This window comes from Helicoverpa zea, chromosome 17 (genome assembly GCF_022581195.2).
Source record: "Helicoverpa zea isolate HzStark_Cry1AcR chromosome 17, ilHelZeax1.1, whole genome shotgun sequence".
NCBI classification, from domain to species: Eukaryota; Metazoa; Arthropoda; class Insecta; order Lepidoptera; family Noctuidae; genus Helicoverpa; species Helicoverpa zea.
In genome coordinates, this window is record NC_061468.1 from 6,588,297 (window position 1) to 6,836,857 (window position 248,561).

Consider the following 248,561-nt stretch of genomic DNA (forward strand, 5'->3'; position numbering starts at 1 on the left):
GTCGTTCTTAGGGAATTGTGTACGTTTTTATAACAAGCTACCTAAATGTATCCTTGATCTCACGGATAAAAAGTTTAAGAATGTAGTTAAAAACATTTTGATTAAAAAGGCGTATTATAAAATTCAGGATTACATTAATGACAGTGATGCCTGGCGCTAAATTAATATTGTTTTTTCTTTTTCTCTGCACATGTGGCTTCCCCGGCGACCACGGGCACGGGAGTGCCTCCGCCCAGACCAGCCAAGCCCAAGCCAGCAAGACCCCAAATTGCATTGTATAATAACTTGGTTACCCAATATATTTTTTCTTTGAATTGTATAAATTATTTTTCCAGTAAAGATTGCACTAAAATTATTTTGTATAATTTATTAATACATTTTTAGCTCAATTTGGATTGTATAACATTCTCAGGGCTAGTTAGAAAACTGTATGTCTGTAATTATTTTTATTTTCTTTTAAAAAGAGTGTCCATGGAGTTTCTTGCCGGTTCTTCTCCATGAGACCAACTCTTTGGAACCGTGCACCTAACTTTGACGTTTCGAAAGAGCTTTCATAGGCCTATTTGAAATAAAAAATTTTGAGTTTGAGTTTGAGTTTGAGGAAGATAATTTATATAAGAATAGGTTTAAAATACTAAGTTACTCATTCATGCTAATAACCTAGGCTAACAGAATACCAATTTCATATCATCGATGTTGTTTAATTCATAAATGTATCAGTTCGCATCATTTTCCTTATTAGCTAATTGTGAATTACTGAAGACTATTAATTTTGATGGGTTATGGGCAGAAAACAAACGATATTTTAGGATGACCAGGGATTTAATACAATTAAAGTAAATACAGTATTGTCATGATGCCGGCAGAACACAGAAGGGCAGAAACAATTCCATAGAGTGACGTTTTTACAGAAATGTCAAACTCGAATGACATAATAGTTTGCGTTTACAAATAAACTTCAACAAATTTTACTTTTATTAACTTCAAACATAGCTATTATGTTAATAAAACTATTTTCGTAATTATGACCCAATATTTATGAATAAAATAATACAATAACAATAATTTAACATTTCAATAACTGTTATTGAATTCATACATCTATACTAAATAATGAAGAGGAAATCTTTTGTTTTTGTTTGAGGCTCCAAAATTAATGAACCGATATGAAAACGTCTTTAACAATTAAAAGTTGCACTCCCAAGTAACATAGGATATAATTTTATCAGGACTCGGGCACACATTCCCCCGGAACGCGATTATTGCAACGACTAAAAAACCACTAGCAAATTATAAATAATGTTAAAAATAGTATATATTTGTAACGCAGTTTTGGAACACGCTGTACACAAAATATACGTTAAGGGGAAACACTCGCGGGGTCTTCCGTTTCTACTACAGTGAGCTACCCTTGAAACTACATGCATTGTTTACTATATGTTTCTATTTATTTACCATCATGGTTAGCCATAAAAATCTTCAATCAACAAACAAATAAACATAAAATGTGATGGAAAGGTCATGGTTCTGTCATTGTATAAATCACACATTTAAATATGTTATTCAAAATCAATTTTGTGTAAAAAACTATTTGTGGAAAGGATAACATAAAAAAAATGTTTTTTTTTTTCATTTTATTATTAGCCAATGATAACGATAATTTCTTCCCCTATCTTCGTGTAAAAAACCACCGTTGTTTTAAAAACCATTTACGACAGAACCTTGGCTGGCGTCAAAGAAGACAAAGAGATATTAACCTCAAAATTGCAAAAAATACACTTTTGCCACCGCAATCTTTACTTCTTTCTATCACCCTCCGTTTCAATATTCAGCATAGTTAGTTTGTATGTATATCTGAAAAATTCTTAGAAAAAGCTGCATAATATTTATGTAAATATTACACAGTAAAGCTAAGAAGTTCGATGTATGTTAATAACCTCACAGTAAATAGAAAACATAAATAAAAGCTCGACAAGATAAGTAATTCTCTGTAAATGTTACTATGTTAATATCATGTTACTTAGAACTTAGTGCATAAACAAACATAGATTATTTAAAAGATCATGTGTACTATTAGGAGTCGAACCTACTCCTCTATATCGCTGTCTGTACATAATGTTTTGCCCGAGGAATAATAAACCCCAAATAAATTTTCTGAAAAAAACATCGAATACTTATATTACGACTTACGACTTATTTAGTGAAGCTTATTTTCTATCAGCGTGTTGTATCATGAGCTGTGTTTGGTTTAGGCACACATAAATGGCTGGTGAATTTATAGATTTGTTAATACAACATTGCGTTTTGTTTATTTTTTTTATATTCTATCTTTGTCCACATATATACCGCACACGACAAAAATACTCATGTAACCGCAACTCGGGCTCCCAAGATACAGGCCTAGCCTAGTTTGGGGACCGCCGATCCAAGAAAGCAATGTCTGCTACTACAATATAATTACACCTAACAAATGTACCTTACTTAATTTTAAGACAAACAAACTGTATGTAACTGTGGATAAATAAAAATTTTTATTATTATTATTTATAAATGTATGTCTCTTCCAGACCTCGGGACTATAGAGTCCCGGATTTTTGGGAGGCGAACGTGGGGCCGAAGCCAACACGCTGAAGCCCTTTTGAGACAACTTTAATGAAATGGTGACACAAAACCGACGATTATCCCTGTATACACTATAGAAATGTACCCAAGGACAATCCCCGGTTCTGTTATATACTATTGCTAACTGTGGATGAAAACTACTTGGGCTATTGTGATGGGATGCTAATGGACTGGGAATGGGGATAACTATGGGAACTATGGCACCTGCCGTTAACAATGTTTGCACACGTAAAAATGGCAGGTGGAGACTCGCCAACTCACTTACTGGGCCCCCGGGAATCAGTCACTGAATAGCAACAAGAGGGCAACAGGTACATGAGCGGCTGAAGGGTGAGGATACCTCGGCGGACTTTAAATGCAGATCACGCGCTCCCTGTGGGTCCAGCATCACTGGCCCACTCGCCACTTACCACGAGGCACCTACCCTCCGAGCGGGCTGCTAACCCTGCTCTAGCGACTCCACTCTGACCGGCCGATGAAGGCAAGCCAAGAGGCGGGAGACCTATCCCCCGTCATGCTTCACTCCGGCAGGCCGGAGATGGGGGACAGTATACTCTCCCTGGAGCACTCGGATATATAACCCCGCGGGGTCGCTACTCCCCATCATCCGCCTCAGATGCCCTGCGGGGTATTATTATCTTAAAATTCTTTCTACAAATATTAATATTCTGCGATACTCATCTATGTTGATAATATCAGAAAATCTTTATAACATAAACAAAACGTGAATCACAGCCTCAAAGGTTCACACATTAATTCGCCCTAAGTTCATTTTAAAATAAAACATATCATTAACTTCACTAAAGAATGCAATACGCTATTGTTTACAATGCTGAACTTCTTACATCTTGTTTAATGCATTACGTAAATATCTTAGCAGGAAAAAACCAAACGTAAAATCTGACGAAGGTAATATTTTATAGAATATAAATAATACTGAGATGAATAAACGAGTGCAAGGCCACTAGGCTATTATATGAGGTTTGCGTATAACATCAGTTTGTGGTTAATCTTATTAATATTGCATGAGTTCAGCTAAAGTAGACTATACAGCTCTCGTACAGGCCACAATTGACGATGCAGTGCAAATGTATGATCAAAAATATAATGTGCTAGGTATATAGTGCTTGACTTCGGATAGGCAAAGTAATATTATTATTGCCTGTTGGACGCATTATATAATATACTATATCCCATTGCACTGTAACAATACAAACACCCTTCATAAAATGGTCTATTGACGTTGTCACCCAACGACTTCAGTCCCACTGGAGAACTGTGACACATTTTGATTTCATTCATGGGTTTATTGCCTGCCCATATTTATTTCAAAAGATTTTTTTTTTTTACATAACTTCTTGAGATGGACTTTAATTTTAAACTTTGACACCAGTTATTTTGGACTTTGAAATTATTATTTTATCACAATCTATGCACATAAATAACACTGTTCGGACTTTGGATCTTACATTTCTATAAATCTTCATACTAACAAATCTAGTGCTAATAATATTCCCCTTAACAAAGTTCCACTTGAACTAATATCATAATCCTCGGGTCAGACGACAGCTGAATGTGGCAGACGCATCGAGCATGGCGCGACCTTCACGCATACATTGAGTGACTTCATTTGCCACGTCGTCAGCTCTGGTTACTTCAACCCATTTGCTTTTACAAGACACTAGAAGTTTATGATGCTGAGATCATTTTACTCTTGGTCTCTGTATGCTATCAGGTAATTTGTGCCTGCTAAGATTCCAAAAGCTAAAAGTCATGAACTCCGGCAAAGACATAGTAAACACATAGACAAGTAAAGAAATAGGAAACAAACGAATTGAAGTGTATAGGGAGCTGAGTTAACTACGGGCCTTGCATAGATTGACGGGAGGTTCCTTCTCGTGTGTGTGTGTAAGTTTTCTATTATTAAACAGTCATATATCTAATGGTTGAAAATGTCGTAACCTATCTTGAACTCAGGATCAAAGTTTTACACAAAGCCTTAAATGAAATTGCGTAAATATCTATTCATAAATCCTTGATAGTCAAGCTGGAGTTAGATCTATTGTTCGAAATAGCAATGTGCAAGACTGAAGTTAAAGGCCAAACAAGCAAAGTCTAAAAGTAAACATTATTGCCGGTAGAATGAGTTCTAACCTAGTGGAGTATATGTATGGTATGTTAATACATCCCAACAAAATCCTCACTAGTATAGACTAGCACTTTCCCCGCGGTTTCGCCCTCGTCCCGTAGACACTTAAGCACGTACCGGGAAAAAATATAGCCTACGATACTAGGGGTTAGCTTAGCTTCCCAACAGTGAAAGAAATTAGTACAGGTACAGAAGATAGGGGTCAGGTAACCAAAGAAATTATAGATGTACTGTGTGAAAAACAATACAGGAAAGAATATTACTAAGGAGATGACATCAGATAAACTAGGTATGGAAAGAGAAGACAAGCTACGCTGACCCCAAATAAATTGAGATAGAAACAGAAGACAGAGGGTAAGAAATATTCTAGTTGAGGAAAAAACCATAGATAAGAGCTTATATAAAAATAAATTATGTAGCACACAGGACTTTACGTGTGACGTACATATATTGCCAGAAACCCGAACTTTTCCATTCCGAGGTGAACTGCATGTAAAAAATGATTGCAAAGGAAAATTTTCAACTACAGCATTTGCATAATAGCAGCGACCTAACCTACTTTATTTTATTTTTGTCGTTCCACATTCCGCTTAAATCTTAAGGAAAATACAAGTAGGTACCTAAAAAGTTTACTTTTTATAATATGTAGGAATTTCAATTTATATAACCAATTGTAACTTTAACCAATCAAAAATAGAATAAAAAATTACATTAAATTATAATCTACAACCAAAAACAGGAAATAAGTAGTTAATAATTTTTTTCACATTACATGATTTTTGCTGGTAAAACTTTTTTTCGTAACCATGAAGTTGATTTTGCTAAATATGTACATGCGTAGTAAATTAAAATGACTAAATAATGGAAAAATATAATATAGTTAAGTATATCAATTCGTGTGGACACCATTTTATGAACACTGACTAATATAACTACAAGTTAAAGGCAGCAAAACTTTGTGAACACGGACAAGAGATATAAAAACTCTCTTTGACCTGAAAACTCTTAAAAAGTCCTACTTTCGTAAATAAATGCATCTTTTGTAGAAGATGGACAACATACACTTTTATTAATATGACACGAGTATATTGTGACGTAAGTACATAATTATTTACAGACGAGGCTGACATTTGTTAGGGTTTACCGAGACATAATCACACAAATTAGTCACTTAGCTGGGCTGTCACGGAGGCTTTGACCTGCGTTAGCGCTGAAAATAAGGCTAATGCCTACATACGTATATCCTATTAACGCAAACCTTTGAGGCATGGCATACGTAAAGGTCGTAGAAATCAAGCTTTACCTACTTAATTGAAAGTTGGCTGTTGTTATGGATTGAATTAAAGAATTATGTTAATTATTTTGACCAATTGAGGTTTGGAAAAAAATACACATTTATGCGCGTATCCCTGCCCTGGTATATCCCAAGTATGGCGATATTTTGCATTCAAAAGGTTAACAAAAAAGAAGGTTGCTATTTTTATTAAATAATTTACCGAGTTCTATAAATAGACACAAAAAAAGCCAGTATGTTACTAATTTTAGACTCAGTTCAGTCGGCATTTCGTAAGCTATAATTGTAGACCTTGCGGTTTTATCTTTACGAACAATGTTATGATCATTTTAAATAGCATAATGTACGAATAACATTATATCAATCTAACCTTTGAATGAAAAAATATTTTTGTCTAGGTTTTTGTAGGCACTAAAATCCTTATAATATGTTTTGCGGGTTTTGACAAAAATAATCTAGCGCCCGTGGAAGGACATACATACGCAACTTTTTATTATCTCGCAAAGAAGATCTCTCTCTTGCAAAGAAGATATGTAAGTGTTATTTTCAACCTATTTGCAAAATAAATGTCATTTATCCGGGTGCGGGGAGTAGTTCCTTTGGTATCCTCGGGGTTCAGTTACTATTTAAAATGATGTAATGAGGCAACTATGTAAACTTCTACCTAACCTTTCATGAGAGGTCGTAGAGGGCTGAGGAGGTCAGATAGGCAGTTGCTTCTTGTAAAACATTAGTACCTACTCAGTTGCATCCGATTAGACTGGAAGCCGATCCCAACATAGTAGGGACAAGGCTAAGTAGATTACGTTTGGTCACAGAGTAAACAAATGTTTGTTTTCTTTACATAACGGCTAGGAAAATCCAGCCATGAACACGCTAATTTGATCTTGTTTGTTTACGTATCATTGATGAATGCTTGGACTGTTTCCACGTCAGTTTAATAGCAAATGTGTAAGAGATTGTCTAGGTCACTTCCGATGCCCTATTAATTATGTTTAATTGTTATTTAGCTTTAGAATCTTTATATAAACACCACCACCACCACCATTTATTCCATCTGTCTGTCTATGTTTAGATATTTTGTTAGAATTACTAGCTGTACGCTACAACTTCTCGCATCCGCATATAAAGTAACATGTATTTCTAAATATTTTTGTGTTGCTATTGTATGATTTGAGCTTCTTTTTAGTGGAAAACCATCAAATGACTCTCGCTGTGGGTGCAGCGACAGTGTTTTACTGACTCACACTCACCGTGTTCCTTCTTAAGGCCTTTTTTGTACCAGGGCCGGAGTAACTCTTTTGAACAATCCTGCAGGATTTGTGCTTCTTTTCAGACTAGGTAATTAGGTTAATGGTAATGTTTTACTGAAATGATAACATATCAAAGACATAAATACCCAATAAATACCCAAATCCCCAATATCCAATATCTTCTACATAATAAGAATTATGTAAGTCACATATTACTACCATTATTCTAAGAACTTAATTGTTGAAGCTAGCCGTAATAGAGATATTAACATTCATATAAGATTCCTTGGAGTAATCAAGTTAATCATTTCTGCTATATTTAAGTTAACGCCATCTGATGGGATTCCATTATGAAAATTACTTAGTCGATACCTGTTAGTGTCGGCCAATCGATTTCAATAGCTATCGAGTATTTTTCCGTGGTCAACAGAGGTCGTTAATGCTGATAGCTTTTAGGTATAAGTAAAGGCTAAGCCTAGTTGTCCACAGACGCGTAGCGAGAGAAACCCAGACATATAAGATTGATTTTCTGAGCAGCATCGCTACGTTTTTGTGTATAGGCAGCCTTAATGCCTCGGTTATGAATCAGATTTTTCAGAGGCTCTTATGAGAACTATTTTCTGCAACTGGATAAAAAGTAATCTCTGTCCTTTTAGGCCGTCTCAAAGTTTTATTCTTTATTCAGTAGTTTTGTGGTGAAAGCTGGACAGACAGACAGAATTAAAGGGCTTAAACTGCTCGATTGTCATATGATTTGCATATGTTTTCGAAGAATTTATCCCACCAAAAACATTAAATGTAAAAAAAAGCCAAACCTCTACGCAATTCTTCCACCGTAAAAAGTTTTGAGATCGCATAGAAGCCAAGTCCTGTTCAACTTTATTTGTAATAATAAATGAATGTTTTGTGACTATATCAATAGTTTTGTTCACATTACAATTATATTGACTTGGTCATGAGCACAAATTAAAAGTCGCTCCTTGTGTGTCCCAATAACATATAAATTTGTTTCCTATTTTTTATTAAGTTTTAAGGTTTTTATAATTTTCCCTTTATATGTAGCTAATAACATATCTTGGTGCCAAATTTGAAGGTTCTAAGTTTGCTAGAAGTAGCTTAGATTTTTGATGATCGGTCAGTGAGTCAGTGAGTGACAAAATGGTGTAACTTTGATCGCTCATAACTCGTAAAATATTTATTCAAATGTCTTGTAATTTTGAGACTGAGCTTGTTCTAATACTTACTCTTCGTCATCGAAAACCTAAACTCCTAGCTTTGTCCACATGGAAGATATAGGGGGTTGAAATAGCCACGAAACGCTTCGAGAAAAGATGGTACGGCCGTGCCCGCATTGCTCGAGTCTTGGCGAGGGCACTGCCGTGCCCTCAGATCTACATCTTTCAAAAATGGGCATCGACAGTAGAGAATTTGTATAGGTACGATTTCAGTACTAGATAAAATCATATCTATTATAGAACGTAAATAAATCAATCTGAAAGTCGCCATTAATGTAGACGTATTGACAAACCAAGATGTTCTGTTACGTAAATGCGTGCTCATTAAGCAATTAAAACGCAGACCTGAGCGGAATAATTTCATTGTTTGTTTATCGCTTGCAAAAGGTAAACAAATGAACTGATTACGGTATTTCTTTGGTTCGAGGAAGTCTTTGACATGTCTTTGTAGGCTATTGTAAAGTACTGGCTATTGGCAAAGTAGGCATTATGGGGTATTTCCCAGTGGAGTTTTTCAGTACTAGCGCGGAGACTGCCTAGCAACGAATTTATTTGTAGACCAAGACAAAATGCTGTTGAAATTAACAAGTATTGTATCAAGTAATTTATTGTTTGGATTACGTGATAAGGTCCTTTCATCTTTAACTGGAAGTAGGAATTAATTTGTTGAAAACTATCATTAATCTATACATATAATAAATCTGTAGAAAAGTAATTTTTGTACATTGAAGAAATTGACAAAAAAAATAGCCAGCATGTTAAAGGATAACTAACAGAACCCATTTCCATCATTTTTGTCTGTTTGTCTGTTTATCTGTTTGTCTGTTTGTTTGTTCGCGATTCACATAAAATCTACTAATTAAATGCAGACAATGCTTATATACAAAAATTCTACGTAACTTGGGGTATTACTTAGTTTTTGTTTCATCGAAATCGATTCTCTCTATCAAAAGATATGATTAATTTTGTGAATTCAAGATGTAAAATATTACGATACGCAATCTATTTGTCAAAACTGTACATTTGAATGTTGTACTTCTATTAGTTGATCGGCCTTTTATTAATCTTTACACAGAAAATCACACCTTTTGTAAGTAACTTCGGAAGAAAAAAAAATATGAAAATTTTGTTTAGCCAAGGTTAAAGTAGCTCCATCTGTGGTAAATAAAATACAACAAATTTGTCAAAGGAGCGAGGTGGTAAATGACAATATTACCATACATTCTTTATAGAGGATTATTATTTCAACAGATGGAGTTGTGTATTTTCCGTAATTCACCATATTTTAAAACGAAGTGTAATTTTTCGATAGACATTTCAATAGTGTTTGTCAGTTTGCCGTACCACATCAAAATCCAACTATATTATTACCTTGATGAAAGGAAAATTAATAGTTCTCGGCCAAATTTAAAACGGTGCCATCTAAATTATTTTTTGAACATAATGTCAAAAATGATGACTTTAGTGGAACAATTAATTATCATTTAAAGTTACAGATGGAGTTCATATCAGGATTTTTTCATAAACATAGTTTAGCTTATCTTCCACTAATGTGGTGGCCTTAAAACAAATTACTTTGAGTGAGTAGTATTAAGTAGACCTTTTTTTTTCCGACGTCAAAAATCATCAAATGACCCCTCCGGCTGTGGGTTAGCAGCGGTGAGGGAGTGTCAGACTCTTACTGACTAAAAACCGTCGTGTTCCGTCATAGGCCTTTTGTGTACCAGGGCCGCGGTATCTCTTTCGAACAACCCGCAGCCCCGGCAGGCCTTGGCCCTGCTGGGCCCCGCTGGGGTTGTATTAAGTAGACCTTAATTATTTTTTCTGATGCAAAATATGTAAACTTAATCCTAGAAGAAATGAGGATCTATCTCTCGCAAGCGCTGCTAAGCGTGAGGTAGGTAATGTAGGATTCTGTAGCTTTAAAAACAAGCCCAGATACAAAGTGCAGATAAGAAATGGGAGCTCTCTCTATTTAATACCATACACACGTAAAATGCTTTATGCGTCTGAAAACGTACAAATTACGCGCCGCATACCAGAGACATGCTTTCTTTCAACTTCTGATCGCAAATACACTGTTCACGATTACGAACAGTCTCAGTAATACCCTTGCCAAGTCTAAAAACCCTAGAAAACACCTTTTATATAAAACTACGTTTGATGTAATTTAATCACAAAGACAGAATTGTTCTCTGTTGCAAATCCTATCCACCTATATCCTATCCTAATCTAGAATGCATTGCAGGTGTGCATTGCACAAAAACCAATGGTATCCTATTCGAGAAGTCAAAAGAGTTGACCTGCCAACGTCATCTTCTGCGCTAAGCAAGTGTTCTTAATAGTACCATCAGAATTACATTCATCGTTGAATGAGGTGAATAAATTTTCAGAAACCACAATAACAGTAGGAGCCAAAGCGTATTATCGCTTCATAGAGCTCTGATTGGCCCCAGGTGACCAAGTCAGGTCTGATTTGTTCGTTCATCAGATCTTTGAAAGTGTTTCGATGGATACTTACTGTCGTCCTGTTTACGTGTGACACAAAATATGGTATATAAACGTCCTCCGCAAGAGCGAAATTTTCCCGGTGTGCGGTAGTGACGCACAGTATACAACACTTATGTTTCTTTTGATTTGCTGGCTCCACCAAGAAATGACAAATTGCGAGCGTACATTCTGGCAAAACTGCAGGTTTCAAGTACGAACACATGAAGTGGACTCTCACAGATACGTACATTTTGCCTATTCGTGAACTAATGCAAACATTTCGGTGGAGTCCCGGCTTAGGCCTCCCCCACATTAGGCGTGCGCGATCCTCGGGCGTGTGAGTAGCGCGGGCGCCGCGCGTGCGTCGCGAGTGCGTTGCGTGAGCGTCGCGTTTTGCTGCCCTGCGGCATTTGCAGCGCGCTCGCGGCGCGCACGCGCCACTCTCCTTGACGTTTAACTGCTAAGGCGTTTAGCGGGCGGCGGGGATAGCGGGCGAAGGGGTAAGAACGCAACTCGAGCGCCGCGTGCTCGCCGCGAGCGCGTCGCTTGCACTCTTCACACATGGCGCAGGGCAGCAAAACGCGACGTTCACGCAGCGCGCTCGCGACGCCCGCGCTACTCACACGCCCGAGGATCGCGCACGCCTATATAATGTGGGGTCAGCCTTACCATAGTGAGTAAGTGAAACTATCCTACCCTATGCGCCTGCTGATGATGATGACTCATGTCGTCATTCATCCAGCTATTCCCAAACTATGTTGGTGTTGGCTTCCAGTCACCGAATCTGTTTGAGTACCAATATTTTGCTTGGAGCGACTACCTATCTTCAATCCAGTCAACTACACAAGACGATATCCATGGTAAGACTGACAGACTTCTGGCTTCTGATTAGTCGCAGCAGCTGCAGAAAATGTACAAATGACAGCTTTGTCAGACTCAAAGCATGTAGACATAGATTATAGCTGTTTCCTCTGAAAATTACTTACGCACCATACGTAATAATTTTCCAAATTGGCTAAACAACGTCACAAACTTTACTTCTTTTGTTTAGATAAATGGTCACATCCACAACACAACCTTGATCAATGAATCTATGCGACTGCTAAGTGCTAATCCTAATTAGCTACAGTTACTGTCACGTGAAAGAATGCACCTACGGGATAAGTAGTATTTTGACGATTCTATATTGCCCACGCAGACGAAGTTGCGGGCAACAGCTAGTCTATCTATAAATCGATGAATATGAAAACGGCCAGATAGCCTATTGTCTATACAAATCCTTTTGCTAGTTATTTCAGTATGCGGATATCCAGTTCATTATATTATTCAGTTTTAATTCAATTAATTTGTAATAATAATTAACAAATACTGAAAACATGATCATTTGTCATCATCATTGAGACTACATTTGCCCAACACTGAGCAGTTTGTCCTGCAAACAATAGCAACCACACGGCTGAACACGCGATAGTTAAGGACACTTCATATTTACCCGTAGCGTCTTATTGCACGTAGGAGTGCAAAAACTGAAAGAGGTTTGAACATTAGGTTATAATTATAACCTCAATTTTGATTCAGAATTCTTCGATAAATTAACATAAAAAAATCATATGTGAAACATACGAAAATTATGATGAAAGCGTAAACAATGGATGAAATGATCGATAGAATTTTAAAAATAAACAGTTTGAAGAAAAATGAACTGTTTTCTTAACAAACATTTCAAACATTTTAAGTTAAAAGATTCTTAGTAAATATTTTTGCATTCAAAATACTTCAGAACAAAGTGGAGAGTTCCAATTTCTCTGGAGAAAATCCTGTAGAGCTACAGGCCGAAAGGCCATTTTGAATGCACTGTCATCAAATACCTTAGAAATGCATGTAGGTATACCTACCATATCATGCCTTAGAAAAATAATACTCAGAGTGACTTTTAATCTAATATTTAGGTACCTGTCCGGCTTACTAGTGTAAATTGCCTCTAACTCAGGCTGCGCCGGCGCATCGATCATGAACGCTTGTGCAACCGTCATCTGCCATTGTTAAACGCCTCTAGGATCATTTAGCATTCAATTCCTGGTTTGCACAAGCTTTGCTTATGTCAATATGATATGTTTTGCTTATGTGATAGAATTTGCGATGGTTGTGTAATAATTGTAGTTTCTCCATTATGACAATACCTACCTATTGTAATAAATATACCTACAAAAAATACAAATGCTCCGGTTAGGTTCCTCATTCGGTTCAATCAAAGTTTGTGCAGGATTGATAAATGATAATGTTGGCGTTTAATAGTAGGTATAGGCGGGTCATCTCAGAATAAGTGCACGAAGATCACCATTTTATGGATCCTTGAGAATGGTAGCTGACTCACAGGAGGACCCAGAATCCTAGCCAGTTTGCTACAATAAGCGTTAATATGGCCAAATACAGGCTGAATAAAAAAAATATATCATCAGGAAGAAGAAGGTTCATTAAAATTAGAAATAATTTGTTGAACAGTGAAATAACATTTGTAAGCTATTGAATTCATGGTTGATTAAACAATTAGTTGAACACGAAACAAGATTTAAATACCAATTACTTTTGAGGGAAGATAGACACGCCAACAAGTTTATTTCGCTAACTAAGAATAATGAGCACGCTGTTGAAATCATGAATTGATAATAAATAACCAATGGTGCGTGAATAAACTTGTCAATTTTACAATAATAATTCCATGTTTACTATATAATGCAGTTGCGTAAGATCAATTGCGACATTCATATATTTAACTGAATTACTGAACTGATGCGTGAGGGAGTGTCAGACTCTCACTGACTAAAACCCACCATGTTCGTTCTTAAGCTCTTTATGTACTAGGGCCCCGATAACTCTTTCGACCCATCTCGCAGCCACGGAAACTATTACACCGACGGTGACCCGACACGCCCGACTTGGCCGATTTTTATTCAGATGTAACTTTGCATAACACTTTGTTCCTGATGACTGAGCAATTTATGCCCCATTGAAAACTATTTATCTAGTTTGACGCCATATTATGTTGCGAATGAATCGCAAAGCAAAACTTATCACGTAATAGGGTTTATAGAAAATCCAATTTATTATGAAAAAATACAAATAAATAAACGAATATTCAACATGGACTTCGCAATTAGAAGGAATTGCAAACATTGTTTAAAGACTTAATTGTTAACACTATTTGCTAATACATACTTGTTCTCAGTATACACTGAGTACTGGGAAAAATATTTTTGTCCAGTTCATGGTCGTATGTGCGAATCTGTAGGTATAACCTGAATACTTAGAGTACCCGCACACTGAAGACTAAACAGTTGGCCCGATAGTTGGCAATTTCTTTTTTAAATTGTGAATTCAATCACAGTTTTTAGTCGATCTGATACTGGCCAATTTGCCCGGGTAACTGGGTTGGTTGAGGAGATCAGATAAGCATTCGCTCTTTATAAAAACTGGTACTCAGCTGCGCCCAGTCAGACTGGAAACCGACCCCAACATAGTTGGGAAAAGGCTTGGGAGATGATAATACTGGGCAAATACCTGATCGATGTTATGGGCAATTCATTTCCATACAGATTTATGAGCCCGAACAAACTGTCGGCCGACTAAATGTTTGCAGTGTGTTCTTGTGTTTAGCAAAGATGTAATTCTTCCTTGAAACGGCAATAAGATTTCCATTATTGATGACACTAGTTATGTGATGCAACAAGGACAGTTCTAGTTAAACTTGTTAGTATCTATGATTTCCATCTCATTTCTTTTGTTTGTAGTGTAAATGTCAATCAACCGGTAATTACTTTCTAAGTTCCGTGCATTGGATCCGTGTGAAAAAAAAAATACAAACATCCGGATTGCGAACTTTTTTTTTGGGAAGTCGGTTAAAATGACTTCCGAGTCAATTTTTAATACATTTTTGGTTGAATGTTTGAGACTAGCTGTAAGTATGCTGGCATTTTGTTTTAGGGTATACGAGTATTTTACGTTACTCACTGTAGCGCCTACAGACTCATGCCGAGAACCGAGATGCGTGAATGTGAGAGGCGTCTCTTCACCTTTTAATCGCGCATTATTCTGTCCTACCTTACAATTTCGGTTCTCGGCCAATTTTTTTTTTAGTGGGATATCATCAAATGACCCTAATGTCCGTATCCCGATGTGGGTGCAAAGTGAGGAAGTGTCATACTCTTAATGACTAAAAGCCAAAGCCACCATATTCCTTCTTGAGCCTTCTTGGCACTTTTAAACAAGAATAAAGGTGCCATTAGAATATTTTTCATATTTTTATTGGCAACATTCATTATCTAAGAATAAATTCAACTTAATTAAATTCAATTTATAAGTTCAATTTACATATTAAAGATGTTCCATCAGATGAAGTTGTAAGTTGCCGCCCTTGTATCAATTAATATCCAGTTTTGTTCTAACTTATCTCCATCACGTTATCTTAACTAAGGTTCAAGAGCTATGGTCTGCTACGCTGACGACACGCTGGTTCTGGCACAAGGGAGGTCGCACCAGGAGGCGGCCGACATAATGACGCGCGGGGTTGCGACAGTCATCGAGAGGATCCAGCTGCTGGGCCTGGAGGTGGCCTTGCACAAATCCGAGGCCATGTGCTTTCATGGGCTTCGGAACGCGCCACCTTCAGGCTCCCAGGTCACGGTGGGGGGGGTTACCATCGGCGTCGAGAGGGCGATGAAGTACCTAGGACTCGTCCTCGACGGCCGGTGGAACTTCGTCGAACATTTCCGACGTTTGGGCCCCAAACTGGAGAAGACAGGTGCTGCCTTCAAGCGGCTCCTGCCCAACCTGGGAGGCCCAAACGCCCCCTGCCGTAAACTCTACGCGGGAGTCTTGCGGTCCATGGCCCTTTACGGGGCCCCGGTATGGGCACGTTCGGTACGGCCGCGGGCTGTACACTACCTGAACGTGCCCCAAAGGGTGATAGCCATTAGGCTAATCCGGGGGTACCGCACGATTTCCCGCGAAGCAGCTGGCCTACTTGCTGGACTGCCACCGTGGGATCTGGAGGCGAGGGTCTTCTTGCGCCTGTACGACTGGCGCGAGGAGGCTCAGCGCCGGGGAGAAACCCCGTTGCCGCGGCAAGTTGTCGCGCAGCGGGCGGAGCTCCGGCGCGATCTCATGGTGGCCTGGAGGGAGCGACTGTCGCAACCCAGTGCAGGGCACGCCACCATCGTGGCGGTAAGTCCCCTCTTTGAGGAGTGGCTCGGGAGGAGTCACGGCGCCCTCACGTACCGCATGACGCAGGTCCTCACCGGACACGGTTGTTTCGGGAGGTACCTGCACCGCATCGGTCGTGAGGAGGCGCCCGGGTGTCACCATTGTGCGGACAGCCCCGAGGACACGGTGGACCACACAGTCCAGGTGTGCCCCGCATGGGAAGGGCACCGCCGGGTCCTCGTCGAGGCTTTGGGCGGCGGCGACCTCTCGCGTCCGGCCCTGGTTCAGGCCATGGTCCGGGGCGAGAGGGAATGGGATGCCGTCGCCTCCTTCTGCGAAGCGGTCATGCTCGAGAAGGAGGAGGCGGAACGCCAGAGAGTTCGCACCTCTCATCCCGGCCGCCGCGCTGGACCAGGTAGACACCATGGGCGCCGGGTGTCGCGAGATGACTCCCGGCCACCGTAGGCGTGGGTCTGTGGGCGGTGAGTTCGGGTGGCTCATCGTCCCTCTGTCTTTCTAGACGACAGACCCGTGTCGACGGCGCGCGTTGTTCCACGCGCTCCTCAAAGAGATGTCAGCAACCCCAGCGGGGCCCAGCAGGGCCAAGGCCTGCCGGGGCTGCGGGTTGTTCGAAAGAGATACCGCGGCCCTGGTACATAAAAGGCCTATGACGGAACACGACGATTTTAGTCAGTAAGAGTCTGACACTCCCTCACCGCTGCTAACCCACAGCGGGAGGGGTCATTTGATGATTTTACGTCGCTAAAAAAAAAAAAAAAAAAAGGTTCAAGAGCTAAATGAAAATTTAAAAGCAGAACAACTTGTGTAAATAATGTACTACAATTGTTCTTAGCTAACTAATTGAACTTGAAGCCTAAACGCAACTTCTTGTTCATATTTTATTTGCAATATATTTTCCTCTTTCATTCAACATAGTATAACATTCATGACTTCCTTCTTATTCATGTCAGCTCTCAGACAGTCCACCCTTCGTCCACTCTTCTTATATAGGTCTTGCTCTTCCTCTCCAGACATCTAAAGTCATATTTAGAACACTCTTTGTGGCATGTGTTTCAACCCTCGTTACTTAAACCTAAACAGACCATTGAGTTTTAAATATTCTTAAAAAGTATTACTGACTTGTTAAACAAGACACCAAATGTATTTGTGTAGATTTCGATACTGTTCTGTCATTGTTTTGTTGTAACGCATGTAGCTCGAGTAGGTATTGACGTTTTAATTGATTCGATCATACATAATAGGAGCATTTAATAGATCAATTAATTTTATTTACTAATAAAATATCCCTTTAAGACGTCAATAAACAATTAAATACTTACTTCACTAGCAAAGTCCGGTGAGGAAATCCTAATGTTTACTATAGATATGGGTGCTAACAGAACTGATAAACTACATATAGCTACACATATTTATAAATACATATTATGATAGTAACACCCAGACCACGGCCAACAAGTATGCTCATCACACAAATGTCCACCGAACCGGGAATCGAACCCAGGACCTCAGGTTCGGCAGTCCGGCATGGTGACCATTGCGCCATCGAGGTCGTCAAACCATGAATGTTATGTTTATATTTTATTACTCGCCGTTTTCCCGCGGTTTTACCCGCGTCCCGCAGTAACTACTGCCCGCACCGGGATAAAATATAGCCTATGTTACTCGTGGATAATGTAGCTTTCGAATGGTGAAAGAATTTTTAAAAAGTAGATTTTTTAAAGTGTAGTTTTTGAGCCTATTCATTACAACCAAACAAACAAACAAACAAACAAAGTTTTCCTCTTTATAATATTAGTATAGATAAATTCTGGTAAAATGCAACCCACTGGGCGTGTGGTTGATTCCTTTCTAACAGCTTCTTCGAGACTACAGGCGTGATGATATGAATCAATTATGTAAATAACAATACCTACATATCTGGGATGCTAAAGGCCATCACTTTTGAACTGTAATTCCAGGTACGTTATAATTATGATATTCTTTAAAAATATATATGCAAGCAACCTATATTTTTCTTACTTTTGTCAAAATAACTTCTACAATAAATGAGATACCAGTAGAAAATATTAAATTTTACCAAAATGTTAATGCGAAACTAACCCTGTATGTCTGGCTTTCACTGAACGAACTTAAAGGTTTGATACTCAGATAGTCTAGGGCTTGAGGAAGGACATACATAACAAATATAAAGAGTTAAAACATAGAACATAATTAGGGTTATTTTACCAAAAATATTTTCAAATAGATTGAAATATTCACTATCGTACTTTTAGTGTTTCCTCTAAGGAAAACTACAGTAGGAAGCAAAGTCGCACTATTAATATGCAGTTCAGGTAGTAAAAATCTACGAAAACATCTAACAAGAGCAATTTTGTGGTTTTTCGGTCCCGGGTGACGCATAACATCATATTAGGTTTTCCGGCATTAGTGCATTATTAGTATGGCGAAAAACAAAATGGGTTCACAAATTAACAATGGAGAAATCAGTGAAGATGCATAAAAAATATGCTGAAAGAACCCCCTTTTATTTGAAAGTCGGTTAGAATTGGAGGAAGTATAGATCAGATACTTGTGATGCCTATGATTGATTGAAGATGCCAATCATTTAATGTGTGTTAAACTTCACAATATCTACCGTAGAAAGTTGACTTCCAGAATATTATCGTGATGATTTTTCTCATAAGTAAATATGGGTCCAAAGTTAAAGACACACGGTGTCAATATCAACGTCATTGCGAATCACCTCTATAGGTATAGCACCCTGCATTAATGTACTGAACTCTGAAAGGTGCAAACAATTAACACGTCAATACAGATGATAATATATATCCTGTTAACATTATTCCCACATTATCTAGAAAACATATTCTTTTTATCATGACAACTAAAGAAAAAAAATACCAGTAACCAACAGAGAGAACAAACAGACAATCAATAAGTCTTCGCAATAATTAACCGATGAGTTTATTCATCTAATTACAAGTACTTCGCAACCACCATTGTTTATGATATCCCTGTGGCCATTATATGCATAAATGTCGTCACAATGCTTGATTAATTCAAGAGGTGGATGCAGTATAAATTGTGTTATGGGCATGATGCAGGCGTCACAGCCCAGCGAAGGGTCGAACGGTGCTCACGGGAAAAACGGTGAGTAATTTAACCCCTTAAAGGCAATAATTAATCAAATTTTCCCTTAGTTGATTTGTTACTTTCTTCGGAACTTCTTGGTCAGGTTGATTGTGTAATTTTGATAAATGATAATTGTTAACAGTTGCTATGAAGATTGGATTATGTAATAGGGTTACTTACTGTCGTTGCGATTTTTTGACAGTTTCTTAGTTCATAGGATACTGGCTGTTCCCCGCAGTTCCACCTGCTTCCATAGGAAACTAACTGTCTTTAATTTCTGGGACTCTCGGCTATAAGCGTAGGTACCAAATTTTATTTCAATCGGATCAGCAATTTTGGGGTGAGTGTTTGACAAATGGATAGACAGACAGTTACGCATTTAGGTAGGAAACAGGCTATTGATCTGGATAAAAGTTAGAATGCTGAAAAACAATATTTTATTGGCTTCTGTCTTGTTCATGACTAACATTTACATTCTAAACTTCTTCTCAACACAGTTACTTTTACCCACGCCTTGGCTCATGTTGTATTCAAATCAAATGCAACCAATCCGGAATCCCCTCTCAGGACCATAGTAACTTTCTACTCGGAAAGATTTCAATGTTCTGGAATCGTTTCCCAATAGTTTCCAATACAAACTTTTTATCATAGGCATATAGGCAAGAGTAACGTGTTACAGGTACCTATTAGGTAAAACGTTAAATTATTAATTGAAGGAAAAATCAACCAATAATCAATCCGAAGTTATTGGCATGCATTAGAAGATCTTAAAGTAATGGATCTTAAAGATTGCTGTCATTAGGTACTTACTGTACTATTATTGTAGTTCTTGATGTCACATAAGTCTTTGATCCATGATTATAGGTATCTTGCTTAGGAAGTATTACCATACAATTATCTACCTCTTGTTCCTTCTGAGTATTTCAATTTCAGACACAGTCATGTTTATTTACTACATGAAACTTTCTTGTGTTCTGTTTTGGAAATTAAAGTTTCGTAAAAAGAAAATGTTTCATGATATAACATAGGTACCTTCATATTTGCAGAGTTTAGTCTTTTCTTTTAAAACAGCATAATAATATACTAACCCACTTTACAACCTTTGCCACTGTTTGTACTCTAATTACTGTAATCTAGCTAAGGAAATAGATCAATAGATATCTGCATACCGCCGTTTAAAATAACTACCTAATTAATACTTCCCTGGTAGTCATTAGCATCTTTAGTCTTTGCTAATCACCTTACCTTGTCAAAGGACACTCTGTTTCTTCTTATACCTCTACATTGAACACAGGTTACCAATCTCACTTATTAGTTTTATTGTGCATTCGTTTTCACCCACAAACAATTTCAAGGTACAAATGTATCTAAGTATTGATGGATCCACACGATACAGACTTTCAGTTTGTAACATGTGTACGAACTTAGTCTGAGTAAAAATATGATGACTGCATGTTTGTCCAGTCTTATCATTGGTTCCGACTTTTGTATGCACCGATTAGTTGCGCGGACAAAATTCTATGAAAGTCGGTTTCATATAGACCCGCCATACAGGTGCCAGACAACAACAGTGTAGTCAAAATTCCTTCAACGAAATCTGAATAAAAAATCCACACATACAAACGAAGGATCACAACAATCGTTCCATTATCACCATCACAATGAGACAATAGGCAATCATAGTAATTAATAACAACACCGCATGCCCGTGAACCTTTGCGAACAATTACTTACAGCTCTCAACAATTGTCAGACAATTTCATAATAACCTAGCGGAAAAATCATCGATTCTAGAAATACTGGAAGCTGCTCGCATGACTTCATGTAATGATTGGAATCGATACTAAGTTAATTATGTCAGGAGTATTTTATTGCAGTCAGGTTATGACCTAACTGGCGTACATTCGGTTTGATAAGCAGTGAGAACAGTTTTGTGATTTGTTGGTTATTTCTGCTGCGTCCATGGTTCACGAAGTTACTTCACAGGTACCTAATTTCATGAATCACGTGTTTGTTTCGAATAACACGTTTTTGTGAGCACGTGATAGATAGCGTTAGGCGTTTCTTTTTTGTTCTCCATGAGTTTTTCCCTTTTAGTTTAGAATTTGAAACTGTTTAAAAAAACAGCAAGTCGTGTTTCTTTTTTGGTTTTATTTACCAAAAATCTAATATTGTCTCTCTGTGTCTTTCCAGGAACAAAATGAAACTCATAGTCGCAGTTGCTTTATTATACCTGGTGGCAGAGTCCTGGGCCGCCTCCACCTACACTGACAAGTGGGACAACATCAATGTGGATGAAATCTTGGAGTCTCAACGCCTTCTCAAAGCATACGTCGATTGCCTTCTCGACAGAGGACGCTGCACTCCCGACGGTAAGGCTCTCAAAGAGACTCTCCCAGACGCCTTGGAAAATGAGTGCAGCAAATGTACGGACAAGCAAAAGTCTGGTTCAGACAAAGTGATCAGGCACTTGGTGAACAAGCGCCCGGAAATGTGGAAGGAACTGTCTGCCAAGTATGACCCTAACAACATCTACCAAGACAGGTACAAGGACAAAATCGAAGCCGTGAAGGGCCAGTAAAGCATTGAGGAGTCAAGCCGAGGATGTGCTTAGCAAATGAAGACACGGGTGGTGGAAATGGAAATTTATGATCAGACGCAGTTACCAAAGCTTTAATTGGAGTTTATTTACATAAATAACATGTTATTTTTATTAAGTATTTGTGTTTATTTTCCGATGACTTCGAGGTATCCGAATATTTATGACACACATGCTTTATTCAGTCATTCACAGAACTTAATTGACTGTTATCTTATATACTATTATACATACATATATACTTGCATACTTATAGAAACTTCATACCGAATAAAATTTATTGAAATATACAAAAATATAATTTACATTTACACTTACTGAGCGCCTATACAATACACAACAGCACTACGCTCAATCTTGTTCTGCTAAGAATTTATCAAAGGATTCCTTATATTTCTGGTCTTTGTCGTATTTTTCTGTGAGCTGATCCCAGGCGTCAGGGTGTCGGCTGATGACAGCCTTGATCACTGTCTTTATTAACTGCTTCTGTTTTGGACTACATCTGCCACATGTAGTCTCTAGGGCTTCTGGTATCACTTCTAGAAAACAAAATAAAAATATATGGTCAGGCAATATGTATGTAAATATATATTTACTTATTGTCGAAAGATAAATTGTGTCTACAGTGTCAAAGAAAAATCTGTATTTATTTGTGTTTTGATGAGAACAATATGATGACTCATCATTGATGAGTACTATAACATCATTTCAATACTGATCTATGTCAACATATCCATGAAACCAAGCCAGTTTTCAATTCATACATAATCAACGTGGTACCTATTAATGAGGTAAATAAGTAGATAGTTATGTCATTAACTGCTTATCTCATGTGTTTATTAATGAAGGTCAGTTTTGACTAATAATCTGCATTGGGTAGTACTTATGATATTAGTTTTAGATGACCATATTGTCTGAAAAGCCTTTTGCAAACTATGATGAGGTTGACTTTCAGTCTTACCAGATGAAACAGAGGATTCGTGATTTATATCTAGCAATTGACTAGTAACAGCCGCACATAGCCATACTGTTACAGCCTTTTTATCGTCCCACTGCTGGGCACAGGCCTCCTCTCACACGGAGAAGGATTGAGCATTAAACACCACGCTTGCTCAATGCGGGTTGGTGATTTCAGACTATATAGTCCAGGTTTCCTCAAGATGTTTTCCTTCACCTTTTTATCAGTCATTGGTGTCCAAGATATACTAAGAAAGTACATACAAACTTAGAAAAGTTGCATTGGTACTTGCCTGACCTGGAATCGAACCCACACCCACATACTCGAGAGGTTGGTTCTTTACCCACTAGGCCACCACGACTTTTTACACATGGCCATAAGCCCCTATTAATTAGACTATAAATAAAAATGACAGCAAAACAGAACTCAAAACTTACTCTTAAAGTCCTTAGCATCGGGAGTACAAGGCCCCTGATCGAGGAAACACTTGGTGTAACTGAGGAGTATTCTATCATTCTCCAGCAGGGGTTGGACGTCGAAACTGTCGTATTTGGAGTTGTAGAAGTCAGCTGATACTACAGCTACTAGTGTGATGATGAGGAAGCAGTCAGCCTTCATGATGAACTGAAATAGAAGTGAAATAAAAATGAAGTGAATATTTAAATCAAAGGATAGAACGTCTGATATGATGTTTATCCACATTGCCGCAGAAAGAATACTATAAAACTGTGCGGGACCCATGACATTATGATGATTCTAAAATATGCAATAGCTTATCAAAATAACATATTAGCTACTTTTAAGCCAGGGTGAGGAAAGTATTCCTTGGGAAACTGGTGGAATATTTACTATAACGCACTGTCTTGGATGGGTCACTTCTGGACTAACATTCAATTGATCTCATATTTTGTTGATCGTCACATTAGGTTGTATGTCTGTAAACATCATCATCTGCCTAGCCTTTCCCCAACTATGTAGGGGTCGGCCTCCAGTCTAACCGGCTGCAGCTGAGCACCAATGTTTTATATAGAGTAACTGCCTATCTGAGCTCCTCAACCCAGTTACCTGGGCAACCCAATACCTTGTACATATGTCTGTATGTAAACAATATTAACGTATTATCAAGTAAGTACGAAGTCTAGCCAGTATTTCCATTGATAATTACACATAGTTTATAAACATTTCCGTGGAAACTGCAGTTTCCGTAGCTACGGGTACCGCCCAACTAATGAATTATTGACAAGTCTACTAACTACTTATAAACACAGCACCGCCATTTATTAGTACTTTACTGATTCTAGAATATATCTATGAATTCATTGTGTCTCTCGCTAATAAGCAAGATAATTGTTTGCTTTTGTGTATCTAAAACAATAACTTTTCATTATGTAAGTAGTTTGAGTCTTCTTTGTAACATAGACCTTCTGCCCCGCGTTGCAATGCCTCACCTTTTTTGGGCCACTAATGTTTTTAGGTTAACATAGAGTTTCATGCAATGAGGGTCTTCCCAATTTTTTCTGCCACAGGGTGGCGCCACGTATGCGTCTGGTCCAAACAGCTGTCAAATAGTATGGAATTGTAGGGTCCGAACTTATTGTTTATTGAAATTCTGTTATATTGGAAGTGTTATTGATTTTATTATGGACTACGGTCAGAATAAGGTTTCCGAACTAAAAATTGAGCTAAGAGAGAGGGTGCAAAAGTCACTGGTACTAAGGAAAAGCTTGTTGAAAAATTTGTTAACACAATATGATTTAGTTTTTTTTATTTACTCAACCGCAATAGTAAAACAATAATGCAGTGCTTTAATTATAAAATAAAAAAAAAAACACTAAAATCGTTCACTATTCATAGTAAAGATAAGCACTTTGACAGTTACCTGGACCTGACGACTCGGTGCTGCCACCTCGTGGACGCCATTTTAGAAAACCCTCATTGGATGAACTGTTTATAAGGTCATCATATCATGACAAAAACGCTTAAAATCTCTTATGTATACGCGGAGATTTGACACTATATACTTGTGAGAAGCATAGCCTACGAGTTTTAGGTTGGCAATGGAAGTCAAAACCAGTAGGCGCATATAAATAGATAGCTATTTTGTATTTTAGCGTAGCAGAAACTTGAAGTTCAAGTCTTTCCCATAAATTAACTCGAAACGCTAGATCACAGAAAGTGGTTTATCCATAACATTTTAATATTGATTATTAGGTAACTGGCAATACTGCACTCTCTAATTCACTTTCAAAATGATTGCGGAAAATTACGGGATATCCTGCTTAGATCATAGTTACGTTTAGTAGGAAACACCATATTTAGAAGGTAGTAAACATTTCTATTGATAGAATCGATCGGCGATGACCAGGTTTCATGCAAAAATAGACACATCCACTAATTACAATAAACACCAATTTAATAAATAGCAAAATGGTGTTTATTTATAAAATAAATTAATATGTATCCATTTTATACATTAACGATATTGTTTTTATTACTAATAACAGTTAACTCGTCATCGCACGATTTAGATAGTTCAAAGATATTTAAGATAAACACCAAATAATTACCTGCCAACTATGTCTAACCAGGTTAATATGGAACACAACTGCAGAGGAAATAACATCTCCAGTAGTATTTAAAGCCTTGTTTGTCATTGTCCATAAGTGCGCATAAAGCAAACACAGGTCATTATTACAATCTATCAGACGTGAGTACGTTAGAAATAGGTGCATTATCGGAGGCAGCGTCAGAGATACGCACTGTGATTCATACTGCCGGTCGACCCTTGATTTCAATGATGATAGGCTCACGCACCTGATTCCTGGCAACATTTCCTGCACACATACTCCTTCTAAGTATACCTAATGCCCAAACCAGTCACGTAGTTGTTTATCTTTGTATTTCCTTAATCCAAACTCTGAGATCCAAACTATTTATTATTATCATAGACACGATGTCTATTTGTGATTAAAAAGTTATGGTTAAACAACAAAAAAATCAACATGTCAGTTTGTAGTATATTTATAGGAGATTTTATGAATATTTTTTGTGATCACGTCATGTTTTAAGGAACATTAATAATGTCTTCACAATGTCACAGGCGTACTACGGGAGGGAAAGGGAACATTGGCAAGTTCATAGAAAGAGACCCGTATATTTATGCAGCGGGTGTGCCTTCTGCTCAGGCGAATGAGAATGCGAGCGATGCGTTGCAACATTACCTGCTTAAAGATGAAGCAGACGCTTTGTTGTCTGATACTATCCTCCCGACACCCAAGCCACGCCCGCTTCCACCACTGCGTCATCCAATACCTCAAGATATGCGAAACTCGGGCCCTTTTGGCATAGTTGCTAGCCTCCTCAGTCCACCAGTTCCAACTAAATTCCAAAGTTTAGTTGCCGACTTTAAGGAGTCCTCATACTCATCTTATTGGGAAAAGCCCATTGGAGGTGTACGGGACCCTACGCCAATGTTACCAGAAGGCTTTGATGCTTTAGGGACTACCTTTGGAAAACTCATAGTGCAGGATGGAGGGATCTATGACGTAATAATGCCTAAAAACCCTATACCTGACAAAACACCCGCATCAAAGGGCCCAGGTGTTCAGGTACGACGCAATTATTGTTCACCACCTTTCAACATAGATCATGTGTACGGTTACCGTACAGGGGTAGATAAACGAGGCACGATGGCTCGCTGTTGTATAACTGATGATAGGATTGTAGAAGGAACAGCGGGTAGGGTAATGATCAATTCAATACAGTCAAATTTCTTGGATGCTCACCAACCAAAAATTGGGCAGGTATTAGCACCGAATGATAACGCATCCCATGTTCCTAAAGATTACACATTCGGCATACTTAGGCCTCCTGATAATTTGCCGGAATGTCTCACATTTTGCGAAATCAACAAGGGCGTTAATGTTTTCAGAACATGCTTGAAGCATCTTAACACCGTACGAAAAGGTTTATCTAAACGCGTTTTGCCAAGTTTCTTCTCTTCATTTTATTCGGAACTTAAATATTTCGATAAAGAAAAGAGCGGTTGGCTTGAAAAGAATACAGTATATGACTTATGTGGAATCAAGCTAATACGATTTGATACAGAAATGATGGAATATTTATTAACTATGTGGCAGGCTTTCGATGGGTCTCATATTAAATACAAAACCTTCGTATTTATTTTAAATTACAGAGAGCCTTCTCCCGAAATCCCTAAAATTCCAGATTTACCAGAAGACTGCATTGACTTTCGTACTACTTACAAAGAAATGGTGAAACCAGGACAGGAAGCGGATACTCGCCTCAGAGCTGGTTTACCCTCCGGAAGATATTTCGATGAAGATTACCCAAAAACACCTGATATGTACTGTAAAGCAGATAGAATGTGTCTCCCTCATGAATCGGATGCTAGCGCTTGTCTCAGGCCCAGTGTCTTGACGCAACTCTTTGTCTCTCATCGCGACATGTATCAGAAAAGAGAGCCAGATGTTGTGCGAAGGGTTTTTGAAGCAGCCCAAGGGGAAAAATTTACCGATGAAAGGTTTAACGCTTTGTGGGAAGAAGCCAAACAGTGTCACTCGGAAGGTTGGGTTTGTTACGAGACATTCCGTTCCGTTTTGGATAAAAATCTTGATCCGCCCGAAAAAGAAGAGAAAACCAAAATTAAACTAATATAAAGATATATAATCGTTTATTTTGTTATAACTTTAATTTAGATTTCTTCTATTTAGTAAATATTTGTAATTTTCATTGGGAATTAATAAACGTATACTTGTACGTGAGTTTTTATTCTTGAAGGAAGTCTTTCCACGCCTGTTGGTATTTGCCCTGGGGATCATACATGGCCACCAATTGCTTCCAGATGTCAGGGTGGTTCTTCTTTACTTCCTGAGCCAAAGCTTTGCCCATTTGCTTCTGTTTGTCCGTACACTTCGCACACCGGGTTTCTAAGGCTTCTGGCAGTTTCTCTGGAATAAAAATATAATACTGCACTGAAGAAAATATTTTGGGTGATTTGTGGCATGAGTGGATTATTTTTTGATATTATTAGTAGAAATGGTATAGGGAAACGGCCACAGCGTGCACAATAACACCTAAACTATTATTGTATCAAAATATTGCGGTGCAAACGTGTATCAACACCGCAGTTACTCTTTGAAAATCAACGTTTTCAAGTGTTTTTCAGCAGTTAGCAAAAATATGGCCGTATCATTCTATGTTCAACGTAAAACATTCTGTTTATTGACTGTATGTACGCGATATCACCTAGTAGCATCGATATATGTGTAGTAAGTCCTAGTAACAAGTAGATTTCTGTGGAAGTTAAAATAAATACTTATTTTTATACAACTCTCAATATATTCTACTTTGCATAGTTATAAATAAATACTGGCATTCGAGACTTAAAAAAATACTTGGCATTTGTCAGCTGACAATTATGAAAATGAAATCAAGAAAGCTCAATGTGCAAACTGTTGTTTCTTAAGTTTTTTAAGTTCATATTATTAAATCATTTTTAAGGATTATTTCAATATACAAAAATACTCGAAAATGCCAGGAGGTAAAGGAAATAAAGGGATGTTCATTGAGAGGGTCCCGCAATATCCTGCTGCGGGAATGCCTACCGCTCAACCGACAGAAACCGTGGGAAAAAATATGAGTTATTACCAATTACAGGATGAAGTTGATGCTCTTATCCACGATGCGATAATACCTCCTATAAAGTACATTGAAAAACCCTCCAATCAAAAGGACAAGCGAAATGCTGGAATTTTCACTGATGGTGGCTATCTTATAAATCCTCCAATGAAAACAAAATTTCAAAGTCTCGTTGATGAATTAAAGAGTACGCAGTACAGTTCCTATTGGTATAAACCTGTAGGTGCAGTCCGTGATTCATTGCCTATGTTTCCGGAAGGGTTTAACGTATTTCAAACAATGGGAAAACCTACTAAAACGAACGAAAATGCATACGATCTTATAATGCCGAAGGCTCCGACCCCCGATGTGGCACCATCAAGACGGATTGCTTACCAAATTGATCGAAAATATTGTAGACCAGCTTTTAACCCTGACCATACTTTCGGTATTCAATATAGAATTGAAAAAAATGGTAGGCAAGTTAAGTGTTGCTTGACTGACGATAGAGTTGTAGATGGTAACGACATGTACGCACCAATTAGTTCCTTAGAGGCAGATTTCAAATATAGCAATGCTGCGCATCTTGCTTTGCCAAAAACTCCAAATGATAATATAAGTTGCGTACCACCGGGTCATGCGTTTGGAATACTACAACCTCCTGACAATCTTCCACAATGTCTTACTACATGCGAATTAAATAAAGAACGACACTTATTTTTACAATGTCTAGGTCATCTAAATACTTTGCGTAAAACTTTATCAAAACGACTCGATGCTACATTTTTTCATAGGTTTTACTTGGGTTTGAAACATTTTGATGAAGTTAAATCAGGTTGGCTTCCTAAAGACATTGTGTATAATTTTTGTGGAAGGAAATTAATAAGATTTAACACATCTCTAATGGAACGACTTTTAGCAACATTTAATGCCTTTGACGGTAAACAAATAGAATATGCAACATTTGTAAGAGTTATTAATTATAGGGAACCATCACCGCCTTTGCCAAAAATACAAGATGTTTCGGATGAATGTATTGATTGCACTACCACCTATCAAGAGATGGTGAAACCTGGCCAAGAGGCAGATAAGAGGTTGAGAGCAGGTCTGCCTGCTGCGAGATACATAGATAGGGACTTCCCCGCGATACCTGATGGTTATTGTAAAGCATCCACCACATATTTTCCTCATGAATCTGATGCTAAAATATGTTTGAGCCCGAGCACATTAGCGCTTCTTGGATTAAGTCATCGAGATATGTATGCTAAGCGTTCTCCAGAAACAGTCAGAAACGTGTTCGAAGCGGCCGGAGAAACATTTACAGACGAATACTTTAGTAAACTATGGGAGGAAGCCGAAAAGTGTCACTCTAAAGGCTGGGTTTCATTTGAGACATTTAAAAAAGTTTTACTCCAACAAGAGCAAATTAACCCAACAAATGACAAAATGCATTAAGAGCTTTATTGAATAACATTATTTTTAATTTGCGTTATAAGTTGTACTAGTAATTTACGTGATTTGTCTAAGATAATGTACTTAGTTTTAGAATAAATGTTATTAATATTTTCCTTAGAACTTGTTTTCTTACCTTTGACTTGTTTCACTTCGGGAGTGCAGGGTCCTTTGTTGAGCAAGCAGTTGGCGTACGCGTGCAGGAGTCGGTCATTGCCGATGACTTCGGAGATGTCGAAGTTGTCGTTGGCAGACTCGTACTGGTCTTGAGCCAGCACTCCGAGAGCGAAGCAGAGGGTGAGGAGGACTACCTTCATGATTACTGGCCTTACTAGACAGGTGAACCTCGTACACAGTCTAACAGCTGAGTGCTTTACTACTCGCTGTGCCTTATATTTATACTAACTAATAGATGTTTTATTTCTAAGAACAAACCACAGTATGACAAATATGTCGCCACTAATTATGCATGGGCATATTACTACGATAATTATTAGTTCAATGAAGATTGTTTTGCCGCATATTTAATGACCAAAGGAGTCAAGCATTTGATAAGGACCTTTTACGACATAAATAAGCATGATTTAATTAGATCACAACCCTTATGGTAGACTTGCATATAAAGGTGTTGATTCCTGGCATGCAAATAATGTCGGGACATAATGTCGGGACACCTTTTTCACACACGGTCGGTTAGCCCCATGGTAAGTTATTTATTAACTTGTGTTATGGGTGCTAACACAACTGATAAACTACATATAGCTACATATATACATATTTATAAATACATATCATAACACCCAGACCACGGCCAACAAGCATGCTCATCACACAAATGTCGACCGAACCGGGAATCGAACCCGGGACCTCAGGTTCGGCGGTCCGGCATGATGACCATTGCGCCATCGAGGTCGTCGAATGAAACATCAAATCAAATGAAACGAAAAAAAAATGTATACTTAATATATTTTATATTACCTTATCCTTACACTTAAAACTATCTATAATTGACACCAATTCAATAAATTATAAATGCATTTTAACAGATTTCAAAGATTTTCTTAAAACAAATTCCATGAATATCTTACGGAGTCTTCACGCAAACAGCACTAACGTACTACTTATTTTGGATGTTAACAAAACAATAATTAATTAATATCATACTGTAAAAGCAACGGTATCATCAAACTGGTCGGTCAGACCTGATACGGTAATTAGTCATTGTTCGAAAACGCTTCACAAAACAACTGGTCAGTTTGAGCAAATTACTGTTATGAATTTGGGTGATCTCTTTAATGGCTTAGTTGCCGGTGACTAAGAAAGCGTAAAGGGCATCTCTGTTGGACCGATCAGGGTTGTACTTGTCAAGCAGTTCAAGGAAGCGAGGCTCGCTCTTGGACCTGATGCCGAGAAGTAGCTTACGCACGATTGTCTTCTGTTTGGGGTTGCAGCGACCGCAGGCGGTTGCTAATGTTTCTGGAAGAACGCCTGGAAGCAAACGTGGAATGAATTTAGTTGATGGTACTGGTATGGTATGCTCTAGTTTTGATGTCCTATTGGTCAGTGGTAGCTAGATATAGTGGTAGGTTAACTTTAAAGTAAGATCAGAACTCTGATTGTCTATTATATTTTCTTCATAGTATTTATTGGATGTTATACCTATTATGCAATTTGAAGTTGTCGGAGTTTTCCATGTTTTTGTGGTTGTTTAATAAAAACTAAGTATCTTTAGTGATGTTTATAAAAATACGAGATTAGAATACAAATTAACTGGCGTCTTCTATAAGAATTATAATAAAGAGTTGTTTAATTCAATTATTTTCCAGTAAATGAGATGTAAACACATACTTTTGAGGTAGCTAATGGGGCAAGAGTTTAATGTTTTATTTAACAATAATATCAGTTGTGTCCGTGCAAAGCATTTAATTAAGGTATAAAGTTTTCCTACTTGTTGAAGTCAGTATCAAAGATCTATTGTCAGGAAAACTTCTTTTATGTAGATAGGTACTCTATCCAGCCTGGGTCAGCGGCCAGCGTCACTCTACACCTAACCATGATCAGCTTTGCCTTTTCTTTGACAGCAATTGGTTTAAGATATGGGTACATAAATCTCAACAATAAGAATGAAACAAATAACCGATGATAGTGCCTTTTTCGGTGGCGTTCGTATTAACAATTCTTATATATAATAATGAATTGCTGTTCGTTAGTCTGGCTAAAACTCGAGAATGGCTGGACCGATTTAGCTTATTTTGGTTTTAAAATGTCCAGGTCCAGGGAAACATTTAAACGATAGAAAGTTCGCGGGATCAGCTAGTTTATTATAATAACTCACGTTTAAAGTTCTTCCCATCCCTCGTGCAGGGTCCTTTGTCCATGACGCACTTGTAGTACGCCAAGAGGATCCTGTCGTTCTGTATGATGGCGTCTGCGTTGAAGTTCTCGTAGCGATTGGGGGCCTGCGAGTGGCATGTCACCACCACCGTCAGCACGCACAAGCAGATCAGCCAGCTCCTCATTTTTATGCTTGCCTGGTACTTTAAGAAATAGAAATTGGTTAACTTTTGGTGAGAAAATGCATTAGTAGGAAAAATGTTGGGACGGGTGTGTGAAACTTTCGAAGATTTGGGGTCGGAAACAATGTAAATAAAACTTTTTCGAAAAAAAAAATAGCAAGGCTAATAGTCCTTCAATCTTCTCCAAACACCATGCTGACATGATCAGCCAAACGTGAGCTAATCGCGCATAAACATACATACATAGAGGAAAATGTCCTTTATTTGAAGTAAGTCGGTTGAGAATACGAATATTCTATAAATTTGATTCCACATCTTATCAAAATAAATAGCTCTCAAAAGCTAAAAGTCTAAAGGTCTTTACAATACAGTGAAATACTAAAGTTAGTAGTTACAAAGGAGGAAGGTTTTACTTCCTGTCTTGGAAACAGCGTAGTTTTTTCTAAAAGGATTAGTCTTGTTGTTCTCATTATCTCAATGAATAATCATCGGAATTTGCATACATTATCTGAGCAAGTATGGCGTATGAGTTCAATAGATCAGCTGTTTACTGTGTTTATGCTACAGATGCCTATACTGTGAATCCCTTTATTATAAAGTAACTAACATTTGGTATAGGTGAAGAAAACTTCACGCTACGCGGTAAAAATAAAGATGAGCAGGTTGAGACTAGAATTGGGATCAAAGAAAGTTAAAGGAAACAAAACTAACATACAATGTCAAGGTCGAACGGCGCGGTCGCTTCAATTTATTCCACTTTCTCGTATACCGGTAAAAATAGGATTCTAAAGAATGACTTACTACGCAGAACCGAGAATACTGTGAATTAAGAGGTAAATATAAATAGAATTGAAGATACATAGGGTATAATTCACGTTGACAACAAAATATCACATTGTTTTAAATAACATATAATCAGGGTTTGTTTACAATCGTATCGGAAACTTTAATCGATACTTATCGATCGATAAATAATGTTCTTGTTGCCCCGATCGTAACTTAGATACAATGCCATGTCGGGTAGACTAACAATATAATTATTTCAATATTTAATTACATATTTAAAACCAAAATATTAAATACTTTTATATTGAATGAGAAAAGTAAATTAAATCAATAAACAAATCCCGGAATCGATACAAAAGTAAACACACAATTCGAACACGTTTCTACGAAACCAAAACTACAAACCGCTCACTTTCTACACTTTCTAAGAAGCTTTTAATAGAAAAATACTCACAGAAAGAAAGTTGTGAAGTGCTGCTCCTACGGCGTCCACTGTCGCAATGGCTGGTGGCCGTGGGCCCATGGCCGGGTCCCATGGCGGGGTGCGAACTTCTCAAACCTGTCGGCCTGGGGTCGATGTAACGGGCTGCATACAAAAAACCCGGCGAAGAAAGTACTGCGCACTAATAATCATATTCATTGCATGGATTTGATCTCGTTGTGTGGTACAAGATTTGCATTTGTTTCTTTTTGCACTTTTTAGTCCTTGTTTTAATGCATTTCCTCTAATAAACGTGCTACTTTTTTTGTATCTGATAGAACCGTTTAATTTTAAACTATGCACTAAACATCTTGGTCAGTTCTTAGGTACATTTTTTGCATTTTAATTTCAATCATATTCATAACCAGGAAATACTTGGATCCAGATTCTTCTACAGGTTTTTATAAAATAAGTTGGTATATTTTGCTGCTGTAAAGCAAAAAATATGCGCATGCTCAAGTACTTAACAATTACGTCAACTTTGTACCACGTGCAATTAAAATCTTAACTGTAGAATTAACTAGAAATAAGTCGATGCCTATACCTAAAGTTTTTCACATAACATACTTACCTACTAAACTATTCTGGGTAAACCAGCTATTTATTGTCAAAATAAACCAGAAATAATCTAAAGTGCATTCTTACAAAGCTACATATGTACCTATGTAGAACAATTTAAATCGACTAAAAAGCTTGACAGCCTTATTTAGCCCCAACAATAAAGTTCCCATTTTAGGTGCATATAAAAGGGTCTACAAGAAAACCCATTTAAGCTTGTGGCACATTATAGCAGCACCGCAACAGCACGGCTGCAGCACGGCGTCGCCTCGAATTAAGACTACGGCTAGCTGCCAGCGCGCCAACCACGCGCTGTCCGCTCGCCGTCGGCGCGCCGTCCGCTCGCCGTCGGCGCGCCGGCCGCGCGCCGGCCGCGAGGTGTAAGCTTGCTGTCACCGCAAACTCAATATTATTTTAAGACGATTATGATTGATGTTATGATCGAACACGACGTAATGACGTTGTTTCGCTGCCGGCTCGGAGTCGGCGCGCAATTAGCACGCCGTCGGCGCGCTGTACGCATGAGGACCGCTCGCTTGCAGCACGCGGGCGGCGAGTCGAGTTGTGTGGAAGCGGCAAGCACGCTGACTGCTCGCCGTTGGCTTTTTCATATTGACATTACGAAATATATTATAATATACACGATTTAATGCTCTAAATTGAATGACAACTTAAATGCTGGTGTGGAGCCGTGCTGTTGCGGTGCCGCTATAATGTGCCATAACCTTTAGTCTACCTTGTATTTACCATAAAGACTCCGTTGTAGAACTTAGTCGCAACCTAACTGTAAACCGTTTTCCTTTGTTTCAAACCCGTTATTATAACTGTGGCTGTTCGGATAAGCAAAAGGTCCTTTGGAATAAACAAGAGATAAAAAACATTTGGGATTGAGAACAGGTTTGGTATGGGGAGTCAATAAGTTGTTCACCCCGGCTCTGATATAAACATAAACATTCCAGCATGTGGACGTGACATAAGGTTTGTTATTGTTGTACCTGAATGTAGGTACTTACATCTTGGTGAGGTTTCTTATAAGTTTCTTGAGTGTCAATTTTTGGGGTATGAGGTTTTTGGCAAATTGAATCTACTACGATGAAATGATTAAAAAAAAAAACCCTTTGACTGCTACGGTTTTTTTTCTAAGCAAAACGAGAATGATTAAAATCAGGTTGTTCGGCTAGCTCGGGCTAAAAGTAAGCAAAGAGATACCAAAAGTACACATCGATACACGATGATCCTCGCTTAAAAATGTAATGTATGTATGTAAGGGAGAGCATATAAATGAAGTCCTATGCATCCTGCACGCGGTTCTAATTTTGGATCAACACGTTTTGCACAAAGATTCTAATTTTAGCCACAAGGTGTCAATAAACTCAACCAGGAAACTTGATCATGATCAAAAGTTTTTCTCGTTGCTTGGCAACGGATAAATTATTAAAAGGTCATCCGCATAAACGTGGATGATGATAAAAAGAGAACGCGAAGTCCAAGGATACGGTGGTTGTTGAACATAAGACGATATGGCTGGAAGTAAAGTTACTTCTGAGATATTTACAGTTAAGAGACATGGAAAAAGAAGACTTCGTCTTTCGATCCCTAATGAAAAGTAGGATAAGGGCGAGAGGATGAAACGAATTCTCTCACTTGCTGGATAGCCGTCAAACTTTTGCAGAGTCTTCTGTGTTCCTTCATCTATCTTTGAGTTTTAGATCCCCAAAACTTACATAATTAAAACAATACCTACTTTTTAGCCTATTAGTACAGAGCTACTTAATGATACTGCCTTTGTTCTTCATAGTTAATTTTGCTGTAGTAAACATAGACCAACATGTTGCTTTAAAAGTAGGTCTGTAGGTTTGTTAGCCAACCGCAAACGGTATATTTGCGACCTGTTCAATAGAGATAGGATTGGCAATGACGTTGAATATAACAGTATAGGTTTTTTGTTGCAGCTTTGCACGTGAGCAAGTTTCGATGCTTTTAGTACCTGAGATGAGATTCTATCTAAGTGTAATCTAAGTAGATTTGATGCAAAAATCTACTAATGTTTCCTTGGTCACTAATGCCAATGGGTATTCAAAAATCACTAAATCACTACTTACTATAAAACAAAGTCGCTTTCTCTGTCCATATATCCTAATGTATGCTTTAAAACGACGCAACTGATTGTGATGCAGTTTTTTTAATAGGTAGAGTGCTTGAAGACGACGGTTTGGGGTATATGTAGAGTTACAATAACATGCGTTCAATCCGACGCGACGAAAGCACCCGTGGCCAGGAAATGATAAATAATTGAATATCTAGAAAATGGAATGATATTTTTTTCTGAAAATATTCTTAAATACAACATTCTTTTTTTAGAAGCCTATACATACTTATATATAAACATTTAAATATATACATACCGGGGTTAGAAAATTGAATGTATGAAGACAAAGTAGGTAGAACATGGGTGCTATCGGACCTATCAATATTCATGTTACTTAGAAAGATGAGTACCTCGTTGCTCATTTTTATTAATTACCCATGTTCGTGATTGTAAACAGTTAATGCGTGAAAGCTTAACGAGCAAGACATTCAAAGAGGCAGGTAATTATAACTATTGCGTTGTTTTTACCTATCATATTAAAGTAGAAATAAATAGATAGAAAAGTCACCTATTGATTTAGTCTTATAATATGTAAATATATAATTCAAAAACATTATTTTATGAAACAAATATTCATCATGCATTTGAACTGCATGCAAAAAAATATAAAAATAAGTGCCTATTAAAGTTATAGAGCAAAGTTACTCGCGATGATATTGTTCAAGTCTTTATTGAAGGCGCAAAATGTGTGGTAGTGTACACGTGATTTCAATTATACTTCCACATAAAGAAAAACACTGAACTGATTTTTTTAAATGATTTATTTGAAATGATAACGTCGATACATAAAATATTTCACTTAAAAACGTCCAATAAAAATATGAGATAGGTTATTTTAAAAACTTATTCCTTTTTGGCTGCCACGTTCTTCAAGAGTTCGTTGTAAAAAGGCTCGTATTTGGTCTGAATGGTTTTCAAAACAGTCTCGTATTTGGCTTTCTGTGAAGGACTGCAGTCCGCACATTTACTCTCTAGAACCTTTCGTGAAATTTCTGGAATAATTACAATAATATGAGTTAAGGAGTTACATCGTCTCTATAAGTCTAGGTATGAGGTAATGGGTCAAAGGCTTTGACCAACAGTGTGTATTAGTTAGGAATACTATTTTATGTTTTTATTTTAAAACAAAAAATAACAATTAATGACAATTAATTTTGGAGAACTTATTTTGGAGCGATTAGTTCTTAATTTTTACATTATGGTATCTAAGAAAACCCAAGTAAGTATTAATCGTGGTATTAAAAATGACAATAAAGAAATTTTCTAAGTCTGATACATCAAAATAATATATAGGCCAAAACCCTATCTTGACCATTTTTACATAAACCATCATAACTTTTTCCTCACCTGCCATTTTTTGGTAATCACCACAATCCCCCTTGCCCAGCATGCAGTCAAACACCAGTTTCCTCTGCTCATCATTGGAGAAGAGAGCTTCGTAGTCGAAAGCCTCTACTAGGTCCAACTCAGCTGGTGTCAGACTGGCTGCAGCCGTGAAGGCGATCAGGACGGATAACACCACGAAAACTTTCATTTTTGGATCTGGAAAAAAATAATATCGTTAAGTACATAGTGGTATTGGAGAAAAATATAACATGTATTTGCAACAATTTGGAAAAAGTATGGCAAAGTCTTTCTCTAATAACAATTATATAGCAAGGCGTAGTATTTATTAGAACTGAAATTAATTTCATCAAATTACAATAGGAATACCACAAGTAAAAAGTGAGTGACAATTTGGAAACGTTCTAAATAAACACAGTTATAAATGATAGAATTTGATACAGAAGACAGCGCACTATTAAGTCCTGGAACGAGTTCAACACTTTTTTGAGAAGACAACTTGATTGCGCTAAAGCAAACACTTGCACTGGGTAAGCCTTAGTAATTATTAAAATAAATACTATTAATTTTAATACATTTTAATAATCTTTAGAAGCATGACCTACCTTTGCCACAGTGCTGACAACTGATGAAGAACACAATAGTTCCTCGATTATATCTAACATTATATATAGGTGCGCGTGGGACTACACTACTACAGTCTAACCATTTTTTAACACAAGAAGAGGAAAATTCCGAGATAATGTAACCATATCAATTAAGCCACTTTAGCAACAATTGTAAGGACATTAGAGTTCCTGGTTGCAAATGAGGAAATGGCTTAGAGCTTCTAAGACTTCAAGTTTTAGCTGCTCCAAAAGTGCAAACTCATGACCGCACAAAAGTAGATTGATTAATTGAACTTTTTGTGGACTTCGCAACTGCACTTTACTAATCTGTATAAATACGTAGTAAAAAATAATATATGTGCACACAAAAAAATAAGCATCGTAATGTATGAGTCATTAACGGAAGAGAAGGAATTGAATCATGCGCATCAGCTTTAATCTTCTACAGGGCTTTTCTTATTGCATCTCACCTAACTCTTTCCGTACAGGTATATATTTCCTCAGTATTGTTGATTCATAGATAAAAAGTCTTTTGTTCAAAGTAGGCTGAAAATCAGCACTTTTGGAAGGTCAGGTTTTAGAAACGACAGCCCCCAAAAAGGCCCACTCTTCACCAATTCCTATGTGTTTTTGCTTTGAGGAAGAAATGGTGGAACAAACTCCCGAGCTCTGAATTCTGATTTGATTTTCATATATTTTATAGTAACTTGTTTATCCATCGTAATCTTGAAATGAGATCTTGTAATGTTATTATCTGCAAACTGATTTTTTTTTCTTGCTTACGTCTCGAGCATACACGCAACGGTTGTTTCAACATCATGTCCTTATTATTTACTCTGATCCTGCGTTATATAAAAGAGTAATTATATAAGCCACTAGCCGTTTTTCCGCGGTTTCACCCGCGTCCCGTAGGAGCTACTGCCCATACCGGGATAAAATATAGCCTATAGTACTCGCAGATAAAAAGTCGTGGTGGCCTAGTGGGCAAAGAACTAACCTCTCGAGTATGAGGGCGCGGGTTCGATTCCAGGTCAGGCAAGTACCAATGCAACTTTTCTAAGTTTGTATGTACTTTCTAAGTATATCTTAGACACCAATGACTGTGTTTCGGATGGCACGTTAAACTGTAGGTCCCGGCTGTCATTGAACATCGTTGGCAGTCGTTACGGGTAGTCAGAAGCCAGTAAGTCTGACACCAGTCTAACCAAGGGGTATCGGGTTGCCCGGGTAACTGGGTTGAGGAGGTCAGATAGGCAGTCGCTTCTTGTAAAGCACTGGTACTCAGCTGAATCCGGTTAGACTGGAAGCCGACCCCAACATAGTTTGGGAAAAAGGCTCGGAGGATGGATGAGTACTCGCAGATAATATAGGTGTTCTAATGGTGAAAGAATATTTAAAATCGGTCCAGTAGTTTTTGAGTTTATCCATTACAACCAAACAAACAAACAAACACAGATTTCGTTTTTAATATAGTATAGATTAGTAGGTATAGAACCGGGTAACTTACATTGCAATTATTTCAAATGCAAATGTTTTTAAATATAGGTAAATACGTCAGTGTTGCCTCCTGCTGTGGTGTCTTAGGTAAAGGTTAGTTTTTTGGCTTCTAGAAAACCAAAATTGCATGGTCCAGTGTTCTTGCCTGCGCCATTTATGTCATTCTTTATTGATACACACTCCTTTAAACTGATTCGCATTCTTAACACTTTGGTATTTTGTCAAAATATCAATAATGTAATTCAGATCTATTCTTCAAGTAAGATCATTTTTCCGTACTCGGTAAACATTGTGCAATTTTCTAAATGTACACCTATCTATAAATGTAAACTAGCTAAAATAATTGCCGTCACCATAGAATCCATGATCCAAAATCACAGATGAACTGTCTTGTCAACAAAGGCTTGATCTCCATGCTGCAAAGGTAACAATTTATAACAGGATAAGGTAAAACAGTGACTAGATGATTTTTGCAGTCCAGTCATCTGGTATACGTACTTTGACCTATAACATTACCTTCGATATATCGATCTCGATAACCATCCTTTGTAATAGGGCCATAATTCTTCATGGCCCATTCAACTAAATGGTCTGCCATTAATGTATTTATTTCCGATATTTTACATCGATTTTATCTCCATGTATTTATAGGTACCAATGTCGAACTAGCTTGGGCTGCCACGCAGCGTCGAACGTAGCGTAAAAGAATTTCAGGGCCTTTATTTTTGCATAACCGTAGGTTTTTCTAATATGAAAATTACGTTACTAACTAATTACTTATCAGAATCAGTCAAGCCGCTAAGCATATAACAATTGTATCGAGCAGACAGACTTAGACGGTTACCACCGGGGTAATAGGTTGCCGGGTTGTGGAGGTCAGATAGGCAATCGCTCCTTGTAAAACACTGGTACTCAACTGCAACAGGTTAAACTGAAAGCCGACCTATGTTGGGAAAAGGCTCGGGTGATGAGATAGACTTAGGCGGAGAGTACGTTTACTTCAGTTTCAACAAAAAAAACAGTACCTACAACCACATTTTTTTTACATGTAATTTATTAATGTAGATTTAGTTTTTTGCATTCATGACCAGCAGATTTGTCATACAAGGTCAATGTTATAATATCAGTCATTTTATCTTACAGAATTATGTTCTAATGAGGTTACACTGAACAATAGTGTTTCATATTTTTGGAAATTATAATAATTGTATATATCCGTGCGTTGCAGTATAAAATATGTTGAATGGTCCCATAGGCATAGAGTACTTTGGTGGTTTTTAGAACAAGAGTAACAGAAGAATTTTTGGTAAGTAAAGCAATAAAATATTAATATAATAATATATTTTTTTTAAATATATTTCCTGTTGCTGATTGTCATATTTTTAAAGCCAAAATTAAATTAAAACCAAAAACAATTGAATTAAATTAACTTATTGTCATCGCAATCTACAAATGCAATCTAATGAAAAAATATCATTTTAATTCTCCTGTTCATGCAAGAGACTGAAAAAACCTGCAAAAAGCGTCATCTTTACCAGGAAGTTTTACTTTTCACAGAAATAGACAATAGTCAAAATATTATTTTACTGTGAACATCAAGAAGTCCCATTCTTCAGTCTGTATTCAACTTATTTTTTACATTTTTTAAATATTAAAACAAACTTAACGATAAAAATATATTTAAACACAAACTACCTTTCATAGTTTTGAATTATTTATCAAAACTAGAGTCTTAATCTTATAATCAATTCAAATAATCGTGCAGTTGGTGATGTTCTCATGATGTTCTCAAATCAATAAATCTAAAATTCATATAACATACGCTAGAACTTTACTTGCCTCTAAAAGTTTCAATATTTATGCCATTACAAAAGGCACTTTATGTTTCTATAGATAAGACACATTTTGCAAATGTCCAATTTCAGAAGGAATCAACATGAATGTCCTGTTGGTAGCAGTTCTCGCACTAGTGGCGCCCTCTGCACTGGGGTACGACGAAAAGTACGACAAACTAGATGTGGATAAGATCATTGGCGATGATGCGCTCTTCACAGCTTATATTGACTGCATGCTGGATAATGGACCCTGCACTGTGGAGCATTCGGAGGATTTTAAAAGTAAGTGATACACTTTGGCAATTTATAAAGGTTTATTTAGAATATAAATAACTCTTGTGCAATTCACACGTGAGAAAGACACGTGACTCTTAGATGCAAGGATGGAATCGGCATTAGTAAATCAGGGATAAAATGTTTAGATGCATTTCAAATGTGCCTACAAAAAGCCTTGCTGATTCGTGTCGCGTCTGCGCAATCATACTTATGCAGTAGGCGCTTAAACCTAAGCTCACTACGGTATTTTTGATAACCCCTGGGAATTTCTTGAGTAAATCCACCCGAGGCATTAATTTTAGGCTGCGGGTTGTTCGAAAGAGATACCGCGGCCCTGGTACATAAAAGGCCTATGACGGAACATGACGGTGTTTAGTCAGTAAGAGTCTGACACTCCCTCACCGCTGCTAACCCACAGCGGGAGAGGTCATTTGATGATTTTTGACGTCGTTAAAAAAAAAGGCATTAATTTTAATTTTTTAAAAAATACGCTATTGTTATTTTCCCTATCTAAGTGACCAAAGAACTTAGTTGTTACAAGTAAAAATGTTAAAAGTATTTTTTTTTCATAAATTAAGCAAATTATCTAGGGGGGATTATTATAAGTTCAATAAAATTTACACAATTATGTTTAACATTATAATTTTTGTGAGTTTTTACATAAATATAAAATCTTATTATAATTTCAAAATACCTTACGCACGTCATTTCAGGTAAATTAACAATAGTTTCCACGATATTTCATAATTGCTTATCATGATTATCTATGTCCTAGACGTAAATCTATCTTTAGGAACCCTAACTGTGGGAACATTTTGAGATTTGAAAATCAAAAATTCAAATGTTTAAAATAAGTAAAATATTTTAGACAGATTCTAAAACAGATACATAGTTAGATTTTCAAAGTTGTTTAGTATAGCTTCGTTTTTATAACGGATGAATAAAAAAACTGTGCCATAATTTTAAAAGCTCAAACGGTATTCAATGACTTAAGCCATAATGAAATAACCAATCAAATATAGTTGACACCAACTCCATGTTAATAATAAGAATCTAGGTATGCTTCAGTCTTTTACATTCATGATATTAGGTATCATTAATGTAAAAGTAGGTCAGGATAGGCCAGGGATTTGAGAAGGAAACCTGAAGAAGTTCAATTCATTAGCCTGTGTTCAGCAATTGACACAAACCAGTGAAGCTGATGAAGGTAATGGAATACTTAATATGTGTTTTGACTTTTCAGAACTTCTTCCCGAGGTAATCCAAACAGCGTGTGCTAAATGCTCAGGAATACAGAGGACGAATGTCAGGAAGACTGTCAAAGCCTTGAGTGACAAGAAACCTGATGACTTCGCGAAATTCCGCGCCAAGTTCGATCCTAAAGGAGAATATGAGAAGGATTTCTCTGCTTTCATGCTTGGAACAGATTAAACGATACGTCTGGCACTCATTTGTTTTCGACAATCAATGGCTTTATTCAAATTGGAACCGATCTAAATTATGTGGAGCATTACAATAAATAAATATATTGCAAATTGTTACATTTGTTAAATTTATTATCCTATCTTGACTTCATAGTTCAATCCCATTGTTAACCGACTTCTCATAACAGAGGAGGTTCTCAATTCGGGTTTTAATAATTTTTCGTGCCGTAGACACATACTTCAGGCTTTTACAGATAAGTAGGTACACTCTTACACCTGTACCCCTCTTCATGAATGCCCTCAAAAAAAAAAAAAACGGGTTTTACCAAAATTACCGAAACAAGTACCAAAATAAAACTGACGATCGAGAGTAAATTATTTATCGGTGTCAAGTCCGTTCAGTATTTTCAATCTTGTAATTGTAGTTCAATGAGAGTCATATTCCACCTTTATGACGTGGGACTTACCGGAGCCTATCATATTAACTACAGCTATAAATATATCCGATTATCTTTCCACTAGTTAATAACATTGGCATGCCTGACTCCCTCCATTATGTAACTAAAGCTAATATTGTGCGGTTAATATTATGTTACTGTGAACTGAATCGAATAATAACATAAACACGAGTATTTGATGTTCACGTATTGGCTATAGACGAAGGTATTTTCCTTTTAACGTCAGCAGGGTTAATTGTATCACGACTTCAAAGCAATTTATTGGGACAAGATAATCGTTTCTGATCAGTTTGTGTAAATCATGCTTGTAGCTGTACATATTTATTGACGTAGACTATAGAAACAAAGCCATTGTAATTAAAGAAAACAGCAATCAAACCTACTAATTGCAGTGAAGAAAACAAACTAGTTAGACAGGCTATTTTTTACAGACCTAAAGGGAAAGTCAAAGGTACTCAAACGTAACGCTACAATTTCGAAAAGCAAACAATTCACAAACAAACTGTAATAGTCAAGGGTCCCCATCTAGTGACGTGCAACTCTTGCCATGATGCGGAACGGTTGCGTGGTTGAAGATTATGTGACGGCCTTACACAATCTATGAAGTTACATCAGACGGACTGCAGCGACGGAGCTCTCTGGCGCAACTGGGCAACACGGCCCTACCTGACACGATAACCCACATGCAACCACTCAAATGGCTAGCCATTTCATAATTGATAATAGCACTGCTTTAATTTCGTATATTCGCATGCATTTGAAGCAATTGTTGGAGCTATGACTCATATTTTTACTTTTTCAAAGTTTCTACGACGAGGCCTTGAATACGTATTCAAATAATGAGTAGCAAAATAAACAACAGGTAAAAAATAAAATAATATTACAATCAATTATTTAATACAATATCAGTCAACATCGTGATATTTAAATAAATAACACAACAATTTGTCATCCGATTAAATCTAAAAGCCTACAGATAAATAAAATCACAAGAACGCTGATCCGTTTGGAATGGTAAAATTAAAATTCTACGGGAATTCTCCTGTGAGAGTTGAGATTGCTCTGAAGCATCTTAGAGAGCTGGTTTAAAGTCTACTGCAGTTCTTACAAATACTTAATTTTCTCTAGGACCTATAATACTTTATTCTACGTTAGCCTATGTTGAAAGATGGTTGATTTTATTATCTGCTTCCTTGGATGAATTTGTCGAAGTTGGCGCGATGTTTGCCGCTGGGGTCATTCTTCTTGACGAGTGCGTCCCACTCCTTGGGATGTTTCTGCTGGATAGCTTTAATCACCTTTCTGATGTTGTTCTTCTGCTTGTCGGTGCACTTGCCGCAGGTCGTCTCTATGGCCTCTGGTAGGGTCTCTGGAAAAATAAGTTGGGTGGTAAGTACAAAGTGAAACCTGGAATAGTATTTGAAGTTTATCTGGCTACTTAAGAACACCGTTGACCACGTGTGGAGCTAGGAATCCAAAATGCTGCGAAATATAAAAAAAATAACTTATTGATATAAAAACGAAGTCTCTACGTGATAGGGATAACAAAATATGAAGAGGCAGGGGCCAGGAATATCATGTTATTAATTTATAGACACTCTACAATACGAATAATGGAAAGAACTTTACAAAACGCAGCCTGCAAGAAACCGACCGAAGAAAGATTCTACCGACATTTCTAAATTGAGTATCGATATTTTTCTCCGTACACATGCAAATTAATGACAGGAAAACAGACCAAGGATATGAAAATTTCTGCGTCTGTTAAAACATATGCAGGTACGTACTCTGACACTGTCGGTATATTTTCCTACTTAAGGACCTTGACCTCGACCCGGTTTGTGCAAACAGTCCAACTGGCCGGTATTGGGTTTATCCGGAGTTACGTAAATATGTATTTAATGCTACAACGCGTTATGTCAACATCGACGCTTGTTATTACAGAAATACGGACGGTAGTCTATTTAAGGCGGATTAATATTTGATTAACGTGAATTTAGTATTAGACTATTTATGGGTAATTATGTGATTGATCTGGTGCCATTAACTCTGTGTTATGATCAGAAATGACAATTGCCTCTCACATATTTCTTCTCACGTTTACCATGACTTTTACCCAAATTGGAAGAAAAAAGACAGCAAAGAATACTTACTTTTGAAATCAGAACCTTCGGGAGTGCACCGTCCTTTGTCGAGGAAGCAATTGATATACGCTTTGAGAAGTCTGTCATTGGTGATCAAGGTGTCCACATCAAAGTTATCATATTTAGCGTTGTACTTATCAGCGGCGAACGCAGCCACGATCAAACACGACAAAACAACCAGGACCTTCATTTTCACAGTTGAATTCTGTAAATAATAACTGAATTTTAATCCCTCTCTTCGAATTAATCAACTTTGTATGAACACAATGGAACAAAGAGTGTGGCTTGTCCCGAATGTAACGCGATGAAATCTATTAGCAAGCTGTTTCCATGGACGTTGGAACGACGTGTTTTGAATACATATTAGATACATGTCCCACGAATTAAAAGCATCAATCTTAAACATTAAATTATCGAAATTATCTCTACTGAATATTGATACTTGAACGTGAGAAAGAAACACGTAAGTTGTAACAAGAGATTTGTGGATCGTTTTTAAACTATCTGTACTTTGTTCGTCAAGTGGAAGGGTCACAGCCAAATCACAGATTGCATATCACAAACACACAAAATAATTGGTCACTGAGTGCAACTAGCAGTTCATTCACCCACCTTTTACTCTTTATAATCGACCTAAAGAACTAGCGTTGGCAGAAAGCGACAGTGGTTTATATTGACGACGGTATACCCACTACCTTCATTGGCACATGGGTCAACGCTTGCGTAGTCATAACAAACAAATTTGAACCTTTTACCAAAATGCATAGGGGTGTTATTAAATTACCTGCAAAGTTTCGGTAAAACCCTCCCTGCATTGTTAGTGAAATGTTAATAGGCCTGCAACTTGTGGTTATAAACAAAACGTATCATAGATTGGTGTTACCGGGAAAATTGAGCAATCCCAAAAGTTTTGTTGCATTTACAAGGAAAACGTGGTTTTTGCAGTCTGTTTTATGTATAAATTAATAAATGTGCTTTGTTAATAGTTATTTTCATGGATTCAATGAAAGTTAACATGTAACATTTTCAATGAATTTTACTCAAACGTCATTCGAAAGAGGTGAAGAAGCATCCGCAGCTAAGGTGAACATTATGATAGTAGGAAACTTTTTTTCATCAAATGCCATCCTTTATCCCCCAATGAGTGGTAGAACGAGGGAGTGTCAGACTCACTGACTAAAACCCACCATGTTCCTTCCGGAGCCCTTCTTGTACCAGGGCCGCGGTAACTCTTACAAACAATCCTGCAGCATCTTGTTAAGGAACTGACAAGAATTTGTAATGTTGAAGTAATGTACTAACAGGTTATAGTGTTAAAATAGATTTATTTTTAATTGAAAAAAGGCCATTCAGTTTATGAGGATTTTGTACCAAAATTGGCAATGATTAATATTATTTGTCGAGCATTTGATGCATCTCAATTATGTATGCAAACTCAAATCTATTTTGAATACATTATTCATAACTTTGTAATATCATGTCTTTAATTTTTTACTGTGATTCACCAATTCGGGAAAAGGCTCGGAGGATGATGATGATGATGATTCACCAATTCTAGATCATTTGGCGAATTATCGATATGGTGTCAAAAATTCGAAGAAAAACATTTCAAGTTAATATAAACGCTAAAGTAAGTACAAGTTAAAACTTAACCTCAACAATATTTGAACGGGCAGGAAATCTAAAAACGGAATAATGATCAATGAATCATACACAATCAGCGTTCCTTGATGATTCAATTGAAAAACAACAAAGAAATCATTCGTCATACACACACTAGTACATACACATTAATACATACAAAGAAAGGCACATACATACATACAATTTATGACCTATGCAAATTTTATATCCAACTAGCTTCTGCCATCGGTTTTACCCGCTTCCGGTGGGAACTTCTCCACGAACCTGGTTAAAAGGTAACCTATAGCTTTCTCGATAAATTACCTATCTAACACTGAAATAATTTTTAATTGAACCAGTAGTTCCTCAGATTAGAGCGTTCAAGCAAACAAACAACCTCTTCAGCTTATAATTTCATCATCATCATCATCATCATCATCATCATCATCATCATGACTTGTCTTATCTATCTATATAGATATCTATATAGATAGATAAGACAAGTCATGATGGTTAATGTTATTTAAATAATGGAGTCTAGGAAAACTTCGCCTTGATCCTAATTAATATTTTAACTCATAATAGAATCGCCAAATAAATCATTACTTGCAAATTAGTTTTATAAGACAGCGTATTATAAATTGAGGTAAAGAACTCCGGGTTCTTTTGTTAGTTAATGACTGATTTATCTTGGTCACCTTTATAGATTTTTTTTTTATATTACATAAACTGGTGATTTATGTAAGTAATGCTCCCGAATGGTGACTTTAACGGACTCGACTCAAGTATATTTAACATAACTAGGGATAAAGCTAGAAAAAAGGTTTTGGTTGAGAAAAAAGAACCTTTCTTGGCAATAATACAGTGATTAACGTAGGTTTTTTTCCAAAAATTACTCATATGGCTCATGAGAGTGTGGACCAAAATAAAGTAATTAAGCACCTATAGCTTTTACCGAGTCATTGCCAAATAAATGAGGAAATATCACTTAAACTGTCAAGGTACAAATACTTGAAACTTAAAATAATCTGTCAGTGTTCACAATATCCTTGTCGAAAATTGTTATGTAGGTATCCATTCATTCAGGTCTTACTTCAGAACTAACTTTTTTATTCTTATCGGCATTCATATTTTTATTTCAATATCCCTATATTAAGAACTAGCCGTTTTCCTGCGGTTTCACCCACGTCCCGTGGGAACTACTGCCCGCACCGGGATAAAATATAGCCTATGTTACTCGCAGATAATGAAGCATTCTAACGGTGAAAGAATTTTTAAAATCGGTCCAGTAGTTTTTGAGCCTATTCATTACAACCAAACAAACAAACAAAGTTTTCCTCTTTATAATATTAGTATAGATTTATTGCATAATAATTAAAAATTAAGACTATTATTAAAGTAAACAGCTATTACTACTCAGTCATTGATCTGTTTAATTACTGTTAATTTATAATTAACTTACATTACTTGTCACTGAATAGCAGTACTAATAAAACTAAAGAAGTTTCAAATTGTAACTTAAGAATGGTTACAGAATTCTCAAAATAAAAAATAATAAAACATCGTTAAAACCATTTTGACACGGAGAAGGAAAGAAAAGTTTTGAAAAGTCGTGGTGGCCTAGTGGGCAAAGAACCAACCTCTCGAGTATGAGGGCGCGGGTTCGAATCCAGGTCAGGCAAGTACCAATGCAACTTTTCTAAGTTTGTATGTACTTTCTAAGTATATCTTAGACACCAATGGCTGATAAAAAGGTGAAGGAAAACATCTTGAGGAAACCTGGACTATATAGTCTGAAATCACCAACCCGCATTGAGCAAGCGTGGTGATTAATGGTCAATCCTTCTCCGTGAGAGAGGAGGCCTGTGCCCAGCAGTGGGACGATAAAAAGGCTGTAACTGTAACTGTAAAACCATTTTGAACATATGTTAAGTTACCTACTTAATACCAATCACTACATAGTATAAAACAAAGTCATATTAATATTTAATAGATAGACTGATTGAAGAGGGAGATTTATATGTATAATAACATCCATTAAATATTGGAGAAATACTGTTATTTTAATTTTAGCATTGCACCCGTGCGAAGCCGGGCGGGTCGCTAGTAAGTTATAAACAAAAGTGTGAAACAATATTACTTACATAACAAAACGCCGAATAAAGACTTAATTACTTCAAGCATTCGCAATAGCCTTCTCGAAGGCTTCATAGTACTTGTTTTTGGGGTCGAGTTTGCTCATGAGTTCCACGTAACCTTGGGGGAAGTTCCTCCTGATGGCGTTGAAAGTCTTTCTGGCGAGTCGGCGCTGGGACGGCGAGCACTTCTCACAGGCTGTTGCTACTGCGTCGGGTAGGATTTCTGAAATAACGGTAATGTTTTGTCACTACATAGATAGATTGAAAGTACATAGATAGATTGAAAGAGATAATATCCGCGTAATACTGGGACGGATCTCTGTGTATTGTACACGACATTATTGGGGTAGTATGCGAAGTCAGACCGCCAGTCTACAGAAGAGCCAAGTCAATAGACTACAATAGTAATTATAGATTTTGAAATGTAATTTTATGGTTATCAGTGAGGTACTAAAGGAACTAGAAAACTATAAGGTAAACGTACCAATACTCGTCGGATTTCGGAAATCACCGACTTTGAAGCGCTACTGTCTGTTAAATATTCAATATAAAATGAAAATTTTTGCATGACGTGATAGAGTATTTATTCGTTATTCTAAGTAATTAATGTTTTTTTAATTATTTTCATGGGTTTATGTACTTATTAAGGCAAAAGTAAAAAAAGGGCGATTTGTACCAATAGTCGTCTGATTTGTACGGATACTCGTCAAATATTCCCAGTACTCGTCAACTTTTAATGCTAATGTGAACTCTCTGCTCTTGAACATAAAGTTCAAGTTACGTACATTTTTTTGTGCTTGACTTTGTTAAGCATACTTGTGCCTTTGAAACATTAGGTAGATAGATAGAAAACCAAATCCCTATTTAGAATAGCAGGTCATAATCTGTTAAAAGAGCAGGTATTCAATAAAACAGATACATAGTTACATTTTAATTTATATTCCTATCTATCAAACGCTTGGAATCACAAAATCAGTCTATAAAATATATGTTATATTTCGTAATCAATCATATAACCATGCAGTCATGTGCATATGTAGCACGAGTAAAATTATTACTATTAAAATATTTAAATTGTAAAACCAATATTGTGTTTTCCCAAAATTTATATACAACCTTCGCTCCTCTCCCTTATGGAAGCAGCCACATCTTTTAGACAGAATTGACCAAATTATCCGTACTATCCTTCATCTCTTTTTAATTTAGCCTTGGACGACCGAGCGTGGCTTCAAGCCACCCTTTTTTTTTTAACGACGTCAAAAATCATCAAATGACCCCTCTCGCTGTGGGTTAGCAGCGGTGAGGGAGTGTCAGACTCTTACTGACTAAAAACCGTCGTGTTCCGTCATAGGCCTTTTATGTACCAGGGCCGTGGTATCTCTTTCGAACAACCCGCAGCCCCCGCTGGGGTTGCTCTTTGAGGAGCGCGTGGAACAACGCGCGCCGTCGACACGGGCGCGAAGCCACCCTTCCGATCAGATTCGGTGGCCTCGGCGTCCGCAAAATTTCCAGTTTAAGTCTACCGGCGTTCCTATCCTCGGTCTGCGGCACTAAGGAGTTAACCAGCAAAATTTTAGCCCCTTCACTGGTCGATTCTGAGGTGCATGAACGCCTGGAAAGTAGCTTGCCCAAATACAGCCTTCCCTGACAACCCGGCTTCCCAGAGACAGTGGGACGAGCCGCTCTGTAGATTGACGAGAAATAAACTAATTGAAACATCTGTCAATACTACTGAGCGTCTGGCTGTGGGAGTCAGGCTATGGCTTCACGCACTGGCGTCACCCAGCGTTGGGACCATGCTGGGTGACACAACATTCCGGCTCGCTACATGCCTCGGCGCTCCCACTGGGGCTCCGCATCGCTGTCAGTGCGGCGAATCTGTGGACTGCCTTGGGCACCATGGTCTTTCCTGTGGCAAAAGTGCTGGTCGCATGACACGACACGCCAGCATAAATTACATGAAAATGTGGAGTCCACTCGTGACCAAAAGGCTGGCCTATACTTCGGCCAAAGGATATGCATTGCCATCCAGCGTGGCAATGCAGCCAGCCTTTTGGGCACGATCCCCGCTGACAGCGATGCGGATGAATTTTTTGATACTTAGTTTTAATATTTCCCCCTTTATTATTTTTGTAAATATGAAAGTCTGTGAGACTATCACACTGGTCAATTTTGAGGTGCCATGCCTGACCGAGGCTTTAAATGCTTGGAAAGTCGTGCAGCCGCAGTGCCGGCCGCATGCCACGACATGCTAAGCTAACATCAACGACGTGATCCGTCGCGCTCTTGTTGCCGTCGGCGTACCAGCCGTACTCGAACCAAATGGCTTGGTACGCGACAATGGCAAGAGACCAGACGGTATGTCGCTATTTCCGTGGAAGTTGGGTAGGACTTTAGTGTGGGACGCGACATGCATCGACACTCTTGCACCACATTATTTATTTATATTCAAGTACATGTTTGAGCCGTTTGGGGTTGAAACTCTTGGGCCGTGGGGTCCGAGAGCCCGCCCTCTTGCCAAGGATATTTCCCAGCGCCTGGTTGACACTTCACGGGACCCAAAGGCTGGCTTTTATTTCGCACAGAGGTTGAGCATTGCCATCCAACGTGGCAATTCTGCCAGCCTTTTGGGTACATTACCCAGTGACAGCGATGAGGAACAATTTTTTGATGCACTGTATTAGTTTTCAGACAGACAGAGCTCAAGATTCGTGCCGATAACTATAAGATTATACTCTTTACCCATCAATATCGAATACGACAAGCAAAGCAGTGACAGCGATGGAAGCTATGTCATCTTAGTTTTAAAATTGATTTAAAATTTTTTGCGTCAAAACTAGTTGAATGACATAATTTTTATACAAGCGCTATTAAAGCAAGTTAGAGAGACGCGGTACAATACGCGTGACGACATGCAGTTATTTCAAACAAAAAGCATAGTGTAAGAACAGTCAATTTTTGCTTGCCACAAATTGTAATCCAAGCGTAGTAGAAACAAAGGCTAGTGGTAGTTGTACCCAAAGCGGTAGATATGTGTCGTGTGTCCTTAATCGAATGGCGGAGGCCTACAGCGGCCAATATATACCTAAAAAAAACACTCGTAGAAAGTGCATACTTATAGGAAACAGGGGATTTAACCATTAAGACGCCACCGTGATTTTGATAGCCGTTTGCCATGCCAAATTATAGGACTACCCGCTTACCAATGGATCTGAAATTTTGATATAGGTAAATTGATATCTTTATCTAGATTCTGCCAGAACGAAAACACGATACTGATAATTTTACTCGATCATAATTAATTCCGAAAACACGTCTAAAAAAGTACTATTTTTGAAATTACAAGGAAGTTACACTATCTTTATGTTTCAAAATTACTCTAATATATTCTTAACATCAATATTAACGTTCTGTCAAAGTCATTTTTCCATAACTATTACCAAACATTTTTAATTAAAGTTTTAAGATATTGGATTTTTTGAGCGGCAGCGATCATGATAGACGCTACGCAATTCTGAACCTTATGTCCGTGCTCTAGCGATTGATACACAATGTGTACGGAGACGAGCCAGTCCGGCGATAGCCCTCGTCGAGGTCGGACCTGCGCATGTTGTCGCTCCGGCCGTAGGTATAATAATTTGTGACGATAACTCAGATTTGCGCGCGGCCCTATGTGTGCGTCGGCTTGTAAATATACAACTTTCGCTCGTGTGACAGTGACGTCGTCCGAGCATGACGTGTTCTTATCGCTTTTTGTTATGGGTACAGTCGTTTACAAAAATGTCTAGTTGTTCACGAAGAAAATGTTTAAGGAGTCAGGTAGCGTTTCAAAAAATGAAACAACATCCAAAGCTTTTTATTATTACATCTTACAGTTTTTCATTATTTTCTCATAAGTTTTTTCAAATTGACATTGACAGTATCTAAGAAATAAATGAGGTGAAATATCTAAGATGAATTAAATACTCCTTACATATTTTCTAGCTCGGGGTACGAGGACAATAAATAAAAGTGTGGACTTGATTTTTCAAGTAGCGATTCAGAATCATTATAAATAAATAAATATTTTTATTGGGTATTAAACAAATCAAAAACTAACTTAATAATTTCAATAGATATTTACACAGATAAATAAACATTAAATGACATAATAACTGTTTTTCCTTAAACAGCCGTAACCCCTAAATAACTGTATTTGTACCCGACTGTACCTCTTGTCATGCACACAAAGTCACTGTATATGTGCAAGGGTTACCCACACATAACCGCGCGCAAGACTGAGTTGAACTTACTATAAGCACTCTGAGAACAAAAAATCTATGGAGACCGTGTTATACTATAAATTCTTTTTTTTTACATTATATTATTATTTATATTTCAGTTTTAATAAATATGTTTAAAAATGAATTACTTAGCTTCATTACTATTATACATTCATACATTTATAGCATACATAACACACAAGATCTGCGACGCTTTTATTCCTTAACCACTTAATTTTTACTAGCTGTTTAACGCGATTTTAGCCGCATTCCCGGGGAACTTCTTCCTGTGCCCAGATAAAATATGGCCTACATTCACTGGAGATAGTGTAAATCTCTAATTGTGAAAGCAAATCAAATCAGTTAAGCAGTTTCAGAGCTTATACAATCCACAGAAACAAACAATCAAATCTTCCCTCTTTATAACATTAGTATAAATTATTTAACACTGGTCAAACTGCTTTCATTTGATACCCATATTGAGAGAGCTATAAAAAAACAATGCAATTAAGCATTTTCTGGCGGTGGCTATCTTGGACTTTAAATAATATTATACATGATTCTACATACTAATCAAGCCCTTTCATTTGATATCCATACTGAAGGAATTGTAAAAAAAATATGTTATTCGCCATTTTGTGGCGGCGGCCATCTTGGGCCGATATTCACCAAATAAAGCTAGGAACACTCCCGATTAATTTCATTTCAAACAAAAAAACCTAAATACATATCGATTCATCCGTTCTGGATATACAAACACACATACACGACACACCACACATACATACACACAACCATACGCGTCCAAATTATCATATTACTCTTCATAAAAAGTTTTCATTACAAATATTTTTTGTAAGTACAACAAAAAAAAATCCGATCAAAAAATAAAAAACTTAGGTAAGTTGCGGCTCCCTATCTTCCCTGTTTGGTTCTCCTGACCCTGCACTGACCTCGGCGTGTGCGATTGGCGCGAAATTCAAATTTTACACATTGAGTGAAGAGTATAGCTTGCGCGACGCGATAGACGCGGAAGTGTAGTGGGCGGAGCTATCTAAAATCAAAAAATCCGCGGTGCGGTCTTAAGAAACATATGAATTGAATCGAATAACATGACTGTGTACGTGCATCTAGAACCAGAAGAGTAAAATGTACCCCTAAGAAAAAGCTTTAAAGAAACGCAGTTTTATCAACAAATGTAGTCTAAACCTTAAATATGTTTGTTCTAGAGAGATAACAATGTTGTAAAAGTCCCGATATTAGCTATTTATTCGTATTTTGTACTGTAAAACACAAAATATCCTCATTATGACGAGTTTAGGTGCAACTTTTGAGCACGTCCCAGTAGTCGTCATAATAATTCTAAAATTGACGGGTTTTGGGTCAAATAGGAGTTTTAAAGTACCAATAGATGTCACATTAAAAAAATATATCTTCTATGTTAAAAGTATTCCAAATTGCATATTACATCGTTAGCAAATAAACTTAACTATCTAATTAAACAAAGAAACATACCACAGACCCCACTGGAGTTATGTAAATCAAAGCACAAAACCACGTGCTGAGTTTCACTTTTGACAGCTGAACTTCACGAAAAAACTATTTTGTTAGGGCACACACTTTTCGAATAACATATCTCAGACGCCATGAATGTTAAAACCCCGTATTGTAATTTCAATTGTGCAATATATTATCAACAATATGTTGACATATAAACCGGACCATTTTAAGTTCAGTAGAAATAATAAATAAAGGTTTTTAGAATAATTGACGACTATTGGGACATGACGACTTCACCCGCGTTTACCTTAGAGCCATTAAAATTATATTTTGTACATATGGTTACTGAAGCTTTTCTAAGTTATGATTACAACTATGCCCAATAGAATGTAAATCCCTTGACATCAAGCCCAGCCAGTTCTAAGAAGGCCTCCGGATTGAAGCTTCTAGCATGTACAGCAGTAGACACACGCACTTAACCAGACATCGTAAATACTTGAATTTTTGACCAAATAAATAACAAGTTTACTTAATATACTGAAGTGTTAACTCAAACATTTTAGCCAGCCAGTGGGTAATACAGAATATTACCCACTTCTATCACAGTAGGTACATTTAGGCAAATAAAAGCTCTTGAGGCGGGTTTCCCCATATTTGAGTATAAAAAAAACATAAATTATGCATAGTAATATAAGTTTATACTAAGAAAAAATTGTTTGTAAGATAAAGGCTCCGAATTTGAACGGATTTGAAAAAATCTTTCACTGTTGGGAAGCAACAATATCCCCGTGTAACAAGATGTATTTTATCTGAGTAACGCAAGTATTCTACGGGGCACGGGAGACACCACATGAGATAGCTAGTCTATACTAATATTATAAAGAGGAAAACTTTGTTCGTTTGGTTGTAATGGATAAACTCTAAAACTACTGAACCAATTTTAAATATTCTTTCATCATTAGAAAGCTATATTATCTGCGAGTAGCATAGGCTATATTTTATCCCGATGCGGGCAGTAGCTCCCACGGGAAGCTGGTGAAACCGCTGGAAAACGGCTAGTATGTAATAAGGAAGCAAGCTAAAGGTAGTATTTGACACTTTACTCAAGTATCATCAGATGCGTAAGCTATAATCTTTTATAGTTACGTCATAAAGTTACAGCTGCATGCAAGCTTGCAAGAGGAGTGGAGACCTAAGAAAGCTTAGTAGAGAAGGTACCTATATGACGTAACATGGCACCTAAGTACCTAAGTACACGATTCTCATGAAAGTTTTGAATTTTATGGAGGAATAAAATAACAGTAGTCACGTAACAAGCCAAAAAATATCTATTTATTTTAAAGTATTGTTTTCTTTTGTTTTTTCATCAGAAAAATAAAACTTAATACCTATATATATAAACAAAATAGTGATACAAAGTTTAAACATGCCGTAAAGAATCGATTCAGAAGAGTTGCCCTGAGAACTTTTTTGTTTTAAATCCACTCTCCGGAAATCTATGCATATTTTTTTATTATTATTTTATAGTTAATATCGTGCTTAATGATTTCTCAAGTTTAAAATAAACTGTCAGTTACGTGATCATTTTAATTTCGATAATTTCCCATAAACTTTGAAAAGCTCGCAAACTCAATGTTATTTGGAAATTACTTAGTTACATAGGCTGAGAAAAATGAAATGCTTATTAAACATACTTTTCGATTACATGCCCGACGGTAAAGTTCTTAGAACCCATGTTCTATTGAACCATTTCAACATTTATAAACACATGTGGCCTTACTACAAAAACTTTAACCCCTGTTTTACACTTGTCTAATAAAATTTTGGCTGCAAAATGAACCGTATGTCAACGTCATAATTTGACATTTTTTTAGACAAGGCATAAACTGACGTTTAAAGGTTTTTGTGGTAAGACGGATGAAATTTTAAACTTCCTATTGCACAAGTCACTTAATCACGTAAGAAATAAATATCAGTACTTACGTCTGAACACTCTTCCTATAGGCGTACACGGTCCTTTCTCGAGAAAACAGTCCAAATACTTCTTCAGTAATCTAGGATTCTGTATCAAAGTATCGATATCGTAATAATCGTATCTCCGGTCATAAAACCTTTGTTGTGCGTTTATCGATACAAAAAATAAACACAGTATCAATATTGACACCTTCAAATTGCATTTATTTAAATCGATCATAACTGTAGGAGCTATATTCGAAGAGCAGTGAATAGGTTACGAAATTGGTGTAATATCTAAACCAAATGACGTGATCATCTCAGATGCTTCTATTTAAAAACCTTCTCATTGGTTGACCTTCATCGGAAATAATATTTATAAGGAAGACCTCACAAAAAACTTGAGTGCTTTATCAAATATTCGGAACAATGTTCTTGATTATGAATGTACGGTAATTATAAAATAATTGATTGTATTAGATTGTGTATGAGGGTGTAACATTACAAACATGATAATATTTTAAAAGCAATGTACTCTGAACAAAATGCTAGTCACATTTATCAGGCGCTCTGTATGAAATACGTTGCAGGTTGCCTTAGCACGAAGCTAACTTTCAGTTTGTGAAAAGATGGTGGGATTTGTGTCCGGCGACGTTTGATTTCTGACCAACATCAAACTTAAGTTCTTAATTTATTGCAATTACAGAGTTTTTAACCTTTTCTCTGAGGCTACTCCTATTTGATAAATCGTAAAGCTCTACGTTCTTCAAATGTAAATCTACATCTGAAAAAATAATTCTATTAAATATTAATTATGACAGGACAACCAGTCTTACGTAGGGGAATTGATTGCCCGGGTAACTAGGTTGAGGAGGTCGGATAGGCTGTCGCTCCTTGTATAATACTTACTGATACTCAGCCGCATCCGATTAGTCTGGACGCCGACCCCAACATAGTTGGGAAAAGGCTTGGCATGATGAACTTTACACAAAAAAACAAGGTTATAAAACTCACGTTTTCGGCATAAACTAAACTGCCTCGTCATTGTTAAGGTTTCCACAAAAATAAAATCAAAATATAATTTATTGGTTCTGCGACAAATAATTATGTAGATTTAATTTTAAGCTTAAGAATAGACTTTGAACCGCAAAATTGTACACAAAAGTATCTCGTATATTATTATGTATATTTCCTTACTATGATGGATCGTCTTATTTTTGGGTCATCGTTAAATATAATGTTTTTGATAAATATTAGGAAGATTATTGTGAAAAAACTAATTAGTTCAATTAACATTTTTCAATGTTTTTAGGATATTTTTTTGAAAATTAGGCGTCTATTAGTTTGTTTGACGTAAAACCTACCTATTTTCCTAGCGTTATTAAACATTTACGCAAATCTATGATGACTAGCATGTTTTTGTTTTTCTCTTAAGGAATAGGTATTACAAGGATTCAAAACATATGCAATATAAAAATACTTATTTAATTGGCGATGCTTATTTAAAATCCTAATGCTATTATAATTGCTAGGGTACAAAAAATATGATACCTTGCTGTTTCCCAATGTTTGATTAACAGCGCTTCTACACTAGCTGATGTTTTTCGCGCGTACGAGCGACACATTCTGAACGGCATAAATCTCTCGTTTGATTTTTTAAACATCATCTTTCCCACCGATAGTTGTACATTTTTACACCTCCCGTACCGTGTTACGCAAGTGATGTCGGTAGGTAAAACCGAGTGGAAACTCCACTAGTGTGAAACCATTGTATGAACTTTAATGTCATAGATTGAATAGTAGTTGTCAATTGTTAACGTACCTATAGGTACGCACGACAACGCCCGTAAAATCGGCTAGTGTGAGAGCGCTGTAAAGTAGGTACCTAATAATACAAACGCAATCAGTTTTAGATTCTAGGAAGAAGATTAAGAGAAAACTACTTACTAGGTATTAATCAAAGTTACTAACGTCTACGATGTATAATATTTTCCTAAATTACCTGTTCCTGCAGTAAGATTAGAAAACAAATATTAAAGACCTTTACTCAAGCGAAACAGTTCTATCAATTGCCGTAATTGAGAAAGTAAAATGAATTATAAAAAAAAAATAAGATCGCAATTTTTTTTTTTGGTAATATTACCCCGCGGGTCCGTGTAGGTACTTCCCGCCCCTGGATAAAAACTAGCACGACGTTCTATGTTTCGGTTTCATTTATTACGGGGTTCAGGAGTTTTGGCTTGAATTCAGGCAGATATACATAACTAATTTTGCATGTATAATGTTAAGGACCTCGCAATAGTTTTGGGAAAATGGGTTCACTTTGCTATACATAATAACATAATAGGTGTTATCCCTGCAAGAGAACAAATATTTACAAAAGTTTTAGGACGACGATAAAATCAAACAACAAACTTATTAGAAAAGAACTGTATTCGAGAAGCTCATACATTGGAAAATCCAAAAACTCACTAAAGTTATAGGTAAGTAAATGTTTTGCTCACATTCCTTCAAATAGCAAAAAATAAAAATACGACTACACGGTCCGTATTTTCTAGCAACTTAACAAAAACTGACAACTTAATGATAAAATCACATCCTTACTTAAAACTTATACATATTTATATACTAAAGTATCTGAAATCAAGGTAATACATTGTAAGGCACACCTAGTTTTAGGCTGCCCGCCCACATCCGATAATCGGTGACCGATTTCTTGTAGGAGAAAAACAGAACACACTAATAGCAATTAAATAGTGCAACGCACAAGTCAAACGTCCTACGAAAAATCGGACTGATTTATCTGTCCTACAAAAAGTTGTAGGTCTGTCTTAAGCAGGAGAGACGGCGTTTTCCAAGGCTGAGAAGTGTTTGTTCTCTGGGTCGTACTTACGTCTGAACTCTTCGTAGCCTCTTGGCAGCTCCTCCTTAAGTCCCAGGATAAATTTGTAGAAGATGTGCTTTTGGGCGTCCGTGCACTTGGCGCACCTCGTGGTGACGGCCTCGGGGATGTCCTCTGAAATAGTATGCACGTAATTAGTACCTAGTGTGATTAACTACAAGATGTTTTTGTCGTCCTAGGTGTAATAACCTGCATAAAGTCTTAATGACATCAGATCAGATTGTGATGTTATTGTAGTGATTCATATGAATTTTTCTTAAAAACCTATTATTTCTAGCAGGTTTCAATCATTCAATCTGTTATGTAAATATACCTAAGCTATATCGTTATAAATATGAACCCTGTTCCAATGCTAAACAAAGATAGTGCTGCTCATGCTTCCTAACCACATACATCTCTTTGCAAACGCATCATAAACCGGCTTCTCTTACAAAGATAACAAACACGATTATTTAACTTCGGAATATTACCGCTTATCGTCAAACCGGTCATTATGCAGGAAAGAAAGACCACAAGTTCAATAGATAGCTTATCAATAATAGCTCTGTATACAAAATAAAATGCATGCAATTATTGTCTAACTGCTTCTATGTCGCTAACAATAAAACAGTAGAAAATCAATTGTGTCTCGCGTATATCTGCGCTTCGGTACACAACGGGTTATGGCAGATTACAAAGAGTTTTTGACCTCTCATGGCGAAATGTGTACGCGTAATATAAGTACACGTCAGAAATTCTGCAATAAATATGAGATAACAACCAGTTTGTACACCGGTTGTCGTAAGAAGTGAAGTGAGTTGTCAAGATAATAAGGTAAATGATTAGTTGCATCCACCAGGATGGTGGTAAAGCTACCTACATAAAACTAGTGAACCTTACTTACGGGGATTTCAATAACCTAATGGATGGATTGTTTGAAGGAGAATAAGGCCAGAATGTTACTTGCAAGATGACGGCAGATAGAAGAAAAATGCAAGATAGAAGAAGCAGAAGGAAGAGGAAAACATGCTGAGTTGACTACAAATAAAAATGGGATCATATAAATGTTGTAGAGAAGCAAGCATAATCAGAGATACATACTTTTAAAATCAGCAGCAACGGCGTCACAAGGCTCTTGATCCAAGAAACATGCCACGAAGTTTGTCAGGGAATCCACGTTTGCGACAACCGCATCAATGTCCAGATTGTCATTCTCTGTGCTGTACTTGTCTTCAGCTTGAACAGCGGCCAGAGCCAGCAGGAATGACAGCACGTAGATACACTTCATATTTACAGATATTCTGTAATATTGAAATTATCCTTTGTAGGTATTAAAATAATCAAGGGAACATCAAGGGAATGAATCTAGTGTCAAGTCAAGTAGGTAACAGACATTAAGCTCGATGGTAACAGATTGTTTTGTTTTAACTTTTTTCCCCGAACATAAAAATATTAAACCTTTTTTGTAGCACTTAATGAAACCTTCTTGTACTGATCTAATTATACTTTTTGTCTGCACCACACCGCAACGTAAATTGGAACTGGTAAAAAATATGGGAAACCACCACACAGAAATATGTAGTTAAAGCTTAACAGAACAAAACGAAAAATTTACATTAGGTATTTTATATGCTGAGGATGAGTTGCACCATTTAACTATGTGACAGTAACCAAATAATAACGCCCATTGGTCAAATCTTTATCGAGACGGTGTAAGACGGTTGGTTATGGCTTGATCATCGTTATAGTTTAATGGTGCAACCTATCTTTAACATTCGTCACGGTTATAATTTTGTTAAAACTAATTAGTATACGAAACTTCAAGGAAACAACAACAAAAATAAAAAAGCCGAGGCAAAAAATTAGATACAATCGGAGCGACTTACCCGATTCAAGATTTAAGCCCAGCTGTCAAGTAAATGCTCTTTGCAAAGGATCGCTCCTTTTATACTGGAGTATCCTTAAATGTCGATACGTAATGTATGTAAACAGTCGCTGCACTGATAAAAAAAAAATACTCTGTATTGTTCTCAGTTCAATATGGTAATAGAATTGAATCGAAAAAATAGTGTGGGAGCTAGCGACAATTGTGTTATGGAATTTTGCTATTTTAAGGAATGTTACTTTATTTTGGACAACTCATTTAATGTCATCAACTCGTTTAATCAACTTGCGGTTTCTTACCTTTGTTTGGACCTTATTATTCTTCCTACTCGAAAAACTGTAAGTACCTAGTTAATCAGCTCCGTTATCTTGAACCATTATTGAGGTTTTTTTTTTTTATTAGTGCCCTAAGGAGCTCAGTATTTTAGAAAAGTTATTTCCCTGTCGGGAAGCTATACTCTCCCTGAGTAACTTAAGCTCAGGGCGTGGGAAGTAGTTCCCACGGGACACGGGTGAAGCCGCGGGGAAACTGCTAGTGGCTTGATATTTTTTTAACGTAAACTTGCTGCCTACTTGTATTATGGCCCATTGGTATTTGTACCTTTTATAAAGCACGTAACTCGTAAAATACTAGCTCTAAGAGTCCTGCCTCACTAGGACGCCAATGGCGGCGTTGCCGGCTACGTATCCAAGCAGTTAGTATTGAAATGTATGGAACCTAACTCACTTGGCGACGGTTTGGCAACGTCGCCAAATTGGAAGCGTGGCCACGAGCTACAGTTCCCTACGTGGCTACTGGCTACTCTGGCAGCTTGGTGATGTTGCCACGCTTGCCAATATAATGTACACAGTAAAGTGCACCTCCCTCACTCAGTCGCCAGTGTGGTCGCCAGTCAGCGTGCGATTTCTTCAGCGACGACGTAAACAATCGACTGTCGAGACGCCATGGCCACTCGACTTGGCGACCTTTGGATGCCATAGGTAGCCAGACTTGCGCCGCTGGCGACGTCGCCATGGCGTCCTAGTGAGGCAGGGCTCTTAGTCTATAAAGTTTTTACACAGATCCCGAATATTCGTGAATGTTTTCGTAATTCATGGAGACTAGAGGTGACCCCATAGCTATGAAGTGTGACCGCAGAACGTGCTCGGTGTGATTTATAGGAGATTAATTTTAATTTTATGCTGATCTGTATTCTTGGACTGTCTAAAGCTTTTTTGTGGGATGACCAAATTACATCACCTCTTTTGGATATCTTACATGTATCTAAGGGCTCTAACACAAAACTGCATACTCGTATCGCATCGCAAATATCTGCGAACTCGCACGAATGCATCGCAAGAGCGTCGATCGTCGATCTCATTCGCATCGCCCATTCCTGCGATATTGACACCCCTTTTAAAAGACTACTTCTGCTACCAAACGGTTCGCCGCCAAAAATCGTATCGCACAATTGGCATCGCAAGTTCCTGCGATGCCGCATCGCATCGCATCGCAGCTCTATGTGGGAGCCCTAGCACTTACATGATATTGTTTTGTATCTAGGTACTAATATCTCATTTTTTTCTGTTCGCTCTTGCTTTGTCCTATCCATAATCATATCGTCCAATGCATTCCAAAATAAACAGTGTTATTAAGTTATCTAAGGTGGAAATATAAAACAGTAAGTATTGTGTATCTCCTACAAATTCATTATTGGAAGCATTGAAACCTATTGCACAATAATAAAAAGAGTCAAATAATGTATGGCATACATCCTTTTAATAGACAAAAGAGAAATAACCAAATAATCCAGCGTGGCAATGCAGCCAGCCTTTTGGGCACGATCCCAGCTGACAGCGATGCGGATGAATATTTTGATACTTAGTTTTAATATTTCCCTATAATAAGATCACTTCATGACGTATGTATTTTATTTCTTCTTGTCTTCAAAATCTCATCATAATAATGAATCATAATAAATCTTTTATCCAACACTTAAACTGAATAAGCTTCCCAGACCTTAAGAGGACGAATTGGAATTTTTGGCGCCAAGGATTTCAATTTTTCTCAGTAAATACAAAACGGATCAAAATACAACTTGGTTACCTGAAAGTTCATGATATAAACCTTATTTTGTTAGACGTAGAAACATGATTAGGTAACTTTTATAACAGAGAAAAATATATCAAACATACCTCTTTTTAAAAAGAGATTCACATATTATGGGCATACGGGACCGATTTAAGCCTCTTAACTTTTTTAGTAGTTGAGTATGTACATACTCTTTAAAATTGTTGAAGGAATTTTTATCAAATTATCATTTCTAAATAATAAAATTACAAAACCATTTTGTCGCTTACGACTTTTAGTTATAAGTTAGCGCGCGTATTGTTATCCTCGCCCCGCTCAGACGCTCCGACCCCTTTTGGCGCCTTAGATGCGCGTGCCGGTTATGGAATTGTTGTTGACCAATTCCTCGCCTTAACCACGTTTAACGTCTTTTGTAACCTTTTTTACGTCCAGTATACTTATATGGAGGTAATATATAAGGCTTAAAAGTATATACATATATACAAAATACAATTTTCAAGGCTAATCCGCCACCAATTGTTATTAATTATACCCAATTAAGTGATCACGACAGTGTGACCACACATGGTAAGACGGATGCTTGGCTTATATTTTTAGTACTAAGCATAAGTTCAACGTATGATTTTCCTATTCAGTAGTCATCTAGGATTTAAGGTGATGGCGTCGGTCAATGACCCTTTTAGATGATGTAATTGGCGATAGGTATACAAATTCAAATAATCTTCTTCTATTAAGAAGCCCAACAAGGGCTAAGACAATGAAACTGAAGAAATAGCACCATAGCATTAGAAATAAAAAGAAGACAAGAAATAGCACCAAAGCAAGGAAAACCCGCCTTAAAGCAAATAATTACAATTAGCAATAATACCTATGTTGTTAATGAAAGAGAACTTTAAAGTCAAAATCAAAATATTTACCTTTCAGTTTTATACCCAACCGTTCAGTTCTGTTTCCTACACTCATAAACTTTGATTTTAAAATTATGATCATAAAAAGAACTGATTCTTTAAAGGCTCGATACAAACTGGAACATTCGCACTGTTATTAATATTTCAGTTTGAAAGTTGTAGTTATATTAAGATAGCAGGTGCAAGGTTACTTAGTAGATAAACTTGTATCTGTTTTGAGAGTTAATCTAGTTGCCATTGATGCCTAAAAAACTTAGTAAAACTCCAATACATATTGTTAGAGATCTGCAGCATTCCCTATCTTAATTTTAGTTACTATAAGTTTAAAATAAATACAATAATAGTAATTTATACAAATTTACTCATCGCTAGATCATTTGTTATCATCACTCATATCATGTTTCCATAGATTATCATAATTATTTCCATAACAGAAGTTAAAAGTTAAAACATCTTTCATCACAAAGAAAATATTATAACGATTTATCTTATGTAAGGTTATTAAGTAACTGTTAAATAATGCACATTATCAACTAGTTAATCCTAAGTTTATTTTTTTCTTGAGATGTCCAAAAATAGGGTTTATAACTCTTAACAAATAACATTTTCCATTATCTAAAACGCGGCAACTGCAGCATCAAAACTGTCAAAATATTTCCCTTCGGGATCGTATTTGTTCTTGAACTTCTGAAACTTTTCAGGTATTTTCTTCTTGAAGCTCTCGTTGAATACTCTCACTATATGCTTCTGTGCTGGTGTGCATTTGGCACAAGCTTCCAATACTGCTTCAGGAATTACACCTAAAGAAATAAACTGATGTTAAAATCGCAAAGCTATAAAAAGGTCAGTAACCAACCGCAAAGTGAATCAGGAGACCGACAGGCAGAAGAATTTCCTTTTTAAAGTTATACCTATGCTAGGAGTCAATTTGAAATTTCTTTCTTATGCTTCTTATGCGTTCAGCAGCCCTATTTACTCTACATTACAACAACTCGCTCAATCGCCCATTCCTAGCCCGCCATATTACTTTTGTCCAGGTACATAATGTAGACCCCATGTCAGTCTAGCAGCACAACGGAAACTATTATTTATCTTTGCAAAACTTAGCAAATATAAGTAGGTATTCTTACTTTTAAATGTTTCAGCAACGTCGTCACAAGGAGTCTCGTCTATAAAGCAGTCCACGAAGCTATTGAACTGGTCCTCATCTTCCACTAAGGATACTATGTCTAAATCGTCGTGATCGGTTCCATATGTGTCTTCTTCATACTGAGCTATCACCACTGCTGCCAGGAGTAGCACTAGGATCTTCATTTTCAACTGAAATTATATTGAAAATCTTTAAATACTAGTTGGTGGATATACGAGAGGTGTGTAATATCAACCAAAATATATAACTTTTATACTAAAAACTTTAATGTTTACAGGTAGAGTTTGTTCGTTTCCTTAAACCCAAACATCAAAAATAACACGAAACTTTGTTTTTTTTTTCTTTTCTAGATATCCGGTATAACGAGGAAGGCTATACCTACGTGCGAAAAGTACTTAGAACCCATGGGATGCGGGTGACACCACTGGTGGAAGCTAGTCCTACTACCATATACAAGAGTTAATCACCCAGTTTTACATGAAATTGATTAACATGATGATGATTGCATTATAGAAAAATCTCGACTCTTAGATCATACCTGTTGTCTTTACACTTTAACACCAAACTGCAACCACCAACAACTTATACCAACTTATGAATAGGAAGCTAATCTACGCAACTCCCGAGAAATTAGGAACCTGCTTCCACCATTCACTTCCACAGAACTAGATTGATTCAAAAGTTCTTCATTATGATTTGAAAATCTAAATAAAACTAATAATAATTTTGAGGTCGTCGTGCAACCAGTCTGGCCACCGTGTATTGACCTTCATTTTGGATGCACACCTGGCCAATTCTTGTATATTATATGCTAATATTCATGGTAAATATCATCATTCATTAGTTTTTTTTTCCTCCGATTGACAGCTCTGATAATGGGAATGTTTTAAGCAGACATGAGATTGTATTTTAGTCAGTAATTTTAACTACCTCAAGGATTGCATACAAAGAATGTATCTAACATTGATAGTCTCAAAACATGTCTCAAAATTATAAGTTCATGCTTTTAAGAGATTTTGCAAGATTTGAGATGGATTGCAAATAGAGTTCATTCTCAACCGCGGAAAAACCGATCGGAGTGTCCGCTCGGAAAATGCTCCGGTGTGAAAAAGTTGTAAATGTCATCCGCTTCTAAATGTATAACTTTGACAATGTTTAATTTATCATCATAACAAACAATAATTAAAGAAATATATTTATAAAAATAAAATAATTATAAATGAACTATGACTGAGCTTACGTTTAAGATGGGCGCGCCGCAACTGTATTGATTCAGACTAAAGCCAAAATGATGTAACATAAAAATGTTTTAGTAATTGATATTAAAACAATTAATTTTTATTACAACTGGAAGGCTGTCTACCAATAATTGACTACCCGTAGTACCAGTTACACTACATAGTTATTTGGGTATCATAAACAAGTCTGGAAACACACCTATAAAATTAAAATCGCAGTACACACTTACATCTATGTATAAAGCTTATGTTTCTAAGTTAAGCAGCAATTTTAGCATATTTAAAAGTTCGCCCTTTAGTAACATCATAGCAATGTATAGCAGGAAAACATCATTCTCAGTGGCTTCTCTAATATTTTTTATATGCCAGAATATGAAATAATGAAGTTAATAAATTAATGAGGCTTTTTAAAAAGTGTAAAATTGCTAAAATCTTGCAGCTGCGGGGCCAAATGAAGAAATCACGTGTATTATATACCTGTATGACCTACACAACATTAACATAACAAACCTTCATGGGCTCAATATGAAAGAAGTACCTACTGGCCACTTTACGTTAAAAATATTATCAGATGCCATAAAAAGAAAAGGAATAAAAATTAATAACTTTTTTTTCTATTTTAAGACAGTGTTAAAAGAGATTAAATTCTTTTTGAAAGGTGCGTTACCATAATCATTTGCTGAATGCATACAGCATGTAAGATTACAATATTTTAGATGTAAGTACTGAAATCGATAGTAATATTTATTTTAGTTGGTGCTTGCTTAGAACATAAGAATGTACCATTCAGTGACTATCTAAATTACCAATTAGATAACGTAATTACGTATTTACGTACTTACAAAAAGCAAGCGTATAAAAATTCCTACATCATCAAAATCACATTATATTTATGTATATCAAAATCTCATTATTGACATTATTTATAGAGTTTTCGCATCTTGTCGGAGAAACTAATTTAGCTTAGTTCATTTCTATAACATCACCTTTTATTCATTCATAGCAATGTGTTGTATGAAACCGTCATACTCAGTTGCTAATAGACTACTGAAAATCACACTAATTTGCAAAAACTTGACGTTTGCTCTATATCACAACGAGCTTAGCTTTTAGAAGCGAGAATCTCGCCTGCTATAGTCGCAAAGCCAAATTAAATTATTCAGACATTACTATGGTTTGTGTCTTGCAGAAACGCCTCATATAACTTTCACAGCAATTTTCATTATTGCGCCTATATAAAAATCTTCATGCTCTCACACATGAGCGAAGTACTGACCGCTTTTCGTTAAAATTATTTTGGATGCCAACATATGGCATCCAAAATAATTGACATTAAAAAAAGGAATAAAAACTTAGTCAATTTGAATACTTTTAATCGTTTTTATTAAATAAATAAATAAGATAATTATAATAACAACGTTTTGTGTTTACAAATTAAGTTAGTATAGAAGCTTAAAATTAATTAATGTGATGTATAACAAAATCGAGACGTCAACACGGACCTAGGTCTTATTTGCCCAGACGATGTCAAGCCAAGGTAAGCCAAAATGTTTATCTAAATGAAAATGAGATAATACAATTTTCGCACAGACATGCCAAAACTAGCACTTAGCACTGCATAGATGCACAAGATGCATATTCGTAAACAATATTGTATCTAGCGCCCGTACACTACAGACTAAACTGTCGACCGATAGTTGACGCGGTGGTTGGCATATAAATGCAATCAAACTTTTACATTGTCTGATACCTAATCGTTATAATGTCGGGCGACAAAAAGTTTGCAGTGTACGAGAGTAGAACCTTCTTGGCATTAGATCTCTTTGGTATTATTTAGTCGGAACCGTTCAGGAACCTGGTGAAAATCTCCTTGTACTGGCCATTGGGGTCTTCCTTCTTGACCAGCTGTTGCCATAGGTCTGGAGTCTTGGATTGGAAGCCTTGGACCACGACGCGGATCAGATGACGCTGTTTGGCTGTGCATTTGCCACAGCCGGTTCTAAGGGCATCGGGGATGGTTTCTGCAAAGAAAATTGTAACATCAGTTTCTATCATGAACTACATTATTTTCATTTTAAAAAGTGTCGCTATTTGTTATTTGTGTCCGGTAGACTGCATACATTTTTGTAATTGATTTAATAAGGCTGACTGTTTAGACAAATGACGAAAAATTGTTTTACAACAGAAAAATAGTTTTGAGGATAGTGGATCATACTACATACACAAAGCTCCAAAAATCTGCTTACATTTAAGTTGTCTTTTTACCAAAATAACCCAGAAGAAGAAAGAAACACATCTACAGAAAACACTACTCACTCTTAAAGTCGCTTCCCTCAGGAGTGCAAGGTCCGGTGCCGAGGAAGCAGTGGCCATATGCCTTCAGTAACCGAACATTCTCCACCAGGGTCTCCGCATCAAAGTCATCATACCGAGTGTCATATGTTTCTGGTCGAGCCCACACAGCGGCGATTACTAAACACAGGACTAGAAGGGACTTCATGATGAGCTGGAAAAATATTAAATAGATAATAATTAAGTAAAAAGTATTCTTTAAGTCAGTGTAACATTTGATGGTTAAAATGCTCAAAATGAGAGAAGCTTATAAAAATGAGTCGTTCAATGGCATAATAGCGGTAACTATCTTTATATATCAACCCTTTGAAAAGCTTGAATATTTAAACACTAGAAAATATGTAAAACAACTAATGAAAGTAAATTCTATTAGGTACTTAAATCTCTATAGTATAAAAAATGGCTTCTACACCATAAACGAAAACCCAAAACAACAATTCCTACAAAAAGAAATACCAAAAATTACTCACCTATAAAACGTGAAACTTCCGTGTCCTGACAACAACTATGATATAAGTGCCACAGTACCACTTTATATATCACTAGGATTTTAACTGAACATCTTACGAATTATGATAACAAACCAGTCAGCATTGATACCTATTAACCAAAACCGCTGACGAGGTGGAATGTCAACACCGCGACAATTGAACGTGTAAACTTCCATTTTAGAACATTTGTCATTATGCATCATTCGAGCAAACGTGATAATTTTGTAATCCAACAATTCTTACATCCTTGTTATGAGTAGATATCAATCACACTCGATTTAATACAGATACATATACCTATGTTATAGATCATCTTACTTAGGCAAGGGTTTTCATGACGATTAAGTATTACAAAATTGATGATGGCAACATCATCATCATCCTCCTGCCCTAATCCCAATTTATTTGGGGTCGGTACAGCAAGACCTCTCCTTCCTCACTCTTCTATCTGCAGTCACCTCACAAGTAATATTCTTTCTTGCCACATCGACTTTCACACAATCCAACCATCGTTACTTTGGTCGTCTTCTACCACTATACCCGTACACGTTCATGCTTAAAACCTTCCTCACAACATGACTTTCATTCCACCTCATGACATGCCTAGGTGATTTTTTGCCGGTAAATGTCCGGCACACCGCTACACTGATCCTACATTGAGGATATCCCATTAGAATAATCACATTCTAAAAAAAATGCTGTTGTCCGTCGAAAGAGTTTCTGCGCTCCTGGCAAATATTCATTTGAAACTAGCTTTTGCCCGCGGCTTCGCTCCCGTCAACTGACTTCTCTACTTTACCCTATTTTTTTTCATAAGAACCTTCTCCTGACAATAACAAACACAACAAAAAAAGAATTAGCCAAATTGGTCCAGGCGTTGTTGAGTTATGCGCTTACCAACACATTTTGCGATTCATTTTTATATTATAGATGAAGAGCAGTGGGTAAATGTTAATGACCATGTTTGTTATACTTTTCAGAAATATGCAACTTGTATTTAGATACCTGAGATTCTAGACAACTATACCTAATCTTGAATAGGCTACCCTCAGTTCCTTACTTTCCTTTAGTACGGTGTTGTATTCAATACGTGGGAAACAGATATTTTTGATTTTGTTCAGTAATACAGTGTTGATTGTTATTTTTTCCTCTTAAACGTCTCATGTTTTAAACGTTGTCATTTCGAGCGATCATAAAACAAAGCTGTGATATATTTGACCCGAGATTGACCGCGGCTGATTGTTGGACCGTGCCTACCTATACGCAATAAATTCTTGGTAAATGCTACATTAACAAAATACAGTGTGTTTACAGTATTTGAAAAAATCGGCTTCGAATCCAGGTTTGCTCACAAAGGTTTCTTTCTTTACTTCATTAAATTGTTACTGTACATACTGTTACATTAAAACTTGCCTGATTTGAATCGAAGCCGCACCTTTGCACTTGAAGGACAGATGCTTTTACACGGTCACCACAACTCTCTGGACATACCTTTTCATGATTTCAATGTTGGAATTTCAATGTTCAATGTTTCAATTAGGATAACAATAAATACTTACTTAGTAGGTACGGTACCTATACCTGATTATTAAAAACGAAAGAAATCCTTCCTTTTAGTCTGTACCCATAGGTACTATCAACCCTAACATATTGCGAGGGTCAGTTTGGGTTTGTATGATTACACTATGGTTTTTATTTTTATTCCTCCATGAAATCGTTGGGTTCATGGTCAAGATTAATAACAACAAAAATACAAAATATATTTATCAGTCTACCAATTCTTATCAATGTCCACTTCTCAGTAAAACAAAAAACCTTTTGTCTTGTGTTCCGTTTAAAGAAGATTATTTTTGGTCAGTAAGGGTTATCACCTTGTGCTCTATTTATTTATCAATATTTGTTGTGTACGCATATAAAAAGATCTTAAATATAATTAGGAAGGCAGTTTTGTCTTGCTAATTGTAGAGTCAAGAGAAAAATTATAATCATGAGCAAATTCACGGTGCGTACTCTATTTTTGTGTTCTAAAAACTCACTTTTTTCATTACGTACTTAATTTTGAATTAAAAATAATAAATGTGTGTAAAATAAAACCCCAAGAATAAGTAACTTCTATTAATTTGAAAGGAAGGAATTTCTTATGATTAAGAACATATGTTTCCTGAATAACCAACATTGTTTATTAATTTCAGATCCTTCTGCTGTTGGCAGCTTTGGTAACCATTACCATTCAAGGTAAGAAATTTTCTTTACTTCAAACTTATACAGTATCTCCGATAAACAAACACAACTAAAAAGCTTTTTAAAAGATAGCACCTATTGATTTTAATAGATATACCTGCTCAAAAAATGTTCCTCGTGACTATAAAAATGTTTAAGATCATATACCTACTTCTATTTATTTGATTCTGACGGATGTTAAACGTACAAACATTTGCAAAAAACTGCTATAAACTAATACGTGACTGGAAATTATGAAATTCGTGCAAACGGATGCAAAACAGATTTAAAGAGAAGCCTTCATCTATAGACTGATGACTTTGTTTATGTATGTGCACTGGTCTGTTGAGTATCTCATAATAGGTACTTATTGAAATCTGAGGAGGTGGCTTATCACTAAACGTTTCATTACTGCAGAAGGCTAGTAAAAAATAAGCAGTCTTATGTAGCCAAGCAGCAGTATCTAAGAGAATGCTAAAGATTTTTTTTAAAGATTCGAACTTTAGGTACTAATAGTTAAAGTTCGAATTACTATTGGAGGTTAATAACACTGAATCATGAAATGTTTCCTACCAATGCTGACCACATAGATTGACAAATCAGCTTCCAATCTTGAGCTGTCTGACATTATCCCCCTGTCTGCCACAAAGACATCAAATAAAATTATAACAAAAATAAATCAAATATCATATCCAATAGGCTAACTTCATATCGACCATGACACATCAGCGGTTTTCTACAACGTAGGTTTATGTACTTAAGCATTGAAACCGGTTTAAACCATTATTGATATTTCTATTTATAACTTATCGTTTATGGAAATTCTGTGAGTCTTCAACTTTCCATTCTTGATGTTTTCCATTGAATATGCAGTATCTAATGTAAACAAATGTAGAAAGAAAGAAAGAAAAAAAAACCATTTATTTAACACACAAATGACGCAGAAAACAAACACACACAAATACAAACAAATAAAACAATGGACAAAACAAACAGTGAAACAAAAAAAAGAAAAGCTCTGCAGCTGCGTCACTTATGCGTGAAAAGGGGCAGCGCTCAGCATAATGCTGTGTCTCGCACACGCAGGCACGAGACAACAGCGCTGGTTTTCAGCGCTGACCCAACAGTAGGACCTGTTCTTATGGTCAGACTTGAAAGAGCTTATTTGCTGCAATGGATGCCTATAGCGTGTGATTGTGACGCATATTTTTATATGTATACTATACAGTTTTATTCTCCAAAATGTACATGTAAAAATTAGAGAATCTAGGTATGATATAATTTTGTCAAAGAAAAATACCTATTATTTGCCAAATTAAAAGTATATTTTGTTTCAGCTCCCCAGGATAACGGATCAGGTGGTAAGTACAAATAAATAAAAAAAAAACATTTTATTTCAAAAGTGTCTCTTCTAGAAATATTTAGATTAATTGTTTATCTTTTTTGGTTTTTTTAAGTTTATGATAGTTGGACAGTGTTATGCTTAAGAATATATAATTTTATTTTATTTTATTACATTTGCAGTCAATGTCATCGATGGCGACCAACAAGGTAAATATACTTTTTTGTGTTATGTGTATAAATGAACACGAGCCATAAAAGAAACATCTATGCATTCATCATTCATTGTTATAGATAGTTCAACTCAGATTTGCGCGCGGCCCTATGTGTGCGTCGGCTTGTAAATATACAACTTTCATTCGTGTGACAGTGACGTCGTCCGAGCATGACGTGTTCTCATCGCTTTTTGTCATTGACATATAACTATAGGGACAGGAAATGTCACGAAAAAAACCTGCACACCTACAGTCTGCAGTAGTAACTAAAATGGCTGCCATTACTAGGGTTGTACCACTACCGGATTCAACAAATATCGATATTGTATTCTAGTTAGAAGTACGTACGAGTCTTACTGGGTGCATAAAAATAACCTATATAGTATAAATAATTTCTTCGTCATAGAACTAACTATCACATTAACTTCACTGATACTAATAACCTCAACAACATCAACCAAATGGGAGGAGTCATTTCTTCACCTTTGAAAAAAAAAAAAAAAACACAGGCAAAGTAATTATTTATTATTTCAAATAGCCCTATGAAAGTTCTTTCACGTCAGACTAGTTGCAGGGTGCCAAAGATTCGGTCTTATGAAGAAGAATCCGCAAGAAACGCCATAAGTAGATACTGTCTTAAAAAAAATACAATAATTTACAATCGTTTTCAAGCTATTCAACGACTCCTGGGGGCCTTCTTTGGGTGTCTGAAAAAAAGAATATTCCTTTAATAACGATTGAACGGAGAGATATACTGTACTAATAATGTAATTACATAGGATTTGTCTAACAAAAAAAAAAAAACTATCTTAAGACTTACCAAAAATAATGTGGGAACAGAGTTGTCACGTAATCTTAAGATATCCAGTGTTCTATTAAAACAACTATCTTCAAAGTGAAGCGAACAGACAAACCAATATTTATGTCTGGGATTAATATTTTCCTCACCAATAGCTTCTAACCATTTTGTCCTTAAATCATTTCGTATAGGAAACCTGCAAAAAATGTTTTTTTAATTAAAGAACATCAAAACTTGAACTTATCTATACTTTGATTATTTGTTTGGATTGAATAGGCTCCGAAACAAGTTGACCGATTTGAAAGCTACACTTTACCCGGTGGGCATAGGCTATTACTGTTCGGGTACGGAATTAGATCCATCGGAACGCGAGTAATACCGCGATGAAAAGATAGTACTTAAGTAAATAACAAAATAGAGATGTTCTATTCAACATAATACACAACTCTGAGGGCTCAGTGTCTTAGGAACAGTAACTTCTGTTGTTAAAATTAGTAAAAGCTGAATTATAAAAGTGGATATTATATCGATACAGTTATGACAACTGTACAGCACTATGCCAATATGATATGTTATTGTAAACAACATTTATTTCTAAATATAGCTTTTTATACAGAAATAAACTTAAATATTAGTACTTTCACCATCAATTCATGTTTCCGTAACATATTTTTTATCCAATGTGAATTAGTTTATGTAGAATCTAGCAAAAACTGGTTACTAACCTGTGTAAAGACAATCCAGCTTGATTTTTGTGCTTACTTGCACCACACTTCACGATACAACACGTAGGCATACTCGTTGATAAATTCACTATTGAAATAGTAAAGTCTTAAAAGTAAACACGAGTGATTTTCTATAAAATAGCAAAAATAAGTCACGAAGAGCACCTATTTGACAGCACAACTACCATGACATATGTACCAGATATGGCACGCACCTACAAACAGGAGGATATCAAAAATAAATGTCACCATTTCACGCAGCCACAAAAATATTGTTGTCCCTGTTTTCAAATATAATTATCTGCTTAGAAAGAGTGAGAGAGAACTATGTTGCATAGTTTGTTTCATATTTCGCCCATATTTATATAACTATAGATACGTCAATAACAACACGGCGTCTCCTTATAATTCTAAGCTCGATGCTTTTTGTTATGGGTACAGTCGTTTACGAAAATGTCTAGTTCTTCACGGAGAAAATGTTTTAAGGAGTCAGATAGCGTTTCAAAAAAATGAAACAACATTCAAAGCTTTTTATTATTACATTTTACAGTTTATCATTATTTTCTCATACGGCTTTTCAAATTGACATTGACAGTATCTAAGAAATAAATGAAGTGAAATATCTAAGATGAATTAAATACTCCTTACATATTTTCTAGCTCGGGGTACGCGGACAATAAATAAATGTGTGGACTAAGAATGTAAAAGACCTATAATTTAGTATAATAATGGAAACAAAATGTATGGGGAATTTTAAAAAATTATATTGCTTCGCATAATGTCGACCAAAATAAGACGGAAATAATGAAACTCATAAATGAACGTTTAAGTCAAATTGATGAAGGGATGTTGGGTAATACTTGTCGACATGTACAAAAGAAGAATACTATAGACATTTTGACATGGAGTCAGAATTTATAATTAACATTGGTGAAAGTAGCGAATCCGAAAATTCATCATTTGATTTTTCAAGTAGCGATACAGAATCATTATAAATAAATAAACTAAATTACGTAATAACTGTACTTTAAACAGCCGTATACAACCCCTAATAACTGTATTTGTACCCGACTGTACCTCTTGTCACGCACACAAAGTCACTGTATATGTACAAGGGTTACCCACACATAGGGCCGCGCGCACGACTGAGTTGAACTTACTATAACAATTTCAGTAGTCGTAGTAGTAAAATACCTAACTGGCAAGCTATGCTCTCGTATTAAAGTAATAGAGTAATTCACAATTAGAATAAAAGACAACAGGTTCCGTAAAAAACAACTGACAACAAATAAAGAATTTTCAATGTAAAGTTAACAAATAAAAATACTTAAGTATTCTCTTTTTCTTTTATTTACAGTAAACGTCGTGGATGGTGACCAACAAGGTAAGTCGTCTTACTTTTACATAATGTACACTCCCTTTTCCCATCTTTAAGGAAACTGCAGACATATTAGGTACATTTAGTACACAAGTGTTAACAGGTTTACTTGATACATAGTCTATAGGTAGCTTGAGGCAATATAAATGTATAGGTATACATAATGATTCACTTCGGTAAAGCAATTTAATTCATTTAAAATCTTCATGTTTTCCTAAAGGCTATTTGCCTCCGCTACTAGGTCATCGGTAAATAAGATATTAACTTGGTACCCATGTAAGGGAAAGTAATTTTATTGTGAAACCTAATCCATTTGGTTGTAAACATCATAAAGGCTCTCCGTAAAACATCCGTATTCATCCCTAAAAATATTGTGCGAAGCCTTCCATTTTGTCAACTTAATGTGCTTGCTTGAATAGTAATTAATGTGTGCTTTTTACTTTTTTCAGTTAACGTTGTTGACGGTGTTGACAATGGTAAGTACCTCACCTAAAAAAAATTGACGTATACTAGTGTTTTAACTGTAAAGAAACAAAACTCCTTTTCGTTTTTCTAAAATAAAAAAGTGACGTCACATTGCACGTGTAACTCATCTGTAATGCATTCTAAATTACATGGTTTTTTTTTTCAGTACAACCTCGGAACCAACCAACAGAATAGTAATAGAAAATAGTAAATAGTTTCAAATAATTTTATAAGTAAACCCAAATATACCCAAATATGTATAACGCACTCAATTAATTTGTAAAATAAAGTTTTTTTTATTCCTTTATATTGTTTTGTTTCCAATTGAATACCTACCATCAGTTACAGCTGTGTTTACATTTTGGTACATAATAAGAAGCATTGTGAGAGATCCGGCCGACCTCTTTGATTGGGCAATGTGGGTCAAGTTCGTGTCAACCGGCGACGTATCTCGCGAACCCTGCCCATCTGGTTAGCATCTGTTACCATCAAATATATAATATGTATAAAATCTCATGTGAATAATTTAAACTCGGGTCCTATAACAACCGGGTAACTGAGTTGAGGAGGTCAGATAGACACTCGAGCCCTGTAAAATTGATAGTCAGCTGCATCTGGTTAGACTGGAAGCCGACTCCAACGTTAGGAAAAGTCTAGGCAGATGACGAGTGCTTATAAGGACAAAATTCAATAAACTGGTCTGTATATTAAAAAATTACAGATAAAAAGTAGAAAAATCAAAGAGTTTAGTTTTTACGCCCATTGCGTGCGGAAACTAATTAACTAAACAAACAATTCCTACATATTCTACTAATTGCAATTAAGTAGAAGTAGTGTTTACAATTGCGACCCGCATGAATTTAATATAACAATGTTCACAAGTAGCTGCTAAGTAAACATAGAAGATACATAACGCCTACGCACATTTCCATTCTACTATTCGATACAACATATTGCTCAGACAGATTATATTTCATATCTGCTTCCAATAGTAGGCAGAGATATTGGTAATACTACATAGCATATCATTTATTTATCGTTATTCCTCTTGCCGTTATCCAAATTATTTCCTGTAGGCTCAGCATGTCTTCTATTTCCATACCGTCCTATCTTACGTCAACACCTAGGTAATACTCTTTACAGCCATATTGATATCGTCGTGCACTCAAGTAATCCAGTTTCTTTACACTAATTACTAAAGTATCGGTGATAGCATTACTTGGTGAGTATTTGTAATCAGCTGATTTAAAAATGTTATATATTCTAAGGTGTATATTTATATTTTAAGGTACATATTTTATTTATTAAGGTATTATACATATATATTATTGTTATTAGTATAAAGTTGCACATTTTCCCTACCCCATCAAATCACTCTCACTCTAAGATTGGCTGTAAGAGAACCCAACACTGGGTTAAGCTCGCCGTTGTACATAATGTATGTAATGTCTCCGTTTTCAGTGTGTCAAATGTATTTATGTGTGCAATCTATACATATAATAAATCTGTAGAAAAGTAATTTTTGTACATTTAAGAAATTGACAAAAAAAATAGCCAGCATGTTAAAGGATAACTAACAGAACCCATTTCCATCATTTTTGTCATTTTTGTCTGTTTGTCTGTTTGTCTGTTTGTCTGTTTATCTGTTTGTTTGTTCGGGATTCACGTAAAATCTACGAATTAAATGCAGACAATGCTTATATACAAAAATTCTACGTAACTTGGGGTATTACTTAGTTTTTGTTTCATCGAAATCGATTCACTCTATCAAAAGATATGATTAATTTTGTGAATTCAAGATGTAAAATATTACGACACGCAATCTATTTGTCAAAACTGTACATTTGAATGTTGTACTTATATTAGTTGATCGGCCTATTATTGATCTTTACACAGAAAATCACACCTTTATAAGTAACTTCGGAAGAAAAAAAAAAATGAAAATTTTGTTTAGCCAAGGTTAAAGTAGCTCCATCTGTGGTAAATAAAATACATCATCAATTTGTCAAAGGAGCGAGGTGGTAAATGACAATATTACCATACATTCTTTATAGAGGATTATTATTTCAACAGATGGAGTTGTGTATTTTCCGTAATTCACCATATTTTAACACGTAGTGTAATTTTTCGATAGACATTTCAATAGTGTTTGTCAGTTTGCCGTGCCACATCAAAATCCAACTATAATTATTACCTTGATGGAAAGAAAATTAATAGTTCTCAGCCAAATTTAAAACGGTGCCATCTAAATTATTTTTTGAACATTATGTCAAAAATGATGACTTTAGTGGAACAATTAATTATCATTTAAAGTTACAGATGGAGTTCATATCAGGATTTTTTCATAAACATAGTTTAGCTTATCTTCCACTAATGTGGTGGCCTTAAAACAAATTACTTTGACTGAGTAGTATTAAGTAGACCTTAATTATTTTTTCTGATGCAAAATATGTAAACTTAATCCTAGAAGAAATGAGGATCTATCTCTCGCAAGCGCTGCTAAGCGTGAGGAAGGTAATGTAGGATTCTGTAGCTTTAAAAACAAGCCCAGATTCAAAGTGCAGATAAGAAATGGGAGCTCTCTCTATTTAATACCATACACACGTAAAATGCTTTATGCGTCTGAAAACGTACAAATTACGCGCCGCATAGACATGCTTACTTTCAACTTCTGATCGCAAATACACTGTTCACGATTACGAACAGTCTCAGTAAGACCCGAGCCAAGTCTAAAAACCCTAAAAAACAAAACACCACTACGTTTGATGTCATTTAATCAAAAAGACAGAATTGTTCTCTGTTGCAAATCCTATCCACTTATATCCTATCCTAATCCAGAATGCATTGCAGGTGTGTATTGCACAAAAACCAATGGTATCCTATTCGAGAAGTCAAAAGAGTTGACCTGCCAACGTCAGCTTCTGCGCTAAGCAAGTGTTCTTAATAGTACCATCAGAATTACATTCATCGTTGAATGAGGTGAATAAATTTTCAGAAACCACAATAACAGTAGGAGCCAAAGCGTATTATCGCTTCATAGAGCTCTGATTGGCCCCAGGTGACCAAGTCAGGTCTGATTTGTTCGTTCATCAGATCTTTGAAAGTGTTTCAGTGGATACTTACTGTCGTCCTGTTTACGTGTGACACAAAATATGGTATATAAACGTCCTCCGCAAGAGCGAAATTTTCCCGGTGTGCGGTAGTGACTCACAGTATACAACACTTATGTTTCTTTTGATTTGCTGGCTCCACCAAGAAATGACAAATTGCGAGCGTACATTCTGAAAATCTTGGCAAAACTACAGGTTTCAAGTACGAACACATGAAGTGGACTCTCACAGATACGTACATTTTGCCTATTCGTGAACTAATGCAAACATTTCGGTGGAGTCCCGGCTTAGGCCTCCCCCACATTAGGCGTGCGCGATCCTCGGGCGTGTGAGTAGCGCGGGCGCCGCGCGTGCGTCGCGAGCGCGTTGCGTGAGCGTCGCGTTTTGCTGCCCTGCGGCATTTGCAGCGCGCTCGCGGCGCGCACGCGCCGCTCTCCTTGACGTTTAACTGCTAAGGCGTTTAGCGGGCGGCGGGGATAGCAGGCGAAGGGGTAAGAACGCAACTCGAGCGCCGCGTGCTCGCCGCGAGCGCGTCGCTTGCACTCTTCACACATGCCGCAGGGCAGCAAAACGCGATGTTCACGCAGCGCGCTCGCGACGCCCGCGCTACTCACACGCCCGAGGATCGCGCACGCCTAATGTGTGGTCAGCCTTACCATGAGTAAGTGAAACTATCGTACCCTATGCGCCTGCTGATGATGATGACTCATTTTATCATCCATCCAGCTATTCCCCAACTATGTTGGTGTTGGCTTCCAGTCATCGAATCTGTTTGAGTACCAATATTTTGCTTGGAGCGACTACCTATCTACAATGCAGTCAACTACACAAGACGATATCCATATTATGGTAATACTGACAGACTTTCTGGCTTCTGATTAGTCGCAGCAGCTGCAGAAAATGTACAAATGACAGCTTTGTCAGACTCAAAGCATGTAGACATAGATTATAGCTGTTTCCTGTGAAAATTACTTACGCACCATACGTAATAATTTTCCAAATTGGCTGAACAACGTCACAAACTTTACTTCTTTTGTTTAGATAAATGGTCACATCCACAACACAACCTTGATCAATGAATCTATGCGACTGCTAAGTGCTAATCCTAATTATACTGTCACGTGAAAGAATGCACCTACGGGATAAGTAGTATTTTGACGATTCGAGATTGCCCACGCAGACGAAGTTGCGGGCAACAGCTAGTAAAGAATAATACTACTACGGTATATTAGCTGCATCTATATACTTACCAACTAGGTGACCTAGCCTCATAGCGACATGCAGGTAATGAATATTTATGAAAAATACGAATTCACATATATATATTGTTACAATAGCTGAAAAATATTGCGTAGTTAAACTCTTTAAAACCCTTTGTCTGGGGTAAAAACCTTTTGTTTCTGTCGTGGCAATGTGTCACCAGTTCCCCGGGTAATGACCCTTGTGAGACCGGTGCAAGGAACGCTCTTGATACTCTCCAAGCGTGACCAATAGATGACAAATCCTGCACCGTTCGGCTTTCGGTCATAACGGCGAAGAAACGACGTGACCTAGTTCACATATCCCTATCTCTAAAGGGTTTTTTTTTCAGCTTCTACGGTTTAATATTAAACTTACGCGCACAAAATTACTAGATATAGAATATGCACTAAATCAATTAAAATACACTCAGGTTAATAAACAGGTGCCCCGTGAGACGGACAGGTCATCTCAATATCACTTGATCTCCATTTGGCGTCCTCATTGTATTACACTGGTTACTATTTTTACGCTATGTGACCTCTAGCGACTAGATATCTTCTCAAGCTCATTGGTCCAAATGATGTTATTAAAAATAAATTTTAAAAATGTAAGGCGTAGTTCAACGATTACGAATCATTTGTATAATTTTGCGTAAGCCTTAAACGTCATCAGTTACAGGAAAACGTTGCTCAGGTAAATCCGTACCGACTCACGACATTGGTCTTGATCGTTGTTTTCCCTCGTCCTTTCTTTAGAGAAGTCGTGTGTTTTATATGAAATACTGTGTTCAATTGTTAATATCGTGAGGTACCAATAAAGACTAGTGACATCACAGTCTAAAAGAGCCACAAGCTCCAACTGACATTAATTGAGTGCGACGACGGGACCGCTCGCCGCGACTGTGCCAATCTAACCTCGTTTGAAACACTCGTCTCACTATCGACAACGCAGAACACAACATATTTTTTTTAATGGCGATCTACGTCGGCTTTATCGTCGCTCTGGTTTTGGTAAGTTCAACAAAATATTTTCATCTACCAATTAAAAAGCATAAAATATTTTCTGTCTCTACAGATTTTATTATTAGTCGTCGATACTGGTATGTACATCGATAATCATAAAAAATCCAAGATGGCGGGCATTTGACGTAATTCTATTAAGAATTTATGATCATAGGTGGGTACATAACATGTTTATGTCTTTGCAGGCTGCGCTGGTTATCATATGGATAGCTTACTGCATGTTTGTTCGAGAGCGACATAAATCTGAGGTGTTCCACCACAATATTGCTGATATACAACACAAGAACTACGTTCTTCAAATGGAAGAAGACGAGGAACCTAAGAAAGATGTTAAGAAAGATCTGGCTGTTGGTGTGTTCGTGCTGCCGTCACGACATAAGCAGAAAACAGAGACTTACGACAAGAGGCCGGACTACCCAGAGAGTCCCGTCCACGTCACCCATAGTACCGATAAATTGATTAATATACTGAATGACTCCGCCGACGACTTACACTACAAAGATGGTATTTATGAGGTGGACTCACACCAGCCGTGCCACAGCGACGTGTAACACATTGCACAACTATGTGACATCTCCTTATTGGATGCCCGCACCGACCACCTACAATAACTCTAGATATAAGAATGCATTATGCACAATAGGTACATATAATATTATAAGATGTTTTTTACTGTTATAATAAAACTTGAAAACAGATTTGATTTATTTATTTCTAACCGGTCTAATGCTAACTAATATATTATGAAGGCGTGTGTGTGCATGTTTGTTTATACAATTTTACTGTAGTAAGGCTAAGTCGATTTCAATGAAATGGAAAAAGAGTAGGTACTAGCACTACACTACTACAACACTACGTTACATTGAAAAGGCAGTTCAAAGCAAACGGCTACATTAACATTGAAATAATTGTAAATATAAAATGTACTTACTAAGACAAGTAAAGAGTAGTATGACTTACTAAAAGAAAATATGGGACGAATTGCCTGCAAAAATATTATTCACCATATTTATCGAGTACGATTATGAGACACAATGTAATGATAAATACATTATTACCATGTAATAAAACTTAAAACTAATTTATTTGCTTAAGTTTATTTTACTTAACTAACTATTACGATGTAATTCCTATAAAATAGAAAAAAAACGTAGTAAAAGAAAGGTGGCCTAATTTTTTTTTTACTTTAATTCATTATTAAATCATGTTAAAACAGTTATCTATCCAAAAAGAAGACACCATCTATAGGCAAGAACAGTCGGGCGATGAAGTAAGTGTAATATTAATAAGGCCAAGTTGCCAATAGCGTTTCAATACTCGTTTTTACGTAAGCACTAGAAAGGATAATGCAAGGAACTGGTTAGTCTGCGAAGCTCTTGATTCCATCTGTTAGCTTGTTGACAACGCTCTTCTCTGTTGGCTTAAACACATGGACGACAGCGTCTCCTGCATCGCTCAGTGTTCTCACGACTTCTCCCCATGCGTGCTTCATGGAGTCCATCACATCACGCCTCTCCCGCAACACAGCATTCTCCGAAGGAAAAGCCGAAGCAACCACGACTAAGAACTGCAACGATCCAAAAACACTCACTGCAGTTTCACACTCGAAGAACAAAGACAAAAAGAAAAAAAAGCATACTTACAAAACATAAGAAAATCGTCAGTCGCAAATCCATAGCAGCGTTATCGAACTTCAGTACAATACTTCACTTCAAGTTTGACCCAGTTGGGTATCAATATTTGACAATGGTTTAGTAGGCCGGTCACTATTGTGTTACAACAATGTGCTGAGCGCTCAACGCACTAACTCCTACTGGTCACAAAGGATCAACAGGAAGGTCTGAATTTAGTTTTGCACGCACGTGTGTCAGCGTAATCAGGCGAGCAGACAAATTTACTGGGGACAATCGACCGTAACAAGGGCCGCGATGACAACATCAGCAGTCTGCAATATCTACTAATATATTATTTTCTTTTCTACCACTAACGAAACCCACGAACTATTTTATAGACGGATTAATGACTTAAAATCAAGTGACTTGAAGCCTGTACACTGTTGTATCACACAATCAATCTACTATTTAACTTCGAGTCATTTTTATTGTAGTTCTTATCACAATGATTAAATCGATGAATCTAACCAGATCAAATTGTGATTATTGACAAATTGAATCGTGTTTTGAAAATATAATCTATATGGGGAGCATATCGAATCAGGTAGTATTACAGCATCTATATCTAATATCTATATTGAATAAGATTAATTATTTTGTTTAGTAACAGAAAAGATAAGAGCCTTTGACGTAGTTTAGCATATGTTGAGAAGGGGTAAAACGCACGCTACAAGTGTGTTAATATTAATATTGATAGATGGAGGGGCAGAGGTAGCCAAGGAAAAGGTGGATCATTACTTGCACGAAGAGAGACGAATAATAAGGCAGTCGATGTTAGTATGATGGCTGACAAAGAGGCCATGGGAAAAGGGCAGGAAGGAGAAAATTAATTACTTTATTCAACAAATATAACGTAATTACACTAAAAACAAAATGTATAATAGAAATAAGGGCTACGCAATAAAATACAGTTTTCAAAGTTTTGGACACCCTGATCGCAACCTAAATTGAGTAATAGGCGTACGCCGGAGGTGACGGTCTCACTGAATCACATCACAAATAATACCACCGTCAAATACACTGCTTAGCAAATTGCTTTATTTACCTCCTGCTTGTACCTGCGCAATAAATAAATGAATAAATCATATGCGTACTTCCGTCAGAGTTCATCTTCTACCTAGTTCATAACGTTGTTGAATTATGTTAAACAATTTCTATAATTACTTCCAGTAGTAGGTAAATACCAAGGCAACGTGTTAGAATTGCAAATAAATGAATAGTTAATGAGTAAATTTAAAAACATTTAGATATTTTCAAATAGTGGAAACACTCTAAGTTTTGCTTCTGATGGTTCTTCTCCTTTCTTGTTTCGGACACTGATATTATTTTTTTCTACGACCATCTCTTAATAGTCTTCTGCTTGAATCTCAATAAAATTAATAACTTTTATTTACAGAAAGATTCAATATCTTAAATGAATATGAAAACAACATTCGATATCACCTCTTCTAAAATTAGATCTTACTCTACATCTGAAAAAACGTTTACAGTGGTTGTTTTTTTAGTTGCTGGAGTGTCGTCGCGAAAGGCGAGTACGACAGCGTCACCGACTATGTTCAAAGTCTTCACGAAGTCATCCCATACTACCTTCGCCGCATCCACGACATCACGCTTGTTTCGAACACTATCTTTATCCTCTAGTGCGACAACCATCGTAAACTGAAAGGGATTTAGAAGATTCTCATTGAATGTTCATACTTCATCGGTGTGAACTGTCAAGGCTTATTCGCTCTCTGTGGTTACCTGTGACCCTTGTGGATAGCCTCGACTGAGCCACAAGACTTGGTAAATAAACAACAATAAATTCTACTTAGAGGTATACAAATCCAAGTACTAATATATATTCACTTCCACTATGTATTGCTGATTTGGTTTATCAGAGGTTCCACGTCGATGTATTAATTATTTTATTTGAAGGTTTTCGATTGCGGTCTTTGTCGCAGATATTTAGCGACAACTTTTAAATTAACCACAATACTGTGGTTAAACCTCAAAGAAACTGCAGCTAAACTAGTGTTTTAGTAGTAGTGCGTTTATACAAAATAAATAAAAAACCAAGAAACTTCACTTACAAAACACATCAAAATGATCAGTCGGAAATCCATTCCGATTTTTTTGTTGACCGCCCAACGAAATTGTATCTTCTATAGATTCTTGATCATTTAAAGTAGCATCAACAAGAAACACCTGAACTCACTTATTTACAGTGCACCCCAACTGATATAACAATATTACTCTGATTAGTTATTTTATTAACATTCATTGAACAGTTATCATTACCTACCTAGTTATTAATTTGCTAAAGTATATTCAGAAAATCTCAAACCACATATCGGTACATGAGTTACAAAATAGTCAGTTGAGCGTTGATTGTTTTAATTGCACTATAATCTTATCGATATGATTAAATAAACGGTTGGCTTAACCTGAAGTCGTAAATATGTAATAAAAAGTAGAACAAATAAAACCAGTAGGAAGTTGTAGAGAAATTCCGACAAACGTTGTTTGAAGAGAAGAAAATTTCACGTTCGTGAAGCATTCCCCCAAAGAAATCTAGGAAGAAATGTAGGAGTATAGAGTATTTGACAGTACAAGGAACCCTGATAGCATGTTTTTTGCCAACATTCCACTATGTTTAGGACAAACTACAAAGGAAAAAAATTGGGACTTCATAACGAAATAGTTAGATAATTTACGCGCTACAGAAAATGTGACTATCTGTCGTAGGCAATTTTGCAAACCTTGGTCTAATTTCTAATTCTTTTGAACACTCAAAAATATTGTAATCAAAACATGACAAGTTGTTAACTATTTTTATTGATAATTGATAAGCTATTGTAATAAACATTATGACATCGTAATTGTAATTATACGTCCTTACCACGATCATAAATTAAGGACCAACGTACAACTAGGTACATATTATCGGCGGATATATTGTATTAAGACACAAGCTTTAATAAACTGTACCTTTACCTGCACTAAAAGTCACTGTATACTTGGAAAAAAAACCTTAAACTTACGCTGAACCAGACAAGATTGTAGGACTAACATTATGACTACCTTGTACTGCAGTATTGTACCAATATCATGCCAATACTCCTATTGGTACGCAGTTATCGATATCGCAAGGAACTGGTTACACATCACCGTACTTGGGTAGTTCACTAACCACCGGCTTTAATGTGCCGGGTTCCGTCGGTTTGAAGATTTGCACGATGTTCTCCCCAACCTCATTCATTGTATTCATGACAGCAGTCCACGCCTGCTTTGCATATTCCACTAAATCACGTTTTGCCCTTCCTCCTCCCGTTTCCATGGGGAAAGCCGCCGCGATGGCTAATGTGAACTAAAACAATAAGACAATATAAATGAGTACAATATATTGCTTCTGCTCTGAAAACTTTTAGTCGGCTGATAGTTTGATTGGCCTCTAAAATCAGTTTGGTGATGAATGGTACTGCGCACATTATGACGACCGGGATCAGACCGAAAGACTGACTGCGTAGTCTTAGTCCAAATTATGGATGTATTGAATCTATGTAAGTATGAAATATTTCGTTTCCAGACACTCAATAGCAAAAAGTATAAACGTTATACTTACAAAGCATAGAAGAATCGTTAATCGCAAGTCCATGTCGAAGTAACTTCAGTGATATTTCAATATCGGAAATGAACCAGAGTGTTGAATGTATGGAACCTGTTGATCCCCCTACTTCACTTGGCACGTTCTGGTGTAATCTGACAATATTAATAGAGCCACGGACATTGGTCTATTAACTAAATATTATTGTTTCTAGCCTCCGTTTACAATATCACAACAAATTCTCGTGGGACCGGCAGGTACCCTTTCTTTGTGACTCAGTTCAGCATTCCTTGTTTTAAAGTGCTTAATTTTAAATACAATTCTACTTTGTTATGATCTGCAGCAAATTATTATGATTTAGTTTTAATTGTACCACCTACAGATATAGGTATTTTATAACCTTCATCGAAATTATTGCTCAACGCTCGAGTTACAAAATTAAACCATATATTAATAATATTTAGAAATATAATCAAATTACTAAATTAAGCATAACTATTATTACTGATAATATACAATCGAAAGTAATAACAAAACTCTCTTGGCAATACAATTGTATTTTATGAAGGCGTCAATTTTCTCATTTTTGACACCCTGATGGTAACCTCATTGAGTAATAGGCGTACTCCGGAGGTGACGAGTCAATCTCACTGAATCACATCACAATAGTACCGTCATCACACAATGTACTGACAAACTACAGAATTTTTCTATTTACTATAAAACTGTGGGAAATCGGAATGAATAGACTCTTGCATTGTCATCAGTCATAACATATGCATATTAACAACACATTTGGAATCAACAAACATTTTATTAGTAATACTTATTTACATCTGAAAACAGCTAAAAAAGTGACTTATCTCTTTAAATAAATTATTCATATTAAAACTATGAAAAACGTAATTATTATTATACCTAATATTCGCTCTGGATATTTTCTATTTTCATTTTCCTGTCAGTTTATCCTCGCAATGCTGTTTTGAAGCCGATGACGCATTTTAATGGATTTGTACTTGAGGTACAATCTGCTCGGGCAATCCATCGTACGTACCCTGGATTATAAATTACCAGTGTACCTACAAACTGGACTGGATTTATCCTGCCTGAAAAATTTTAATATCAATATTAACAACGAAACTCTACAAAATGCGTTTATTTTTCTTATTTCTTTCCGCACTTTGTATGGTTTTCGTAATATCTTATATCAAAAACGGTACATTTCTTCTCTCGCTGTTTGATGATATTAAAGGTTAGGTATTAACACTTTGATTAGAATTATGTAAAGCTTTCCTCTTTACAATTAGACTTTTTCCAGTGGTACTGTTGCTTAAGAGTACTCTGACACTGCAGAGTCGGAACAGAAACATTCGGCCGACGGTTGAGCCGATGGTTATCAGTTTTTTTTTAATTAAATCTTGATTCCAATCAAAATTTTTAGTCGTTCTGATACCTGATCTTTGTAATGTGCGTAGTATCATTCATCTTCATACTGATTTATGAGCCAAACTAACTATCGGCCGACTAAAAGTTTGCAGTGTGCTACTGCCATAGTTATTTAAATCATCTGTCTTAGGAAGCCATGTTCTGAAATCTCTCCAACCACTTTTGAAAAATGATTTCATACTAGATCCTACATTTCCAGCAACTGTTTTCACATTGTGGCCGAAATCCTTTATCGTATCGTGAATGTTGTACCACGTCTCTCTTTGTAATGTGAAACTTGAGACTTCTATTGGAAATAGAAGTTGAAATATAAGCGTCTGTAAAAGAAGTACTGAATTATCTAAAGTTCATGAAATTTTATTATAGATATATCAGGTGTTCTAAGTATATAGAATAAACATCTGCGTTTTAAATATAAGTCGAAATCAGCAATCGAACTGCATTTTTTGGTTTGGCAACTATTTTCTAAGTAAGATGTCAGGTTTCATGAATATAGAAAAATATGAAATAACATTAAACTGGCCACCCTCTTACACCAAAATAAACTATAAGCCTCTCTACAAGCATCTAACACTGAAATATTTTTTCAAATCCTAATATAACGCATCGGAACAAAGAAACAAACTTTTCAACTATAATATTAAGTATAGATAAGGTATCTGTCGAAAACTACAGACAAAAATATTACTTAACTATAAAAGGCAAACCAAACATATCAACACACAAAGAAGAAAGAGTAGCAAAAAAAGGATTACCACTGTCAGCAAGGTCATTGGTTTTCGCTGCATCATCTTATCTTCGAGTAATGAACTCTGTAACGAGACTCCGTCATGACGAAGCATTTAATTTTTTTGTTCACCGATTAATCACGTCTACGAAGTATCTTAATTTTCTTGTAAAGATAGATCTGAATTATCTCTGACAATTGATGAACGTGCGATAGCTTGTATCTCGATCTGTTGCCATAAATCCATGTTGAATATCTGCACCAAAGATGTGAAGAAACAATTTAGTAGGATCATAATTTACGCGTTTTATTCACAGACACACAAATAGTAGTTACAGTTTTTAAAGGTTTCCATAAACGTCAGTACCTATCCCATTCTTGACTTTGCAGATCTGAATGAGCACTTGACCCAATTATAGAACACTAACAGATGAAACTACGACTTTATATACTACTATTATATCAACAAATGCCTCCATTGGTCAATTACAGATTGTTTAAAAGGATATAAATTATGAAATATTCACACGCTCATCTTACAATACCTACTCCGGACATGGTGACAGATTTGTCGGTCAATCAAATCGCACTCAGGCTTCCCGTCGAAGAGTGCATTTACGTGTAACTGTGTGCAAAATACGTAAGTAACATATGCAATTTAAACACGCAGGAAATGCAAGGTGACTGACACCTTATCAATTGAAAACTAAAATTAATTCCGTTATCAAACATGTCAATTAGATCAACAAAATGAATGAAAATTATGGTTATGTTCAACAAAACAGATATGGATGTTGTATAAATTCGGCAGCACTGAACATTCCTCAAGGCGTTTCCAAGAGACGATCAAAATGGCATTCAAGGTAAGAAGTAATATTGAATTTTATTGTGCTAATTTTGTTTTTGACCCTGCTGCTCGTTCAAATACCGTTATTCCTGCTGTGAATTACGGTTGCGGTAGATAGAAGAAGTCATCATTTTCATCATCATCTAACCGGATGCAGCCGTGTATCAGTGTTTAACAATGAGCGACTGCCCTACCTAAGTTAGAGTAGTTGTCAGACTTACTGGCTTCTGACTGCCTGTAACGACAGCCGAAGATGTTTACTGACAACCGGGACCGACAGTTTAACGTGCCATCCGAATAACCGAGATATTTTAAATCTATGTTAGGTAGCCCATTTACCATTTACCCATTTACCTAAGGTTCCACGGGACGCGGGTGAAACCGCTGATTGAAGCCAGTTGCTTGCATCAAAAGACATGTTTTAACCTGCTAATAATGAACGAATATTCTTAAAATACTACCCTTGGAGAAGTGTACCCATTTGGCACATTTCCCTTGACATGTATTCTTTAACAGGCCTTACTATTGCTCAGAAGACGTTTGATATCTTTTGGCACACTCATGGATACCGCAGCAATCATACTCAGGTGTCTGGTAATTTACAAACCCCTGCGGGGTTGATGACTATTTTGACTTTGGAGCTACATAATATTTTTTTCTTTCCATTGCAGATTCTCAGTATCTTTCTCCTCGTGTGCTTGGTGGGCTCCATTCACTCCGCATCATTCGAAAGAGTGAAACGTGAAGATGGAGAGGAAACCACGGCAGTACCAGCGACTGAAACCACTGATTCAGGAACAACTGCTCAACCTTCTTCCACCAGTACATCAACCAAGTCTCCACTGGACTTTGGAGCCATTTTTGGAAACTTTGGGCAAATATTCCCGAGTAACAACGGCAACGGTCAGAATTGGTACGAAGGCGCTAGCTCTTTCTTGACCAATGTGCCTAACTGGTTTGGTCCACAGAGGTCGTAAATCGTGAATATGTGAGCTTAAAATATTATTAAATATTGTTGGAATATACGCACGATGTACGTATAATACCTCCTTTACAAATATCCAAGATTATATAAAGCATACCTACTTCAATCATTCGTCAAACATTCAATCATTCAATGTTCACTTTAATCGTACGTTCTTACATTCGAAATATAACAGTCGTTCAGGATACATGTGTTTTCTTTGTCTCACCTGCACCCATATCCAACAGGTTATGGGCCCAGGCCGTTTTCTGTAGTTAAAAGTAATACAACAAAATTTTAAATTCAGTGAAAGAGTGTAAATTAAAATTGCATTAACAATGAACAAAATATCACATCTTATGACGGTGTTATTTCTGCGTTGCTAGGTGATGAGCAACTCAATATGGTTTCTGTGAAGACTACGCCTACTCGAACATGAATTGTATAATAATAATGAGACCCACACTCAAAATAAAAATAATTAGAGCTCTCGCTGTGGCGGCATATTGGGCTGACAAAGTGTAGTCTCACTATAAGACATGTCATCGACACGAAAGAAGAAGAATAAAAATAATTATCAACCAGGAAATTCAATGCATATAATATCAAAAATGTATTATGATCATTGCGGACGTCAGAATAATTTCAAAAAGGACTGCCGTTACTTAAAGGGACTGCAGCAAAATAAATCAATGGGTGAACTTCAAAAGTCTGCCAATAACATTGAATACTGCAACAATGACCAGGGCGGTTTCGTTTTTATGATTTCATAATGTAAATTGTCTGCTAATTATGGAGAAAATAGCTAATACTGTTTATTTTCTTTAGATTCTGGTGTGACAGATCATGATGACATATCATATTGACAAATCAAAAAAAAATAAAATTAAATTAAATTAAAAGATTGACAATGTAAAAAGGTTTTAACCTCATACGTCGAATTATCCACACCATTGAAGATCGGTTCGGTGTTGCTAGGAAAGGAGTTTCAATCCTGGATTTTGGTAAAGGGTAAATCGAGGTAACAACATAAATTCAAGGATCAATTGATGACGTTTTATATTCACCGGAGGTACGTTATAATATGCCAAAAGACTGGTATGTCGGTAAATTTTTCAACATTTATGTTAAAAATAATAAATGTTTTATGACAGGTGAGAACATCAATCGATAATGTTTTTAGTATTACTTTTAAACAGTATAATTCTCTGAGTAATTTAAATTGAGTTGAAGAGAATAACCAAGACTGTGTAAAAGAGTATAAATAATACGGCATAGTACTCACTTAAATAAACAGAAAAATCAAATGTTCAAATATGGAGTTGATGAAAATAATGTTTTTATTTGATAATTTGGTAATGCTGATGAATTATTTGAACCTTGCATACTTGGTAAAAACCATGTACTGTAGATAATAAGAACTATTTTGTTACTTTTATAGACAATTTTATACATTACAGTGTAATATTACACTGTTATATATATATGATGTATGCTAAGTCAGAAGTGCTGAAATGTTTTCAAGATTTTTTTGCTAAAAGTGAAAACTTATTTAACCATAAAGTAAACTAATTTATATTGCGATAGTGGGCGAGAATATCTTTCTAATGAATTTAAAGATTATTATTGTGTTTGTAAGGAATAACTTAGGTACTGTTTAACAGTATCGAATAGCCACAACAAAATGGTGTCGAGGAGCGTATGAATCGTACGTTAACCGAAATGGCTCGACCATTGGTTACAAGTGCGAAATTATATAAAATATTCTGGGATGAAGCTATAATAATATACATATTTAACAAATAGACTACCCACAAAAGCGCTCGCCACTAATAAAACACCATACGAAACATGACACAATCAATACCGAAAATACGAAACCGAAAATAAGTCATTCAAGACATTTAAAATAATGATGATGATTCGGTTCAACATGTTCATGATAAAACTAAAGCCTCGAAATTTGACGAAAAGTCATTTAAAGACATATTAGTTGGTTACGACCAAAATGGTTACAAACTATTTACCTAATACAGAAAATAACCAATTCCCTATTGCGAGGGATGTTGATTTGATGAAAGAAAGTGCTTGCGGCACTAATAACCGCGTAGACAAGCACTGCCACAATCATCTGTCCAAGATGCTCTGTGGCCAATGATGATGATGATTTGATGAGTTGTATATCTATAATACCTGTTCAAATTCCCGCCTAAATTAACAAGCACGATAACGACGATAAATCGGCAAAGTTAATAGGCAACAAACACAAACATAATCATTCCCCTGATAATAGCTCAGAAGCTGGACCTTCATCTAGCAAACTGAGACGTAATACAAATAATTCTCAAAGTACCCCAATAGATTATAAAAGGATTGATGACCCATTTTTGCTTATCGCTCACAACTGTTCAATCACTACCATGCACCTATTGTGACATTTTTAGTGGGGATGATTCTAGTATACATATGTTGAAAACCACAAAAAGTGAAATAGAGTCTAATCATAGAAATAATACTTGGACTCTCATAGCAAGACCTAAAAATTTTAACATAAAAAGCTCAAATTGGGTATGTACAATTAAAAATAACGAGTTGGGTGAACCTACACGGTATAAAGCCCGATTTACAAGATTATAACGAAACGTTCACTAATGTATTTCAAATATAAACTTTCCAATTTATTTTAACACTTACAAATCAGTTTGATTTAGATGCCCATCTTACGGACGTAAAAACCGCCGTTTTGAAAGGCATTCTTAAGGAAGATATATCAAAGTATATGGAAGTGCCTTATGTACGCAATGCGCATGCAATGCTTAGTACATGACCAGAAATTTGTGCTGCTATAGGTATTATAAGTCAGTATCAAAGTAAAATTAATGAAGTTATGGAATTGGTTAAAACATCTTTTGAGATACATAAAAGGAACTCTTAAATTAAAGCTGACCTATGTGAAATGTGATTACAAACAACTGATGGCAGGGTATGCAGATTCTGATTGGTTGAGGCGACGTTATTGACCGCATAAGTACAACAGATCACATATTTAAAGTGTTTGATAATTGTACAATTTCGTGGAATACACGGAAACAAAATAGTCGCCGGTTCCTCAACAGAAGCTGAATATATGCTTATTTGAAGCTATAAGAGAAGCTATTTGGATAAAATCATTATAACATAGTTCTATTCTGATAAAACAGACAATGATGATATATGAAGTTAATAACAGTTGTATTAGCATCGCTAATAATCCTACAAATCACAAACGATATTGTGACGAATTTAGTTAAGTTTTTATCTGTTGATTTGTGTGATGTGATGTGATGTGTTATTTATGTGTTTTTAGTTTAGTTTAGAATTAATAAGAACCCATCTGCCGCATTAGGCACGTCCTGTAAGGGTAGATGTAAGGTTGTATATGTAAATAAATAAGTAAATGTAATAACAAAATACCAGACAACCAGGCAACAGTCTGGAACTGAATGACATGAGGTTTAAAACTCATATATAAAAAAGCCACACTTTTTAAAAAAGCATATTATAAGTTAGAACATTAAGTTCAAGATAAAAATGCTTAGAAATGTGGTGGTCCTGCTCCATAGGACATAACAATATCTAATTAATAACCAAATTAAAATTTTACCAGCTAGTAAAATTGTATTTTTCCTTTGACTATTTGTCTGGTGACAAAATATGTACATATAAAAGTATTAATTAATGTAAAATATGTGAATGTTTATACTTATTACAAGATAAGTTACAAAGTACATTAAAAGATTCATATCATGTTTAATAATTATTCTTATAAATGGTATTTGACTCATGCATTTTCGTGAAACATGAAAATTTGAAGCATGAAGCATTTTAATGGTAATTTAATTCTCATATGTTTTTGTTTGTGATTCTACATGACCTTCGCATGCTGTTATTGTATGTATCAATACATATAAACTGTAATACCATATTATGTATTCTATGTATTTAAAAAAAAAAAAAAAAAAAAAAAAAAAAAAAAAAAAAAAAAGGTAACCATGGAGTTACTTGCCTGTTCTTCTCCATAGGAAGCTACTGTTGGAATGAGCAACTAGAATCAAACTTATTTATGTTTTTGACTTTCATAAGTGCTTGTTATGGTCTAAATGAAGTAAATGTTTTGACTTTGACTTATGATGCAAAGTTTTTAGAATTAAGTTGAACTTAATGTAAATTTTTGAATAATTTCAGTTCAATGATTTTATTTAGAATGCTATTATGTTTATAATCTAAGCTGTTGATCAAAGTTATTGTAATTTGATATGCAGCAGGTACTATTTATGACTGTATAAAGTGTATGTAAATATTGCATATTGTCCTATACTGCAATGTACAAATTGTATTGTATACTTTATATATCAAACAATGTTTAAGGTTCTTCTAACCTACAGACAGACATGTGTTGCTGGGGAGTTTGTTGCGCCACTTCTTCTTCCCAGTAAAAACACATAGGAAGTGGTGAAAGGTGGGCGGTTTGGGGACTGTCTTTTATAAATTCCTGACGTTCAAAAGGTGCTGTTTTGCAGCCAAGTTTGGGTAAACGATTTTTGACTTATGATTGTATAAAATGCTTGTACATTTGAGGGGGGCTGTTGGAATATACGCACGATGTACGTATAATACCTCCTTTACAAATATCCAAGATTATATAAAGCATACCTACTTCAATCATTCGTCAAACATTCAATCATTCAATGTTCACTTTAATCGTACGTTCTTACATTCGAAATATAACAGTCGTTCAGGATACATGTGTTTTCTTTGTCTCACCTGCACCCATATCCAACAAATATAATATGCTAAAAAAAGATGTGATGTATTTTTAACTACTTTTTTGTTTCAAGGTATTCCTTCTAATAAAGAGACGTAGAGAATGCCTTGTGGCATTCAGTCCGCAAATGTGCCATTTTGTACGTGAAGTATAAGCATAAATAAAAAGTAGTGAGTGAACTAATTATACGTCGCACAGGTGTATTATAACAACGTAGGCTGGATAAACACAACGGAAACAGGTAATTGGCCATATCAATAAATATAATTGCAGTGTCATTGGAACACACAATTGATCTAAACAACTACGGATGCGTCAAACTAAAGACTCAGCGATAAGCGATATGCCATAGCTTCTTTCTATCAGGTCCATATATGCTGTTTACAATTAAATATAACGTACAGCGAAGTCTCTACAATTGTTCATGCGTTTCACAATAAAAAATCATTTTTAGCGCCTTATCAATATTTCATTCTGAACTTGCCACGCGCTCTGAGCTAAATAATTTTGTCAGGCACTTTATTTCAAACAGCGTAGTGTGAAACTGGTCGTCCCTCAGTTTTTACAGTACCTATTAGCTTTAGTAAAACTGATTTTCCCACTCTTTTTCAAAGTATTGCGTTTCTGGTTTTACGAATACTATTTTCTTCACACACCTTTGATGAGAGCAAAGACACGGATGCTGTAAAAAATGAATACGCAGCTAAAATATAAAATCTTGTACTTACTTAAACCTAAGGCAGTTCAATATTCTATACATTTTCTTGACTATCATTGTTGAAAATGCTAATGACATATTTTTTCCAAAAGAGATCAATCAAATAATTATTATAGTTCAAGGTTACGCTTGTTATACTCAAGCCTCTTCACTGGTAGATAATTGGGCACTTGTCAGGTCGTTAACCGAACCTCGGCGTAAGAACCATTACATAAAAATATTTAGTTTGTACATATTGATATAGATACACATATGTACAAAGAAATTATTTATGTAACTAAGTAGCTGTTAAGTAAGAGCAAAGTAAAAACGCATGCTACAAAGTCTCGAATCGGTTATTTATATTGCTTTCAAAAAGCAATCGTTCTGGCTTAGACAAAGTATCCGTAGAAATGTAAAAATGTATAACTGAATGGAGCAAAACTTGAGTATAATGCTAATGACGATATAAAAACTATTTAGCACGGACTCAGTCACGGTAACACGGACGAAGTCCAATTTTAAGTCATCAATCATCTATGACCTATTATACCCCACCCACTGGTCAAAGTTCTCTTAATGTACAGAAAAAAATACACGAGTATCGGCCAGTACACTCTTCAAGGAGGACTGGCATAGTGAGATTTTTTATATAATCTAATTGTGAAAGAAGATAAGAAGTAGTATAAGCGTAGATATTAAACTAAACCATTTAAAAAAATTCTCGATTACTGTCGCGTCGTGTAGAAAAACTATTTACAAAATAACGGCTTTGATAATAAATGTACCTGCAGTTAAAAGGGAGATAATCGGGCACAATACATACTTACAGACGTTCATACAGGTCAAACTGAGAACCTCCTTTATTTGAAATCAGTAAAAAGCAGTAAAGTAGAGTGAGTGTGTTTCGGATGGCACGATAAACTGTAGGTCCCGGCTGTCATTGAACATCCTTGGCAGTCGTTACGGGTAGTCAGAAGCCAGTAAGTTTGACACCAGTCTTACAAAGGGGGAATTGGGCTACCCGGGTAACTGGGATGATAGGCAGTCGCTCCTTGTAGAACACTGGTACTCTGCTGCGTCCGGTTAGACTGGAAGACAACCCCAACATAGTTGGGAAAAGGCTCGAAGGATGAGGATGAAAAAGTACAGTGAGTGTCAAATCATGCTTAGGCACAGAATTATCTGATATTGTCGTATCCAAATTATTGGTGAAACAGTAGTTAATTCATCATAACAGTTTTTGTAAGGTTTTCCCTGGAAAAGTGGAAAGTTTTATTCGATTGTATGGTAAATACATCACGTCATTACGAGAGATATCGAGACATCGTCATTGTTGACGATTCGATATCTCGATGGTGACATAAAAACCGGTTTCCGTTATGGCATGTTTGGATATTCCCATTGTTTGTCTGTTAATTAAGTATGTGTGTTATATCTTGGAAAACGAAAAAAACACACTTAATTCACTAAATAATAAATGAAACCCATAATTTATATCACATAAGTAAGGCATATTAACATACGACACTGGTTTCTGATAAGATAACCAATAACATGAGCAGAATATCCGAAAATATACAGTACATTTCAAAGTCAAGCACTTCCAATATATCTTCATTATATAGGTACATAGATACTTGTACGACGGACACCTAAGTACAAAAAATGTGGGCACTTAAATAAACTGCCATTATAATAATCTTAAACAATTACACCAGTTTAAATATGAAGCGGACGTAAAGAAAACACCTCATTATCCTGACCACTGATAACTTTAATTGCTGTCTACAACTGCTTTAAATACTGCAAATACCTTACTTTTCTATTCTTCAGTAGTAGCACAATGCATACATTACTCGTTTCGAGTATACTTCTAGCCTTATTAGGCGTGGTGTACACAGATTATGTCGGGGAGAGTGACAAAAGTGACTATGAGTCAAGCTCGTTGAAACCTATCATCCAAACATTTGCTGATCGAGTGAAGCCAGTGAAAGTGACTCCGAAATATGAAGAAAAATATCTAGTTCAAAATATAATAGGGAAGCCTTATGGAACTGCTCCATTTATTCCAGGAATTTACACTTTCCCATACTACGCGTATGGTGAAATCAGTCCGGGGTATCCAGTGTTCAATCCTTATGCTCCCTACTTAAAATGAAATTATTTTATAAAAAAAGATGGTGTTGAAAAACCGGATGTTCTATATTATAAAAACTGATCATATTATTGTAAATATTAATACAAAAATTATCATTTAAATGTCATATTTCACACCAGAAAAGGCAAAAAAATTAAATCGGGCCGTCCCCAATATGTGTTACCAAAACAATAAATTAATTTGTTTTCCACATTAATAAAATATTTCCATTTATTACGTTGTTTTTTTTTTCTTAACCTTTGCATAGTCTGTTTTCTCTCTCGACTAAACTGACATTACGAGTGCTGTCAATCTCTTGCAAATTCTTAAATAGTGATGTGGCACGACCGAAACTTAGCGTTAGTAAAATTAAGTATCGTTTTTTTACAATAAGTCATCCTGAAATAATGGGCTTATTCTTGATGATTACGCATGGCGTTGCGTGGTCAGATATCCCTGGCAGTTTGTAGCACGTCGTGCAGACGTGTGTACGTACATGAATTTTAAATATAAAACTTTGAATGAATCTTAAATTCGTCTACTATAGATAAAAAGTTACGATTCAACAAACCGGTATCGTAAGTACAACACTGTACAGAAAAGCTAGCAACATTATTTGTAAGTTTGACATTTTGCAAGTCTCAATTTAGTCTACGAGATTAAAAAACAGATTATAGTAATAAACATCAAATCTTACAAATATAAGAAAAGGCCACGCGTGGGTACTCTATGATAATTTTAATTACACCATAGTGAAATTAAAGATACGCAGATGACATAACATTGAATAGTTTAAGCTTGCTAATAATGGTTTTTCGTCATAGTTTAATCTGGGTATTTTTATTTTTTATAACCTCCGTGACAAAATGTATCTAAAAATAGCCAAAGAGTTAAACATTTTTGTTGCGTGATAATCATACACGCGATGTATTTTCATACCATTTTATGTGTAACCCATACATACACGAGATAATTTGGTGTGAAAAGCCCATAACAGATACGCATAATATAAACACGACACCGCGTTTTTAATTATTCCATAGTAGATATATTCAACGTCTATATAGAATGTATCTTCAAAGTTTAACACATTTCCCATTTCGAAGGGAAAAAAGCATGACCTTATGTAGATGGATAAAGAAGAATGAAGAATGAGAAGATCTAGAAGTACAGAGTTTAGGGACCACCCACGCTCTTAAATTCTTGGACACGAATACAAAAACTATGAATGGATGGTCTGTGAAGGACACTTTAGATTAGACTATTTGGACTCCATAGATATTTGATAAGAGAAGAGAAATGTTTAGAAGCGAGAAAGAATATATCAATTACATACCCAGTTTTCAAAGATTTCCCTGTATTTTCCCCAATTTAAAAAACCTACAAAAATATTATTATAAGGTATATAATTTAATCTACTAACTAACATTGTAGTACATTGTCTTAGCATGTAGGAAAACCTACTGAACCACATTATATCTGCTTGGCAGACGTCCGTGATCCGTATTATGTTCTGCATCGGTAACACGACGTGATTTAATTATGACATTATTATTCCTTCACCTGGAAATGCTAGTGGAAGGTTACATAGAAACAAGATTTATTACAATACCTACCAAAGGTTCCGTACAATTAAAACACCCCTTGCAGACCGATTTTTTCTAACTTTTCTAATCAAACTATGCACTTGCTTTTTCATAAGTTGATGCCCGATCAAGTCAACATTTCAAATCAATCAGGTACGACCTTATTATAACTGCAAATGATGCCAAGATATGCATACTTTACACGACGCTGTTCTTTTTCTCAGATGTTAATGAAAGTAAAAAGCAGGCTCAAAGTAAAAGAAAATAAAACACTACCAATGTTACGATTAGTCACACTTTAACCAAAATAACACCTGTGAACTCACTTGAATATAAACCGCCATTATTATTAAGTGGTCAACCAACAGAACAGATTTTTTGCTACGAAAATAAGTACCAAAACTTCTTACCATGTCTCTCTAGATCTTTCTACTTACAATAGGTACCTAACTAAAAGTATTTAAATACCATATTTACATAAGAAACCCATTAACACGGTATTCCACATTATGCATATTTTGTTTTGACTAGGATGAAGAAAATTCTAAGTTTAAACTACGTAATAATACTAGCTTTGTCTATATACCTATAGAATACTCACAAAATATTTGATGCTACTAGAACTCAAATTGTGTAGGTACTTCAATTTTTAAGGCATCGTTCAGACCAAACGTATTGTCGGCCGCTGACTGTGAGCGCGCGTTACGCAGTTTATTGCTTTTCCATATATATTGAAATTGTCGTTCACACCGAACCGACTATACGCTATTACGTCGCCTGTTGTCGCTGACTCTCAGTGGCCGATTATTTTACTACGCGACTATGCACGGCGGACGCGGATTGGCTACGCGGACGCAGTTGCCGAATAGCGCCGCTCCGCCGCGCCCGCACCGCCGCGCGCATCGGCCGCAATACACTCGAGAAACAAACTTCAATGAGGACAGACGTGACACGTGACACCTCGCGTTGTTCGACACCGAAAAGTTTATTGCAGAAGTACATTCTAGAGAATGTATTTGGAATGCGAATTCAGAAGAATTTAGTGATAGAAACTTACGAAGATGCGCTTGGGAAGACATAGCATCTGTTATGTATGTAGATTGGGGGGTTCAAATACTGAGCTCTTTATGTGTAGAATAGTCAGCCGCTCAGCGTACGCATCTAGTGTGAAACTACACGAGCCTATTCTTTTGTTCACACATGTAGCGCATCGTACGCTATAAGTAGCTTATTGTCGGCTTGGTGAGTACGCGTACTGCAGATTGAGTCGACGTTCATACTGGGGCAGACAGTGAGTATACTCACAGTCAGCGGCGGACAATACGTTTGGTGTGAACAATCCCTAAGATTATTTAAATAAGGGGTCAAGACTCAGAAAGTATATTAATGTAATCTTTGTGCCTAAACAACAATTAATAATTTTTGACTGTAAATAATGTCGGGACTAATGTCGGGACACCTTTTCACACACGGTCGGTTAGCCCCATGGTAAGTTATTTATTAACTTGTGTTACGGGTGCTAACACAACTGATAAACAACATATAGCTACATATATACATAGTTATAAATACATATTGTTACACCCAGACCACGGCCAACATGCATGCTCATCACACAAATGTCGACCGAACCGGGTATCGAACCCGGGACCTCAGGTTCGGCGGTCCGGCATGGTGACCATTGCGCCATCGAGGTCGTCATAAATATCATAAATTGTTACATATTTTGTAACACTTAACAATTTCACTGTTTCTAGTCTTAGAAAGAATTCTCTAACTATTCCTCAAATAATTCCATGTAACAAACAGTATCAAAATTCTATCAATGGAGACATATTAAGTAAAATATTTTGTCATTCCCAGGATCTATATTTTGAAGATAGGTAGTAAACAAAAAACACGCGAGTTCTAACGAATGATTATTATGATAATAAGCCGCTCACACAAACACTCTTTAGTACCGGGGAATCACGCTAGACTGTGACTAAATAAGAAATTCGGCTAAAAATCTATTTTCAACTGTCACTGTGGTGTCCAAAGTTTCGAAATGAATAAAACAAAAACAAATGACGATATACTTAGCACTTTTTTATGGGAAATCATTCAGAGGGATTGTCAGAATCTTACTAACTAAAACCCATCTTGTTACTTCTTAAGCCCTTTATGTACCAAGGCCGTGGTAGGTAAGTAACTTTTTTAAATAATCCTGCAGTGACGATACTCCCTTCAACTGTTTAACATCAATTATAAGAACTTAACCTCTTGTTTGTACATGGATTCGCCTTGAATTCTAGAAGAAAGGAAAAAAATCTTATTTTGATTACGAAACTTGTGAAAGCATCTACTAGAATTATTCCACGGGAACAAGAAAGTAATACCTGGTAACCATAAAATTACATACTTCTTACCCAACGTAATAAAAAGCAGGTACCTATTAAATGTTTTTTGAAAAGTCTTTTAAAACGCTGCAATGTCATAAGAACATTGGAGGCTCTTAGCACCATTGAACTAAGTTTGACGCTAAATAAGTTCCTAGAAAAACCTCAAATGGTTGAGAACCACAGATATTTTTCTTTTCAATTAGCATGCCATAATGAGAACACTTCAATTGCTTTGTAAAGAGGATAAATACTCGTACATATATAAAGCACAAGAAAACAAAATCGATCGCAGTCATTTGTTATATTTCGCAACTATGGCATCATTAAAGGTAATGTTATAAAATAATTACATAATTTTAAGGCTTTGGTAAACCTTCATAGATAACATAAAGTGCAGGCGATTGGTCATCTTTGCACATAATAGACTTCTTTATTGTCTACAGAATGGAAATACATATATTTTTTTTTAATTTTCTAAATATTATCTATATGCGATTTTTTAATTTCTTTATTTTGATTTTACACTTATGTTTATTTTCAGACTTTGCTCATCTTCGGAGTGCTTTTGGCACTAATCGCTACGGCCTTCGCACAGGGTGGTAGAGGCGGATTCGGTGGTGGTAGAAACCAAGGTGGCTTTGGTGGTGGTAGGAACCAAGGCGGCTTTGGTGGTGGTAGAAATCAAGGCGGATTCGGTGGTAGAAACCCGGGAGGGTTTGGAGGTGGAAACCAAGGCTTCGGTGGCGGCTTTGGCGGTGGCAGGAACCCAGGTGGTTTTGGACAAGGCGGATTCGGTCAAGGAGGTTTTGCACGCGGCTAAATACTTTGGTTTAATGATTACGAATTCTAAAAATATGGCCATCGATACTTTTGAATTAACACGTCTATTGCAACTGTTCTCGTTGACTCTGCTCTTTAATAATACCTATGTTGTTATGTAAAAGCTAAAATTAAAACTAGACAACTAATTCAAATTCTAAAATAGCAAACTTGTTGTATTTTATTGTTTATTTACAAAACGAAAATAAAATGTTGAAATTGTTAACGAGCTGTTTGATTCCAAAAACTATTTATAGGTACATTATGACAACTTTACGAAATGATACGAATATTTAGCAAGGCTAATGCCTAGTTAGCTCTCAGATAAATTAATTAGGTATTATAATGTCTCAGCTACAAGCAGGCAAAAATAAAAACGACAAGTAGGTGAATACTGCAGATTCAATGTTTTTCATATTGCGCCAATGAACTCTAATTAGATGCAACCAATAATTATTTCCAAGTAAAACCTCAAAGATATGGAATACATGCATTTCATTACATGGTGATCTTATTATAGATAAAAATCAATTGCTTTGTATTGTATAAAAGGCAAATAAAAACAATATTTATTGCAGTAGTACTGTAGAATTCACAACTATGGGATCATCTAAGGTAATAATATAAGTAAACATCATCATCATCTCTCGAGCCTTTTCCCAACCATGTTGGGGTCAGCTTCCACTACAAAAAGATGCGGCTGAGCACCAGTGTTTTACGAGGAGCGAAAGCCTATCTGACCACCTCAACCCGGGCAACCCAATAATCCTTTGGTTGTCAGGCTTACTGGCATCTGACAACCCGAAACGTCTGCCGAAAGTGTTCAATGACAACATTGTCACAACAAAAATTGCAAGCGAGGAATCGAATACTTCAAAGTACTTACTACATATCGGTAGGAGTGACATTGAATCCAAACTTGGTGTTCAACAACAAACAATGACACCTACAGTATTTTGCATTCGTATATTTTCAGCAAATAATCTTCATAACGGATAGTCCGTTTCGTTTGGGACCCCCTGGCTGAGACAACTTCTTATTTTAGAACGAATACGTCTACGGATCGGGTTGTATTCAAGACTAGCCAATCCCACGAACTTCGTATCGTTTAAACTTTCCCTGGACCTCTACAAACATTTTCAAACCAAAAAAAGCCAAATTTAGTCAGACTAAAGAACAGGAATTCATTTTTACGTATCTATAAAAGAGGATTACATTCTAACGCATATAGCTTTTTCAGATTCTGTTTATCTTTGGACTGTTGCTGACCTTGATCGTGGCAGCCTTTGGTCAAGGTGCACGTGGAAGCTTCGCGGGCATGAGGGGGGGAGGAGGCAGGAACCAAGGATTTGGAGGAGGCATGCTCCAAGGTTATGGTGGCGGTCGAGGCCGCGGTGGCAGGGGTTAATCGTGGAATCTAACAAAATGGTGACTTAAAAATAACGAATAAAATTGACTGATAAAGCTATCCTGTACTTTGATGCTTACTTACTCAAATAAAATTTTGCTATCAAAATGTTTCAGTAAGAAATGAACACTTTTATTTTTGTAAACTTTAATAAAATATGAATGAGAAAATAAAATGTATGTAAATAACTTATCAATATTATCATATCACTATACCTAGTTATGTCCTTACATTAAAAAGATAAACATACGTCGAATTGTTATTACATTGTAACGCGAGAAAGTACCTATAACCTGCAGCTGGAAGAATAAGACTTCAAATCAAGATTAAAATCCAATTTACCAAATTACCTAAAATATTGAAATAGCACATTTCCATAATAAATAAATTAGCATGCAAAGCTGCTTTATGTACCTACCTAATCACATTTATGACTACTTACCTACACATATGAACACGTACGACGACTATTCCCAATAATTTTTTAATCTACTGTTTCGCTTAGTAAAGATAGAAATTTGACATTTACCTGAACGGGCTAATGTCAAAATTATATAGGTAGGTACCTTGTAAGCAAATCAGTAGATAGAATATTGGGAACGAAAGATAATGTTACTAGATTGGATTCGAAGAAGACTTTATATTGTCCTCACAAATATCAACACTGAAGATAAACAGCTGATTGTGGTTGTGACCAAATATTCGGGTTTTGTATTAATTTACACTACGACAGTGGTATCCAAAGTTTTCGTACTTATACCTAGTACTCTGGTCTTTAGTTCAAGAGCTAGCTTATTATGCTATGTTTAACTGTAGCAGTTCTACTTCGCTTTATCATGAGCAAAAGGGTTCAAACCACTTTCCTTATTCCTTTCTCTCTAAGCAAAATAAATAAGATAATGCAAGTACTCTCACAGTGACTGCTATATATTATGCTTTCTAAAATGGAGCAGGCGGAGGTTTTACACTTCTATACTTAATACATATAATAAAATAAAGCTGAAAATACTGGAAAAATTTGAAAAAAATATTTCAGTCTTCGATAGCCCATTTATAAAGAACTAGTTATTTATCCGAGTGCTCGAAGTAGTTCCCAAGGGACGCGGCTATAGTCACTGGAGATAGTGATTTATATAGCTTAAACCTTCAAGATAAACTGATAACTTAATAATTAAATATAATTAGAGGCTATAGAGGCTCGTTATAAAAGCCTGCTGTGTTAGGGCTTTCATAAAACTTAGACCAAAAATGGCACTGTTTATTTAGGTTTCTCACCGATTAGTTGGGTTCTATTCCAGCTAGCCTAAGTTTTTTTAATGATGATCTGTTACAAATCTTCTGCATGTCAAATAATGATTAAAAAATAATATTTATCTCCTACAAGAAAAAATATAGTTGGAAACCACAAACTCCGGAGCTATCAATTAGCATAGTGTAACTAAAAAAAACTTTGGCAGGTTTGAAGAGATCATATATAAAGCACAAAGGAATGATATCCTTGACAGTGATCTGTGAGAGTTCGCAACTATGGCATCATCTAAGGTAACACTTACATAATGTTTCGTTTTGAACTATTTTACAAGGCGCGTGTTTTGTTTGCAAACATTGGATTCTTACTTATATTTGTCCCAAAAAAATTAATCCATCTTTCAATTACATTTAAAGATATGTTCATTTTGCAAAATTTTGTTTTCTTCACAAAATATTTACCTTAATTGAAAAAAAAGAACTTATATATATACAACTTAAAACTAATGCAGTGCATCAAAAAATTGCTCCTCATCGCTGTCACTGGGTAATGTACCCAAAAGACTGGCAGCATTGCCACGTTGGATGGCAATGCTCAACCTCTGTGCGAAATAAAAGCCAGCCTTTGGGTCCCGGGAAGGGTCAACCAGGCGCTGGGAAATATCCCTGGCAAGAAGGCGGGCGCTCGGACCCCACGGCCCAAGAGTTTTGCAAAATTATGTACTGTACTGTAAAATTATTTAGTAAATTGTTTTCATAAAGAGACCAATTAATAATTGCTTCACTTGCCTTACGTTATTTTCAAATATAGTCATCTCGAGAACAGCTGATTATACAAACCTGATTATAAATCGTCATTTATCGTTCATCGTTCATATTCACATATTGATCCTATTTCCAGATATTACTACTCTTCGGAGTGGCGTTAGCCCTGATAGCCACAGCCTTCGCACAGGGCTATGGTGGCGGTGGTGGATACGGCGGTGGCTTCGGTGGCCAAGGAGGCGGCTTCGGTGGTCAGGGAGGCGGCTTCGGAGGCCAAGGAGGCGGCTTCGGAGGCCAAGGCGGCGGTGGCGGTTTCGGAGCTCAAGGCGGTGGTTTCAAAGTACAAGGAGGAGGATTCAGAGCCCAGGGCGGCAGCTTTGGAGCACAGGGTGGCGGCTTTGGAGCCCAGGGAGGTGGCTTCGGCAGCCAAGGAGGTGGCTTCGGAGGACAAGGCGGTGGCTTCGGAGGACAAGGAGGTGGTTTCGGAGGGGGATTCGGGGGTGGACGAGGAGACTATGGACGTTGATTTTTAAGTGGAAATGTACGCTTACGGAGAATGATTTGAGCTTTATTATTTTTTAGTTTTTTTGTTCCTTTTAAAACTAATAAAACTTTGTTGTATAAAGAATACATAATTTTAATTATATTGAAACATGTAAATAGCTAATTACGAATTGTATTTTCCCACGAGTCACGACAACAAAAATAAATAAACAATCTTAGTTTACTTTATAATTCGTATTTTTTAGTCTAAAACTTGAAATTCTTTGCTAGTGTAAGTAAGTGTAGGTAAGCGACGTAACACTGATGTTGACTACAAGCTATAAGTATTCAGATTCCAATGCCCTACATAATAATTCTAAATGAATAAACTTAGGAGCGAAAACATATGCAGTTCTTATACATCGTCCGATATATTTGGCTCCTTGCTAAAGAACATTAACAAAACACGGAAAGGTATGAAATTGGGTCACAAGTGCAAAAGTAATCAACCATTATATTGAACATCTACTGACATTGCTCAATCTCATCATTCTGTTCTTCATAGCTTACATACAATTGGTGTACAAACTCACAAAGTCGAACGGAACCGCTATCTACAGTTCGATTCCTATACTACGCGCGGCGAATCATGATCCCTATGACAGTTCGTAAGCGCTTAACATTGTAGTGACATCATGTCAGAACAAATCCTTTACAGGCCCATTAAAAATTCGAAAAAATCATAATTGTGTACATTTGTAAATTATAAAAATTTATATTAAGAAATTATTACGTAATGTTCGGAAATAATGGAAACAAAACTCAATGCAAATGTACATGGTACGTGCTGCAAAAGTTATGTCGTCAAGCTGTTATCGAAAAAAAGGGACACATCGATAAACAAAATATCGATAATTGGTTGGAAAAAAATTACAAATGCTTTGAGTTTATATTTTATTTATTTAATCAATCTGAATCTGATACAGGGTCAAGCGGATCTTCAAAATCTGAGTCTGAACTACAGCTATCCGTGACGTTTATTATTAACGGTTGGTCAATACTATTGTCGAATTGTTCATTTCGATTTTAATATTTTAATAAAAATTAATGTATAGTAAAATAAAATATAATAAAGCCGTTGAATGCAATGAAATGCACCTGGCTGAATGACATGACCTTTGCCTAACAGTATTTTATCGCAGTTTCGCATCACTATTACAACTGTCAGTCGAAACGTCATAGGGATCATCGGATCGCGCGGACGAAATCGGCTTTGTGGGTTTTTAAGATTTCCACAAATCAGCCCGGAAGCTGAAAGTTGGTGGTCATACACCTGCGCCTCGAATCCCGAACATCACGACAAATGTCGGTCCTTGACTTGATCTATATGTCGCAGGGATATGATAAAACGGGGATTTGATCAATTCACTAGATTTGTTTAGAGAAAATATAAAATCGTGTTGTTATTTTAACATCCTCCGTGATTTGATCAAATCTCTTAGGGAATTGATCAAATCCCTGTTTTTCTCATATCCCTGCGACATATACAGCAGAATGGGATGATATATGAATATAAGAGTGAGGGAATATGGTACCGTGTCTGCGCAAGCTATTACTTCATATAATATGCTCTGCACAACTGGCTGATCCTGGCCTACAATCGATTCGTATGAATACCAATCTTACAACTAGAATTTCTGTAACAAACAATATTTATCTAGAATTTCGGTAAGATGTAGACACACAATATCATCTGTTTTGCCGAGCGTGAAACCAGCAGTTAATTCTTTGCGCGTCAAAAAGACGCGCGGAAAACAGAGACAGCTGATATCTGTATTCAAAACCGGTCAAGTGTGAATCTGACTGCGGGTTCCGTTTCTACTACGGGATATATCGGGTGTGTCGTTCACAATCACATTAAATCATATCGCATATACTTTATGATATTCTATGGCGAATTGTAAAAAAAATAACCTAATCCATTCAGTGGTTTAACCACAGGAGTCATTTTTCGTTTTTATAATTTACAACATCATGTGTAAAGCAGAGATAAAGTTAGGAATATCGTATGTTTTGATCAGTTGACAGCTGTCAGTTTTCAAGGGAGAATTTCAGTTGTTTGTAATGACTGACTTTTATATGGTGTTCTAATTTTTGCACATTTTTATTCCATTTACTTTGCTTGAAAAAAACATTTTTATCCTTGCATCAACTTTTATCCTTGCGTTAATCGACATATATTAACCAGTATATTAACGCATTTCATTTAATGTGATTATGAACGACACACCCGATATGAGATGCTGCACTTTTTTACCGAGTGAACATGCAATTATTACCTCAAGAAAAGGGCTTTGACCTTAATACGGATACTGTAAAAAGTAAAAGATTTCCTAATTTAAATATTCTTGCTTTATTTTTATAATGCCAGGACAGTGAGATAAACTTCAAACTTGTGGTTGAGTCTCAGTAACTTATAAATTAACCCAGAATAAGTAATTCGTATATAAATAACTCAATTATCTTACAAATTGTATGCTTTCACCAAGATGTACGGAACCCTAAAACTGTAAAAGTTGTTGATTAAAATAAAATGGAGATATATCTACGTCTATTGTCTTTCTTTCCTGTCACGGTAAATTGCTCTGTCTATTTTAAAGCTAATTCGCTTTAATTGGTAGTGTTCAAAATGCGTGTGGGAATTCGGTACGATCACAAAATTAAATCTTTTTTATTACCTTTTTTACGGTAATTTATTTAGGCCTAAGCGATCATGTTTAAGTTAACTGTCACAACAGTTCGTTTTTTAATGTCCCTTTTTTACGTAGGTACAAAATAATGATTTGAATTCTTATCATTGTGTCAGCCGAATGACATCAACTGCTGGACAAAGGCCTCCTGCAAGGTTCGCCATGTTGCTCAATCTTCAACAACCCGCATCCGTACACTTATTCCCTGATAGTATCCAAAAAGTCCAGAATATTAATAACATCGAATTTCCATAAATTGTAAAATCCTAATGACATTTATAGGGGAAGCCCCTCGGAATTTTGGTCGGGTCAAAGCTCAATTTTTGAACTTCCTATTAGACCAATGAGTAAGACAGGACAAAGTCCAACGTTTTTTTTATTTCTGCGATGATTCAAATAATAAATAGTATAATAGGTGCTTAGTATGTCAATATAAAAAATATTTAATAGATTGTTGTATGTTGTTTATGATAAAGGCATGGGCATGATAATTGATTAATAATGAGGTATGATATGTCTATTTGTCTTAATTGTCAAATCTATCTATGGTTTACTTTCATTTTTTAGCTACAGAGATGCTACAGAGCATATAAAATGGCGAGTGGCCCTGTTGAAAGTCAAGAAAAACTACTGATAAATTACAACAAGAAAAATAGGCATTTAGGCAATTTATCTTTAAGAATTCACTAGATCTTTCTGAATATTTTGAGATACTGCACATATACTTAGTGGGCCGGATTTGAAACATCTCCTTTGTAGAGCTGAGGACGACAAAATATTACATTTCTGCTGTTAAAAATAATAAAAATCGTGACAAAAAAATTATACATACGAATATATTAATATAAACATAGACGTGCGTAAAATTCCAGGTCAACAAAAACTTGTAAAACAAGATATTTTTCCAATCCAAAAATATCGAAAAACAAATCGTGTTATCTTTAAATAGATGTTTATTAGGCGTATTTTTAAATAAATAACATTATTTTGATACAAACTAAAAACAACCCGTTATTTTTTTGTTAGTGGTAGCTTTGCTATATAGTAGTTTCGTGCCTGGCAATTTGGAAATAAAAAGGTTTTTTTTGAAAGTTTTTTATATCTATGAATATTGTACGTATTTTCTACGGATATCTATGTATAAGTATCTATCTGTGGTATCTATAATATTGACAGCTATTAAAGGGCAAATTTTTGTAAACATACCCAATAGTTTATCAACAGATAAAAATGCAATGCTGGCTGTGTGTATTACTAAAACAATCCCAGGATAACTTTAGGAATCATAGTATGTCTGGACCGTAAAGGTTTGTATAAGCTCCTATATATTTCTTATCAAATAAAAAACCCGCTACGGTACAAAAGTCCAATGGCCGATTTTGAACCATCAAATCACGATGATGCGATTATTAAAAATGTTGATACCCGCTTGTTATTTGTGAATCAAAGGCGTGGTGTGAGGTCACATCGTTCGTGAATTCCCAAATCTATGTGATTTCATATATATATCAGACTTAATGGGCACCATGTATCAGTTTGTGCTTAGACGATCTAGCTCTAACAACGCAAAATGGCAGTAACTAAAGTAAGTCAATATATAAGTTTATAAAAATATTTTATTTACAATTAAAATAATTTTATTTTAAAATTATATCAAAATTCCAAAAATAAAACTTAATAAAAAAAAATATTCTTATTCAATTAGCTTTTGCGACTTGATGTACAAGACATCATAACTCAATCACAATAGTTCCATATTTATGTCCCTTTTATTGTGCAGACTACAATTTGGTCATACTCAAACTCAAACTCAAAATATTTATTTGCATGTTAAGGTTGTACAGTTCTTATATACAGGTTTAGGTTCAGCTTAAAGGCCTTTTGCAGGCGTTGCAAAATTCGAAATTTTGAACCCTACCATTTTTCACCAAAGTCATATTTTATATAGGTATATGGCTAATCAATGCATTCTTTTTACAGTTCACATTGGTGGTGGTAATCCTGGCCGTCCTGGTGTCTGTGGTCACCGCACAATTCGGCTACGGAGGATTTGGGGGTGCTCGGTTCGGAGGAGGCTACGGTGGTTTCGGCGGTTACGGTGCCTACCGTGCGGGCTACGGTGGCGCTTTATACCGTGGTGGTTACGGTGGATACGGAGGCTACGGAGGTGGCTTTGGGGCGATCGGCGGAATCCGCGGATACGGATACGGACGCTAAACAATCGACAACAAATGGACAAAACTGAGCAGCTAACTGGATGTGGTACCGACTGTTAAGTAATAAATTATTTAGTTTTACTGAAATTTTTATTCCTTTCTTTCTAAACCTCCTCTAACATAAATGATTTAGAAAAAGTCAAATTCTTAGATATACCAGCCACAAAAAATGCTAATTATTATACACTGGTGGCGGATTAGTCATTTGATCAAAAGTCGCTCTAGCATTAGACATAAACTGTGACATAAGCTGAAGGAAAATACTACCGAAATACAAAGCCATTTTCGACCCTCTTACCAGTGAACTATCATTTAATGCAAAACCACTTTTGGGGACTTCTGGTTTGATACTATTTGTCTCCAATGGTGGTGCAACTTTCTCCTCTACGGCAAAAGAAGGTGGTACTGCTTGATTGGATTCCATAAATTCTCTTACTGGTTCAGCTCTCGAGATATCAGTAAAACGTGGTGGTATAACCATATTCGAGGATAAAGGAGGCAGAGCACCTTCTAATTTTGCATCGTTGGCAAATGGTTGATTAGGTGGCGTGACTATGTCATTATATAAAGAGGGCGGTGGCACACTATTTACTATAGGGCGAGGAGCAGGGGTCACAATAACACTTAAAGGCATGGAAGGAGGTGCTGGGGATGAAATTATCAGGGGACTAGGGGACATAGGTTGTATAGGCGTACCAATTGGAACTACTGGAGAAGATATAAGCGGTATTACAGATCTAGGTGTTTGATTAGGTACAGCTATATAAGGAGGAGGGTTTAAATGTTCTTCAACGTGTTCGAACACTGGTGCAGGTCTGATTGGTCCCGAAACCATTGGCGCTGGCGATTCTGCCTCAATTGGCACCACAACAGCCCCAGGGCTCCTCTTCTGAATTGAATGCTTTGTTCCAAAAACTCCAAACGGTGACCATTTTTGTCTGAGGAACGTTAGCGGCTTCCTTGGCAAAGGTTTGAAGTTAAGTTCGAATCCTCTTTGGAAGCTTATCCCTTGGAACAATGGAGTGCTGTTCGCTTCAAGCCACAGTAGCACCACGATTACAAACATAATCTGGGAACCAGAGAAATAACCATAAGTCCTAATAAAACAAAACACATTTAAAGTCATCACAACACAACACTGAAAATACCTGAAGAAACTTCGTCATGATGCAACGGATGCCACAATGAAAATCAAAAGAAAATTACTGGGCAGACTTTAAGTAATATTTCACGCGGATAATTGTTCCTTCATTCATAATTATTCGTAATTAATCCGACCTTTATTAGGAAGCACGCTATGACATTACACTCTCCAAGGTTTGTATTGTATTCATAATTCAATGATACTTTCCTGTAGATAGTTCATCTTTGTCATTACGACCGTAAGCATCTGATTGTATCATGACTAAAGAAGGAGTTTAATTCAACACTCATCAGAAGGAATAACTTTACAGGAAATTACTGTTAATTTAATAAAATTAAAAATTTTTCGTTTACTAGCCATCTACGAAAGAATGAAGAAAATAATTCTGCTTCACGCATATCTAAATGAATAAAAATGAATTGTTGTTCGTTAGTCTGATTAAAACTCGAGAACGGCTGGGCCGTGCTGATTTTGGTTTTAAAATGTCTGTAGAGGTCCAGGGAAGGTTTGAACGATACGAAGTTCGCGGGATCAGCTAGTTGTAAATAAATAGGTAATTTGACATAGTTTAATAACAACAGTTAGACCATTAACATAATCTAAAAACACATCACCATTTTATCTGTTAGACTTCATTAATCGTTTCCTAAAGGCAGTTTGAACTTTGCCCCACAACTTTGCAAATGAATGAATATTATTTTTGCAATTTTCCGACCGCAATGACGACGCTATTATTATCTCGTTCAATGTTTAAAGGTCGCTATATAAATCAAGTATCAGATTGTTACAACCGCTACAAACTTGAAGACATTAAATAATACAAGTATGAATCATCCGCTGTGTAACACATATCGGAACAGAATAACAAACATCGGATATACAACCTCTTTCCTCTACTATCTATGGAGAATAAATTATAAGGCTCTACTTAAGTTTATGCAACACCTGTCGTAAAAATCATTCCTCGGAATAAATATCAGGCCTCCAAATAATTATTCCAAGTAAAAGACTCGATAAAGGAGAAATCCTGCGCTTCGGAACAGCGGTTTAAGTTACCCTACCAATACCTGTTTGCCATAAATCATTCGACCGTTACTTTAACCTGGTTTTTAATGTATTCTGAGCAGTTCCGTGACACGGCTACAGAATAACAATACAAACTAAATGACAATATTAATAAGTTTTCTTAATAGTTTGTATGTGCATTGGGTGTGGGGAAAGAAACCAAGTTATACTAGCGTGTGCATGAAAGTGGTTATAAGTGGTAGGGATTCAGTCTGGCTGATCAGTGTCTGGGACAGTTGTCTGGCCACCGTTAATGGATCACCACCATTTGGTATAAAAGTACTTACATGTAAAAACAATCGTCATATAGTTGAATGAAACGTCATTGTGAAAGAAATATGTGAGTGAAATTCATAGACATAATATTAGTAAACAGGACTGCGCATATAAACCCAAAAAACGAGCCGAGTGAAACAGTTAGTACGGAGGCTGTCTGTCCCTTTCTAATAGGGTGACTATGAGATTAAGCTATGTGAGACAAATCCGAATTTGCTAAGATTATTAAACACAGATTAGTATTGAAGTTTTAACTTACGCAGTTTGTGACCTTAAGATACTAATAAAGGCTTTTAATAATTAGCGGAAATTAGCAGTATAAAAGCAGGAAGATTCGAAGTGAAGACTGTTTTTTTTGTATTTCTACTTCATATATAGACTGCTGAGCCATTTAGGTCGCCTTTCTTCATTTTTTGGGAAGCTATAACAATAGTACAACAGTTTATAAAATCCATCACCCATATTTTGACTCGTTACAAGAATTCATGGGCACCCTAGTTGTTTGGTTTACGAAAATGTTATTATTAGCTAACCTGTGGAACGATATATTGCAACCACCATAGGATTCACTTTTGCAAGTAGAAACGCAACACTTTTTCACCATTTTAATAGTTTAAATTGATTTAATACAAAAAAATATAAACAAAATTTTAAATGCTGATTACGCGCCAAGAATGTTCAGGGTTACCGCTAGAAAATAAAAAAAAGCAAAATAAAAATTTATGTTGTTTATGTTTTAATAATAAATACGAATAAATTAATGCGATTGTTATTAATTTGTTGACTTACAATTGTTAAAATAAGATAAAAATATAAGTGATTCAATTGTTTTTGGGAAGACAAAACTTTTGATCACAACATTTTTTTATGCTGGCAAGGTGTTAGAAAGAGACAAACAGCCTCCGTTCGAACTATTCCTCTCGGCTCGGATTTGCCTCTGTGTATTATGCAACCAATTTAGTACCTTATTGCGTTAGAATAGAGTTCATTTTCGTAAATATATATTTTGAGCGTGCGCAATCTTGTTTAGTAATATTATATCTATGGTGAAATTCAAAGTGCGAAGGGCTAAGAAGACTTATGTCTGGATTTATTGAGTTGAAAGTCGAGATCGGATATACCTAAAGGTACGTTTTAATTTCTTGAAATTTTGATTTTTGTACGTAATTTTGTGCAGCGAGAGATTACGTAATTGTGAACAAAACGGCCGAAATGTGTGTAGCTTTCATTAAGTCCTTGATCGAGGCCTTTTTTAAAGGGCTTTCGAAGCTATAGTAGATCAAAAGTATTTTCGAAAATTCAAATAAATCCTACAATAGCTATTAAACTGGCAATGCTCTAGAGCATTAAAGATTTATTATGATTGAAAGTGAAAACTACTTGAAAGAAGAGTGAACCGTATCATGTTATATGTTTATTCTCATACCCGCAGTTATAAATAAAAAATAATAGATACCTACATAAAATTGCGTGCTTGGCAAAGATTTTTATTGCTTGTTTTAGAAATATAGAAAGTAAGACATTTCCCGCCATTACTCATGATCAGCAAAACAAAGGTAATAAAATAAAGAAAATACCATCTTCATAAGTTGTAACGTTAGTGTGTGTGATCATTGTAACGAGGTAAACACATACATATTATTATGTGTTTATAAGGAGCGTCTTTGTGAGGTAACTGATCACTATATCACGACGTAATCTATACATATAATAAATCTGTAGAAAAGTAATTTTTGTACATTGAAGAAATTGTCAAAAAAAATAGCCAGCATGTTAAAGGATAACTAACAGAACCCATTTCCATCATTTTTGTCATTTTTGTCTGTTTGTCTGTTTGTCTGTTTGTCTGTTTGTCTGTTTGTCTGTTTGTCTGTTTATCTGTTTGTTTGTTCGGGATTCACGTAAAATCTACGAATTAAATGCAGACAATGCTTATATACAAAAATTCTATGTAACTTGGGGTATTACTTAGTTTTTGTTTCATCGAAATCGATTCACTCTATCAAAAGATATAATTAATTTTGTGAATTCAAGATGTTAAATATTACGACACGCAATCTATTTGTCAAAACTGTACATTTGAATGTTGTACTTATATTAGTTGATCGGCCTATTATTAATCTTTACACAGAAAATCACACCTTTATGAGTAACTTCGGAAGAAAAAAAAAAAGAAAATTTTGCTCCTTCTTTCTTTAAAGTAGCTCCATCTGTGGTAAATAAAATACACCATCAATTTGTCAAAGGAGCGAGGTGGTAAATGACAATACATTCTTTATAGAGGATTATTATTTCAACAGATGGAGTTGTGTATTTTCCGTAATTCACCATATTTTAACACGAAGTGTAATTTTTCGATAGACATTTCAATAGTGTTTGTCAGTTTGCCGTGCCACATCAAAATCCAACTATATTATTACCTTGATGAAAGGAAAATTAATAGTTCTCGGCCAAATTTAAAACGGTGCCATCTAAATTATTTTTTGAACATAATGTCAAAAATGATGACTTTAGTGGAACAATTAATTATCATTTAAAGTTACAGATGGAGTTCATATCAGGATTTTTTCATAAACATAGTTTAGCTTATCTTCCACTAATGTGGTGGCCTTAAAACAAATTACTTTGAGTGAGTAATATTAAGTAGACCTTTTTTTTTCCGACGTCAAAAATCATCAAATGACCCCTCCGGCTGTGGGTTAGCAGCGGTGAGGGAGTGTCAGACTCTTACTGACTAAAAACCGTCGTGTTCCGTCATAGGCCTTTTGTGTACCAGGGCCGCGGTATCTCTTTCGAACAACCCGCAGCCCCGGCAGGCCTTGGCCCTGCTGGGCCCCGCTGGGGTTGTATTAAGTAGACCTTAATTATTTTTTCTGATGCAAAATATGTAAACTTAATCCTAGAAGAAATGAGGATCTATCTCTCGCAAGCGCTGCTAAGCGTGAGGTAGGTAATGTAGGATTCTGTAGCTTTAAAAACAAGCCCAGATACAAAGTGCAGATAAGAAATGGGAGCTTTCTCGATTTAATACCATACACACGTAAAATGCTTTATGCGTCTGAAAACGTACAAATTACGCGCCGCATACCAGAGACATGTTTACTTTCAACTTCTGATCGCAAATACACTGTTCACGATTACGAACAGTCTCAGTAAGCCCCGAGCCAAGTCTAAAAAAACACCTTTTATATAAAACTACGTTTGATGTCATTTAATCACAAAGACAGAATTGTTCTCTGTTGGAAATCCTATCCACCTATATCCTATCCTAATCCAGAATGCATTGCAGGTGTGCATTGCATAAACCAATGGTATCCTATTCGAGAAGTCAAAAGACTTGACCTGCTAACGTCAGCTTCTGCGCTAAGCAAGTGTTCTTAATAGTACCATCAGAATTACATCCATCGTTGAATGAGGTGATTAAATTTTCAGAAACCACAATAACAGTAGGAGCCAAAGCGTATGATCGCTTCATAGAGCTCTGATTGGCCCCAGGTGACCAAGTCAGGTCTGATTTGTTTGTTCATCAGATCTTTGAAAGTGTTTCGGTGGATACTTACTGTCGTCCTGTTTACGTGTGACACAAAATATGGTATATAAACGTCCTCCGCAAGAGCGAAATTTTCCCGGTGTGCGGTAGTGACGCACAGTATACAACACTTATGTTTCTTTTGATTTGCTGGCTGCACCAAGAAATGGCAAATTGCGAGCGTACATTTTGAAAATCTTGGCAAAACTGCAGGTTTCAAGTACGAACACATGAAGTGGACTCACACAGACCTATTCGTGAACTAATGCAAACATTTCGGTGGAGTCCCGGCTTAGGCCACCACACGTGTGAGTAGCGCGGGCGCCGCGCGTGCGTCGCGAGCGCGTTGCGTGAGCGTCGCGTTTTGCTGCCCTGCGGCACTTGCAGCGCGCTCGCGGCGCGCACGCGCCGCTCTCCTTGACGTTTAACTGCTAAGGCGTTTAGCGGGCGGCGCGGCGGGGATAGCGGGCGAAGGGGTAAGAACGCAACTCGAGCGCCGCGTGCTCGCCGCGAGCGCGTCGCTTGCACTCTTCACACATGCCGCAGGGCAGCAAAACGCGACGTTCACGCAGCGCGCTCGCGACGCCCGCGCTACTCACACGCCCGAGGATCACGCACGCCTAATGTGGGGTCAGCCTTACCATAGTGAGTAAGTGCACAGAAAATCCCCGTCATACAAGTGTTTCTCCCCAGTAGTGAAACTATCCTACCCTATGCGCCTGCTGATGATGATGACTCATTTTATCATCCATCCAGCTATTCCCCAACTATGTTGGTGTTGGCTTCCAGTCACCGAATCTGTTTGAGTACCAATATTTTGCTTGGAGCGACTACCTATCTACAATCCAGTCAACTACACAAGACGATATCCATGGTAAGACTGACAGACTTTCTGGCTTCTGATTAGTCGCAGCAGCTGCAGAAAATGTACAAATGACAGCTTTGTCAGACTCAAAGCATATAGACATAGATTATAGCTGTTTCCTGTGAAAATTACTTACGCACCATACGTAATAATTTTCCAAATTGGCTGACTAGATCCAGAGATATTCACAACGTCACAAACTTTACTTCTTTTGTTTAGATAAATGGTCACATCCACAACACAACCTTGATCAATGAATCTATGCGACTGCTAAGTGCTAATCCTAATTATACTGTCACGTGAAAGAATGCACCTACGGGATAAGTAGTATTTTGACTATTCTATATTGCCCACGCAGACGAAGTTGCGGGCAACAGCTAGTAATTTTATAAAACAATGTCTTCTACCGTATTTGTCTGAATGTTTGCGATAGCCACAAAAATTTACGAAATTTCATACTCAGGTTTTTGACCAATAGATTGATTTATGAGAAAGAATTGGGTATAGATCCGTAACAATCCGTTCCTGATCCACAAAACCAAACTTCATGCAGAATCTATTATGATTGATGATACTAAGATACCAACAATGAAAGTTTAGCTATATTTTGCAGCCTTTTTTTTAAGATTTACAGCCTACAACCTATTTCATCTTTTTCCTATTCGTAATATAAGTCAAAACTACGTGTATCATAAAGTTTTATCAATGTTCCCTAGTTTTCCTACTTGGTTCCCCTTTTATGGAAATGGGAAATTATGAGATCCCGTTATGGGTTACAGCGGGAAGAAAATGTCAGACTTTTACAGACCATTGTTCCTTCTAGAGAACTAGGATAAAACGTAGCTTATATTCTTTCTCAGACCCTAGACTAATGTTTACCAAATTCCATTTAAATCTGGTCAGTAGTGTGCAAGCCGTATGAAGACAGTCAAGAGTTACTTTCGCATAATAACATTGAATTTGTAATAACTTGTGAAGTCACGTAGTCTTCCTAATAAGAGTATTATTTTGAAAATAATGAGCTAAATCATTAGGTATACATCTCACACTGCTCTAGTTGAAAGTCTTTCCTCGTTACGTAAAAAAAATATAGTTATATTAGAAACATGAGCCAAATGACATAATAAGCGGGTTTACCTCTATACGCGGTTGTCTAAAAATAGTAGTGTAATTTAAAACACAGTTTTTTTTCCTTAACGAAAGAGCGTTGTGGTGACTCAAATCATTGTTAATTCAGATGAGCCGAAAAACTAATCTGATCTAAAAATACATAAGGTCTGAAATTACTATTAAAACTGTTTTACACAAAATATGTATTACTTACATACGCAAATATTATGTTTGTATGTATCTACTGTTTTCCATTTTCACTCAGAAACTACTGAATGGATATTGATGAAACTTGGCAATAGTACAGCTTCAACATCAGAATAACATACTGGCTACTTCTAATCTCGGTGCTGGGAAGTGGTTCCCAGTTAAGTTAGAAGCCAGAACAGCTATGAATGAATACGGGTCAGTAAAAAACAAATGAAGGAAAACCAAACAAAGAAATAGCAATGTTACATAAGTAAGTAAAGATGACATGGTTTTGGCCATAAGAATTTCTCCAATTGCAGAATAACTTATATAACTTCAGCGTTTTGTGTATTCACGTAATTACAGAACTTGTAAATAGTACTTACATCAACTGCCTAGCCATTTTCTAACTAATTTGGGGTCAGCTTCCAGTTTAACCAGATGCAGCTGAGTACAAGTGTTTTACAAGGAGCGACTGCCTATCTGATCACCTTAACCCAGTTTCTCAGGCAACCTAAGACCCCTAGGTAATAGGTAAGACTGGTTGTCAGACTATCTGAATTCTGACCACCCGTAACGAGATGTTCATATGAAATCCGGGACCTACAGTTTATCGAGCTTCCCGAAACACGGGCCCTCGACCCTGTATTAATTACTTGTAAGGTAACAGGTAGGAAGACAAGAAGTATAAATTCTTCTTATAAACACAATGTTCTACGAAATTCAACTGGTCTAAGTAAACCGATTACGTTACAACATTTGTTACGAAACAGGCGGGTCTATGCAAATCAAAAGAAAGTCAAAAAACCGAAAGTTTCCAATGGGTCAATAATAGTAAACCAGTTTAACATTTCCACATATTTAGTGCGGAAAGAACTGGTGGTAATTAACCTAGTTATTTCGTAGGCAACTTTGTTAGAATGCGTAGGTATTTTTATTAGAATCAATCATTTATAAAAATCAGTAGGTACGACGGTATTGTCTATTTAAAAAATGTGCAAAAACGTTATATTTTTTTCTATTTTTGTTTATGTTTCTTTCACTGTGTTATAAAATTGAAAATAATTGAATTTAACAAAATATTCTTTATCGCAAAAATAGTTCTATGTGTGTACCTTTCACATTCTGAATATTCCATATAGTAAACTTTATTGCATTTCTCATAAATTAACAAACGTAACGTTATTCAAAAACGTAACTTTTAAAATTTTTCTTTTTTTTACTGTCTCTAATTTAATTCATTTCGCACACATTTTCCTTGTTTTGAACGTTTCTTTCTTTTTCTGCGGTTTGTTAATTACCTCAAACTACCTAATAGATGTATATAGGTATAGGACTACCAAAACTATTAACAATCTAAATAATTATAACGTATATTTTTGTTAACATTTTACGTCATGGATATCCAAAAACTAACGCTTGTTTCCATAATTTTACGATGACACCAAGCCACTGGATAAACACACAGGGAAAATTTACCATAATATCTCAAATAAATACAAAAATGCATGTAATTGAACAAATCTTTCTTTATTGTTCCAGAAAAATGCACCGAAGAATCATACTGGCAGCTTCAATAATCACTCTATTACTGACATCGAGCGAAGCTGCGCAGCATTGGTTTCAAAACGAATCGAGCGAAAATGAGCAAAGGAGTATGGCATCTGCAGTTATGGACTATTTGGACCTATTGTTCCCTAAAGATGACGATGAATCTATGGCGTTGAAGTGGGTGTTCTCAATGCTGACAGATAATGAGAGTATATTAGGAGGAATGACGGAACTAATGACGTAAACTGGAGTAGCCTTGCGCAACTTTTGTCTACGTGCTGCGGTCAAACCGGAGCGCAGAGCTCCAGAGCCAATCACAGGAGGTATAATCTCCTCGAAATAAATTGATTTTTGTTTTACTTCCTTGTATGTGGTTTGGACACCTCTGGAGAAAGTCTACTATATCCAGTTTAATATTCAATTAAAGCAATTAGAATTGTGTAACAAATAGGTACCTAAATTGATGCTTAGATATTTTTTTTAAACCAAATTGTCGGCAGCAAAGTTTTGGTTAAAACTTGCCACAACTTTTAATATTTACTCTTAAGGATATTTAATTTGTACAAAATAAGTTGTAATGTCTAAATAAATTACTATGTAGGCTGTATACCTAAGAAAGTTATGTACATTACTTATTTGCAAGAACGGGAAGTGAATCTGTGAAGTAAGCATGTTGTGTTGATTGATTTAATTTATTAAATACAGTATTTTAGTTTTAATAAGTTTCATTTATAATTGTTTGTAATTAGGACTAAGTTTATTTATTCTACATAAAATTATTTCTTTGATGTGATTGATTATATAAGTTTCATCATCATCATCATCATCAGCCTATCGCAGTCCACTGCTGGACATAGGCCTCTCCAAGTGCACGCCACTGATTAAGTTTATTATTTATTTATTTCTACTACAATAAAATCCTTGTTTCGTTGTTTGAATTTCCATTATAACGTGATCTAGATCGATTCTTAAAAAAAAATATATCTCAAGAAAGCATAACAGTAGATAACTCAGTTAGTGTTATAAAGTGGAACCTATGATAATCTGATTTAATAGACTGTCATTCACAACTCAAGTAATTTCAGGTTTTCTCTAAAATACGTAACAACTAGAGCATATCGCTATGATGTGACTTGCGGAGCTAGATAACTATCACTTACTCAATTAGACTACAAGTATACTGATAAGTTATCAGTTATAACATATAGGTAGGTACTAAACCTATTTAGTTATTAGTTTGCCCGGGTGACTGAGGAGCTCAGATAGGCAGTCGCTCCTTGTAAAGCACAGCGGTACTCAGCCGCATCCGGTAAGACTGGTAGCTGATCCCAACATAATGGGAAAAGGCTCGGAGGATGATGATAATAAAGGTATTTAACCTATTCTCTGCTTATCTGCAATAGGTGCCTCCATGATGCAACGGTCAGAACATTATGTCTCGTTCCTGATATACCATCACCTCCTCTTTTCTGAAGTCCTCTTCAGACGAATCTAAATTTTAGCACGTTTACAATAAAAATCATATGAAGATGATAAAGGTTCATTTCGTTCTTTGATAACAATCTTCTTGTTTGAAACAACCAGTAGGTACCTATGTAATTCAAAAAGATATGTATAAATCCGTACTTCTGTTACTTCTTGCTCTGTGTTTCAAGGCAGGTGTTAAAATATAATGCTGCGCTGCTACTACTAACTAGTTCAAACAGGCCTTTGTCCATTTATAGCTGTTCCCAATATTCTATGTATCTGACGATCTGCTTACCTATGTGTAGATAAAAGACAGCCCCATACAAGTATTGTCAAAAAAAACTTGTGGTGGCCTAGTGGGTAAAGAACCAACCTCTCGAGTTTGAGGGTGTGGGTTCGGTTCCAGGTCAGGCAAGTACCAATGCAACTTTTCTAAGTTTGTATGTACGTTCTAAGTATTATCTTAGACACCAATGGCTCATAAAAAAACTGGACTAGAAAGTCTGAAATCACCATCCCACATTGAGCAAGCGTGGTGATTAATGCTCAATTCTTCTCCGTATGAAAGGAGGCCTGTGCCCAGTAGTAGGACGATAAAAAAGCTGTAACAGTAACAATAAGTAATGTCGAATTCCTATCTCTAGTAATAGAATCGATTGAATAAGTCTTCAACTGTTTTCTTTTGTTAATAAAAACCATATAAGCCTTTACCAAGCTTTTACCAATTAGGTACATTACACTAGAAACTTAAATAAGTGTACTATTTCAATTAAAGTATGTTAGCGCCTACTTGCACAAGCAGAGCAAAAAAGTATTCGTTACTTTGTTAATACGCCACGGCAGGTAATACACACAAGGCAGTATTATGAGTTACGTTATGAATTTACTTGAAATTTTATTTGAAATAAGATATATTCGAATCATCATCATAGAATCATGATAAATATACATTTACTTTGATGAAAAGCTTAAAAAAATACAATACAAAGAAAAAAATATTAAGATAAGATATTATGTATAACTATGTTTATTGACAGGTATCGAAGGAACTATACTTTCCTACAAACAATACGGTTATTCACTTCCATACATTTAGTCACCGCAGCTGGCCTTCTCGTAGAACCCTTTCCTGGGTTCTCATTAGAGATGCCGTTACCTGTGCCGTCGCCGTCGGCACCGCTGTTAAACGGTGGGTTGTCCCAAACCGGTGGTCTCCTCGGATTTGTGTATGGACCCTGTGCATACCCGCATTCCAACCTCCCACCCCGTAATCTACAGCCCCCAGTCATTTCAACCATTTGTCTTTTACTTTTAGGTTTTCCAACATTCTTGTCATACCCGCAGAGCACCCGGTCGTCCAGGACCCTGCAGTCATTGCCATCGAACTCGTATGGACAGCAACGATTACGTCGCCGTGCTGCAGTAGTTTTATCTTTAGTTTTTTTCGGAAATGAAGGTCCACGTTTAATAGTATAAGATAAGCTGTCTAGCGTAGTTCCTTCAGGTTCGTTTCGCCGAGCATTTTGAAAGAGATATTGGCCTATGCAATTAGCCTTGCAATTCCCTATGATGGCCATAAATAGTGCAATGGCGAATATCTGTAACCAAGAATATGTTAAATTGTAATAGTTTTTAGCGTAGATACATGATTTTTCCAGATCCTAAACATAACAATGACAGTATTTGGGTAGGTAATATGAATGGGGTGGTAAAAGTTTATAATTAAGTATCATGCTATACTTTCTGGGTGTTATTTCTAAGCTCCAGGCAAAAGTTCCTCTCGTGGAGGAACTTTATAAGCATATAAAAAGACTGAAGAGATTTTTTATTTGTGTGAATGCGCTTGTACTAGCAGGTACTGTTAAGATTTGAAATAATTTCAAAGATAGCCCAACATATACAAGATACAAGTAATAACTTTGCGCCTTCAATAAAAACGACTGCAAAGCATTTCTCAAGTGGATGTTTTGGTGACTCAGTTTTAGTCATCCCTATTAATTCCTTAGTCAAGATGAAACAACAAATGTTGAGTATGATTATCAATAGTATATCAATAACACTAGTTTACAGTACATTTGTTGCCGGGATTTTTTAAGCTGTTGTTGACTACTCATATTTAACCATATTTAAAACTATTAGTAGTTTTTTTTTATCAGCTCTAGTTTTTGAGATTCAGCTAAGTGCGGTTTAAAGAGAAAAAACGTGGATTTACCTTAAAGAATATTTGTTTAAAAATTATATTAATTGTTAAGTTCCAAAAAACTTGGCTTTGAAGCTCTTCTCTTATGTATAGACTTTGGGAAATGGCGTATCAGAGACCAGCAATAGTCAGACAGCATATTTACATCCCAGAAACCTATCTTACATGACACGTTAATCTTGATGCATACGTTCTTCCTGCTCTTCGCTCATATCTCCTAAATTTTCTGGAAATCTGTCCAGATGACTGAAGAGGAAGTGAGTTTATGCTCAAATTGCATCCCATATCTCTTATCTGTAAAAGCAGGTCTTCGACAAGTTCAACATAATTTTCATTATAATTTTTCAAAATTCAATATAATTTTTATTCTCTGAAAGTTCAGGTGAATGCTGCACTGGTCGCTGAACACATGTTCTACTTCGGTTTTGCCATTTAGCTCGATTTTTGGTGTTTAAGCTGTTTATGTTCACGCTACAAAAGTAAGAGTCGTCGAGATGATTTTTCGATTCTTTCCAAATAGTTGGTGTTTTAAGTTTAAAAGTACTTCTTTTACCACTTTTCCATAATCTTAAGTATTCAATGCACGATTTACAAACACAATCAGGAGCCCAAGATTTGTCATTTTTATCTAACAACATTCCAAAATATAAAAAATAAGTATTTTTAAGCGTCTCTGATGACATTTCTACTCTTCTCAAACACATATTCTCCACATAAGTAACAAACATGGTTTGGATTGTTCAAACAACGCCTCCTTGAACTACTCGTGTTGTAAAAACTTCACATATTTGTATAATTACAATAAAATACGTACTTCAGCGACTGAAAAAGGTTCAGAAAAGAGAAAGTCAATAACAAGTAAAGTCGAGCTACAAAAAATTTTTTGCGGGTGTAATTAATAAAAACTAAACATAAGTGAACGTTACCAGCCATTAAATCCACGGCAACAGGCAAAAAGTTTGATTTTGTAAACTAGTGTAATCAATAGATATAATCAATCAAATTCATCATAACATACAAAAGTAAAAAATATTTAAATCATTTACTAACCGCGATCGCAACGCACGAACTGCCACATAGCCTTCGCATCACCCTTATCTTAAATGGATGTATATTTCAATTAACTTTTGCCTATAAATATAGGTACAGTTGACAAAATACTTTCGAGTCCATATTTTTTTCTAAGAATTTGAATAAATGTCATAGAAATAATATTAATACTTAATATTTTTTTAATTTCCCACAAGATTTAACGTTGCTTATAAAGTTTATCTGAATACATGTTAATTATGTCATGGCTTGACTTATCGTTTAGAGAGCAACGCTATTGTACGTTTCAGCAATTTGTTCTCAATTCCTAGCGCATACACATCTATGCAACTGAGGTCAAACTCGACAATATTGACATTATCTAAAGCAATATGGTTTTCTGCAAAGAATTTGCTCCAACGTTCATTATTTTGTAAAGCAACCATTAGCCACTGCCAGATGTGTCTCCTAACTTCACGTTTAATGAATTTCTTTCTATCACTCGTATCTGTTTGGCGATATCGACCACTGCTTACAGTATCTTTGCTGGTCTGCGACTCACAAGGATCATTATAATGTTTTAACTCATCTTTATTATTCTTTATGATGACTGATATAATATAATTTTTCATTTCAGAGTCTGTGAGATTGACTTGACACGGGTGCTTCTCGTCGTCCCAGTCTATGGGAAGATCACTTCTTAATATTTCCCATATTTTATTATTTATTTGATATTCCATACTCTGTCTATGGCCTGATGAGATCCTAGGCTTCATTTCGCTTTGGTTCCATTCTTGGTGTGTCTTCTCATACATCCTTCGCGTTGTACTTGGTGCATATTTTTCGTTCGCAATACTTGATTTTTTATTGTTCTCTTGAGTGAATCTCTGAATACTTTTAGACCTATCACGTTTTCGTGATTGCACATGAATTACCTTTTCCTGATTTCTCTTATCTTCTGGTGACTTTCGTTGTCCAGTTTTATTTACGAAATTTGATTTTTCCACTTGAATCCTTCCAACATTATAGACTTTTCTTGGTAAAATGATGTTTTTGATTTGAGTCGGCAAAGGAGTGCGTTCATTATTTGTTACATCGACTTCACTACGTAGATTATTCCGCAAGGAGAAGTAAGGATTTTCAAGATGTTTAAAATTATTTTGTACAACCTGTCAAAAAAAATACGTTTCATAAACTTTTGATAATTAATCTTTACTCATTTAACTATTTCAAATACATGTATTTATATTGATGTCAATTTATCATAACCAGCATTCTACCATCTGATACTTAAATAACACTTATCATTTACAGGAAATAATCTTTGCTTAAATCTATATTTTATCTATATATTCTATTGTTTGATGAAAATCATATAATTTCGACTAGAGTGTAGTAATATACTATACACTCCTGTACGTCTAGTTACTAGATCGAAGGTATGGGAATACCTTAAAGGGTAACGAAAAGAATAAAATGAAATAGGTACATGTTAATAATTTAGAGACTTTTCGGCTTTGTTTTTATTTATAATTCAGTTATTACAAAATAAATTGATGCATGTTCATTTGCTGTTACATAATAATTAGACTTTTTAAAGTAATTAAATAGAGATCATTAAATGTGTTAATCTATGCAAGAATTCAAGTGCTCAAGTTTTCTTCTTCCCTTAAATTAATCTGCGTGTCTGTAAAATCAATTTTGATCATCGGTTCAAGGTTTTTAACCTCCATGATAACTCTGACATCAAAGTATGAACTCTTTGTTTTGAGGCAACAACGAATGAAAGGTTGCTAGCCAAGTATGAAAGTCCTCTTTTTTTCTTCTTCCCTTCTCGATATTGTTTAACTATATCCTGAACACGATCTTTTGTGAGTCTATTGGGATCAAATAAAGTTTGAACCAATTCTAATTTAGAACCTTTCCCATTATTTAATTCTTTCATTACTTTATCTAAATTGCATGCTTCAGATTTAGTCAAAGAAAATTTCTTCTTCAGTTGACGAGCATTATCTAGTATATCTTCCAAATCTTTCTTTCTCCGTACTTCATCATATTCTTTAATCATTCTATTTAGCCGAGTCTTATCAAGCCATTTATCATTAAATTTAGATTTATGAGACATTCCTGCTAGAGAAAGCCTGCCGTCTTTATAATCAGCTACCATTTCTTCTAATATTTTAGCGTTAGCACCAGATACAGAAAAGCGTTTCTTCAAATCATTTGCATCCATGCCATCAATCAGTTCGATGTCTCTTATATTTAATTTGGATTGGTTCATGTTACTTCTGAATAGCGAGATTACAGAGTGTTTAAATCGGGGCTCAAGTTGGCCCCTTCTTTTAATCCAACGCTTACAGGCTAATGTTTTAGGCTTCCTGGTAAATATATTCTTCATCCATGTCCATTTCTTCGGTTTGAATGGTGTGTGCTGAATTCCTGAAGTAGAGCACAACGGTCGGGAAAGAATACATAATTCTAATACAATTTTAGACAATAATTTCACTATGCACAATTACTAATCTTAATAATCCAAGCGTGATGGCGATATGTAAAAATGAATTTTTTTTTTGTTCTAAATAAATACCTAGTGGCTAGTTTCATGATAACTGAACTATAAATATTTACCTTTAGTGTGTCGTTTGAACATTTCCCTAAAGGTATATTCATATTAGTATGGAAATTGGGCAATGCTTGAACCAGATTATTTTACATCGACTCGTCAAAAATTTGTACTTGTGCTCTGCCTCAATTTCTTGCCAACTTAACATCTGTGTATTTGTATTTTGAAAAGAAGGGCATATTTTTATAAAATTATATTTATATTTTTTTGGTGGTTTGGTATTTTTTACGTGTCATTTTAGTAACATCGTGAAAAAGCCGTCAATTTGACATTTTTCAAATTGCGTTCAGAAAAGCGAAAGAGCTCAAAAAAGGAAAACAGCGGTTACATTTCTTTATCGTTTATTTATTATATATCTTGGGTTATGCAAATATTTAACTATATAATCACGTAAGCTTCACTTTCAACATTATTTCATTTAAGGAGCCACGTTATTGTACGCTTTAGTAATTTGTTCTCAATTCCCAAAGCGTCTACATCAATGAGGCTGAGGTCAATCTTGTCAATGTTTATGTTGTCTAGTATTATATTGTTTTCAGCTAAAAACTGAGTCCAATGAGCGCTATGTCGTATAGAAGTTTTAGCCAACTGCCAGAGATGTCTTCTCACTCTTCGTTTCATTGCTTTCTTCCTGTTGTCCTTACTGCTGCTTATACTTTCTATACTCGGTTCAGGCTCCATCGGTATATTATATTTTTTGAACTCTTTATTATTACATTTCTTTATTACAGATATTATGTACCTCTTCGTTTCTGAATCTGATGCCTGAATTTGGCTATTGAATTTATCATAATCCAAAAGGAATGAATCGCGACTCAATATTTGCCAAATCTTAGTACTTATTCGGCGTTCTAAGTTCCTTAAATGACTCGGAGAACTCTTTGTTTTATCAGTCAATTTCCCTGGACATATTCTTTGCCCCTTATTTTGCTTCTCTAGGCTAGTTCTAGACCCACTATTCGATTTTCCTTGTTTAGGTTTTTCTTTATTTAATTTATCATTGCTTAGTTTGCCTTGACTTCTTTTCGGTGTTTTCTTTACTCGATGTCGGTTTAACTCATTATCAGTTTGGCTAAGGTTTAATTTACTGAGTATGCTCGATTTTACTGGCTTTGTTTTTTTCACAGGGCCAGATTTTTTTATTCCCACTCTTTCCACGTTGAAGGCTTTCTTCAAATTAATGCCAGTTTTGATATCAGGGCTATATTTTTTATCACGTTTTAGTAAACCTAAATTTTTGCTCTGTGACATGGAAGGAAGTGACTGATCTCCCCGTTTTCTTAGAGCCTGTAAACAATTCAAAATAATTTATCAATCAGTTATAACATAAAATCTTATTGCTAATAGATAGTGGAAAATCTGATCTGCCTAGCTTTTTCCCAACTATGTCATGGTCGGCTTCTAGTCTACAGGCTGCTTTCGACTTTCTCGACCCAGGCAACTCGATTCTCTTTGACAACCTCAGAGAAAGTCAAACTAGTTTATCATAGAGTGTTTGCTGTTATATCAGGATCATCTAGCTTGGCCTAGGCTAAACTGAATTACCGTATAGGGTTTGGACAAATTCGTTAGGACTAGGCAGAACTACTTTTTCCTGAAATGGGGTTTAGATGGATCTACATAAAATGCCTGGTAAAACCCTTAAACGAAGCTTACTTATCGTAGGCGTAAGTGGACTAACAACATATAAAACTGCGTTTTTATTAAAACTGATTACTTTAGAACGTGAAAATTCTTAGCAAACAGTTGTGTAACAAAAACTGCCGTATCGGTGAAATTTGAAGAAGGATGTATGTATCAAATCTAATAGGGATTAGTTCATAGAAGGTACGAAGTATTACCAAAAAAACAGACTGTGTTATTATCTTGAAGATTGAACACTTTCTGTTAATGATTAAAGAAAACCCAAATTATTGCACAAAAAATGTATTTTTGAAATAAATGAGATTATTAAAATATTTAACAATAATTTTAAATTAACGTTGGAAAAGACTTAACAAAATATTGAAGCATGGCGGAAAGTTTTCGTTATTTTAATTAAATTGATGGTGTAACAATCGTATCGAGTATGTAGAGGAAATCATTTGTTCATTTTTAACGGTTCAACAGCTCCGAAATATGTAAATCTTAAGACTATTTAGCCAATAACTGTTGCATTCTAAGCTTCGACGGAATCATCGAGAATTTACTTTTCCGAATTATAGAAGATAGGCCTCTCTTCTGTTTGCTCGCATTACCATACTGGGATAAAAAATTGCTTATATCTTTATTATCCAAATTTTTTAGATCTAATTTGTTTTTCAATAAATCAACATTCGAAAATTTACCCTTTTTTAAATCTTCCAATACATTATCCAATAATTGCCTTTGGGATTGAGTTTTAACGATTTTCTTTAAATCTTTGGCATTCTTCTGAATTTCATCAGCTACCGTTTTCTTCTTAGCTGTGTCGTAATCTTTCAGAATTTCGTTCAGTTGCTCTTTTGTTAATTGTTTTGTTGAAGAAGGTTTGCGAGATTTTTGTGAAAATGATAAATTACCATCATTGTAATCAGTGACCATCCCTTCTAGCATTTTAAGCTTAGATCCTTTAATTGAATATCGTTTTTTCAAATCATTAGCACTGATTCCTTTGATCTTTTCGATATCCTTCATATCAACTTTAGCCAGTTTTATTTTATTTGCAGCGGCAACTTTCTTATTCAAAGATTTATCACTGGTTTTTCCTGTAACACTATCTTGTAAACTTTCTAGATCCATTCCCATAAACTCGTAGTCTGCTAGCTTTGGAAATACATGTCCAAATATCTTTTTCCTGAGGCATCTTTCAAATTTACTTAAAATCCATCGTTGACATTTGAGTTTACAGGAACCCTTGTCCTTTTTTTGTGGAATTTGGGTCTCCTTATTTCCTGTTGGTAACGATTATTATCGGAAAGGAATAATTTTAAGATATCTAGCAAACAGAAATCTGTGAAAGGACAATGCTATTCTTTGTATGGAAGTTGGGCTCAAGAGTTGCCCACAGTAACTGCATAGTGTATTATGTTCCATAGGCTTATAATAGGTCCCAGACCGAAATATTTCGAAATCTATCCCAGGAGTGCTGAGAAAAACTGGTTTGACTCTTATTCAATACTACGAAAAATATGCTTACGAACTCTTAACTATTCCACTTTTATTACCTTAATTGAAATGCATTATAATATTAATCGACAAATACGAGGTATTGAACGAGATTTTTTTTTACCGACTTCAAAAAATGGAGGAGTTTCTCAGTTCGTTTGTATTCTTTTTACGTAAGTACGTGCATAACTCCATCGTTTACCAACCGATTTAAACAATCATTTTATTGTTTAAAAGGATTTACTTTCCAAATAGTTCCAGGGTCCAGGGTCTGGTGATAGAAACCTTAAAACATTATGGAACTCTCGGAAATTGTAAGCACATATCGAATAAAAACTTGTCAACCGGGTATATGTCTCCGACACCACAAAACTGTGGAGGTTAAGACCTGACCTGACGATGGAGACGACAGTGAAACGAGGGAACTCCTCAACGGTATCTATTTACTACCTCGTGTTTGAGCTTATTTTATTCGTCTTGATAAGATTTTTCCATTGCCATTAAGGATATTAATTGCATGACGCTACTCGAACTTAGGACTGATTGTGGTAGATAGAGACTGAAAAGCAAGAGAAACAACAATTACCTTTAAACGTCTATTTCTGTTTTTTTTTATCCTGTTAACAGTGAAACCACTATCTATCTGATATATATATCTCTATCTATCAAGAAAAGAGGTTGTTAGGTTTGTGGCTGCTTAAAATGGCTTGCTAACAATGGCTGGCTAACATTAGAACTGGTTTTTCTCGGGACCTCTGGGACCGATTTCAAAAATATTTGGATTCCGTCTTAAGAGTGAAGTAAAAAACCTATTTTAATCATTCCCACTACTGGGCAAATGGCTTGGGCTTCATAAACTGACTGTTCAAGTTGGACATTAGAACCGGGTTTTCTCGGGACCTCTGGGACCGATTTCAAAAATATTTGGATTCCGTCTTAAGAGTGAAGTAAAGAACCTATTCTAACCATTCCCACTACTGGGCAAATGGCTTGGGCTTTATAAAGTGACTGTTCAAGTTTAACATTTGAACCAGTTTTTCTCGGGACTTCTGGGACCGATTTCCAAAATATTTGGATTTCGTGATAACAGTGAAGTAAAGAACCTATTCTAACCATTCCCACTACTGGGCAAATGGCTTGGGCTTTATAAAGTGACTGTTCAAGTTTAACATTTGAACCGGTTTTTCTCGGGACCTCTGGGACCGATTTCAAAAATATTTGGATTCCGTCTTAAGAGTGAAGTAAAGAACCTATTCTAACCATTCCCACTACTGGGCAAATGGCTTGGACTTTATAAAGTGACTGATCAAGTTTAACATTTGAACCGGTTTTTCTCGGGACCTCTGGGACCGATTTCCAAAATATTTGGATTTCGTGACAACAGTGAAGTAAAGAACCTATTCTAACCATTCCCACTACTGGGCAAATGGCTTGGGCTTTATAAAGTGACTGTTCAAGTTTAACATTTGAACCGGTTTTTCTCGGGACCTCTGGGACCGATTTCAAAAATATTTGGATTCCGTCTTAAGAGTGAAGTAAAGAACCTATTCTAACCATTCCCACTACTGGGCAAATGGCTTGGACTTTATAAAGTGACTGATCAAGTTTAACATTTGAACCGGTTTTTCTCGGGACCTCTGGGACCGATTTCCAAAATATTTGGATTTCGTGACAACAGTGAAGTAAAGAACCTATTCTAACCATTCCCACTACTGGGCAAATGGCTTGGGCTTTATAAAAGTGACTGTTCAAGTTTAACATTTGAACCGGTTTTTCTCGGGACCTCTGGGACCGATTTCCAAAATATTTGGATTTCGTGTTAACAGTGCAGCAAAGAACCTATTTCGACCACTTTCACTACTGGGCAAATGGCTCAGGCTTTGTTAAGTGACTATCTATGGAGAATATTTGAACCGGTTTTTCTCGGGACCTCTGGGACCGACTTCAAAAATATTTGGATTTCGTGTTCAGAGTGCACTATGGAACCTATTTTAACAATTTCCACTACTGGGCAAATGGCTTGGGCTTCATAAACTGACTGTTCAAGTTGGACATTAGAACCGGGTTTTCTCGGGACCTCTGGGACCGATTTCAAAAATATTTGGATTCCGTCTTAAGAGTGAAGTAAAGAACCTATTCTAACCATTCCCACTACTGGGCAAATGGCTTGGGCTTTATAAAGTGACTGTTCAAGTTTAACATTTGAACCGGTTTTTCTCGGGACCTCTGGGACCGATTTCAAAAATATTTGGATTCCGTCTTAAGAGTGAAGTAAAGAACCTATTCTAACCATTCCCACTACTGGGCAAATGGCTTGGACTTTATAAAGTGACTGATCAAGTTTAACATTTGAACCGGTTTTTCTCGGGACCTCTGGGACCGATTTCAAAAATATTTGGATTTCGTGTTAACAGTGCAGTAAAGAACGAATTTCCACCACTTTCACTACTGGGCAAATGGCTCAGGCTTTGTTAAGTGACTATCTATGGAGACCATTTGAACCGGTTTTTCTCGGGACCGATTTCAAAAATATTTGGATTTCGTGTTCAGAGTGCACTATGGAACCAGCTGAAACTACTCCCACTGCTGGGCAAACTTTGAGCCCACACCCTGGCATTGTCCTTTTGGGTTAACTTATTATCACTAATTTCAATCAAGGGCCGTTGTTGTACTGTAAACCAGTTCTAGATACCATAAGTGCACGCGCACAAAAACGAATAAGAATGATATGTTACGTACAAAAAAACCGTTAATTTCTGAACCCAGGAAGTGAGTACTTCTTGAAAGGCCATGCCACGTGAACAAGAATTAATAGATGTAGAATCCTACAACGTAAATGATAAGTAAATCCATATAACTTACTGTTTTCACGGCCGATGCACATTTTGCAGTATTGGATTTAGCGGCGGTGTTATCAATTTTCAACATTTTAACTGCAGTTATGTATGGTTCGTCGTTATGGCGATCTATGGCATTTGGAAATGAAGGCTAAAGGGAATTTTATTGTTCGTACATGGCTACCTAAGAAGTTTCATGTTGTTGTTGATATTGTTTATCCGTTATAAGTAATTAAATTTACATGGTGAATGGTTTGGTAAAATTTATTTTGCCAAAAATATTTGCCTGTGGTGGAGATGAAAATAATTTGACTTTTGCGACAAAAGTCTCTTTGACGTAGCATGATCGTTTGGAAACTGAAACTTTATCAGTACATTCATAATATTCTCTTTGGATTTATTTTTTGCATCAATATCATCTTTACTTACTCAATATTCAAGCTTAGCTTTTTGTGTTTGTTAGGGAATCCCCATTTAAGGAAAATGATTAAGAACACTTAAGATCAAGACTGTAGGTACTTATAGCAATCAATCGTTGGATGTACCTATTGTTAATGTAAGATAGGTAATGCGCTCATCATGACTTATGAGACGTTGCTCGTAACATGACAAGAATATTCAATATCCTAAAAATATCCTGCTTCCTCAAAACACACCCATGCACTAAAATAAAGGCTTCTTTTGCTGACTGTACTAGCTTTCAACGTATGAAAGCTAGTTTGCAAAATGATAAACATAAAAGAAAATGAATGAAAGTAATCGACAAATGTACTCTCCAATTTATGAATAGGTAGGATATACAATGACAATATCTTTACTGGTAAGGTCGTTTTGTATTTTTATTACATAGTGGTTATTTCGCTACTTTTTTAGCAGCTACGGTTAAATGTGGAGATTCACACATCAGTTATTAACTACCTAAAACTGATTTCCATAACTATATAATGTTTTGGCAATATCCATGAACTCATAAAACGAATACATTTTCATCTACACATTGCATCTACACACTTCCTGACTAATTTTAACGTTATCAATTTCACTGTCGTTTTCAAATTGAATCTAAATTCTAACATTTCAGATACACTGTGCCTTGGCAGAAATAATACTAGCCTATAATTCTGTGCCAGAATTTGGAAATGGTATTTTTGATCCCGTGATGTCCAGTTCTGAAACTTCTGATAGCTACTTGGCAAACGATATGGTAGTTCCGTTATTGCGGGAACAGAAGGCTCCTATCGTAGTACAAGAACTATACGACGGCTATTTGTTCGATGATAAAAAATGTATCCAATTTAATAAAAGAATACTCTGCGGCTATGATAAGAATAATGGAGACAGGTTAGACGACTATGAAATGATAGATATAGGGGATGGCTGTCGTATGCGGGGCGATAGAATTGAATGCGGATATGAAAGAAAAGTGCTAAGGCTTCGTAAAACCCTTGTTAGAAAAGCGCCCACAAGAACAAGTATGCCAACTACGCCCCGGTTTGTCCTCGAGAATAAAATAAAAATGGATATTTTGGAGAAAATGTTACTAAAATCTGGTCTTGTTCTAATAAAGTCTGTAGATACTGCAAGCATTCCAACAGTCACTGAATCTGTACCGGAAACACTTGACTCTGAAACAATTATGCCCAGATTATCGTCGCACGAGACGTCCTCGCCTAATACACCAAACACATCTACAGATATACCAATAGAGAGTAGATTACCTGCGTTACCTCAATCGACCATGCTAAGCCCAGAATCAACCAGTGAAATAACAACTGTATCAGATGATGAAATCACATCAACAGCTAGTACAAATAACATTTCTTCTGAAGCCATTACAAAAACAGTGAGCCTAGGTGAAGTAAGTGATCATGAGACAGATGAGCCCGCAGTTCAAAACACGACAATATTAACTAAAATATTGACCACTTTGCCTGAATTAGTTACTGAATCTTATTTAGATATTACAGGTTTACTGCGTGAACAATCTGCAATTAATGCTACTATAAGACGTTCAGATCTAGCAAACAATACTAGTGACAATAAAATTAACACTACATGTGTTGAGAAGAGCGATAGAATTGTGTGCTATTATTTCAAAAAAGAGCAGTCTATGAAGAAATAGTATTTTTTTTTATCCATTATAGATATACTAATTATATTTCTTCATAATTGTGTGTTCTATTCATTTCAAACCATGTTTCCTTAGGAATGATTACAGATTTTATCAAAAAAAAACATTCAGCGACGATAAAGCGAATCCGACCAAAGACATCAAGCATCGGAAGGAACAACATTTCGTTTATATTGATGTACTTACTTTCATTCCTTAAATAATTCCCATCGTGTATCATCCTACCTTTTTCGACAACCAGGCATAAAATATGACGAGACTCTATAAGGGTTTGTGGCAATAAAATATGGAAGGTTATCAAGTTAATATACATTTATGCTCTTCCTTATGTTCGTGAAGTAATTTTACATAATGTTATGCAGTTATAGCAATGACCCAAGTTATGTGGTTAACGAACTCAAGTCTTAATAAAAACTAGAGAAGTCTGCCCAAAATCATAATTGATGGTTTGATTGATGTATAAAGTTTTTTACAAAAATATATTTTCTTCAAGTCATGATGTTTTTACTTTGATTGTATCAAATTGCTAATGGCAAGACTCCACCAAAATTGTTCGCCTTTACGAGTAAAAAATGTGAACGCGGCGATACGTGTCAATGGGCATCATGTGTTCTTGCTCAAAGTTAGCAATTTGTTATTGTTCGCTGTTTGTGTCTGGGTGGAATCTCGGGTTAGTGATGACTGCGTGTGTGTGGCCTAGGGGTGAAGGATCCCGCTTCAAAAGATTGAGCTTTCAACACGTCAGTCAATATTCAGCCTGTATCTACCAACTTCGCATAACTTTGTGTATGTTTCCGAAAATACACAAACTGATTTCAGGAATCGGATCCATGACCTCAAAAAGGTCAACTGCTCTTGGGACCACAAAAATTGAAAGCCTATCCTATATGAACAGAATCTACCCTCTCCTATCTAATATCCTCTCTCCTCAACTTGAACATCAAATGCAGTGACATTGAACTATTGTCAAAAAGGTCAGGTTTTTACAAAAGTTAGATCATCGTGATAAGATTCTGCTTTGGCACCTATATTTCCTGAATATAAATGATTCATGATGTCAGGATAATTTTCTGTCAATTACAATAATGCAAAAAATGATCTCAGTGACCGGTCAATCGTACCGGATCTTTTGAATAACAAGTCATCCGTGACGTAGAGACTATGAAGATGGTTACATGTTTTCTTGTTCAGGACTACATCTCTACACTTACACAAATTTGCACCCACTAAGCAAAATCAAGATCAACAAAGAATATCATAAGTATAGTTACTAATATTGTTTATTGCACACATTAATACATTTGACACACTGCAAACAGAGAGATAATGTACAATGGCGAGCTTAACCTAGTGTTGGGTTCTCTTCCGGCCAACCTTAGAGTGAAAGAGTGATTTGATGGGGTAGGGCAAATGTGCAACTTTATATTAATAAAAATAAATTCATTTTGCAATTAATTTTGCATGTCTGAAGTCAACGATTTGAGGTATCACGCATGTGCGTGCAGTGATGTTTTATTAATATTTTTTTGTTATTAAAAAGTCTATAGAAGCCACAGGACAAGCACAACTTCGTAATAAGATCTAGTTATACATACAAATTCACAAGAAAATAAAAATGATATACTTTAAAAATGCATGTTTTTGGCGCGAACTGTAGAAACCTAAAAATAGCTCACAGGACAAGGTGAAGCTTGTTTACAAAACTACAGTAAACTTTTGACAACAATGATACATGGTCCTCAGAAGTGACAGTGTCGTGAAAAACGATATAACGCAGCAGACGTCGGTATTCACAACTTATCGTTATTTTCAACAAGTCTACACCTCTGCACAACCTTGAAAACCCAATTGATGTCACATTGGGGTATCGCCCCATCCTCCTAAATCAATTATCATTTATTAAGAGATTATCACAGTATTGCGATAAATCATTATTTTTGTAGCCATTATACGTTATATAATGACCAAATTGCAATAAACAACAAAAATTTTGTTATTTTAATAGCAGAAAATCATAGGTATTTTATAAAAAATCAAAAGCAATAAATAATAATCAAACGTAATAAGAAATCAATACTAATAACAATAAAAAACCTCTTTGGATCCTCACAGTGTTAATACTGTACCTCTTTATTTATTAATAGGTGCTAACTATGTCTGATTACTATCGACTCACCAAAAAGAAGATTAATAAGGAAATAGACTAGCACTGTGGTCTATTGATTAAGAACACAAAAATGTAGATGGTAGGTAGGTATATTAGTAAGATTGACAAGAATTTCTTAAATGACCAATCTTAAAGATTTCCATTCTCACGAAATTCCACAAACCCATTCTTAAAACAATATATGTTAGTGACGCGTCACAACATAATTCTACCTTTACGTAGTGTTCACGCCTTCGCTGATAGATCAGTCATCCGGTTGGCATAGCGGGTCATTATTTACTCTATTATGTACAAACATTAGCGGGGAGACGACCTCACCCATGTGCGATGGGTATTCCCCAAAGATGCTCGTCTATACTCAAAACATGGAATTACGAGCACTAAAAAAATCGGTGAAGCGTAAATTACGCTCATGTAAAGGGTTCCGGACTTTAGATTTTTATAACTATGGTTATACGTATGTACTGGTAGCTTTTAAACTTGATTAATCAATGCAATATTAAAAATTTTGTGTATTGCTCTAAAATCATTTTTCAATTAATTATCACATTTAAGTACTTACATGTTATGTACTCATTATGCTAATACGTAAAGTAAATGATGAACGTTTTGTTTATTGAAGGAAACAAACAATTCGTTGATCGCTTCAAAACACTTGAAAAATCTCAGTGCTGTTATAACTATGACTTTAAACACATTTATTACTTCAATCATAACATGAAAAATTCTTGAATTAAGGAATACCTACAGACGAAATAAACAATAGATTTACATTTTATTATTTCGGTTCATATTCATAAAAAGAATCGTGAGACCACCACGCCCACTTTTTTTGTTTTGAACTATGCGGCATAATTTTAACAAAAAGGTCAATTTTTTGTATGCCCGGTCGGTCTACAGAATTGCTCCTATTAAAGTCACGACACAAAATAACAACAGTTAAATAAAGCACGTATGACCCACGAATATAAATCTCTCTGTTACATATAAAGGTTAAGAATATGTATTAGTTACGCAGGACATTAAATTATTAAATTGTAATATGTAATATTATCCAGTTGAACCCTAATAAAACATGCGTCATTAACAAAAACTGGAAAATGCTTCATCAAGCAATACTTTACGTACCCAAACGCCTTATTATGCGATACAAGCCTTTTTTTATACCACTTGACGAGTAAATGAAGCAATTAAAAATAAATACTGGTATCACTCACAAATCTAGGAGTTTGTTTTATTGCGTTCACCCGGGTCACCTCGGTGTTCTTGATACTCAACACTTGAAGGTTACCTTTTGACTTTTTAATTAAATTACTTATAGAAACAGGTTGAAGCTTATTCCAAATCTGTATTCTTTTTTTCAAATTAATTAATTGTTAAATACCAAAGGCTCCTTGTTTGGAATAAGCCGCAATATTCATCTCAGTATATTATATTATGTCAGGAAGCTCATCAGCATTTCATAGTGCAGAACGCAATTACTATAAAATAAGTACCTACTTACAGAAAAATATTTACAAATTACAAGTACATAACTTGTGCCTATAAAACAACTGAACCGCTTTCGTCCATCGCATATCTTCAACTACACCTTAAAAATAAAACGCAAAGATTTTAAAATTAATGGAGGGTGTTATTCTTTTTGTCAAAATACTCAATTACTTTATCACCTGCTTCAAAAGGTGAAGGATAACTAGTAAAATACACAAACGTACCAAAAACAAAGTTATTTACTTGCGGATGTCCAGTGAAGAGAGGGAACAGGTACCTAACCATACTAGGCATCACATTCAAGAATACAAATGAACCTGTCCAATTTGTTTCACGAGATGCTATCGTGAGAACAATTTGTTTTTTTTTTTCGGATTGTTCTCTTCAAGAAAAGTCCCTTGGAATACGTTACAAGAATGCTTAAGCTAAAAGAGGCCTAACTGGTGTATTAACATACATGTATCTAACGAGCTATTTCATACCATCTGACGTGTGTTCTGAAAAAAATACTTCCCGCGACCTATTAAAAAAAACTATACACCTAACTTCCAGACATACCATCTATTTACATTACTACTTCAACAGGATAAGCCCTCCCCTATTGTGACCCACCTCAATAGCTATGATAATCGATGATTTTCTACAAACAGTAGGTCTTTTCTGAGGTCCTTGATGAGTAGCATATCACCGTACCTAACGTTTACTTTTACTTCCTCAACCTTACCTTTGTCTAATAGAGAAGCCTTTCTAATCAGCTATCGAGGATATCCCATTTTTTTTGGAAAAAGCCTTGAGTCTGTACATTGTTGTCTGTTTTTGTTCCTTATCACTAATTTATTCAATCTGCACTAACTTATTAAGTATTGTTTTGAGTATTTCAGTTCCCAAAAGCTTTATTGTTAGCCTATATTTTAGTCTCAAGGTTTTGTTTAGCTCAATAGTTAAGATTAGTTTTTCAATAGGATTCCCAAGTAGCATTTTGTTCCATTTAAGAGTACACATTTAGTTCACAGGTGAACTTAAAGCATTACTACAGTTCACTCGTGATGTATTAGCTGCATTATTGTAATTAATTACACCTATGCCTGTCTAAGGGACTTACAGGAGTGTAGAGTAATACTTTTATACGGTTATGGGTGTTATATTACTCTAACAACTATCCTTTAGTCAGCTTTCTGACTAAGAGCATTATAGTAGGGTAGAGATACGGCAACCGCTGTTTAACGGCCTACTTGTTCGATGTTATAGAGCTAGCATTTTAACAGAACACTTCTGGTCATTTATAAAGCCAAAGGCTGTTATGTCTACTTGTCTTAGACTGTTATACAGCCAGTAGCTGTATTAGGACTTGTTTGTGATACTTAAAATAACCTTTTTTTTACTATCTGTACAGAGGTGTTTAAATCATTCACATGTGGACTGTAGGCTGTTAGAAGGGCTATATAACAGTTCACATAGCCGTATTTCATTTCCACCATTTTGTTCTACGTAACCTAAAATATTTACCAAATAAATCTACAAGATTAATGCAGATTTATCACAAAATACGCAGATAGAGCGAATGAGTTTTGGTTTCATGTTAAAATTAATTACCGTAGTATAATTATAATGCCAATAAAATATCAAAAACTGAAGATGTAAATTTTCCTCTCAGCCAGTTTTAAATATTTCAAAATGAATAAAGCGTTTTTACAGAGGCGCGTGAAAATTTTAATTGTCAATATGTATACATTTCACGATAAAGTTGCATTCCCATGGCATTAACATGATATAGTATATAAAACAGGTACTACCGCATGTTATTTTATAATAATAATCCGCCGGAGTTAGTTTGCCCCGAATCCATGCACTCCTTACAATTGTCAAACTAATATATGAAAATGTGGAAATAATTTAGGACACAAGTGAATTTAAGGTAGCTTACTGGAGTACTTTTGTCCGATTTTAACTGTGAAGGCTGTGTATTTAGCCACTTATTACTCTTTATTACACTCATGCACGTTGAATGGTTCACACTGCGTTCCATATAGTGCCGTAAGTCAGCCTTAAGTCCGATGTTACTACTTAAACTGCTATTATAATGCTATTATACTTCTAATGTACAGCCATAGTGAACTTAAGGCTGTCTAATTTGTGCCCAAACTGGTTCAATAAAAGCATTATATCAAGCTATACAGCTCATGTACAGCTGACATACACAGCTTGTAGAGTACATGTGAACGACTAGACATCTTATATAGAACCCCGAATGCTACTTGGGTTATTACGCAGCATTTAAATAAACAATCGGTGGGAAATACAACCACTTTGAACAAATATTGCTAATTACGTATCTTGGAATATATTTCTCAAATAATAATAAACGGTGACCATCAATCCGTTAATAAATATTTTATTTCGATTATTTATTCACAAGGTTATTCAAATGGCTTTAACATCTTACCAACCCTTGACTCTCGTCAAAGAACTAATGGTTATTATGTTCTATGAAAATCCAGGAAGATCAATGACTTGCTTCTGTAATTTGCTACCTGTTCTATTATAATTCTGACAGCTCCTAATCCATTATAACTATTAATGAATCTGCCCGAATCATGATGACGTATCATGACATCGTATTTTGGGACCCTGAATGAAAATTAAGACAAGTCATGCTCAATTTTTTATTGGGCATACTCTAGATAATGATGGAACAATTATGTGATGTAAACAAACGATATCGAATGAAGATGATGATGTATTCCTATCCGATATCGACAACGGTGGCTGTTTTCATAAAATGAGATCAGCCAGCTGCGCAGGACATAATATTACAGTGCACGAGCAACTGCGCAGACACAGGTGCACTCACTATTCCTTCACTCTCATAGTTCGAAGGGACGGCAATCGGGGAGATAAGGTGCAGGACCATTAACGTGTTCTCCGATGCACGGTTTTTGAGAAGTCCTGAATTCTACGTGTGCCTTTATAAGAAACAAAGCGTGTTCTGACAAGATTTCCTACGATCTAAATTAATTACGTCATAGTTAAATTGCTTATTAATATTTTTAACACCTACCAAAGCTCGTTCAACCTCAAAAACCGCAAATCATGCACAAAAAAGGGAATACTAAAGTTTTCCTTAAACTATTACACTCTGCAGTTTTTTTCTTTGCTATGAATAACTTTGAAATTAATGATGACGGAAGATTGGTAACGCTTGAAGATTATCTGAAACGTTGTGCAATAAACTATGAGGAGAATGATGGATAAGCTTTTTTGATTTAGGAAGTTAATCTGTGGGTTTTCACTTCGTGGAATTTTTAAATATTTTATTTGAATTTTCCATAACAGATTCAGATAGGTTAGAAATTATCGCTAAGCCAGCACTTTCCGGGTTTTTTAGAGCTTGGATAGATAGATATATACTTTATTAGGTACACCAATTTAATATTTTTGATCTTGAATCTAGTTAGTAGGAGACACAATGAGTTCCCCTCTCTAAAAGGCAGAAGACGGCACAAAAGCTGAGGTTTTAAGTGGGTGCAAGCCCCACATAACCTCACCGTCTCCCCGGGCGGTGGCTGTATGCGTCAGGCATTTTCCTCAGCTGAAAAAAAATAAAGGTGACATAATGGGTTGTCTTAGAGCTTAGAGCTCATACAGTATTTTATTTATTTCAACACTTTAAGACGCTCAGTTATGATATTGATGACAAACTGAGGCGAGACAAATACACAATAATAATTTTATACGGATGCTGGTGTTAATCTATTATCGAGATGTCTTCTCAGGATGATTCAAAATATGCATCATAATACGTGGATGCGTTACAAAAATATCTGTACTTATGTGGTTTACCTTGATGATATAAGTGATTATTATCGTTGTCATCATACACAAGAGTGCAAAACAACACATATGCATATTAATTGTAGACTCATTCAAATGGCTGTTTTTCCCAATTACGTATGCAAAGTAGAGGTTTCTCACAGCTTCACGAGATTCCTTTGGGAACCACTTCGCCCACCCAAGAAAAAGTAGCCTAAAGCTTTTCTTGATAAACGGGCTGTCGAACGCTGAAATAATTTTTCAAATCGATCGAGTGATTTCAGAGATAAGCATGTTTGACCAAACATACGCTTCAGCTCCATAATTTTAAGTCTTAACTAGGAATGTCTTAAAAGATGCACCTGAAAGGTATTCAAGGCTAGATCCAGTTTTCATAATGGTTAATCAGAAGCTTGACAACGAGAGTTACCAGGCATGGGGTATGGTGCTCCGGTAGTAGGTCGCAAGTAGAGAATTTATGGTTTCATGAGTCAGTAAAATAACATTATTTTCAAAAATACAAAAGAAATCTTAGGAGATTGCTGCCTTGTCAATAGGTAAAACAATTGTTTTTTAAACCTCCCAGAGAGGACGACATGGTTGACCTAACGGAATAAAATATAGCTGTATTTAATGAGATCGATTAACGCAGAGTAAATACCCTTTTCCACAATTAGCAAAAAAATAAATATTATGGGAAAATATAATGTAATCATACATTCATTAATCGTCACTCCGCGAAGTCTTTAATCTTTGTCAAGTTATTACACGTGATGTCCCGTTAAGTGCTTATTTTTTGTCCTTACCTATCAAGGTTAGGGTCAGCCTCATTCTAAAAGCAGTTCCGATAAGGGCCGACTACTACTTTTTAAAATACTATGCCAATGTAAATAATAAAATGCTTGTACATTCAGGATTACCCATCTATGACAAAAATGCGTACATCCGCCTATAGAAATGAATTTGCTTCAGTTTTGTCACTAAGTTTGAACTTGTTATAACAATTTTGATCGATACTCTTATTAAAGTGTTCACGATAAACGTTTGATGTGGAGTAAAAAAACGTAGGTGCTATTTGGAAAATACTTTTTTGAAAATTTTGCATAGTAATGTGTCGAGAGTAGCGGTTATTTACCCGGCGTGAGTCAGAGAGGAGTAGCTCGCGACTCCAGCGCGTATATAAATACTTGTCTACGAGCGAACACCAACAACATTACCACATAGCACTCACCACAATGAAGACTGTAAGTAATTACGAGCTTATAAACAAAATAAAATTGTTCCCTCTTAAAATTTAACTTTAAGTTCACATAACATTCCTGCTTGGAAAATGTTTTAATCTTAAATTTTACTTTGAATATTTATAACTGAAAATGTTTTTTTAACCTAACTTAAGCTTATCAAAGCGGTCTTCACCTAACCACCCCATTTACTTTAGACAATTCTGATCAAATTATTAACTGTGTTTATTCTTTTTCAGTTTATATGCGTCGGCCTGCTGGCATGCGCATGCGTGGCGTACGCGTCAGCCATCCCCGTGGAGGCTGCAGTAGCTGCCAGTGACTCTGCACCACTCCTGGTGGCAGTAGAAGGAGGCGATGAGACGCTGAAGACCGATGAGTCCCGCTGGGGAGGTTGGGGCGGCGGCCACAGGCATGGTGGATGGGGAGGCCGCGGATGGGGCGGCGGCCGCGGATGGGGTGGCGGCGGAGGCTACGGTGGCGGCGGCGGCTACGGAGGCGGTGGCGGCTTCGGCGGCGGCGGCGGCTTCGGTGGCGGCGGCGGCTTCGGCTACGGAGGCGGCTTCGGCTATGGAGGCGGCGGCGGTTGGGGACGTTAACACCAGTGCAGTGTACATGAATTCCGTTTGGTATTTACATCTGTGATGATATCTATAACTTTGAAGTTAAATTATAAAGTTTAAGCACATCTGTGTCTATTATTCAATACAGTTACCATTTTAATGCATAGCTGAAGTAATAAATCGGTCTAGTGTAGTCCTAATCTTCATGTCGATTCAGTGAGTTTTTGGTGTCATAAATGATAAACATTTTCTCATACAACCCCACTTTTGGGCATAGCCTCTACTCGTAGAAAAAAAAGTAGCTTGCTCAAAGACAATTAGCTATTATACTCCTCAACATCATCTCATTAATCAGTGGCGTGCTTGATACATTGATCCTGTGCTTAGCCTACACAAAATATGATTTTGAGTCTGTTCTATTGGTAGATATCTAATGCCAGGGTTTAAGGTTTGAGCCTTGGCAGTTAGTGCAATAGCAATTTCGCCAGGGTGAACATCAAACTGGGACGATAGTACGCTAAACGAGTGCAGAATACCTATTTGAAAGATACGGTGATAGTACAGATTTTTACCATAGGTTAGAGGATCGGATGAATAGCCATATAACGACGTTAACCAATATCAATGTCATGTATTTTACCTACCCATCTTTACATACCTACATCGATTAGAAACAGGTAGCTTTATAAACTCCAGAAATATACGACTCTTTGTTTCACTGTACTCACTCGTCAAGAAGTTTACTGTCAATTGTAGTATTTATAGATAGGAAAATACCCAGTAGGAAATGTTTGTAGGTTTGTAAGACTCATTACTCAAATATTTTTAAGATGTTCTTTCTTCTATGAGGCACTCATAAAGACGTCGTTATTGGATTTAAGTCTGTTATATTGATATGCGCTGTGATATGCGAAAAGTGACAATGCGAAGTTCGAAAAAGGTCCAAGCAATGACTTCCTTGGTCCATCTTCCGAACATCAAGGAACACATGAAGAAAAGCAACATTAGTTTGCTGGAGACGAGAAAAATACATCAATGAGTAAAAACTCATGGGACAACATAGTTTTTATTGAATATCTATCAATTGGTGTATTTTAATAAACAATCTATAAAAAACCTGCTTGCATGCTTCACTGAAAAAGTGGATCTCAAACGAAATAATAAGATGTAAGTAAATTGACGTCCGAGCTCTCAACCATAGTGGCTCGAATATTCAGAGTGTTTTCAGATCTTAAGTACCCAATCCGATTTCTTTAAACCTTGATAGATTTAGGAATCACCCAAATTGCACAATATATGCAATATATTTTGCAATCGCTTAGTAATTATTGGCTAAATAACCACAAGATGGGAAAACACAAGAAAACTTCAAGATCAGTGCTCCACCAATTGTCAATAACATCATTAACATGCCAGTAAAATAAATTAAAGTACTCACCAACTTAATATGCATAGCAAACAAAGAATTTTGGTAAGTAAACAATTGTTTAACAAAAAACAACTACTTGACTAAAAATATTATTATAACTTGATATATGGTATTTTGAGAGAAGAAGAAGAATCTGACAACGATTACATGAATCACATACAATCTTCAAGTCTTCAACATCAACAGTCCATGCACATAAAAACTCTTTCATCATTTACAATTCAGTGTGTTGATTTATCGACCGATGACAGTAAAATATGTACAATATTAGTCGATACTACAAATATTCATGTCACTGTTAATTTACTGTTGGATTCTAAGCCAGTTAAACCGACATCTCTCTTAAAAGAGTCATCAATCAGTGAGGACCTAGAATTAAGCCTTGAGGCATCCCCTTTATTATCAGAGATAATTCGCCTCAAACTGTTAATTCTCATTTACCTCTATCTTACTTTAGGAAACAATGGTCAGTAAATTATTTATCAGTGGAAGAATCACTCTTTAATCATTTGATTTGTTTTATTAGCCTTGTATTCAATACAGTCAAAAGCGTCTGATGGAATTAAGCTACAATATTTAAACAGCTTAGAGTCCCTACACAGCAGATGAGCTGTCGACGACCCATAGTTGGCCCGTTGGTTGACGGACAGTTTATTTTAAAGGTAAATCAGATGAAACTTGTATTACGTCAGTTTGAAACCGGCAGGATACTTGTGTGTTCCTGTCAATATACTCGTAATGTACTGACCTGATTTTGCTTCATCTCCATACTTATTCGTAAGCCCAATCAAACTATAAGCTAACTGAAAGTTTGCAGTGTAGTTATCTATTTTCTTGTTAATTTCTTTACAAAAACTGTTCAATGCGTTCAATAGCACTTTGTTTACACCTACGCTCTTCAGACACGCCACTGCGTGGGTGTGACAGGTTGCTAAGAACTGCAACAAAGGTGCATCATTCATGCTTGTTTTCTCAACAACTAAGGACGCTCTTAACTATACACTCTGAGTATCCACTTATAGTTTATACAAGAAAATAAGTTAAAAAAAGCTTCTTATACAGACTGACTGAATAATGTTTAAATTTATTTACCCAAGTGTATCTACGTAAGGATTTATTGCAAGCACCTACAGAAACAGTGATAGCAGATTTATACATGACACTATCTTGTGATAGTAATTTAGCAATTCAACCCTGAATTTCACTAAGGAGCTTTTTGACGCACCTAGATAAAATTTTAATAAATTGGCTACAGCCTTTTACGATAAATGAGCTTTCATACACTAGAAGAATCCTCTTAAATTCAAAAGTCATTTTTTTTCTTTTTGAAATAAATAATTTGGTATTTATTTCATTTAGACCTTCACTAGTGAATTTCTTGAAAAATGTCCATTGACCACTTAGTCCCTTAGATTGGCGCATTCAATATATGTAAGTAGGTTTTATTTCAATGCAAGTATTAGAGAGATTCGATTAGTAGAGCATCAAACATCAACGGAATCTGTGTGAACAGGCTCAGACATCAGCTATTTCCTTGCTTCTTTACTTATTAAATACTGCTTAATACATACTGCTTAATTATTTTAAAAAATCCACCCCAAACTGTTTTTCTTTTCAAAAATAGCCCTATCAAAACAAATTCTTTGAATATCCTCAAGAGAGCCTATCTAGAGCCTACCGTAACGGTTGAATCATTTTTGTTTTCGCAAATTCTCTCACACAATATTAAGCTCATATTCAGAGACGTGTTTTACGACTCAATATTCTCAAACCAGTTGTGACATTATGTGTGACTAGGATCAAGTTCAAGACTGTTAACCAAGCAAGTTTCAACGTAAACAAATAGACACGTCATTAACTGATCGATTTTGAGTAGAAACGTTAGCACATTATTAGCATTAGATATTTGCTTGCAATAAAAAGCTGGTAATTTGAGGGTTTTTTCAGAAATTGGTTTTCCCAGTGTCACTAATGCAATGTCATTGCCGTTGAGTAATACGTATGCAATCACAAAATTAAAGGAGAAATGGACTGTTCATTTTTTTACAAGTATCATTGCTATTTTTTATGGGAAATCATTAAATTACCCCTCCCGCTGTGCGTGGACGTGGAGCGTGAGGGAGCGTCAGTCTTTTACTGACTAAAACGCACCACGTGTCTTCTTACCGTATCTTTCGTACCATTGCCGCGACGTCTCTTCAAGCAGTGGTCAAAAACCTTTCAAAGCATACACTTTATGTACTTGCGATTTTTTTTTAGATGTGGGGAATTTTTTGCTCAGCCTGAGATTAGGAAAGTCACGACTGACATCAAACTAACTCACTTCTAACAGATTAAACAAGAAAAATTCACGAATCTGGACCAACATTTTTTGAACAGATCTTGATACTGGACGTGATAACGAGATCAAGATATGAAGGATTAGTGTTTGGCCTTTTTATGTTCCCCGCCTTCTAAAATAGAACTTGACCAAATAAAGCATACTTTAGAAGAATACAGAGTCTCAATGCCGAATTAATCTGACTCAACCAATTAAGGGTCACTCCAGGATACTCCTTATAGCCTCGGCCTCGAATTTTGCGGGCAGTGGGGCGGCAGCGGCGGCGGCGCGGGAGGTCACCGTTTGACTGGAGTGCACCGCTCGTTGCCCGCGCCGCCGCCGCTGCCGCCCCGCTGCCCGAAAAATTCGAGGCCGAGGCCTAATTGGGCTGCACGATTGTGCCAAAAAGTTACGACATCTCTAGAACACAAACATTTCTTGACTTGTTGATTTTAGTCAGATCTCGCTTTTCAGCCCCCATCAACACTTGCGGGCGTTTTATTTCACGCCATTTATATTGAAATCATCATAATCATCATCTTGGTACGATATGCGTATAAGGTAAATTATAAAAAGACCATGAAAACAAACAAAAACCGGTTACTAATTCCTACAGACAAATGTTGATGAACCTTATTTTTTGTTCATGACAGGAAAAACTGATACGCATCAATTTTGGTAAGTATGTCGCACTTACAAATATTTTTCGTACACGATCCTTTATTACGCAAACAAACCCTTAAATATTCTTTAAGTCTTGAAATCCTTGAAAATAGCATTGACCTCAACCTTCATATCCAACAGTGGGAAACCAGTTAAATCCTTGGTTGTACAAAATGCTTGATCACACAAAGTTGAGCGACCGATCTCATTGAAGGTTATCTTCAGTCAAACTTGTTTAAGTAAATAAATGGGCCTATATCTAGAAAATAATTGTTTTATTCTGCTTATTTGTGTACGTTTTGGTTGGATGCAGATCCCGGTCGCTACCAAGCTTCGGTCCCTTTAGGAAATTAACGGGGGAGGCTTATGTTCAACAGTTGACGTTTTTTGACCGAGATGATGAGGTAGGTACAAATTGTATTTAGTAAGTAGTACCTGCTTAAGCCAAAACAGAAGAAAATAAGAAGTATTGAAATCATCTCTTTCGATACTTCAAACGAAGCACAGATAGGTTCTCAATACATTCAGTATCAGATTTTACTATACTGATGAGTAGGAAAAACTCGTCAGTTAGAGTCCCGTTATAAAACCGTTTCGTCAAATAAGTATTTAAATTCAGCCAGCATATAAGGAAAAGAAAATCTTATCTTCATCTAATCCTTTTACATATCACGCACGACATGACATAGGCAGTCCCTTGCGTCATTTCATGTCATTATCCTCCTCTAGGGTTATTTTATAAATATTACCTAGTTAACCAAATGAAGCATTAGAAGTACCTACATCACTATTCTACCGACTTCTGAAAAGGAGGTTTTCAATTCGACAGCGTTTATCAGTCTGACACTAATACCACAATTGAAATATATTTTGTTACTATCATCATCTTCATCTTGTGAGCCTTTTCCAACGATGTTGGAGTCGCCTTATTTTGTTGCTAATACAGCAGACATAAAAGTGTCAATATGTAGTATTAAATCTGTGTCCTGTTTAAAAGTAGCTGTAAACAACCTCTGGCCTTCGTCTAGAAAGGATAATGCACTGGTGTAGAAATATGATCCTAGTAATTCGAGAGACTTGTAAGGAATCCTGTGAGAATATACAGTCTAACTAAAATACATTTGTGATATGAAGCATATTTCTGTACTACATAGCGCCTTCCAGCAATTTTGTGCACGATCTGAAAGACCTACGACATGCACTCATATATAAAGTAATTTAAAGCGTTATTCGATAAAAAGTCCTGCCCCAATTGCCAACCTCACAAGTCGTGCACCCTGCTGAAAAACTGAGGATACTCTAGCGACCGACTGGTCGCTTTATGAACACCACACAGCAGCAGGTGGTATACTAAATGGCTTGGTAGAAGATGAGCAGCAGCACCTCTGAAGCTGAAACTATACCACACTGCGCTGACCAAACACGCACACTACGCAGGTATGGGAAAATCCCCTCAGCTTGAAGGGCCTTTGTTCAACAGTGGACGTCTTTCGGCTGTGATGACAATAAATTAACAACGTACAAAGACAACACAGTCAGACTTTCTTGCAGACTCTTTCGTAGACCGAAGAGGATGTTCTCACCTATGTTTTTATTCTTATTTAAATACCTAGATGTTAATTTATATTTTGAATTTTGCTAAGCCATTCACCGTGATGGGATAAACTAGTATTTTGAAGGTCAGTCTAGTGGGAACTTGAATCACAACTTTGTTTTGAAAAACACGTCTGTTTAAATTGCTCCGCTATAATTATTGTTATTTCATTTTTATAAAAACAAAACAGATTTTTTATCATTTTGTAAGAAACTAGCCGTTTTTCCGCGGTTGTAGCCCGCTTCCCGTGGGAACTATTGCCCATACCGGGATTAAAATATAGCCTATTCTATCAGTGAAAGAATTTCGGAAATCCGACCAGAGCGTTTCTAAAGATTACCCAGTACATACAAACTTCCAAATTTTACCTCTTAATAATGTTAGCATAAGTTACTGTATAGAACTTAAAAAAAACCTTTTACTACAACTACTTTATCCGCACATCGCAGACTCAAAGTCGGTACACGTGCGTGCAAAATAAATGACGCGTTAGATCGCTTATTATTTTATGAGAAAAAAACAGGTCAGAAACATACTGGCTGGATAGTGACCGGTTCCGTGACTCAATTTATTTTGTAGGTGTGTGTGTGTTTTTTTTTTTTTGTAAGATTAATAGGCTCATTTAATTAATACGATTATTATTAAATCACAAACACGTGATATTATTTTTATATCGATAAAAACGTGAAATATTGACGTATTTTTGCGGTGAGAAGAATCTGGTCAGAAATAAACGGATGGAAAACCAGATTATTTCACAATTTAAACTAACTTATTTTTCTCTAGCTCTTAATAAAAGTATATACAGTGCCAACCAATTGGATGACAAAATAATTAACAGTGATTGATTTATTATTTGTCACGTTTCTTTTTACCTTGATATTACTGTATCTACATGATATGTGATAATAACATAAGTAGGTAGGTATTACATAACTCGATTACCTAACACTGCATATTATTACCCATTAACTTTTATTGCACTCAATATCATAAATTAAATACATTTCGCAGACAATGGTGGACACAATTCTGGGTGAAATTCGCCCTTGCCCGAGGGCAAGGCTTCACCCAGAATTGAACCCAGTGTCTTACAATAAGGTTTGCAGTAACAAAACACAATTCTGGGTGAACCCCCTCGCCTTCTGGGTGAACACAATTCTGGGTGAAATTCGCCCTTGCCCGAGGGCAAGGCTTCACCCAGAAGGCGAGGGGGTTCACCCAGAATTGTGTTTTGTTACTGCAAACCTTATTGTAAGACACTAATTATCAGGTCAAGTCTGGACAGGTTATAGGTGTAAATCCTTTAACAACGAAAAGGGTTAGTTAGCATAAGATATGTGTGCGAGCCTCACGTAACCCACACAAGAAGATGTCAGAATGTCAGGGAGAATAGCTACGGGAAGTGTGTTTGTCAATAATATACGTCAGTACGAGCTAAATGCCTTTAATGCACTGTCATAACATAACTAATACATATAGGAATTAGGTCGGTTTCGTAATTCGACCCGACAATGAACAAAGAATACTTAATGCTAAATTATGTATTTTAAATAATGGCTTGCACATATTGCCAACAACAACAAAAGACTATGCATATGAAAAAATACAATAAAAATAAAACATGTAAAAAGAGATTATATAAGTAAATCATAACGTTTCTAAATAGACAGTTGTATGAAATTGTAAATAGTCCACTACGGTTTTGGTAAGGCATCAAACTTAATTGTCCTGTTTAATGCAGGGGACGTGGCCCTGTCCACACTGAATCTTGAATCACTGATTTCGCGAGATATTGACATAGTAGTGTGTCGCGCACTCACACCACTTTCACTCACTGCATCACTCACAACACTATCACGACTCCGACTGCGTTTCAAGTCGGAACCTTGGGCTCGCTGTTGTTGCTGCTGCTGCGCCCTGTTGACATGCCGTCTTGTCAGCCATTTTTTCCCGAGTCGGAATATGGTATAAGCCATAAGAACCAGTACCACCAGGATCAACGTTGAATAGATAATTGTGTAATGCGTAGTATCACTCATCGCATCAATTTGTTGCAAGTTTTGATTTTTCAAGTCTTCTAGTTGCTGTTTTATAGATTTATACATGTCATTATGATTTTCCGTCTGATACTCTAGAGGAATCTGTACAAAAGAAGAATTGATGATATCATTCATCGGAGACATGGATCGTGCTTTAGGAATCTCAATATGTGGTTGCAGAAATAGTCTATTGCTATAATCATGCTCCGCTTGTATGGTAAATGTGTCTCCTTTAACCATGCAACCTTGACCTATATCCATCAAGCCACTGCCCTGCAATTGTTTTGTATTAAGACCAGCTGGACACAAAATGCGAACTTTGCATTCCCGGCAACATGAGTATAGCCACGCGCCGGGCGATTGTAATTTAATCCAGTTATCGGTACATTGTCTGAGCTTCGTCCGACAAAAGGTGTCATTATTATTGTTGTATAAACTCATTGTACATATTGACTTGTCAAAGTGGACATTAATCATGGGAATACTTTCGTAGCATATCAACTTCTCATTCTGATATCTCTGACATGTTTTTATGTCGTTTTCCGTCATTGGTATAATCACATCTTTTTTCATGTTCACTGCAATGTAGGGAGTTATGGGAATGTTGTAAATGGTTTTGTCACTAATTATTACTGGCAAAGATATAATTTTACTAAGTTCGAATTGATTCGGACTAAGTAGTGGAATTCTAATTTCTGTAATTAGAAAAGCTTTTGTTACTTTGGCACGCATTTGTATCAATTGATATAATTCTCTTCCAATAGTAGCGGGTACTATCAGTTCACCCTGTAGTCGTCCCGAGATGAGATTGAGCTGATTTTGTAATTCATTCGGCGATATTAGGTGTATGTCAATTCGCCCTTGGTGGATGTTTGTAATAGTGTCAACTAACGTTTCTTGAACTCTTCTTAAGTTAGACAGTATAACATCGACAGACACCGCCGTTGTTAAGGTAGAAAAAGCTTGCATTTGGTGATTTGTTACCTGACGCACTTCGTTAAGAGCCGCTGTCATGTTCTTTAGGTGTTTGTTAATGTACTGGAAGTGACTGTTCATTATATCTTCATTGCGTTTCAGGATGTTATTTTCGGCCTCCAAAATCGATGTTTGATTTCGTATCATATTCAATAAATGCCCTTCATTATTTTTAATTGAAGTTATATCGCTTTCGTATTTTTCTGCAAACTTGTCATCTAGAACACCGAATAAAGAGTTAGCGATATTTCCCATGCCATTTATTAGTCCTCTTTTCACCCGTGGCGGACTCTTAGCTTGCAATAATTCATTGTAATAGTTAATTTCATTTAATTCGTGTTCAAACTGTGAAATTATTGGTTTAAATATCACTTCGTCCTTACTTAAATCTTTAAAATGATTAACATAATTTTGAATGTCAGCCATGTTCTGCCAATATTTTGTCATATTGTAGTAAACGACCATCTTCCATTGATCTTGGACGATTCTCATGTCAGCGATTTTGTCAAAATAAAGCGTGTTTGTATTGGTAAACATAGTGATATTAAAGCTTTGTTGCATAGAAGGAACTATCAGCGTCAGGAGCAAGGTTAACATAGCTACGAAATACGAGCGACTTGTTTGTTTTCTATTCCTATTGCTACGATGGGATCTTTCAGTAGGCGTGTTGTCATTTTTCTCTTCTTCATGTTTCCGACTGACGTCGCTATCTTCTGGGCACACGGGTAAGGGTGTTAGTTTTATAATAGGTCGTTTTAAGTATCCGTTCTTGGTTTTTAATGTCACTACACGAACACATCCATCTTTTCCTGGATGCACTTCCGTTATCTTCCCCATTGCCCATTTCGACGGTGGCATATTCTCTTCGTTAACCAAGACAATGTCATTCACTTGTACGTTTGGTTTACCGTGATGCCATTTACTGCGAGTTTGCAAACGGTGTAGGTATTCTTTAGACCATTTGTTCCAAAATGATATATGCATTTTTTGCACTAACTGCCAACGAGTATGTGGGTGATGAGGTTCTTCCGGATCTTCTAGAGGCGTTGATAGCAATGGACCCCCTACCAGAAAATGACCAGGTGTCAAAACCTCTTCTTCCATATTCTCTGTCAAAGCATACAGTGGTCTTGAATTGACGCAAGCTTCTATTTGTGTTAACAACGTGTAAAACTCATCAAATGTCAATTTTTGTTCTCCGATAACGCGTTTAAGATGGTGTTTGACACTTTTTACCGCGGCCTCCCAAAGACCCCCGGCACTTGGCCATGCCGGCGCATTGAAATGCCAAGTGACACCCATACTGCTAATGTCATCTAAGAAATCGGTGTTAATGCTGTCCAAAGCCTCCTTATACTGTTTGCTTAGAATTTTTGCTGCACCAACAAAATTGGTACCATTGTCAGAATAAACATGTTTAGGTACTCCACGGCGTCCACACATTCGTTTAAAAGCAGCTAAAAATGATGCACTGCTCACATCAGTCACTAACTCTAAATGTATAGCTTTTGTAGAGAAGCAGACAAATACGGCTATGTAGCCTTTTAAGGTTTTTATGCCCCTGCCTTTACTTGCTTTTATATCCACAAATCCCGTGAAATCCACGCCGGTGTGTGTAAATGGACGTGATGGTGTCACTCTGGGCTCTGGAAGGTTACCCATGATTTGCTGTGGACTTCGCGGATTATGTCGCATGCATTGGACACATTGACGAATTCTTTTCTTGACAGTTCTGTTTCCAGATATAATCCAATAATGGTAGCGTGTATACGCTAGCGTAAGAGTGGCACCCCCATGAAGAGTTCCTTTGTGAGCCTCGTCAATGATGAGGCGTGTCAAATGAGAGTCTTTTGGCAATAGAATGGGATGTTTTCCGTCATATGTCAAGTTAGAATGTTTCAATCTCCCACCGACTCTCAAAATCCCATCTTTATCTAAAAACGGATTTAATGTCAACAGCGAACTTTTGGATGAAACAGGTTTATTCTTCATAATATTATTTATAGTCTCGCTAAAGTGTTGTGCTTGGACTGCTTTAATTATTCTTTGTAAAGCTGATTTCATTTCATTTGCAGTTAAGTAATTAGTTAATGCAAAGTTATTTCGTCGCGCGCGCTGTATGAAACGTGATATCCAGCAAATAATCCTCACGACTCGTGTCACGTTACTGTGTTTATTTAATATTTCAATTATAATAGACGGTGTAATTATTTGTGTTACACATGATGATCTGGCGTTTTTGATCTCTAAATTGGGAGGTTCAATTATTGGTAGTTCTGCATTGATATCATTCTTGAGCCACGAAGGTCCATTCCACCACAACTTGTTGTCCAATAGTTGCGAGGGATTTAAGCCCCTGGTAGCGCAATCTGCTGCATTTTCCTCCGACTTCACGTGCCTCCATCGTGACGCAGGTATTATGTCAACAATTTCACGTACCCGATTCGCAACAAAAGTTTTCCACCTTGACTGGTCGCCTTGAAGCCACCCCAGTACCACCATGGAATCTGTCCATCCGAAAGTCTCTGCTATCACGTTTTCTGGCAATGATGTTTTTATCTTATTTATTAGTTTTGTCAGTAGAACGGCAGCGCAAAGTTCTAAACGCGGTAGAGTAGCAGGCTTTTTGGCGGGCGCGAGTTTTGTTTTTGCAGCCAATAATGTCATTAAAATTTGACCATTCTCATCGTTTGTTTTAGTGTAAACCGCACATGCCATAGCCTTCTCCGAAGCGTCAGAGAATCCGTGCAACTGAATAGGTTTTTCAGTATTTCCTATCCATCTAGGTATGTCAAATTGCTCTATATTCCTTAAATCGTCCCGGATCTTGATCCATTCTTGTTTGATGTCCTCAGGAATTGGATCATCCCATGTAGTCCCTGTATACCACAGCTTTTGAAATAAGATTTTTGTTTTTATTGTAATAGGTGCTAACCAACCTAATGGATCAAATAACTTAGACATATCCGATAGCATCATGCGTTTTGTGTATTTGTCAGCTGTCTTATAATTTATTTTATTCTCAAATGTAAAGGAGTCCGACGTTGGTTCCCACTTAAGTCCAAGAGTTTTTGTCGATTGTGCACATTTAAAATCGATGCTTGTCAGGCCTAGTTGATCTGGATTTAAGTGATTTAGAAGTTCAGGTGTGTTGCTGGACCATTTACGCAAATTGATGCCTGCACCTTTTAACATGTCAATTAGTTCAGTTTGCGTTCGTTTTGCAATGTCAGCATTATTATTTCCTGCCAGCAAATCGTCGACGTATGCATTTTTTAATACGATGTTCGCTGCTAACGGATACCTATTTTTCTCGTCTTCCGCAATTTGTTTTAAGGTTCTTAAGGCTAAAAAAGGTGCTGCTTTTGTGCCATATGTTAACGTGCATAACTGATATTCCTCTATACTCTTCTTATTCCTCCATACGATTTTCTGCAGATGCTGGTCAGCGTCATGGACCAATATCATTCTATACATCTTCTCGCAATCTGCTACATAGACATATCTAAATGTTCGCCAATTGATCAGTAGTCCTTGGATGTCATTATGCAACTTTGGGCCACACTCCATCAAGTCATTGAGGCTATAACCTGACTTCGTTTTGGCTGACGCATTGAATACTACACGTAATTTTGTTGTAGTGGAATCTTCTTTATGAATGTCATGGTGGGGCAAGAAACATTGCGGGTTCTTTTCCTCCAAGCATTTCTTCATGTGCCCGAGTGCTATATACTCGTCAATGAATTTGCGATAGTCTTCATGCAATTTGTCATTCTTGGCTAATCTAGTTTCCAAGTGCTTCAGCTGTGCAATGGCTTTTGGTTTCGATGGACCTAAATGCGTTTCAAAGTTCTCTCTCATCGGGTAGCGCACGACATATTTCCCGTTGGGCAATCTCTGGGTAGTCGATGAATAAAAGTCTTCACACCACTGCTCTCTTTCTGTCAATGCATTTTTTTCAACGACCTCTTCCATTTCCCAGAACCTCGATATGTCGTCTTCTTTATTTAACACTACATGACAGTTAAAACTTGAACAATTAATGTTTCCCGACAAAATCCAACCAATTCTGGTTTGCTGAGCGATCGGCTGTTGTGCTGACCCTCGCAATAGTCCATTCATAATTATCTCGGAGTAAACTTTCACGTCAAGTAAAATGTCAATGGGACTCGAAATATGATACTCGGGATCAGCTAATTTTATATTTTGTAAATGAGGATAAGTTTTCTTTGCAAATGATGCATTTGGTAAGTTATTAATAACTTTTGTCATGATAATTGCTTCAGTTACAAACTCAAAGTCCTCGTAAATAGACTTGCAACAAAGTGTCATTTTGCCCTTTCCCTTCGTAGGGGCGACGCCTACACCACACACTGCTGCATTAATGTGTTGGCGACGAAGACCTAGTAATTGTGCGGCATTTTCTGTAATAAGGGTTATCTGTGACCCCTGATCCAGAAGAGCACGGAATGTCATGTAGGTGCCATCTGCTGCTTTTACCTGAATTTTAACGGTTGTCAATAATATTTCATCACTATCGCTGTCAACATGGTTTGCATTTTTGTTTACGTTGCGCAAAAATGAACTGGAGGTCGATGGCATCAACTCATGGTCACTAAGTGCGTCATGTAATAAAGAATTATGTGCTTTATTGCACATTTTGCAGCGTTTGGTCGAATTGCAAATACCTTTTTCATGTCGATACAAACAATTCTGGCAAATGTCATGTTTTGCAATCGATTTTAATTTCATTTCCGGCGACATACTTGCAAATTGTCTGCACTGATGTAGCGCGTGATCAAAATTGCACACTGGACACTTGTCACGTTTGAAATTGGTGTAATATGCCCTGGAAAAACCAAGCTTTTGAGATGCATTTCGATCTTTTCTGTCCGTTTTGTCATATTGTGTCAATGGTTTTCGAAATTTTTGTAATGTCAAGTCTTCTCTCTTGCGAATTGGTTCTAACGCTGTGAATTTAACTTCTAAAAATGAGAGGAAATCTTCTATTTTTGCCAACTCACGCGGGCTTTTCCTCTGCTCTTGGTAGTCTTGATAGGTGTCGGTATCAAGCTTCTTGGACAGTAAATGCACTAAAAGTGGACCCCATGTCGACGTTTCCACTCCTAAATTTTGTATGGCATGTAAACATTCCTTACTTACGTCATGCAATTTCTTTATTTCGTAGGCTGTTTGTTTCTGGACATTTGGCTGATTGAGGAAAACTTCTATTTGTTTGGTGAACAACAGTTGTTTATTGTTGTATCGTTGGCATAGAATATCCCATGCGGTATCGTAGTTATCCGCTGAGATATGGAGATGTTGAATGAGCCTCTCTGCTTCACCTTTCAGCTTACTCTTCAAATGCTGCATCTTTTGGGACTTAGACAATGTAGGGTTTTGATGAATTGTTTCCTTATAAAGGTCTATGAATGTCGGCCAATCAGTGTAATTCCCGGAAAATATCGGAATTTGCATTTTTGGTGTCGAGTCCTTAAGGTGCGCTGTAGATGCCAATTTTCGATTCAATATCCTCTTGATCTCTCTGTATTTAATTTCATGCTCATTGTACTCATCTTCATATGCCAAGTCTGGCTCGTCCAACAAGTTATCTATTTGCCAGTGCAGTTTGTCAATACATTCCCAACGTGTTTGTATGCTACGAAGTTCGTCTTCTAACTCCCATTTTTCCTCTATTCCATCTACATTACAATATTGAAGCTGCCTACTAAATGCTTTAAAATTCGTCCTCTGTTGGCTTATTAAAGTATTCAATTTACCTTCTGCTGCTTCTTCTCCAATTTCCTTGGCTTCATACGGTCTAGGCATCTTGAATGACGCAATCATGCGTCTAGTGGCTTCATAATATTTTAATGTTTCATCATATATATCTCTCACAAAATATTCATGTGATTCGTCTTTAAATGTCAGCAGTTGGTTATGGTTGAACTGGAAATCTTCCCAGAGTTTATCCAATCTCTCTAACTTCTTGACAATGTACTCTGAAGTCTTCCTGCCAGACGGATCTTTCTTAAAATTTGTATTCTCACGTTCAAGGCTCTTGATGATCGACTGTTGGTTGTTGAAAATGGCTTCCATGTTGCCTATGAGGAAAAATAATGAAACAGTCTTACTTGAGTGCAGCTGTCGTCACCTCTGGTCTCGGACGAACACGCCAGGCTCTGCTCTGTCACGGTGCAATGTCAAAAACTGTAGAAACTAGTGGAAACTTTTCTCCCTGTCAGGTATCACGTACTAGTCACGTGGAGAGATGCTCGTTGTACCGTATATATATGTATGTCACGAATTTGTCAAATGTTTGTCACTGTAACTAGCTGTTCTGCCAAAATGTCCAGAAAATGTCACTTTTCTTGTATTAAATTATTGCATTAATGTCACTTTATTAGAATGTCAAGTATACACTCATTTGCCGCGTGGCGTTCCGCTATGCAAAAATGAGCAATGTACTATAGTTCACTGTCACTGGTAACCTGACCCTAACCCAATCGAACTACGCGACGGAAGGTCCAGGACCGCGCGAAGGACCAAACTGTGCGAGCCTCACGTAACCCACACAAGAAGATGTCAGAATGTCAGGGAGAATAGCTACGGGAAGTGTGTTTGTCAATAATATACGTCAGTACGAGCTAAATGCCTTTAATGCACTGTCATAACATAACTAATACATATAGGAATTAGGTCGGTTTCGTAATTCGACCCGACAATGAACAAAGAATACTTAATGCTAAATTATGTATTTTAAATAATGGCTTGCACAATATGGCATAAGAAGAATAACACAACACAGGCTTGTATACTCCGCATAGGCATTGTAAAACAGCTACAGAAGATCCAATATACCATATGCACGATCTGACTTGAAATCCAGATACTAATAGATCAATTTTCTACAAAACTGATTACGATCATCTAAAAGGCAGATAACAGATTGTTCTACAATCTGACTTGCAAAAGCGGTATTAATGGGTGTAGAAAGAGAATCTTATTTATTGGGAAGTCTACAAATGCACAGACTTGCAAGGGTTCCAATTACTCTAGGTACACAAGATGCATCTGCAAATATTTGTTTAAATGACACAGAGATGCCATAAACTACACACTTAAGTGCACATACATATTTGTTACGATTTTCCCGGTAAAGCGTTAAACGTACAAATTGTACCTATAAGCTAGAAGTAATTGTTAAAACAATGTACATAAAACGCAGTATGAGATGCCCTCATCGACCTCATGTGAGTATATAAGGGTCCCGTCTATTGCCACTGGCATAGTGCAAGTACGTCTACAATGAACACAGTAAGTACTCAGTTTACTTAATCCCAGTTATATTTGAAGTTGTCTCAGAACCGCTAATTGTCTAGTGACATTTATATAGCAGTAACATAGCAAAGATTTTGCAAAAATCTTGGTCTACTCCTTGGTTCAACTGTTCTTTAGACATGGGAGATGAGCCTCCGATCTTCTGCACATAACATCAGTTAACTAATTCTCATCTCTGACATAAACAAGGCTCAAAATTATGATCCTGTCTATAAGAAGTAGGTAATATCTTCTACTCTTTGGGAAAATAATTTTCCTTTGCATTATAAACAGCATTGTGAACAATATGAGTGCGACTGTCGGTGTCAGAAATTGTCCACTTTAAATTTCAAAAATATTCTTCTTCTTTTGCAAGCCACCTATACTCCGATTTCATTCCTCACGATTTTTTGTGAATCAAAATTGATTTTCTACCTTTGATTACCTTTATTTGACTACCTTTAATTGATTCTCTACAAACGGCACTGAATTGGTTCAGAGGCATGACCATCGTAATTGAAAGAAAAGCACCTGCCTTCTTCTTATAAAGTGTCAGCATATGAGCGGGCCAGCATTTTGCATAGGTCTTATTTCCTCAATACTAACCGTTGCCAAATAAAAAAAGGGAATAACCGTTGTAGAATCCACTGACCCCTTTCTTATAAATATACCTGTACCTATATATATTATTTCTTATATATTAGCTGCCAGGGCAGGTAATAGTATAAGTTATATAAGAAAAAAAACATTGTAATTATGATTCATCATCATCATTATCAGCCTATCGCAGTCCACTGCTGGACATAGGCCTCTCCAAGTGCACGCCACTGAGATCGATTTTCGGCTTCTCGCATCCAGCTCCTGCCAGCCGTCTTGCGCAAGTCATCACTCCACCGTGCCTGAGGACGGTTGATTCTGTTACGATAATCTCCCATCTTACCCACTCAAATAAAAACAAAATAACGATGGCCTTCAAGCATTTTTCTCTCATTTCCAGTTCACTTTCTTCGCCCTGGTAATCTGCGCCATCTTCGCTCTGGTGAGCGCAGTTCCGCAGCCGGACGCAGAGATATCTATCAATGGAGCAGGGCCTGTTCCTGCGGAGTTATTCGAAGGAGCAGAGTCCCGAGGATACAACCGTCATGGAGGCGGTGGCGGCCACGGACACTACGGACATGATCACCACCACGGACATGGACATCACGGACACGGACGTTAAGGACCAATGCAATGTTTTTCGAAGTAATGTTTACTGATTTCGGAATGTTTATTTTTTTTGTAATAAAAGCAATTGATTGGATTTGATTGTTTTATTTTTTAAGTTTTTTACGGATAACGAATCGGAACATTGTCAAATCGTGTATAACGCATACCAGAATAAAAAGTCCTAACGCGCCTAATACCAGTACTCTTAAAAAAAAACTCTTGAAGATTAGCTGTTGTTGTAGCAATGTATATTGGGCATGAACTACTAGTATGTACTACCAGTAGTACATAGCTCATGTATTTCTCTGTTTTTAGGTTTGGAAGAAATAATACCATAACACCTACTTACTTTCGAAAATCTATTTAAAGCTGTTGCACTTGTAGCAAAAGTTTGAAAATAGCAGAAAAAAACTGAGTACAAAACAAAAACAGAACATACAAAAATGGTGACTTTTATCAAAAACCCTTTTAATTTAAAATAGAAAAAAATGAAATAGAAGAAAATATTTTTTTTCATTTGAGGTTAATAAAAAATAGTACACCATCTCGCCCTGGTAGGTATCCTGCGCCATTTTGGCACTCTGATGGCGTCAGTGTGTGCATGGAGCCTCTTCAGCTAACATCAACACCGCCGACAAACGCCACAACAGTTTTGGACATAAATCCCATCAAGGACACGGCCGTAGGGGCCATAGCTATGAGGATGAATGGGACCATGGTTATGGAGAGTCTGAAGCCCATCGTAAATAAATTCCTGAAGGCACCCCCAGAAGATACCATTGGTGTCACGGGTAATTTTGGAAGGACTCGCCCTTGCATGAATAAGTGTTGTGCTCTTGAATATATTGTGACCGAGTTTACTGTACTCATCTACATATTTATTTTAAGTTGTTTTAAGAAGTAGAAATTCTATTCGAAAAACATTATATTATTTTCATCAATATAGGCATGCATACATATCACAGTTAGTCTGTATGTTTTTTTAATCCATATGTAAATTGAAAACTTGAACATTTACCGTCTTACCACAAAAACTTTTAAGCGTCAGTTTTAGACTTGTCTAAAAAAATGACAAATTATGACGTTGACATATGGTTCATTTTGCAGCCAAATTTTTTTTAGACAAGTGTAAAACAGGGGTTAAAGTTTTTGTAGTAAGGCCATTAGAATTGAGCCTCCCGGAATTCTTGATATTATTTATTTCCATGACAACCGATGTGCATAGCATTAACCCCGATCCATACTAAGAAATCACACATGTGATTAGGTTTCATATTCGGACGTCACTCACTCAAAAACTTCAATTGTGACGTACTATACCGTTAGAATGCCACACCCATCTTGCTTATTTATCATAAAGGAATAATTTACCACGCAATTATATAGGATAAAAAACCAGTGGTAACTTGCAGTGAAGACCAAAATATTACTAGTACGAAGACGGTACTGCCGTCCAATCCATGGTATACCTATTTAAATACTGTCATTATGCTATTACGTACTCTTAGGGCTGCCTACGTGTGTGGTGGCCTAGTGGGCAAAGAACCAACCTCTCGAGTATGAGGGCTCGGGTTCGATTCCAGATCAGGCAAGTACCAATGCAACTTTTCTAACAGCCAGTTTCTTCATCAAAAGTTAAAGCCAAAGTAAAAGTCAAAGTAATGTCTAAAGTGAAAGTAACGGTCAAATTCAATTTTTCTATTAGTTTTGCTGTCACTTTAGCCTTGAAAAAACGAATTTGACCGTTACTTTTACTTTAGACATTACTTTAACTTTAACTTTTGATGAAGAAAGTGGCCGTAAGTTTGTATGTACTTTCTAACTATATATTAGACACCAATGACTGTGTTTCGGATGGCACGTTAAACTGTAGGTCCCGGCTGTCATTGAACATCCTTGGCAGTCGTTACGAGTAGTCAGAAGCCAGTAAGTCTGACACCAGTCTAACCAAGGGGTATCGGGTTGCCCGGGTAACTGGGTTGAGGAGGTCAGATAGGCAGTCGCTTCTTGTAAAGCACTGGTACTCAGCTGAATCCGGCTAGACTGGAAGCCGACCCCAAAATAGTTGGGAAAAGGCTCGGAGGATGAGATGAGGGCTGCCTACGTAAAAATATTATCGCTACAAAGGTAGGTAGGTACTTTCAGGCTCGCAGTATTTTTTAAATTCTTCTAATAAGATAATATGTATAAATAAATGTATAAATGTATAGTAAGTTCAACTCAGTCGTGCGCGCGGCCCTATGTGTGGGTAACCCTTGTACATATACAGTGACTTTGTGTGCGTGACAAGAGGTACAGTCGGGTACAAATACAGTTATTTAGGGGTTGTATACGGCTGTTTAAAGTACAGTTATTACGTCATTTAGTTTATTTATTTATAATGATTCTGTATCGCTACTTGAAAAATCAAATGATAAATTTTCGGATTCGCTACTTTCACCAATGTTAATTATAAATTCTGACTCCATGTCAAAATGTCTATAGTATTCTTCTTTTTTCTTTTGTACATGTCGACAAGTATTACCCAACATCCCTTCATCAATTTGACTTCAACGTTCATTTATGAGTTTCATTATTTCCGTCTTATTTTGGTCGACATTATGCGAAGCAATATAATTTTTTAAAATTCCCCACACATTTTGTTTCCATTATTATACTAAATTATAGGTCTTTTACATTCTTAGTCCACACATTTATTTATTGTCCGCGTACCCCGAGCTAGAAAATATGTAAGGAGTATTTAATTCATCTTAGATATTTCACTTCATTTATTTCTTAGTTAGATACTGTCAATGTCAATTTGAAAAGCCGTATGAGAAAATAATGATAAACTGTAAAATGTAATAATAAAAAGCTTTGAATGTTGTTTCATTTTTTGAAATGTTACCTGACTCCTTAAAACATTTTCTCCGTGAAGAACTAGACATTTTCGTAAACGATTGTACCCATAACAAAAAGCGATGAGAACACGTCATGCTCAGACGACGTCACTGTCACACGAACGAAAGTTGTATATTTACAAGCCGACGCACACATAGGGCCGCGCGCAAATCTGAGTTGAACTATCTATAATATGACATAAAATCCACTTCTTAATGGGATGCTTAGCTTACACGCCTGAATTTTAATACTTGAAAACACATGTAAAAAGCCTATTAAATTAAAACAAGGCATATCAGAAATTGACATATTTTTCATAAACATTTTATAAACCTGAATAATAAAATTTAAAAAAAAACCCCGCTAAGCCATGCCAATCGTGGTTTTTATAATTTTAATCTCTAGGAAGAACCGTACACTTCATTTGTATAATAACCGCAACAATTTCGAATTTAATGGGAAAACTTGAATGTTGACCTTCATCTTGACTCCTATAAATAATCGCGAAGGACCGATATTGATACTATTCGATTCAAAACCGAAGAAAATGAAGACCGTAAGTTCTGCTATGTTTATTTTAATAGAAAAATACAAAATACGATAATTTTAAATCATCCGATTTTTTATATTCCTCTTCTTCATATGTACCTTACCTTAGCTAATAGAATAATATTATGTATCTTATTTTCAGTTTGTATTAGTAACTCTGGTGGCAAGCGCCCTCCTTGCCTTGGCCCATGGCTTGCCTGAGCCTGGCTACGGTGGAGGAGGCCACAGCAGCGGCCACAACAGCGGCTATGGCCACGGCGGTCAGAATTACGATCAGGGACATGGCAGCCACGGATTTGACCAAGGGCACGGTAGCCACGGATTTGACCAAGGTCACGGCAGCCACGGATTCGACCAAGGTCACGGTAGCCACGGATTCGACCAAGGTCATGGTCACGGAGGTCACGGATATGATCAGGGACATGGCCACGGCAACCAAGGATTCGATCAAGGGTTCGGTCACGGAGGAAACGGAGGATTCGACCAGGGCTTCAACCAAGGAGGTCATCACGGACAAGGCGGCCACGGACACAACCAAGGACACGGTTATGATCAAGGTCATGGTCACGGTCACCATGATGATCATCACCACTACTAAATAAATTAAGATAAGGTCATAGTTAAGCTAACATGTCTAAAACCGGGTAAGCACAATATTGGATCCTACTGTGTACATGTTTATTCAATTAAGATGAAAACCTTGCTATTTGTTTAAAACCATATAAAATAGTGTTATTTATCTATACATATTTCAATTTAAGAGTCATTATGCACACCTGGTTTTATTCAAGTTCTTGTATTAAGTTAAATTAAATTGTCAACGCTTGCCAACCCTGAAACATTGCTCAGGTGATACTGAAATGGTGTTATGTAAATACAATAAATTATTACTAAAATATAACTTTTTTTTTCTTTTACAAAAATGTAACTACTTTCAGAATTAATAATATTCACAATAGTCAAAGACTCAAACTTACAAATGTTGGTCATAGGCATTAAAAAGCAAAAAAAAAACACATTACTTACTATCAACTAGGTAATTATTATGGGTCCTGCTCAGAAATTTCTATTTTTAAATTACCTGAGCTTATTAGGTATTGTTAGAAAACACACAGACTAGTTTTTTGACCTTTCGATTTTTATGTATAAGGGTGCGTCCACATCTGGCGAATGCGCCGCGAATGCGCAGCACGCGAGCCGATCGCGAGCTGTCCGCGAGCTGCGCGCGTGCAGTCACTGCAATAGTTCGGTGCGCCTCTTTAGCGCAACTCACGCAAGGCTCGTATAGAGCGCGCGAGCGGCGCGCGATCTGCGCGCAATCAGTTCTCGCCCTTACAGTTCCGTATATTGGCTCAGTACTATCGAAGATGGCAGACGACGCGCGCCGCCTGCGCGCCGCTCGCGTGCGGCGCTTAGGTCGCGCGCGAGCTGCGCGCGGGCGGCGCAGAAGCGGCGCACGAACAAAAATGCACGCGCGCAGCTCGCGGACAGCTCGCGATCGGCTCGCGTGCTGCGCATTCGCGGCGCATTCGCCAGATGTGGACGCACCCTAAAAGCTTACAATAGACCCAAATAAATACTATAGTACTACAGATTCCCATCATGAAATATAGTTACCTATTCTATATTTATTTCCTGTTTGGCAATTTACCACAGAATATTAAAAACAATCAATTTTAATTTACTATGATTGAAAACTATCACTATATTGTGTTCATAGAATTTCTGGTAAGTGCATATTTTAATTATACGAGGACCAACTGCTGGAATCGACATCATTTCCTATACTAGTTCCTGAGCACCTTTGTGGTTTCACCTATTAATACATATATAAGGATCTAAATAAAAATGTATAAGTATCACATTATACACATGTCACATTTTTTTTTAAGGTGAGTATAGACTACAATTTTTCTGGAGCATTTCCATGTAATGTAACATTCGTGCGAATGCTCGGCGTTATGGTACGGGTAAATGCATAGTGAGTGTGCATTTACCAACATTTCGTTGTACCTTGCGTTCATTCTTTATGAAATGTCGGACCTACGAGCCTGACCTGAGCGCATCGCCCGCACTTGGCTCGACGAAATGTTACACCAATACGCTCGACGAAATGTTTCACCAATATGCTCTTTGGTTTGTAACAAACAGGCGACGTACACTAGAACATCTCATAGAGCGGCTCGTTGTTCTGTTACAAGTAAATGTTGTAGTCTATACTCACCTTTACAGTTTGCATTTGCCGCCATTTTATGCGCCATCTTTGCGATAGCTAGTGGGAGAAAATTCTGCGGTTCCCGCGCAGTCATAAACACTTTCGTGGTCACCACCAGTCACCACAGACATATCAAGCATGGCCGCTAAATGGAATATAATACCAAGGAGAATACCTATATTATTTTGATAATTATATATGATAATAAAGATACGAAAACGGTAGCGGTGCGATAATAAAAATATTGATAGGTTCCTTGAATATAATATTCCTACTTTCCTACTAATATTATGAAGAAAGTTTAAGAGAATGTACGGAGGTATGTTTCTTATTCTGTCACGCAAAAACGGCTGGATGATTTAGTTGAAATTTGGTATGTAGATAGGTGATACCCTGGATTATCACATAGACTTCTATTCATCAACACACCACGCGGGCGAGAGCCAGTTAGTTCTATTTCTAAATGTATTAATTCATAAGGCTGACCCCACATTAGGCGTGCGTGATCCTCGGGCGTGTGAGTAGCGCGGACGTCGCGAGCGCGCTGCGTGAACGTCTCGTTTTGCTGCCCTGCGGCATGTGTGAAGAGTGCAAGAGACGCGCTCGCGGCGAGCACGCGGCGCTCGAGTTGCGTTCTTAGGCCTCTGCCTCGAATTTTGCGGGCAGCGGGGCGGCAGCGGCGGCGGCGCGGGAGCGGGGCGGGCATCGGATACCCGTTCTCGAAACTAGCGGGCAGATCGCGCGGCACTATAGCAGTGTAGTGTTGTGTTCTGTTGTGTTTGCTGTTCCATATGAGTGTCCTCTCAAAGATGGCCGAAATAATTAGCTCTTGCACGTCCGAACACATTTTGATACGTCACAAAAAAAATGTATAACACTATGCCTACAATGCAGATGCCCAACGCGGGCGGTCACCGCTTGACTGGAGCGCACCGCTCGTTGCCCGCCGCCGCGCCGCTCCCGCGCCGCTGTATTCGAGGGCCGGTCCATATGAATATACGCGTAAGATCCTGCCGCTCCCGCGCCGCCGCCGCTGCCGCCCCGCTGCCCGCAAAATTCGAGGCAGAGGCCTTACCCCTTCGCCCGCTATCCCCGCCGCCCGCTAAACGCCTTAGCAGTTAAACGTTAAGGAGAGCGGCGCGTGCGCGCCGCGAGCGCGCTGCAAATGCCGCAGGGCAGCAAAACGCGACGCTCACGCAGCGCGCTCGCGACGCACGCGCGGCGCCCGCGCTACTCACACGCCCGAGGATCGCGCACGCCTAATGTGGGGGAGGCCTAAATCTGTAGGTTCTGATTTACCCGACATACATTGTTCTGTTTTATTTTTATGTCAATTTTAATATCTGAAACCATCTTAAAGCAATAATTTAGGTAATTTATTCCGATTATTCGCAAAAATACCAACATTGGTCCACCAAAAGCAACTGTAAATAAGTACATTAGTTTTTTAAAAATACATGTAACAGAACACATAAATAAAATTATGAAACATGTTTAGTTATTTGTTATACAAGAGTGCAAAGTTGCTTTTTAACTGCGGGCTCAATTTTGATGACCGAGCAAGCGAAGGATTCTAAAATTGAAACACGAGGGTAGCGAGTGTTTCAATAATTAGAATCCTGCGTGGGCGATTGCGAGGGAATCAAAAGAGCACAAGGTGATAAATCTTTGCACTCGAGTGCAACACGTAAATTTTCATCCCACCTCATCGAGGAAATTTCTAAACTCAAAAAAAGAAAATAGCACGCACGTCATACATGGCAAATTAAAAAGATGTAATTAAAATTTATTTATGCAAAAACTCAATTTGAAAATGTAATGAGGTTTAAAATCGACCTCAGAACAATAAAAATAATAATTTCATCCCACTTCATCGAGGAAATTACTAAATGAAAAAAACAGAATGGCGCGCACATATGAGTATCAAATTAAAAATAAGTACCTTAAAAATCTATGTAAAAACAATGATAAAAATTACTTGATTAATTGAATACTATCTACCACCTCTGCCACCACCACCAATATGTTAGAACATTCTAATCATATTGAACACACCGGTAACATAGATTCTTCTATGCAAGTTTTATCATTTGTGGAGAATACTCCTGATATAAATAATTTAAACTAATTGTTAGACAACAGAAGATATTCCAGTATTTGATAATTATAAAGATAGAAGCAAGTTATCTTCTGGCGACTTAGTTAATTGTAAAAAACATAAGAGTGAGCAACATATTTTAAAACTTTTCAATCAAAATATTCAGAGTTGCTCTACTAAACTTCTTGAAATAGAATTAGTTTTAGAACAAACCAAGTTTGATGTAATTTGTATTACAGAACATTGGCTGAAAGATTATCAAGTAGAGTATTAATTTTGAGAATTATTGTGTAGCAAGTTATTTTAGTCGGAAATCCATGATACATGGTGGCTCCTTAATATTAGTCAAAAATCATATTAAATATTAAGTAAGAAAAGATATAGTTGATATGTCAGTGGAACATAATATTGAATTGTCCTGTGTTGAGCTAGATAAGCATGTGATAGTGTGTGTCTACAGACCACCGCGACATCAGAATCTTTGTTTATTTGATTCTGTCATGGAAGATGTCTTGAAAAAAGTCAGTAGCAGTGGTAAGTCAGTCATTATATGTGGTGATTTCAATATTAATATTTTAGAAAATAATATTATAAGTTGGAATTTTTTAAATCTTTTTAAATCATTTAAATTGCATAACGTTTTTGAAGAACCTACTAGGGTAACACCAACTACTGCTACTTGTATGGACAATATTTTTTGCAGCTGTGAGTACCTGAATAAGGCCATAGTGAATTACTTGCCATCTGATCACAGTGGACACGTGATCACTTTCCGCACTTACTCTCCACCAGAGAAAACAAAAATAAAACTTAGAAAATATACTTAAAAAAAAATCGATAAACTAAATCAGACTCTAGCTGATAAACTGTATGTACATAGCTTTAATCTTAAAAATCCAAGTGATATTTATGCCGATTTTTTCTCTGTATTAAACGACCAATTCAACTTAGCTTTTCCAGTTAAAACTAAAATTATTAAATCTAAGTTCTTATTTAGTGACTGGGCAACTCCGGGTATTCGTAAAAGTAGAGAAAAGCTGTTTGAACTTTATGGTTTAAAGCCTTATAACGCCGATCCAAGTTTCCGTGACCACGTCTCAAAATATTCAAAAATATTTAAAATCGTTTGTAAACAGGCAAAATCCATTCATATTAGAAATAAAATAAAATATGCTGATGATAAAATAAAAACTACTTGGACAGTAATTAACAACGAAACAAGTAGATGAAAAGTTCGAAAAACTGATTTAAGCCTAGAAACTGATAAAGGTCCCATCAGCGGTGCCCTTGAAGTAGCTCCAGAGTTTGAAGCATTCTTCACTAAAATACCTTTCGAGACGACAAAAGCACTAAATTCTTCCACCGCCGTGTCTATCGATTTACTCAAAAAACATGTTAAACCATGCTCTTTAGTATTTAAATTTCAACATGCCAGCCCCGAGGCTATTATTAAAGCCTTTAAAGATCTTAAAATAAAATCAACAGAAGATCTTTGGGGGATGTCTGTCAAGGTATGTAGGTCAATTATTGAAACAATTGCACCTTATTTAACTTACATATTTAATGTTAGCGTAGACCAAGGCGTGTTTCCTGACTTAATGAAATACAGCAAAGTAGTACCTTTATTTAAACCGGGAAATAGTAAGGAATCGAATAACTATAGACCCGTTTCTGTCTTACCGGTTCTCAGCAAGGTATTTGAAAAGTTGTTGCTTGAACAAATGTTGCGCCATTTCAATAAAAACTCCATCTTTCACAAAGAACAATACGGTTTCACTAAAGGTCGCTGTACAACCGATGCTGGTGTAACTTTGATCAAGCACATTTTTAGGGCTTGGGAGGAAGCTGAAGACTCTATTAGAATCTTCTGCGATCTCTCAAAAGCGTTTGACTGTGTAAATCACGAAACGCTTTTACGAAAGCTAGAGCATTACGGAATAAAAGATACTTCTCTCCAGCTGTTAAAATCATATCTAAATGGTCGGCAATTTAAAGTTCAAGTCAACGGCGTAAATTCATGAGGTTCAGTGATGGCAATGTGCGTACCACAAGGTTCTATATTAGGCCCGTTCCTCTTTTTAGTTTACATTAATAATTTGCCCTACTTATTTGATAATCAACCTAAAATGGTGTTGTTTGCCGATGACACTTCTCTTATTTTTAATATTGATAGACGTAGACGTACCCTTGACGACGTAAACAATTCCATTCTCCAGGTTCAAAATTGGTTCAACGTAAATAACTTGGCTCTTAATGAAAAAAAAACAAAATGCATTCGATTTTCATTGCCAAATGTAAAAAGTAGTGAATGTGACATTATACTTAATAGTGAAAAACTAGAATTTATAAATCAGACAGTTTTCCTAGGAATCACTCTTGACAAAAAACTACAATGGGGACCCCACATAACATCTCTTGCGGGTCGTCTTAGCTCGGCCGCCTATGCTATTAGAAAGATAAGGCAGCTAACGGACGTAGCAACAGCTAGACTGGTATATTTTAGTTACTTCCACGCCATCATGTCGTACGGCATTCTGCTGTGGGGACGAACTGCTGACATTGAATGCATATTTATCTTGCAAAAGCGAGCTGTCAGAGCTATGTACAACTTACGTGGTCGTGAATCTCTTAGGGAACTGTTTAAAAAAATTAATATCATGACCGTACCTTGCCAATTTATTTATGAAAATATCATGTATGTTAGGAAAAAACCTACATTTGTTTGATAAAATATGTGATAGACATAATTATAATACTAGAAATAAAAATAAAATAGCTATCCCACAGTTTAGATTATCTAAAGTACATACATCTTTCATGGGATATTGTGTCAAATGTTATAATAAAATACCAGACAACATTCTGGAACTGAATGACATGCGGTTTAAAACTCATATTAAAGCCACACTTTGTAAGCAAGCATATTATAAATTAAAAGATTACATTCAAGATAAAAATGCTTGGAAACATGCTGGTCCTGCTCCATAGGATATACTGACAATATCTAATTAATTAACAAATTAAAATTACACCAGCAAGTAAAATTGTATATCTGTTGATTATTTGTTTGTACCAAAATATAAACCAATTTGTAAATGTGAACACCATGTAGCATTTTAATTGTCATTTTATTCTCATTTGTCTTTGCGATTTTACATGATCTTCGCATGCTGTTACTGTATGTCTCAATACATATAAACTGTAATACCATATTATATTTAAAAGAGTAACCATGGAGTTTGTCTGTTTCCGCGCTTTCACGCTAAAAATACTGAATCTAGAGTCATTTAACAATTTAAATGTTTGGTAAGTTCATAGATGGTCTTGACCAGAGATTACTTTTTACTCAGTTGCGAGAATTGATTTTTCTGATGCGCAGTTTTAAACAAATGATTAGGTACATATAAAACACTCAAACTTGAAGAACTTCCTAAATATTTTTAAATATCCTAGATGCATTTTCCTCATTAACCTGTTCCAAAATTATTCATATGCAAATAGTTTTGGAATAATTTAAGAAATCTCACCGGTTTTTCCGACCTTTTATTTTGATATAAAAGGACTTACAATCCTTCCTGAATAACATAGTTCTACGGAAACTCACAATGAAATACGTAAGTCCTTATACACTTTTGATATTGTTTTTTTGTTTTACTGGCCATCTTTAGAACCATCATTTTTCGATGCCACATCTATAATTTGAGCATTCATCAGCAAATAAAGCAGTACCTACCTAGATGTACATAATAGACTTCTTTAGCGTCGGCAAAATAGTCCAACCTCGGATATTCATGTAGATTCCATATTTTAGATTTTAGATTACCCATTTAACTGTGTTCCATTTAATTTGGCATACTATGCATGATAGTTAAGCGTCGTTGACATAATGACACATATCAGAGAAAATTGGTCTGTGTTTTCCGAAATAAACTGCACTTACTCGAAACCATGGACATTTCAGGGATGTTGTAGCCCGAAAAGGAGCTCAGGTTCAGAGAGCACGTACGAAGGTAGATTTTAGTCCTTAATAGTCCAACTAAAGATGTTCCTCCTCTGTACGGTTCTTAGCTCGAAACTAAATTATGCATATTTTTATTACAGTTCGCGTTTGTTGCCTTCTTGGTGTGCGTCTTGTTGGCGCTGGCTGGCGCCTCCGTGATATCCTCAAACCAACACCACCACGGGACACACGAAAGGGTTGGACGCAGCGCTGAGCCTGGGTATCACATCCAGGGCAGCAGACACCACGGCCGGAGTTACGGGCGAGGAGGCTAAATTACGATGTTGACGCATAACTATTTTGTGCAACACTGTTATAGGAACATGCTCTATGCTAAGCTTCTTCCTGAAAGAAAAAAAAAGTCTACAATTATGATGCTACAATCGATTATGATTTACTTAAGAAATAAAATATGTGAAACAAAGTACTGAAATATTATTTTAAATACCTCTAGTACTATCTATTAACCTAAACTGATGCCAAAGACAAAAGAAACTGCCATTGCGACTTTACCCGAGTACACGTACCTATACATACTCATCCTCCGAGCCTTTTTCGCAACTATGGTGGGGTCGGCTTCCAGTCTACCTACATACCTACTATGTATATTAAATCTTGCAACAAAGAAAATTTGAAACATTCGAGAACACGCAGAATTTTTATTTTTACTAACATATGTAATAAACAAAGAGGAACGCGCTGCTAAGCGCATGCCGCAAGGGTCGAACGATCATAAGGTTAAGCAACGCTTGGCACGGTCGGTGCTAGGATAGTGTAGGTGCCAATAGAGTCACTTGGTGTTAAATCCACTGTTTTTAGATTATTGAATGAATTACCTATACTCATGCGTAACTCGAACTGCTGTTCTTCGAGGTATTTCCTGTTGACCAATTGCACATCGAAGAAAAGTTCTGTCGAAGTAATCAAACAGTGATTTTCTAAGTAAAGTCGAAATGATTGACGGTTGAAATTCAGAGTGACATCCCTACATACATATTGCAGTTCACCATTTAAAAAGCCCTTATGTAAATGATCATTTAGAACTTAAAAAGGTTTCGATCAATTTTCCTCATTTATTATGTGATACTTACCTATTTAGTGTATATTAGTAAAATGAAATGATAAGTCAAAAAAGAATACGTATTTGTTTTCGAAATGCACCGGTTTTGTGGGACAGATTTGAATATATATAAAGCCTTAGTGCTTACTGCAAATCATCACAGTGCTCTGCAAGTAGTCCACAAGTCAAAATGAAATTCGTAAGTAATATTGTAATATTTTTTTAAATTTTTATTGTATCATGACCTCAAAAAGAACAAGAAATTACTTTGTTGTCAGTCTAGATACGTTTGTCACGAGTCACGACCCTTTTTGGATTGCTTGGATGCTCAGCACTCAGAGGCCGAATAACATTGTTGAAATCCTATAAAATAGAGGGGCCATAGTTTGATAGGGGGATGACTTTTTAAATGCGCTCTAATATTTTATGTGAAAGTGTACACGACAACCTATGTGATAAATAAATAAATGTAGCAAAATAACTGATGAACAAACCTTTTCATTTCAGTTCGCATTCGTCGCTCTGCTGTTGTGCGCGGTCATGGCTCTTGCCAGTGCCGGCGTGGTCCCTCAACTGCCTGACGCAGCAAACCCTGAAGCTCCCAGGCTGGTCCGCAGCCCCGGCTACTATCACAAGAAGGAAGAACATCATCATCATCACCACTATGGCGGCTATGGATACGGCTACCACGGTTAAACTGAACTGAGTTTGTTCTTACACCATTGTAGTTACCATTTTCCGTGATATGTAATTTTTGTGTAGGTGATATACTATGTAATTTTTGTGTATTAAAAATATTTATGTTTTTAATTTTTCTGTTTATTTTCTTGTTGTTTCTGAAAGTAGCTCTGTCTTTAATACGTTTACCGCAAAACGATTGAATTGATAAAAGTTTTGAAGAGTTTTCATACGGAAATTGATTCATCAACTTTAGGAACTTAGGATAGAATATAATATAGGTACATATCTTGTCCAAGCACAAGAATATGAAACTGAAGGATCCAGTTGATTTCTAACCAAAGAATACGCATTGCCATCCAGCGTGACAATGTGGCCAGCCTTTGGGAACGATTCCCGCTGAGAGTAACTTATTTATATATTGTACCTATGTCATCTTCCTAGCCTTTTTCCTAATTATGTTGGGGTCGGCTGCCAGTCTAATCGGATGCAGCTGAGTATCAGAGTTTTACAAGGTGCGACTGCCCTATCTGACCTCCTCAACCCGGGCAACCCAAAATACATTTGTAAGACTGGTGTCAGACTGACTGGCTTCTGACTACCCGTAACGACTGCCAAGGATGTAGAATGAAGATCTTTATTGAGTACCTCAAATAGGTAAGATTATAAGATAACAGACCCATATCACTCACTCATGGTATTTAGGGTAAGTATAGGGAATTTAATTAATAACACTAGTTTAGACGGTTTTTATACCCCAGATGAATGTTGTTGAATTTAATCTATCCATCTATAGGTACTCTAGGAAAAATGTTTAAAAAAATCTATCACGTCCACATTTGGAATTATATTAAATTTAAAAAACACGAGAAAACGGACCATAAACAACTAAAAATTATTAATTTTGGACTTCGTTTTGTAGGTTTCGGAATCGGTTTCTCTTAATATAGATCAGGAGTAGTCTTCCAACATATTTTCGTCCCAATAGCCTTGATGACAATCTTCAAAAGCCTTTAAATCCTGGTGAAAATGCTCTCCTTGTTCGTTGCTCATGCTTCCTAAGTTTTCCGGAAAAAATCCAAGTGGGAATGTAGAAAATGAATCTTTTGACATGTTAACACCCATCTTTTGATAATTTTGTAATGAATCACTCACTATCTCTTTATTGTTTTCACTTTTATTATTGCTCAAATAGTTTCTAACAACAGTTTTGAATGAATTCCAAGCAACCCTTTCAGTCGTAGATAAAAGAGTATCAAACTTAAAATCACTTATGATTTTGCGTACTTGTGGGACGCCAAACACCCCCTCTTTAAGTGACATATGCATACACAATCCGACTTAGTTTTCCTATTAAAACCCGGAGTCTTATGCCCGTTTTCACCAACAACCTCTTACCGTTTCCCTATCTAAATGCTACTTTTAATAAGGACCCCTCCCAATTTGACACCTACCTAAATTCATTTTCACCACACTTGTACATGGATCCCTTAAGTAAGTGACAGATTACTAGTTCTACAAACGATAATGCAAAGTCGATATTTTATCGATAAAATGATTTTTCTGTACTTCTTAAGAAATAAACGTCTATCGAGTATATATTACTAAAGCCTGTGAGTTTTTGTTCTTGTGATGTTATTTTAATTTAACTTAAACTACATTACGCTATGTTTTATGCAATAAAACAGTAAAGAGGTTTTCTATAGGTGAATTTTTTAAGGTTTTGAAGGTTTTCTATGTCATTCGCGCGTTTGTCAAATTGACTGATGTGTATGCATGTGTATGTGTACATAGAGTGAGGTTAATTTTGGGTTTATTATTGTTGAATAGATAAGTTTATTTTGGCAGAGAAGAGAAAACGAGGATAAACCTTTCTTACAGAAGAAAAAGACAAGCTAGTGAAATTGCTGACGTCTCATAGAGACACAATATTAAACAAAAAACGGATGGGACCACGAACGAAGCCAAAAACAAAGCTTGGATCCAGTCACAAATAGTTTTAATGCGATAGGAACCGTTTACAGGTAAATGTGAATAATATCCGTGTATAATAATATAGTGTATTAAGATATTGCCGTTCAACTGTGTTCCTTGTTGGCTTCATTGTATTTTTGTTCTCCATGAGTTGATAGATTTAAGTATGGGGTTAAAATTATAGATTTATTATATTTATTTGGTTTCAGGTGGTGAGAGAAATTGGAAAGACGTGTAAAAACATGCTGCGCCCAGCCCACCCCAAATTGAATTGGTGCAGGAGGATGATGATAATGTTTGGTACATCATATGAGGACTAATATTAAAATATTTGTTTACTATCTTTGTTTTAATTTACATAATTTATTATGTTCAATGTTAGCCTACTTCTTACCTCCAGAGGGTATCCCCTATCACCTAGGAGATAGGCTCCTCCATATTCACCATTTTCGAATCATTGGTATCTACTGCAGTTTTGGTATTTAAGGCCTATTCAAACCTGAGCGATATTCGCTGCCGCTGTGGGTAGAGGTAGAAACCGCGCGGGTTTCGCTCAGGTATGTAGTATCAAGTATAGTTACCGGCACGGATATTGAGCTCTCGGCGGAAGAGTGGGGATCGCTTTGCGCACTGTACACATAAGGCAATAAAACAATAAATGGCTTCTGCGCAGGTGAAGGTCAGGGCTCAATATCCGTGCCGATAACTATACCGCGGCTAGAGCGACCTGAGCGATATTCACTGCCGCTGTGGGTAGAAGTACATACCGCGCGGCAGCAGCGGCATGCATCCCGAACATCAACAGTAATATTATCGCATACCCACTGGGTTTCCTCTGCCGTAGACGGTAGCGAATACCGCTTAGGTCTGAATAGGCCTATAGTTGTCCCGGCCACCGCGAAACTACATCAGTGATTACTAGATTTGCATCTGTTATGGTCTGTGTATTTATGGACATGCAGGACTATTTTTGAATAATTCAGCGACATCACGACCTAACAAGTGCATTCATAGCAAGTGATAACCTATAATCTTATAAAAAAGTCATGATCATCGTACTTATTTCTCAGTCATCTGCTCTTTCACGTAAGATAGGTACGTGGTCTTCTAATGATTATTATTTTACATATCCACAACCTCCACAGCTTCTAAACTTTCTAAAAGTTTACGTTTCATTTCACTATCCATCGCCAGAAACGGTTCAAAATATGTTTGTATTCTGTCATGATAATGATAGGGGTTGTTTAAGCAGGCATCAATCGGGCCCCCAAGTTTAAGTGAAATTTTAAGGTTATAATTGACACCTAGACTTTGGTGAAAATGAAATTCTTATTAAGTGTTCCGTAAATGCTCCCTAAATTTAGATATTCGTTGGTGAAAACGGGCATTAATAACACAAAAGTAACAGTCATTTTCGTGTTCGTTAGTTGGTTCCCTGCACAACATTGGTGTACCAAATGATAGGTGTACAGTCAGCACCAAAAGTCGATGAACAGAATCAACATGACAAAACACCTGTTCACAATAAAATGCCATAAGTTATAGTCGCAACTAGGAAACAAAATAGACTGTACACCAGAAACTTACAAAAGTCGTTAAACACGAGTATTTCAAAAGTATCTGTGCACTAGTATTCCTAAAGTCGCTGTACACTATCAATCCAAATGTCGCTGAACATCATTGTATCAAAAGTCACTAAACAGCAGTAAATACAAAATTAGGTTAACAAAGTATATTTTTAATGTTGCCGTGTGTTAATGTACTTTTGACGCTTATGTTGTTCAGCTACTTTTGGGACAGTACTTGCTTGACCTTAATAATGTATGTTAACACGTTAGTATCTATTTCAATAATTTTAATAATTATTTTGGAAATACACTCTTTTGCAAAAAAAGCGGGCACCTATGCGAAATCTTAGTTTTAAGGACTTTACGTGTATTTCAAAGGATTGTAGTATGTTTCTAGCATCAAAAGGGTTAGCCAAGCATGCGTGAGAGTGTATTCTAAATTTGAATTTTGTACAATTGCTAAGAAATTGGTTAAACCTTGTTTTGGACTAATTGCTGGCAGAAAGTTCGTCGGTGTTTTGAAAAGTTTTTGAAGTGATTTTCAGAAAACTGATAATGCAGTCTTAATTAATGTACCTTTTTGTTAGATCAAAACATTTTTGAAAAACTATGCGTATTTGATAAAATTTTCACCTGCTCTAAATGGGCTATACTGATGATTGATGGCAATGTTAAGAGTTTCGGTATTTTAGTGTAAAGCGTTCTTCTGTTTAGATATTATACCCACGTGTTTTAAAATATCGCTTTTTCATAATTAAACACTATTTAGAGGAGTATCAGTACAGTACATTGGGCTGCGACAAAACCAATTTAAAGTAAGCAGTGCCGATCGTAACTCGTCTCCTATCGTACTTTGACACTAAAAAATACCAAATTTTGTGATAAATGTTAAAATTAACCACATGAAAAATGATGAGGAGGGTTTAAGCTATCTAAAAAGTCTAATTATTGCCGCGTTGAAGCTCTCTATAACTCCATAGGTATCGGGTTACTATACGATGATTTCGCTGAAAGGGAGTCAAGAAGTCAAAGGTATTGACCAAACGTATGTTTCTTAAGAAATGAGCAGATAGCCAATTATTGTTATGATTTAAGCAGGAAAGTGCTGTAGATGCCAGGAAATCTCGGTGCAGGCAAGTTTATTTCATAAAATGTCCGTGGGATGAAAACACGCTATTTGAACGCTCAGACTCATAGATCTTCGGAGGTCTACGGAGTTTCCCAAGAGACGAGGTTGTTTGAAAATCAGAGATTACGAGACCTTAAGACCTCGTGCTCACAGTCTATGCGCTATTTTCTGTATTTTGTAGAATTTCAAGATTTTTAAAAATGTTAATGTCCGAAAGGAGACGAGTTGTGATCGGCACTGCTTACTTTAAATTGGTTTTGTCGCAGCCCAATGTACTGATACTCCTCTAAATAGTGTTTAATTATGAAAAAGCGATATTTTAAAACACGTGGGTATAATATCTAAACAGAAGAACGCTTTACACTAAAATACCGAAACTCTTAACATTGCCATCAATCATCAGTATAGCCCATTTAGAGCAGGTGAAAATTTTATCAAATACGCATAGTTTTTCAAAAATGTTTTGATCTAACAAAAAGGTACATTAATTAAGACTGCATTATCAGTTTTCCGAAAATCACTTCAAAAACTTTTCAAAACACCGACGAACTTTCTGCCAGCAATTAGTCCAAAACAAGGTTTAACCAATTTCTTAGCAATTGTACAAAATTCAAATTTAGAATACACTCTCACGCATGCTTGGCTAACCCTTTTGATGCTAGAAACATACTACAATCCTTTGAAATACACGTAAAGTCCTTAAAACTAAGATTTCGCATAGGTGCCCGCTTTTTTTGCAAAAGAGTGTATTTCCAAAATAATTATTAAAATTATTGAAATACATACTAACGTGTTAACATACATTATTAAGGTCAAGCAAGTACTGTCCCAAAAGTAGCTGAACAACATAAGCGTCAAAAGTACATTAACACACGGCAACATTAAAAATATACTTTGTTAACCTAATTTTGTATTTACTGCTGTTTAGTGACTTTTGATACAATGATGTTCAGCGACATTTGGATTGATGGTGTACAGCGACTTTAGGAATACTATATAGTGCACAGATACTTTTGAAATACTCGTGTTTAACGACTTTTGTAAGTTTCTGGTGTACAGTCTATTTTGTTTCCTAGTTGCGACTATAACTTATGGCATTTTATTGTGAACAGGTGTTTTGTCATGTTGATTCTGTTCATCGACTTTTGGTGCTGACTGTACGTTTTCGCCGGATGACCATCACAGTAAAGTGATTCTACAGCTCTCACAAAACACATAGTGAGCCCAGTTTTTTTCTTGATTGGCCACAGGAAATCCGAAATAATGAAGATATGCAATTTTCAACGATTCTGTCATATGTCTTTTCTTCTTTATAAATATAAATTGTCCACAAACATAACAAAAGCGATCACAACTTCATAGTTGTGACAGTTCGCGTAGACAGTGTACTCATGTACACTGTCTACGCGACATTTTTTTTTAATTAAACAAAAAATATCTCTTAAACTAAACAAGTAATGCAACACCAAAGATCGAGAGTTAAGAATGATTCCTAAAAACAAATATTTGGGGGTAGAGAAAAATGTGACGTGATAGAATTTTTATGTTGTTACTTTTAGAATGTACAAAGGTGGCGGAGAGTACTGGTATAGATTTTGCGAGGGGTATATGAAAAAAATAAAAATTTGTAAACTAGTATAATAGGTCAAACCTTTTTTTTCCGCCTAGTCAGTAGACCCCTGATAGTTGGTCCACACGATGTGATACCAACTTCACATAGACTTTCAAAGAATTTTGTCTGGACAACAAATCGTGCATAAGAAAATCTGAGCCAATGATAAGTCTGCACAAACATCTTGTCATCAGATTTCCCACAAACACTTTACTCACAAACTTTAGATTTTTGCTCAAACTTTGAGTTCAAAGACACAAACTTAAAATCTGTGTACAAACGTAGAAATTCAAATTGTTATTTTAAAAACTCCTTCAAGCTGCTCCGCTTTGGTCATAATATGTATGTATACCAACTTAAGGTACATTTGGAATGGTCTGTAGGCAGTGAGTGGGTCTGTGGGCGGAGAGTTCGGGTGGCTCACCATAGGTACCTCCGTCCGTATAGACAACAGACCCGCGTCGGCGGCGCGCGTTGTCCCACGCGCTCCGTCATGTGGGTTAATGTGGGTCAGCGCTGAAAACCAGCGCTGTTGTCTCGTGCCTGCGTGCGCGAGATACAGCATTTATGCTGAGCGCTGTCCCTTTCACGCACGAGTGACGCAATTGCAGCGTTTTTTTTTTTCCTTTTTATGTTCACTGTATTGTTTGTTTTGTGCCATATTTACTTATTTGTTTCTTGCGTCATTCGTGTGTTCGAAATAAATGGATTTTCTTTCTTTCTTTCTTTCTTCTTTCTCCTGAAAGAAATGTCAGCAACCCCATCGGGGCCCAGCAGGACCAAGACCTGCCGGCTGCGGAATTGTTCGAAAGAGTTACCGCGGCCTAAAATTAACAGTTTGAAACTTCCATAAAATTAAAACTGTTAAGTAGGTAGTTAAATATTCAGCAAACAGCAAGTTGCTGATGAAAAACAGTAGCATGTTACCAACTAATCGATGTGGTTTCCAACATTCTCGAATTGTAAGTTATATTGTAAGAAGTTTTTGTACCGATTCAACTTCATCCAAATCTTACGTAATATACCTTTCAAAACAAAGGATTTTAATTGCACAAGAAAAATATTAATTCAACAATTCACAAGTAGGTAGCTACTTATTTAATACCTTCCTGAGTATTGTATTGCTGGGACAGAATAACGATGTTATTCCAATTATTTAGCCACTTTTAACTTTAAAATTGACTGCATGCTGACTAAATGTATCCTACCCCAGTCCTCCTAAGGTAAATGTATCAATTTTTGTACAACAAAACTTCCAAAGCAGTTCAAAATCAATAAGGGTTCATAAAAAATAGAGAAGAAATTAGCAACAATACTTTTAAAATACAAGAACTACATTTCACTGAAAAATGGTAACTACAAAGTTGCAAGAACAAATTCAACTGAACCCATCAGTTCAGTTTATCCATGGTAACCATATCCGTAGCCGCCATAGTGGTGATGATGATGTTCCTCCTTCTTGTGATAGTAGCCGGGGCTGCGGACCAGCCTGGGAGCTTCAGGGTTCGCTACGTCAGGCAGTTGAGGAACCACGCCGGCACTGGCGAATGCCATGACTGCACACAACAGCAGGGCGACGAATGCGAACTGTAAGGAAAAGTTATGTAGGTACTCGTTGACAGTTATAGGTAACATGCGACTATCCTGAGCTCAATGTGAAGGCAAACCACTGTTTATTGTTCTCTTTTGATGTTCACTGTTGATGTTGCTTTTGGTCAAAGACGAACTACTTACTCCGTAAGTCTGTACCCATATCGCTCGAAGGGCTTTTCAGAACCCCTTTTGGTACCCTGAGTATCCCATTCAAAAAATCCCCCATATGTACCTAGTTCAAACTGCAGCAGAAAATTGCCAGGAATAGCATGCACACGTTGGTTTATATCTAAACTTTTGATTATAAAAAGGCAATATTGATGACAAAAAACAACTACAAAAACAACAATAAATATTACAATGACAATTAATTAATTAATTAAATTATTTTTTTCAGTATTAAGTGTAGTAAAATACTTACGAATTTCATTTTGACTTGTGGGTTACTTGCAGAGCACTGTGATGTTTTGAACTAAGCCCTAAGGCTTTATATATTCAAATATGTCCCACCAAAACCGGTGCATTTCGAAAACGAAACTATACTTACTCCTTTTTTACTTATTCTTTCATTGACTAATACATAAACCTACTAAACGGGTAATCATAACATACAAATGAGGAAAATTATCCAAAACCTTTTCATGTCCCAAATTTTTTTTTTTGACAGCCGTCCTTGTTATGATTTTTAAAAGGGCGCATGTTACCTATATGCACAATTTAATACGCAAAAGTAATTACTAGATAATTATCTTAATAGTCTGTTCTAGAGTACCTAACCCAAAAAGCAGGACTAATGCATGCGCATGCAAGAGTCATTACAGATATCACATTTAGGAAAGCATTTTTCTGATAGTTCCGGGTAATTTTATCAACACCCTTCTGGCAAGGAATGAATCTAAGGATGATGATGATCTATTTATATTATAGTGGATAGCTACCACCACCAACCAAAATAAAAAACCAGGATCAACATATTGCATGTATTTCCTACTCTTCTTCTTTAATTTTAGAACCTAGCTCTTGTCAGTGCAGCTACTTCCATTTACGCACATCGAGTGCCAATTTATTCCCGAATACAAACAAAAATTCCCGCCTATAAAGTAAAAAAAATAATAATTAAAAAGCACACATTTTCTCGAATGTCATGTATTCCTTTTTGAAACAATAAAGTCGCCAATGACAGTTTCTTTTTGTTTGGCTCCGGCTTAGATGAATAGATAAGTCAAAATAACGATGTAACAAAAACAAACAGGTATAAAATTAAATTATAATCCTATACACATGTATTGTACCTACTAGTTATTGAGCTTTTTTTTTTATTTGTGTCAACATGTATAAAACTTAGTTTTTTTTTTAAGTCTAATTTATGGCAACTTTTTTTTATTTTTAAATAGTGTATAGATTGAAATTAACGAAAATTAAGTTAGAACGCCAAAAATATAGCTAGAATAATAAATATCCGAATACATAATGGAAAAAACTACGTGATCACTTCCAGAATGTGACTCTATTGAGTATGATATTAACAAAAAACTACACAAAATATTATTAATATTTTTATTACTAATTAAAGAAAACAATCTTGTCAAAAGGAAAAAACACAATACACGACAATTCTTTGAACGTTTTATAACAAAAATCAAACTTCAATTTCAATTATGTGACTTTTGATGCACATCGGACACTATTTTTTAAAATAATAAGCTATAATAAAAATATATTTCTGCAGTGATCCCTAGTTATGAATCAAAATTAAATTCCTGTCCATCGAGCGAAAACAGAACAAAACAGTATTTTATAAAGAATTTTAAATATTTTTTTGTTTCAAATAGAAAACAGGGACAGTCACGCAACTGAACGTCTGAAAAGTATAAAGCTTCATCTACATGGACGCTATTATTATAATTATGTAATATTCCAGATCAACATTTAATAATAATCAAGAAATACTATATCTTTTCAATAATGGAACAAATAATAACAAAAAAATATTGTACCTCGTTTACATAAAGATTGTAAACATGAATAAAATAAAATTGATCCCCACAGAAAACTATTATTCTGAATTTCTGAAACAACATCACTGTTTCCATGTAAACTTAATTTTATAGGATCAGTCATGTTGTGACTTTGAGCTCAGCCCGTATGTGACCATAGATTTGGTCACAAAACGGAAGTCACATTTTCATACTTGCCGATTAAAAAAAAATTATAAATAATTATTTGTAGTTTTTTTCCATTTGATGTCATTTTAAACAGTAACTTAAAGAAATGGCGGTTTCTAGAAATAAACAGCAATCCTAATATTTGGTTACGCTGTAGTAAAATTCAAACACAAATCTGAACATAAATTCCGTTCTTGTACGGAGCCAGCAACAAAACGTCTACGTTCCTCAAAATCCTTTTGACTTTAATAGTAAAGTAAAGTAAAAACCAGTAGTATGTCTAAGTAGTGCCTGTTTCAAAGTATTAGGACCCAAAAATTGTGGCTTAAAGTACTATAAAATGCGGTCACAATACTGAATGTTCAGGTTGGATCAAAATTTCATCATCGTAGTTTTATACGTTTTTTTATGTAAATAAGCCAGAATATTACAAATGAATTGATGAATATTATTAAATGATGACATTTAGAAACTAAACCCCTTAAAAAAGTATATCGTCCGTAGAAAAATCGCGAAATATTCTTGATCCAATCATACGAATTCAGCTGGGGACAAGCAAAAAAAGCCTACTCCTGTTTATTTAAATGCTGTTAAAACAAAATAATGAATAATTGGAACAGAAACTAATATAATAAATTAAAATTAAATGTATATTCTTTGGTCCAGTATCTTTAAAAACTCAAATAGTTAATGGGTTTAAGAATGAAATTAGGTCAAATCCGGGGGACAAGCAAAAAGCGCACTTTACACAAATAAAAAAAAAAGCTCTATTGCACCTAGTTTCTTGATTTTACTCTGGTGAATAGCTGTATTGAACACGCTGCTTCCTGAATGCATTTCTCTTTATGCCTTTTTGAAAAGCCTCTCAATTCAAAAAGCGAATTCACTATCTTTTCATTAAGAACCTCAAACTATCGTTTGAAACCGTTGTAAACATTGACATATAACTATAGGGACAGGAAATGTCACGAAAAAAACGTGCACACCCTGTCAGTCTGCAGTAGTAACTAAAATGGCTGCCATTACTAGGGTTGTACCGCTACCGGATTCAACAAATATCGATATTGTATTCTAGTTAGAAGTATGTATAGATAGTTCAACTCAGATTTGCGCGCGGCCCTATGTGTGCGTTGGCTTGTAAATATACAACTTTCATTCGTGTGACAGTGACGTCGTCCGAGGATAACGTGTTCTTATCGCTTTTTGTTATGGGTACAGTCGTTTACGAAAATACTAGTTATTCACGAAGAAATTATTAAGGAGTCAGGTAAAGCGTTTCAAAAAATTAAACAACATTCAAAGCTTTTTATTATTACCTAAATATAGTTTTTCATTATTTTCTCATACGTCTTTTCAAATTGACATTGACAATATCTAAGAAATAAATGAGGTGAAATATCTAAGATGAATTAAATACTCCTTACATATTTTCTAGCTCGGGGTACGCGGACAATAAATAAAAGTGTGGACTAAGAATGTAAAAAAACGTATCATCATCATCATCATCATCTTAGCCATAGGACGTCCATTGCTGAACATAGGCCTCCCCCTTTGATCTCCACTTGATCACACAAAAAACGTATAATCTAGTATAATAATGTAAACAAAATGTGTGGGGAATTTTAAAAAATAATATTGCTTCGCATAATGTCGACCAAAATAAGACGGAAATAATGAAACTCATAAATGAACGTTTAAGTCAAATTGATGAAGGGATGAGGTATAATACTTGTCGACATGTACAAAAGAAAAAAGAAGAATACTATAGACATTTTGACATGGAGTCAGAATTTATAATTCACCTTGAAGAGTAGCGAATCTGAAAATTCATCATTTGATTTTTCAAGTAGCGATTCAGAATCATTATAAATAAATAAACATTAAATTACGTAATAACTGTTTTTCTTTAAACAGCCGTATACAACCCCTAAATAACTGTATTTGTACCCGACTGTACCTCTTGTCACGCACACAAAGTCACTGTATATGTACAAGGGTTACCCACACATAAGGCCGCGCGCACGACTGAGTTGAACTTACTTTACGAGTCTTACTGGGTGCATAAAAATAACGGGTGTACTATGCCAAATCGAATAACAAATAATCGAATATCAATTGATCGACCACTATAAATCGAAATTCTAAATACTCGAACATTCATAATATCGAATGGTTATTAAATCGAACATTCAATACATCGCGCAGTCTATACATCGAGTGTTCAAAATATCGAATGTTCGTTTGATCGAGCGTTAAATGCAAAACATATTCATTCTATCGAAAAATCCTTATTTTTTATGAATACAAGAAAAACTCAAAATTTACTAATAAATCACATTTTAATCTTTAATTCTTTTCTTTTAAAGGTACATTTTATAATTTTGTGTGAATTGAAAAGGCAAACGCGGAATTGGGAAGACCTACTTTACAAAAAAGAGGCAAAAGGGATGATAATGCGATAGAAAAAATGTTAAATAATAATAAAAACTACATTAAAATATGATTTATTCATAAATTTTGAGTTTATCTTGTATTCATAAAAAATATAGATTTTTCGATAGGATGAATATACGATGCATTTAACGCTCGATCAAACGAACATTCGATATTTTGAACACTCGATGTATAGGCTGCGCGATGTATTGAATGTTCGATTTAATAACCATTCGATATTATGAATGTTCGAGAATTTAGAATTTCGATTTATAGTGGTCGATCAATTGATATTCGATTATTTGTTATTCGATTTGGCATAGTACACCCAAAAATAACCGAGTATAAATAATCTCTTCGTCATAGAACTAACTATCACATTAACTTCACTGATACTAATAACCTCAACAACATCAACCAAATGGGAGGAGTCATTTCAGTAGGGTGATACCTTTGAAAAAAAAAAAACAGGCAAAGTAATTATTTATTATTTCAAATAGCCCTATGAAAGTTCTTTCACGACAGACTAGTTGCAGGGTGCCAAAGATTCGGTCCTATGAAGAAGAATCCGCAAGAAACGCCATAAGGAGATACTCTCTTAAAAAAAATACAATAATTTAAAATCGTTTTCAAGCTATTCATGAGAAAGTTATATAATGCAAATGGAGCTAATTATGTATTAATCGATTGTACAAAACAATTTTAGTGCTAAGAAAAAAATATTTATACAATTCGAAACCTATACTCGGTAACTAAGTTCTCAAGCAAATATTGCAACTTGCATTCCGATTTGCTCGTCTGTGCGGAAGCACTGCCGTGCCCGTGGTCGCCGTAGAAGCATCATGTGAAAATAAAAAGGCAAAACATATTATTTTCAATAAAATATGTCTTTAAAATCCTGAATTTTATAATACGCCTTTTTAATCAAAATGTTTTTAACTGATGTTTTGTTGAAAATAATACACAACTCTGAGGGCTCAGTGTCTTAGGGACAGTAAGTTCTGATGTTAAAATTTGTAAAAGCAGACTTATTAAGTGGATATTATATCGATACTATTATGACAACTGCACAGCACTATGCCAATATAACATGTTATTGTAAACAACATTTATTTCTAAATATAGGTTTTTATACAGAAATAAACCAAAATATAAGTACTTTCACCATCAATTCATGTTCCCGTAACATATTTTTTATAAAATGTGAATTATTTTATGTAGTTTCTAGCAAAAATAGGTTCCTAACCTGTGTAAAGACAATCCAGCTTGATTTTGGTGCTTCCTAGCACCACACTTCACAATACAACACATAGGCATATTCGTTGATTATTTCACTATTGAAATAGTAAAGTCTTAAAAGTAAACACGAGTGATATTCTATAAAATAGCAAAAATAAGTCACGAAGAGCACCTATTTGACAGCACAACTACCATGACATATATGGCCAGATATGGCACGCACCTACAAACAGGAGGATTTCAAAAGTAAATGTCACCATTTTACGCAATCACAAAAATATTGTTGTCCCTGTTTTCAAATACACTTATCTGCTTAGAAAGAGTGACTAGTGACTTAGAAAGAGTGCTTAGAAAGAGACAGAACTATGTTGCATAGTTTGTTTCATATTTATATAACTATAGATACGTCAATATCAAAACGGCGTCTCCTTATAATTCTAAGCTCGATGGTTGTAAATCAGTCATGTCTTGAATTTTTACATTCCACTTTTCGAACGCAGCACTCTTTCTGAAGGACCAGCTGTTGAACTGTCAAATGCACCGTCTTGTAGGTACTTTAGTGGAAAATAACATGTTTTTAACTGTATGTAGATAAACATTCCTAGTTTTTGTTAAACTAATGAGTTAAGTAAATTACCGACTTCATTAACCATGACGGCGATGTACTATATAAAGGTGCATCCGCATGACCAAATTGTGAATAGTCTTCAGGAACCATTACAGAAACTCAAAATGAAATTGGTAAGTCAATTTTACAATCTGTTCATATTATTATGGGCACATATGTATATTTGGAAAACATTTAATTTATTGTTATCATTGCGGTCGACATTCTGAACTGGGCTTATAATACCTACTTAATAAGGGTTCTAGGGTTGATGATCATTAGGCATTTAGCGCCACATATTCTTTTTTTTTTTTTCTAAGACACTACACATCATTATTCAAACTGCGTCTTTTTATTGTTTAGTTGAATTCGAAATTCAAATTCCCTATGACTTTTAAAGAATCTCACCAACGCGATGTTTATTTGTTTTTTTTTTATTACAGTTTGCATTGATCGCGCTGCTGTTATGCGCAATACTGGCTGGTGCGAACGTTGTCTATGCCGCGCCGGATCCTGATCAGCCAGCATTAGTACGGGAAGCTCGCAGCCCAACTAAAGGCCAAATCTACAAAGGCCATGGATACGGACACGGGTAGAGAAAGAACGGGATATAGACCTACCCATAATATATGAACTACGTAATAAGGGGCTGGTTGTTGAAACTATCTTTTAACATGTAAAACGTTAATTTCTATTATGTTACAAATGTCTTGGGAATAAAATGTTAGCAAAATATTAATTTATTTCATTCGTCCCGTGGAAGTTCAATTATGAACATCATAGAGTAGGACTGTATCTCACATGTTCATATACATTTTGCAAATGCAATGACTGATTGCGCATTTTCCCTACAGACCAGTAAGTACGTATTAGACTGAACAACCACAAGAAAACAGATTGTCAACAAACAGCATTTTGAAATCACTTATAGAATTCGCATTTTGTTCGACCCCAAAACGAATTAGCATAATATGTCAATATTATTAATTAGGTTTATGTGTACAGAAAAAGAAGCATGAACACGATCTGACTTAGGCACACAAAAAAGTAAAACATAATATGTATCTACAACTTGTTTTCTCTGTTTAAAGTTATGTAAGAAAAAATATTTTATTTGTGTTCCAAATACTACCTCTCGGTAGTTTAGTGGGGTTTGGCACGTCTTACTCTTTGATTGTAGTCTTTGAGTGCAAGATTTTTAAGATTGCTATCTAGTTACTACCTATCCAATCTTTTATCTGTATCATCCCTTGTACAATTTATCCAGCGTTTTTGTCGTATTTATGGTAGGCCTACTAACGGTTCTATTTTTGGTCGTAGCTACAAATCAACTACAACGTGGCACCTCGAATGAACTATTTTCCTATTTTATTGATCACTTGGTACCGAGCTTTTTTGCTCAATTTTTAGTGTCTTTCATTCTCCTGACAGCTGACTAACAAAAAGTATACCTGGAACTGCCATAAAAAAATCATTTTCCTCCTTCTGGACTCCATCATACATTGCCAAAAAACTCAACGTAATAATAATAATAAATAAATAATGCCCATCACTATGAATTGTAATTATGTACACAACTTTTTTTGGGCAAAAAAGGCTCAAAACGAAGTGCAAAAACCTTTTCAAGACGCATATAAAGGAATGACTCCGAAACAAAATATGCTCAGTACATTATCAGATATCAAAATGAAATACGTGAGTACAATTTTTCTACAATCCTGTGTTTTATTTTAAGGGTGCATCTACACGGTTCAAGTAGCTTGCGCATGTTGAGGTGCATGCGCAGGTTGCACGCTTTTTAAAAACGTGTGACTCGCGCATGTAATTAAGCAAACCCACAAACGTTCTCTTGTCACTTGCGCATGTTAACTTGCTTCAGCTACATGCACCATGAAGACGCACCCTAACTGTGTAACTAAACCCTATTTATCTAAGGAACTTATACAGATAATGTAGAAATCGTCTACGATTTTGTTATATTATTATGCAAGATTGATGTCTTCCTAGCCGATTATCGGCTACGGCGGCTGTACTCATGTAAGGAGATTAGCCAACTACGCAGGACATATTAAGCATTTGCGCAGACACAGGTGCACTCCCTATTCCTTTACTCTCATAACCCGATGGGACGGCAATCCGACACGACCGGTAAGAGATCAGGCGCAGGACCGACATTTACGTGCTCTCCGATGCACGGGTGTATCAATCACCAGCTTCCAGGCTCCGGTCTGCTTTGTGAAAGTCTTCTAAAACCCACAAAGCGATTTCGGCCCGACTCGGGAATCGAACCCGAGACCTCGTGCTCAGCAGCCGCACTTGCGACAGCTAGACCAACGAGGCAGTATGCAAGATTATTATAATATCAAACAAGTTACACTACAACCAATGAATACCTTACATTACTGGCTGGTCAATTTACCAAAAAGGCGTAACTTCTGTTTCTAACCAAAACCTTTTCCTCATTTTCAGTTGGCGTACCTTGCAGTCTTAATATTCGCACTCATTGCAGTAGCGAGCGCGGGGTTAGATACCCGACCTAGCGTGAGGGTGGCTCGTGGCATAGTTGGTCAGCACCATCGTCATGGCTACGGGTACAGCGGTGGCAATAGGGATAGACATGGACAAACTAAGGACCTGAGAAAACCTTGAAAAGAACACTACAGCGAAGCCAAAGACTTTCATTGTAATATTGATTAATTGTTTATTTGAAAATCTTCTGAATTTCACACAAGTTTTATTTGTAAAGTGATGATCTAACTAATTAGCCTTAGTTTAGTAAAAGTAATCTAAAGCAAACGCTCTTGTTTTATTTCTTACATCGTTGCTTATGATCCTTAACCTTATGATCGATCCACGCGGCTATGAAAAGGTACCTACCTTTTAAAAAAAATGAAGATTTGACCGCCGTTAAATGCTTACTGAACAATCATAAAATGCAGTTGAAGAGCAATTGTTCTCCAAATAACTGACTAACAACTTATTACTTTTTGTATATCACTCCTTTTTTGCCCCGAACTTTCAGACTCATTTAGCAAATATCCTTTTTTGTTGAATTCTGCACCCGACTCCAAGTTGTGGCTGAAATACTCGGGTTTGGTTGCAAAAACATGTACATGAAAATATGTACGTTCATGAGAGTAGGTACCTACTTGTGATGAAGTTCTTTAACATAGGAATAATGTAACACTCAGTTGTTAATTTGTAATCCAGGATATATAAATCAATTCAAAGTTCTTTCATTAATACATTATGGTGTGTCCATAAGGGTGCCTCCACATTTCTGGTGCATGTTGAGAATCCACAGCCAGTAAGACGTCATCATCGGCTGTGTTGAGCAGATCCGCCAGTTTTGGACCTTCGCTTTCTGCCAACACCACCATGGCGATGAGTGCCCACACCAAGAAGACTATGAACGCATACTGGAATAATAAATGGAGTTCCATATTCAAATGTAGAAAAATAAAATATAGTGGACGATCTTAGAGTATACACAGCAGAGAGTCTTTATTACATAATTTAATTGGAAGGTGATTGAACTCTCAGAAAAATAAATAATAATCAATCGCTAGAAAGATTTGACACGGATAACACAAAAAAAAAGTTGTGAGTGAGGTGGATATCCTCAATCACAGTTATTAATTGTCAGTTTTAGACAGTCAAGCTCAACACTATTTCGATTTATTTAAAATTGTATTGGATTCAAATAGGGCTTTATTATTTGAGGAAGTAGTACCACAGATTGCTATAATAGTTACTACGTAAGTATTACCCTTTTGTACAGACTTTAGAAGAAGACTTTAGCAGAAGACAATCAAAAATATTTTGGTGAAACAAAACAAGAGAGGATAAGGAACCTCTTACTTTTTGGAAAGTCGGTTAAAAATAGTAACTACTAAACAATACTTACAGTTTGCATCGTAATTGCTCCTGATACGAATGGTGCCATAGGCTGGTCATGATGTTTATATACCTCTATTATCTTAAGATTAATCGGGTGATCGTCATTTTTTATCACATTAGATTCGGTCCTGACTAATGTTGGAACCTACAGGAATAGATTCTTTGATCTAAACAACTACGTATTTAGGTACTTTCGTAATGTCAAAGTATCAATAAGTATGGCAAAAAGTTAAGATCGTGTTGATGCTATTATAATAATTTATTGGCTTACAGAACATCTAGGTATTATGGTACGACTCCTGATATAAAGTTTTTGCAGGAAATCTAGACACATGGCAGTGTATCCGCCAAGTTCGAGCAAAAAAAAGCGACACACCGGCCGTGGGTTATATTACACGAACCATTTCGGGCCAAATTCGACCCCCCTATAACTCAAAATCTATTTTATTTACGCATATCAAATTTCTAGTATCTGTTCAGACCCCCTCACTTATCTAAAATACAAAGTTTCATTAATATACCTATTGTAGGTCTTGAGATATTGACGTCAGAAAATCGCTATTTTTACTATACACTCACTGACTGACTGACTCACTCATCAAAAACCTAGACCACTTCCAATGGTCGTATTGACTTGAAATTTGGCATCGAGATAGATCTTTATGTCAAGGTAAAGGGAAAAATCTGAAAATGGCCAAGTGTGAGTCAGTTTCAAAATAATGAAGGTGTAAATTTATACCCCTAAGGAACTAAAACGAACTAAAATCTATATTTATATAATTTATATTCGAGTGGTCGTAAAGATCTGAAATTCGTTACAAGGGTTTGTATTTAGACAAAGTAAAGTAAAAATCTAAAAACGGCCAAGTGTGAGTCACTTTGGAAAATAACGAATGTGTAATTTTGATCCACGAACATAATATATGATAACATGTCATATTGATTTCTGACACTTACGCGAATATTAGACATTTAAATAAAACTACTTTTACGGATTTTATCGCGTTATATTAATATTATTTAATCCCGACGTTTCGGATCCTTTACAGCATCCATGGTCACGGGCAGACTAAGGTGTTGGTCGTCTTGATATATTAGTTACAAACAGCTACCCTACATTTTGTTGATTATTATTGACAATCCGATTCACGCAAAACGAGCTCACTGTATCCATAGGTCGAGCAGTTGTAGGCTTGGATTTTGATTTAATAGTTTCTATGATGGGATTCCAAGCAGGTGGTATGCACCAGCCATCTTCTCTATTGAAATTTGGATGTTTTTTAATTTCAATAGCCTCGCGAATCATCCTAGGTAGGAATCGGTTTTCTCTTGCAAGGACTTGTGGTTTATCAAATCTGATGTAATGCTGGGCCTTGTCTAGTGTGTGTTCACAAACTGCTGACTGTCTGGAACGGCGGTGTTTGACATCGGCGATGTGTTCTTTTACGCGGGTCCCTATGCTTCTTTTAGTTTGGCCTATGTAAGAGAGACCACAATCACATTCAAGCTTGTATACACCCGCATCTTGTAGAGGTATGTGACACTTGACAGGTGGTAAGAATTGACTGATCTTCTTCAGCGGCTTGAAGTAGGTTTTGATTGAAGCTCGCTTCAAGATGTAGCCAATCTTGTCTGTGACTCCTCTTATGTATGGAAGAACAGCAGGTAGACGCTCAACTGTGGCTGGTTTCACGCGGGTTCTGCGACGAGGGCGCGGTACTCGGAGCTTGTTGTCGTGCAGTACTTGCTTGACATGTTGAAGCTCAGCACCCAGGTGTTGTTCATCGCAGATCCCACGTGCTCTCTGAAACAATGATTTACCAACGGTAGATAACTGTGTTGGGTGGTGGTGGGACTCACCATGAAGGTATTTGTCTGTATGGGTTTTCTTCCGATACACAGTGTGACTCAAGGTGTTATTAGGGTTACGGATAACCAAAACATCTAAGAAAGCTAAGGAGTTGTTTGCCTCTGACTCCATAGTGAATTGAATTTTGGGGTTTATGGAGTTAAGATGATTTAAAAATGCTGTGACTTTGTCAGATGGTAGTATTGTGAAAGTATCATCTACGTACCGCTTGTAGAATTTGGGTGTTACGGGTGCAGATTGCAGGGCTCGCTCCTCAAAATCCTCCATGAAGATATCAGCAACAATGGGAGATACTGGGGAGCCCATTGCTACACCATCCACTTGCGTGTAGAAGTGATTATTCCACAGTAAATAGCCAGATGTTAGGCAATGTTTTAACAGTTCAGCATATTCAGTAGGCATGTTATTCTCTGCTAGTTTCTTAGACACAATCTTGATGCAGTCTTCAACAGGTAAGCATGTAAACAATGACTGAACATCAAAACTGACCATAGTTTCATTGTCAGCTAGTTGTAGGTGTTTTATTTCACTGACAAAATGGTACGAGTCCTTTACATATGCTGCTGTGTTTCCTCTCAATGGTGAAAGTACTTTAGCCAGATGTTGAGCCAATCTGTAGGTTGGTGAGTCGATTTGGCTGACTATTGGTCGTAGCGGAGCATTAGGTTTGTGTATCTTCGGTAGCCCATACAGCTTTGGTGGTTTTGCGCAGCTAGGAACTAGGTATTTTACGTCTAGATTCAATGTTTCGGAGTACTTTTTTATCAAATCACTAGTTGATTTCAATGTTTTTGTTGTGGGGTCGGTCTTCACTTGTTTATATGTACTTTCATCCGATAAAAGGTCTTGTATTTTATTATTGTAATCTGACGTATCCATCACCACCGTAGCATTACCTTTATCTGCACGTAGAATAGGCCTAGAAGGCCTATTCTACGTGCAGATAAAGGTAAAATTAAAAGGCAAAAACATTGAAATCAACTAGTGATTTGATAAAAAAGTACTCCGAAACATTGAATCTAGACGTAAAATACCTAGTTCCTAGCTGCGCAAAACCACCAAAGCTGTATGGGCTACCGAAGATACACAAACCTAATGCTCCGCTACGACCAATAGTCAGCCAAATCGACTCACCAACCTACAGATTGGCTCAACATCTGGCTAAAGTACTTTCACCATTGAGAGGAAACACAGCAGCATATGTAAAGGACTCGTACCATTTTGTCAGTGAAATAAAACACCTACAACTAGCTGACAATGAAACTATGGTCAGTTTTGATGTTCAGTCATTGTTTACATGCTTACCTGTTGAAGACTGCATCAAGATTGTGTCTAAGAAACTAGCAGAGAATAACATGCCTACTGAATATGCTGAACTGTTAAAACATTGCCTAACATCTGGCTATTTACTGTGGAATAATCACTTCTACACGCAAGTGGATGGTGTAGCAATGGGCTCCCCAGTATCTCCCATTGTTGCTGATATCTTCATGGAGGATTTTGAGGAGCGAGCCCTGCAATCTGCACCCGTAACACCCAAATTCTACAAGCGGTACGTAGATGATACTTTCACAATACTACCATCTGACAAAGTCACAGCATTTTTAAATCATCTTAACTCCATAAACCCCAAAATTCAATTCACTATGGAGTCAGAGGCAAACAACTCCTTAGCTTTCTTAGATGTTTTGGTTATCCGTAACCCTAATAACACCTTGAGTCACACTGTGTATCGGAAGAAAACCCATACAGACAAATACCTTCATGGTGAGTCCCACCACCACCCAACACAGTTATCTACCGTTGGTAAATCATTGTTTCAGAGAGCACGTGGGATCTGCGATGAACAACACCTGGGTGCTGAGCTTCAACATGTCAAGCAAGTACTGCACGACAACAAGCTCCGAGTACCGCGCCCTCGTCGCAGAACCCGCGTGAAACCAGCCACAGTTGAGCGTCTACCTGCTGTTCTTCCATACATAAGAGGAGTCACAGACAAGATTGGCTACATCTTGAAGCGAGCTTCAATCAAAACCTACTTCAAGCCGCTGAAGAAGATCAGTCAATTCTTACCACCTGTCAAGTGTCACATACCTCTACAAGATGCGGGTGTATACAAGCTTGAATGTGATTGTGGTCTCTCTTACATAGGCCAAACTAAAAGAAGCATAGGGACCCGCGTAAAAGAACACATCGCCGATGTCAAACACCGCCGTTCCAGACAGTCAGCAGTTTGTGAACACACACTAGACAAGGCCCAGCATTACATCAGATTTGATAAACCACAAGTCCTTGCAAGAGAAAACCGATTCCTACCTAGGATGATTCGCGAGGCTATTGAAATTAAAAAACATCCAAATTTCAATAGAGAAGATGGCTGGTGCATACCACCTGCTTGGAATCCCATCATAGAAACTATTAAATCAAAATCCAAGCCTACAACTGCTCGACCTATGGATACAGTGAGCTCGTTTTGCGTGAATCGGATTGTCAATAATAATCAACAAAATGTAGGGTAGCTGTTTGTAACTAATATATCAAGACGACCAACACCTTAGTCTGCCCGTGACCATGGATGCTGTAAAGGATCCGAAACGTCGGGATTAAATAATATTAATATAACGCGATAAAATCCGTAAAAGTAGTTTTATTTAAATAACATGTCATGTCAGTCAGTTGGTAAATCTAGTCCATTTAGTTAATCTAGTTCATTTCTTTGTAAGAAGCATATCCAAAAATCTGAAAGATAGTATAAATGAGACATTTCCTTAACTAACTTAATCATGAGAAAAAAATAAAATAAACAACCTTACAAAAATAAATGAAATCCCACCCAAAACAAAAATGTGAAAGGCTGCCAAGTTCGATAATATGGGAATGCTTCGCCTATAAAAGAAGTGAGATCTAAATAAGTACCAAGTTCCATACACATACCTCAGTTAAAAATAGTTACTTTTTAATGATGTTACTTGGCAAGTTTTAATAAAAAATTACATACTTGATTCATTGCGTTTAGTAGGTTTATAACAAGGTGTGTGAAAACTTGCCAAGTAGGTAACATCATTAAAAAGTAACTATTTTTCAGGGTGCGTCCACATCTGGCGAATGCGCAGCACGCGAGCCGATCGCGAGCTGTCCGCGAGCTGCGCGCGTGCAGTCACTGCAATAGTTCGGTGCGCCTCTTTAGCGCAACTCACGCAAGGCTCGTATAGAGCGCGCGAGCGGCGCGCGATCTGCGCGCAATCAGTTCTCGCCCTTACAGTTCCGTATATTGGCTCAGTACTATCGAAGATGGCAGACGTCGCGCGCCGCCTGCGCGCCGCTCGCGTGCGGCGCTTAGGTCGCGCGCGAGCTGCGCGCGGGCGGCGCAGAAGCGGCGCACGAACAAAAATGCACGCGCGCAGCTCGCGGACAACTCGTGATCGGCTCGCGTGCTGCGCATTCGCGGCGCATTCGCGGCGCATTCGCCAGATGTGGACGCACCCTAACTGAGGTATGTGTATGGAACTTGGTACTTATTTAGATCTCACTTCTTTTATAGGCGAAGCATTGCCATATTATCGAACTTGGCAGCCTTTCACATTTTTGTTTTGGGTGGGTAGGATATTAAACGAAGTGATTTAAGCTGCTGTGATTCTTTTCCTTCTCCATTTTAAAAGAAATGAAACTACCAAATACAAAGAAACTAATGTTTACAAAATATATATCCCTAAATAATTACCATGACCGCAATAAATGATGTTAAAAAAACCGGCCAAGTGCGAGCCGGACTCGCGCACGTAGGGTTCCGTACCATCCAAACTAATCTATACATATAATAAATCTGTAGAAAAGTAATTTTTGTACATTGAAGAAATTGACAAAAAAAATAGCCAGCATGTTAAAGGATAACTAACAGAACCCATTTCCATCATTTTTGTCATTTTTGTCTGTTTGTCTGCTTGTCTGTTTGTCTGTTTGTCTGTTTGTCTGTTTATCTGTTTGTTTGTTTGGGATTCACGTAAAATCTACGAATTAAATGCAAACAATGCTTGTATACAAAAATTCTACGTAACTTGGGGTATTACTTAGTTTTTGTTTCATCGAAATCGATTCACTCTATCAAAAGATATGATTAATTTTGTGAATTCAAGATGTAAAATATTACGACACGCAATCTATTTCTCAAAACTGTACATTTGAATGTTGTACTTATATTAGTTGATCGGCCTATTATTAATCTTTACACAGAAAATCACACCTTTATAAGTAACTTCGGAAGAAAAAAAAAATATGAAAATTTTGTTTAGCCAAGGTTAAAGTAGCTCCATCTGTGGTAAATAAAATACATCAAATTTGTCAAAGGAGCGAGGTGGTAAATGACAATATTACCATACATTCTTTATAGAGGATTTTTATTTCAACAGATGGAGTTGTGTATTTTCCGTAATTCACCATATTTTAACACGTAGTGTAATTTTTTGATAGACATTTCAATAGTTTTTGTCAGTTGCCGTGCCACATCAAAATCCAACTATAATTATTACCTTGATGAAAAGAAAATTAATAGTTCTCAGCCAAATTTAAAACGGTGCCATCTAAATTATTTTTTGAACATTATGTCAAAAATGACGACTTTAGTGGAACAATTAATTATCATTTAAAGTTACAGATGGAGTTCATATCAGGATTTTTTCATAAACATAGTTTAGCTTATCTTCCACTAATGTGGTGGCCTTAAAACAAATTACTTTGAGTGAGTAGTATTAAGTAGACCTTAATTATTTTTTCTGATGCAAAATATGTAAACTTAATCCTAGAAGAAATGAGGATCTATCTCTCGCAAGCGCTGCTAAGCGTGAGGAAGGTAATGTAGGATTCTGTAGCTTTAAAAACAAGCCCAGATACAAAGTGCAGATAAGAAATGGGAGCTCTCTCTATTTAATACCATACACACGTAAAATGCTTTATGCGTCTGAAAACGTACAAATTACGCGCCGCATGCCAGAGACATGCTTACTTTCAACTTCTGATCGCAAATACACTGTTCACGATTACGAACAGTCTCAGTAAGACCCGAGCCAAGTCTAAAAACCCTAAAAAACACCTTTTATATAAAACTACGTTTGATGTCATTTAATCACAAAGACAGAATTGTTCTCTGTTGCAAATCCTATCCACCTATATCCTATCCTAATCCAGAATGCATTGCAGGTGTGCATTGCACAAAAACCAATGGTATCCTATTCGAGAAGTCAAAAGAGTTGACCTGCCAACGTCAGCTTCTGCGCTAAGCAAGTGTTCTTAATAGTACCATCAGAATTACATTCATCGTTGAATGAGGTGAATAAATTTTCAGAAACCACAATAACAGTAGGAGCCAAAGCGTATTATAACTTCATAGAGCTCTGATTGGCCCCAGGTGACCAAGTCAGGTCTGATTTGTTCGTTCCTCAGATCTTTGAAAGTGTTTCGGTGGATACTTACTGTCGTCCTGTTTACGTGTGACACAAAATATGGTATACTAGCTTTTGCCCGCGACTTCGTTCGCATGATATAGTGACTTCCGGCATATTTTTGGTTTGACCAATAGATGGCGCTATATGTCCGGAATAAATTTTATTTTTTATTTTTATATATTTTTTTTTAAATAAAAACTATCCTATGTCCTTTCTCAAGTTCCAAACTATGTCTGTACCAAATTTCACACAAATCGGTTCAGTAGTTTAGGCGTGAAGAAAAGACAGACAGACAGACAGACAGACAGACAGACAGACAGACAGAGTTACTTTCACATTTATAATATTAGTTAGGATTAGGATAAACGTCCTCCGCAAGAGCGAAATTTTCCCGGTGTGCGGTAGTGACGCACAGTATACAACACTTATGTTTCTTTTGATTTGCTGGCTCCACCAAGAAATGACAAATTGCGAACGTACATTCTGAAAATCTTGGCAAAACTACAGGTTTCAAGTACGAACACATGAAGTGGACTCTCACAGATACGTACATTTTGCCTATTCATGAACTAATGCAAACATTTCGGTGGAGTCCCGGCTTAGGCCTCCCTCACATTAGGCGTGCGCGATCCTCGGGCGTGTGAGTAGCGCGGGCGCCGCGCGTGCGTCGCGAGCGCGTTGCGTGAGCGTCGCGTTTTGCTGCCCTGCGGCATTTGCAGCGCGCTCGCGGCGCGCACGCGCCGCTCTCCTTGACGTTTAACTGCTAAGGCGTTTAGCGGGCGGCGGGGATAGCAGGCGAAGGGGTAAGAACGCAACTCGAGCGCCGCGTGCTCGCCGCGAGCGCGTCGCTTGCACTCTTCACACATGCCGCAGGGCAGCAAAACGCGACGTTCACGCAGCGCGCTCGCGACGCCCGCGCTACTCACACGCCCGAGGATCGCGCACGCCTAATGTGTGGTCAGCCTTACCATGAGTAAGTGAAACTATCCTATCCTATGCGCCTGCTGATGATGATGACTCATTTTATCATCCATCCAGCTATTCCCCAACTATGTTGGTGTTGGCTTCCAATCACCGAATCTGTTTTAGTACCAATATTTTGCTTGGAGCGACTACCTATCTACAATCCAGTCAACTACACAAGACGACATCCATATTATGATAAGACTGACAGACTTTCTGGCTTCTGATTAGTCGCAGCAGCTGCAGAAAATGTACAAATGACAGCTTTGTCAGACTCAAAGCATGTAGACATAGATTATAGCTGTTTCCTGTGAAAATTACTTACGCACCATACGTAATAATTTTCCAAATTGGCTGAACAACGTCACAAACTTTACTTCTTTTGTTTAGATAAATGGTCACATCCACAACACAACCTTGATCAATGAATCTATGCGACTGCTAAGTGCTAATCCTAATAATACTGTCACGTGAAAGAATGCACCTACGGAATAAGTAGTATTTTGACGATTCTATATTGCCCACGCAGACGAAGTTGCGGGCAACGGCTAGTATTCTATATATATTTATGGATATCGAGCAAAAATTAGCAAAAAAATCAAGTTTGTTGTACGGAAGCCCCCCGAAATATTTATTTTATTCTAGTTTTCAGTATTTGTTGTTATAGCGGCAACATAAATACATTATCTGTGAAAATTTCAACTCTCTAACTATCACGGTTCATGAAATACAACCTAGTGACAGACGGACGGACGGACGGACGGACGAACAGAGGAGCGAAAACAATAGGGTCCCGTTTTACCCTTTGGGTACGGAACCCTAAAAATGATAAAATTGTTTACAATTTGTCGACCATAAATACATTATCAATGCTGACGGCCGTTAAAAATAAAACCTCACAAATAAATCATCAAAATAAAAGGTTTATTACCAAAACAACACCCGATTGAAGATAAAACAAAAAAAAGTGAATCATCAGATTCCTCACTTTAATATCGACGGCCATAATGATAGTTGTTGTAACGCTGGTAGTATCCAGGTGCCGACTCCGAGTCCTCGACAGCAGCAGGGCTTCGTGGCCCCCTTCGAGCTGGCTCAGCGCTGGCAACGCTCACCAGTGACAAGATGGCGCAGAGGACCATAGCGAAAAGAGCGATCTGGAATCAAATGAGGTTTTATGAATATGCGTATTTTAGATTTGTTTTTTTTTGCCGACTGCATGATGTGAAGGAGGATAATGTGTTTTAGTGTTGTTATCTTACGGACTAGAGTCCGTAGTGTCCATAGAGGCCGTATTGGTGTTAACAACTATGGTTAACAAAAATGTAGAAACATTTCTAGTAAGAGGAGCAACCAGACAAGTCTAGCTAGACTCTTATAGTACACATAATAGGTATATGAGACAAATAATATCCAAAGCATATTTACTTTACTATACTTTGTACAATAAGACAAAAGTCCTTTTAAAAAAAAAAAGAAATGTAATTAAATGAAGAGGCTACTTACGAATTTCATGGTATCAGTTTTCAAAGAACACTAACTGACTTCAGTACTAAATGCACTCTTTATATACGAAATGCTTTACCATTACCAGGTCATACAAACAATTCGGATAATTATTTGAGACCTAATCAAAATTGAGGATCAATCAAATGTTCAGCAAAAAATAGGACGTGTGATTGAACTCGTCAAAACATTGAAGGTGATTAGTGTTATCTTTTGTACTAAAACATAAGATGAATATAGCTTTCCGTTTGTAAAGGGATCGTTGAATTCCTTTAGCTTCCAGAGATCAACCCCTTACATGTAACCTTAGAAAACTTAACCTCATTTCTACGTCCATATATACGAAGCTAAGAACAGCTAAATATCAATTGCAAAATCTTAAACCACCAAACATCCTGTAAATCCGTTTTACATTAAATATATGTATACAGTTTTGATAAGCTTTGTCATACATAGTAATATTTGCATAAAAACTGTCACACAATACTGCAAAATACTCATAATAGTGACCTGTTCTCCTTGATTTTTGCGGCTTCTTCAGAATCTGTAGCAAAAAGAGTATCTCTTTGTTGACCGCTTTAAAATGGGTTCTGCACAATGCTTTGTAATTATTTGCCCATTTCCAGCTATATACAACCTTTTTCTTTTTTAACGACCAAAAGCTGAAAGAATTTCCAATCAGTTCAGTAGAGATTAAGCTAGGATGCACACCCATTACTAGGTCTTACACAGCTAAAAAATTCTTATAATATTAGAAAATATTATTAAAATAATATTGTGGAACCCAAAAACAAGTTTCGTTGCAGGTGACTCCCCGTGAAGAAACTGGATTTTGTTATGGTTACTTTTATTATTTCTAGTTTTATAAGGCTCCACCTTGACATTGAACTTGGAAATCCAGTACATTTTTTAAAATTTTCAAGTAAAACAGATCCTCATAAATCCATAAGAAGGTAAAGGATCCCATAGAACAGGGCGTACATAATTACTATCCATCGACATGTAAATAAATATATCCATCACTCTCTGGGAACACCCCGGGGTATCGTAGCTTTCTATAATCTTCACAGTAGCTCCAGAGATTACATCATACACAAAACCTTACAAACTTTCTTCTTTATGACATAAATATGAATATTAAAGTTCATAAGACGTCCAGATCGGTCGTTCACATCGCTATCACTTTCTTAAGAGGTCGGCCTTGACCGTGGCAATAAAAATAAGGTGCTTGGTGGGAGAAAGTCTTCCCAGTTACATAACATGAAGATCCCTTCAAAAAGGTTAGTCAGGTGAATTTATTTGTGTAGTGCAGTTGCAACTTACAAAGTACTTCATAGATAAAGGAAGGCCGCATCGTTATGATTGTAAGTTTTTTTTAAATATTATTATATTCCTATTTGAGTATTTGTTGTTGATCTCTTGTGTTTTTTTTTTGCGTTTTCCTTGTTACCTACTTATGAGTTTACGATAAGGCCCTAAATCGTAAAACGTGATCAGAGTCAATTAAACTTTTAATCGGAAAACATTGATTAGTCTCGTGATCATAACAATATTAAATCCACCTTCAAAAACACGTCATTAATATGTTAATCTTTAGTAAAGGATATTAGGAGTGGATATTATGTTAAACAGAGTAGTAGGTACTATTTTTCTTCATTTAGATACCTACCTTCTACACTTGTCTGATGAGTTTGTGCTCTGTATTCCATTAAATTTTGAATTTATGTCCCATCCTGTTTAAGTATGGTTGATTAAAGATTTAATTCCCATACAATTGTGATGATCATAATACAATGCAACGCAAAAAACGACTCCAACCTATTCCAATAGATCATCTTAGTCTATAGCACTTTAATCACAAGTTTCAGACGTACGCAGATAAAAACTTTGTAATAAAATACCTATGTTTATACTAAGTGGTAGGTAAACACTAAACAGTACATAATAATAAAATAACATATGGTCTTGAAGTGTTCCATTAGTGTACCTAATTGCGATACAAGCATGTTATAACGCATTGTATTACTAGTGATTCTTCCTCAATTACTTACATAGTTATGTTTAATTGTAGACATCTGTGATGATTTCATCAATCACTGTCGATAGAACCGCAATAACTTTGTATCTACATTGTCACTTTATTATTTAGTTGTCTTTTAATGTTTCCTCTAACAGCGTATAACTTTAGGATACATGATTGTCACGGTTGTTGTTCCACATTCTGTCAATATAGGTACTAGCATTTTCCTATAAAATATCAAAGAACATCGATCCTATATTTTCCGACCTATGTACTGCTAGTGTGGGACTGCTAGTGAAAGCTGTTTACAGGATAAAAATCTTTAGTTTCAGGTCGCTTCACTATTCATGATCCTCTGGTCGGTCGAAAGCGCGGTACTAGATCCAGCCCTCTACTTATCCCCGAGTCCACCGCTGACGGACACCAAGGATACTATTACTGCAGCTGAGCTATGGAACCTGCCTTTGGACAGCAGGATGGCTAGAGAAACAAGAGATGGCCTGCCTCAGGATATTGAAGAAAGTAAGTATCATTTGGTTATGACCCCTCCAGCTGTGGGTTAGCAGCGATGAGGGAGTGTCAGACTCTTACTGACTAAAAACCGTCGTGTTCCGGCGTAGGCTTTTATGTACCAGGGCCGCGGTAACTCTTTCGAACAATCCCGCAGCTTGGTTATTAGAGATTTATGTGGAGATCTTGCCCTGCTAGGGCTGCGGGAGTGTTTGGAAGAGTTAGCGGCCCTGGAACACAAAGGGCCATAAGAGTCGGGCTTATTGCGTCCCAAATTGATGTCAGAGGTAATAAAAAAATGGTACGAACGGAGCTTCTTCTTTTTCACAAGACCTGTAGTCCGTTGATCTGGGTACCTTTGTGCAATATCAATGGTAGGTTCAAATTATCATTTTCAATCAACTACTTACTTGCCCTCCACGTTATCTACAAAAACTTGTCTCAAGTTCATAACAACATCGATTGGTTCAATATTTACCAGATTTTACCTGTTTGGCATTAAGTATATTTAACAATTGCGCAATAGATATTTATCTCATCATCATAAACATGACTTAATGTTCTAAAACCCAACTATTAGTTACGGTTTTTAATATACTACAGGTGTTTAGTCTAAAGAATCGAGATATACCTAGTAATTATGTTTTTTATCGAGTCAATAAGTAGGTAGGTACTCTAACATGCTAGGCTGGATAAAATAAACAGGTATATATAATACCTAGGTACTTAGGTACCTATGAAGCACAGCACCATGCATGTAGACACCTATCTCATGTTTACCAAGTATTAACCAGTCGGTTTGTCTGATTATCAAATGCAATCTATGTTTTTGTCAAGTATTTTTAAGCACAATGTGCACTAAGCCCAAAATAACCAATTGCCATTTCACCCTCAGGACCAGCATCAAAAAGGATACCACATCCACTGGAAAAAGCGAAATTTTTTTGGCCATCGCTTCGTTCTTCTAACTACAGAACTGGCTCAGGCAATGTCCAGGTTCCTTTAACATTCAACCTATCAGGACTGTACGGGAAATATTCTCCCGGGACTATAGGGTCGTCTGGCGTGATCGGCAGCTCTTATGGGACGATATCCGAAGTTGGTGGAACAGTGGTCTCTGGTCTAGCTGGCAGTGGTTATGGAAAATATAGAACGTATTCTGGATTGAGAATCTACGGTGGGGAAAATGGGCCAGCATGGAGCGGGTGGGGCAACGGAAGATGGGGGAACTATGGTAAAGGATAAGATAGGTCGAAGTTTTGAATATAATATTTATTTTGATTAATATGTTGTTTTATTTATTTTTGTGTCAGTCATCCTCCAAAGATCCAATGTGACTAATATTTTTGAGTCGGGCTAGTAGTAGCACCTAGATCCTGAGATTAGTAGTTTCAACAATCATCAGCTCGATAATTTAGAAAAGTGTTCTATATACCTAAGGTCATATTAGACATCAACTTTAGTGTACGAATGATGTCAGCTAAAACTTCTGATATTATTTGAAGAGCTGCAAAGGGAAAATCCTTCAATAAATCCACGTCTAGTGATAGTATAGTCCTTTGTAAAGTCTAGATCTATAGTCTAGACCTTTGTAAAACTTAGCTGCAATTGAACAACCTCGCAATCAGATGTAGGCAGACAATAATCAACTTGTCATTCGTCTATTATTGAGCACATCTATGCTTGAATGAATGGATTCATTATAAATGTGCTCAATTACGAATTTGTAGGTAAAGCCATCCGTATCAACAGTGCACTCTAATGAATGTTCAAATTATTGCAATGAGAATAGTTCACAGGAATATCACTACTTCCGACAGGCACCTGTCAACTATAATGATCGAGTTTCCTGTACAGATACCATTTATACGCTCGGTTGTATTGCAAACATTTTATTTCCCTACCATGGTGTCTGCCGTGGTACTTCTCACGCTGCTACCTGCCTGGGTGTCGTGTGCCGGAGAAGGGAACATCAAGTTACTAGAAGATGAAGTAGCTGTGGCCTTGAAATCATGTTCATACCCTGACGATATACCAAGTTCTAAAGAATCTGCACCAAAGGACCGCCAACGGCGTTCTGACGACTCTTACGATGGATCTCCTCGAATTGATGACAATATGAAGCAAGGAAGTCGGTACAGCCACGAGAGGAGGAACACCAATGACAGTGGGGATCAGCTACAAGTGATCAATGCTACAAATGATGACTACGACGGTTACGGTAGTGGGGACACGGGAGAAAAGTTGCTGACCTCAATGCCCCGTCCAGCATCAGCAAACAATAAAGCGAATATGAGAAATCATAGTAGAACAAGACGAAGTGAGCCACTGTTGAAACCAGAAACCGATCAGGTATTAAATTTACCCTAAAAATATGTGGGTTTTTTTGTAGCCTTACAATGCTTTGAATATATTAGAATTCCTAAGAAAAGGAATAGCCTAGATAGGTAGGTGTATCTAGAGGTATGCTATAGGTAGAACGGTAGCATACTTTCTTGTAGGCATCAACTTGATCTTTGGATACACTAGTCACTAGACTAGACTATAGACACCTATCAGAGGGCTACTAATTTAATTTATTCAGATGAGTAGGTACCCAACTTAGTGATTTTAATAAATTCACAACATTTTTTTCAAGATATGAGGAAATCGTTTGTTATTATTAACTTTGCGGTTTGAATTATATTTAGCCCAACGGATGACGGATAAGCTTTGCTCGTATTAATGCTACCTAAAATCCAAAATTAATTCTGTATTTAAATAAAAATATGTTTTCAGTGCCTCAGCCAATGTGTGTTCGCCAATTTGCAAGTGGTAAGTACCTGAACTTTAATTTGTGCAACGTACGGTCAACAAGAAAAAGTGATTATTTTGCAGTCCAAAAGAAAACGAGTAACCATAACCATAATGCATTTCGCTATAATGTGCCATAACCTTTAAGGTTATGGCACATTATAGCGGCACCGCAACAGCACGGCTCCACACCAGCATTTAAGTTGTCATTCAATTTAGAGCATTAAATCGTGTATATTATAATATATTTCGTAATGTCAATATGAAAAAGCCAACGGCGAGCAGTCAGCGTGCTTGCCGCTTCCATACAACTCGACTCGCCGCCCGCGTGCTGCAAGCGAGCGGTCCTCATGCGTACAGCGCGCCGACGGCGTGCTAATTGCGCGCCGACTCCGAGCCGGCAGCGAAACAACGTCATTACGTCGTGTTCAATCATAACATCAATCATAATCGTCTTAAAATAATATTGAGTTTGCGGTGACAGCAAGCTTACACCTCGCGGCCGGCGCGCGGCCGGCGCGCCGGCGGCGAGCGGACGGGCGCGCCGACGGCGAGCGGACAGCGCGTGGTTGGCGCGCTGGCAGCTAGCCGTAGTCTTAATTCGAGGCGACGCCGTGCTGCAGCCGTGCTGTTGCCGTGCTATTGCGGTGCTGCTATAATGTACCACAAGCTTTAGTTAGCTTACAACCTAGTTGAGTGGCTAGCTGTTTGATTAAATCGCGGTCGACACCAGTGGCGGATTTACCAGTAGGCCAAGTAGGCCAGTGCCTAGGGCGGCAGATTTAGAGGGGCGGCAAAGGACAATGCCAGGGTCTGGGCTCAAAGTTTGCCCAGCAGTGGGAGTAGTTCCAACTGGTTCCATAGTGCACTCTGAACATGAAATCCAAATATTTTTGAAATCGGTCCCAGAGGTCCCGAGAAAAACCGGTTCAAATGTTCTCCATAGATAGTCACTTAACAAAGCCTGAGCCATTTGCCCAGTAGTAAAAGTGGTCGAAATAGGTTTTTTACTGCACTGTTAACACGAAATCTAAATATTTTGGAAATCGGTCCAAGAGGTCCCGAGAAAAACCGGTTCTAATGTTCAACTTGAACAGTCACTTTACAAAGCCCAAGCCGTTTGCCCAGTAGTGGAAATAGTTAAAATAGGTTCCTTACTTCACTCTTAACACGGAATCCAAATATTTTTGAAATCGGTCCCAGAGGTCCCGAGAAAAACCGGTTCAAATGTTCTCCATAGATAGTCACTTAACAAAGCCTGAGCCATTTGCCCAGTAGTGAAAGTGGTCGAAATAGGTTCTTTACTGCACTGTTAACACGAAATCCAAATATTTTTGAAATCGGTCCCTGAGGTCCTGAGAAAAACCGGTTCAAATGTTCTCCATAGATAGTCACTTAACAAAGCCTGAGCCATTTGCCCAGTAGTGAAAGTGGTCGAAATAGGTTCTTTACTGCACTGTTAATACGAAATCCAAATATTTTGGAAATCGGTCCCAGAGGTCCCGAGAAAAACCGGTTATAACGTTAAACTTGAACAGTCACTTTATAAAGCCCAAGCCATTTGCCCAGTAGTGGGAATGGTTAGAATAGGTTCTTTACTTCACTCTTAAGACGGAATCCAAATATTTTTGAAATCGGTCCCAGAGGTCCCGAGAAGAACCGGTTCAAATGTTCTCCATAGATAGTCACTTAACAAAGCCTGAGCCATTTGCCCAGTAGTGAAAGTGGTCGAAATAGGTTCTTTACTGCACTGTTAACACGAAATCCAAATATTTTGGAAATCGGTCCCAGAGGTCCCGAAAAAAACCGGTTATAATGTTAAACATGAACAGTCACTTTATAAAGCCCAAGCCATTTGCCCAGTAGTGGGAATGGTTAGAATAGGTTCTTTACTTCACTCTTAAGACGGACTCCAAATATTTTTGAAATCGGTCCCAGAGGTCAAGAGAAAAACCGGTTCTCATGTTAGCCAGCCATTGTTAGCTAGCCATTTTAAGCAGCCACAAACCTAACAACCTTCTTTTCTTGAAATAACATTCAGATAGTTAGTGGTTTCACTGTTAACAGGATAAAATAACAGAAATAGACGTTTAAAGGTAATTGTTGTTTCTCTTGCTTTTCAGTCTCTATCTACTACAATCAGTCCTAAGTTCGTGTAGCGTCATGCAATTAATATCCGTAATGGCAATGGAAAAATCTTATCAGGACGAATTAAATAAGCTCGAACACGAGGTAGTAAATAGTTACCGTTGAGGAGTTCCCTCGTCTCACTGTCGTCTCCATCGGCAGGTCAGGTCTTAACCTCCACAGTTTTGTGGTGTCGGAGACATATACCCGAATGACAAGTTTTTATTCGATATGTGCTTACAATTTCCGAGAGTTCCCTATTGTTTTAAGTTTTCTATCACCAGACCCTGGACCGAATAACAAAGGAACTATTTGGAAAGTAAATCCTTTCAAACAATAAAATGATTGTTTAAATCGGTTGGTAAACGACGGAGTTAATATGCACGTACTTACGTAAAAAGAATACAAACGAACTGAGTGAGAAACTCCTCCATTTTTTGAAGTCGGTAAAAAAAATTCTCGTTCAATACCTCGTATTTGTCGATTAATATTATAATGCATTTCAATTAAGGTAATAAAAGTGGAATAGTTAAGAGTTCGTAAGGATGTTTTTCGTAATATTGAATAAGAGTCAAACCAGTTTTTCTCAGGACTCCCGGGATAGATTTCGAAATATTTCGGTCTGGGACCTATTATAAGCCTATGGAACATAATACACTATGCAGTTACTGTGGGCAACTCTTGAGCCCAACTTCCATACAAAGAATAGCATTGTCCTTTAGCTATTTTTTTTTACAGTTTTTTTTTTTATAATTATACGAGTACACAATCCATATATAAATAAACGATTAATAAGCGCACTGTAATATATAGGTACTTAAGCTTATGTAACCATGAATTTTAAAATATTCCAATAGCGTTTTAATAAAAATAAATTAAAAAATTCTCGCTCGCTTCGCTCGCAGTTTTTTCATCATTTCTGGTTTATTCTGCGGTCTGTGAGTCCTCAATCTAATAAAAAGTTAAAGTACCGAAGTACCAAAAACAACTGACGCTCTACTACGCTAACGATTTCTAAGCTGTTTAGGAGGTGGAGGACTTTTGTGTCCCAAAAACTCAAAAAATTTCGCGCTCGCTGTGCTCGCAGTTTTTCACTTTACACTGTTTTTTTTCAAACTTGTTTGAGTATTTTAGTGTTCCAAGGCCAAAAATTTCGCCAATTTGACACTTTTTTCTATTGACTTTTTTCTAATGTCTTTAGGTATCATTGCGTCCCAAATTTCACAAATTTCGCGCTCGCTACGCTCGCGACTTCTCCTCTTTACAGTGGTTTTTTCACACTTGTTTGGGTACTTTTGTGTCCCAAAACTAAAAAATTTGCTTCGCTCGCGACTTTTTCACTTTACGGCGGTTTTTTTTAACTCGCTATGATACTTCACTGTTCCAAAACTCAAAAATTTCGCGCTCGCAGCGCTGATTTTTATAAAACTAGCTAGCGCTTTATAAGTTTGCAGTGATCTGACTCCGGTTTCTTTATGGTAAATCTAGCAAAAAGCACCATGAATGATTTTACACGATTTTTAATTACTTTAATTACAATTTTAGTCCGTGATTATATATTTTGTCGTTTTTTTTTGGGGGGGGTGCTCAAGCTCAATAGGTAGTCCGCCCCGGATATCACCCGATGTTACGCTGCCACTGATCATAGCACCCGAACGAATGAACTGATTTCAATTGTTTTCTTTTTTGTATTACAGGTGTTTTACAGGCGAGTGTTTTTAGACATGTTTGATGAAAATCGATTGAGCCGTTTAAAAGTTACAGAGGTTATACGCTTTAAAGTCGCTGTCAAATAAACTTGTTAGGTCAACATTAAACTCTTCGGTACATAATGGGTTGCAAAAATAATCTAGTAGGTAACTGACTGACAGAAAAATCATTAAGTTCATAATCATTAGGGGCGGCAAAAATTGAATGGCCTACTAGCGGCAAATTTGTAAATCCGCCACTGGTCGACACACCTTCAGTAACGTAGGCACACATTATAAAACCCTATGAATGAAAGTATCATGATGTTTAGAACATTCTACTGATCAATTAACATGCTAGGTGGACACTCGAGGCATTCCCCGCGAGGCTGAGCTGTGGAACAAAGTGCAGTCTTCCGTGACGTCACAGCAATCCCGGTCTGCGCTGCATGATCAGATACGCGCATGCTTTCAGGAGTTGCAATCAGGTAAACAAAAGACAAATCACAAAGTAAAGGCTGCTACTTATGTGAAGGGTTTTTAAACGGAACGGGATATTTTGGAAATATCGTTTCACACGAAATGTATAGAGAAACCGCATAGGTACCTACGTCATGGAGACGTTAGGAGGCGGGAACGTGGTACTCACGGGCAATCGCGTCCCGGCCCCGGTCCCGTTCACGACACGTTCGTGATCACAATACCTATGGCCTTGATATATCCAGACTCCCTCGTCTTATGTCTACAATCCTTAAGTAGGCACATAAAGCTGGCTGATGACATTGGAATGAAAATAGATTACCCAATGCGAAACATGAAATAATACATATCTTTCTTAGAAAATGATTTCGTGATTATGAAATAATATAAAACAATCACTGAACACAGCAATCTCACTTTCAGAGGCTGAAGACAATGGATGTTCCTACTCAAACAAGCTAGAGAGGTGCTTGATGCTTCGCTTTGCCGACCGCAAAGTTGACGGCAAAGCCAGCACTCAGAAACCAGCTTCTACCGAAAAGACATGAATAAATATTTACGTATGTAAAAGTAAGTAGGTTCCTAGTGTTTATATTTTAATTAAAATAGGAATAAAGGATTTTCATAAAATCTTTTGTTTAAAAAAAGGTAGGTACCTACCTAAATAATTTTATAATTTTTGTTCTTTCAGATGATCACGATTCACGACTACGAACATCAGCAACGAACAAAGGACCCAAAGACCAAGATTATAGATACATAGCTAGATTAATTAGTAAAATCGCAATTCAGAATAAAATCTGATCAAAAGTAAAGGTTCTTTCCATTTTTTAGGAAGTCCTGTGATTTTGAGCATTAGGCGTGCCTTCAACTTTCGAAGGTTGCTCTCTATTTCCAAGGTTTCCGTTATCAGATCCTGGCCTGATGACTATGGGACCGCCTGGGAAGTATACTCAATCAAATAGAAAAACAATTTTGCAAATTGTTCCACGCTTCTTTGAGTAATCGGTGAACATACAAGTCGATTAAAAAGCGCCCTCTGCATTAAAAAAGTATATTAGAATTGTGAGTGCTGATTCCCAGTTTTTGTAAGTTAACGCTCTCGATAAGTAATTATAACTCGGCTGAAAAAACACATTCATTCATTTTTCCGGATAATAACGTTAACTGTACGACCAAGTGTCGATGACAGCCTTTATTAAATAAACAGTTCTAAAATTAATGCTACGTAATTAAGTAGTAAAATATTTTGAGCATCGAGAAAGTTGACTTGCAAAACTTTCACAAGGCATTCTGTTAGGCTGTTCACAAATAAAGAATCACTGGGTATCCCGGATGAGAAAGAGGCTGAGGGAAGAACAAGACGGGTTTGTCTAAACTTGTGTTCTTCAATTGATGAGGCAGTATTGGTGCAGGCAGCTTAGGTAGTCGGTCAGTTGTTGCACACTGAAATAAAATAAAAATGCCTTTACCCATACTGCTACTGTTAGCGTATCTCCTAATCACCCTCTTTTATGTTGATGAATTTTTTGCGCATTTTACTGTAGAGGTTGTAAGCAGCAACAAATCAAGTTAAAACATGCAATTTTTTATATAAAATGGGCATTACTTTGAAATTAAAGAACAAAATTTATCACGCCCCTGGATAATAGTAAAAAGACATCAATTATCAAAATAAAATTATATTACCATTACAGAATACACCACAAATGACTGTACTTACACTAATCAAGAACAAATAATTAGCAATACAAATAATTAACATAATTAACTTGTTAAAAACAATCATTATGAAGGCTTTCAAAACACTAATACTTTCACAGTCTTAATTTTACTGTTGGCAATTGATTGTCAATAAAGGTTTTATTGTTTTGGTACTTTTTGCTTGTAATTGCTAATGAGGTTTTAATGTACGGCAGGTGCTAATATTGAGAGATTCAGAGTGTTCAGAGTTAGAGGAGCCTGGTTTGTGCACACTCTTGGCTGTGCTTGTATGTGCCTCGTCCATCGGCACAGATGCATTAGTCCTTCACGTTCTGTGATTGAGAGCCGCTCCTGAAAACAATTAGTAGCATTTGTTAAAGCATTGGTTGTTCATTACCATTTGATAAGAATTTTTCAAATGAGTTCAGTAGTTCGATAAATTCTACGATAAGTTAAATGCAGTACTTACAATAAGAGGGTATAAAACATAATATGCAGCAACATCAGTCACATTTAGGCTCTGTCCAGTTAAATATGTATTCTTCTCCAAGGCTTTATTTATGTCCTGTAAATAAAATAAAGAAATATATGCAATTAGGTACTTGCATTTCAATAATAGTGCTTCAGATGGTTACCAATTGACACAGAATTGCCTCATGGTATCTTTAGAAAAGAAAACAAAGGAATATTAGGATTATGATACCTGGAGTATAACTTGGCACAAGGCAATTTTCCATATCACTAGTTAAACAACTACTTCTATCTTACAGAATGTTAAAAAAGAACAGTGATAAAATTACCTTTAAAAACCCCTGAGCAAAGGCAGGGTTAGCCGCAGCCTGGTTGGCATACATAGCTATGTGCTCTAGCCACTGGTAGCTAAGCAACATCTGTTCTTGATTCAGTTTGATTCCACTGCTCGAAGCTAACTTCAGTACTATTGTAGCAAAACCTTCTATGCTCTGTTTGTTTAATACTGTGGTGAGTACCTAAAAATATCAACCATAATTTGTTTTAGAGTCATTGTGGACGCAACATCAATACCTTACAAATACCCATGCATAAGATTAACATCAGGAATTTTAACCCTTTTATGCTGTCACTAGCTTTTTGGTTTTACCGGTGTCCTGTGAAAACTACTGCCCGCACCTGGATAAAATATAGTCTATGACACCTAGGGATAATATACACAGTTTCCCACCAGTGAAATATTTTTCAAATAGGTAGGTTTAGTGGTGATGGTATAGATTAAATACTGTTGATGATCACCTTATCAGTATTGTAACATACGGTGCCAACCGGCACATTATAATATTTCCCAATTTGCTTGATTACTTCAACGTTACAGACGCTCATTGTATATGGTCTATTTTTTTAATTATGGTTTATTTTTTCAAAAAGGTAAATTCTTTTAAATATAAATTGTATGATAACTGTTTTATAGGTTAGCTTTTCAATTTGTAATTTGTGACGCTAATGACAATGACACTTGACATTTGATTTGACCATTATAAGCTGCGAACAAAAATTGATAGTCTAGGAAGCACCTAATAACAATCCATGAACTGTGAAAAGGAATAAAATAATATATTCATGACTATTCATGAGTTACAACGTAACACAACACCGCAAGAGCCGTAAACGTAGCGAAAAACTGAATTTTGGTTTTCGATACGACATGTTCTACTGTTTCCTATACAATCTCAAATTCATGATATGTGACAGCACTATTCATTGAATTCTATGATTCTGATTTCTATGATAGCAACATCGGCCTAATCAGTAATCAGCCATTGAAATAGTTGTTGATACTGAATTTGATTGTTCGATCTTCGTACATTAAATTGGAATAATATTGATAAAATCAAGACAAACTGTAAACTTATTCAACTATAATCACCAAGATTCACTGTGAATTAATTCGCTTTCCACGCTATATCAACGACAATGTTACCGTAAACACACATGCGAATATGATTCTGAGCATTTCAGTGTAATTTCAAATAATTGTATATTTACTTTGTTAGTTATCGAATACCTTTATTCGTCTTAATGTTGACTTTGTGCCACAATTATTTTCGAGTAACATCCAGCAATAAGAACAGTAAAGATGTGCCGCAACGCTTCAATAAGAGGAAGTTCGCATTTGGCATTTTCATTCTGTTATTGGTCGTTGTGCTGTGGGTGGTATCCTCTGAGATGACAAAAGTAAGTCAAATAGACCATTAGCAACATGTTGCAGTACTTGTGTATGTAAACAAGATGTAAAACCAGTAATGTTTTTGTTTACAGTACTTGTATGTAGAGAAACATATAGAGAGACCATTCCTTGTCACCTATGTGAGAAGTTCCTTGCTGTTTATTTACCTATTAGTACTATGTTTTACGCCTCCTACGAGGGATCCATGTCAGCCAGCTGATTACACAGTAAGTTAACTTTAATAAAATGACCTTCTAACACTATAGTATAGGTTAAATTATTTTTAGAGAACACAGGTATATTGCCCCTTGATGACAAAGATAACCTTTTGTTATTGCCAAATTGTTTGGCTAAGCATGTTAGCCACACTTTTGGCTTTAACTTTTCAAGGAGACAAGTACCCAAATGAACAATTAGTTGCGTTTCAATATTTCACAGAAAACTGACCAGCTTTGTTACAAATTCCTGTGAATAAAAAAACATCAATACATGTTTAATCAGCCTTCATTCAGAATTGCTGGTAATATTACCTACGATGCAAAACAATTTAAAAGGGAAATAACACATTAGTGATAATATATTTAATTTGAGCCTTAACTGGTAGCAATAAGGATGTAGATACAAGTTCACACAATCGAGTTGTTCTGAGGGTCACACCTGCACAACTCAGATTTGTATGCACTTCATTTGTAATTGAACATGTGCACTTTGTTAATTATTAAAGATACCTATTATGAAAACAATGAATTACTGAAGACAAAATAGACTTCTAATTCTTTAAATGTTGCCTAAATACAATATAGTATTGGTTTAAATGTTTTGAATATAGTACCAAAGCTACAAAGGTTCCAGAGTTGAATAAATCAATCATTATTAGACAGTATATAGACTTTATTATATTTTAAAAATAATGTATATGTTTCAGCAATTACTTGAACAAACTGGAGAAACTGATGATGAGAGTTATTTCAATGAATCAACAAATAGTTTGGTGAGTATTATTTCATACAAATTTTTATTCAAAGCTCATATTTATGCACATCCCCTTTTGTTAAATCAGGATGTATTTTGAAACCTTAGCAATATTATGCAAATTAATTAAATTGTCCATTTTAATATTCAAAGTAGACTGCCCTATTACCTTATTATAGATATAATTAAAATTAATGAATAAAATACTCTTCTGAATTTGAAATACTCTCATTCTCATTAATCATTTATGTGCAGTTAACACTGCCCATTCACAATCTAGAAGAACAAAGTAGTGGTAGACCTTGATTCATGCTGTGAAATGTACCTTCAAGGCTAAGATATTTTATTATAACAACCTTTTTGTATTGTTTTAGGTTCAGACTCAGGTAAACAACCACCATACTCAATATTGCTTGGGATAAAAAATACAACCTGCAAACACCATGCATTTTAGAGGCTTGAAACCTTATACTCTAAAATAAAAATATAAACACAAAAAAAAACTTTCAAAAAGCATTCTATCAAGTCTATGGTGCTGTGTTCTTTATTCAAACAGAACTTGCAAAGAGTTTCCTAGCCTCTGAAAAAGCATGGTGTAAAAGAATAGAGAGATCTTATTGCTTAATGATATTTTAGGGAGACTCCACCTTCGTGCCAGTTCGGGCCGGGGAAACGACAGACAGTGATGATGCGGCACCAAGAGCTGTACGGTTTAATAAAGTAGCCGAGGTATGTTTTCACTTTCACCGCAATTTGCTAGATAACCTTTAGACAAACAACTCATAATCTTCAGATAAGATATCAACATTTGTTGTTAAGTTAAAAATACATAATTTGAATTACATAATTAAGAGCGTTAACATCAGTAAATATGAAAGTAAACTTTAGAGATAAAGAGAAGTACTGTAGATTAGTTTTAGAAATTACCTTAGTTGGGGGAAAAAAATCTTTTTATCAGCTAAATTTTATTGTTGCTTGTTTTTGCCCTTTATTATAACGTAGTGTTCTCGTCAAGGCTGACCCTAACGTATGATATTCCCAGGTGCGAGTAATGTCAGCAGCCATGGCTAGCGAGGCTTTGCTCGCTCGGCTCTCGTGGGCTGCGTCAGTTCGCGCCACTGAGCACGCACAACGGCGGGCAGCGGCCGCCGCGACTCGCCGACATCTGAGGCTGGCATTACTGTTCTGTGTACCTGTGAGTTTCTTGCACAGATTAATACCATCTCACCACAAAAACTTAAACGTCTGTTGAACACTTGTCTAATGATATTGAAATAAGGTCCATTTTGCAGCCACACTTTTTTTAAAACAAAGGATGTTTAAAATTTTTTAGTAAGGCTGCTACTGTTTTACATAAACTAGGCTTGCTGCAAATTTCACAAATAAAATCTCTTATAGCTTTATCTGACTGCTAAACTATAACTTATGGTTTTACAGGTCTCGGCTAGCAATATCTGGCAGAAATTTTAAACAGTCTTTAGCTGTCAGTTAGCATTAACTATCAAATAACTGACGGACATAACCAGGCCTTAGCATTTAGTACAGTTCCCGACTTATAACTTTGCTTTTCCGAAGAGTCATATGCCAACTCGCGCTTGCACATCAGTCTTTTTTCTTACATCTAAGTAGCGTGAAGTCAGTCAGTTCAATAGAAACAAGCAACCAATTATGCATACATAATACCTGCAAACGAATGTTTCTAATAAATTACATTAGCAAATTGACCTATCAAAAATTTTCATTGTTCTAATATGACTTATTTATTTCAGTGGTTCATATCGAATTACCTATACCGATTAAGCTTGTTACACACGAGTACGGGCTCAGCCACAATATACACGTCGACGGCGGGAGCGCTGGCGCTCTCGGTCGGTGCTATATTCGCACAAGTGCCCAACGACCGGTTCACGCTGTCCAAGTGTGTCGCTGTCCTATTGACTGCCGCCGGACTGGTGAGTGTAGACCAGGTCTTATGTATAGAAATGTTGTATGTAACACAGCAGTACCTAGGTAAGGTACTGCTGTGTTGTAAGATGTCATCATACCCACGGTCAACTTATCGGTATCAGCTAGTTCCGGTAAAAAAAAAACTCCGTTTCTCTGAATTTTGGAAAAAGACACCATGAATGAACCACGTAAATTACTGGACTAGATCTTTTGCTGTTTTGTACAAAGCTCGCAATTTCGCATATAAGTATATAAAAATAGTTACCTAAATACCTAAAAACTATTGTTGATAGCGACTAAGATACATAAAATGTAAATCGATAACCTAGTTTAAACAGATAACTGTGACATATTGTATTGGCGCAGCAAATAAATAATATAATATAATAGTCATAAATTCTAAAAACCTTTAGAACAATTATTCTCACTTAAGAATAATATGACCGTTATTTATTTCATGTTTTTCCTCATTTCAGGTGGTATTAGGTATATCAGAGAGCCATCAAACAAATTGGATAGCAGTATTGGCCGCGCTAGGCTCTGCATTATGCTATGCAGTACATTTACTCTTGTTCAGGCAAGCTTTAAGAAATGGGGATGATATCAACTCATCATTGCTTGTTGGTGAGTATTTTAACTGTAGGATTCATTCATCATGTGACAATAGACATAAATACACAATAGAATAGGTACCTAGGTACCTACTCTATAGATATCTAGTCTTGTAATCTTTGGACACTTTGAGAACTTTGCATAGATTTAAGAGATTAGAATTGGTGCCATACATTTTTGAAACATTTTGAATACGAATATGTGAGTGAAATGCGGTTGTTAATGTTTGAATTTCATCAATATAAATCAGCTTCTAAACCATACAGTTTAGCGATAACTTGAAATAATGTATTATATATTTGGCGTTGTTTCCAATACAAGATACTTTTTATCTATTTGCCGAGGTAATTTCTTCAGAACATACTTCAAATTCTCATAAAGTGCACTCTTTTTGATTAATTCTCAAATTCATCATCATCATTTTCCTGCCCTGTTCCTAAGTCATTTGGGGTCGGCGAAACAAGTCGTTTACTTCCATTACTCTGAAATAAAAATCACAATAAAAGTTGCACAATATTCCCAGGTCTAGTGGGATGTGCATGTGGCTGCCTCACGTGGGTGATAGGCGGCCTACTAGCGGCGACGGGTGTCGAACGAGCGGAACTGCCGCCGCCGCGACAGTGGACCTGGCTGTTACTCGACGCCGCGCTGGGACCCCTGCTTATTGACTCGCTCTGGTTGTGGTAAGATACCTATTTTTTTTTGTGTGTGTGTGACCACCGGACTAAACTGCCTCGGATTTCTGGAAGGCGGAAGTGAGGTCGTGACCCCTTTTGAGACATCTTTTATAAAATAAATGCAAGCCATAGTTGGGAGATCTAAAGTAATAATTACTACGTGCGAGCTCAAATGTGTCCACCACTGCCGCCGCGCGCGACGCTCTGAGATGCGGCTCGATATTTGCTAGCATTTGTTTTTTTTCGGCCACCTCGCAGCGGGGTTCGCACCGCGAGGCGCGTCGCTCCGATGTGTGGCATACTTCATTCATTTGCTGTAGTCCATTTGTTTTCTCCGCTCATCGCTTGCCGCGCTGCAAAACGCGCCGTAAATCTTAGGGGTATGCTACACGGGCGGTTCTCCCGCCGCGGGAATCCGCTTCTGAACCGCACTAGACTCAATTCTTATGGACATTGTATGCTACAAACTACACGGCGCGGTTTCCCGCCGCGGTTTGCAGGCGGGAGAAATTCGACCGCCGCATGCAGCGTCAAACCGCCGCTGTTTACCGCCGTTCTAAACTATTCGGGCGGTTTTCCGCTATTGCGTCATTGTGCGCGGGACTTTCTCGCTCGCTCGTCGGGTGTGCGCAGTTATCATTGGCGGATCCATGTTGAAATGAACACAAAACACAGCGGTAACCCGCGTCCTGTGTAGGTTGTTGGTTTGCGGGAGCTTTGTCGAGCGGATTCTCGCGGCGGGAGAACCGCCCGTGTAGCATAGCCCTTACAGTTCTTGCCTGTGAATTGCCAGACATGAATACATTTTATCTTTCTCATATCATGTGATTCTTATAACATAATTTTCATTTATCAATTGTTTTGACTAAGGCTTTCATAACATGTGATTTTAACATATTTCTAATTTATTATTTTACTTCACAGGGGCAAATCCCTAACGTCTCCTCAAGCGGCGACGGGTATCCTGGGCCTAGCGGTGCCGCTGTCGGTGTGCGTGGAGGCGTGGCGCGGCGGCGGCGCGTGGCAGGCGCTGGCGGCGGCGCTGGCGGGCGCGGGCTGGGCCGCCGCCGCCGCGCCGCTGCCGCAGCACTGCTTCACCTGCCTCACCGAGCGGCTGCGGGCTGCTGAGGGGTTCACGTCAGTACACTTGTGTATAGTCCTACTGTAGCTGTGGCGGCGCTGGCGGGCGCGGGCTGGGCCGCCGCCGCCGCGCCGCTGCCGCAGCACTGCTTCACCTGCCTCACCGAGCGGCTGCGGGCTGCTGAGGGGTTCACGTCAGTACACTTGTGTATAGTCCTACTGTAGCTGTGGCGGCGCTGGCGGGCGCGGGCTGGGCCGCCGCCGCCGCGCCGCTGCCGCAGCACTGCTTCACCTGCCTCACCGAGCGGCTGCGGGCTGCTGAGGGGTTCACGTCAGTACACTTGTGTATAGTCCTACTGTAGCTGTGGCGGCGCTGGCGGGCGCGGGCTGGGCCGCCGCCGCCGCGCCGCTGCCGCAGCACTGCTTCACCTGCCTCACCGAGCGGCTGCGGGCTGCTGAGGGGTTCACGTCAGTACACTTGTGTATAGTCCTACTGTAGCTGTGGCGGCGCTGGCGGGCGCGGGCTGGGCCGCCGCCGCCGCGCCGCTGCCGCAGCACTGCTTCACCTGCCTCACCGAGCGGCTGCGGGCTGCTGAGGGGTTCACGTCAGTACACTTGTGTATAGTCCTACTGTAGCTGTGGCGGCGCTGGCGGGCGCGGGCTGGGCCGCCGCCGCCGCGCCGCTGCCGCAGCACTGCTTCACCTGCCTCACCGAGCGGCTGCGGGCTGCTGAGGGGTTCACGTCAGTACACTTGTGTATAGTCCTACTGTAGCTGTGGCGGCGCTGGCGGGCGCGGGCTGGGCCGCCGCCGCCGCGCCGCTGCCGCAGCACTGCTTCACCTGCCTCACCGAGCGGCTGCGGGCTGCTGAGGGGTTCACGTCAGTACACTTGTGTATAGTCCTACTGTAGCTGTGGCGGCGCTGGCGGGCGCGGGCTGGGCCGCCGCCGCCGCGCCGCTGCCGCAGCACTGCTTCACCTGCCTCACCGAGCGGCTGCGGGCTGCTGAGGGGTTCACGTCAGTACACTTGTGTATAGTCCTACTGTAGCTGTGGCGGCGCTGGCGGGCGCGGGCTGGGCCGCCGCCGCCGCGCCGCTGCCGCAGCACTGCTTCACCTGCCTCACCGAGCGGCTGCGGGCTGCTGAGGGGTTCACGTCAGTACACTTGTGTATAGTCCTACTGTAGCTGTGGCGGCGCTGGCGGGCGCGGGCTGGGCCGCCGCCGCCGCGCCGCTGCCGCAGCACTGCTTCACCTGCCTCACCGAGCGGCTGCGGGCTGCTGAGGGGTTCACGTCAGTACACTTGTGTATAGTCCTACTGTAGCTGTGGCGGCGCTGGCGGGCGCGGGCTGGGCCGCCGCCGCCGCGCCGCTGCCGCAGCACTGCTTCACCTGCCTCACCGAGCGGCTGCGGGCTGCTGAGGGGTTCACGTCAGTACACTTGTGTATAGTCCTACTGTAGCTGTGGCGGCGCTGGCGGGCGCGGGCTGGGCCGCCGCCGCCGCGCCGCTGCCGCAGCACTGCTTCACCTGCCTCACCGAGCGGCTGCGGGCTGCTGAGGGGTTCACGTCAGTACACTTGTGTATAGTCCTACTGTAGCTATGGCGGCGCTGGCTGCGATTCATATCACACCACAGTTCACAACCTATAGACTACGTTAAAGGGTTACTTATCAATTTACGTATCTACTGCCGTCTAACTAGAGAATTTAAAAACATTCACTAGTACAATGAAATCTTACATTTATTAAAAGTAAGCGCATGTAAATGATAATATATTGCTACATATTCATGCAAAACACCCCCTCGCTCAGCATGCTATCTCTATCACATTCTAATTATCACCTTATTATTTACAGGGTGATACGAAACATCCCGGATTTAGACGAGCAGTCAGAAGCTCTGATGTCGTCGGACGAGCCCACGTAGCGCCTTCACCGTCACTCCTGCCACGAGAGGAACCACTGCTAAGTCTGAGCCGAATCCGTACCGGCTACACAAATAATGCCTGCTGACCTACCTACACCGCTGACACTACATGACGACAAGGTTAAACGAACAGAAGTCTGTCTTTTAAGTAAGAAAAAAATATAGAACACGTTTTTTTTTTTTTTTCATAAAATTTAATCATGTTTAGATAGGGGCCAGAGTTTTCGATTATGATGTCACCCGAAAGTTGAACACGCTGTACGTAAGGTGGTAGTTTGCGGGAGTAAATAAAAACATCGTGTCGAATATTTTTGGCTTATCTAAAAGACTTACTTTTTGTCGTCATACCTACTGCATTATAGCGTGATCGTCATCGCTATCGCTCTATGTGCAGTTTGATACTACCAATGCAAGATTGGCGGTTTAAGTAGATAGCAGGCCAACTAGACATAAGTAAGACACTGACTTCATTCATTCCGTATAGTATACGCAACTATTTATTTTTAAGCATCACGTCTTATGAACCCCTCGGCGCGAGCCGATGAGAGCCTGTGATCTAGATCAATTATATATTTAGATTCAGAGCTTTTAATACCATAAATTTTATCGTAGTGTGATTGCGCCAGTTTGTATTATAAATTATTATATTTCTTACGGGGTTTGCCGTATGCTCTGGCACTGCATATTTGGTAACGAGTAGCTAGTCGGGTGTTAACTTATATAATAAATGCACCCAGAAGTATTTGTGTGGTCACACCTTGTTTCGCCTAGTCTAATTTATAATAATAACTAGTAAACTATTAGGTGTGTTAACAGTTAACTTTGTAAAACTTCCTAATTTCTATCCTAAATTTGAACATAATGTGTTAAGAGTTACAAAAATAATCAATATAAAGAAATATCTTATTTGTATAATATGATCTAAATGTTTTCAAATCTATACAAAACATGTTGTAAATTGTATATTAAAACTAACAGTAGCTTTGTGTGATTAAAATCTTGTAATGTACATCTGAATATTGTAAACTGTTTGAAGTATACTCAACTATTAACTATTTTCATAAGTCTCCTGTACCTATTGAGTCCATATTACAAAGTAACTAATAAGTGAAACGGAATACGTTTTTATTTATTCACTAGCTGTGCCTTTGATCTCTGTGTTTACTAGGGGTAGAAAAAATTAAGGGCTGAATACACTGAAATATTGGTTCCAAAACTTTTATGTATATCGTACTTAATTGATATTGGTCTTAGCTATTAATATTTTATATATTGTGCATTTATTGGACGATCAAATTATGAATTGGAATTAATATATTAATTTGTTGTTGTTTTGTAGTGTTGACACCTTATTATCTTGTTGCTTTTACTTGAATTAGAAATTCTTTCGTCTTGTTTTCTTGTTGATTTCTTTTCTTACTGTAGTTACATTCAATAGTGAATTGAAATCTTTTTGAAGTGGTTGAAATAACGTCTTTTAAATTGTTTGCATGATTCAATAATAATTTTGACATTTATGATATGATGATTATGAACTATGTAAATAGATAAACACTATGTAATTATATATTATACTATCTACCTGTTGTATATTGTGTTATGATTATAATTGACACAGTATTATGTAAGTGAATTATTTTGTGTTATTAAAGTAGTAGCAATAGATTTTATATACATATTACAATTGGTTTAATTTATTTTGTAATTATTTATTAAATGGTTTGGGTACTACTGATTCATAAGGGGTGTAGCCCTTCTAGGCATATATAGATAGTTCAACTCAGATTTGCGCGCGGCCCTATGTGTGCGTCGGCTTGTAAATATACAACTTTCATTCGTGTGACAGTGACGTCGTCCGAGCATGACGTGTTCTCATCGCTTTTTGTTATGGGTACAGTCGTTTACGAAAATGTCTAGTTCTTCACGGAGAAAATGTTTTAAGGAGTCAGGTAGCGTTTCAAAAAAATGAAACAACATTCAAAGCTTTTTATTATTACATTTTACAGTTTATCATTATTTTCTCATACGACTTTTCAAATTGACATTGACAGTATCTAAGAAGTAAATGAAGTGAAATATCTAAGATGAATTATATAAATACTCCTTACATATTTTCTAGCTCGGGGTACGCGGACAATAAATAAATGTGTGGACTAAGAATGTAAAAGACCTATAATTTAGTATAATAATGGAAACAAAATGTGTGGGGAATTTTAAAAAATTATATTGCTTCGCATAATGTCGACCAAAATAAGACGGAAATAATGAAGCTCATAAATGAACGTTTAAGTCAAATTGATGAAGGGATGTTGGGTAATACTTGTCGACATGTACAAAAGAAAAAAGAAGAATACTATAGACATTTTGACATGGAGTCAGAATTTATAATTAACATTGGTGAAAGTAGCGAATCCGAAAATTCATCATTTGATTTTTCAAGTAGCGATACAGAATCATCCTCCGAGCCTTTTTCCCAAACTATGTTGGGGTCGGCTTCCAGTCTAACCGGATTCAGCTGAGTACCAGTGCTTTACAAGAAGCGACTGCCTATCTGACCTCCTCAACCCAGTTACCCGGGCAACCCAATACCCCTAGGTTAGACTGGTGTCAGACTTACTGGCTTCTGACTACCCGTAACGACTGCCAAGGATGTTCAATGACAGCCGGGACCTACAGTTTAACGTGCCATCCGAAACACAGTCATTGGTGTCTAAGATATACTTAGAAAGTACATACAAACTTTAGAAAAGTTGCATTGGTACTTGCCTGACCTGGAATCGAACCCGCGCCCTCATACTCGAGAGGTTGGTTCTTTGCCCACTAGGCCACCACGTCTATAAGTAGCGATACAGAATCATTATAAATAAATAAACTAAATTACGTAATAACTGTACTTTAAACAGCCGTATACAACCCCTAAATAACTGTATTTGTACCCGACTTTACCTCTTGTCACGCACACAAAGTCACTGTATATGTACAAGGGTTACCCACACATAGGGCCGCGCGCACGACTGCGTTGAACTTACTATACCTACTTTCCGTACGACGTGGATAAAATGTATCCTTGTTATTTTGATTTATTACTGCCAAGTTTCATCAAAATCCTAAGGATTTCATTCTTATGAAATCAGCTAATTCTTAAACTGTCAATCCTAAATGGTTTGCCATAGCCAAATCTTAGAAACGGCTGAACCCGCCTAGATGAAATTCTTGTAATAATAAAATCCTATATGACTGACCATGAGCACTCGTTAGCGTAACGTGCTTGAAACTAAGAACCCGACAAATCGAGGGTAACTCCAAAATTATAAGTACGTATTTTGTAACTTGAAAGGGTTCATATGGGGAGTAGGTGCAATAAAAGAGATAATACTGTGACATAACGAGAACACGAGGGTTGTGGATTTGTCCACATTTAGGTACATTCGCCACTTGGCAGAGATTTAATGTCGGTCGTTTTCAACTTGTTTTAATTTGACCATGGACAACGATTCTCGCCACAGAGTGTCTTTGGTTAGCACGTGTGCCTAGAATTTTCAGCCGTTTTAAGTGTTTTGGTGAACTTTTGTGACTTAGTTTTGTGTTTGTGTGTTGTCCTTGTGTTTGTCTCCAGTGGTGTACTGTTATTTCGGTAACTTACTAGTTGTTTATAAGCATAATGGATCAAAATAAACCTCCCGATCCCGATCCTCCCGACATCTCTGCATATGCTCCTCTTTCCCCCAACTATCCGCTATCCCAACTCGCTGATGTTGCTTGCAGCATCGCGGACTCCCAGACCCCATCAACCTCGTATACCAGGAAACGCTCCGGAGATGATGCTAACATTAGCGTGTCAACCCCGCCATCCAAACAACAAAGGAACCTAGTTGGCCGCAGCAGGTACTCAGCTACTGATAAGGCACCTTTTATCGTTCATGTCTCTCGATTGGAGCCCCAGCCTAACGCCGGTACCTCTCTACACCCTGTTACTTTCGGAATATTCCTACAAAAACATAATATTACTAACGTTGTCCGTGATGGTGTTAAAAAAGTTGGTAGGAACCGTGTGTCTGTAGAGTTTAAATCCCCTCAGGATGCAAACTCATTTATTATCAACAGCATTTTACATAAGAACTGCTATGTTGCCTCAATCCCCACTTTTAATATAACTAGGATGGGAGTTGTGACTGGTGTTCCCACAGATTTAAATGAAGAGGAAGCCCAAAAATACTTACAGGTCCCTTCAGGTTGTGGTGAAATCCTGAAAGTTCGTCGCATAAGCAGGAAAGTAGTTATAGATGGAGTAACTGAATTCAAGGCAACAGAGACATGTGTACTTACCTTTGATGGCCAAGTATTGCCTCAAAGAGTTTTTTGCTGTTACACTTCCCTTCCAGTTCAGCAATATGTTTATCCCACCATCCAGTGCCGTAAGTGCTGCAGGTTTGGTCATGTGGAACTAGTGTGTCGGTCCAAGCCTCGCTGCAGTAAGTGCGGCCATGATCACCCTGGTGATGGTTGCAGCACTTCTGAGGCGGAGGCATTCTGTGTGCTCTGCTCAGGGAATCATTTTGCAAATAGCAAGTCATGCCCGGAGTTGGGTAGACAGAAGGCCATTAAGACGGTTATGGCTGAGAAGTCCCTTTCATATGCTGAAGCTAGCAAATCTGTCCCACTTGCTTCTCGCAATTATGCGAATGCTGCAAAAGCAGTTCCCGCCCCCACTCAGTCATACCGCAAAACTGTTTTCCTTAAGCCAAGGACCCATGCCCCTCTATCTCCCTCTTATGATAAAGCTGCCCATCAGCAGATTATTAACTCCCCTGCACCTTCACAGCCTGATGGCTGCGCTCTGAATAACCCATTCATTGATAGTAATGTTTCCTCAATAATAGATATACTTATTAAACTTCTATCTACAATCCTATCCACCAATAATACCCAATTACCGTCCAACGTTGCCTACCAATTAACTAACCTTTTATCAAATATTAGAAATGGCGCCTCGCCAAGTATTCCTTCAATGGAATGTGAGGAGCGTGTGGCATAAAAAGCACGACCTCATATTCCTCCTCAACAAATTCAAGCCTCTGGCTTGCTCTGTAGCTGAGACTTGGCTCACCCCGAGTCTCAGTTTTAATATACCACTATTTAATATTCTCAGATGTGACAGATCTGATGGCTATGGAGGGTCGGCTCTCCTTGTTAATAATCGTGTCCCCCTCTCCACCTTGTCCCTTCCGGTTCTGGATGGTGATATGAATATAGTTGCGTGTAGAATTGAGGGTATCACTGTTTTATCGGTGTATATTTCTCATCCTCAGCGTAGGTTTTTAACCACCATTAGGGACATTTTGAATAGCATAGTAGGACCTGTGCTCGTCATGGGTGACTTCAACTGTCACCACTTTAGATGGGGCTCCAATCGTTGTGATTCGTTTGGGGAAGGTTTAGTAGAAATCTTGGATGATTTAGACCTTTGCATCTTAAATGATGGTAGCCCTACTCGTAGATCCCTTCCAGGACAGCAAAAGAGTTGTGTAGACCTCACATTCTGTTCAGTTGAGTTGGCGGCATCAATTCATTGGGAATGTACTACTCTGACGCATGGTAGCGACCATTTCCCCATTGTTGTAACTTTAATTAATAAAACTTATTTAGAGAAAACTTCTCCTCCACTATTGAAGTACAACTTGTCCAAACCTGATTGGTCGAAGTTTGCATCTTTACTGGAGGGGAAAATTAGTACGCTTCCAAATTTAAATTCAAGTTTCCAAGATTCTTCTGGTCACTGCCATGCTAAGAGCTGCTACGATGGCTTTATCTCGGCCATTACCTCAAGCGCAGACTCTACCTTTCCGTTGCGCAACTGTGCCAGAAATAAAATCCCGTCACCCCCGTGGTGGGATCAAGAATGCACATCGGTTATTAAAGAAAGAAAAGAGGCCGAAAAACAGTACAATGATGCGATGAATAGCGTCAATCTTATACGGTACAGACGAGTGTTAGCTCAATCTCGACGGCTTCTTCGCAAGAAGAAACGTCGCGGTTGGGTTAAGTTTTGCACTTCTCTATCCCCTTCCACTCCTATTTCAGCAGTTTGGAAGAGCATTAATCGTTTCAGGCGAGGCTGCTCCCCATCTATCTCTTCCCCTATCTCGAGACAAACTGCTGAATCCTTTTTCGACAAAATTGCTCCAGCCTATGTTCCTTCTTCCTCAGAACTTCTGCTCCCGTCTGTAAATATTTTGGACGATCCTATGAATGAACCATTTTCGTTGGAGGAACTTGATGCGGTGTTACGTCATGTTAGGGATTCCGCCCCAGGCATAGACGGCATACCGTACTCATTTGCAGTTCATTTTGGTTTTGAAGCAAAAAAGTATTTTTTAGGAATATTAAATTATTGTTATCAATTTGGTTGGGTTCCCGAACAGTGGAAAGCTCAGATAGTAATTCCCCTTTTGAAGCCCGGCAAGACTGCTGATGATCCGAATGGCCTTAGACCAATTGCTTTGTCCTCAGTGTTGGCCAAGATATTGGAACATTTAATTAAAAATAGACTTGAGTGGTTGGTGGAGTCTAGGGATTTACTGCCGAGCCATCAGTTTGGCTTTAGAAAGGGGCTTAGCACCATGGACAGTGTGGCAATTTTGGTTACTGATATCCGTACAGCCTTTTCCAAAAATGAATCTGCTGTAGCCACTTTCCTTGACATCTCTTCCGCATACGACAGCGTCCTTCTTCCAGTTCTCAGGCAAAAATTGCAACAGCTGAGGATTCCGGGTAAGATGGTACAATGTATATGCGCACTCCTCATGTCTCGCTCTTTGATGCTCAGAGTGCAGGGGGAGGTATTTGAGGTGAGACAGACGTGGAAGGGCCTTCCCCAAGGCTCAGTTCTGAGCCCACTACTATACAACCTGTATACAGCAGACATTGGCTCCTGCCTTAATTGTGACTGCCACCTTCTACAATACGCGGACGACCTAGTGTTGTATGTAGTAAATTCATCTATTGCGGACGCTGCCTCATCTCTCTGTCTCTCCCTGGACTCTCTGCACACATGGCTTTTGAACCATGGTCTCACGTTATCCGCCCCAAAAAGCTCGGTAGTGATTTTTTCCCGAAAACTACTGATCCCTCAGGTCTCAGTTAACATTCAAGGACAAGATATTCCCATAAATAATAAAACAAAATTTTTAGGCGTTTTCTTAGATTCAAAATTATCCGGGATTCACCACTTTAACTATTTGATCCAAAGATGCGAAAGAGCAATCTCCATCTTAAAAGCTCTCGCTGGTGTCTGGTGGGGGGCCCATCCCTTCACTATGAAACTGGTCTACAATGCCTTAGTCCGCAGTATCCTGGACTATGGGTCACACTTGGTGATTCCAAGCAACAAAGGTGCCTTGGCCGGTTTAGATAGGATTCAATCTCAATGCCTTCGAATCATCTCAGGTTGCATGAAGTCGTCGCCTATTAACGCCTTGCAGGTCGAATGCGCGGAACCTCCTCTAGCCCTGAGACGTCAGTACCTTGCTTCCCGTTTCCTATCCAGGGTTATTCCCAAGTCGTCCCACCCCCTCATCCCAAAACTCAGAGAGCTTGACACTCTTTGTCACAGCTCCAAATATTGGGAACACAAAGAAATCCCCCTATTCCTAAAAGCATACCGGTTTTTTCAAAATTTAGAATCCCCCATTGCTCCATATCCCAGACTTCCTCTATTTAATTACCCCTATGAAGTACTTTGCTTCACCCCTAAAATATTCTATAACATTGGCATATCCAAAAACTCCCCATCGGCAAATTCGGCCTTTAATGCGGTTTTGGGTGAACGATGGATTGGGTTTCAAAAGTTCTTCACGGATGCTTCCAAATCAAATGGTGGCTGTACTGGAGCCGCGGTTTACTATCAGAACTCTAAAATAATTTTGAAATTCAAATGTCCGAAGGAGTCTTCTGTATTTACAGGCGAGTGTGTGGCACTATTGGAAGCTTGTCGTTTTATAGAGTCCCATGAGATTAGCTATGGAGTTATCTTTACTGACTCCCTTAGCTGTCTCCAAGCCCTATCCCAGAATCCCTTTAGAACTAAACTCCATTTTCCTATTGTCCTGGATATTAAAAAGTCCCTTTTCTCCTGCACTAGGCAAGAGAAAGAAGTTCACTTAGTCTGGATTCCTAGCCATTGCGGTATAGCGGGCAATGAATGTGCCGATGCATTGGCCAAAGATGCGTGTTCATCTGAGTCTGCTGACCTTGTACACTTCTCCCTTCAAGGGCATGACCTGCTAAACCTCCCTAAATTGAGTCTTGAGACCTCGTGGCAGGAACGCTGGAACATCTCCAGCAAAAAGAAGGGTAGCTCTTATTTCGCCATTCAACCGGTTGTAAAACCAAAACCGTGGTTTTCAAAATTTAAAAAATACCCTAAAAGGGTAATTTCAGTCCTGTGCAGAATACGGTTAGGTCACTGTTGTACACCGGTCTTTCTGCGCAAAATTCGGGTGCAGGATTCATCCCTCTGCGAGTGTGGACTGGATGAGGGTACCCTGGACCATATATTTTTTGACTGTCCTAACAACTCATCCTTTGATTTATATGGTCGTCTCCAAAAACTTAAAATTCCTCTCCCTACTAATTTCCGTTCCCTCTTATCCCACTCCTGTCCAGAACTGCTCCAGATGCTGTTGATGTTTATACATCAAAACAATATTAAATTATAAACTGTGGCCTATATTTAGGCCTCAGTTTGTATGGTTGTGGTATATGTATGTTATGTGTTACTAACATTTTCTTGTTATTTTTATATATGTAAATGTATTTCTGTTTGTTTCAGTGCCGTCCTACTAACACATTAAGTTACACAAGATCGGCCACAGCTCCGTCTTAAATCAATATATAATTATTATTTTTATTTTTTTTTCATTAAAAGCACTACTTGCTTGTCATCCCACTTGTCATTGGCAGAATCGTCGAATTGACATCGACACGGATTGCCATATCCAAAAATAGAATAGAATAGACCATGGACAACGGTAAAAAATACTGACTGTCTGACAAGTGACAATCAAGCAAGTGTCAAAAGCACACGATCACGCCGGATCGCACGCCTATGTCACATACATAACCTCACTTTCAAAAGTCAAAATAATGCAGAGTTGAAGAGATGAACAATGCTTATTTTATAAATCCCAAAAGTATTTAAAATATTATTTCGTCATGATATCTGCTACCCGTTTGTTTGTGGGAAACCTCCCAGAAAACACTCAAGAAAATGAACTTCACAAGGCTTTCTCTGTTTTTGGTGAAATAACAAACTTGGATCTAAAATGTAAACCTGGAGACACTAATGAAAGTAAGAAGTTTGCCTTCGTTTCAATCTCTGCCGGGAATTCAGACGTGGAGTCATGTAAGTATGCTGTGTGTTTTGTGTCTATTTCTATACTTGACTTTGAGAGATAAACAAACGAAATAACCTGAAACGCGACAAAAAATATTTGTGATACACACATTACGTCTTGTATACCTCTGTTCTATACTATTTAGAGAATAAACAAGTACTACAAACTGTTAATAAATTTTCTCAATGATTTTATATGACAAACTTTGATTCATATTTTCTTATATTTCAGGCATAAAACATTTTTCACAAGAAAACTTTAAAGGCAATAGATTGTATGTAACAAGAGCCAGAGAAAGTTTCTTGGAAAGACTGCAAAGGGAAAGACAACTTGCACAAGTAAAAGAATCAGGAAAGGTATGCATATTTCAGTAATGTTAAAAATCTGTAAAAAATCAAAAATTTTGCCTTATTGTAACTCCTCTGAAATGTATAATTTTTCAGGGTGTACAAGAAGAACATTTACCCAAGAAAAACCCAATATTAAAACTGAGCGACAAATTGAATCCAAGGAAAAGAAAAATAGAAGTGAACCACATTAATGAAGGTAACAGAATAAGAAGACATAGTAAAGATGACCCTCTTGCTAATGAGACTTCATTAAATGATCATAAACATAAAATAAAACGTAATTTAAAAGATTCAAAACATAATGATGCTGGAGATGCCACAGATGGTAAAAACTTGTCTATTGTAACTGAAGCTGATAAAAAAAAGCATGAGGCTGAAAAGAAAAGGCTAGAATCTATGAAAAAGAAGAGACAGGAGTTTAAAGAGAAACAAATGATCATTAAAACTGGTTTAACTGGTGTTGTAAGTATTGTTTGAAATAGTTTATTTGTATATTTATATTTCAAGAATTCTGAATGAGAAGAGTTCTGAATGTTATTAGAGTTGTTACTCTGTAACTCTAGCCAAAATGTGTGTTATAATACAAAGGCCAACTTTCATATAGTTGATACCCTTTGTGACAGTTATCCATATAAAAATTTACAGGACAAAGCAAAAAATAAAAAGGTGATATTTTCGGATTACGAAGATGAGATACCAAACGGAAGAACAGAAAATAATAGTAATAAAACAAAAAGAAAAGGGAACCAAAACACTTTGTTTGAAGATGATGGTGATGAATCTGACGATGGATTGAATTTTGAAGTCAAAAAGCAATTTGAAGGCAAGAAAGGACAGAAGGTATAAAACACGATTGTAATTTTAGTTGTAGTTCTTTAATTGTATATTTGTATAGTGTAGCATAAAATGTAAGTTTGACATATTAGGTTTTAGATTTGCAATCAAGATACAAATCTGATAAACGTTTCACCTTAGATGAAAGGTTCATTGATGATGATGAAGAAGAAGAAACTAATCCAAGGCAAGATTACAATACTGAAGAAGTAGAATTGGGCACTGCAGATGAAAAAGCTAAACAAATGAATATACTACAAGATGTTCTTGGAGTGACTATCAAACAAAAATACACAGACAATGACAATAAGAACAAAAAGTAAGTTGACAAGTTCTAGGCCAAACCAATGCTGAGTAGTCTCTGTACAAGCCTATCATCAGGGATAGAGGGCAATAATAATTTTCTTAATTATTTATTCATTTTGCAGACCAAAACTAGGAATGCTTAGGTTTGACCCCTTGCAGCCTGATCATGCCAAATTTTTGGCACCTGTTGAACCCAAACCAGAACCAACGAAGAAATCTAAAAAGAAAACAAAAGAAAAGCAAGAGGACATACAGGAACAACAAATAGAGCCAGAAGGTCCAAAAGTTGAAGTATCTAAAGAACAATTTTATAAAGTCAGTGATGCATTAAAAGAAGCCATAGCACAACCAAGCAGTTTCAGTTTACGAAGTTTATTTGGCAGCAAGGAAAATGATGATGATGGTATGTGTTTTTTTTTTTTCTTGAAATATATACAACCTTTATAGAATAAAATGTAATAAATATTAATGAAAACTTGCTACTTTATAATTTACAGGTGTCCAAGAACAAGAGACAGACTATATTCCCCTTGAAGCACCTAAAGCAAAAAAGGTGAAAAATCCATTAGATCCTAAGGAAAAGAATCCTTTTGTTTATGATTCTTCTGATTCCGAAACTGAGGAACCAGAGACTAAAGAAGTTAAACCAGAGCAGTTACCGGCACCTGCCATTGAAACTAAAGCTGTGTGGAAAGAAAATCTATTCTTTTCTACATTTGATATACGTCTAAAAGGTATTTTTCTTTATATGACCCACTTTTTTGGCATTTTTTTACTTTCCATTATTGAATTATTATATAATTATTATATTATATAAGTTTATTTTTTTATATGCCATTATTTTTTTCAGATGGTCTATCTTTCTTCAGTAAAGCTCCAGAGACTGAAATACAAAAAGAAAGAAGGGAACTGAAGTCATTAATGAAGAAACGAATTTATAATAATGATAGAAAGAATCAAATGTTCAAAAAGAAAATAGGAGGCAAGAAGAAATCAATGAAAAAACCATATAAAAATAAAAGTTAATTTTGTTGATGAAGTGTTTTAAGAAATATAATACTACTATTTTATGTACTGTTATTTTAATGACATCCATCCAAAAATCATAAGGTTATGGCACATTATAGGGGCACCGCAACAGCACGGCTCCACACCAGCATTTAAGTTGTCATTCAATTTAGAGCATTAAATCGTGTATATTATATTTCCTAATGTCAACATGAAAAAGCCAACGGCGAGCAGTCAGCATGCTTGCCGCTTCCACACAACTCGACTTGCCGCCCGCGTGCTGCAAGCGAGCGGTCCTCATGCGTACAGCGCGCCGACTCCGAGCCGGCAGCGAAACAACGACATTACGTCGTGTTCAATCATAACATCAATCATAATGGTCTTAAAATAATATTGAGTTTGCGTTGACAGCAAGCTTACACATCGCGGCCGGCGCGCGGACAGCGCGTGGTTGGCGCGCTGGCAGATAGCCGTAGTTTTAATTCGAGGCGACGCCGTGCTGCAGCAGTGCTGTTGCGGTGCTGCTATAATGTGCCACAAGCGTTACATTGATGTTTCACCAGTACCTATAGTCTGAAAAAGTCGGTTGGAATGAATGGGGTACCCTGGAAACACAGGTGTAACAATAATAAACCTGTTTTAACTATAATCATTTTTTATTCAAACTATACAACTTAATAAATTAACGCCTCTTCCATGTAGGCTTCTTCCTAGCACCAGGTTGACCAGGCTTCTTACGTTCACGTCTCCTGTAGTCTCTGGTCAGAAGACCTGCTACTTGCATCCTCTGCAACATCTCTGCATCAACAAAACTGCGCAGGCCCCAAGCAATGCCCCACCTTATGGCACCTGACTGCCCAGATGGACCTCCCCCTTCAATATTGCATTCAATATCAACACGGTCTTGCATTCCAGTGAATATTAACGGGAACAGGACTTGTTCCCTTGACTGAACATCCTCAAAGTACGTCAAGTCTTTGCCATTGATAGTTATCTTGCCAGTACCAGGAGCCCTGACTGTTACATCACCTCTAGCTTTCTTTCTCAAACATTCATATGTTGTGATGAATGCACGGCCATCACTATCATAACTGGGCTTGGGGATTTCTAAAGCAAATTTTTGAGAAGCGATGGGATTTCTGAATTTTTCGATAAAGTCTTTGAAACGATAGGCATGTGGTAATGAAGCTAGCCTCTCCATAACCAACTTGAAGTTATTGTACTCTAGATCTGTGATAGTTTCCACTAGTACTTGTTCCAGTTGATCTTTGCTCAACCAAACACTAGTGCTCAAGTTAAGACTCCCATTGGGGTCAGGTGTAGCCTTTTTCCTTAGAACTTTGTCTTGGAAACTGTATAATTGCTGAATATTATCTGCAGCATCATGCATAAGTTTAAAGTAACTGGGTTTCCCAGTATAAAACAAGAAATGATGAGGTCTTCCTGCTTCATCAAACTCCGCCGCTTTTCGCGCTGGGAAGACTTCTTCCGGTGGTTTCATCAGTGGCCGCGCAGCTGGGTCGTAAATACCACTAGGAAACAGATACTCGATTGCACGGTCAACATCCTTCTGAGTAAATGTCTCAGGATCTTCGCCCATCATATTTGCGAGATGTCGCTTGCCTATGTTGTATTCAAACTCCTGTCTTTTCATAAACTGGTCATGTTCTTGGGACCTTTCTAAATAGGCTTTCATGGCTTTACTGATCTTCTTTTTCCTGCTTAAGGTTTCCCAATCTGTTAAGTCATTGAGTACATTGTTAGAAGTTGTAGCAGTAACTTTCGAACTGTAATTCAAAACATTGCACACAGTTGGATTCCATAACTTCACACAAAAAGACCTGGTGTGTGGAACGAGTTGTTTTATGAATACAAGAGACATGTTGAGGCTACTTCGATGTACACAATAATTATACTATTTATTCATATTTTAAAGTACGTGCGCGCTTTCTTATATTAATTTAATCCTTGTGTAGAATAACAGATTAACCTGAGGAAAATTATTTATATTATAACCTCAAAACACGAATACATGATATTCTATTTTTGGTTATGGCAATCGATCAGTGCTGCCAATATTTTTTTCTCGATTATCCGCCTCGCTCGATATTGTAAAACGTTTATTTCAAACCCCGAAATTCCCCCTCTTTTTTTACCCCGAAATAAGTTTTTGGAACAAAATCACAAATTTATACGAGTCGTTTCAGCAGAGAGCCGTCCGCTGCTGGGCAAACGCCTTTCCCAAGGTTTGCCACTTTATCAATCTTCAACAACTCGCAACTTTTGGTATTGACTCATTAATCTGATCGGACTTGGGCTTGACGATACCTACAGTCTACTGCTCAGATATGGACTACTTAGAGATGTATGCAACAACTTCAAGAAAGTTCGCCATGAAGTGAAACCTGCCATCACATGAGTAAGCCTTGTGCACTTTAGTTTCAGGGACCCATGTGCCCATAGCTGTATGCGCCTTTACTTCAATAATTATTTGGTATAGCAACATTGTCAAGCAGCATAAAAATTTAAATGTATCATGGACCGTTGTACTATAAGTTGTAAGTTGTATGCAACAAAATGTAACGCAATGTTTGTTTGTTTGTGATTGGAACAGTGTGTTTTGAATAGTGTTAATTTGGTGATTGTGACGATCTGATTAAACAGTTCTGTGTCTCATTTTCAAAATGAGTGATGATGAAAGCGATTTATGTAACGATTTTAATTTTCAGAATGCCACAGTGAGTATTATTTTGTAACAGTATTTTAAGTATCGTTTGGATCCGTTAAAACCAATTGTTTTAAGCAGTGACACCGAGAATCTAATTGTTTCCCTTGTACATTGCAGACGATAAGCGCTAAGGGTCCAAATACCAATATAACTAATTTGAGTTTTCGACCATATCGACACGCAATGTCATCGACAATGTTTGGGCGGCAGAGGTATGCAGAGTCTTCCTACGACCAAAGGAGTATGTATTATAGAAGAGAAACTTCGCCGATGTCGGTACACAGTGCTCGTGACGAGCGACCACGGAACTTTCAACGATATTATTCTGGCATGAGCTCTCACAGATCAGTGTATAATGGAAGGAGTGGATCACCAATGTCTATGAGGAGTATAGGTATGTTCATTTCATATGTTGTACAAGCTGTCCCTCGAAATATGGATCCATTAGACCCATTTCCTAAAATTGGCCATAATTTGATGCCATTACATTTGATCCCTACTTCGAGGGTCACCCTGTATTAATCGCCCTTTGGTATCAAATACTCATGAATTTGAAATCATTTCATATTCCAGATTCATCAGCAAGTGTTAGTGCTGCAGACATTGCTTTTGCTTTCAAAAATGTAGACTTCAATAAATATCAATTACGAATAATAAAGGATGCATATCAAAAGTTTATAAAACAAAAGGTTCGTAGAAGAATAGAAAGGAGAAGAAATATGAGACTTTTCCTCAAAGGCAAAAGACGGGGATCAGGTTATGACTCAGGAGAGCAAGGAAGTAGTTCCTCCATTAGCAGTGACGATAACAGATCCGTAGTAACATCCTATAAAGAAAACATGTCTAGCAATAGATTAGCCAGGATTGATTTTAAAGGTTTCAAAGATTGCAATATGGTTAAAGATTGCTCAGAACAATTCAGGCAAAATTCATTCAGAAACAAGTTTTCATTCGGTTCTAACATCAATCAACCATTCAATATCAGTACTGCTTCAAAGCAGATTATACCAAGTCAGAAAGATAGATTCAGTCAACGAAATGGTTTTTTGCTGCCATCTCAAAGATTTAACCAATCCATTGCTTCATCTGCCATAATAGAAAATACTGGAAAGCCTCCAAGAATTCAAAATAATAATATGAAGAATGTGAAAAATCATGATTCCCAAAATATGAATGATAATTGTCCAAGTGCTAGTGAAAATGAAGAAATATTCTCAGAAATCACAGTCAGAGAGAAAAGCACTTACGATGTTCAATCTCAAGGCAAGCGAAGCCTAGACAGTGATGATGATATTGCTCTTCCTAAAAACAAGAAAAGCAGGGTAGCATCCCCAGTAAAAAATGCAGCAAATACCAAAAAAGCTCCTTTAAAACCAAGTATTGCACCATGCCAAGAGAATGTTGAAATGTCAAATAGTTTTCAATTTGCCAAGCCCATGTTACCAGTAAGGAAATCTAGGCCAAAGGTTCAAGAAAAGCTGATTGCCAAATCACACTCAACTCCTTTGCAACCGCTTAATGATTTTGTTGAACCTATTCCACAAACCCAAAATAATTTACCAAGTCCTCAACCAGCCAAGGTACAAGAAAAACCCAGTGAAACTGTTGCCAAATTGGATCAAACAGAAACATCACAGATTAGCGATGTTTCTTCACGACCAAGCTTTATCAAAAGAAAGTTGTACACGCAAAAAATGGATGTTGCAGAGAAAGCAAACCTGAGCTACGATAGTGCAACAAACAGTCCACAATCTAGTGTTTATTCATTACAAAAGGAGAAGAATAAAGCAAGAAAGTTGGTAACAAACCAGTCATGTTTGAATAGAGAAGTCCAAGATGAGAACAATCTATTAGACTTGATCCATAAAATAGTGCCTCCTGACCAAATAAACATTACAAACCAAACCACTTTGAACCAGACTAGAATACCTGATGTAAATACAGTTAGTAAAAAGGATAAGGATGAAAAATGGGATGTAACATCTGTTATATCAATGTGTAATGATGATGATGTAAGTGATACATTCACTGATGAAGAAATATTTAAAGCTGATGACAGACCAGATGGTCAGAAAAACAAAAACACAAATATTAAAGCTGAGGAAAAAAGCACGGACAAACAAGTAAACAGTGATAGAGTACTTAAAGAGTGCAAAATAGTGTTGGAGAAGGTTCAGGAGAATAATGCATTGCAGAAGCATGTTGTTACAAAGAACTTCAACCATATGCATAACAGTGAGTTTAACTTTAAATCATAATGAAACATTAAAGTAAGATGTACTGACTATTATTACGTATCATTTATAATTTTCAGATGTCTCCAAACCAATCATGAAGAGTGCAGCCCAAAAATTTTGGGAATTGGACACAGATAGTGAAGCAGAATGTCAGACAACATTCCAGCCGAGCAACCAATTCAGTAATTTGAAAACTGGTACAATAAACTTTCATTTTTTTATCAATATAAATCTTTAAATAGTTCTTGATTCTATAATCTTGTTATATGTTCCAGCAATTGCCACATTCAACACTACAAAGCAAGATTGTATCAGTTCTAAAGGTCATAACAAAAATGAAATCTCCAAGAAATCGCAAAGTGTTCCAGAAGTTCAAGAACATTTAAACATGACATCTATGAACAACACAGTTATGAGCAATCCTATCGACAATATGCGTAAGTTTAATGTCAGTGTGAGATCACATCGCACATGTAAGAAGAAGAAATCCACCCATAACATAACATTGACGAATGAAATAAACTCAAATTTGGACTATCTAAAAAAGTTTTCAAGGGAGAAGAAAGACTCCAAAAAAGTGGAAGAAAAAATAGAAAATGTTGATCCAAAACATAAAACTCCAAAAAAATCTTCTACACACGCGCCTAAACCAAAGTTAAATAAACAAACCAGCAAAGAAAAGCCTGCTACTCAAAACAAAAAGAGTCCTCAAGAAAATAACAAAACAGCTAACAAAGATAAAAAGGTAACAACAGAACCAAATTCAACTAAAGATAGCAAATTAAAATCAAAATCAGAGACTGATAAAACTAGTAGTTCAGATAAAAATAAAAAATTAAAGCAAGTTGAGAGTGCACCTAATATAAAAGTGACTCCTAAAGTAAGTCCTAAGAAGAAACCTAAATCTAAAAACGAAAGACAAAAAAATAAAAATACTGAGTCACAATCCACTAAATCAAAGCCTAGCAATACCATAGAAACTAAAATTAACTCTACTGTTAGGAACACTCGGCCTATACGGTCGTGTCGGACACCCAGCCAGAGCAGATCCATAGAATTATCCAAATCTTCACTACTCAACAATACTTCTATTGACGGTAATAAAACTCTTCGTTCAAGAGTAATCAATTTATCATCGTCTATTGATAACTCAATTAAAATTAAACCCAAAAATAAAAGAAAAAACAATACTAAAAATAATTCAGAGATGGATAGACGGCAGAGTGATATATCGTTTTCTTTGGGATCGGAGAAACAGAAATCCGCGCCTAAAAAGAATTTAACACGAAATTGCGCCGAATTTTTTAAAGGTAAAACTTAAGTAAATATGTATGTTTCTAATATTTTAAGAATTATGTTAAATTATGTATTTAAAAATCGCCTCTTCTGACATCGCCGTGTCCCGAATCCGTTACCAGCGCCGGTTGCTGCATTGGCTGCTGATTTGAACTTTGATTCATCCTCTATCACTCTATCTATTAAAAAAAAACCGCATGAAAATCGGTTGCGTGGTTTTGAAGATTTAACGAACAGAGAGACGTAGGATATAGGGACATAGGAATAGAAAAAGTGACTTTGTTTTATACTATGTAGTGATAATCAGTATATTATTTTTTGCTCAGAAAAGTCGTGGTGGCCTAGTGGGTAAAGGACCAACCTCTCAAGTATGAGGGCGCGGGTTCGATCCTAGGTCAGGCAAGTACCAATGCAACTTTTCTAAGTTTGTATGTACTTTCTAAGTATATCTTAGACACCATTGACTGTGTTTCGGATGGCACGTTAAACTGTAGGTCCCGGCTGTCATTGAACATCCTTGGCAGTCGTTACGGGTAGTCAGAAGCCAGTAAGTCTGAAAACCAGTCTAACCAAGGGGTATCGGGTTGCCCGGGTAACTGGGTTGAGGAGGTCAGATAGGCAGTCGCTTCTTGTAAAGCACTGGTATTCAGCTGAATCCGGTTAGACTGGAAGCCGGTCCCAACATGATTGGGAAAAGGCTCGGAGGAGGAGTGATAATCAGTATATCGCTTTTATTTTCAAAATCAGCGTTAGGAGCCAATTTGGGACACGGCGCCGGCAATGAAGGAACTCCTCAGTAGGTTTAAAATAAATTTTCAAGAGTAAAATTAAGTACCTACAAAGAATAGTTAACGACTCGTTATTGAATTTTTTTTATAATGTAATTTATACATTTTAAATTAGTGTTTAGAGTTTTATAAGTAGATTTAGTTTTTGCCGAACTTTTTTTCTTATTGCTCCGAAAATTAGCTGTATGGATGTTCATGCGCAGTGGAGAGTTATATATTCTGAAAAAATTGCTGTACGCGCCGCCACACAGCTTAGCTCGCATCTCTAGACTATACAATTTGTAATATTGACATGAAATAAATGTAAAAAGATTTTAATGACCACATTTATATATAGGTAGTTCAAGTTTTGTAAATAAATAATCAATATTTTTTTGTGAAATAGGTAATGTTTAAAATGTATAATTATGTTTTTACTTGCATGAGTTCTAATAAATATTTTAAACAAATATTTTTTTATTTTCTAATAAAGGTTGTCTGTTTCCGTAGCGTACTAATACTCAGTACAGTATGCGTAGGAAAGAACTAACTACCTTCAACAAAGGACAATGGGTTCTGGTCCAAATGTCCACCACAAACGCGATCTATACCTATAATAGTCCACTATTCACTTACAGCTAGGGCTGCCATCTCAAATTTCACCAAATCCGGACCTTAAAAATACCCGGACATTTGGCGTAAATCACATATTTTCCCCGGACGAAGCCAAAAAAAAACAAAACAAGACAATTTTTTATCCATTTACTATTACCATATACTTAAATTAGTGCTTCCTAACATGAAAAGTGTCCGGGTTTTCCCCGGACACTTCTTGAAACCCCGCCCGGACGGACCCCGGACGGCCTCCAATCGAGGAAAATCCGGGGAAACCCGGACGGATGGCAGCCCTAATTACAGCCAGATTCTTCATCAAAAGTAAAAGCCAAAGTAATGTCATAAAGGAAAAGTAACGGTTAAATTTTTCAAGGCTAAAGTAACAGCAAAACTAATTGATAAACGTCAAAAAATGAATTTGATCGTTACTTTTACTTTATGACATTACTTTGGCTTTTACTTTTGATGAAGAAACTGGCTGTAGATGTGGAGTAACTATCGCTAAGGGAAAAAATATCATGCGAGAAAATAGATAAGTATGTTTACTTAAAAATATTCCTGGATCCTGAAATGTGAGTTCGTCCCGAGAACGCCTTCACGCGTCCTGTCCTTACAAATAGTGGCCTATGACTCCAGATTTTCATCTGTCAGCCTTCCTTCTAAGTTTCATCAAGTTTAACATCGGCAAGTAAAATTGATGGAGAAGTTGTCCTCGCTTTGCTTGTGCATTGCTCATTTCGATGTTTTTGCACAGATTACTAAACAGTTACTACGTAGTTTTTGCTTGGGTAATTATTACATCGGGCGCTATATGAAGAGCTAGACACGCCTCTGAATTCAAGAAAATATTATTGTTTAGTCATTTCCTTTTTTTCCAACTACGTACTTATATCTGTTTTGCTTTTTTTGTGAAAGTGACTACATTTAGCGGACTATTTAGTTATATAGGTCTCATTAGCGCTGAACATTTTGGATCAGACAGGCTTCATTCCCCATTCTCCTTGTAATAGTATACGCATAGATTATAATTATCACAAGTTTCTGATCCGCTCGACTGCATTCCTACCTACCGCAAATAGTAACGCTCGCACTCCGGCTAGTGATACTCTCCTTGACAGCTCTGGGTCTGGTGGCCAAGGTGAACGTGACGTAACTACGCGGTTCGGTGAGCAGTCTTTAATAATGATGAATGCCACAACCCCAGTAAAAGTACCGTAAACAAG

General features: G+C 36.9%; 33 protein-coding genes and 6 long non-coding RNA genes across 51 annotated transcripts; 21 read left to right on the top strand and 18 right to left on the bottom strand.

The window, feature by feature from the left end:
- The first annotated feature begins 19,277 nt into the window (after positions 1-19,277).
- Positions 19,278-22,284, top strand: LOC124638423 (allergen Tha p 1-like). The gene is made up of 2 exons (XM_047175381.1): positions 19,278-19,413; positions 21,589-22,284. Exons 1-2 carry the CDS (start codon positions 19,334-19,336, stop codon positions 21,974-21,976), a joined length of 468 nt encoding a protein of 155 aa, XP_047031337.1. The 5' UTR covers positions 19,278-19,333; the 3' UTR covers positions 21,977-22,284.
- On the bottom strand, positions 22,103-25,821 carry LOC124638420 (ejaculatory bulb-specific protein 3-like). 2 transcript variants are annotated; one of them, XM_047175377.1, is made up of 3 exons: positions 25,520-25,821; positions 23,390-23,576; positions 22,103-22,533 (listed from the first exon to the last, which is right to left on the bottom strand). In XM_047175377.1, exons 1-3 carry the CDS (start codon positions 25,781-25,783, stop codon positions 22,346-22,348), a joined length of 639 nt encoding a protein of 212 aa, XP_047031333.1. In that variant the 5' UTR covers positions 25,784-25,821; the 3' UTR covers positions 22,103-22,345. The 2 variants fall into 2 exon arrangements, with proteins under 2 accessions (XP_047031333.1, XP_047031334.1); XM_047175378.1 differs by lacking the exon at positions 25,520-25,821 and adding an exon at positions 24,034-24,057.
- Positions 25,822-25,895: 74 nt separating this feature from the next.
- Positions 25,896-27,638, top strand: LOC124638419. Its single transcript, XM_047175376.1, has one exon. The coding sequence runs from the start codon at positions 26,033-26,035 to the stop codon at positions 27,629-27,631; it is 1,599 nt and encodes a 532-aa protein (XP_047031332.1). The 5' UTR covers positions 25,896-26,032; the 3' UTR covers positions 27,632-27,638.
- LOC124638433 (allergen Tha p 1-like) lies at positions 27,631-30,424 on the bottom strand. Its single transcript, XM_047175399.1, has 2 exons — positions 30,181-30,424; positions 27,631-27,922 (listed from the first exon to the last, which is right to left on the bottom strand). Exons 1-2 carry the CDS (start codon positions 30,359-30,361, stop codon positions 27,741-27,743), a joined length of 363 nt encoding a protein of 120 aa, XP_047031355.1. The 5' UTR covers positions 30,362-30,424; the 3' UTR covers positions 27,631-27,740.
- A 569-nt stretch (positions 30,425-30,993) lies between these two features.
- On the bottom strand, positions 30,994-33,884 carry LOC124638424 (ejaculatory bulb-specific protein 3-like). 2 transcript variants are annotated; one of them, XM_047175383.1, is made up of 3 exons: positions 33,801-33,884; positions 32,380-32,581; positions 30,994-31,532 (listed from the first exon to the last, which is right to left on the bottom strand). In XM_047175383.1, the coding sequence occupies exons 1-3, from the start codon at positions 33,867-33,869 to the stop codon at positions 31,345-31,347; spliced, it is 459 nt and encodes a 152-aa protein (XP_047031339.1). In that variant the 5' UTR covers positions 33,870-33,884; the 3' UTR covers positions 30,994-31,344. The 2 variants fall into 2 exon arrangements, with proteins under 2 accessions (XP_047031339.1, XP_047031338.1); XM_047175382.1 differs by lacking the exon at positions 33,801-33,884 and adding an exon at positions 32,804-33,190.
- Positions 33,885-37,038: 3,154 nt separating this feature from the next.
- Positions 37,039-38,617, bottom strand: LOC124638434. Its single transcript, XM_047175400.1, has 3 exons — positions 38,484-38,617; positions 37,882-38,076; positions 37,039-37,526 (listed from the first exon to the last, which is right to left on the bottom strand). The coding sequence occupies exons 2-3, from the start codon at positions 38,066-38,068 to the stop codon at positions 37,378-37,380; spliced, it is 336 nt and encodes a 111-aa protein (XP_047031356.1). The 5' UTR covers positions 38,069-38,076; positions 38,484-38,617; the 3' UTR covers positions 37,039-37,377.
- LOC124638431 (ejaculatory bulb-specific protein 3-like) lies at positions 38,180-43,629 on the top strand. Of its 2 annotated transcripts, none has more exons than XM_047175396.1 (4): positions 38,180-38,408; positions 41,127-41,289; positions 41,909-42,100; positions 43,338-43,629. In XM_047175396.1, the coding sequence occupies exons 3-4, from the start codon at positions 41,920-41,922 to the stop codon at positions 43,523-43,525; spliced, it is 369 nt and encodes a 122-aa protein (XP_047031352.1). In that variant the 5' UTR covers positions 38,180-38,408; positions 41,127-41,289; positions 41,909-41,919; the 3' UTR covers positions 43,526-43,629. The 2 variants fall into 2 exon arrangements, with proteins under 2 accessions (XP_047031352.1, XP_047031353.1); XM_047175397.1 differs by lacking the exon at positions 38,180-38,408 and adding an exon at positions 40,204-41,031.
- A 1,227-nt stretch (positions 43,630-44,856) lies between these two features.
- LOC124638426 (ejaculatory bulb-specific protein 3-like) lies at positions 44,857-57,909 on the bottom strand. Of its 3 annotated transcripts, XM_047175388.1 has the most exons (4): positions 57,627-57,905; positions 49,888-50,104; positions 46,130-46,325; positions 44,857-45,345 (listed from the first exon to the last, which is right to left on the bottom strand). In XM_047175388.1, exons 3-4 carry the CDS (start codon positions 46,308-46,310, stop codon positions 45,158-45,160), a joined length of 369 nt encoding a protein of 122 aa, XP_047031344.1. In that variant the 5' UTR covers positions 46,311-46,325; positions 49,888-50,104; positions 57,627-57,905; the 3' UTR covers positions 44,857-45,157. The 3 variants fall into 3 exon arrangements, with proteins under 3 accessions (XP_047031344.1, XP_047031345.1, XP_047031343.1); XM_047175389.1 differs by lacking the exons at positions 49,888-50,104; positions 57,627-57,905 and adding an exon at positions 46,733-46,803; XM_047175387.1 differs by lacking the exon at positions 44,857-45,345 and having other exon boundaries at positions 46,186-46,325; positions 57,627-57,909.
- Positions 57,910-60,011: 2,102 nt separating this feature from the next.
- LOC124638429 (ejaculatory bulb-specific protein 3-like) lies at positions 60,012-65,458 on the bottom strand. Of its 2 annotated transcripts, none has more exons than XM_047175394.1 (3): positions 65,350-65,458; positions 61,579-61,778; positions 60,012-60,612 (listed from the first exon to the last, which is right to left on the bottom strand). In XM_047175394.1, exons 2-3 carry the CDS (start codon positions 61,763-61,765, stop codon positions 60,428-60,430), a joined length of 372 nt encoding a protein of 123 aa, XP_047031350.1. In that variant the 5' UTR covers positions 61,766-61,778; positions 65,350-65,458; the 3' UTR covers positions 60,012-60,427. The 2 variants fall into 2 exon arrangements, with proteins under 2 accessions (XP_047031350.1, XP_047031348.1); XM_047175392.1 differs by lacking the exon at positions 65,350-65,458 and adding an exon at positions 62,364-62,495.
- Positions 65,459-65,683: 225 nt separating this feature from the next.
- Positions 65,684-66,654, bottom strand: LOC124638432 (allergen Tha p 1-like). Its single transcript, XM_047175398.1, has 2 exons — positions 66,471-66,654; positions 65,684-66,140 (listed from the first exon to the last, which is right to left on the bottom strand). The coding sequence occupies exons 1-2, from the start codon at positions 66,652-66,654 to the stop codon at positions 65,956-65,958; spliced, it is 369 nt and encodes a 122-aa protein (XP_047031354.1). The 3' UTR covers positions 65,684-65,955.
- On the top strand, positions 66,042-67,027 carry LOC124638437. Its single transcript, XR_006985365.1, has 3 exons — positions 66,042-66,183; positions 66,486-66,710; positions 66,841-67,027. It is a non-coding gene; the product is annotated as an uncharacterized LOC124638437 (long non-coding RNA).
- Positions 67,028-69,094: 2,067 nt separating this feature from the next.
- Positions 69,095-70,584, bottom strand: LOC124638430 (allergen Tha p 1-like). The gene is made up of 3 exons (XM_047175395.1): positions 70,551-70,584; positions 70,045-70,234; positions 69,095-69,749 (listed from the first exon to the last, which is right to left on the bottom strand). Exons 2-3 carry the CDS (start codon positions 70,226-70,228, stop codon positions 69,562-69,564), a joined length of 372 nt encoding a protein of 123 aa, XP_047031351.1. The 5' UTR covers positions 70,229-70,234; positions 70,551-70,584; the 3' UTR covers positions 69,095-69,561.
- A 1,909-nt stretch (positions 70,585-72,493) lies between these two features.
- LOC124638435 lies at positions 72,494-78,021 on the top strand. Its single transcript, XR_006985363.1, has 7 exons — positions 72,494-72,573; positions 72,764-72,806; positions 74,129-74,152; positions 74,316-74,342; positions 77,229-77,255; positions 77,699-77,725; positions 77,881-78,021. It is a non-coding gene; the product is annotated as an uncharacterized LOC124638435 (long non-coding RNA).
- Positions 74,916-75,228, bottom strand: LOC124638436. The gene is made up of 2 exons (XR_006985364.1): positions 75,168-75,228; positions 74,916-75,054 (listed from the first exon to the last, which is right to left on the bottom strand). It is a non-coding gene; the product is annotated as an uncharacterized LOC124638436 (long non-coding RNA).
- Positions 78,022-82,799: 4,778 nt separating the features above from the next.
- On the top strand, positions 82,800-83,786 carry LOC124638547. The gene is made up of 2 exons (XM_047175550.1): positions 82,800-83,076; positions 83,274-83,786. The coding sequence occupies exons 1-2, from the start codon at positions 83,038-83,040 to the stop codon at positions 83,637-83,639; spliced, it is 405 nt and encodes a 134-aa protein (XP_047031506.1). The 5' UTR covers positions 82,800-83,037; the 3' UTR covers positions 83,640-83,786.
- On the bottom strand, positions 83,783-85,157 carry LOC124638548. Its single transcript, XR_006985374.1, has 2 exons — positions 84,732-85,157; positions 83,783-84,655 (listed from the first exon to the last, which is right to left on the bottom strand). It is a non-coding gene; the product is annotated as an uncharacterized LOC124638548 (long non-coding RNA).
- Positions 85,158-87,900: 2,743 nt separating this feature from the next.
- On the bottom strand, positions 87,901-88,398 carry LOC124637939. The gene is made up of 2 exons (XM_047174682.1): positions 88,366-88,398; positions 87,901-88,110 (listed from the first exon to the last, which is right to left on the bottom strand). Exons 1-2 carry the CDS (start codon positions 88,396-88,398, stop codon positions 87,901-87,903), a joined length of 243 nt encoding a protein of 80 aa, XP_047030638.1.
- A 2,913-nt stretch (positions 88,399-91,311) lies between these two features.
- Positions 91,312-92,380, top strand: LOC124637918. The gene is made up of 2 exons (XM_047174647.1): positions 91,312-91,383; positions 92,039-92,380. Exons 1-2 carry the CDS (start codon positions 91,312-91,314, stop codon positions 92,342-92,344), a joined length of 378 nt encoding a protein of 125 aa, XP_047030603.1. The 3' UTR covers positions 92,345-92,380.
- Positions 92,381-104,134: 11,754 nt separating this feature from the next.
- On the top strand, positions 104,135-106,354 carry LOC124638549 (keratin, type II cytoskeletal 1-like). Its single transcript, XM_047175552.1, has 3 exons — positions 104,135-104,268; positions 104,481-105,373; positions 105,999-106,354. Exons 1-2 carry the CDS (start codon positions 104,152-104,154, stop codon positions 104,757-104,759), a joined length of 396 nt encoding a protein of 131 aa, XP_047031508.1. The 5' UTR covers positions 104,135-104,151; the 3' UTR covers positions 104,760-105,373; positions 105,999-106,354.
- Positions 106,355-107,665: 1,311 nt separating this feature from the next.
- On the top strand, positions 107,666-108,914 carry LOC124638292 (acanthoscurrin-1-like). Its single transcript, XM_047175226.1, has 2 exons — positions 107,666-107,708; positions 108,316-108,914. The coding sequence occupies exons 1-2, from the start codon at positions 107,694-107,696 to the stop codon at positions 108,703-108,705; spliced, it is 405 nt and encodes a 134-aa protein (XP_047031182.1). The 5' UTR covers positions 107,666-107,693; the 3' UTR covers positions 108,706-108,914.
- A 3,942-nt stretch (positions 108,915-112,856) lies between these two features.
- Positions 112,857-113,715, top strand: LOC124638239 (keratin-associated protein 19-2-like). Its single transcript, XM_047175139.1, has 2 exons — positions 112,857-112,997; positions 113,393-113,715. Exons 1-2 carry the CDS (start codon positions 112,983-112,985, stop codon positions 113,627-113,629), a joined length of 252 nt encoding a protein of 83 aa, XP_047031095.1. The 5' UTR covers positions 112,857-112,982; the 3' UTR covers positions 113,630-113,715.
- LOC124638238 (pollen-specific leucine-rich repeat extensin-like protein 1) lies at positions 113,217-114,825 on the bottom strand. Its single transcript, XM_047175138.1, has 2 exons — positions 114,777-114,825; positions 113,217-114,697 (listed from the first exon to the last, which is right to left on the bottom strand). The coding sequence occupies exons 1-2, from the start codon at positions 114,792-114,794 to the stop codon at positions 113,801-113,803; spliced, it is 915 nt and encodes a 304-aa protein (XP_047031094.1). The 5' UTR covers positions 114,795-114,825; the 3' UTR covers positions 113,217-113,800.
- Positions 114,826-128,328: 13,503 nt separating this feature from the next.
- On the bottom strand, positions 128,329-130,334 carry LOC124638498. Its single transcript, XM_047175470.1, has 2 exons — positions 130,002-130,334; positions 128,329-129,222 (listed from the first exon to the last, which is right to left on the bottom strand). The coding sequence occupies exons 1-2, from the start codon at positions 130,332-130,334 to the stop codon at positions 128,329-128,331; spliced, it is 1,227 nt and encodes a 408-aa protein (XP_047031426.1).
- Positions 130,335-132,537: 2,203 nt separating this feature from the next.
- On the bottom strand, positions 132,538-136,686 carry LOC124637919. The gene is made up of 3 exons (XM_047174648.1): positions 136,665-136,686; positions 133,004-133,588; positions 132,538-132,560 (listed from the first exon to the last, which is right to left on the bottom strand). The coding sequence occupies exons 1-3, from the start codon at positions 136,684-136,686 to the stop codon at positions 132,538-132,540; spliced, it is 630 nt and encodes a 209-aa protein (XP_047030604.1).
- A 755-nt stretch (positions 136,687-137,441) lies between these two features.
- LOC124638499 lies at positions 137,442-138,761 on the top strand. The gene is made up of 2 exons (XM_047175471.1): positions 137,442-137,459; positions 137,721-138,761. The coding sequence occupies exons 1-2, from the start codon at positions 137,442-137,444 to the stop codon at positions 138,759-138,761; spliced, it is 1,059 nt and encodes a 352-aa protein (XP_047031427.1).
- Positions 138,762-147,336: 8,575 nt separating this feature from the next.
- LOC124638227 (glycine-rich protein 2-like) lies at positions 147,337-148,167 on the top strand. Its single transcript, XM_047175125.1, has 2 exons — positions 147,337-147,482; positions 147,719-148,167. Exons 1-2 carry the CDS (start codon positions 147,474-147,476, stop codon positions 148,076-148,078), a joined length of 369 nt encoding a protein of 122 aa, XP_047031081.1. The 5' UTR covers positions 147,337-147,473; the 3' UTR covers positions 148,079-148,167.
- A 16,126-nt stretch (positions 148,168-164,293) lies between these two features.
- On the top strand, positions 164,294-165,685 carry LOC124638246 (transcriptional repressor protein YY1-like). Its single transcript, XM_047175145.1, has 2 exons — positions 164,294-164,382; positions 165,383-165,685. The coding sequence occupies exons 1-2, from the start codon at positions 164,374-164,376 to the stop codon at positions 165,602-165,604; spliced, it is 231 nt and encodes a 76-aa protein (XP_047031101.1). The 5' UTR covers positions 164,294-164,373; the 3' UTR covers positions 165,605-165,685.
- Positions 165,686-168,871: 3,186 nt separating this feature from the next.
- On the top strand, positions 168,872-169,921 carry LOC124638257 (cold and drought-regulated protein CORA-like). Its single transcript, XM_047175186.1, has 2 exons — positions 168,872-169,027; positions 169,163-169,921. The coding sequence occupies exons 1-2, from the start codon at positions 168,941-168,943 to the stop codon at positions 169,616-169,618; spliced, it is 543 nt and encodes a 180-aa protein (XP_047031142.1). The 5' UTR covers positions 168,872-168,940; the 3' UTR covers positions 169,619-169,921.
- A 23,352-nt stretch (positions 169,922-193,273) lies between these two features.
- LOC124638447 lies at positions 193,274-194,124 on the top strand. Its single transcript, XR_006985366.1, has 2 exons — positions 193,274-193,525; positions 193,835-194,124. It is a non-coding gene; the product is annotated as an uncharacterized LOC124638447 (long non-coding RNA).
- A 2,506-nt stretch (positions 194,125-196,630) lies between these two features.
- LOC124638500 lies at positions 196,631-200,050 on the bottom strand. Its single transcript, XM_047175472.1, has 2 exons — positions 198,448-200,050; positions 196,631-196,810 (listed from the first exon to the last, which is right to left on the bottom strand). Exons 1-2 carry the CDS (start codon positions 200,038-200,040, stop codon positions 196,631-196,633), a joined length of 1,773 nt encoding a protein of 590 aa, XP_047031428.1. The 5' UTR covers positions 200,041-200,050.
- A 77-nt stretch (positions 200,051-200,127) lies between these two features.
- Positions 200,128-201,632, top strand: LOC124638379 (the record flags this gene model as incomplete). The annotated part of the gene is made up of 1 exon (XM_047175326.1): positions 200,128-201,632. A coding segment is annotated over exon 1 (1,206 nt), but the record flags the coding sequence as incomplete, so codon positions are not given.
- Positions 201,633-206,465: 4,833 nt separating this feature from the next.
- Positions 206,466-207,778, bottom strand: LOC124638380. The gene is made up of 2 exons (XR_006985361.1): positions 207,069-207,778; positions 206,466-206,719 (listed from the first exon to the last, which is right to left on the bottom strand). It is a non-coding gene; the product is annotated as an uncharacterized LOC124638380 (long non-coding RNA).
- Positions 207,779-208,947: 1,169 nt separating this feature from the next.
- LOC124638294 lies at positions 208,948-210,883 on the top strand. The gene is made up of 3 exons (XM_047175228.1): positions 208,948-209,301; positions 209,415-209,610; positions 210,494-210,883. Exons 2-3 carry the CDS (start codon positions 209,436-209,438, stop codon positions 210,841-210,843), a joined length of 525 nt encoding a protein of 174 aa, XP_047031184.1. The 5' UTR covers positions 208,948-209,301; positions 209,415-209,435; the 3' UTR covers positions 210,844-210,883.
- Positions 210,884-211,434: 551 nt separating this feature from the next.
- LOC124638095 lies at positions 211,435-217,501 on the top strand. Of its 2 annotated transcripts, none has more exons than XM_047174931.1 (5): positions 211,435-211,950; positions 212,377-212,412; positions 216,568-216,694; positions 217,110-217,256; positions 217,378-217,501. In XM_047174931.1, the coding sequence occupies exons 1-4, from the start codon at positions 211,435-211,437 to the stop codon at positions 217,232-217,234; spliced, it is 804 nt and encodes a 267-aa protein (XP_047030887.1). In that variant the 3' UTR covers positions 217,235-217,256; positions 217,378-217,501. The 2 variants fall into 2 exon arrangements, with proteins under 2 accessions (XP_047030887.1, XP_047030888.1); XM_047174932.1 differs by having other exon boundaries at positions 217,110-217,246.
- A 223-nt stretch (positions 217,502-217,724) lies between these two features.
- On the bottom strand, positions 217,725-219,877 carry LOC124638096 (eukaryotic translation elongation factor 1 epsilon-1). 2 transcript variants are annotated; one of them, XR_006985332.1, is made up of 5 exons: positions 219,660-219,877; positions 219,191-219,379; positions 218,860-218,955; positions 218,410-218,741; positions 217,725-218,132 (listed from the first exon to the last, which is right to left on the bottom strand). XR_006985332.1 is itself a non-coding variant. In XM_047174933.1 (4 exons), exons 1-4 carry the CDS (start codon positions 219,744-219,746, stop codon positions 218,592-218,594), a joined length of 522 nt encoding a protein of 173 aa, XP_047030889.1. In that variant the 5' UTR covers positions 219,747-219,877; the 3' UTR covers positions 218,353-218,591. The 2 variants fall into 2 exon arrangements, 1 of the variants encoding a protein (XP_047030889.1); XM_047174933.1 differs by lacking the exon at positions 217,725-218,132 and having other exon boundaries at positions 218,353-218,741.
- A 286-nt stretch (positions 219,878-220,163) lies between these two features.
- LOC124638093 (solute carrier family 35 member F5) lies at positions 220,164-229,483 on the top strand. Of its 5 annotated transcripts, XR_006985330.1 has the most exons (12): positions 220,164-220,598; positions 220,683-220,817; positions 221,516-221,581; positions 221,937-221,948; positions 222,199-222,291; positions 222,605-222,757; positions 223,332-223,514; positions 223,986-224,133; positions 224,645-224,804; positions 225,723-225,935; positions 227,733-228,187; positions 228,266-229,483. XR_006985330.1 is itself a non-coding variant. In XM_047174928.1 (11 exons), the coding sequence occupies exons 1-11, from the start codon at positions 220,443-220,445 to the stop codon at positions 227,800-227,802; spliced, it is 1,389 nt and encodes a 462-aa protein (XP_047030884.1). In that variant the 5' UTR covers positions 220,164-220,442; the 3' UTR covers positions 227,803-229,483. The 5 variants fall into 5 exon arrangements, 3 of the variants coding, with proteins under 3 accessions (XP_047030884.1, XP_047030886.1, XP_047030885.1); XR_006985331.1 differs by lacking the exon at positions 221,937-221,948; XM_047174928.1 differs by having other exon boundaries at positions 227,733-229,483.
- Positions 229,484-236,889: 7,406 nt separating this feature from the next.
- On the top strand, positions 236,890-239,757 carry LOC124638342 (nucleolar protein 8). Its single transcript, XM_047175286.1, has 8 exons — positions 236,890-237,205; positions 237,429-237,553; positions 237,641-238,009; positions 238,193-238,387; positions 238,474-238,700; positions 238,810-239,090; positions 239,185-239,421; positions 239,538-239,757. Exons 1-8 carry the CDS (start codon positions 237,016-237,018, stop codon positions 239,711-239,713), a joined length of 1,800 nt encoding a protein of 599 aa, XP_047031242.1. The 5' UTR covers positions 236,890-237,015; the 3' UTR covers positions 239,714-239,757.
- A 575-nt stretch (positions 239,758-240,332) lies between these two features.
- Positions 240,333-241,737, bottom strand: LOC124638106 (28S ribosomal protein S9, mitochondrial). The gene has a single exon (XM_047174958.1). The coding sequence runs from the start codon at positions 241,575-241,577 to the stop codon at positions 240,378-240,380; it is 1,200 nt and encodes a 399-aa protein (XP_047030914.1). The 5' UTR covers positions 241,578-241,737; the 3' UTR covers positions 240,333-240,377.
- A 503-nt stretch (positions 241,738-242,240) lies between these two features.
- On the top strand, positions 242,241-246,336 carry LOC124638105 (histone-lysine N-methyltransferase set1-like). Its single transcript, XM_047174956.1, has 5 exons — positions 242,241-242,433; positions 242,541-242,817; positions 242,997-244,658; positions 244,738-244,857; positions 244,936-246,336. The coding sequence occupies exons 1-5, from the start codon at positions 242,380-242,382 to the stop codon at positions 245,979-245,981; spliced, it is 3,159 nt and encodes a 1,052-aa protein (XP_047030912.1). The 5' UTR covers positions 242,241-242,379; the 3' UTR covers positions 245,982-246,336.
- Positions 246,337-248,561: the final 2,225 nt, after the last annotated feature.

Excerpts from the sequence above, each read along its gene's own strand:
- LOC124638549 (XM_047175552.1), top strand. The coding sequence starts at position 104,152 with ATGAGAACACTTCAATTGCTTTGTAAAGAGGATAAATACTCGTACATA. Across the intron at positions 104,269-104,480 it reads CAACTATGGCATCATTAAAG|ACTTTGCTCATCTTCGGAGT; the intron begins GTAATGTTATAA and ends GTTTATTTTCAG.
- LOC124638547 (XM_047175550.1), top strand. The coding sequence starts at position 83,038 with ATGGCGATCTACGTCGGCTTTATCGTCGCTCTGGTTTTG. Across the intron at positions 83,077-83,273 it reads TTATCGTCGCTCTGGTTTTG|GCTGCGCTGGTTATCATATG; the intron begins GTAAGTTCAACA and ends ATGTCTTTGCAG.
- LOC124638419 (XM_047175376.1), top strand. The coding sequence starts at position 26,033 with ATGTCTTCACAATGTCACAGGCGTACTACGGGAGGGAAAGGGAACATT.
- LOC124638294 (XM_047175228.1), top strand. The coding sequence starts at position 209,436 with ATGATCCTCTGGTCGGTCGAAAGCGCGGTACTAGATCCAGCCCTCTAC. Across the intron at positions 209,611-210,493 it reads GCCTCAGGATATTGAAGAAA|GACCAGCATCAAAAAGGATA; the intron begins GTAAGTATCATT and ends TTTCACCCTCAG.
- LOC124638426 (XM_047175387.1), bottom strand. The coding sequence starts at position 57,837 with ATGATCGATTTAAATAAATGCAATTTGAAGGTGTCAATATTGATACTG. Across the intron at positions 50,105-57,626 it reads TATAGGAAGAGTGTTCAGAC|AAATCCTACCCGACGCAGTA; the intron begins GTAAGTACTGAT and ends CCGTTATTTCAG.
- LOC124638420 (XM_047175377.1), bottom strand. The coding sequence starts at position 25,783 with ATGTTGCCAGGAATCAGGTGCGTGAGCCTATCATCATTGAAATCAAGG. Across the intron at positions 23,577-25,519 it reads TGGTTAGACATAGTTGGCAG|TTCATCATGAAGGCTGACTG; the intron begins GTAATTATTTGG and ends CTTCTATTTCAG. Across the intron at positions 22,534-23,389 it reads CGATGCTAAGGACTTTAAGA|AAGTGATACCAGAAGCCCTA; the intron begins GTAAGTTTTGAG and ends TTTGTTTTCTAG.
- LOC124638430 (XM_047175395.1), bottom strand. The coding sequence starts at position 70,228 with ATGAAGTCCCTTCTAGTCCTGTGTTTAGTAATCGCCGCTGTGTGGGCT. Across the intron at positions 69,750-70,044 it reads TGAGGGAAGCGACTTTAAGA|AAACCATCCCCGATGCCCTT; the intron begins GTGAGTAGTGTT and ends TTTTCTTTGCAG.
- LOC124638423 (XM_047175381.1), top strand. The coding sequence starts at position 19,334 with ATGCAGTATAAATTGTGTTATGGGCATGATGCAGGCGTCACAGCCCAG. Across the intron at positions 19,414-21,588 it reads CGGTGCTCACGGGAAAAACG|GAACAAAATGAAACTCATAG; the intron begins GTGAGTAATTTA and ends GTGTCTTTCCAG.
- LOC124638093 (XM_047174928.1), top strand. The coding sequence starts at position 220,443 with ATGTTGACTTTGTGCCACAATTATTTTCGAGTAACATCCAGCAATAAG. Across the intron at positions 220,818-221,515 it reads GTCAGCCAGCTGATTACACA|CAATTACTTGAACAAACTGG; the intron begins GTAAGTTAACTT and ends TATATGTTTCAG. Across the intron at positions 223,515-223,985 it reads TATTGACTGCCGCCGGACTG|GTGGTATTAGGTATATCAGA; the intron begins GTGAGTGTAGAC and ends TCCTCATTTCAG.
- LOC124638498 (XM_047175470.1), bottom strand. The coding sequence starts at position 130,334 with ATGAACCAATCCAAATTAAATATAAGAGACATCGAACTGATTGATGGC. Across the intron at positions 129,223-130,001 it reads AAGCATGCAATTTAGATAAA|GTTGTACAAAATAATTTTAA; the intron begins GTAATGAAAGAA and ends TTTTTTTGACAG.
- LOC124638096 (XM_047174933.1), bottom strand. The coding sequence starts at position 219,746 with ATGAGCGTCTGTAACGTTGAAGTAATCAAGCAAATTGGGAAATATTAT. Across the intron at positions 218,956-219,190 it reads TTGCTCAGGGGTTTTTAAAG|GACATAAATAAAGCCTTGGA; the intron begins GTAATTTTATCA and ends TTTTATTTACAG. Across the intron at positions 218,742-218,859 it reads ATGTTTTATACCCTCTTATT|GAGCGGCTCTCAATCACAGA; the intron begins GTAAGTACTGCA and ends AATTGTTTTCAG.
- LOC124638433 (XM_047175399.1), bottom strand. The coding sequence starts at position 30,361 with ATGAAGGTAGTCCTCCTCACCCTCTGCTTCGCTCTCGGAGTGCTGGCT. Across the intron at positions 27,923-30,180 it reads CGAAGTGAAACAAGTCAAAG|AGAAACTGCCAGAAGCCTTA; the intron begins GTAAGAAAACAA and ends TTTTTATTCCAG.
- LOC124638106 (XM_047174958.1), bottom strand. The coding sequence starts at position 241,577 with ATGTCTCTTGTATTCATAAAACAACTCGTTCCACACACCAGGTCTTTT.
- LOC124637919 (XM_047174648.1), bottom strand. The coding sequence starts at position 136,686 with ATGTGCATCGGCCGTGAAAACA. Across the intron at positions 133,589-136,664 it reads GTGCATCGGCCGTGAAAACA|GAAATAAGGAGACCCAAATT; the intron begins GTAAGTTATATG and ends CGTTACCAACAG. Across the intron at positions 132,561-133,003 it reads ATTGGAAGATTTAAAAAAGG|AAAGTGTTCAATCTTCAAGA; the intron begins GTAAATTTTCGA and ends AATCATTAACAG.
- LOC124637918 (XM_047174647.1), top strand. The coding sequence starts at position 91,312 with ATGTTGTATAAATTCGGCAGCACTGAACATTCCTCAAGGCGTTTCCAA. Across the intron at positions 91,384-92,038 it reads CGATCAAAATGGCATTCAAG|ATTCTCAGTATCTTTCTCCT; the intron begins GTAAGAAGTAAT and ends TTTCCATTGCAG.
- LOC124638342 (XM_047175286.1), top strand. The coding sequence starts at position 237,016 with ATGATATCTGCTACCCGTTTGTTTGTGGGAAACCTCCCAGAAAACACT. Across the intron at positions 238,388-238,473 it reads AAGGCAAGAAAGGACAGAAG|GTTTTAGATTTGCAATCAAG; the intron begins GTATAAAACACG and ends TTGACATATTAG. Across the intron at positions 239,422-239,537 it reads ATTTGATATACGTCTAAAAG|ATGGTCTATCTTTCTTCAGT; the intron begins GTATTTTTCTTT and ends TATTTTTTTCAG.
- LOC124638105 (XM_047174956.1), top strand. The coding sequence starts at position 242,380 with ATGAGTGATGATGAAAGCGATTTATGTAACGATTTTAATTTTCAGAAT. Across the intron at positions 242,818-242,996 it reads AATGTCTATGAGGAGTATAG|ATTCATCAGCAAGTGTTAGT; the intron begins GTATGTTCATTT and ends TTCATATTCCAG. Across the intron at positions 244,659-244,737 it reads CTTCAACCATATGCATAACA|ATGTCTCCAAACCAATCATG; the intron begins GTGAGTTTAACT and ends TATAATTTTCAG.
- LOC124638424 (XM_047175382.1), bottom strand. The coding sequence starts at position 32,875 with ATGTGGAATCAAATTTATAGAATATTCGTATTCTCAACCGACTTACTT. Across the intron at positions 32,582-32,803 it reads TAAAGGACATTTTCCTCTAT|TACCAGGCAAGCATAAAAAT; the intron begins GTATGTATGTTT and ends TATTTCTTAAAG. Across the intron at positions 31,533-32,379 it reads GGATGGGAAGAACTTTAAAC|GCGTTCTTCCAGAAACATTA; the intron begins GTGAGTTATTAT and ends GTTTGCTTCCAG.
- LOC124638432 (XM_047175398.1), bottom strand. The coding sequence starts at position 66,654 with ATGAAGATCCTAGTGCTACTCCTGGCAGCAGTGGTGATAGCTCAGTAT. Across the intron at positions 66,141-66,470 it reads CGTTGCTGAAACATTTAAAA|GTGTAATTCCTGAAGCAGTA; the intron begins GTAAGAATACCT and ends TTATTTCTTTAG.
- LOC124638500 (XM_047175472.1), bottom strand. The coding sequence starts at position 200,040 with ATGGATACGTCAGATTACAATAATAAAATACAAGACCTTTTATCGGAT. Across the intron at positions 196,811-198,447 it reads CTATGGATACAGTGAGCTCG|TATGCGTTCATAGTCTTCTT; the intron begins TTTTGCGTGAAT and ends TTATTATTCCAG.
- LOC124637939 (XM_047174682.1), bottom strand. The coding sequence starts at position 88,398 with ATGGACTTGCGATTAACGATTCTTCTATGCTTT. Across the intron at positions 88,111-88,365 it reads TAACGATTCTTCTATGCTTT|TTCACATTAGCCATCGCGGC; the intron begins GTAAGTATAACG and ends TTATTGTTTTAG.
- LOC124638429 (XM_047175394.1), bottom strand. The coding sequence starts at position 61,765 with ATGAAGTGTATCTACGTGCTGTCATTCCTGCTGGCTCTGGCCGCTGTT. Across the intron at positions 60,613-61,578 it reads CGTTGCTGCTGATTTTAAAA|AGGACATCCCCGAGGCCGTC; the intron begins GTATGTATCTCT and ends ATACTATTTCAG.
- LOC124638431 (XM_047175396.1), top strand. The coding sequence starts at position 41,920 with ATGAATGTCCTGTTGGTAGCAGTTCTCGCACTAGTGGCGCCCTCTGCA. Across the intron at positions 42,101-43,337 it reads GCATTCGGAGGATTTTAAAA|AACTTCTTCCCGAGGTAATC; the intron begins GTAAGTGATACA and ends TTGACTTTTCAG.
- LOC124638095 (XM_047174931.1), top strand. The coding sequence starts at position 211,435 with ATGATCGAGTTTCCTGTACAGATACCATTTATACGCTCGGTTGTATTG. Across the intron at positions 211,951-212,376 it reads TGAAACCAGAAACCGATCAG|TGCCTCAGCCAATGTGTGTT; the intron begins GTATTAAATTTA and ends ATATGTTTTCAG. Across the intron at positions 212,413-216,567 it reads TGTTCGCCAATTTGCAAGTG|GTGGACACTCGAGGCATTCC; the intron begins GTAAGTACCTGA and ends TTAACATGCTAG.
- LOC124638434 (XM_047175400.1), bottom strand. The coding sequence starts at position 38,068 with ATGAAAGTTTTCGTGGTGTTATCCGTCCTGATCGCCTTCACGGCTGCA. Across the intron at positions 37,527-37,881 it reads TGATTACCAAAAAATGGCAG|AAATTTCACGAAAGGTTCTA; the intron begins GTGAGGAAAAAG and ends TAATTATTCCAG.
- LOC124638257 (XM_047175186.1), top strand. The coding sequence starts at position 168,941 with ATGTTGACCTTCATCTTGACTCCTATAAATAATCGCGAAGGACCGATA. Across the intron at positions 169,028-169,162 it reads AACCGAAGAAAATGAAGACC|TTTGTATTAGTAACTCTGGT; the intron begins GTAAGTTCTGCT and ends TCTTATTTTCAG.